This window comes from Acomys minous, assembly GCF_964271855.1.
Source record: "Acomys minous genome assembly, chromosome: 10".
Classification (NCBI taxonomy): domain Eukaryota; kingdom Metazoa; phylum Chordata; class Mammalia; order Rodentia; family Muridae; genus Acomys; species Acomys minous.
The window spans coordinates 91,252,764-91,541,121 of record NC_140491.1 but is presented as its reverse complement, the minus strand read 5'-3'; the positions used below and the strand labels follow the sequence as shown (position 1 = coordinate 91,541,121).

Sequence of the window (288,358 nt, the reverse complement as noted above, 5' to 3'; positions counted from 1 at the left end):
CAGGGATAAAACCACAACTAATGTGCCAGTATGTATTGAGAAAATCTCACAAGCTCTCCCATCCAGAAAAGATACAATGACAGTAGATGGCTGCTGAGACATGGAGGATCAGTCTTCTCTAGGGGTGAGCCCCTGATAGGATACTCAATCTCGTGATAAACATGTTTACTAAATAAACTCAGTAAGTTTTACAAACACACACACACACAAATACACAAATAATTAAATAAGAAGCTGAAAGTGTGGGATGAAATTATAGTGCTTATGTATCAAACTTTCAAAAGGTAAAAGTGTGAATAATTTCATAGAACAAATTTAATTTTAAATGTAACAATATTGGTATCTACTTGAATTCCTTGATAACTAGATATAAATAATCACTTGTATGTAATTACTTGAAATAAAAAGTGGGTATGAAATATATCTATATTCCTGATATTTCATATTAAGTAATAGTAACAGCACATGAAACATACACATGATGGAAAAATGAGCAGAGGTAAATAGTGGCAATGTAAATGCAAGACAATTTAAGATATCAAATGAGTTTCAAAACTACAAAGACTGGAGAGAGATACAGGGCTGATAAAAGGAAAGGAAGTAACATACTCAATCAAAGTAGGTGTTACCTGGGTCTGTTAAGGAGTAAGTGAGTTCATGTTTTGAGGTTCTCACAGGGAAACACAGCTACTCACAGACCCTGACCAATGACTGATACTACGCTATTAACACAGGCTGTCCTGTTTTTTTAAAAACATGTTGCTTAAGGAGGGATGCAGATCAAGCACTGAAGAAGTAATGGGACTGTAAAAGAATATACAGTTACAAGAGAGTGCAGCCTCTGGTAAGTTGATGACTCTCCAGTGGAAGATTGCCTTTCTGAGACTATCTGTGCAGTGTTAATTGGTCTGGAAGGATTCAAATAAATAGCACACAATATTGTGTGGGTAGAAAAATTAAGGGTGGATCTCAGAAGAGTTGGGGAATGAGGGTGGACATGATCAAAACTTATTGTATGGATCTCTCAAAGAACTAATAAAAAAAAAAAAGAACCAAGGACACATTTTAAATGAATGAGCAGATTAATTCCATTGGGAGCAGGTAAGTAAGAAAATCGCATCCAGTTATGACAAACGAATAGTTACCAAACCCAAATTTTTAGGAGCTGGATATTGTTTAATTATAATTAGATCTGTCTTGCTGGCTCAGAGTTTTGTGCCAACTTCTCTCCGGGATGGCTGAGTCCTACTGTGAACTTGTTCTCTAGCGGCCACTTCAGTAGGGATCCACGGGTGCAGAACAAGGTGATGACTCCGCTGTTAACAACGTCCGTATGCTACAACCTCAATTCTCGATCCTCTAAGAAACACAGATTTGGTCTCAACGAATGCTTAATAAACATTCTGGTTTAAGGTTTGAAGACGATTTTAAAACAGCACAAAGTGAAATAACTGAGGAAATGGGTTATGAAGGATTTTCAGTTTTCACAGGCTCATTATTGGGGACTGCCTTAGAATCTCCGAAGATCTCCTTCCTTGTTCTTCTCTCTTTTTCTGATCCTGGTTTATTTATTTTTTTTCCTCCTTTATTAATTTATTCTTGTTACATCTCAATGGTTATCCCATCCCTTGTATCCTCCCATTCTTCCCTCCCTCCCATTTTCCCCTTATTCCCCTCCCCTATGACTGTTCCTGAACAGAACACCAACAGCCCAGGCATTAATGTCAACAATTAATAAATGGGACCTCATGAGGCTGAGAAGCTTCTGTAAGGCAGGAGACACTGTCAAGAGAACAAAGCGACAGCCTACAGACTGGGTACTGATCCTGGTTTAAATTGAGAATGAATAACTTAATTTTTAGGGAGATGTGACGCTTTGTTGAAATGGCAACTTCTGCTTTCCTTGAAGACTAAGTTATTCCATGTTGTCTTCTGCTGAAAGCTGTCTTGTGGGAGGCCACGCGGTGTTTTTCTGGAAGAGAGGACGCATGATGTTTTGCCGGAAGCAGAGGCATGATAAGTCACATGATGGTGGGAAGGAGTGTAAAAGGAATCACAGACAGTGGGATGAGCTTTTAGCATTTCTACACTGTGCAACACTTTGCTGGTTTTTTACTGGTCTTTGCTTCACAGAGAGAAATGTTATAGAATATTTCTTGTGGTACTGTGGCTGATTTTGGCTGCCTCCACAGATTGTGCCACCTCTGTGGATCCGTGTGCTGTTTAGTGCTGGCTACTGGACTGACTGGAATGCTGGCACCCTGACAACACAGAGAGGAATTAGCCAAAGGAACTATGTCTAAACAGGTTCACCCCCCTTTTTCCTATTAACATTCTTTCTCCTCTTCCTCTGGTTGGTGGGCTAGATGTGAAATTGAATTTGTTTAAGAACCATAAATAAAGTGGGTTTTGAAAAATCTAAGCCTATACTTTGCAATGATTACAATGTTAGCCTTTCAGCATCTTTTAAGATCATTGTAAAGAGAAAAAGCTTATGGGAAGAAATATTTCTTGATCTTATTTGTCTTTAGAAGACTGTAGTGGAGAAGGTACTATGGGTCAGTTCACATCACGGCATACCAGAACATGGTTCTCTGGTAGCTTTCTCATTTACCCTTTTATTTCCTCAGGGCCCAAAGTCCATAAAGATGATGATACCCACATCCAGTTCCACAGTTTCCACAAATATTCCCTCATACCCCCTTAAATATGTATTTCACCCTCTTGTAGGAGATTCTAAATCAAGTCAAGTCAATAGCGAAGATTATAAAAAAGAGCATTTTAATTGAGCTAGATTCCCTGGTTTCAATTTCAAGAAGAGAAGGAAAAATGTAAAGCTGACTAATTACTAATTACATGTAAATATTTTATTTACATCATTTCTATCCCTTCCTATTCTTCTCTCCTCCTATACCTTCTCTCATGCTCTCTATTTCATCTCAAAATTTTAATCTCTCATACTTTAATTATTCTTATTATATTCACCTGTATTTTGCAGTGGTTTCTCCTCCTAGCCCCAAGTTCCTGGAATAAAAACTCAGACTCAAAATATTATTTACAAATATCTAGGCAATATAGCTAGGCTCTATAATGACTAGCTCATAATTTAAAATAACCCATTTATTATATTCTGCATTCTACTGGTTACCTTTGCTCAGGTACCATGTGTCTATCCTTCTCACATCTTCCTGGGAAAAAACTCCCTCATGTAGCCCTATCTCAGATTCCTTTCTGCCTCTCAGGTGTCCCACCTTCTATTTCCTGCCTCAGCTTTTTATTGGCAAGTGATCCTTCCATACAGACACAAAAAAATGTCTGCTACACACGTATGTGTATACAGATACACACACACACACACACACACACACACACACACAGACACACACATCATTTGACTCTATTGAATTCATTTAGTATTGCTTGTATGTACATGTATTTATGACTGACCACACTGAATTGGAAAACCTATAAGGAAGCACATCTTGGAGAAGATTTATACTCCCTCTATTAAGTAGATATTTCTCTTCATCTAAGTGAGGGCTTTTTCAAATTTCCCAGCCGCAACGGTATATCAACTGATATTGTTGTTAATGAAATCTTGCTCAGGAAAGCATATTGCTAAGATTTCATACATTCATCTTCCTGTCATGTCTGGAAGAATATCATTCAGAAGACGTCTTGGTTCTCTGGTTCTTAAATTTCTCCAAGCAGTCAGTGAATTTCCCTGAGATAGGTTTTGTTAAGTTGTTCATGCTGTCCTCAAACACAAGGTCCCCTGGCCTCATATCCTACAGACATGTAAAACCTTATCTTCTCAGTGTTGAATTATGACAACATCCCTTGTAAATTGTATATAAATTCTTTGTCAGATATGTTTTTCGTGTCTATGGTGTACTTTTTATAATACTGCTTTTAGAAAAGAAGATAACATTGTTGAGGTTTAATATATTATTTTATCTTTATAGTTTATGTATATTTTTCTAATTAATATTTGCATAATCTAAGCAGAAATAAATTTTGTTATATTATAGTATTTGTTTAACTATAGGCATTTTTCATCAAAACATTTTATATGGAATATAGTAAGGATAAAGTTTTGTTTCTTTTTTTTAATTCAAAATTGAATTATGATCACACTGTTCAAAAGATTGTTCTCTCCCATCTGAGTTACCTCAGAGACACAGTCAAAAATCAATAAGTTGATTTATGTGTTTTTTATTCTTAGTTTATTTCTTGACTGGATTCTGTTCCACTGCTGTTTATGTCTTTGTCCAAAGCAGCATTATTTCCTTGACTTCCGTAAGGTTTTATTTTTCTTAAAGAATCTCCATTCCCAGGAATTCTTGAAATCAAGTAGTTCTTATTCCCTCCCTCATTTCACCCTTTTAATAATCAACTTAATGGTTGAGATGAGTTACATATATATTTAGTGCTCAATATCTACCTGATAAATGTGCTGAGATTTCATTTAAGGTTGAATTTATATTCTTTATCATTTTTTTACTTTCCACCCCTATGACTGTGACTGAGGGGGACCTCCTCCCCCTGTATATGCTCATGAAAGTCTTCATTTACCAGGAAAGTGGGAGAGAGGGGAGGACATCTTATTGGGACTCTAGGTGAGAGAAGCATGGGAGAATTGGGAAATAGAAGGATCCAGAGGGTCCTAGAAACCTATAAGAAGAACATTATGATGGGCGAATCTGGGCCCAGGGGTCCTGCTCAAACTATGGCACCAGCCAAGGATAATACAAGCAGTAAACTTCGAACCCCTACCCAGATGTAGCCAATGTTAGCATACTTTTTCTTCTAAAACTCAAGTATTCCTTATGTTAGTGCTTTTTTATTTTTCCTAATTATCTATATATTTCAATGTAGAATTTTCTATATCTTCTAATACATATATTTATATACAGGTACATATATGTGTGAATTGTGATAAACTTAATTTCAACATTTTTTTTTCACTGAATACGTGTCTTATGATGTTGTAGACTTTGAACATTTTTAGACCTACATTATTTGGGGTTCTTTCATGCTTACACCTCTCTTCCAACCCACCTATCTTAGATAGGGAAAAAAAGAGGTTAATGGGAAGAGAAGTAGATCTTTTTAGACTCAGTTCCTTGGAACGATTCTACTGGCATAGTTGGCAGGATTTCAATAGGTCAGTTAAATAGCAGACTAGTAAATCAACGAAGGTGGCTGCAACAGCAGCAGCTGGAGCCCAGAAAGGCAGTTGGAACCCGGAGCAGCAGCAGAGCATGGAGCCTGGAATTGCTCGCTGGAGTGGTTCTCTCTAGAAGGGTCTTGAAGTGGAGTGAGGAACAGCCAAGATCAGAAAGATCTGTCATGTATATATCCTCTCAGAATCCGTTACTATGATGTTTATAAGCTGGCAAGCACCATGCCCCCTGCATGAGACAGTTCCTCTTCCAGTGGACAAACATCATCTGTTCTCTCACAAGTCTGTTTTTTTGTAGAAAAACACTACACACCTTTATATAAGTCTGTTTCATATACCAAACTTGGGATCAAAACAAAAATCTGTTTACACCCTCTACATGATGTATTTCATTTCAATTTATTTTTCACTGATTTTAAAAAAAATAAGTACTTTTCTTCCTGTCCAAGTGTGATTTTCTAGGTTACATGTGCTGGGTAGACAGACAGACAGACAGACAAACAGACAGACCGAGTTAACATCAGGAGGAACTATAGCTAAATTCATAAAGAACTTATAAAGCATAAGAGCTCATAGCTATTGTTTTTAATCTTTTATAAGCCTACTTAACTCAGTGTAATAAACATTGCAGGATAAAGGGTGCATGCTGGTTGCTGTCATGCCTTGCAACAAAATGGCATACACTACTCAGCAGTGGCAGGTTATTATGGAAGATAAGTAAGTAAAAAGCTAGCATTATCCCTACTTAAATATGAGGATAACAATAATTAACTCAATTACATTTCATATATGTATATACTACAACTTTAGCAATGTAACAGGTGTGGTTGTTTATTTATTTGATTTTTAATACATCTTTTAAAATGAATTTTCTTTGATTTTTATTCTGTGTGTGTTGGGTGTGAGAAGGCAGTCACATATTCAGTGAAAAAATGTTGAAATTAGGTATATAAAAATATACACACTACTTGTATAAATATATGTATTAGAAGATACAGAAAATTCTATATCGAAATATATAGATGTTTTGGAAAAATAAAAAACCCCTAACATAAGGAATACTTGAGTTTTAGGAGAAAAAGTATGCTAACATATAAAATTTTAAAAAATGATAAAGAATATAAATTCAATCACAAATGAAATCTCAGCACATTTTTCAAATAGATATTAAGCACTAAATATATATATGCAATTCATCTCAAATATTAAGTTGATTATTAAAAGAGTGAAATGAGTGAGGGGATAAAAACTACTTGATTTCAAGAATTCCTGGGAATGGAGATTCTTTAAGAATCCTGAAAAGAAATCTCTGATATTCAATCACAGGAGTCAGTTATCTGGGCAATGTGTGTGTGCCTCAGGGATTGGACCTAGGTTATCAGGCTTGGGGACAGTTATCTTTGTGGCCTGAATGATCTCAGTGACACTAATGTTTTATAAAAACAGCATAAATTGAAATATGAAACATTCTGTAATATAAACTTAGGAAATAATATATTAGTAATGTCTCATAAAATCGGTACTGGTGTATGTGGAAGTCAAGCTATTTGATTTTTGACAAACATTTATCAAACATAATTGATGTTTGACACTTTACTACTAAAAAACAGTACATTATCAGGTTGGTTGGAGGTTAAAAGCTGTAGCCCACCAAAGGTGGTTATCACTATACATTTAATCCATAACTGCATGACTTATCATCAATAAATACAAAATTCTGATAGTTTTCAGTTTCTTAGACTCAGAATTCTGTGTAATTTCATATTTATTTTTAATAAAGTTATTTCATGTTACTTTTTAACAAATAGACTAAACAAGATTTGATTATGTTTTTAAAATGTTTAGTTTCTATAGAAAAAATACAATTTTGAGAATTAAAGATCAGTGAAAGGATATTTTAAAAAAACTCAACAACATTATGTAAATATAGGATTAATAAAGAAGAGTAATGTTTGCCATAACAATTCTTGTTAAGATATTAAAAATTATTTATAGAACTATTTTTTTAAAATGTGCTTTTGGTAAACTTTCAATATCTAGTTAATATGCATTTGGTATTGCACAAACATTTGTTACCTATTTTATGATATCTGTTTTCTTGATAATTAAAATACCATTTCTTAAAGGGAATAACGTTGCTGATCATTATCCTAAACAATGATTTCACTTGTGATTTTACAACAACCTATGCATTTATAAGAATGAGGATTACCTCAACATGCTGAGATTGCCTTATGTAGATTCTATTTAATAGGCTAAGAAAAATACAATCACTCTGTGTAACATGTTATGTTTACTCCAGAAGAAAAGCATATGTCTGCATATTTGTTTATATTTAAAATGAAAACAGAAACAGAAACCTCTTGTAAACAACACTGTGCAGAGGAAAGAAATCAGATTAAATGAATATCAGAAAAAGAGACCAAGCATATTCCACTCTATATTATAGATTCTTTAGCAGGTACTATTAACATTATATGACCATATTTTCTATAACAGAGTAATAATGAGCTACATTCCATTCTCTATCACAAGCACAAGTTCTAAACAAGTTCTAGAGTTCTGTAACATAATCCTCACAGTGTCCAGGTTTCAATTAGAAATGACTCACAATATTGACAAGAAAGGATTCCAAACACCAGAGGCAATAAATTGATGTCTATACTGATTTAACAGAATGGTTAGAATTAGTTGATGAAGATCTTTTTAAAAATTACAAAAATCTTCAATGATCAGTTAGGAACTTATCAGGACTAAATTAAAGTGGAATGTCAAGTTCCCACAAAGATTATACATAAAAATGTGAACATTAGGCATTTAAGAAATACAAATATTATAACTGAACATGTAGTAGAATATAATAAGTACAAAAATAGAAAATTATGTAAATGAATTATGGCCAAAATACAAGGAATCTGGCAAAAACACAACTCCATGGATTCAGGACGTGCACCAAACTTCAAAGGATATATGTTTCAAAAGACTCACAGCAAGAAAAATCTTAGTGAGACTTTTGAAATATAAATGCAAACCATCAATTTTAAAAAGAGGTAAAATTCACATTATCCAAATGCAGTGTATGTGAATGGCTTATTGGAAAAGGTAGTCTCAGCTGGAAGTACCCAAAGATTTTGAAGAATGGAAGGGAAAAACCTTTTAAGTCAGTCCCCTGGTCAGCAAAATCATATAGTGGGTAAAAGATAATGAAGAGACACATTACTGTCCAAAGTCCTAAGAGTAAAAGAGAGAGTGCTCACCATTAAATGAAGGCATCTATATCTACCCCTAATCCAACGTTCAGGGAGTAAGGATTGAAAAGAATGTCAGAGCCTGAGCATGGAAGCAGCGTACATAATGTCTTCTATATAGTATCTGTTTCTTGCACACACAAACTCAGAGACAAATAGATGGATGTAGTTATCAATGGCATCATTATAATATGGTGTGTTAAATGAAACCATCAGTAAAGTACCAACTTCCATACAGCCACCATGATGAAGGTAATTGAGTAGATACATTAAGTCATTACATTGATTTGTACAGAATCTAATATTATGTTAATCTAACATTATGTAATTTCCTAATTTTGCATTGGATATAGTTTATCTTAGTAAGTAAATTTAAATTATGAAAGTTATCTTTAATTCATTGTGCTTCAAAATTGTTCTTTGAACTTATCTTGTCCATACTGACCCCTCACACACTATTCCTTCAAGGACATTTTACTCCCAGCTTCATGTCCTCCTTTTATAATTTCATGGAGTATACTGTGACCTACAGATCATGAATATTTATATGTGACATTAGCTAGCCCAGGAGTGTTGTCCTGAAGTCAGTCACTCTTTCTCTTGGTTTTCAAGTCTCACCCCCTTCCGTGAGTCCTTATACTGTCCTTCGATTCTGTGCTGCCTGTGAGAGGCCCATCATCCTTCTGAGATGGCCATGCTGTCAGTTCTGCTCAGGCATTCTCAGCCTGTGCTCTAGTATCATAAAGGTCCAATAGATGATTAAATTGATGCTTTGTGGTCACATCTGTCCCAGTACACATCATCACAGATCCTCTCTGCCTAACACTGATCAATTGTTTTCTATCTACAATCTACTCTCCTTCTAGATAGTCAACCTTGAGCACTAAGGCTTCTTTTCCACTTGGATTTTATTTGGCATGTATCCCATCAGTGAGTGGATCAGGCTTGATTTTTTTCATCAATGGCCCTCCAGTCTCTCCCCAGGTCCCTCACCTCTATTGATCCGTTTACAGCTTAGATTTTGCTATAGCCTTTGAGCTGAGATTGTCACCAGGTTTGAATCAAATCCTCAGTTCTGTGCAGATCTATCAGATTAATCTTCTGGAAACGCCCCTTTCTTTCACCTGACTCTGTGCAAATATGTCCCACGGTCCGCAGCCTGAAGTATACAAATTCCAGCCTCTCTTTGAAGAGTTACCAATCTAGGCCAATGTGAATCTACATCCCAGTCAAGGTGTATATGAATGAACTTGAACATGAACATACACTTTGGCCACCTTCAGTATTTGAAGACCTCATCCACTTCTGCCCATATCCAGAACCTAACCCTTTTCCTCAAAATCTGCATCAGCATCTACTTTCGCCTTGAATGTCTCTATAAACATCAAATCAGAGAGAGACAGCATTTCCAGCTGTGTTCTGATATTCTATCTTTATATTAAATTACACACTTCTTTGAAATTGATGTTATTTACAGTGTTTTCTTTTATTGATATTTCAATTTTACATTGGGTTTAGAGATTTTTTTTTCATTTGCATGCGTCATAGTCATTTTCTTCTTGAAGCTCAGAGCTGTTCATTTTCTTCTTAGGTCCTCCATTGCCTAGTACAAGACTAAATATGTACAAGTCACCTGACAACAGTATGCAGAACGATATTTAATGTTACATGGGATTTCTAGTTTATTCAATGAAACCTATTTTTAAAAAATACCCATTTTTCTTTACAAATTATTTAATAACCCATTCAACCCTTCCAGCTTACCATATGCATGTAAAAATAAAGTTTACTCATCATCAACAACAAAATAATTCTGTTTCCATTTGACTTAAATCTTTCACCTTTAATTTACTCAGGATTGCCCAAAGTAAGGACTCTGTCCTTCACTGAATATCCAAGAGTTGCCTTGCTGCCTGCCAGTGTCTACTTTATCTATCACTTGCTCTAGTAAGGTGCATCAAGAAAAATCGTATCATACCATGCCTTTGTTCAAAACTCCCCATGCTTCATATTCACTGAAAGGTAGATTTTTATGTTTAATGAATGATGAGAACAGACTTTATCACCTGACTTTCTTTCCACAGGCCTAAGTCTACCCTGGAGGGGTATTGACCTATTAGAAATGTCTTTCAAAAGCACAATCCACGCATGCAGGGCTCTGTCTCCCTGTACCATCCTTTTCTCTAAAATACTCAGTCTGAAATTTATCAGAAAAGTTTTACTCTTTCAAGGTCTAGATTGCAAGGACTTTCTATAACACTATAAAACTCGAGTAAAATGAACATTTTCTCCAACTATTATCGCAGCTTGTTTTTTTTATATCCCCTGCATTATTAAAAATATACATTTAGTCTTCAAACAACATGTCTTTCTTCTAAAATACTCATTTCCATTTAATTTTAATTTATATTTTAATGAATGCATTAAAACATAAAAATTACACACAGACATAGATCATCATCTTATGTCTCAAAGTATATGTACATCATAGGTTGTTTAATTCAGAACACACATTCAAATCCTTTCTTCGGTATGTTTATCTATAATTAACCTGCTGTGAGTATCACACCAGAGGTCTTCATTCCCTGCAACTATGACTCAGCCCCTCCTGAGCAACAATCTATATTATCTCTCTGCTGCATCCTCACTGGTTTGACAATCAGGTTTTTATTTCTCCTCAAACGTGTTACTTCTTGAATAAGAACAGTCACTGTCATTATTGTGTCCCAAAGCCCTGGTATAAACATAGTACATCCTGGAGGCGCAATGAATATTTATGAAATACATGAGACCAAACGTCTCCAGAGCCCAGACTTGCATCTTAAAGAAACTCACTAACGGATGCCGCATTTCCAATAACCTATGTGATTATTTACAATACGCAGGAATGTCCAATAAATTACCTCTTTTCCTGCAAGCACTGTCACTCAGTTAATGCAGCATTAGTACACAGTACTTAAAATCAGTTAAAGTCACAGTTACTAAGTAAATCTAAAAAGTACCAATAGCATAATGTCTATCATTTAACATGGTCTAATACAGCATTTCTAGCAGTTTCACAGCATCATAGGTTAACTTTTTTTTAACATGGTACTATTATCACAGTCTTCATTTCCATGATGTAGCCTCATACAGAAAAGCTACACCTCGTAGCTCAGCACTCATACACAAAGCACGTGAGGAAGCAGGGAGGGAACCCACCGGAACTGCTTTAGAGGCTAATCTCAAGCATAATACATCCCATTACAACTGATTTTAGTGCAACAGACTGAAAACCATGATGCTTCCAGATGTAGCTATTGAACAGTTGGACAGTTGGCGAGTGTACTGGGAGTTATTTGACAGAGGACATCTTTATTTCTTCTTTCCTTTCTTTCTTTTGTTTCTCTCTCTCTCTCTCTCTCTCTCTCTCTCTCTCTCTCTCTCTCTCTCTCTCTCTCTCTCTCTCTTGTTCTCTCATGCACTACATTCAGACAACAGACTCCTTTCCTTTCCCTCCTCACAGGACCCACAGCCACACCTCCCAATTTCTTCCCTCTTTCCAGATCCATTGATCTCCTGTTTCCTTTCAGAAAGGAGCAGGACTTTCAGTGATACTAACTGAACATGGCATAACAAGATGCGGTAAGGCTAGGACATAAACCGTTATAACGAAGTCTAATGAGGAGCCCATTAGGAGGAAAAGGGTCCAGTGAACAGGCAAAAGAGTCAGAGACGCCCCACCCCCACAATTAGAAGTTCCCCCCCCCCAAAAAAACTCCAAGCTAGACAGCTGCAGCACGTATGCAGAGGGCTTAGCACAGACCCCTGCAGGCTCCATGATTGTTTCTTCAGTGTGAGCCCCCATGATCACTGATTAGTTGATTCTGTAGACCATGTTACTGGCCATATGTCCTTGACCCCTTTGTCTCCTACAATCTTTCGTCCTCCTCCTTATAAGAGTTTCCCATATTCCATCTAACATTTGGCTGTGTGTCTCTGCATCTGTTCTCATCAGCAGTTGGAGTAAGCTGTTCTGATGATGATGGGGTTAGTCACCAGTCTATGAGTATAGTAGAATATTATTAGAAATTATCTCATTGAATGTTTTCATTCATGTTTTGTTAGGTTTCTGAGACATGCAGTTGTTGGTTCATGGTCGTCAGGCTGTATCAGGCATGGGTTTTTCTTGGTGCTTGGGTCTCACGTCAGTGTAGTCATGGTGAGTCTTGGTGGTCCATACCCATAAGTTCGGAGCCAACATTGCCCCAGCATATTATTGCAGGCAAAGCAGGTTGCCCCGGCCCGCAGGGTTTTCAATGGGTACCTGTGGAGGGGACGAACAAGTGTGGAGACAAGAGACACGAGGAAGAAGAGCAAGTCATGAGTCTGATCAAGCTCTCAAACTTTATTTTTCACATAGTAGTTTATAAAGGGTAAGCAATGAGGAAATGAGGAGACCTTCACGAGCGGGTCGTCATGGTAGTTTAACTGCAGGCTGTTCCAAGGCACCAGATGCCCTAAGTAATTTCCTGTAACCTATCTGGTGATCTTATCTCACCATCCTCTTTCTCAAGGTAGCAGGCCAAGAGTCCGGTTCTGTTAATTATCCACAGACCTTGGCCCCCGGCAGCAGGTTATGAGTCAAAGCTTTTGTGGCTGGTTTAGTATCCTAGTATGATGACTGAGAGGCTAGCCTGGTTACAGAAGATTGCAAGTTGAGGTTCCACCCTCCATAACTAGGAAACCTTGCTAGAATGACCCTCACAAGTTTGGGGGAGTTTCCACTACATTAGTTTTCCATATCACCCCCTACTAAGTACCCAAGCTATTCCTGTCTCATGCTTTGTACTCTATCTACCCCACACTGATTCCTCCGTTCCTATCCCCAACTGCTCCCAACCCTCCTGAAAAATTATTTTATTTCCCCTCTCCAGAAATCTATGCACTGCCTCCCATAACCTTCCTTGTAACCTGGTTGTGTGTGGATTGTAGTGTAATTATTCTTTTCTAAATATATTTTATTAATTGAGTCATATTACATCTCAATTGTTATCTTCTCCCTTGTATCCTCCTATTCCTCCCTCCCTCCCATTTTCCCCTTACTCCCCTCCCCTATGACTGTGACTGAGGGGGACCTCCTCCCCTTGTATATGCTCATAGGGTATCAAGTCTCTTCTTGGTAGCCTGCTATCCTTCCTCTGAGTGCCCCCAGGCCTCCCCGTCCAGGGGACATGGTCAAATATGGGGCACTAGAGTTGGTGTAAAAGATAGACCCCACTCTCCAGTTAACTGTGGAGAATGTCCTGTCCATTGGCTAAATCTGGAAAGGGGTTTGGTGGTATCCAAATGGAAAAGGAGGAAGTCAAATTATCCCTATTTGCACATGATATGATAGTGTATGTAAGTGACCCCAAAAATTACACCAGAAAACTACTACAGCTGAAAAACACCTTCAGCAAATTGGCTGGATACAGTAGCCTTCCTATATACAAATGACAATCATATAGAGGAAGAAATTAGGAAAACTACACCCTTCATGTTAGCCACAAGCAATATAAAATATTTAGGAGTTACTCAAACCAAGCAAGTAAAGAACTTGTTTGAAAAAATATATCAGAACTATGAAGAAAGAGATTGAAGATGACATAAGAAGATGGAATGATCTTCCTTGCTCATGGATTAGGAGAATTAACATAGTAAAAATGACCATCTTACCAAAAGCAATTTACAGATTCAATGCAATCCCTATCAAAATACCTACACAATTTTTTACTTAACAGCTAATATCCACTTATCCACTTATAAGTGACCATATATCATATATGTCTTTCTGTTCTAATTGCTTTGCTGAGGATATTTTTCTCTATTTCCAGAAATTTGCCTGAAAATAGGATAAATTCATTTTTTCTTAACAGTTGTGTAACAGTTCATTGTGTAAATACACTATGTTTTATTTACTCATTCTTTAGTTGAGGAACATCTAGGTTGTTTCCAGTTTCTGGTTATTATGAATAACTCTATGAATATAGTTGAGTAAGTGTCCTTGTGGCAGGATGGAACATCTTTTGGTTATATGCCCAAGAGTGGTATAGCTGGGTCACAACATATACTCATTCATAATTTTCTGAGAGAAAACCACATATTGATTTCCATAGTGGCTGTTTTCTATCATTCTCCGTTTTTGTTTGTTTATTTCTTTACTGAAGCTTTGGGGGAAAGTTAATAAAAAGGAGGGTGGCATTTGTTCAAGTACTGGGAAAAAATTAGAAAAAACTTCAGCCATTAGTTTGCACTGGTCTTAGGGAACAGTTCTCTGTAAGGACAATGATGTCGTGCTTTAGACTCACACAAAAAAGAAGCTGGAGTTGAGGGTAGAACATTTTTATAAGTTTCCTAGATGCACCAGACATAAATATCTCCAAGCACAGAAAATGTCAAATAGGAGCATTTTTCTCACTTACAAGCAGAGCACAACATGAACTTGGCCTGACAGTATATTAGGGCTGTGCTTCTAAAATAACCAGGTGCATGGGGAACGCTGTTTGAAATGCTAGCACACACATTTTGACAGATTATGTCTTTTTTTCTCATTTACAAGAATATTGGTATTTCCTATTTATCTATTAATGTATTAGTTTCACTCTCTTTGTTAAAAACTATGAATAATCTATGTAATGATATTCTCTTTAGGAATACAGTCATAGATCTGTGGCACACATGTTTAAAAACGTATAATTATACGCGTTCAATTGAACATAGTATCTCTGAAATTATCTTAGTGACATATCATTAAAACACTATTAAATATTAGTGCATATATGTATTTCAACAGTTCCTATGTTTATGAAATGTAATGTTTAATGGGTATAGAATAAAGTCTCTCTATAGATGGTCTCTATAAGTTCCTTCAAAACAGTGAATTGATCCTTGCCAAATCAGGAAGAGCTGTAAGTAAAAATTTTGTCAACAATTCTAAATTTATTTCATAAAATGACACAAGTAAATCCAAGAAGCTACAGGACTGCATATTAAGAGATTTCACTATGTGTTTGTTATAATACAGAAAATCAAAGTCTTGTGTTTGATAGCCATTAAGGAGTGATACATTAGAAGTACCAGGCAACAGAGATTATTAAATTCACTATCCTAAAAGCAGATGAGTCCATCCCAAGCCAGATGGAGGAGGCATCACAGTAGTCAGGAAGACACTGGACCATTAAGGGAGGATCAGACTACAGATTGTACCGAGGTCTTCACAGGGAAAAGGCAAGATAGGGACAGACTGGACAGGGTATAATTAGATAATTTGAATTCTTTGGTCTTCTGAGCTAAAAGGATGTACAACAGTTCCCTAAATCATTGTCTAAGCATTTTTATAGTGAAGACATGCTGCATCTCTGCATATTGGTCCCTCTTGTATGCATAATATTCTTGAATCTTTACTACTATTGTGATGCCCCTAATACTGCTATGAGTAGTGTTGGTGGTGGTGACAGGATTGAGCTGGACAATGAGCTGTATGAGAAACAGGGTCACATAAAGAAAAGCTTCCTTAAACAATCTGTTTAAAGTCACAAAATTTAAACTTTTGCATAAATCAATTGTTACATTTACTGGGAGAAAGCAAATAAGTTTTCTCTTATTCAAAAGCCTTCACCTGTTTATAACTATTTTTGTTAAACCTGCATTTGGAATACACACTTAGCTTTTCTTATTTTATATACTGGCATAAAGTAGTGAATTAATAACTTTTCTTCTTCTAAATAATAATAGTAAGTACTATGTGTACATGCAGAGCTTTACTACAATGTTGTGATTAATGTGAGTCTTTTGGGTTGGACGCAATATGAATTATGGCATAAATATATTATTACAACTTATCTCCATTGCCTAAACAGAAAGGGAAGGTGGGCTATACTCATTGCTAGAATAATTTAGTATACTGTATGAGAATGTCAATATTAAGGTAATTTCAGGAGGAAATATAGAATATAGGGTAGTGTATTCATATTGGAATCAAAACAAAACCAACACATTTGCACAGTATTTTAAAATATGACCACTCCTGTGTGATAAATAAATATGTATGCATTGTCTCTTATAATTGAAAAGACCATTAAGAGAACTTTACAGGTACCTACTTTGATTAGCGAAAAACCGTATTTAGTGATTTCGTGTCCATTTCTCAATGCTATGGGTATCACATTGCTGGATTTATGTCAGAGCAGTGAACAATAAATATATTTGTGTGATATGTTTAAGAATGTGTTTTGTTTTAATATATTCAAGAATAAACAGTAGCTGATTTTATTCAAATATTTTATTTTCAGTCCCATCCCAGCCCTTCTCATTTCTTTGCATAGGATGAAAAATATCAGCAATGTTATGTTTACTCTTCATGAATAGGTACATAGTGTGTATTTCTTACTTGTTCTTCAACTTCCCCACCAGAGGCTGATGGGCATCAAAGACATCTGAACATACTTAGCACTCTCTACATTAATAACTGTATTTTAGCTACTTTAATCTTGGTAATATAGAATAAATAAAAGGAAAAGACATACAGACAGTATTAGTTATAGAAATGAGGCATAGAAGTGTGCTAATTAATCAATAAAAATGAGGTAACATAAGAAGCAATAAATAAAATATTAAAAATGAAAACATCTATGATGAGGAAAGGTTCTACAAGATCTTGCGCCTGCTGATTTCTCTTCTGGTTATAATGAGACTGAACTGTTGTGTGAAATCTACACTGCTGGCAGTTAAATGCTGGTTCCTAAGTGTTGAAGTTTAATACTCAGTATGGTTAATCGTGTATAGATATCTCACTAGTTGAAACAGTTCCTCTGGGAGAGTGTAGGGAGACTAATAGGAGAAAAGAACTACACAAAATTTATAAGACTCAGAAAGCTTTCAACACTTGCAAATCTCATGAGACCCTCAGCAGGGCAGTGTAAGCATAAGCAAGAAAATGCTGCTGTGAAATAGAAAAATCTGGCAGAGACATGTGCACTTTATGTAATTCTACAGTGGAGCTGCATACAAGTTATGCAAAAAAAATGAATAATCCGTCTGCTGTGACTTGTCCAGGCAGGAATGGGCATTTTGATATTGCAATTATCTTTAATTAAAGCTCACTAAAACTCCTATATTTAACCTAAAAACTCATTGGTTAACCAAACTATCTTTAGTTAGAATAGTTTCAACCTTAGTGAATACACATTTGCTCATTTCTCTATAAACAAAAATAAAGCAAAGCAAAAATACAAAATGAAACAAAAAAAAACCCCACAAACATAACAACAATAACAAAACCACATCAGAATTTATATCAAACAGTATAAATCAAACCATACATGGATAAGGAAGGAGAAATTATATCACTCAGGTAAGGTATAATAAGATAGATACATGGTTAAGGTGGATCTTTTTGAATGTGAAGCACTAAACCATTTGGTAACTAAGAACTTAGGCAATTTCAAAGAAAAATATAATATAAAATTAGGCAAATTTGCAAAAACTGAGGTAATTTAGCTATTTAATCACACTAAATCTCATTTTAACCAAATCACTATCCATAAGAAAGTAGTAAAATGTGCTAATAAATTTTGTTTTTATTTTTCATCTTTAGTTACATGACTTAACAAACTAACTCAATATTGCCTTTCTGACCAGGAATGCACTCCTGCCATTTTGTCCATATTATAGCAAGCTTCATGGTTTATTGTGTTTGTTGGGTGCCCAGAGTAGTTTCATTTTAAATGTCATGCACTGTTCAAAACTATAATTTTTACTAAAAGTGTTTAATCTGCAGCAATCAAAATGAAATTTTATTTTATATTTATTTTTTTTCTTTTTTTTCTCTTTTATTAATTTATTCTTGTTACATCTCAATGGTTATCCCATCCCTTGTATCCTCCCATTCTTCCCTCCCTCCCATTTTCCCCTTATTCCCCTCCCCTATGACTGTTCCTGAGGGGGATTACCTCCCCCTGTATATGTTCATAGGGTATCAAGTCTCTTCTTGGTAACCTGCTGTCCTCCCTCTGAGTGCCACCAGGTCTCCCCCTCCAGGGGACATGGTCAAAGGTGAGGCACCAGAGTATGTGAGAAAGTAATATCCCACTCTCCACTCTACTGTGGAGAGTGTTCTGTCCATTGGCTAGATCTGGGTAGGGGTTTAAGGTTTACCGCCTGTATTGTTCTTCGCTGGTACCTTAGTTTGAGCGGGACCCCTGTGCCCAAATCTGCCTATCATAATGTTCTACTTGTAGGCTTCTAGGACGCTCTGGATCCTTCTACTTTGCCATTCTCCCATGATTCTCTCATCTAGAGTCCCACTAGAATGTCCTCCCCTCTGTCTCAGTTTCCTGGTAAGTGAAGGCTTTCGGGGGGCATGCCCCTTGGGCTAATATGCAGATATAAGTGAGTATATACCGTTTGAGTCTTTCTGCTTCTTAAATGCATAATTTCTATTAACTTAATGTTACATTTTAACAGCCGTACATTTAAATCTCAGCACTATTGCTTCCACTGTGAACAAGTTCATACATGTCCATGTTATGGTACTACCTCAATGCTTTATGCAAAACTATTCACCCAGTTTGGACAGTTGCTAAATAAAGAGCTACAATAATCTGAATAATTACGTCATGCAAAAATATATTCTATATTATATATTAGAACAGAATGGTTAACTTAAATACTTGTAGTTATGATATTTCATCTTTTTTTTTACAGGCGAGCCAAGACAATTGAATGTTACTGCTTCCAATAATAACTCAGTCCATTCAACATCCACACACAGATATTTATTGATATTTCAAACCATACACAAAGGCTAACATCAGTGCATCAGAAACCCTGATAAGCAATGCATTTTTCTAAGAAAATATAAATAGCTATGGCTTTGAATTAAAAATTCCTAAGATATATTGTTAACATTATGATCATCTGAAGAAAAAAATGACAGTTTAGACTTCATAGAAATTAAAACTTCTCTCTCAAAATATCAGATTTGGGAAAAACGAAGTCAGAGCAAGAGAAAATATTTGCAACTCAGATACAAAAATGTGTCAGAATTCATTTTTAAAAACAAGTAAAATTAAATGTAGAAACTGCTCTACAGATTTGTATGTTTACTAAATATCATGAAACTAACATTAGAAATGAATTGATTGTATTTGGTTAAATTTTATCATAATAGTATTGTTACAGAAAAATTCCACGAATGACACAGATGATCCTCCATGAAAGTCTAAAACAGAGCTGTATGATAAGAGAATGTGGTAGTGACTGAATAACCATAATTATAAGTGATATAATGAATATCTACGTACACGTGATAATTAATGTTATTGTAGTGTGGACTGGATTGAAGCAAAAATCTAGAATATTGTAAAAACACACTTCTGAGTTACTTTTCAGGGAATTTCCAAATAGAACACATTAATCTAAAAGTTTTCCTTGAATGTGTTGGCAGCCCCCCACCCCAATGATCTAGGGCCAATGGAATAGAAGGTTAAAGGAAAGACCCAAATTCAGGGTTGTTGTAGTTTTTGTTTTTTTCTGTTTCTTCAATGCCATGGTGTGACTTCTCTTGACACCTTTACCTCCTTTTATGATGGGCTAAAATTTCAGAGAGCAAAAGAAAAATCAGTACTTCTACCTTTATATTTTCTTCTGATATTTAGACACAATAGTGAGAACAGAAGTCAATACAGGACTTTGGTGGTTTATAACTGAAAATGCCATGCCTCACAACTTTTTACTCAAAAGATAGTTTTTCCACACTTTTGCTTGAGGTTTCCAGATAAGATAATTTTTATGGTTTGAAGAATGAACACGACTGTAGAAGAAATTGAAGTTGTAACATAAGCCTTCAGGGATCTATGTTCCACAGAGATGAAGGCAGAGGAGAATTCCAATGGGGAGGATTGTGTTTCAGTTGGATATTGGGTATATGTATCATTGGTAACATATCATAAAAGTAATTTAAAAGGATACTGAAAGGCAAATCCCATTTCCTGAAGGTTATAAAAAATATCTGTTTATGTGTCTGGGAAATACCTCACAAAATATTCATATTACTGTAAAGCATTGGATAGTTTCTTATAATGCATCAAAGTGCAATTAAAGAAATACCTATTTCAGTAAATTTATTGCTACATATTTGGTAATTTATATATTGGTGTAAGAACACCAGTTAAGGTTCTAGTAAATGCTATTAGGAAAATGTGATGATTTACTAAATAGTATAACAAAATATATGAGAACTATTACATTAAGATAACATCAACTCTAGCATTTTTATTCTTTTCCATGTATGGAGTAGATGTATAGAAAACAGTTTCCTTGTTTTTTGTGTATTAACGTATAAAAAGTAGCTATCTGATTACTAATTTAGAGATATAAACATATTTTATTCATTCATAAATATCAGACTTCTGAAGCATCTGATCCCAGCTAGAGTTAATTCTCATAGTAAAGGTTCCAACCATGAGCAAGTGAATCAGTGTTGAGCATGTGCCACATTTCATTGGCCATGGGAACAATGTCCTATTGGATTAGGGAGCTGAAAAGAAAGTGTATTGTTAGTGTTATTCTTACAAAAATTAACCTGGGTTAACAAATAATTGAGACTCTTTTTTATATTTATTTAAAAATTGGTTTCACAACACAATAACTGAAAAGTTATTACATTATTCTTAACTCTCTAAGCTAATCTAGTTTTCTCCAATCCTACAGTATTAATATATGTATGGGCTGTGTACTACGCACAGTTCAGTTAAAGATGCTTCCCTGTAAAATAAATTTTTATCTATTCCACTAAAAAGAATGGCATGATAAGTCCTGAGGAATTTATATCCAAAGATTTATTGGTCATGCATAACTGAAGTCCTGGATGGAGACATTTTCACATCTCAGTCAGTCTCAGAGATATTCCCATGTGAAGAGATGAGCAAATTATGTTACCTGTCCTATTTGGACTTCTTGATTTCTTTTCTTTTCTTTTCTTTTTTTTTTTTTTTTTTTTTTTGGAGCCAAGATCTTCAGAAGGTCTCCTTCTGTCAAACCAGCACCTCAATGGGATCCCACTCTGCAATTTCCTCAAGCTTTTGTGGATTTTCCTCATCTGGAACTACTGTTGTCATTGTAAATTACAGATTGGATTTCTCTGCAGGTTCCCTATTTTGATCCAAAGATTCCATTAACTTAGCATCTAATATCTTGGTCTCTTCTTTTTCCAAGTATGTCTTATTCTGATCCCTCCCAAAGAACATATACAAAATTGAAATTATTACTGAAAAAAAAATTCTATCCTAAAGAGAGAGAAACTCAAACGTAATCCAGAAGCACTGTGTCACTGTGCCTTCATTCTTTTTCAACACAGAAAATAATCTTTTTTTTTAATAGCAAAACCTCTCCCTAAATTTTACTTTTTTGGAGCCAGCTTCCCTTCTAGACCTTATGAGAGCCCTAAAAGATTTTAAAAATTGGCTAAACCCCAGTTACAAGCAGTCAGACAGACCGAGGTGGTAACCAAGGATGCATTCCCTCCTGAGCTAACTTGATACTGTTCCCTAGCAACCCACCCCATGGCCATTAAAACCAAGGCCACCAGAACCACGTATGGCCTGGGTGCCTATCTAAGGGTCATAACGTTCTTTGAAGAAACAGACTTAAAAGGTAGGGAAACAGCTGTAAGGAGATTTGAGCTTACAGCTGCAAGGAAGAGCCCCTCTAGAGGTAGTGTTACCTAGCGACTGACCCCAAGGGCCCCACCAGAGACAGGGTTAATACAGATAAAAGACACTTCCCTGGACAAAGTGATGAACAAAGAAAGCTAAGCCTTGGGCGGTCTTGGCTCCTTTTTTCTGCAGTTTGTCACCTTTGGACATTAGACCTCTTTACCTTACGCAACCAATAGATGAGCGCCAAACTAGGATCCTGCCTGCTTTAAGGGCATAGGGAAGAAAGGAACTTATAAAAAGTCCCCAATCAATGCACTGGGGTCTCTTCTCGAGACTCTCGAATTGTTGTCGGGTGTGGAAACATTCAAGATTCCACTTGCAATTCCAGCGATTTCGAGTCTTTCTGGTCCTTTATGGGGTCTCAAGATCTGGGTGCAACACCAGTTCATGAGTTTGAGGCTTCTTAGTTTGTCTCTTGCTCCTGCTTCCAGGGAGATGCTCTTTTAATGCCTTCCTCAAGGGATCCTGGATCCTCCCCACCCCACTCCCCGCCCGCCTCTGGGGAGTTATTGGGTCCACAAGTGTTTGTTCCTCTTGTCTTCAGAGTCAGGTCAGCAAGAACCCTGTCTCAAAGGATTTAGCTTCTTGCCTTGGCTAGGAAAATCTGGCTCAGAGAAGCGTGCTTGTGTTAAACAGCCACTGTCCCTGCCTCAGCCTCTTTTTTTTTTTTTTTTTTTTTTTTTTTTTTTTTTTTTTTGATTTTTCGAGACAGGGTCTCTCTGTGTGTAGCCCTGGCTGTCCTGGACTCACTTTGTAGACGAGGCTGGCCTCGAACTCACAGCGATCCGCCTGCCTCAGCCTCTTAACAAGAGCTTTCTAAAAGAACTGCCTCACTGAGGTTTGTATCAGTTTTTGCTTTTCTGCAGCTGGCTGGAGGACTTCCTGCTCTGCAGGGAGTCTAATCAACAAACTGCGAGCTCCTTAGAAAATGCAGTTGCTTTTTTTGGTGTTTTTCTTTTATTTGTTTTTTTAAATTACTTTACTTTTTAAATATACATTTACATTATTACACATATATACAATCAACTACCTACAGCAAGAAGAACAAGGAATTATATATATGTTACATTTGTAGAGTTTTGGATATTTTTCTTTGCCAACCTTGAAGAAAAAATCTTTCCTTTTTTGGTTTGTCTAAAATTCTGAATGTAAATCAGTATCTATCATACATCATCTTTCTCAAGTGAAAACATCTATCTAGACCTAAAAACACCTTAACCCCTAAACAACTAAGTTTAATTGTAAAACTAAATCGTAGGGGCAAAATTAATGCCATATCCTATATGTAATGTATATATTTTTTAAATAAGAGTCTGCTTATTTATTCCTCATACATTATTTAGCATAGCTTCTTTTTTATTTTTTAACTTTTATTAATTTATTCTTGTTATATCTCAATGGTTATCCCATCCTTTGTATCCTCCCATTCTTCCCTCCCTCCCATTTTCCCCTTATTCCCCTACCCTATGAGTGTTCCTGAGGGGGATTTCCTCCCCCTGTATATGCTCATAGGGTATCAAGTCTCTTCTTGGTAACCTGCTATCCTTCCTCTGAGTACCACCAGGTCTCCCCCTCCAGGGGACAAGAAATGATCATAATGAGTTAACCCAGAAGCAGAAAGACTCAAATGGTATATACTCACTTACATCTGCATACTAGCCCAAGGGGCATGTCCCATGAAAGCCTTCACTTACCAGGAAACTGAGACAGAGGGGAGGACATCCTATTGGGACTCTAGATGAGAGAAGCATGGGAGAATGGCAAAGTAGAAGGAACCAGAGGGTCCTAGAAACCTACAAGCAGAGTTATATTTTAATTACAGCATTCTATGTATCAACTCTTTTAAGGTATTGTGCCTATGTAATTCTCAGAATGCTATGTATAGTTCCGTTCCTTTTAAAAAGCTACAATCACAAACTGTTTAAGACAATTAAAACGTATGGTTTTGTTAGGTACTAGTTCAATTAATCATGGGTATTTTCTAAAATAATAAGCCAATATATAGTTAAAAACAAACAATTCCACCAGGTCTCCCCCTCCAGGGGACATGGTCAAAGGTGAGGCACCAGAGTATGTGAGAAAGTCATATCCCACTCTCCACTCTACTGTGGAGAATGTTCTGACCATTGGCTTGATCTGGGTAGGGGTTTAAAGTTTTACGGCCTGTATTGTCCTTGGCTGGTGCCTTAGTTTGAGCAGGACCCCTGGGCCCAAATCTGCCTATCATAATGTTCTACTTGTAGGTTTCTAGGACCCTCTGGATCCTTCTACTTTGCCGTTCTCCCATGCTTCTCTCATCTAGAGTCCCAATAGGATGTCCTCCCCTCTGTCTCAGTTTCCTGGTAAGTGAAGGCTTTCATGGGACATGCCCCTTGGGCTAATATGCAGATATAAGTGAGTATATACCATTTGAGTCTTTCTACTTCTGGGTTAACTCACTCATTATGATCATTTCTAACTCAATCCATTTATCCACAAATTTTGGGAATTCCATTGGCACTCAGAGGAAGGATAGCAGGTTACCAAGAAGAGACTTGATACCCTATGAACATATACAGGGGGAGGTAATCCCCCTCAGGAACAGTCATAGGGGAGAGGAATAAGGGGAAAACGGGAGGGAGGGAAGAATGGGAGGATACAAGGGATGGAATAACCATTGAGATGTAACAAGAATAAATTAATAAAGGAGAAAAAAACCAAACAATTCAGATATACTAAAATTAGGCAGATGTGGTCCTCTAGCACTTATCTGCAGATTATGATAAGATGTAGTTTAGAACAGATAGCTAAAGACAGACAAGGGTTGAGCACAGACTTGCTGGTCCTCAAGCTTATCAGAGATCTGCTGAATATGCCATTAAATATATTCGAACTTACTATGACAGAGAATCTTTCCTGGCAGTAACTCTCATGGTCTCTGACAAGATCTGGCAGGGCAGGCGACTCCAATTCTGAGCTGTGATTTCTAACCACTGGGGAACACTGTCCCAATGCTTTGCCTGCTGCTCGGCCCAGCATATACTGTAGGTGAACTGGACACTGGAAGAGTCATTGTCTAATGTTGCTGACTACGAGGTGAGGTCAATCTCGTCTGTGTTCTCCTTCCACAGAAACAGCCTCTTGTCTTTTGTGCCTCTGTGCCTCTGTGCCTGACGGCCAAACTGTCTTTGCCCACGGTGCCATGTCACCAAAAGTGATGACTGAGACAAATGTGTAGGTACCAGGATATAGTTAGTCATCTCTGCCATTTCAATTGGTACTTAATATTGTCTAGGTTACAGTTTATCCTTGGCAGGTCTCTGATTACATTGATGGCTAAGCTAATGGTAGCTTGATAGCTAGAAGACAGACTAGTATGCTAGTCAACTCATTAACTAGTTAAAACTACTAGGTACTAGGTCTCTTCTCTTATTTAAAAAGACAGACAACAGGCTTGCCTTGCTCACAGGCTTCGTGTTAAACAGTAAACAGTTTTTAGTGTAACTCAACTGTCTATGTCTCTTAGTGAATAGCTAGTTTAAAAAGGTACGGTCTATATAAAGTCTAATGATATAAAAGTTTAAGTTAGGTGAGTCTAAAGTATTTCAGAGTTTGAGAAAGCTTTTAAAGGTTAAAGGTTGTCTATAAGAAAGTGTTTCAAGTTCATAAATGCTCTACAACAGGCCAAATCAGAGAACTAAGTTTCAGGAAGACCCATAATTGGGTCTTCAATGAACTTTTCAGAGGGGGGAATATAGGGGCAAAATTAATGCCATATGCTATATGTAATGTATATTCTACAATTAATGCTGTGGTCTGTGAGAAGTTATGTTCCAGGTGACCCCATTCCTTCCTGCGTTTCAGGAATGATTGCACACTGTCATAAATTGGGCCGGCCAGCACTCTCCAGAAACTGCATGGAACAATTAGATACAATTAATGACCAACGATTTTCTGAGATAAAACAACTTCCCTGGAGATTCAGCCTTCTGGAGCCAATCTGCCTGAAGGTCTATATTCCTGAGACTCTTGACCCCTGCTTATGGTTTTTTCTCTTAATTCCCTGTGACCCCAACCCCTAACTATGGTTTTTCCTTATAAACCCCTTACCCTTGAAGCTCTGGGATCATTGTTCTATCCTGCGCCATCAGGATGGATTGTGATCCAAAGTTCTGAGCCCATAACACAGGAGCCTGTGTATATTGCATCAATATCAAGTTCTGGTAGTTCTTTCTGGGGGTCTCGCAATCTGGGTAATCTCAGAATAATAAAACTATCTGGTCTCCAACCCCATCAGAGACTTGAGAAGGAATAAAAATTAATTACCAAAGTATACAGGAAGTGCAGGTCAACAGCTTCCAAAATGAGAAAATAACAGAGACAGTTTGTTGCCTGAACTGTCACCCAAAACTCTCTATAACATTGATGCATCATCTTCAGCCTTCTGGCCCAATATAACTGACAGACATATTTGTGAGGCAGGAACTATCCAAGACAGTTACCCTGTCTTGGCAGAGTTAGGCAATAGACTCTGCCTGCATCCAAGCTTGCCCATTTTTAGGCAGAATTCGGTCTGTGGCTAAAACAAGGACATTTTGCCCAGTGGCTTGTTTGCCACATATGAAGCCATCTCCATGAGGAGGTTCTTTGTCGCTCATCATCTTCTTTAAGGTAGCCTGTGTGTTACCAGGAGTTAACCTGTTTTATTGTGAAAGAATCTTTAAAATAATAAAAACATCTTTAAATGCCATATTCTGTTAGTCTCTGGGGTTTTTGACAACCTTATCTAACTATTTTGCCTTATCTGTCTATAGAATCATATCTATCTTTTAAGCCTAGGATGTATATTCTTGTGATTGAAATAGACTAGTAATTGACATGACCAAGATTTGATCAACTAACAATTAACTTATATTACTTAATTATCCTAAGCAGCGTGCAATATCACTTTCTCACTTTCAAAGCATTGGAAGTAAACCTTGTATTATAGTTGAATTATATGGGTACAATACTTCATATTACATTAGAAATTTTTATAATGTTTGTGAAGAATAATCTTAAATTTGTATGCTATACCAATGCATCAAAATTAAACTTATTTTGCATCTATATACAAAATTCTATACTAGTGAATTAAAAATAACCTGTGAGTAACAATTAAGGCATTAAGTTGAGGAGTAGATTCAGTAATCTATTTTTTGTCCTATTATCACTATATATTTCTATATTGCCCCTTCTTTCTTTGCAACCCCTATCCCCAAACTTGAAAAAGAAACATAAGGGAAAACAGAGACATGCCTGAGTCCAACTTTGTATTCTCTCTGAGTAAGACCAATAATAACTTATAACCAACTCCCAGTGCAAATAAATATCTATAGGCCAAGAAAGCAACCAAAAACCTACACAAACCTCCTTAAGGGAAATGGGTATCATTCTCTTAAAGTGTCTTCTTACTGATTTGGGATGATTTTGACCCTTTGTAGGGTCCCAAATAAAATTGAGAAAAATGGTTAAACAAACTAGGAATAGCATTTGTGGTCCAGTGTTTAAATATTAACACATTCTAGGCTTAATTACAGTCCTTTAATGAGCAGAAGAAACTACTTTCTGTTTAAGTTTAGGTTATTTGTTCTGGATAGATTTATGTAAATTCTGTTGTATGTTGGGAGACAAAATGTTAAAGTTATTTCTATTTAACTGTTTGTTTCTCCATTTCTCTCTTATCCTGGCTATCATATAAATAATTGAGGGTCTGTTATATTATTTAAACAAGGACAAGAACATAGAAGTTATTACTCTCTTCTTAACCCTCTAAAATAATTGTGTTTTCTCTCAGTGTAAATCCCAGAGATACTTGTACTTTGTAGCTTTTCCTGTTCCAGCTACATCCTGACGCCTCTTGGACCTATCCAATGGCTGAATCCCCTACTTCCTCTTCTAACTAACTCTTCTTCCTCTGGTTAGCAAGAAGTTCACTCTAGTCTCTCTCCCCTGCCCAACCATCGGCTGTAATCTGCTTTATTGTCACATCAGGAGACAATTGGGCACAGTGTCTATACAACATTGAGACTGGAGATTTGTAGAACAAAGATTGCAAACAGATATACCCATACAGAAATCAGTTTGAATTATACAATTACCTTCAATGTTTTGGTTTCTAAACTGGTTTTCATTTTTGAATTGCTTCAAAACATGTGATGTATTATGAAATAAAGACACTTCTAATGTTTGCCATTTCTATAATAGCTTCCTTATATTGAATGATGAAACCATCAAGATAAAAAATATGAATCACATGTATATTTTATTTTAAAGCACCACTGCTTTATCCTGTCCTTATATTTCCAGTGTTTGAACAATTATAATTTTATCTAAATATGACAACTGAAAACTCATTCTATTTGCTTTAATAATTTCTATTCCTTTGTCATATCATCTAAAATGTAATGCATTATTTATTATTGTTTATTATTACTTTCCTCTTCTATTCACTGGGTCAGTACATTACATATTTTATACTCTAATTATGTTTAATAATTTTCTGATTCCTTCTTGAATGCATTGTCATTTACTGTATGTACACACAAATATGTGCATGCATACATATGTTATATATGTACATATGCATAAATACAAATAATTTTATCTAAATATAAACCAAGAGTAATTTTTGTCTCTAGAGACCAAATGGAAAAGCTCACTCATTACATTGGTCAATTATTCCAGTGCCTACACTGGCATACTCGTAGTTGGAATTACTGGTTTTATAGTATTACTGATTGCCTCAAGACACAGAGAAGCTCATGGGAAGGGTGAGGTAGATCAGCAATCAGCTATCAAAAAGATTAATTGCATGATCTTGCTTTGAGTAAGGTACTGTGAATGAAAACTTGAGGATTCATAAATTCTAATCATTGTACTCATAGTCCTTTCTTCAATGTTACCGTAGTTGCCAAGTTTGGAAGACCACCATTTAGTGTACTTCATGATAATAACGTATTTTCTTACTTTGCTCAGAGGATATTTTCAAAATTCCATGAGTTATAAAAGATGTAAGCACTGTACCTATTCGTGTCTCTCAGGTTTCATTTTCTTATCCATCGTATTTTATCAAGTATGAATTTTGCTAGCTATGATTACACATATGATTAATGAATCTATTATAAAACTAATTATAATTATAATAATTAAAGGTTTGAAATAATTAATGTTTAATCAAGACCAAGCTTGAATGTTAATGAAAATCAATTTGGTGAAAGTTTATTTTACTTTCGTGTTTCACTGGACATCTGTGGTGAGTGGAGCGAGTGGTCCCTGCTTCTTCTTCCCCTGGGAAACAAATCCACACCCATCAAAAGCTCACCAAAAAGTAAAAAAAAAAAAAAAAAAAAAAAAAAAAAGAGAACGCACATAACTCCATGGCCTCTCTCCATAGCATCTAACATGCAACAGGTTTGCAATCTCTGTGATTCTGTTGCAAAAACAAAACAAAACAAACAAACAAAAACCCTGGTGAACTTTGCCTCTTCTACTACTCATGACTCCAATTCCGAGCCAGAACTTCAAGAATCCTGAGGATTCACAGTAATATTAACCTCACAAAAAATCAAGACCTAGACTACACCCCATGGTGATCTGATAAACTTTTTAGCCAAGGAACCTTTCCAGTAAGAGGACAGCAGATGACATTACCAACAGGTCCTTTTGATAGGGATAAAATTTATCCCTCTGGCTCACAAGACACTGCTGCCTGGCAAGTGAGAACTTCCACCATGCGCTAAGGTGTCAGTGGGATCACTATTACCATCTTTTTTAGTGCAGCTCAGTCACTGCAGTGCCCATCTGTGGTAGTGCGGCTCAGCCCACTGCAGTGCCCATCTGCCGGAGCAAGTGCCGGCTGTTGCTAAAGCAGCCATTTTTGTCCGCCTGGAAAAAACCAGGTTCAGGGCTCTGTTTCTTCCAGTTTCGGGGTTCTCATTTGCCAGCTGTTCAGGAAGCAGCCACTGATAAGTCAGTCCTGATAAGACCAGGTCCCCACCTCCACCTTTGTCGGTTTTAGGGTTTGAGCAAGCCTCCCCTACTCACTGCTCATGAAGCAACAACCAGTCTGCCAAAGTTAGGCCATGCCTTTCTTGTTGCCTGGCTAGGGCATTTCCCACGCCGCAGCAGCTGCAGCGGCAGCGGCAGCATCACAATGCAGAACAAGAGCCCAACCCTACCTGTGCCAACCACAGCTTCCCTCTTGGCACTGGTTGCTGTGTGCAAAAGTGCCATGCCTGCTATAGGCCATGGTCAAAGCGGGCGCCATGAGGTAGTACTAACCCTTCCCCGGGTCAACTTGCCAGTGGAGGTGGCTACAGCATCCATCCAAACCGGACTATTCCCATAGATTGCTGGCAGCAGGGCACTTAATGGGGTTCCAGAAGGGGTGTAGGAAGATATCAGATGCACTTGGGAATATGGAGCCTCTCACCAATACCCTTCCCCCACCACCCTCCCAAGAGTAGTTGGAGGTGAAGCTGCCAGGATGCAGGTTCCCCAAAGACTTGTTTGAATACTTGTTTTCCCTATCAATTAATGCTTTTAACCCCAAAACTGCTTACAGACTGAAGCAGATAGTAATACTAACCATTAGGATATACCGCACAGTTCAAATGAGCTAAGTTAACAACTATTAAAGCCAGTTTATTTTTCACAGACAAGCCCATTACTGTGTTTCAGATACACAATTAACATGATGCTTCATTCCTCAGCTGCTTCAAAGCAGCTTTATGATTCCCAGTCCTTGCCCCTGCTTTTCTAACTTCAACAGGGGTGATTGCTGACTTAAAGGATGCCAGACCAGCACTGGGAGTCCTTTACCACCTGCCTCTTGCTTTCCGCAGTGCCCACAAATACTTCTGTGATAATTCTAGCTAGAAGAAAAGACACCTGTCCAGACTTTCAGGAAATATCCCCCTTTCTTCCAGGCCAGCGTGATGCACTGCTAATCTGATGAATACTGGATTAACCTCTATGTATCACTTCCTTTCTGAAATAATCTCCTACATAGATACCCACCTGCCAGGAGTCTTCACCCCTTGTGGTTATTTCACAGGCCTATTTCTACAAGGAAAAGGAAACTACTGTACACTGGACCTGCTCTCCCCCTTGGATCTAACTGGACTATGACGGCAGTCACCTGCCAGACACATTTGACCAGGGACTTCTGAGATGAGTTTAATCGGGTGAGGACATTCTCAGCTAAGATTTTGGGATTCCTCCAGCAACAGATAAAGTCTCTTGGAGGGTCCTGCTCCAAAACAGAGAAGTTAGACATAACCACTGCCACACATTTGGAGACTTGGTAATATCAAGGAGACTGTTTTGTCTATATAGATTCATCATATTATTTGAGATTATTGTTAATATCCTCAAAAGTTTTTTGTACAAACTTGCCTTTGAAGTGTCATCCCACTAAGCAATTAAATTGATTCTGTAATCCCTTATGTTCCTGACCCCTACCCTTTATTAGCTATCTGATAGTGCTGTGCTTTATTTTGATGCTTAAGCCCTGCCTCATCCAATTTTAAAATGACTGATAAATAGTACTGCTAAGGTGACTGCCAGTCCGGCTCTAGTTCAATGCCAAACTGTCCCCAGGGTAGAAGCTGAAGGCTTTGATGACACCTCTCCTTGATAAAATAAAGCAGCGGGAGATGTGAGATGCTGCTGACAAGGTTGGAATCTGTCATATATGCAACTGAGCTTGGTTTATCACCTAAGACTCCCTTTCTCAGTGGGGTCCCCTATCTGAACCCTAGAAACTCTAGGGAGGGTCAAATAGCCCTCAGGGAAGATTACAGGCTGACCTGTTCAGCAAGAACCTGTGGGTTCCTGGAAGAATCCCACCCTCTGCTAAGCAAATCTTCGGTTTCAGCAAATGACCTACACTCATACCTAGAAATTCTTCCCCACCCATAGGATAATTAAGTACTGTATTTTCCTTCTTGGGGTAAAGACCCCATGCTACCTCAAGTAAATGAGGTACTGAACCACTGCATATGGATTAAGTATCCTGGCACCTCTAGTCTGAGCGAATCAGACACATTGACCAGCAAACCACTGTCCACTGCCCAAGGTTTATTAAAAAAGAAAGAAAGAAAGAAAGAAAGAAAGAAAGAAAGAAAGAAAGAAAGAAAGAGGTAGCTGGCTTGCTCTGGAGTGCTCACCATTCCTCTATCATGACTATACAAGACTTCATTTTTTTTCTAAGGGAAATTGCTGCAGGACATCTTGTTAACAGGCAGTGATGGCAGAACCTCCTTTTGCAGCTGTTGGAGCCCACTCCATCACTGCTCCTAGCTTGAGTGCTGATCCCTGGTGAAGCACCCAATGGGCATGCCTCTCACTGGACGTGCCTGCCAGACATCCATCTGCTTCATCTGGAGTGCTCAGCACAGCAGCTTAAGCAAGAAGCTGCAACACTTTTGGTATCATTATGGGCTTGTAGAGCTCCCAGTCTCTATGACCATCTGATATAAGCAACTTCCTTGTAAAAGATCTAAACTGTAACATCTCCACCTTCAGGGAGACAGGGAGCTTCACTTAGGACACAGGCCTTACCCTAGAGTACTCTAAGCAACCCCTGAATGAGAAGAGGAACTTTGGGACCTTTGATCTCGACGTTTGTCTGTTCTTCTCTGGAAGCAAGCAGTGCCTGGACTGACCCACCAAGAGAGGAAGCCAGGCCGCCTGCAGGTGATGAATGACAGACATCATTCAGAAATACTTTGTTCTGTATTTTCATTTACGTGAAGTCAATCACAATATTCAGTTGCACCCTGTAAAGTCTAAAAACTTCCCTGCTATTATTTTACTAACTGCTATATATTTTCAAGTATTATTTATTGAAGCATGGAATGCTACTAAGGTTTGTTAATTTTGATATGTGCTATTTCTAGCTAATTATTGTATATTGGTTAATAGCTAAGTGATGGTGCAACCACAAAACATATTCTCTGAATTTTTATATTTGAAAAATTGTTGATATTTACTTTATGGTGCAATGCATGATCTGTTTTTTTAATACTACAGTTACATTTCAAAATAATGAATATTTAGTTTAAAAATTGAAAGCAATGTAATACACTAAGTAAATGTCGTTAATTTTATGATTATAATGTGGATATAAATTGTTTTGAATAGATTATGGCTGAAGGCTTGGTCTTAATTTATAGTTCTTTTGAGAGTATCATGAGATTCCTCCCTTAGCAGCTGTTGTCAGGCAGGAAGCTAATGATTGCTAAAGGAGAGGGCGTCTCCAGGAAATAAACTGTGCTCACATCAACAACCTTTGTCAAACAAAATATGTCACACACAAAAAGAAGGGCACCAAGTGGATGCAGCTGTGATTTCAGTAGGGAAGAGAGGAGCACAATAGATGCTAATGGGGTAAAAGTGATTAAATTCACCTCACTTGTGGATAAAGGTGTCTGCAAATTTAACAGTGAGGACAGTAGATTAATTCAGTGCTAAATGCCTTACTAAATGTTTTATTAGGAGTTGAGAACTTGCTGGAGGAGATGGAAAATGGGCAGCATGCTCTTCAAAGCTACACATGTTTTCCTGCTCCCAGGCTCTCTTCTCTTTCTTTCTGTGCTTCCTTGCTAAGTAGAGCATGATATGACCTGCTTTACTCAGGCGTGGTCTTCCCTCAAGACAGGGTCTTGAAAAAATGCAAACAAACAATTGTGCACTAAGACCTCCAAAGTCACAAAACCACCAGGTCTCCCCCTCCAGGGGACATGGTCAAAGGTGAGGCACCAGAGTATGTGAGAAAGTAATATCCCACTCTCCACTCTACTGTGGAGAATGTTCTGACCATTGGCTAGATCTGGGTAGGGGTTTAAGGTTTACCGCCTGTATTGTCCTTGGCTGGTGCCTTAGTTTGAATGGGACCCCTGGGCCCAAATCTGCCTATCATAAGAGGAAGGACAGCAGGTTACCAAGAAGAGACTTGATACCCTATGAGCATATACAGGGGGAGGTAATCCCCCTCAGGAACAGTCATAGGGGAGGGGAATAAGGGGAAAATGGGAGGGAGGGAAGAATGGGAGGATACAAGGGATGGGATAACCATTGAGATGTAACAAGAATAAATTAATAAAGGAAAAAAACAACAACAACAAAGTCACAAAACCAAGTATTTTTTCTTTTGTTAATATGTAATCAACATCATGTGTTTCCTTTTTTATTTCTTTTCTTTCTTTCTTTTTCCTTTTCTTTTTGTTTTTGTTTTTGTTTTTTGTTTTTTGTTTTTTGTTTTTGGCTAATTCAATGTGTTTCTGGCTAATGCAATAATTAATTCCGCCCCCAGCATGTATGTGTGTGTGTGTGTGTGTGTGTGTGTGTGTGTGTGTGTGTGTGTGTGCATGGCAGCTCATGTTTGCAGTGCACTGAGTCTGTTATGCCGAGATTACCCAGAGCGCGATACCCCCTAAAAAGACCACCATGACTCGATATACAGAGCGTCCTGTATTATGGGCTCAGAGCTTCGGATCACCATACTTCCTGACGCAGCAGGATAGGAGAATGATACCGGAGCTTCAAGGGTAATGGGTTTATAAGGAAAAAACCTGTGATTAAGGGTTGGGATCACAGAAAAGTAAGGAAAAAAAAACCTATAACTGGGTGGTCGTGAGCCTCAGGAATGTAGAACTTCAGGCAGGTTGGGTGGAGGTTGGATCTCAAGGGAAAGTTGTGATTCTCAGGAATGTCAACCTTCAGGCAGATTGGGCCCAGAAGGCTGAATCTCCAGGGAAGCTGTTTTATCTCAGAGGATCATTGGGCGTTAATTGTATCTAATTGTTCTGGTGAAGTTTCTGGAGAGTTCTAGCAGATATCATTCCCAGAACGCAAGGAGAAGGGCACCTAGAGGACAAGTGATCGTACATACCATCATTAATTGCAGAATATAAATTACTTATAGGATATGGCCTTAATTTTGCCCCTACAAGTCCAGTTAGAGTTACAAACAGTTGTGAGCCATGGCATGCAGGTTCTGGGAACCAAAGTCAGGTCATCTGGAAGATGAGAAAGTGCTATCCTCTGGGCCATCTTTTTAGTCACCATTCTATACAGTTTTCCAACTGCTGAAAAGTATTTTTAAATAACCCATTGTACTTCTCACTTTGTAAATATCTCATTTAGTTCATTATTTTTTTATAAAGTTTTGTTTGTCTATTTGTGTGTGTGTGTGTGTGTGTGTGTGTATGTGTGTGTGTGTGTGTTCACATGCATACAAGTACGTTTATGTGTACATATCTGCCATGGTCACAAGTGGGCAACACAAGACAGCTTGATGAAGTACATTTTCTTTCTACTATCACGGTTTGTAGGAAGTATTTTTATCCAACTTATTTCCTTATTATTTCAATGGATACATTTGATATTTCTGTTTTAAGGCTTTTCTGATTGAGTATTTTCTGTAATGATCTTCAGCATAGAACTATACTTTCTTGTTTTGATTTCATCATTGTAGGTAGTGTTTTATAATGTAAGAGTATATGTAGCCTATTGATATTATATCTACACAAATATTAACTAATAAACCATTTTTATTTACATGAATTTGCCTGCATGTCCTGTGTCTCTGAGAAAGCAAAACATAGAGCTAACTTTTGTTTAATAGTCAATCATGAGATAGAATTGCTTTATAAAATGTATTATTGTTACAATTTACAATTTTTACTCACAATGGAGTTAGAACCATCTGCCAACCAATGCTATGGAAATATTAGTTATGCAAAAATAGGTTCAAATTGGCCTTTATACCAAAATGGAACATATTGTTCACTAAAGCTATTCAAGGTCTATTTTCAGAATCTAATTCATCAATTTTTATAATTTTTATTCTCTTTTAGCTATGAAATTCCATCACACTCTTATTTGTATTGTATAAAATAATGATGAGCAAGAATAATAGACTTGATTTAATTAATGTGCAAAGGAAAAGTGACAATCCTAAATGTGTGTAGTAATACTTTAAAGTAAGTTTCCCTTTTACTTTCTCTAAGCTTATCTTGCTCTAACTCTGTTAGAAGCCATTAACTGTTCTCTGATTGCCTAATGTACTGATTCTAGAATGCTTTTTCTTTTGTATCATTTATTTGCTTTTTACACCTAACCCATACACATATGTGACAGAGTTGTAAAAATCTATAATCATTTGCTTCAGAAATATAACCAGATTTAGAATTATCTGAAGCAATAGTGAATAATGACATTGTTTATCGAACGCTATTAATAACATTATTAAGATTAGAAACCCGAGTAGCAGAAGAAAGTAGGCTAACTGCAGATCTTCACCTCACCTCAAATCCACCGAGGCCAGTCCCTTACTCTCATCCCCAGCTTTGCAGCAGAACACCTGTAAAAAGCATTCTCTGACTTCATCACTGGTGGATCTAACTTCCCTGCTCATACCCCTTGCTTTGTCCCACCCCCATCTCCAGCCGCCATCTGTGGTAATCCACAGGCTAGCCATGGAAACAAGTAGTCTAGTTGCAGATCCTCACCTCTCCTTCCATTCTTCCAAATCCAATTCCTCAGTCTCATGCCCCACTCCGTAGAAGACTTTCTGTTGTGGCCTTGCCTCGCTCTCTGCCCTCATTACCAAGGAACTAACTAAGCACACTGTTAGAAAACCCTGCTCTCCTCCTTCTTGTGAAGTCACTCCGTTATCCCCAGTCCATTTCCATTCCTAAGTCTCCAGTCCCAATATGCAGAAACACATTCAACTTGAAACATCCATTGCCTATACCTATCAGGAGCAAAGATTTACCTACAGTCAACTGATATCCAGCAAACTCTCTCAAGATCCAGAAAGGAAATAAAAACCAAACAACAAAACATCCACCCAATAAGGACAATACCAGATATCAGCACATATAATTATATAATTATAATCTTTCCAATAACAGAGGCTCAAATGACAGTGTTATAACTCAATCAATAATATATAGGAGATACATCTCTAGTATATCCCAGCAACCTTACCACAGGAAATTCTGGACATTGCAACAAAGCTGAAATATGAGACCAAGGTCTTCAAATATCCTTCATGAGTTTGATACAGATCCTTAAAGAGGAATCTAATATAATCCTTTAAGAAATCTATGACAATACACAGACAAAAAGAAAACAAAACAAAAATCCAGTTGAAGGAAATTAATAAAACTATATTCAGGAAATGAAAGTAGAAATATAATCAATAAAGAAAATCCAAACTGAGAGAAATCATGAAATGGAAAATTTTAGGAATTTGAATAGGAACTACAGAGGCAACCTTCACCAATACAATAGGTAGAAAAAAGAATCCTAAGCATTGAAGACACAATAGCAGAAATGGATACATTGCTTAAAGAAAATGTTCAATTTAAAAACCATACAGGCACAAAACATACAGGAAATATCAAGTGACTAAATCTAAGAATAATAAGGATAAAGAAGAAAAATGTTCCCATGTCAAACGCACAGAAAATATACTTAACAAAAGCATAAAAAGAAAATGTCTCTAATCTAAAGAAGTAGATGCCTATCAAATTACTAGGAGCATACAGAACATCAAATAGACTGGATCAGAAAAGATATTCCATGCAGCATATAATCATCAAAACACCAAACATGTAGAACAAAGGAATAATTTAAAGCTGCAAGAGTAAAACCAAATAACATATAAAGGCAGAACTATTAGAATTACAACTGATATCTCAATGGAGACTCTAAAATCCACAAAAGCCTGGATAGATGTGCCACAGACTGTAAGATACCAAATGCCGGATCAGATTGCTTTATCAGCAAAACTTTCAATCACCATAAGGAAATTTCATGATAAAATCAAATCTGAAATATCTATCAACAAATCCAACCATACAGAAAGTGATAGAAGCTAACCTCCAATAGAGATAAGTTAACTACATCCAAAGAAACTATGGAATAAATAATCCCAGTAAAGACAAAGGAATGGAAGTGTGTGCTCAAGTACACATACACACTCACACCACCTCCACCACCATGAATAACAACAACATCAAAGTAGAAGAAATCAACAATCTATGGTCATTGATAGCACTAACATATATGGGTCTCAATTCTCCAATAAAAAGGCATAGATTAAAAGAATGGATGTGAAAACAAGATCCACCAATGTACTGAATTGAGAAATGCAACTTAGCATCAAGGGTAGGTAACTACTCAATATAAAAGGTTGGAAAATGTTATTCTAAGCAAATGGATATGAGAAAAAAAGGCTATATGCTAAAGCCATCTGATAAACAGACTTCAAACTAAAGTAGCCAGAAGACGCAGGAAAGAATACTACATACACCTCAAAGGAAAAGAAATCACAGAAATGATATTGTAATTCTTATTATGTATGGTCCAAACACAAGGGCATCAAATTCTTAAAAGAGAAACTTCACTTCTATGGTTTAAATAATGTAATGATGTCCGTACTCTGCTAGTGGGAGACTTCAATACCTCACTCTCACCAAAAGACAGCTGAAAAAAAATTAAACAGAGAAATGCTGGTAAAAGCATAAGCTAAATGAGCTTAGCAGATAGTATAAAAGACTTCACCCAAATACGGAATAATATACTTTTTTCTCAGCATCTCATGGAACTATCTTCAAAATTGAAAACATTTTCAGACACAAAGATAGTCTCAACAGATATGAGAAAATTGGAACAGTAGCATGAGTCCTATTGGACTACCATGGATTTAAGCTATATGTCAACAAAACAAACAACATAAAGCTTAAAAACTCATGGAAACTAAACCACACTGTACTGAATGGAGTAAAAAAAAGAGTCAACAAAAACTAGAAAAAATAAAACTTTTACAGAATTTAATGAGAATGAACATAACACAAAAACACAAGTACGGGACACAATAAGGGCTATTCATAGCACTAATTGAATTCATAAAACAATTGGAGAGATCTCATAAAAGAAACTTAACAGGTCACCTAAAAGCTCTTGAAATAAATAAATAAATAAATACATACATACATACATACATACATACATACATACATACCCGAAAAGAGTAGACTGCAAAAAAATACTCAACTCTGTGCTAAAAACAATAAAACTGAAACAAACATCCAAAATCAAAACAAAACAAGCTCCACAACAAAAAAGCAAAAACAATGTTTGAATTTTTGAAAAATATCAATAAGATCAATAAAATTGACAAACACTTACTTAAATAAACTAAAAGTTAGAAACTATTTAAATTTTAAAAATGATAAATAATAACAGACACTACTAAGGAAATCTGGAGAATTATAAGGAAATATATTTTTTAAAAACCTATATTCTACCTTATAGCAAAATCTAAAAGATTATAATTTTCTTGATACATTTCCCCTTATCAAAGTTAAATTAACATCAGATAAGCAAATTTAATGTGTATATACCCCTAGTAAAATAGAAGCAGTAATTAAAAGTCTCACAACAAAATAAATAAATTCCAAGTCCAGCTTGTTTTAGCATAGAATTTTACCAGCCATACAAAGAAGGGTTTATGCCAATACTCTTAAATTTATTTCAGAAAATAGAAAGAGGAGAAATTTTGCCCAATTCATTTTACAGAGGAAACTTACCCTGTTACACAAATCACATAAGAACCCATTAAAAAATAGAATTACAATCAATTTCCTTTGTGAACATAGATAGAAAAATACCATAAAACCCATGAAAATTGAATAAAATAAAATAAAATAAAATGACCCATCATGATCAACTAGGCTTTATCCATGCCAGAGATGCAGGGATGTTTCAACATATGTAAATTAATAAATGAAATCCGCCTTATAAAAAAGCTGACAGACAAAAACCACATAATCATCTCAATAGGTGAAGAAATGGCCTTTAACAAAACTGAATACTACTTAAGACAAAAATCCTGGAAAGATTAGGAACCCAAAAGACATGCCTTAACATAATAGAGGCAATTGGCAGCAAGCCCATAGACAACATCAACTTAAATAGAGAGAAATTCAAAGCAATTAAAATAAAATCAGGAAAAGAAAAGATTCTCTACTCACAATACCTACTCATAGTACTTGAAATTTTGGCTAGACAATAAGACAACTGAAAGAGTTCAAATAAATATAATCTCAAACAATGACATCTAATTGAAGGAAAGACAAAGTGATGAGTCATAGAAGGATTTGACAGAATGAATCAGAGATGAGATTTGTCCAAATCTCACAAGAACAGACAGGAAAGGGAAGCTGTGTAAGAACAGGAAGAGAGACAGTACAGTAGAGTTCTGAACTGAAATACAGTTTGGTGCAGTTCAGTGCATTTCATTGAGTGCAGTTGATTTTCCTGAAGCTCAGTTTGTGGAGTTCAGAGGCTGTTTTTCCAAGCAGAGCAATTTAGTCAGAAGCTGAGAGAAGACAGTTTGAATCAATCAGCTTGGAGAAGAAATGTTGAGTCAGAAGGGCTGGATTGAACTAGCCAGCCATAGTCTAGAAAGGACTAGAGAGGAGGGTGAGATTATTTAGCAGTAAATCTTGGAGGCTGAAAAATATTCTAGGCCTAGGTTAAGCAGACATAGGCTAGAAGCCAAAGCCTTCAATGTCCAGGCTTGCAGAAGATTAGTTTGTATGGAGGCTAGAAATCCCCAGTCCTAGTTTTAGGGACAGAAATGCTTGGGGCTCAGCCCAAGCCATGAATTCCCAAAGCTTGAGTATGGCTTTTACCTAGCCCTTCATCCAAGAAAATAAAAACAATATGTACATGGCTACATGTAGAATAAATAGATCCATACTTATCTATACAAAACTCAATGTCAAGTGTATCAAAGGCATTAACATAAAACCAGATACACTGAACCTGATAGAACAAAAGTAGAGAATACCCTTGAAATCACTGGCAAGGGAAACGATTTTTTTTAATAAAAAAAATTCATTAACTTGGGCACTATTTTCAACAACTAATAAATTTAATCTCATGAAACTGAGAAACTTCTACAAGCAGACACTTCAGGTTCTGATTGCTCCAGGTTCCAGCGACAACTTTGGTGGACTTGCTGCTCTGCTGAAATCCTCCTCACTACACCATGAGAATTGTTCCTAAGAACTGATACCCAGGTTTCATTTTGTTTTCCTTAATCTCCTTTTCCTCTTGTTTAGGCTGGCTGGGCAATAAGGGAAGTACGCTTGTTTTATAAACTCATAATAAAATATAATTGTTAAGGTAATTAAGCCTGCAGATCTGAGCACCGACATTTTAAGGACCCCAATGTCTTAAGTGCATGGAAACTGACAAAGACTTTCCTGAGTCAGGTTCAGGAAACTAAAAGATTTCACAATGTCCTTATTCAGATATTGATAGTGTGTGAAAACCTACCAACCCTAGCCTTTTCCTCCCAGGTCATTGCAAAATGAGACTTTTCCTGGAAACAGACCTACTACCAAGACTAGCTAACCTCACTTCCCGTGTTCTACATAGCAAGAATACAGATATTCCAGGTCGTTGAACCTGTCAATCAATTTAAATAAGAACAGCCCATTATATCACATCTTTTCTGTATGTTGTCTGCCCCTTCTTCCTATATTCATCATCCCAGCCAGATTTCCAGGACCAAGACATTCAAGATGTAGCCAATCCCTGAATTCAGTATTTGAAGCATTTGTGTACATGGATTTATATCCACTTTCAAGTTACTTCTATAAGAAATGATTAGAAAAAATTAAAATCTTCATTTATTGATAAATAATTCATTGCATAATTATTTTGTCACAGAAAGACAAATGTATATTTTAAATATATTTATACAAAATATCACCTCCAACTTTAAGACATAAGTAATAAATGTTATATTTGGAAACAATATTCTATCTAATCAATGTACTTGTGTAGAAAAATTGTTATCTTATTGGCCATGTTCATACAGAATGAAGTATCACATTTTTATTTAACTTTTGCAATTTCTTATTCAAATGACAAATTTGGAATTTATTAAAATTTTTCATTTACAGTTTTTAAGGTTTCATTGTGTCAGTAGGTGACACTATCATGGTTTAAAACCCTACAAGTAACATTTATATAATTCCTGATTGTCTTATGATTCTTCTTGCTATAGGTAGTTTATTATATATGTGTGTAACAATATAAGTGTATATGTAAATAATAAGAAAAAGACACATTACAAGAAGAAACAACAGAAGACTGTTTATTTAAGTCCTTCTTTCTGACATGGTGTAATTAATGACATAGTATCTTGTATCTGACAAGGTGTCCTTTTTTAAAATAAAAAGCATATGAAAATTAACTCTAAAATTTACTATTTTACACTTTAAAGATAATTAATATCAGTTATCAGTGTAAACTTCCTTTATTTGCATTATTTATTAACATTTTGTTGTAATGGTCAATCATAATTTATTTTTCTGAACATTATAGTATTTTGTTCTATGATACTGGGGAAAATGCCATTCAAAATATTTTTCTGTGTGCATATTTTTATCAATGTTCCACAAATTTTACTGGAGATATATTTAGAGTGAAAATAATGAGTATAAACACTGATTTTAAATTTAACAAAAATGACTATTTCTTTCTATGAGTTTTTCCGTATTTTAAAAAATAAAATTAACTTCCTTTATTTCACTTTGCAAAAACATCCTAAGTTATCAGTGGACTTAAAATAAAATATATACACTTGTCCATTTTTTTTGTTTAATTTAGTTTTGAACATATTCTTATATCTATTTTTCTGCTCTTTATTAGTGTTCATCTAATTTTTAATTTGTTAATAAATTGGTATTGCTTTAAATATATTTTTCAAATAATACATTTTATCATATCATTTCCTATTTCTCAATTACTTCAATATATTTCTGTACTCCCTAGCTACCTACCTGTTTGTGTTTCATCTTTTAAAGTATATGTATGCATATATATATATACATACACACACACAAATAAACAAAACCCATAAGACAAAAATACATTAAGATAACAAACAAAACAAAACCACACAAAAAACTATTAAGTTCATTTTGTTGTAATTTTTGTTGTTGTTGTGAAACCACTCTTGGACAAATGCTTATGAATTGAAGGAGCACCTTGGTTAACGGTGTGAATTTGTGCCTATTTTTTCTTTCCATGCTTTAATTTTTGTCTGGTTGAACTTGTGCGTGATCACACATTCTCTATGAGTTCATGGAGTTTATGTGTCTAGAGACACTGATTGCTTAATCATTCACTCTGTCGGGCTTTTAAAATTTGTCTGTACCTCTTCCTTATATGTTCCTGAACCATGATGGAAGGCTTGGATAAAGCTATTCCACTTAAAGCTGAATGCCACAACATCTCTTACTCTTTGTACATTGTCCAGTTGTGAGTCTTTGTGCTAATTACCATCCACTCTAAGAAGTTTCTCTAATGAATGTAGAATGATGCACTGGCACAAGGGTATAATAATGTGCCAATAAGACTCATTGTATTGTTACACTCATTTAGAAGAATAATAGTCATAAATTTTTCCCTAGGGTTCCTTACCTATAATCTAAGTCTAATCTCCTAGTAGGTATTGGTTATATCTCATGGAGTGAGCCTTAAATCCAATTTTGAAAAGAATATTTTAGAGCATTTAAAAACATTTGTGTAATCATTGGACCAGTATAACTTACTGGTTATACTTACAGGATATTGCTGTTGTATATGACTAGGTTGGTAATTAAGTAAGATTAATGACTATTTTTTTTTCTTCTGGTAGCATGCAAAGGACCTCTGTGCACCTTGAGCATTTGTGGTAGTGGTAGAATTTCTGCTTGGATGCTAGCCTTAGTTATCTATGTTCAGTGACTTAAATAAGTGTTGTAGTCACCTATAGCCCTTCACAATAAAGTTTTGAATATCAATTCATAACTTTGGCAATAGCCTGGGATGTTTGGTGGGATGGGGTCCATGTGTAACCCATTTCTGATACTGGAGGTTTTATTTGGGAGCATGAGATATCTAGTTGGGGCATTTTTCCTCCATTATATGGTGATTTCATTTATATTTCTTGTATGTATGTATGTATGTATGTATGTATGTATGTATGTATATGTTTTAGGAATATTCCAAAGTAGTAGGTTTCCATATGGCTTTTCAAAAATGCTATGTTTAATTTTTAATATTTAAATTTACATTTTAAATATACATCTGTATCTAGTAGAACAATATTTATTTTAATTATTGTTACACTTTTAAATTTTCCATAAGAGTTACATTTCATATCATAGATTGAACATACTCTAAAACATGTAAGCTTGAATATAAATCATAAATGTTTTAGGGCTCAGAAATTTTTAATTGGTTGACCTAGTAGTGATTTGATAATTCTAAAGTATGATAAGAACGGTTGAAAAATATTTTTGTAAGTGCTTTGTTGACCCAGAAACTAAAGGCCTTCATTGTTAATTGTATTTTAAATTATCATAGTGTCTAGAGTAGATATTTTTGAAACTTAACCTTTTTTTGGCATTAATATAGTAGTGTAACATTCTTCAGACCCTTATCCTACTAATATTGTTAGTAGACAATCTTGAGTGCATAAAATCAATGTGACATTTTTAAAGGTGATGAAGTTAAGATAATTCTATTTACATGCTTTGTGAAAGTGTAACATCAATCATGTTATGGACACTTCTTGACACTGGTGAATTATGTTGGTATATATGCTATAACCATAAAGGAAGGCATTTTTCTTACTTGTTCAGATCACATTGGATTCTGAGTAGTGGGACTATTAACATGCATCAGTTAATAACACCAGAAGGCATTTGGCTCTAACCTAATTCTGGAAATGCCAAAATGATTTTAATAAGGCTTTATCTGGAAAATTGCACTTAGTATGTATATTGTATATATTGTATGTTAAAACTATCATTGGATTATAATATAAGATAAATGATTTATTTCATTAAGAAAGTATTCAGCACAAATCTCCTAGATGATGGTTGTATGGTAGTTTCAAACTCAATAGGTGAAGAATATGTTTCTTCATAGTATGGTTATGGAAGGATGCCATGTCTTGCAAAACTTGGTCTAGAAACCTGACTAGGTTGATGAACTAAATAAGAATTACAGGTACACATACAGAATGTGTTCACTCTGGTGAAGTTGTACCTACTCTTCAACTTGGAGAAAAGGAACATTTATTATATGTCTCATGAGGTAGGAAGAAAGCTAGTCTATATGAGAGCACCCTTTATAGGAACAGTTTAGATGGCCGTCATCCAGGCTGGGGAAGCTGTGTTTACTAGTGTTTGCACACACTGCTTGATAATGCATAACAATTCGTTGCAATGGAGGAACACTTTGCCAATTTCTAAGGGAAGGATTTACCAAGGCCCAGGCATCTGAGGTTTTAGAGTTCTTGACATGGATGTGTTCATGTCAACAATATAGATTCATTATTCATTCTTAATCTCATCTGCTCTCCACAGGAGATAAAACATCTAGCATAGATTAGTGACATGCATAGTAAAGTCTAAGAAGTAAAGTCTGATTATGAGAAACCAGAAGTACACCTGATTTTGTAAATAAGTTGTCATATTTTACTAAAAATAGTTGACGCTAACATGTGCAAACTGTTGGACCACACTATTCTTGGAATAGAAGCCTAGTGCTACCCAGAAGCACTAAGGCTTCTTCACTGAAACTGGTACCTACTCATCACCTAACTGAAATATTTCATAGTCTTCTGAGCTATCTGTTTCACTAACAGACTGCTTTTGAATGAATGAAGGAGCCATCTATACTTCATCTATACTACTACTTATTCATTTCTTTTCAAATATACACCAGTACAGGTAATCTAAAAGGACAAAGGTTGGCTCTTCTTTAACAAAAATAACATTATGTTGATATTTTAAACTTCTTGAGAATACATACAGATATGTCTACATCAAATGATTATCTACTTTAGTGTTTAGTATTCATGGCTGCTACCATTATTTAAAACAAGTGCTTAGTAAGATTACTTTTTTAAAACAAATTAATGCTGAATTTTCTTGAATTATTTCTTTTTTAAAAACTTTTTATTATTATTTTGTTCACTTTACATACCAATTGTAGCCCTCTACCTTGTTGCCTCCCGATCCCAGCTCCTTCTCTCATACCCTCTTCCTTCCTTCCTTAGTCCTAAGAAAGGGGAGTCCTCCTCCCCTATGCCTTAACCTTAGCCTATTAAGTCTCATCTGGACTACCTGTATCTTCTTCTGTGGCCTGGCAAGATTGCCAGGCCAGGGGGAAGTGATGAAGGTATTGGGGCCAGATTCCTTGTCAGAAGTAGTCCCTAATCCCCATATTATGGGACTCATAAAGAGACTATACTGCTTATCTACTACATCTGAGCAGAGGACTAGGTCCACATTATGCGTAGTCCTTTGTTGGCACATCAGTGGGCACACCACGCACATCTTTAGCCCAGTTATTTTCTGTTCCATTGGTCCCATCAAGAAACTCTTGATCCCTCGACATCCTTCTGTTCTCCAACTCTTTCTTAAGAATCCCTGTGCTCCACCCTAGAGTTTGGTTGTATGTCTCAGCGTCTGTTTGGATCTCAGTCTGGATGGTGCCTTTCAGAGGACCACTATGGTCAGTTCCCTTCTATTCCTTCACTTCCACTGCCTCCATTGTCTATTCTTTTTGCTCTTCTTAATGAGAATTAAGCATTCTCTCTAGGTTCCTCCTTCCTATTTAGTTTCTTTTAGTCTGTGTATTGTAGTGTGGTTATCTTGTATTAAGTGGATAATAAACACTTATACATGTCTTTCTGGGTATAGGTTACCTTAGTCAATATTATCTTTTCTAGTTACATTCATCTGCTTGCAGATTTCAAGATTTCCTTGTTTTTAATAGGTGAGTAGTATTTCCTTGTGTAAATGTGCCACAGTTTCTTTATCCAGTCATTGGTTGAAAGGTTTCTAGATTGTTTGCTGACCAATAAAGTGGCTACAAACATAATTGAGCAAATGTCCTTGTTGTATGGTGGAGTATCTTTTGGGTATATGCCCAGGAGTGGTTTGGCTGGGCCCTGAAGTAAGCTATTCCCATTTTTCTGAGAAAGTGCCAGGTTGATTTCCAAACTAGTTGTACAAGTTTGCACTCCCAACAGTAATGGAGAAGTGTTCCCTTTTCTCCATATCCTCACCAGCATGTGCTGTCACTTGAGTTTTTGATCTTACCCATTCTGAAGGTGTAAAATGGAATCTCATTGTTCTTTTGATTTGCATTTCCCTGATGACATGGGACATTGATCATTTCTTAAATGTTTCTCAGACATTTGATGGTCCTCTGTTGAGAATTCTCTGTTTAGTTCTGTACCTCTACTTTTAATTTGATTATTTGGTGTGGTAGTGTTTATTTTCTTGTGTTCTTTATATATTTGCATATTAGCCCTCAGTCAAACATTGGTTAGAGAAGATAATTTCCAAGTCTGTAGGCTGTCATTTTGTTCTGTTGACATTCTTTTGCCTTACAGAAGCTTTTCAGTTTCATGGGGTCCCATTTATTAATTGTTGGTTTTAGAGTCTGAGCATTGGTGTTCTATTCAGGATGTTGTCTCCTGTGCCAATGAGCTCAAGGCACTTCTCCACATTTTCTTCTAACATATTTAGTATGTCTGGTTTTATGTTGAGATCTTTAATCCACTTGGATTTTAGTTTTCTGCAGGGTTATAAATAAGGATCTATTTTCATTTTCACCAAGTAGACATCCAATTACACCAGTCCCATTTGTTGAATATGCAATATTTCCGTTATATGCTATTAGCTTCTTTTCAGAAATCAAGTGTCAATAGATATGTAGGTTTTTTCTGGGTCTTGGATTAGGTTCCATTGATCCACCTGTTTGTGTATATGCTAGTACCATGTTGATGTGATTACTGTTGCTCTATAGTACAGCTTGAGATCAGGAATTGAAACACTTTCAGAAGATCTTTTATTATACAGGATTGTCTTAACTATTTTTTTCAAATGAAGTGGAGAATTTATCTTTCAACTTCTGTAAAGAATTGTATTGCCAATTTGATCAGAATTTCATTGAACCTGTAGCTTGCTGTTGGTAAGATGGCCATTTTTACTATGTTAATCCTATCTATCTGAGAGCATGGGAGGTTTTTCCATCTTTTAATATCTTCTTCAATTTCTTTCTTCAGAGACTTCAAGTTAGTTTTCATACAGATCTTTCATTCGCTTGGTTAGATTTATACCCATATACTTGATGCTTTTCTGGATAATTTATTTTTCATCCTGTTTGTCTTTTGTATAAAGGAGAGATACCAATATTTTTTTAATTGATCTTGTATCCAGCCACTTTGCTGAAAGTGTTTTTCAGCTGCAGGAATTCCTTGGTAGAATTCTTGGGGTTACTTATGTACACTACCCTATCCTCTATGAATAGTCATACTTTGACTTCTTTCTTTCCAATTTGTATCCCTTTCATCTCCTTTGGTTGTCTTAATGCTCTATCTGGGACTTCAAGTACTATATTGAAAGGAAAATGAGTCAAGGGCCTTGTCTTGTTCCTGATATCAGTGGAATTTATTTAAATTTATTTCCATTTAGTTTTATGTTTACTATGGGCTTGCTGTATATTGGTTTTACTATGTTTAGGTAAGTGTTTTGTATCCCTGTTCTCTCTAAGACTTTAGCATGAGTAGGTGTTGGATTTTGTCAAATGTTTTTTCATCATCTAAGGAGATGATCTTGTGGGTTTTTTCTTTCAGTCTGTTTATATGATGTATTACATTGATGGATTTCAATATATTGAACCACCCATGTATGCCTGGGATTAAACATACTTGGTCATAATAGATGTTTTGATGTGTTCTTGGATTCAGTTTGCAAAACAAAACAAAAACAAAAAACAAAAGAACAACAACAAAATCGAGGGCTGAATGGACTCAAGGCAGAATTCTACCAGACCTTCAAAGAAGAGCAAAAGCCAATTCTCTTCAAACTATTTCACAAAATAGAAAGAGAATAAATATTACCAAACTCATTCTATGAAGCCACTGTCACTTTGAGACCTGAGCCATATAAAAATTCAATAAAGAAAGAGAATTTCAGACCTTTTCCCTTATGAACATTGATGCAAAAATACTCTACATAATACTTGCAAACTGAGTATAGTAGTCTGAGGTGACATCTGTGGTCTCTTAGTATCTGCATGACATCTACTCAGGCCCTTCTGGATTTCATAGTCTCTGTTGAGAAGTCAGGTTTAATACTGTCCTAGCCTTTTTCTGTTGCAGCTTTTAATATTCTTTCTTCATTCTCTACATTTAATGTTTTAATTATTCTGCAGCAGGAGGATTTTCTTTTCTGGTCCAGTCTATTTGAAGTTCTGTAGGCTTCTTGTATGTTTATGGGCGTTACTTTATTTAGATTTGATTGAAAATGTTTTCTGAGCTGTGGAGTTTGGAGTCTTCTCTTTTTTCTATTTCTATTATTCTTAGGTTTACTCTTTTTATAGTGTCCCAGATTTCTTGCATGTTTTGTGTCAGGAAATTTTTAGTTTTGACATTTGCTTTGACTGATATTTCAATAACTTCAACTGAATCTTCTACATTTGATATTCTTTCTTCCATTTCTTATATTTTGTTGGTGTTGCTTGTGTCTGCAGTTTCTGTCCTCTTCCCTACATTTTCCAACTTCAAGTTCCCGTTTTAAGTCTTGAATTGCTTTATTCATCTCATTCATTTCTTTTTCCTGTTTGATGGAAATTCCTTGTACTTCTTCATAGGATTTATTCAAGCACTTCATCTGTTGACTGTATTTTCCATATTTCTTTGAGAGATTTATTTTCCTCCTTCAAGGGTTCTATCATTTTCATTATTTCAGATTTAAATTCATCTTCTTGTGCTTTGTGAGTATTCATATCTCCAGGGCCTCCTGTGGTAGGATCACTGGTTTCCAGTGGGGTCATACAGCTCAGATTTTTGTTCCTTGTCTTCTTGGCTGATCTGTAGCCATCTGATTATCTCTGGTGTTAGCAGGCCTGGAGGTTCCTCCAATGGAGTTGCTGTCTGTGTCCCATGTGGTCCAGGCAGGTCTGGAGTCAGCAGAGAGAGCTCCAAGCTGAAGGCTGTTTGCTAGAACTCCCCCAAGGCCTTCTAAGTATGGTAGGTAATGGGTGTTCATGCCTGCACCCAACTCAGCTCTACTAAATTCCTTGTCTGTGTCCTAGTAGGTCAGGCAGAAATGGAGCATGATGAAAGAGCCAGGCCAGGAAGCAGTGGGCAGAGAAAGATTCAAGCCCTAAGCTGCTTCGGTCTCCCACAGGCCTCTTCGGGATGGCAGGTAGTGTGGGTTGTAGCCCGTCCTGACTCACCTTTGCTTCTTAGTTCTCTGTGTCCCAGATAGGCCAGGCTGGTAAAAGCCCAAAGCTGCTCAGGAGTCACACAGGCCTCTTCAGGATAGCATCTAATATGAATTGTGTCCCATGCCAGACTCATCTCTCCAAACTCAGTTTTGTTGTGCCAATCCTCTGTCCCTTCAGGAGTCCTGAATTTCCTACTAGAGTATTTGGAGGAGTGAAGGGTATTCAAAGCTTATGACTCCCAAACCAGGGGAAACATCTGGCCATGATGGGTAGGATTGGTTCTGATCCTCCCCAAAAAATCTTCTCTTTAGCCAGGTTCAAAGCCTCTGATCCTCTGCTCCCTAAACATGGTACACACTGGGCACCACCATCTTGGAATCTGAATTATACCTGTCAGAATGGCTAAGCTCAAACACTCTACTCACACATGCTGGCAAGAGAGAGGAGAAAGGGGAACATTCCTCCATGGCTGGTGGGAATGCAAACCTGCATGACCACATCGGAAATCAATCTGGTGCTTTTCTCAGAAAACTGGGACTAGTTCTACCTCAAGACTCAGCCATACCACTTCTTGGCATATACCCAAAAGATGCTCCGCTCTACAACAAGGACATTTACTCAACTATGTTCATAGAAGCTTTATTAATAATAGCCACAATCAGGAAACAACCTAGATGTCCCTCAGTCAGAGAATGGATAAAGAAACTTTGGTACATTTACAAAATGGAATACTATGCAGCTATTAATAACAAGGAATTCTTGAAATTTACAGCCAAATGAATGGAACTAGAGGTGATCATCCTGAGTGAGGTAACCCAGAACCAGAAAGACACATGTGGTATATACTCACTTTTAAGTGGATATTAGGCCAACATAGATGTCCTCTGAGAGATTCCATTCTGTGTGATTGGGAGAGATGTTAGGACTTGCTACTGGACTCTGGGTGGAATGTTGAGAGTGGTATGAAAGAATCAGGAAATAAAAAGGTTCAGAGGATTCAGGGTCCCCTCAAGGAGACCAGAAAGACTGGCAGGTCTGGACTCAATGGGGTCTGTAAGAACTGTTGCACCAACCAAGGATAATGTATTCAGTAAACCTAGACCCCCTGTGCAGATCTAGCCAACAGAAAGATTATTCTTCATGGTTGTGGGGAACGTGGGACTGCCTCTGACATGATCTCTGGTGCCCTTGATTTGATCACTGCCCCCTTGGTGGGGAGGCCTGGCAGCACACAGAGGAAGGGGAAGTAGGCTGTCCTGATGAGACCAGATTTACCGTGGGCATATGGTTGAGGATGATGTACCTTTCTGTCAGAGGTCTAGGGGAATAGGGCAGAAAAATGGAGGGAAGATGGGAATTGGAAGATACAAGTGGGGGGATAATATTTGGGATATAATCTGATTAAATTATAATAAATTAAAATTTTAAAAATAGTTTACAGTGTTGCTTTGCTTTTCTTTTGAGTTTTTTCAATTCAGCTAAAATTGATCATTTTGTATACCTAACTGGGTCTAGAAAGACATTTCTTCAAAGGCAGAATCTCTGAGTTCTGAGAAATAATTGAAATAAGCTCAGGTTAGTAAGTACAAATTGATCTGCATTATTGTCTTAATTTCTTTTACCATAACTGCGATAAAATGACTTGAGAAAGTAATTTAAAGAATGAAGCTTTTGTTTTGCTTACACTCTCAGGATATAGTCTATAGTAGCACAGCGGCAGGGGTAGGAAGGGAGTGGAACACTGCATCAATAAGGAAAAAGCAGAGAGTGTCCCATGAACTCAGGCTAGTTAGTACTTAGCTCCATATTTACAGCTCAGGTCTTACAATTAAGATGAGTCTTCACACATCAATTAACATAATTAAGATTAATTCCTCATAGACATGGACTGAACCCTATCTCCTAAGTGGTTCTAGATTTTATAAAATTGACAATTAGCATTAGGGATATACATATTTATACAATGTTTTATTTGGTATAAATTGAACTGGTCACATTCCACATCACTGAAGGTAGTCTAGAGGGAGTTTAATCAATCTATTTCCTAGAAGGTGAAATAGTGCATGTGTAATTAATCACTATTCAGAATCCATTGTTGAAGATGTTCACTACATGAATACTTCTGCCCAATAGTGATATCTTGACATCTTTTAGCAATCAGTCATTTATTTCTATGCAGATTATTATGCAAAAGGACTTCTGCATATTTCGCATCTAATGACTTGATTGGTAATTTAATTTATTAGTAGAGTGCTTGTCTAGCATGCCAAAAGTTCTCTGGGTTTTATGCCCCCTACAACACATTAAACACGCACACATGCACACACACACACACACACACACACACACACACACACACACACACAGAAAACTGAAGGATGGATAAACAGTGGTACATTTACACAAAGGAATCCTACTCAGCTATTTAAAACAAGGAAACCATGAAATTTGCAGGCAAATGGATAGAACTAGAGAAGATCATCCTGAGTGATGTAACCTAGACCCAGAAAGACACATATGGTATATACTCACTTATAAGTGGATACTAGCCATATAGTACAGGATAAACATACTACGATTCAGACCAAAAGTAGATAACTAACAAGGAGAACCCTAGGGAGGATGCTTAAGTCTCACTCAGAAGGGGATATAGAATAGACAGTGGAAGTGGTTGAAGAGAGGGAACAGGATAAGAGAGGGAGCTAGAAGAGAAATGAGCATGGAGATCATGTGGGGAGAGTTGGGGTGGGAGACAGGGGCCTTGCAGCTGAAGAGAAACCTTGGGTGAGGGCATCTATGTGACAAACTGGAGACCTATGACAGGGAAAGCTCGTGGCAGGTCATAGAAGTGACTTTACCTGAGATCTCCAGTAGCAGGGGTCATGGAGACTGAAGAGCCCACCCTCTAACTAGACAGGACTCCTAGTGTAGGGAGGAGAACACCAACCCACTCACAAAAATCTTTGACCCAAAATTTACCCTGCCTACAAGATGAGCAAGATAGAGCAGAAATTGCAGCAATATCCAAACAATGCCTGATCCAATCTGCTATCCACACCAAAGGAAAGAGACAAACTCTAACACCATTAAGAGTACTCTCCTGTGCTTTCAAGAAAGGAGCCTAGCACAGCTGTCCTCTGAGAGGCTCTACCCAGCAATGGGCAGAAACAGGTGCTGTGATTCAGACACAAACATTGCACAAAGTGCAGGGAGCCTTGTGGAAGAGTGGAGGAAAGGATAGAAGGACCTGGAGGAGACAGAAACTCCACAAAAAGACTAACAGAGGCAACTAACCTGTGACCAGGGGAGGTTATGGAGACTGAAGGACCAACCAAGGACAATGGATAGAGTGGATCTAGGCCTTCCACACATATGTGCCCAGTGGGCAGTTTGATCTTCATGTGTGTCCCCTAGCAAGGGGATATGGGTCTGTTTCTGAAAATGATTTTGTGGCGTGCTTTTCTATTGCTTTTCCTTCCAGGCCACCAAGGAAGAGCATGTGCTCAATCCTGCTGTGGTGCAGTGGGTTAGTGTGTGTGTAGGAACTCCTCTCTTCTGAATGGTGGTGGAGAGGGGACAGGAGAAGAAGTAGAGAGGGTGGAATAAGGAGGAGAGGAGAAAGGGGGCTACACTTGGGATGAAAAGTGATGAAATAAATTTTTAAAGTTAAAATTAGTTTTCAAAGCAAATAATGGCCAGAGGAGCTGGCAAGTTAGCTTATTATGTAAAAGGCACTTGATAATCCAAGTTAAATCTGACAGACCTACATGGTAGAAGCGGTGCTCCAACTCAGGAAAGTTGTCCTCAGACTTCTACATATATGCTTTGGTACGCGTGTGCCACGTCTTTCCAATATAAATAAAAAAGTTAGTAATTAAGTAAATCAATCAATCAATCAGTGCAAAAGAATTTTTTATTTTGTTGACAAATACATCACAATTGTAGCCTCCTCCCTCATTGCCTCCAGGTACACTTTCCTTCCCTCATATCCTTTCCGTCCCTTAATCCTCAGAAAGGGGAACCCTTCTTCCCTAACATCTGCCCTCAGCCTATCAAATCTCATATGGACTGCCTGTGTCCTCTTCCTCTGTGGCCTGGCAAGGCTGCACCAGAAACAGTTGAAGAGAAGGAACAGGAAGGGTTTCTAATATAAAACAGTTTTAAGAGTAATAGTTCAGTTGCAAATATCATGCAGGTACAAAGACATAGGATTAGTTCTCTGGCACTCATGTAACATGTTTTTATTGGAGACAGATGGCTCAGTCCAATTACATGCATTTTCTGGTCTCCAACAACCTGCACACATTGTGCACAGACATACATGCAGAAAAAAAACCTCATACATATAAAGTAAGAGTAAATAGATCTTTAAAAAAAGAAATAAAGTGGAATGTGATTGAGAAAGACATCCATTGTCCACCTTGGTATCCACACTCATGCCCACATGCATCTGCATGCTCATGTATGCAAACATGTATCCGTACACACATACAATGAATGTACAAGCAAAAACACATATTATAATGATTTTACTTGTTAATTATTATTTATCACATTTCAACATATTAAGTAATATATGTAAAAAGTTGTTTCATGTATAGCTTATGTGTCAATGCTCTTTCATTTTTAAATTTTATGTTGGTGCAAAGATGAATAGGATTTATTCATCTGAAACACATAGCTGAGGCAAGTCTCTTGATTCACAAAGAATCTCAGTACCGTAAGTTCTATTTTTAATCTTTACTTTTTACAGTCCACATTTTACTGAATTTCTTTTAGCCAGCTTTATATGATTAATGTAATGAGAAAAAATAAAAACTTTCAAGTAGCATTTTCCTTAGGGAATGGCTCCAGCAGAGAACTTGATTACAATATGAGAAAGGAGACACTGATGTGAAAGTCTTACGTGATTTAAAAGGAACTAAAATTGCTGAATCCTCAGGGAATTGCTACCTTTTTCTTTTTCAAATAAGGAGAACCAAATAAAAACCATGCTTCCTTTTTAATCTTACTTGATAGTTGTAAAAATATTAGTTTCCATAATCTCGAACACCACCAATATTAAACTTTGCTCTTTGCTTCTCTCTCTCTCTCTCTCTCTCTCTCTCTCTCTCTCTCTCTCTCTCTCTCTCTCTCTCTCTCTTCTCTGAAAGATATGAGCTATGCATAAGGGTCAATAAAAATGGAATGGAAAATAATCATAGTGCATTGATTACTCTTTTTTTTTAATAAAAATAGATTCCTGTCTTACACAATACATCCCAACCACAATTTCCCCTCCCTCTAGTCCAGCCAGCCTCACCACCCACATCCATTCCCCTTCTGCTTCCTCTTAAAAAAGAGCAGGCCTCCAAGAGACAACAGCAAGAATGGAGAAAAGGATATACAGTAAGGCAAGGTGAAAGCCTTCATTTTGAGGCTGAACTAGATAAGTCAATTAGAGGAAAAGAGTCCCCCAAACTGGCAGACGAGTAAACATATTCTTGCTCCCACTGTTTGGAATTCCACAAAAACCTTCAGCAAAAACATATACTCAAATGACCTTGTCCAGACTCATGCAGGGCATGTTTCAGTCTTTATGAGCCCAGATGAGCCCTACTTAGTTGACGCAGTGGGCCATGTTCTCTTGGTGTCCTCAATCTTCACCGGCTCCTACAAGCTTTCCCTACTCTGTTGTGGGGGAGGAAATACTGGAGACATTCAAGGTAGACTCTTTGTCTCAGCATAAGGTCTGGGTGAGATCTCTACACCCACTTATGTCTACTGCCATAGGAAGACTTGCTGATGATAACTGGACAAGTCATCCATCCATTTATGAGTATTTCAGATTATCATGAGGAAATATTTCTTCTTAGTCTCTCTCTCTCTCTCTCTCTCTCTCTCTCTCTCTCTCTCTCTCTCTCTCTCTCTCTCTCGCTCATCACTCATTCTACCCTAGGTCTCTGAACTATCCAGTATCAGGTTCCTGTCCATTCACGTAATGTAGGTCTTGGGATCCCTATCATAGAATGGGCCTCAAGTTAAACCAAGCATTGGTTGTTGACCACTCTCACAGGTTCTGTGCCCCAGGACATCTTGCAGTCACTACAGATGGTAGTTTGAAGGTTTCATGGCAGGGTCAGCGCCCATATTTGTCTTTCAATAGCTTGTAGCGTATCTTCTCATGTCAAAGAGAAATTTCCAAAAGTACTTGAAAATAGAAATATTTTTCATATTTACTCCAGTTTGCTTTCTAAAATTGAAAAAACAATTACCCAACAACTGATTGTTAGTTAAAAGTTTATGATAAATGAGCCATTGTGTAGATTTCATCACTGAAGTTAACTATCCAACTGGATATGACAGAGAATAGAAAAATAAAATATGGGTACAAGATAATGGAATATTATTACGAATACTGGTCATTCACTCTTTATGCCCATTCGTACTATAACTATAACTATAAGAGCTATGATAGCAAATACTGAAGAGCATAGCAATTATAAAGACCAGCAGGCACAAGGTTACTGTGTAATTCAAATTCTGATTTCTGTACTCCACCATATCTGGTTCCAATCACTGTTCTGAGATTCTCCTGCCTCATATTGTGTAAACACTGCTCTCCAATTGTCCCCTGATATGTTAATAAAGCAGTTTACCACCAATTGCTGAGCAGGGCAGAGAATAGGGCTAGATTTCCTGCCAGCCAGTATGGAGATAGCTAAAAGAGGAAGTAGGGGATTCAAGCATGGCCAGATGTTCAGGAGAGACCAGGAAAGAGGGCTCAGCAAGGAAAACTACACAGTGCAAGTATCTCCAGGATGTAGGCTGAGAGGAAAGCAAATTAGCTTAGAGGGCTAAGGAAAGAGTAATAACCCCTCAGTTAATATGTTGTGAACCTTATTGTTAAACAAGTATAAATGTTTCAATTATTTGCATGATAAGAAGGTTAAGAGAGAAATGGAGAAACAAACACCATTATTTTGTAAAAAAAAATAATAATAACTTGAAGACTTGGCATCATGTATATTTTCAAAAACATTCTTATTCCTTTTAACATGCTTATGACATTATTTATCCATTATTAAGTCTAAAGATGTTTATTAATTCTTTTAAAAATACTGTATATTTGAATCCCAGGTTATAGCTAAATTTACCAAATATTTTTCACAATGAATCTCTTTACAACTGAGCATTAATATTGTGCATCATTTAAAATGGGAACTGATTGACAGTATGCACCCATTCTTAGTTATAAAAAAATGGAAGTGTGATAAGAAGATTAGTTGACATATCTCATTTTATGTATTAGAAAAGATATAAACATGTGAATTTCAGAATTGAATGATTTATTATTTCATCTTATAAATTTTATGTATACTGAGAAGGAAATCAAGTGAAATCTCAACCACAAACCCAATTTCTCCTTCAACTTCACTGAAGAATCTCTAATACTTAACTTACCCAATTTCATGGCTCTCTCTCTCTCTCTCTCTCTCTCTCTCTCTCTCTCTCTCTCTCTCTCTCTCTCTCTTTCTCTCTAGCCTATGTTATTAGTGTAGTATTTTGAACTTTCTTGACAAATAACTCACAGGCAAATTTCCCATGCCTGGCACTGGGCTTTTGTTAAGTAGTATATAGTTTTTAAGAAGTACATTATTCCCTCTACAACACTAGTCTGTTTAAATTCACACACACACACACACACACACACACACACACACACACACACACACACACACAGAGAGAGAGAGAGAGAGAGAGAGAGAGAGAGAGAGACAGAGAGAGAGAGACAGAGAGAGACAGACAGACACAGACACAGACACAGACACAGACACAGACACAGACACAGACACAGACACAGACACAGACACAGACACAGACACAGACACAGACACAGACACAGACACAGACACAGAGTCAGACAGATAGAGACAGAGGCAGAACACAGAAACAGAAAGACATAATGACTAAATGACCAAAGTAAGAATTGTGAGAGAACAGGTAATATTTGTACAGTAGAAGAGGAACACCACCTTGGTGGCATGGTCTTTGCCAACTGGTAAACATCCTAGTATAGACTCCGAGAGAAATATATACCAAAATAAGAGTCTTGGCTTTTTGGCATTGCTTCATATTTTTAGCTATTCATCAGCGTGATGCCCCTAGAGAGAACTACTCCAGAGGTTCTGGGTTCAGGCTGCTGCTCCTGGTTCTGATTGCTGCAGTTTCAGTCACTTTTGCTGAATTGCTGGTTTGCTGTTTGAGGGGTCTGCTGGAATCCTGCAGACTATGCCAGTGGAACCTTTCCAAGGAACTGAGTCTAAAATGGTCTACTTCTCCAGTCCCTACTAACCTCTTTTCTCTCCTATCTATGGTGGGTGGGTTAGAAGCGAGACATAAGCACAGAAGAACCCCAAATAAAGTAGGTTTGAAAAAGTTAAAATCCTACAGTGAGAGATAGAGTAAATATGGGAGAAATTAAAAGACTGTTCGAGTTATTTAGAACTTGCTATGGAGCCCAGACTGGCCTTAAATTAATTGCCGTTCTTTCTCTGTCTTCCAAATGCTTAGATTTCAAGTCAGTCACCAGCACATCTAACAAATAAAAGACAAAAACAAACCAAGAATTGGAAAAATAAAAGTGTATATAAAACGACATGAAATAAAATATTCAGCTAAATTTAGAATCACTTAAGGTCTCTGTATTGTTACAAAAGAGGGTAAATATTTTATTCATTTGTACAATTTAAAATTTAAAGGTTGAAAGAAAAATAAGGTAGAATGGTTAAAAAGGATAATAAAAATATGTAAACTAAGAGAAGGCAGAAAAATGAAGATATATTTTAGGTATCTATATGTCTAATCTATTTCTATCTAAATATTTAAATACCAATACATGTACTATATGAACATAGTTAATATAGTACATTAAATATGCTTAAATATTAATATAAATTTTGTTTCCATATGTCACATGTCACACACACATACAATAAGTATATTAAATTTTTTCCAAGTACCATGACTTTGGAAGAGATGGAGAGATAAGGAATAATGTAGGTTTGAAAGTAAATGGGATTGTTTCTTTTCTTTTCTTTGTTTGTTTGTTTTTTGAGGCATAGTTTCTCTGTGTAGCCCTGGCTGTCTTAGATGCTCTTTGTAAGCAAGGCTGGCCTTGAATTCATAGATATCTGTTTGCCTCTGTCTCTCCAGTGCTAGGGTTAAAGGCATGTTCCACCACTGCTCACATAGTTCATCTCTTTCTATCATATTTACCTCTCCATATTACCATGTGAAGTCAATGAGGTAAACAGTTACTCTGTCTCTTTTAACCTCCAAGTCTGAGGTGTGTAATTAAGTGGAAATTTAACTGTTATTGAACATATTTAATGAATATCTTTTTAAATACCTAGGTGATTTTTTTTTCTCGCTTAGGTGTGGTTTTCTTCCCTCCACCCCAGTTATATAATTCCCTACACAACATTTAAAGCCTCTATCTTTTTCCATATTTTCTTTATATTTCTAGTTTTCTTCTAAACATTATGCAATCATATCTACTGCTTATGTTCCACTTACAGCTCTCCAAATCATAGCAAAATAATCAGTAAATCTCCCTGTACCAACATCCTGGAGGAATATAAACACTGCATGCAGCCACTGAAAACTTATGTTTATGAAAGGCTGTTTTCTGGAATGTTCAATAATGTAACAAGAAGATTCTGCATATGGTGAAATATCACACCTCATGTTCAATTTAAGAAATACACTGATGTCTTAGTTTGAGCGGGACCCCTGGGCCCAAATCTGCCTATCGTAATGTTCTACTTGTAGGTTTCTAGGACCCTCTGGATCCTTCTACTTTGCTATTCTCCCATGCTTCTCTCATCTAGAGTCCCAATAGGATGTCCTCCCCTCTGTCCCAGTTTCCTGGTAAGTGAAGGCTTTCGTGGGATGCCGCTTGGGCTAATATGCAGATATAAGTGAGTATATACCATTTGAGTCTCTCTGCTTCTGGGTTAAGTCACTCATTATGATCACCAGCCAAGGACAATACAGGTGGTAAACTTTAAACCCCTACCCAGATCTAGCCAATGGTCAGAACATTCTCCACAGTTGAGTGGAGAGTGGGATATGACTTTCTCACATACTCTGGTGTCTCACATTTGACCATGTCCCCTGGAGGGGGAGACCTGGTGGCACTCAGAGGAAGGATAGCAGGTTACCAAGAAGAGACTTGATACCCTATGAGCATATACAGGGGGAGGTAATTCCCCTCAGGAACAGTCATAGGGGAGGGGAATAAGGGAAAAATGGAAGGGAGGGAAGAATGGGAGGATACAAGGGATGGGATAACCATTGAGATGTAACAAGAATAAATTAATTAAATTTAAAAAAATACACTGAGCATTCTCTCTGAGAACAAGTTTCTTTAAATGTAAAAAGAGGATATTTTTACTTGGTCCAGAGATTTAAAAAAAAATTGCAACCACTGTCTAATTAACTGACATTTTTAGGAGTACAGATTATTCTTTGTAAGAAATTAGAATATAGTTAATCTTACCACATATTCCCCATGTCATCTATTAATTATCCATACCCTACACTTTCTGAAAACAATGTGATTTCAGGGAACTTGGCTAAAAAGTAGATTAGTGACAGAGTGCTTTGCTGTCTTGCCAAGGCCCTCCTATCTATCACTGCATAGGGAAGAGAGAAAGTAGGTAAGAAGGTGGGACAGAGATGTATGATTGAAGAGAAAAGGAGGAATTAAAGTAACTTTAACTTGATATGATGGTACATACCTGTAACTCCAGCATTAAGAAGGAGTTCATCTCAGAGTGAAAGAGAGACCGAGCAGAAAGAGAACAAAAATATAACCTTTACAGGTAAAAACAATACCAATGTGTAAAATACTGATGATGATATTTACTAAAAAAAAAAAAAATCCCTACTGAACCTATGAGGTTAGAGAGTCAATAAATTTGCTATATTTGTTCTTGCTTGTTTGTTTTATGTGTATCTCTTTGATTTTATGTCCACCACATAAAACCATAGCAGTGCAAGTGCCTGCTGTGTGCAAAGGTTTTTGGATTATGTGATGGTTTAAATGAGAACCACTCCAATGGGCTCATATGTTTGAATAATGGTATCCAGTTGGTGAAACTGTTTGGGCAGAATTAGGTAGTGTGGCCATGTTTGAAGAGGTGTGTCAATAAGGCTTCAAATGACTCTTAGTCTGTCTCAGTCTCCCTCTTACTTGATTAGATGTAAGCTCTCAACTGTTCCACCCAGCTTGCTTGTTCTCCACATTCATGAGCACTAAACCGTTCAAACCATAAACCAAAATAAAATACATTCCTTTTATAAATGGTGTTGGTCTCAGTTTCTATCACAGCAATGGGAAAGTACCTAAGAGAGAAGTTGGTTCCAGGAAGTACTGTATTGATGTGACAGGCCTCTCCATGTTACTTGTTGGAGGAGTGTGAAAGGTTTCAGAACTATGTACTAGGCAAGAAGTTGAGCGCTATAAATAGGGTTAAAGGGGACATCCGTGTAGAAGATAATATGTCTGAGAGCAGTGTGGACAATGGAAGCCCCACTCAAGGGGTTTCAGATGGAAACAATATTAGACTAAATAATGTGGTTCTCTTAGCCAGTGGCCTAAGAATCTACTTGAGGCTAAATTGAAAAGTTATCAATGAATTTACATGGTAAGGGAGATTACAAGACAGCCTAATATAGACTCTTCTATCTGGTTGTTAGTAATCATTTTTTTAACAGTTACAATGAAAAGAAACATGTAGCACCATAAGGAATACAAACTGTACAGTTTGAAGAACAAAAGTTGCACCAGGAAGTTTAATGTTTGAGCCAAGGTTTGAGATGAGATATAAACAAAGACCACCTCAAATAGACTAAATAGGAAAGTGCTCTCTGGGAAATACCCGCCCAGTTATGCTTCCAACTTGTAAAAAAGAAAGGCCAGACAAACATTCTGCTGCTAAAAAGTAACAAGAAATTAAAGCTGATATGAATGTGATTCAGTGTTGTCAGGGTTTATCGCAAGTTGGTAGTCAAACAAGTACATTTTGTCCAGTGGCTTGTTTGACACATTTGAAGTCAACTTCATAAAGAGGTTCTTTGACGCTCAACATCTTTTTTGAGGCAGGCTGAGTGTTGCCAGGAGTTAACTTGTCTTGTTGTCAAAAGTGTAATGTCCCATTTCCTCTAAGGGGCTTGGATAGGTTTCTGTTTACTCACTTGGTCTACAGATGCTTGTTTTCATTGGGAGTTGGTTATAAGTCATTATTGTTCTTCTGTAGGTAAGGAGGTAGGAGTTGAAAGGAAAAAAAAGGGGATGTAGAACTACAGAGAGAGAAGAGAATGAAAGGTATATTCTTGAATCTACTCTTCATCTCAAGGCCTTAACTGTTACTCACAAATAAGGTTTTTTTTTTTTAATTCAATGGTACTGTATATTGATGCAAATCATGGTCATGTCAAAACCAGTCTAATTTTATCACAATCATATATATCTAGGTCTAACAGATAAATATGATTCTATACATATATAACGTAAAATAGTTAAATAAGGTCTTCACAAGCCTCAAAGATCTACAGAATATGGTGTTTAAAGATGTTTTTATTTTTCTAAAGATTCATGAACTTTAGATTTTTAAAGCATGATGGAACTGTGAAAGACTATGGGGACATGAGGAAGTCCTATGGCCAATTTTCTGAGAAAGCACCAGATTAATTTATAGAGGGCGTGTACAATTTGCACTTCCACCAGTGATGGAGTGCTCCCCTTTCTCCACATCCTTGTCAGCATGTTCTGTCACTTGAGGTTTTATCTTATCCATTCTGACAGTTGTAAGATGGAATCTCAGAGTCATTTTCATTTACATTTCCCTGATGACTAAGGACAGTGAGTATTTCTTTAAGTGCTTCTAGGTTATTTGAGATCCCTCTATTGAGAATTTTCTATTTAACTCTGTGCCCCATTTTTTAAATTGGGTTATTGTGTTTGTAGGTGCTTAACGCTTTGATTTCTTTATATATTTTGGATATTAGCCCTTTGTTGGCTACAGAATGGGTGAAGGTCTTTTCCTACCTTTCATTCTATTGACAGTGTCCTTGGTCTTACTGTATGTTTTAAGTTTCAAGAAGTCCAATTTATCAATTGCTGATCTTAGAGCTTGAGCTGTTGGTGTTCTGTTCTGGAAGTTGTCACCTGTGCCAATGAGTTCAAGGATTTCCCCCACTTTCTATTCTATTAGATTTAGTGTGTCTGGTTTTATGTGGAGGTCTTTGATACACATGAACTTCAATCTTGTGCAAGGTAATAAGTATGTATCTATTTGCATTTTTCTAGATGTAGACATCCAGTTAGGCCAGCAGCATTTGTTGAAAATGCTGTTGTTTTTTCCATCGTATGGTTTTGACTTCTTTGTCTAAGATCAAATGCAGGGGTGGAGATGCCTCCAGAATTTCTTTTATTGCATAAAATTGTATTAGTTATTTTGAGTTTTGTTTTTGTCTTTTTATTTTTCCGTGTGAAGTTTAGATTTCTTCTTTTAAAGTCTGTAAAGAATTGTGTTGGCATTTTGATGTTGATTGTATTTAATCTATAGATTGCTTTTGGTAAGACAACCATTTTTACTATGTTACCACAGGTTTTAAAGGCACTTAGTATGGGATAAGTTGTCCTCTAAGCTTCCACCAATCAGATCTTGAAAAATCAGCATAATTAAGTAGAGGCCTTAGGGTGCTGAAACAGCTCATCAATAAAGAGGCACAATAAAGTAATTTACAAGCAAGATCTTTTGGTGGATCAAACCACAGTCTTTTAGGAAATAAAAGCCACAAGTTATAGGTTCGTGTCCCTCCTCTCTAAGCTTGGGAAGTCAGGGGCAATGAGGGACAGAAGGATAACAGTGTCCACAAAATTAACAAAGCAGGGCTCTTAGGTCCTCATAGCAGCTGAAACAGCAATTATTGAACCTGAACGGGTCTGTGCGCGGTCCTCTATGTATATGTTATTTTATTTGGTGTTTTTGTGGGGCTTCTAACAGTTGGAGTGGAGGGTGTCTCTGACTTTTTATCCTGCTCATGGGACATTTTTCTGCCTACTGGATTTCTCCACCCAGCCTTGATATAAGGGTTTGTGGCCTTGTCTCATTGTATTTTGTTATGCATTGTTTAGTTGTTATCCCTGGGAGGCCCTCTCTTTTCTGAAGGGAAATAGGGACGAGGAGTTGATCTGGGGGAAAGAGGAGTTGGGGGATAAAGTTTGTAAAGAGTGGGGGGGGCGGGGCAAAATTGTGGTTGGGATGTATTGTATGAGAAGAGTAAATTTTAAAGAAGTCATCAACTATTTGAAGGTGTATGGTTCACTAACTTTAGGAAAGTTAAGAAATGATGGTGACGCTCTGAAAATTAAACTCATTAGTCCCCCAAATTTTTAATGTGTTTTAAAAAATTTAACTCTCTATACAGAATATATAAGTATATGTCTGTAATCCAAATATCCAAGTACAATGAAATAATTATAAATAAGGTGTTAGAAAATATATTTCACACTAGTTTAATATGAAAAACATAATTCAAGATTAAAATATCCTCCATCTAAATTATATATACCTACAAAGTATATTCACATATTGCTGTGAAGAATAAGTGCTTAAGCTGAATACATGCATTATTAAAATAGTTATATTTTGTCAACATTTTGATAACAAGAATGAGAAATTTTTTCTTTAACCAGAGTTACACTGTAAAATGATAGGAACACAATGGTGTCCGATGATTAAATAAGATATTTCTTTCTCAATAGCCACTAAAGTGATGATCTGTAAAGCATATTGGCATACATTCAGTTTTAGTTCCTTTGAGTTTAGCTCTAAGAACTTCTTGAAGTGTAAATTGAGTGGTTTATTTTGTATGTTATTTCAACAAAATGCATAGATTTAGAATTTAAGAGACATGTCCCGTGCAGATTAAAATTCTTTTCTAAGAAGTCCTTGAGACTAAGAAGAGGTGACTTTGGAATGAGTTTTCCCAAGATGATATGTGGGGCGGGGGAAGAAAAACCAAGAATAGGAGAAGTAAAGCAATTCTTTATTTTTTTTTTCCAAATATATTAGACTCGATAATTTTGTTAGTGTCAACAAAACTTTACCATATATCATCCAAACCAGGACATAGTAGGAATCAAAGAGAGGGCTACTAATAATTACACAAGTACAACAAGTATAAACTGCAAGTTTCCTGGGCAGACTGGATCCTACAATCAACCTAGAAATAGGGATTAAACTGCAAGTACATGCAGAAATCATACTGTTCCCACACGTATGCGGAAAAGGTAAAAGTGTACTGTTCTCTTGAATTGATTTATTTTGGCAACACTGGCTCTTTTTTATCATTTAAATTTTCAGTCCCAATATTAAACAATGCCCTAAGTATCCCCTTCTGAATAGTTATCAGCACAGAGCCATTTCCATTTCTACCTTGTTTTCATTCTCTTACTTGAAATGTTGGCTACTGGATTCTCTCTATCTTCGTCTCTCTGTCTCTGTCTTTCTCTCTCTGTCTCTGTCTGTCTCTCTCTGTCTCTCTGTGTCTCTGTCTCTCTGTCTCTCTGTGTCTCTCTGTTTCTCTGTCTCTGTCTCTGTCTCTCTCTCTCTCTCTGTCTCTCTCTCTCTCTCTCTCTCTGTCTCTCTCTCTCTCTGTCTCTCTCTCTCTGTCTCTCTCTCTCTGTCTCTCTCTCTCTCTCTGTCTCTCTGTCTCTCTCTGTCTCTCTCTCTCTCTCTCTCTCTGTCTCTCTCTCTCTCTGTCTCTCTCTCTCTGTCTCTCTCTCTCTCTCTCTCTCTCTCTCTCTCTCTCTCTCTTTCTCTGTCTCTCTCTCTCTCTGTCTCTGTCTCTCTCTGTCTCTCTCTCTGTCTCTCTCTCTCTGTCTCTCTCTCTCTCTCTGTCTCTCTGTCTCTCTCTGTCTCTCTGTCTCTCTCTGTCTCTCTCTCTCTCTGCCTCTCTCTCTCTCTCTCTCTCTCTCTCTCTCTCTCTCTCTGTCTCTGTCTCTCTCTGTCTCTCTGTCTCTCTCTCTCTCTCTGTCTCTGTCTCTCTCTGTCTCTCTCTCTCTCTCTGTCTCTCTCTCTCTCTCTCTCTGTCTCTCTCTCTCTCTCTGTCTCTCTCTCTCTGTCTCTCTCTCTCTCTCTCTCTGTCTCTCTCTCTCTCTCTGTCTCTCTCTCTCTGTCTCTCTCTCTCTGTCTCTCTGTCTCTGTCTCTGTCTCTGTCTCTGTCTCTCTCTCTCTCTCTCTCTCTCTCTCTCTCTCTCTCTCTGTCTCTCTCTCTGTCTCTCTCTCTCTGTCTCTCTCTCTCTGTCTCTCTGTCTCTGTCTCTGTCTCTGTCTCTGTCTCTCTCTCTCTCTCTCTCTCTCTCTCTGTCTCTCTCTCTCTCTCTCTCTGTCTCTCTCTCTCTCTCTCTCTCACTCTCTCTCTCTCTCTCTCTCTCACTCTCCTTCTCCCCCTTTCCCATCCCTCATTCTCTCTCCCTACACTCTCCTTCTGATTACAGTGTAAATGTCTAAATCCCCAGGAACTAAACTAAAAAAAACAATGCCTAGGATAAAGAAGGCATGCAAAAAATTTGTTAAATGAATAAATTCAGAGAGTTTGTTTTTGGTTCTTCTTCACAAAACCAAAAACAGATTAAAAGACTCTCCAAAGAATACTATGGCTCTGTATAGTTTTAAGGTGTTGGACTAAATGATCTATGCAGCTTCCTCCACTGCTAAATAAGTCATACCCACTGGTCCCCTTTTTAGGTCTGCTAAACAGTTCATCATCTTCATCTGGCATATAAGAACAGTTGGTGATCAAAGGGTAGGGCAACTGCTCTATTCACAGTGGATGGATGCTAAAGTTGATCATTTTTCCAGTAGTCATTCCCTGTTATATGTTTGCACCTACAGAATTTGGTTGATACAGAGGTAGCCAGAAGGTATCGTGGATGATATACTGTAGATGTAATAATTTGCCTCTAATAAAATTATCACAGGATCAGCAAACAATAAGGAATACTATATGCTCAAACCATCCCTCAGCAGTTTATATTAATGATAAATGAGTTCATTCTTGGCCAAGTTGTTTTGCCAACTTTAGAGAAATTGTATAGGAAAACCTACGCTTGTCTACTAAGAAGTATTTTGGTGTTTTCAAAAAAAAAAATCTCATTTCATTCTAAACCTTTGTGTTAAAGGTGTACTACTGATCAAGTTTGATACAAGCCAGATATTGGGGGGCTGAAAATAGTATACTAAAATTATTCTGGAGGCCAGGGATCCAAGGCATCAATAAAATAATTGTTCAACACCAAAACAAAACCAAAAAATCCTGAGTTTACAAGCATTCTCAATTAATTTGATTTTAATTTTGCTCAGGTCCGTGCTAAATTTGTAAGTGACAGACCTGGGATAGGTTCTCCAGATGAGGAAAAAGTCTATCCTTTCAGAATAATGCCATAAACAAGAGGGCAGAAAAAAAGTGTCTCTGTTAGGCATATAGATTTTCAGCATAAGTATTTGTCATCTGTTTTATTGTGCTGTCATTTATCTGGAAAGATCTACAAGTCTTTTTATAAATGACAAAAGTTCCAGAAAAATAAAACATTTGCAAGCCACTCATTTTGAACCAGGCACCATTTACCCTGTATATTTCACAGACTCTGAAATATTCAAAATAACCTGTCTACTGACTATTCCAACAATTCAGCATTTTCAGAGCTCATGTTTTTATTAAATTGTGTACAAATCCAACTTCCAGATATTTGTTAGTCTAGGAAAAGGACTAATTGATGAATTAATCAACATTTATTTATCCCCCCCAAGTTCTAGTGACTTCTAAAAATCATAAGAAAATTTCAATGATGAATGCCAGGTTCTGGCACACTCTAAAATTTACAAATTAAATACATAATAATGATGTCTCTGTGGTGCCATAAACACCACAAATCTGCTAATCTTTCATGAAAAAGTACAGTTGAAAGATTTCATGACCTTAACAGCAGAACACATTAAATCAGATTTTTAAATAACAAATAATTTAAGGCTAAAATATTTGGTATTCATAATCAATGCCAGCAGCCTCCCTAGTCTAATAAAGTAAACATGCACAAGAAATACAAATTTGAACAAAACATTACAATTTTTATTAGATATTTATGTTTGTATGGGTATGTTATATATCTGTGTATGTGTGTGTATGTGTGTGTGCATATGCATGTATGTATGTATATGATTTTACTGCCCTGAAAGCTATCCACTCATGTTTGGCTTAATACATATATTAGAAATTACAGGGAGAATATCTCCACTTCAAATATATATTTATATATTTTCCAGAATATTCAATATAAATATGCCATATATAAATCATGCCATAAAACTAAATGCAAAATTTGCACATTATTGCATGCTTGATGTGATAATACATGCCCACTAATAGCTTCCTTATAAAATGGCCTCCCTTCAGAACCCATGTTCCACACAGTAACAACACTGGAATAAAGAGTTCTATGATATCCTTCCTGGACTGAGATAGACCTCTTGGATTTCATATGGAGGACTATCTTGTAAGCCAAATGCTGGACTAATACTAAATCAAAACATTAAATAATGGCTAAAGGGGTGTTTTGTTATGTGAAGCGGTCAGAGTTCATTTTTCTTAGTTTGGCTGGAAGATTCCCTTCCATCCTGGCAGGTCCTCCAGCCATTTTTTGAAGCTTTGGAGGCAAATCAGCCACAGACTGGCTCATGGGATCAGATAACATCTTGGTTGTCTTAGATACCAGTTTCTCTTCAGAGTTGCCAGGAACCGAACTTATTCGTTGGAGTTTCATGGGCAAATCACCCAAACTGTAGGCCTTCTCTGAAGTTGTAGAACTCATCCTCAGGAGTTTTTTGGGAAAGTCTTCTCTCCCAGTAATTTTCTGCAGCTTGGATGGGAGTTTTGTGCTAATGTCATCTAGGCCATCTAAGCACTCCACGGAATTGTGTCTTTCTTTGCTATTGGTTATGGCTGGTGCTATTAAAGGGGAGGCCATGAGAAGCATTTCCTCCTGCTCCTTCACACTGTACGGAGGGGTCGGGACTTCAAATGTTGCATGGAACTGAGAGTAATCGACTTTAAAGAACCCTTCTTCTAAAGAAATTACAGGGAAAAAACGATGACCCCAAAGAACTTCATCCTCTGTGTATGATGTTCGAGCTTGACAAGTCATTCCTGCAAGCAGAAAGAAACTCTTTGATGAATTATGCAGAGTAGAAGCAGGAAAAAAGAAAAGCAGGAATCAGTTCTGTTCACAGATTCATGTAAGTAGACCACACAGTATAAGAGCGTCAAAGTTTTACTCTCTGTTGAAGCTACAGTACATATACTTTCCTACAAACAAGATGCTGTAAATGCTCAGATTCACAAGATGTATGGTCCATTATCTACACATCCAGCACACTTGTCTGTAGCAAGAAGATAGAGGAGAAACTGTGTAATCATTTGCTTCACCTAACAAGCAAGGTAGTATGTCAAGTACATCAGGCTTTGAATCCAAACTGCACCAAGACAGTATAGGTAAAGAAGTTACAAAGTTTCAAATCACTTCCTGGAATGTAACAAATGGTTACACCGAGAGTTGCAAGCTATGAGCAGAAAATAAAAGTTATCTGTAGAAACCTAACAAATCATGGCGTTGCCTTTTAATAAATAATAAGAGTTCATTTTCCCCTCTTCGGTTAGTGACACCAAGCCAGGGGAGAGAGGACCACATAAGATATCTGTCCAAAGTACTTTTTAAATTAACGAAAATGAAAAATTTCTATGCGGGATAACGGCGAGTCATTGTGGGAGTTCTGCCTTTAAGAGCTATGAGGTCAGAATAAACTTTGATTGAAAATGTACAAATTATGATGGTGAAACAGCTAATTTGCATCTCAAATACATCATATTCTATTTCTGCTCTACATATTTCTGGAAGAAGTGCTGGATAACAGATATAAAATTGTGCCACTTATATGTTATGTTACTAGAATACAATGTATCTTCTGGTACTCTTGAGTATCCAATTTTGTTCTCTTCAAATATAACTTATTTACTTTGTTATTATCTGATCAATAAACCCCTGAATATTAACCACTGGAAAAGTAAGTTACAATTTGAAATCATACATTGAATTTCATCCTTATGAATAACACTATGATTTTCTGTGAGAAGAAAGACCATCGCTTTCCTCTATCCTCACAATCAAACTTCTAGGTTATTAAAATATAAAGTCCCCTCCCCTATGACTGTTCCTGAGGAAAATGGGAGGAAGGGAAGAAATGGAGGATACAAGGGATGGGATAACCATTGAGATGTAACAAGAATAAATTAATTAAAAAATTAAAAAATAAAATAAAATATAAAGTCATAGAACAAAGAACTAATTATCCCTCCTTAAGAACTATGTATTATCTGATGAACAATGCCCATTTTTCTTCTCTAGATGAACTCCATTACACCGGTGATTTCTCTTGGTTGAAAACCTAAAGGAGTTTGAATACAGGAATATTGTGCTACCTGAAAAGCAATCCTTCACAGTACTTACAGAGAATTAGAACTGAAGTCTGTCATTTCAAAAGCCACATTGAAAAGTCAAATCCTTCATTGAATCCATCCAAAATCATGCCAAGTGGACATTATTGGCTACATAGTCATCATTACATGCCATCTTTCATAGAGGATTAAAACTTTCTAATGCAGAACATAAGTGCTCATGTCATGATAGTCACTGTGCTAATGGTCCTTGCTCTTCAGCCTTATCTTCAATGTAGTCCGGTTAGGGAGATGTGCTTCATTTCATACAAAGATAAGTAACCCAGGGTCAGTGGATTAAGTGTGAACTTATGGAGAAACAGGTTTAACAAGCTGCAGATAAAAGCACCAGTATAATTTTATATCTCTCCACTTTCATTCTCTCTCTCCTTTCCCTCTCACACACATTCTTCCTTTCACTCCTTCTTCCTTCTTAACCCCTTCCAGGCCTTCCTCCCGCCTCTACTTTCAATGTTTTAGTGATGAGTCTAAATCCAGTCATCACTTTAGCACTGATATGATATATATTTACCTGACAGTGATAAAAATCACAATTTCTAATAAATATTGTGTCAAAAACATCCCTCTTTATATTCACATGTGAAATTAATTAAATCAGTTCAAAAAGTTACTTTTAGGCTTTATACACACTAATAGAACATTTTGTATTTCAAACATACGTATAATTCCTTACTAAATAATTTGTAAGAAAATATTGGATTGTCATTTCATCTTTAAAAAGAAAAAGGAATCTCCTTACCATTATTTGAGGAATCTGAGGACAAACTACACAGAAGAGTAAATATCCTGTGTACTAATACAGCAAATTATACTAATATATTTTTTCATTCCTTCCTCCAAAATGCCATTCTGTATGGCATTACAAAATATTTCTATATGACATTCATGGAAGATAACTATCATTAATGTATTTTATAGTAAAATAATGATATTTCTCCTACAACACATTTTAATTTAAAACAAACCAACATTTTTATTCCATTTTAGAAGTGTGGTTCAGTAGAATTGTATGTCAGGGCACATGCTCAAGATGACAGTGGTCTGATCCTGTGGCGGCTGTGTTAAGTTTGTCCTAAGATTTCTGGAAGCACTATTGTGAATGAAGAAGTCTTATAGTAAATTGCAGCCATGATCTTCGTGCAGTTATTCCTGACAGAGTAAACACTGAAACAAAATCGAACGGCCAGTTCTGTTACAGATTATCTCTTTTGTTTTTGTTTGTTTGTTTCCTTATCTTTTGATTAGGCATGTTGATAAAATACAGTCACCAATGTGGTTGATTGCTCTTTCTGACCCCATATTCTCACTTCCTTCTTCACCTCCAAAGCAACTCTTATACTAGAGGTTGTGTGGTTATGACATTTTAAAGCCTATCCTACCCATTGTCTGAGATTTATGCAGGCCCTCTCTATGCCAGTGGAAACAATGGACAATTATTGAGTTAGTGATAGGCTGACAGTTTAATTAAGGACGTGTAATAATACAAAGCCTTGTCATTTTCCCCTCAAAAGCTCTGAGACATTTTTATTCTAATGAATGCTGACTGAGATTAAACACATGACCGTGGGCTAGGGTAAATAAAAGATTGGGTGTAGGATATCCCAAAGAGGTCTTTTGTATTGCATTTACCATTCTAAATTTATAATGCTACTAGAATAAAACACATTAAACAATAACATATACCCTTTTTAAATCTGTGAATCAATGCATGGAACAAATCATTTTTTTTTTCACAAGATGTTTTTCATCCAAAGACGCAGAAGTCCCAGCTATTTCCAGCAGCGGCATCTGCTGCTTTGCCAGTTTCCACAGGGATGAGCGCGTGTTGATTTTCACCACATTTGTTCCAGTCTGTAATCTGGTTAAAACATGCAAACAGACATCCCGCCAGCTGAGAGGTGCAGTCTCATAGTACCCTTTGAATATTAGTGTCTACCTGTAGTTACTTTAATTCAGTAGATATCTTCAGTCATGAAATAAGCATGGTTTATATTTATATAATCTGAATTAGAAAAAGTCATGTAGTGATAGAGCATTCTAGAAGGAAAAAATGCTCTAATGCATGCATATTCTTAGAAAACATAATTGTGACTAATTTAAAGCTCCTCGGTTAAAGTTTGCATTTTATTTTGGGGGACACCAGTTAGGGGTAGATTTTGCAAATGAAGTGGGTCTTTAATTGCAAATTTACTTATTGTCTAAGGCGAGGAATGGCAATCATAGATATTTTTCTGTTATCCAGTACATAAAGCTTCATCGTCATTATTCATTACAAATTATTTCAAATTAGTAAGATCCCAAGGTAAGACAAGATTTTAGAACTATGATTTGTGTGGCCTTGGATGTCCCTTATGCTTTCTTACAGCCAATGACAGTATGGAAGGATGGAACAGAAAAAGAAAAGCTAATGTGCTGGGTACTTTTCTTGACAAAACAATTGAAAAAAACAACTGACAAAAGAAAATGAAACAAAAAATTAAAAAGGAAGAAAGAAAAAGAAAAAAAAACAAAATTAAACAGAACAACAACTCACACAAATAAACACATGGAGTTTATTTTATGGGATAGCTACCCAAGCCATGAGACCTCTCCTGGCGTGTGGTTGATATACCCAGTGGAACGCCATTGGAGAAAACTGATATACTTTTTTCCAGCAGGTGCCAGTTCAAATAGGATTTTGGTTAGTGGTAGGATCCCTAAGGTTTTTGTGTTTTATGTTTGTTTGTTAGTTTCTGAACTTGAAGGGGGAGGGAGAGATAGGGTTCGTAAATGTCTATAAGCTGATAATTAAAAAGTAATTGCTGATATATAAAGGGATTGGACATTAATTTTCTATGTTCCAATATATCATTCAGACAGTATCATAGATTTTCATGTACACATCATATAAAGTTATCCTTAATGGAGGAAGAAGAACAGTCACCACCTACACTTCCAACCTCCATGTAAAGTCATGAAAGGATTTTGTTGTCTGTAGTTCATAAAGGTAGACACAGTTTAGATGGCTTTAGGATAAGTGATAGCTAGTTAGAAGTACAACTGACAAGCAAATCCACCTCCTCTTCAGCACCTTAAAATTGTTGCCTCACACATTTCATTTTGTTGTGAGCACAGTTAAATTGTATATAGTAAATATAGCAGTACCCTAAACTTCTTCCTCAGTGAACAACATTTGTTGAGGACTTCACCAACAATCTTCACAAGCACCGGTCTGTGAAGGAAGAGCCAAACACCTGCTTCCAACTCTACAGTCTGTAACATCTCACTACATTCATAAGGTCCTGTATCCACAATGTTACATTTTTATTATTTTATTTTCTTCAAATTCACTCAAATTAAGTTTCTCTAGTTCGTTGGGATGGTCTATGGCTTTCTATGAATTATGGGGAAGCATGACAGATCAGCTACCTTATGTGGCTTTCTAGAAAATAGTGAGTCTAGCTTTGGCTTTTAATTTAATATTCATTTTTCTGTCATTAAAAAGGAAAATTTCCATTATTTAAACCATGTGCTGTAACCACTAAGCACTTTTTGTGTGACTCTAATCCTTACAATACTTTGACATATATGAGATACAGTTACAACTTTCCCAAATTCTTGATGTAAAACTAATCATAGGATGATCACATAACCTTGATGGAGCTGGGGCTGAATTGGAGAAAACGGACCTAGAAAGACATGTGCTTAATCGCTCTATTATACAGGTTCACTATCAAGTTGCACTATGTAGCTAAGGAAGGAATGAAAGTGAGTATAAGAGCATTAGATATGCAGACAATGAATATTCAACTTCTAGTGTTAATTTTTATGCATGGAGTAATGAAGTTCTAAGGTAGTTTTCAGGACACCTAATTTGATATGACAAGTACAAAAATAAAGCATAAGAAAAATTATCATTTCTATGTGAACAGTGAAGGCACTTTGTACAGATGGAGGAAGTAAATAGCTCTCACCCCAAACTCTGTGTGCACTTCCTATTTTTAGCACTTAGGCTTTATAATGTTGGAAGGTTCCTGCACTTGCTTTGTTGATTCTCAGTTTAATCTTTAAACCATAAATATTATTGATTCTTGTTCCTTGGGCCCATTAGAATCACCTTATGAGTTGTTGCTTGTAAATTTAAAAATATTTGAATAATTATTAGATATTATTTAATATAACCATTAATTTTATGCCATATGCAAAATATATGACAAACCAATAACGCCAGTATATTTTTAACAGTTAAAAAAAATGAATCAGCACTTAACCACAATAGAAGTTCTTAGTTTATATTCCTCTGACTATTGGTTAAAATAATCTTGTTTTTGGTAAGATAACAATGATAGTATTAATTACATGCAACATACTTGTCAGTGGACCAGGCATTGTGTTATGTAGCCTAACATTGTTCACCCTGAAGTGAGTTTTCTAAGTCCACACTTCAGGGAAATTACTAGATTTTGGAAGATAACAGAAGCAGAAAATCATCACAGAACTTAGTCCAGAGGCCAAAATTGATGGTAAACCTAGAACGTCAATAACTACTTGTATCATATAGTCTTTAGTCACAGTGACCAGAGTTAACTCTACCATATAAGTGAGTATAGGCAAATAGTAGTTTACTGATTAAGTAGGTCATTACAATGTTTATTTGTCCTTGTAAACTAATTAGATATATCTACAATGATATGAACATAAATCTTTTGGTATAAACACAGTTGATATTCTAGTCTCTAAAAAAGCGGGTCACATCAGCCCTGGAGGCCACTTGTACAAGGAATGAATCATTTTAATGCCAGACCCATGTGATATCAAACAGTCGTTGCCAGTTCAATATTAAATAATGTATAACCTTGAAGAAGAAAAAGCTAACAAACCTTTTGTATCTTCAGTTTTGTTATTTGTTAAATTGAGTTTTCCCTCCAAAGAATACTCTGAGGATAAAGTATGTTTTAAAAATGTGTATAAATGGCTTCCAAAATACACAGTGATCACTTTATTCAGGAAGTGTGTCCAAACGCAGGCTATATAAATAAAAGTTTTATTTACATTCACCCAAATACACAAAGCTAAACATTTTAACCAAAGTAATATTTTCCTTTCTTAAGTCCTTATTTTCTATCTTTTCTTTAAATTGGCAGTTATTGTCATAAATGTATCAGCTGAAAACTCATGCAGGACATGTCACAAAATAACTTCACAGTCTACCTTGCATATTGCTTTAAAGACTATTGAATAAGTTCTAATGCCTTTTCTTCATTAAGGTACTTCTAGAATTTCCTGCATGCCCCTGACATAATAACTGTTGGCCTCACTCAGCATTCTATGCTTGGTCTCTATTCTACGGCACTGTACTGAACCAAATTTTAAACTACATATTTTCCAAAGAAGCTCATGATATTTTAACTCTTGTTTACAAAACAAAAAGACACTGTGTATGTCACTGCTCAATAACACTGAGGTTATTGGCTCTTCTGGGATACGTACTGCAAAGTCATTAAATCTATAAAAATTGCTTCCAGAAACTGCAGCGTTCAAATAGAATAATTTTAAAGCCCAACACACTCTGCCATGGCAGACCTATAGAGAACACTTGCAGGACTACATCCAATTTGCGACTGTTCTCTATTCCGCACAAGCATGTGGTCTTACAGTATGTTCTGAGATATCAGTTTGCTAATTTTTCTCAAGTGGGGTGATAGATTTGTTTTTAAAAAAACAGAAAAAAATGATTATGTTTATAAGGAAATAAAGCCAAATAAGGGATACACTTCAGGTTTCTAAAATCTCAAAGTAAAAGGAAAAAAATATTTTTGACAGTGACCTACAGAATGAGTGTCTAGGTTCCAGGACAGACTATAAGGGTGGACATTCAAGTTTATTGAAAAGCATACAATGTGTAGGTAGTCTGCAGAATACACTGGAGGACAGTGTAATAGTATACAAGAACAAAAATGTAGGCTATTGATTGGACATTGTTCCTGTAGAACCAATGACATGCTATTTAAGTCACATGTAACTTAGCTGATAAAAAATATTGATTTTAGTAAGGTTAATAGTATCTAATTCCCAAGCTGTTTGCAGCATAAGTATGTTTGTGTATGTGTATGTGTGTATATATGTATGTATGCATGCATGCATATACATATGTATATATAATCAACTCATGGATCTATTATCTTAGCCACTAAATAATAAATGGTGGGTTAGTGGAAGAATTATTCATCACATTGCTATGGCCGTTTCCACTAGGCTAAAGGTCAGTTTAGATGTAATTTATGCATTTTCTAATAATCATCTCCTTTCTCAGAACCAACTCAAAGCAAATTAAATTGCTTCTATTCTTATGATTATCTTGTGATCTGGGTTCCACCATGGTGCCTACTTTGTCCTGGGGTCTGAGAAAGCACTTACTATGAACATATCAAGCCCCACTATGCACCTGCCTCTGCTTGAAGAAATATAACTTAACTAGAACAGAGCTCCTTCCCTTGGGGAAGTTTCTGAGCCACTGACAAAGCACTGCCTCCAGCCTTGCGGGAAGCATTGCTAACTGCCAAATTCGCTTTCATCTGATTATTCTTCCCTAAATTTCACAGTGGAAATGCTCTCTTCTCAGCCTACCTATTTCAGGATTTCTTCTTGCAGTATCCATTAAAACATGCTTGCTTGCATGGTCAATTATAGAATCAAAACAGATCAAGGTTTGCCATTGTTCTTTTCCTAACAAGACAAGATTTAGTTTCCAAAATATTTGCATTACATAGCAACGGTATAATTGAGTTACTGCAGAGGAATGACCTGTAGATGACGGATAGAACATAAGATTATTTTAAAAAGAAAAAAGTAATAAATGTGTAACTTAAAAAACACAAAAGAGCATCTTGTTAAGAGACATTAACAATTAATTTTGTGGGTAAACATATTCCTATCCAAAAATAGGGGTGGATGACCTTTAAAATATACCCTAAAGCAAAACACAGGTAAATATTTTAATATTGCATACAAATTAGTATAATTAAATGCTTAAATTCATATCCCTCTTCAAAGTTATCCCCAAAACAATGTCATGCCTAACAACACAAAGCCCACACATACTAACAAGTAAAATATTTCTAGCATGTTTTCCAGATATTCTGAAATGCTTTTGTAAGTTAAAAACATTAACAAAAATATTTGTTAACACTTAGTAAAAAATGTGCCATATCAGAAGCAGTTGTATGTATATAATTATGTAATTCCTCAGTGTCTGTGAAGAATTTTATTTTCCTTGTATAAATTATGAAGATAATAGGCCATACACACATCTCTACTAAGTCACAAAATTTTAATGGGTAGAAGGGTTTGCTTTTAATTCATCCATGCTACTTCAAAAGTCTAGAATTTCTTCATCTATCTCTGTCAATAATTCGTCAGATGCAAAGCACAAATCAAACACTTTGAATTTTACTACATCATTGCCAGTTTTTATATTTTATCTTTGTAGCTTTTAAATATGTTAAATTGCCTCACTTGTACATGTCTGCATGTGTATCAACATTCCTTACTCACAGAAAACTATAAATGTCTAGACAGTATAAATAATAACTTTCATTCATTTATTGATTATGTACTTTCTCCAAAGCATTGTTCTAGTGTTTGTTTACAAGTGCTGCAGAAATGAAATGTATAATCAACCCTTTCACCCTCCATTTGTTCATTTTAAACTTATTAGAAATAGTCCTTATTGACTGTGAGCAAACAATACACCAGTGATGAGAATATATATGTAAAACATGTATTTAAAAGAATAACTACATTTTAAGGTACAGCTTGCATTTAATAACTTCCTGTAGCAATAGACTCGCTTCAGATGGCATAAGGATTCCTAAGGGCCAGTGAGATGACTAAACAACAACAACAAAAAAGGACCTGCAGCCAAGACAGAACAAGTGAGTTCCAGCCTTGAGACCCACTTACTGGAAAAAAAAGAACTGATTCTTGCAGGTTTCCTCTGACCTCCAAAGCTATGCTGAGTCATGTGTACACTCATGTGCATGCGTGTGTGCATGCATGTACACACACACACACACACACACACACACACACACAAACACGCAAGCAAAATGTAAATAAGGAAAGAAACCTCCATAAAGATGACCTTAGCTGCATCATCTACCTAGTTTCCAGTGTTGTACCAGGAATCAGATGCTCTATTCTCCAGGAGGAAGGGCGGAAAGGAGGGAGGAAGCAAAAAATTAAGTGCTAGTGGTGAGCTTAACACTTTCAGTCATTTCTATCTACTTATTAGTAGATTATTTTAATACAATTAACCAAGAGTCAGTAGCAAAACTGGAGAAAACAGTTATCAATGGGAAAAACATCTATAATATCTCAACCTAGATTAATATGCACATTGAAAATGAAGGAATTTGTGGTTCTTGTGAGCTAAAAACTTGACCGAGAAACATATATACAAAAGCTCATTAAGTTGGTTAGTGAAGCAAGCAAACAAAATATAAAAATAGACTATGTGCAAAGTGATAAGTAATACATGTCACATTAGATGATAGCATCATATTTCTATTACGCAAGTATAAAGATATAGATGTAAAGATGATTGTTAGAGTTAATTTACCTGGAATTAGCTAATAAAGCCATATTATAACTAAACCAGCATGCAATTTTGTATAAACTTCAGCATTTGGCTCATACTGCGTCTATTATTTTGGTAAAATATTGTCCCTCATATCACTAAATCAGTTGCCTCATACTGTGAAACACATCTATTTCTACCTGAGAGTTTAAAACTTCTCTTCTCCTAGCTCATGACTTCCTTTTTTTATAGAGACTGAAACATCTTTTCCAGTCACCAACTGTAGCTACTTTTTAACATCTTCTTTGGCAGAAATTCAACTACGTTTTGTTTGCTTACAGGCTCAGACCAGAGCTGAATAAACATTTGCAATTCAGCAGTTGTTCTGGTTCTACGCTTTGCAGCAAAAGGTCAGAGGATTTTATTCTAATTTTGCCATTATGCTATTTTTAGAGGCCAAGTGAAAAAATAAATTCTCTATAATTTTAAGAGAATCATTCTGGGAGTTTTTTTTCTTCTAAGTGTGAAAATGGCACATCACAGTAATCATCACAAACACATGTTCATTTAACACATATATTTTAAAGCAAAATGAATGATCAATTGTACATGTATGTGCAAGTCTTTTGAATGAATTTAATTTTAGGGCAAGACAGAGTCTAGAGACTAAAGTCAAACTATTGAAAGTTTTCTAAACACATTGGTTCATATCCCCTTCAGTATTTCTTTAATTTATCTCAATATTATAAAACATAGATCACTTTTCTGAAGCTAAAATCCTAAAAAAATTATATAACTGAGTGTACGAGTTATGAGACATTGTGACTTCCTTAAATTTGGCTTTATCAGAAGGAAATAATAACCAAACTCTGTATATTTATATTAAAACGGACCAAACTCCAAAAGCAAATTAACCATTCTCCCAAGTTTTTAACAGAAAAATGGCCTGTCTGCAAGCCTTCCCTTAATGTAGAGATCCTCTGTCCAGAGGCAAATATTTCTAATGGCCTGCTAACATTGGAGAAATCTTATCATACTGCATCTTTGAGAAATGTTTTGACAGTATCATTTGCCACAACAGAGAGAGAGAGAGAGAGAGAGAGAGAGAGAGAGAGAGAGAGAGAAAGGAGTGAAAATTAATACTAATTTTGTGTGAAGACGCTCTAAGGAAATATATTTTTATTTACCTAGAATTAATATAATATATGCATATATGCACACATATGTTTATATGTATAAATGAATTTATGACACTTGGACTGGCAATGCTTTCTGTAAGAACCATTGTGCTAGTCAAATCCCTAGTACCAGGCATGAGATAGTCCCTCCCAACTTGTTGGCCATGGGAGTCCAAGGAATGTAATGGATGAGGAAATTTGTTATATCTGTACTATGGATTATTAGTCAGTGTTCCTTAAATGAACTATTTAGGCACAGAAAAGGGCGATGGAGTCCTAACTACATATTATTAATTTAAGTAATCTTGTCTGAGGGTCATGTGGGTTGCATTAGTCCAAGCAAATTACAGTCTACAAAGTAAATTTTGGAGACAATAAGGAGATAGATTATTTTCAAGGGTTAAAGGAAAGGAGCGAAGGACAGAATGAGCACTCTATATTTTTAGGATGGTAAAACATTTCTCTATGATATTAAAATCATGTGTGCTGATGGGGAAGCAGACTAATCTACCCATGGGGGGGGATACATGAGACCTTTGTACCTCTAAAAGTTTAAAATAAAAAGTAATACACAAAACACATAACTTAGAAAAATTAAAGGCCTCACAGCTTGCAAACGTAACATTTCCATTCCTCAAGTAGTGTGCAGACTACTTATCCAATTTAAATTCTTCATTTCAGCCATCTCATTAGCTGTAAATGTGACCTAGGCATTATTATTCATAAAGTAAAACACACACTGAAAGATTTACCAACAGTCATGCCTTCTGATCACTTTAATTCACTAACAGATTTCTTTGATCATCCTAATGAACCACAATTCAAGGGATTTTACCTCAATGCTGCCATACCAAAGAAGCTGAAATAACTTTATTTTCAAGAAGTGGCCAATGGGTAAGAAATATTTAGTTTCTATATTTAATATATTATTATTCACCCATTAAAATAGTAAAAAAATGAAAATATTTTGAATGATTTTATCTGAGGAAATACAATTATATGAGGAAAAATAGATCAAGTCTCTTAAATATTATACAATGTACATTATTAGGCTTTCTTACCACATGATTACATTTTCTTTATAAGTATTTTAAAAATTATTTTAAAAATTGAACAAGAATTCCCCTCCCCCCCCCTTTGGCTGCCTGGCCATACCAGTACACAAAGGAAGAGGACTCAGGCAGTCCTGAGGAGACTTGATTGACAGGTCAATTGGTAGGGGAGGAGGGCCTCCCCTTTCTGAGGACTAGAGGAGAAGGATAAGAAGGAAGAGGCGAGGAGGGAGGGACCAGGAGAAGACAAGGGAGGGAGCTATGATCAGGATGTAAAGTGAATAAATTTAAATAGAAGGAAATAAGTTTCATAATCAAGCCCTATGTTACTTTTTTACAGTTTGCTGTTGCAATGACCATATAGGCACCAGACTGTCTACTTACATAAGTGTATCCCTTCTGCACTAATCTTCTAAGAGTCCCCAGTTATTCATATACTGTCATAACTTCATTTTAATCAGCTGTTCTGGGTCCATATTTAATAGGCATTTTATAAAGTTTACTATAAAGTATGATTATGTGATATTCAAGGAGACTCAATTCTAGCACCGGTAGGGTTACTTAGTGAGACCCTGTCTATAGGTTTTTGTTGCCTTTTTTGGCCCGAGACAGGGTCTCACTGAGCAACCCTAGCTGTGCTGGAACTCACTATGTAGATCAAGCTGGCTTAGAACTCACAAAGATCTGCCTGTCTCTGCTTCTTTGGTGCTGGGATTAAAGATGTGTGTCACCATGCCCTGCCTATGCTAGAATCTTACTAAAGAAATATCCTCACTGCCATCAGACAAAGAGGTTTTTTTTTTTCAGTAACAAAGTTCAGTTTTGGGTTCTACCTAATACTGTTCCTTTTCATTTCCATATTTCTATTTCATAACTTTTTAAATCTCCTTTGTTAAAAAGACCCCATTCTCATTTTTTCTCCTACAGAGTACTATAGTGTAATCAATGTAAGTCTCCCTGAGGCAGACGAGGTGTGAGAGAAATCTTGCTAGTATTGTTGGCCTTGTCTAATAATTTGGGGGTGTGGTAATTTCAAGTATTGGAAGCCAATGGATACCATAGTGAACCTTTTTGAAGTTACCCCAATTACACATCTTATGCACACAAATGCCCACTCCACCTTGTTATTTGCCTGAGATCATATTCTCCACCACAATAAAGTCCCTAGACTAACACTAGATAGTGAGATGCTACAATTTATTTTGCCCTAAAACGTTATCAAGATATCCGAACTTCTCTTTCAAGAGGTAGTCAGCGACTTGTGGCTGTTACTAATATTAATATGTTAATATTTGTAATAGGAAAATAAAGATGTCTTACACAAAACTACAGCTATTGTAAGAATTTTGACTCTTCCATTTTCTTTGGACGCAGCAAAATTTCTATTTGGCAAATATCTTCTGTTGCACATAGAAGAGACACTCTACTTATCGGGAAACGTTTCCTGTTCCATGCAGTGGGGGGAAAGCAGCTTTGTCGAGGCTTCAAACAGTGTGAGGGTGTTCTGCAGAGATCACCTAGCTTGCTGGATAGAGACAAAGCTTTCATAAGCTCAGGTGGAAAAGTGGACAGAAGATAATGGCCAAACACACAGCTGTGTCTGGAGAAGAACATGGTATTTAGAAGGTAAAATACACAGGAACTGACAGTATTTTGGGTTTAGTAAATAAGGCTGGCTACCGAAAGTTTTGTACTGTTAAAATGATGAAAAAGGATATGTTCTTAAAAGTCACTGGGAATTTTTCTAAGAACATAAAACTAAAATAATAGCTGAAAACATACCCTTGTATTTCTCAAACTTTCTTCTGATCAGCTAACCGACCACGGTGCTCCTAGGCCATCAGTAGCACCAGGAAAATAATCATCCCTCATCTAGTCACGTGCCTTGAAACTACGGGCAATTACTGTCCCTGCATTCTGCTTAGATCAAAGGATGTGTTATGATCAAAGTGTCACCTCGTGCTTCAAGCTTCTATATCTGGAATTAATTCTATTAATTACAGCCTCTTTGGTTTACTCTGGATCTGCTTACAGAACACTGGTTGGCTCTCAGCCAACTCATCAGAACAAATAGATTAGGTTTGAAATACATGATGTACATTTTAATGCCACTGTTTTTTTTCAAGGCTCTTTTTGGAGTACCAACAGCCTAATGGCAGTTTGGTGATATAAAAATTGAGTTTTAATGAAGGCCATTAACTTTCCTATAATTTTATAGGGACTGTTCAGATATGGGCATAATTCACTGCTGCTTTTGTAAGATTATAAACACAAAACTGGAAAAGAAAATTACTTTTATTAGAGCATAGATGAAAATAAGAGCATGTTCTGTGTAAAAACAAAATAAAAAGAACCAAAACACCAACAAAACACCATAAACTTTACATGTAGGGCAAGTGTAGGGCAAGTACATGATCTAGACTGATTTTGATTGAAGAAGTTCAGGAAACACATGCTAAGATTCTAGCTCTTTACAGAGGAAAAATAAGTAAGGAACTTGCCACCCCCACAGTGGCCAGCCATGTTTATTTTGTCCCTTTCACACCGTTTGTAATATAGGTGATGCTAAGATAGTGAGCTGAAGACGGACCCCATGCTGAGACGAAATGCACATTGTCAGTTTATCATTTACAATGAAGAAAATTGTATGTCTAAGTTAACCAGATTAGTTTAATTCTCTGAACAGGTTGAAAACACTCTGAGTTACCTCTTATTTTAATTAGCAGCTTGGTTGCTATTAGAATATTCAAATGAAAAAGCTGCCCGTCTCGTTTTCTGTTTTCATTTAACAATAATAACTGTTTTGTTACCTGTTTTGAGGTTCCACCACCCATTTTCAAGATACAAAAATCAAAATGGTACACTAGGTAATTTCAAGAATCACTACAGATTTAAAGATTTTGTTTTTTTGGCTTCAAAGCTAGATATTTGTTAAAATAATTCATCTATAAAATTGAATATATAGCATAACACACTTTAATATATTGAATTATTTTTTAATTCTTTGTTTGCAAAATTCCATCTAAATTTTCCCCTCAATCTCTTTATCAAGACAGGGGAAAATTATTGATTTTTGAATGATTGTGTGTATAATAGGCATAAAATTAGAGAGGATTAGTGGCACAAGACTGACGGCGCATTCACAGAGTTCAAGGGCAGAACTCAGAGGGGAGTCAATAAATAAATGCCTAAGCTGATGCCTTATACTAACCTGGGGTAGACTGTTTGGCCTGGGCTAAGTGTCTAGTGATGTTCTTATCACCACACACATACTACAGCTCTCATCCCTGGTTGTACTCAGTCCAGAGGTTGCAGCAACGACTCCGGCTAGTCTTAGCAAGCTACTAGCAAAAATGCCATTATTCACCCCAGACCAAGCAAGTTGATGCCCCTAGAAAATTACAGACTCCTAGCTCTACTTTCCCCCCTCCCATAATGAAGAGACTCTGACTCCGTTCTGCCTTAGCTTCTCACATATGTTGGAGGCAGATAGGTCTTGGGTAATGGGAATTGCAATAAGGCATCTACAGCTTGTAACTGCTATAAAAAACAAAACAAAACAAAACAAAGCCACACGTGAAAGGGGTTTTCATATGAGGACTCTTTGCAGTGAAAGTTGCCTTGACCTTGAGAAAACCCTGTCTCACCATTATTAAGTATAAACAATAACAATTTTCAGACATTTTGTTGTGGTATTAAGCCATTGTCATCAGGCTGCTTATTAACTTCTGAGACTGAGCTTTGGCATAATTACAACACAAATCTTAAATGTATCACTCATTTATTATATAGGTAAATATTAAAGTAATCAAGGACAGAACATGGGAAAATGTGTTTTCTGGAGTCATACACACACACACACACACACACACACACACACACACACACACACACACACCTGGGACACGAGTTGCATTTCATAAAGCCTGAGTTAGTTACAGTAAATGTATAACTTTGTCCTGATTCTGAGCACTGCAATCACTGAAAGACACTGGAGAATGAAATTGCTTGTTTTGTTTTCTGTAAAGCATATGCCCAAAGCATATATATTCACATCGAGGAATACCTATTAAAACACAAGAGATTACGATAGACTAGCAAATGTCTTATTATACATGAACACTTTTAAGCACACAGGCTGGAAGAATATTCAAGCATTTCTGAAAGTTCAGAAAATAAGCCTGTAAGAGTCATCTGAAATTATTCTAACTCTGCCCCTATGTTGTGTCTCTTGAGCACTAGAGAGTCTGCTAGTTGGCAATGCCTTGATGCTCAGAGGTTTCTGTGAATTGTGTTTGAAGCAAGGGACATCTCTGCAAAAGGGCAACTGACTTCTCTATACTTGCCCAATGGAATATGAGCAGCCTGCTTAGCAGAGAGCATCTGCTACACTGATTCAGGAAAAACAGCGCTCTGCAGAGGTCTTCAGGGAAATTTGAGTTGAGTACTAAGCAATGGAAGAATGATACACTTTTTAATATAAACCCCAAAAGGATGAAGAGCCCCTTCAATGCTTCTTTGATTGAAGCTGAAAAAAGAAACCAATAAACAAAACTCTTGAAAATTACAGTTTTTCCAATTATGACTGAAGCATCTGGATTCCAGGAATTTTCTCAGCTGGTAAAAGGAAATATAAATTAGTTTAGATATGTGCTTCTGTTAGAATATCAGTTAGCAGAAATGAAAGGAAAATATAGTCAGATGTATTAAGATATGTGTTAATCTATAAATAGAGGTCTGGAGTAGTCAAGAGGCCTCACCTTGGAGAACAGTATGTTTCACCCAATTGTCTCTGGTTTTCCCCTAAACCAAACACATACAAGTACTATTAATATTACATGGATATATGGATTCAGAAGGTGCTTATATATATAAAACATGTATTGATATAACATCGATTACATAAAAGAGCACATTAATGTGAAAGCAAGGGCTGACATAGAAGAGATTGGAGGAAGGAAAGGGAAGGGGAAATGGTATAATTATGTCATAATCTCATATATATTATTTTTAAAATAAGAAATTGTACAAAGTCCCTAGAGAGCCTGCGTATTTTGCATGTTGATTTGGCCAGTAAATAAATAAAATTTCAAGAAATATCTTAACACACTACATTACACACACATACACAAACAGACACACATACACACTCTAACTCAGAGACAGATAATTCATTTAAACACATGAATAAATTTTCTATGTATTATAATACAACTGCCAGTATAGTAATTATATATAACATTGGTGTAAAAATTATAGTCCAAACTCACAATATTGATTATAAGTACCCTGATTTTAATATGCTCTCATTGTAAACACTTAGTAATTGAAGATTATCCCAGTCACTTATTCTATTTAAATACAAAGTTATATTTCATGTTTTGTTTGCAGGTAAAATTTAACATGTCTTAATAAGTTAACCATGAAGAAGTAATACATTTTTTCTACATTAAATAAAATTTGAAATGCCCCGTGAACTGAACTACAAATGTTGTCTTTATCAGATATCATTTCTTACACATGAAAAGAAAATAGGGTAAATATTTTATAATTCTTCAAATATTTCTATATGTACCTGCAAAAGTTTTCAGAGTCACAGGGTAACAGTTTAGAATTGTGTTTTACATTTGTCCAAACATTGAGTCCTCTTATTTTTCATTTGCAAAATTTTCACATAATCTTCTGTGAAAATGTTTTCACATGCGCCGTTTCTAATGATTAGTTGAGTGAAGTCATAGCTTGCTCTTAATAGTCTTGACTATTGAATAGGAACCAAGTGTCCAGGATACCCTTAGCAAGTAGCCTAATCTGACTTTTTCCTTACCCTTTCTTATAAATTAAATATGTTACATGACTATTCTATAAGGCAAGGAAATTTAAATTAAGTGTTGATACTGAGAATTTGTGTTATAAAATGGTGCTTCATCACTGATCTTTTGACTATGAAAAATTTTACACTCTGTGTTTTTGAAGATGTGTACATACATCGTTAATCACTAATGACACAAAGCCTATGGTCTCTGAGTCTTCATTCTTGTGCCTAACTCCTACAAACATTTTCTTGCTAATTAACATTTCTCCAGATATTTTTAGTGAGCTCATTAATGTGTTAATCCACACATTAGGTACTGACCAGGCCATGAAGGAGAGTGAGTGAGCCAAATATGTTTCAGCCCCACTTTTCCACACCTCAGGGTGTCACTATAGATTGTTTAATGTGATTTCACGCAACTGGAAAGATGTCTTATCAGTTAATAGCACTGAATGTACATCCAGAGGATGCACATACAACTCACAGAACTAACACTGTGGCTCAAAGTCATCTATAAATACAGTTTCAGGCTTCTGATGTTCTTTGTCCTCTGAGACACCAGACACCCAAAGTGGTACACAGGCATACATGTAGGCAAAACCCTCATAAACTGTAAATGCCAAATAATTTAAACAATAGTATTTCAACAAGGGAAGACCAATGTGTCATATCCCATATATCTCTGGAACACAAAGCACAGAATGTTGCTCTGTACTATAAATATCAGGAATGTAATTAGAGGATGACAAAACATGATTCTAATGAAACCTAATAGCACGGGCTTGCAATCTCCACTACTAATGAGCCTGACATGAGAGAAAAAAAATACAATGAGAACCTAGGAAGGCCACAAGAATAAAGTATGACCACCTGGGTAACATAGTAAGATCTTGTCTCAAAAATAAAGCTAAAAAAAAAAAAGGTAGTATAGCTCACTGGTGTGTACTTGTGTGGCATGTATAAATCCCTACATGTAATGCAAAATATTGATGAAAATAAACTAGAAAAAGAATAGAGATATATAAAGAACTCAAGAAATTAATCACCACCAAACCAAATTGCCCAATTAAAAATGGGGTACAGATCTGAACAGAGAAGTCTCAACGGAGGAACAGAGAATGAGCGAGAAACACCTCATCAAATGCTTAAAGTCCTTAGTAGTTATCAGCAAACTGCAAATAAAAATGACTGTGAGATTCCATCTACACCTATCAGAATGGCTAAGAGCAAAATTTCAAGTGACAGCACATGATGGCAAGGATGTGGAGAAAAGGAAACATTCCTCCATTGCTGCAGGCAGTGTTAACTTGTACAACTACTTTGGAGATGACTCTGGCACTTTCTCAGAAAATAAGGAATAGCTCTACTTCAAGACCCAGCTATACCACTCCTGGGCATATACCTGAAAGATGCTCCCCCATACACCAAAGACATTTGCTCTACTCTGTTCATGGCAGCTTTACTTGTAATAGCCATAATCTGGAAACAAGCTACATGTCCCTCAACAAAATAAGGGATAAATAAATTGTGGTGCATTTACAAAATGGGATACTACTCAGCAATTAAAAACAAGTAAATCTTGAAATTTGCAGGCAAATGGATGGAACTAGAAGTGGTCATCCTGACCGAGGTAACCCAGACTCAGAAAGACATACATGATGCATACTCACTTATAAGTGAATATTAGCTGAACATGGATGTCCTCTAAGAGACTTCAGCAATAGGTGGATCAGGACAAATGCACGGACTGGATGCTGGACTCCGGGCAGAATTCTGGGAGTGGTGTGGAAGAATGGGAGATTGAGTATACCAGAGAGTTCAGGATCCCCACAGGAGACCATCAAGGCCGGGGGATAGGTACCCAGGGGTGCCTGCACAAACTTAGGCACTAACCAAGGACAATATATGCAATAAACCTGGGCCACCTAGTCACATATAGCCAATGGACTGTTCGTTTCTCCAAGGTTGTGGGGGGGGGTACTGCTTCTACATGAACTCTGGTGCCCCAGATTTGAGATATGGTCACTTCCCCTTTGGTGGGGAGCTCACACCCCCGGGGCACACAGAGGAAGGGGAAGAAGGTAATCTGGATGAGACTTGATAAGCTATGATCATATGGTGTGGGAGGAGGTCCCTTTGTTTCAGAGATGTAGGAATTGGGCAGATGTGAGAGGGAGTGTTGGAGCTGGAGGAACAGGTGAGGGGATAGCAATCAAGATGTGTCCTGAATAAATTACAATAAAATAAAATTAAAAAAGAAAAGTTAACTACATGCGTAAAATCATAGACTTTTAAATGAGGAGACAATATATGAACTTGAATGGTAATATAGAAATAAATTATAGACTTAAGAAAGGCACAAAAAAATAAAGAAGGACCAAAGTGTTCAAGGAGATAAGGAAGGCAGTAAAACCATAAGCAAGAAAAGGCAGATGAATTATGTATGTTTTAGCATCCATGAGCCTGACAGATGGAAGGTGGTTGGAAAATATTAGTTGGCTAAGGGGATAAATGATTGAATAAATAGAGGCATCGCTTACTGCTGGACTTTGGTCATTTATTGCGTCTTTGAGAGGAAATGGCAAGTTACTGTGGTATATTACTCCTTTTTTACCTTTTATCCCTCTATTTTTAATACTCTTGAATGATGTAATTCTTTACCAACTCTTACTTGGTTTGCCACTGTCTTTTTGTTTAGATTCTTATTCAGAAATGTATATTTATTATAGCAGTAAGAAGCTAAAAGTCAATTTAATACTTCATATGTGTAATCTTCTATATCTAATGATTGTGATGGTAAGCAAGCAATATAATTTTGTAAAATAAATTTTTAGAAATAACAATAAAGATACTCTATTAATAAAAATAATATTGTAATATAAATTTTATACACAATTATTACTTCATGTTAAAATATCCTATATGTGAGTAAGATTATAATATGGAGTGTGATATTAATTTAATATGTGTTAATTAGAAACAATTAAGATATTAATTGCAGACCTTATTTTTTTAATACGACCTGATATTATTTTAATATCACCCAATAATAACGCCTAATATTGTGATAGTAACATTCAATGTCATTTCACGTAAAATAATATTCAGTGATCATGTGTGTATGATTTATTTGAGCTTGACACTTGAACATCTGCTCAGCTTCATTGGCAAACATCTAAAGCAGTACTTCAAATGTAATTATTGGCTTCATAAGAGTATTTTGCTACTCCCTTGTTTTGATGTCTTTCTGGAAACCACTATTGAACGTGTTTTATATTGAAGTGTTTTTAGTCCAGAAGTGGGGAGACTGGAGGGCTGGTAGGCTTTTGGTTCTTTATCAGTGCAGGCAGATGCACACTGATATTTTAATATTTTGCATATTCTCTCATGCTAGTGTTTCCATTGGATCACTATAATCCTTGGACGCAGAAAATGTCTTTTGTAAAATGCAAAACAATCTCAAACAATTCCTAGTAATGACTTTTACAATTATACAATTTTGTTGACATTTCTGTGCAAAAACAGTGATGTGTACCTGGATTTTTTTTGGTTAGGATTCCCGAAGAATACTTTTACCAAATTTCCCAACTTCAAAGAAATAGGGTAAATTATTTTGAAATTTTAGCTATTAATAATACACTCATGAAAATAATACATTTCTAAGAAACAGTGTCACTATTCTGGTTTTTTGGGTCTAAGCTTTACTCTTTCAGTTTCATTTCTTTAATAAAAAAGGAAAATACAAGAAAGTAGGAAACTTGAACTTTTTGGAAGACTATCTCCTTAAAAATCTTCAGAAGGAAATACACAAAATGAGATTGATAATTACTGTGGAAATCAAAGAAGCTTTCAGAGTCCTAACAGGTTTGCTTGCAAAGGGAAAAAAAGTCATCTAGTTATTTAATTCTGATGAGAGATGTGAATATGAGTATCTGCAATTAGCAGATACTTTGGATGTACAAAGCTTAGAAACTGATAAAGATACTTTAACATATATGCATATATGCATAGGCTTAGAGATGGGCCACCCAAGAGAGAGTAAAAAAAAACATGTATATATCTGTTGTCTGAAACAGTGGTAGTCAACACACCATTGTTCACTGTAGAAACTTATGATTAAAAAGAAAGTTGAATGTATGGCAACCAAGTACCTCTCTCTCATAATCAGGGCACTGTTTCTATTAAAGGATATTACTTACAGATTAAATTATATATATATGATTTCTCCCTTCAATTTCTTCTTTCCAGGACATTACACATATGCCTCCCTCTCCTCCGAAAATTAGGAAAATCAATAATATTTTGCTCCGGGCATGAGATAAGTAAACAAGGCAACTATTATAAATGGGTACTGGGGCAAAGTGGATTTGAAAATTCACAGCTTGTACCCTCCTACTTTGATCTATGAATGAAATTGAACAAGCAGTTTTCTTGATGTGGTGTAACATCACATACACAGCGTAATCTTTAAATGATTTGTGTGTATGTGAGAATGAAGAACTAAACTCAAAAACCCACTTGATTTATCTTCTGATTATTAGAGCTAATTTTCATGTTGAGTGTAATCAGTGTAAGTCAGTTAAAAATGATGAGTATTTAATGCGTTATACTTTTTCTTTTAGAAACTCACTGACATCATGGGGGAAAGTGGACTGTATGTCACATGATATTTTGAATTGGATCCTGGAGGGAGGAAACAAACAATAATTTAAAACAGATTAAAAACAAAGCAAAAGATTGGTAAAACTTCAGCAACATCAATGATCAACTACTTATAATTAGTACTCTGCTGTTCATTTTTTTTCTAGAATTAATTGAATTAAATTAATTCTATAATTAATTGTTATTGTTCTTCCTAAAAGCTAAGATTGGTGATCAGTAAGGAAAAGATTATGTCAGTTTTGTTCATACCATTGTATGAGTTCAAACATTGAACTCAGGATCTAGTCCACAAAAAAAGTACTTTATAAATAATTGTTAAAATGAGTAGACAAGTGAATCAATTCCAAATAGAAATTCAATGACTTTCCTGTTTCACATGTACTCCTCTCTGCTTCTTCCCTATCCTCTGCTTCTGTTTATATAGGTTTTTCATCAATCCTTATTTGTTGTTTCCTAGTGACCTTTCAGTCACAAATATAAGTTTTCTCTTAATGAAAAAATCAGTCATTATTAATACCCTTTCCCCATATTATTGAAAACGGACGTTTGTTCTCACATAGCATATCCTATTTACTGCTTCCTCTCCCTTTTACTCCTACTAATTATTCCCATATCTCTTCCTTTCTGGGTCCACCATCTTTCTATCTCCCAATAAAAACAAAGAGGCACTTTAGGAATATAATATATGCTATACTGTACTATACTATACTAATAATATAATACAGCATGATAGAACAAAGACTAACACAGCAGAACAAACAAGAAAAAGAACCCTCCACCCCGAAAAGCCACGAGAATAAGATATAGAAGGTGAGACCCACTTGTTCACAGGAATTCCATAAAAACATTAAACTCTAAGCCAAAATAAGAGCTGTAGAGGATAGAGATGTGGGGGACCTATATAAATAAATAAAAAATAATATAAAACTTTCAAAAACAAGCCATGACAGAACATTATGGGATGAGGAACCTGCAAAGACACCATTACATTCCTTTTTCTGTTGGCTATTTACTACTGGGCATGCAGTCTACCTTTAAGAAGAGTTTATGTCTCCAGTGAGACTCTCTTAGACAAGACTATATATTCATTTACAAGTAGATATCTCTTGATGATAGCTTTTGGGATAGGGATGGGAGCATGTGTCCATTTCTCCTTTCAGCTCTAGGACCCCATGTGGTGCAAACACATGCAGACCCTGTGCGTGCTACAACCTTCTCTGTGATTTAATATGGACATCAATCCTCTTGATTAAGTACGTGGGTCTGGTTTCCAGGGTGTCTTCACTCCTCTCTGGAACTTACATTTTTTCCATCTCCAATGTACCCTGAGTCCTGAGGGGAAGAATTTCATGAAGATATCCAATTTAGGGGTGTGTGTTTCTAGTTTTCTCACTCTGCAAATTTCCTGGCTGTGAGTCTCTGTATCTGTTTCCTGTGCTGTAGGAGGAAGTTTCTCTGATGATGACTAATCTATAACTATAGCAGAAGGTTATCAGGAGTCATTTCTTTGTTATGTTATTTTTTATAAAGAACAGTAGTATTTCTGAGAACAGTAGTATTTGATACCTAGTTCCCTGGGATATGTATCTAGCCTCTGATTTTTGGTCAACAAGCACTGTTGGGTATGGGTTCCAACTCATGGTGCTAGTCTTACGTCAAATCAGATATTGGTTGGTTATTCTCATAATATTTGTGCGACCATTGTACTAGCAAACCTTGCAGGCAAGACAATACTGTAGATCAAAAGGTTAGTGGATGAGTTGGTGTTACATTTCTCTTTTGGTAGTGTCTAGAGTATTTTTCTATACCAAAGACAATAGTATATGCTGGTGAAAGTTCTATTGAGGCACCAGTTGAACCTCTTATGTTCTGTTCAGTGAGTTGTGCAAGTGTTGTCTTCAGTAATGGTCTTGCTCTCAGATTTTGTGGAAAGAAACCTATAGTTTAAGCAGTAGTATGGTTTGTTTTGTTAATTTCTTCATTTTGAACATTGTGCCATGCCCACGATGTTAATCGAAGAAGTGAGGTGGTGAAAAGTGTTCTGGAACTCAACACTAATTGTCAATGTTTAAATAAATTTAAAATTAGTTATAATTAAGCATTTAAAAATAGCAAGGGGCAAAGCAAGCACAACCCACACCACTTCTGTTTCAGATGTAAGTACATCAAAACTAAAGGCAAACTTTTTTTTAACTCTAATTTTATTCATCTGAATAAGTATATAAAGGAAAGCATAAGATAATAAATAATGAAGTACTTAAATAAAACTTTGGAAATATTATGTTTGCCTGAAAGTTGTCTAAGGAGCAGCTACAGGGTTGATGATGTTTGAGTAATAGCATTATTTTGGTGATGCAACTGATTTTGAGTCACCCTTAATCCTGTAATTTAAACATTTGATTTCTTAATCTTCATATATTATAATAATATGGCATTGGAATCAGAAAATAAAATTGTATTACTTAGAAAATGAAAGAATTTGGTGGCATAATGTTGGAATAAAGAGATTTTACATAAATCTACAGAAAACAATATGCTTTGCTTATTCCTTGTTGAAATTGGCTAAATCAGAAAATAACATAATAGCTTTTTATACTTGTAGGGTTTTTTGCAAGCTATAATAATCCAAAGTTGCTAAAAAGCTTTCATTTCAAAATTTTTGCTTTAGAACACTGGAGTATAAAATTATGGTTCCAACTCAGCCTTTATTCAGACTATATGTATTTTGGAACGATCTTGATGTTGGTGTTGTAAAGGCTATGGTAAATCTCTATGCTCACCCTAAGACTCAAAGGAGACATTTTAGAGATAGTTTAAAACATGTGTTTGCAACTAAAGCTCACGTAATGTGATAATTCTATTATCTTCTGTTGATCCCTTGATTCTTGATTCTAAAAAAGCTAACAGCCTAGAACAATACATGCAGTAAACTTGAATCCCCTACCCAGATCTAGCCAATGGACAGGACATTCTCCACAGTTGAGTGGAGAGTGAGGTCTGACTTTCACATGAACTCTGGTGCCTCATATTTGACCATGTCCCCTTTGATGGGGAGGCCTGGTGGCACTCAGAGGAAGGATAGCAGGCTACCAAGAAGAGACTTGATACCCTATGAGCATATACAAGGGGAGGAAGTCCCCCTCAATCACAGTCATAGAAGAGGGGAGTAAGGGGAAAATGGGAGGGAGTGAGGAATGGGAGGATACAAGGGATGGGATAACCATTAAGATGTATTATGAATAAATTAATGAAATGAAATAAAAAAAAGAAATCTAAAAAAAAGCTAACAAAACAAAAAAATGCATCATATGTATTTTATCCACAGTAGACTTTCACAGGCTTTGAAACATCCCTATTCAAACTCATGTAGTAAGGGAGATGGATCCTATAGGATTAGATTGCGTAGTTTGGCCATGTTTTGGTAATAATACTTATTGGACTCTACATAAAGCAATAGATGTCAATAATGGTCATGTGAGAGTTACATTTGTATTCAACACCATTTTTTAGAATCTAGTGTCATTTGTCACTATTGCTGTATGAAATTATTAAATAACTCTAATCAATGAAATCAATAACCTATCTTTTAGGAGAATTTTACAGATCTAGGAAGGATACACCATCCTTCACAAACAACAAAAGACTAAAGTAATCCATGACATTGTGATGAATGCATATTGCTTCTTGTTGTAGAGGAATTTTAATCTAGCAACATGGCTGGTCTGACAAGGGATCACATCCAAAGACCTTCTAGGTCTGTGTGATCGAGCTGGAATGACACATCTTTAATTCCTAGGGCTGGAATAGAAACACGCCTTTAGTACACACCTTTAAACCCAAACAATGACATCTAATTGAGGGGCAGAAAAAGTGACTAATCGGAGAAAGATTTGAAAGAATAGGCTATGCCCAACTCTCATGTGAACAGCACAGGAAAGAGCAGTGATTTAAGAGAGTGCAGGGAGAAGGCAGGTGAGTCCACTTGAGGTCGTGGGGCAGGGAAGTGGAGGTTCAAATCAGTTCAGTCAGTTCAATTGAAGGCAGTTGAATGTAGTTGGATCAGTCAGTCGGTTGGGGTGTCCGTGAGGTTGAGTTTATTTGTGACTTCGATCTTGAATTTATGCAGAGGCACTTGAAGCCAGAAAATATGAAGGAGAGAGAAGATTAAAACGAATTGCTAGATTTAGTTTGAGGCCAAGCAGAGCAATTCAGTCAGAAGCCAAAAGAAGCTGTATTGAATCAGTGAGATGGGAGAGGGAGGCTGCGCCAGAGTAGCTGAGTTGAACCAGGCATCCAGAGTTCAGAAAGAGCTAGGAAGGGCAAGCTTACTCTGGGGTAAGCCTCCAAGATGACATTCACATCTGGGGAATGAAAGTTACATTCACATCTGGTGCCCAGCATAATTGGAGAAGAAAGCCCACCAACATCTCTGAAAGCAGAGGCCATCTGATAGAAACATCGCGTCCTCCAGATACATTGAGGGTTTTTTTGTAGGTGCACCAGAGGTGTAAATAATGACATGGAGCCTTCTGATATAGTTTAAAGTTTAGGAATTTTTGCTAGGGCAGTCTTCTAATTAGCTCATAACTTAACCTGGATTCCTGGCCTGTGTCCCTAATACATAGCTAGCTCTTTACCTCTCTATTCTGGTCTGGTTTGTGTCTGTTTCCTTCCATGTCCTCTTTTGATTTGCCTGCTTCAGCTTCCTTCTCCCTTCATCACTCTCTCTGGCCAGAGGTCCCACCCTCATACTTCCTGCCCCAGATATTGGCTGTCAGCTCTTTATTATTACCTATCAGCAGTAAGACAGCGCCAGACCATCTCTTAGATTGCTTTTTGGCAATGAAAGGTGTTACAAAAAGAAACTGGTGATGGGCCATAGAAATTATAATATCAAAATCCGGCCAGCACTTAGCTCTCTTCTAGAACAGAGTTAACAATTGCAAATACAGAGACACGCCTTCATACAAAGTAAGGAAGGTTATCTCAACTTTTTCTGAAATGAATCTGTAGACTATTTATTATAGTGTTGTCCCATAAAAAGATGACATAAACATCTTATTTGAATGATACAGTTTGGTTCATTATTTTAAGAAGCAGTTAAGAAAAATTTTATATTACAAACATGACTGTGGCAAGTTTTAAAGACATGGCACTTAAGAGATTTTCTAAGTTGATTAACAAATATAAAATCAGTTAACCAGGTTTCTTTTCTCTTTCACAAGTTTCTTTTCTCATGATTTGCATCTCAGAGATTTAAGTGTAGTGTTCACCTATTTTTTTTATTTGTTTGAGATGGGTTGTGTAGAAGGTGTAGAAACAAATGGATACCAAACAAAAGTTGACAGTGGAGAACTGTGTGAAATGAAGGGAGAAAGATTTTGCCATTAGGAATTACTTCCCTACAATGAAATCTATTAGAGCAGGGCAAGTTCTCCTGAGGGAAGTATAGAAGTGTTCTAGACCGAGCCATTTCAATAGCTAAACAAAATAATCAAACATGGCATTAAGAGAACAGTCCCTGCAGAGAAAGAGAGGGGCGGGAAGTGATTAGGTAATCTAATTGAGCTCTCTCATCTTTACATTTCCATGATTCTGAAATTATATGAGATTTTAGACAGTTTGATCACTCACTAGAGAGACTTTAATTTCATTTTTATGACATGCCTAATAGGTGAACAGCAGTGATCCTGTAAGCTTGGCTTGACTTGCTCTCTGGGGCTTGGATTTCTGGCACAAAGCTAACTGCAGTGCTACATAAACCTCAATGAAACCAATAATTACTAAGTAATCCCTGTTCAGATTTTCTGTCAGACATCTAAGTCACATACCAGCTCTGCTAATGTTGAATTATTGAAATTTAAATCAGGAGTGTTTATCCAACACCATGATGAGATAAAGTAATTTGAAACTGCTTATCGTGATTAAGGCTGCATATTTCAGTTTATTATTAGAGTGAAAACGGAATATAAATTAATTGGAAGAAAACCAAACATAAGTTTTTATTATCCGGGGGAGAAAAAAAGATTGAATCTAGAATGCAATTAATTTACATGAATGACTATAGAAGTCTCCTATTTCCACATGTAAATCACTTTTATACCAGAGAATTGCCACAGCTATAATATAATGCCTAGGAACAAATTCACTTGCCAAGAGAACAAAACAAAGTCTTGATCTGTTTAATATCGCTGTTGGGATTTATCTTTGAAATGTAGAGCTATTATTAGTGACTTTCTAAAGGTCAAAAAGCAATTATAATAAGGAGAGAAAGGTTAACACAGACTTGTTTTAAATCCAAATTTCAAAACATTTATACATAATAAATTATACTGGCATAAAAATTTCACCCCATAGAAATTTGTTTATCCTAAGTTCTTACAGAAAAAATTTTAAAGTCTATTTTATTTTTAATTACACTTAATTATTTATATTGTATATATTAATATATATGAATATAGACATAACTTTTTATACAGGACAGGACTGAATAATACATTATTTACATTATTCAGTGTTTCGCATGTGAATAATATTAGGATCAATTGTTAATGCCTTATATTTTCAAGAGTTCATATGATTTTTAAAGCATTTGTGGGGAGCATTTTAGTTTTAAGTACAAAGTGCCCTCTTTTTAGCTCTGGGATATCATTCATACAAGACCCTATTAGGAGCTTGATTCTGCTAATTGTTTACATTCACAATATTGTGATTTTAAAATAGTTTATAATTCCATTTACAGTTCTGTGTATCTACGCACCAGGCAAAATAAAACCATCATGAATATGAATTCTGATAAGAAGAGACAAAAGTTTGTAAAACCAAGCAAAGAAGTAATTGACCAAACTTGGGTCTGTGATCAGTTCCTGAAGAAAGTAAATCAGTATGGTAAAATATGCATTTATACCTTGTATTGAAACCCCTCCAATAGCATTTTCAAGTGAATAAAAGACACTATGAAAATATATTTTAGAAGGGGTTCTCTGGCTGGTAGGGGGCATTTACTATCAAGGATGACAACCTGGTGGTCCCTCTATTTGCATGTTATGTGAAGTTTAACACACACTCACACACAGAAACACACACACACACACAAACACACACACACACACACACACACACACACACACACCTTGAAATTTTAAAGGAATAATATTTCTGGAAAAAATAGACAATAAATGTAAAGTCCTGTGTAGGCCCATCTCCACCACTATGGGCAGTAGCAGAGTGTCCAGTTTAGTCTACAAGGAGGCAATGAAGTGAGTATTGGATGAAAGCCCTAGTAACAGAACTGTTCAAACGGCCCACAGATCAGAAGAACAGGAATACAAAGCATAAAGAGTACTTTTAGAAAGAATGTCCCTCCAACCATAATGTAACAGTACTTCATTTGTGGCTTTCATAAGGGCATGGTAGATCAATGCTAGGGTAAAAAACAAATTTTCCATCTGTCCATCTCATTGATTCTTTCTCATCAACATGAAATAAAACTGTAAATAAATCACAAGGCATATCATCGCTGAAAGCTTACAATGCAGTCAATATTGATGTTTAATGGAACTATTTTACGAGGAGGATGTACAGGAGTAACTGATGAAAGAACGTGATTGATGTTACCCAGTATTCACATAGATCTGTAGAGAAAGGCCAGCTGTTCAGATTGTCTGACACAAGGAATCCTCTATAGCTGAACTGACAACCTTACATTTTCTTTAGGCAGAAGTTATACTCACATTTTGCTGGATACAATCAGCCAAGATGGTAAAAAAAAATAATTTATAAGGAAAAATTACTTAAAGAAAATAATTACATTGAAAACACATTTTAAAAATTAGACAAGTCTTATTCCATAATGGCTTGGCTTTTGAAGAGTGGCCCATATGACACTGACACACAGCTTCCCCTTTGTGAAGGTCATGGTGCCTGTGTGAAGTGTCCTATCTATTTTTCCCTGTAATGCAGAAATTGCTTCCTTGCTATAAAGGAATTGTTTGTTTAATACTCTATTTTACAATAAAGACTTTTGATACCACTTTCTTCTTAGGATTTAATTATTTCCCAAAGAGTCCCTGAGAATCATCTTTAACAGTAATTAACTGTGCCACAAACTTTCAACAGAAATCTTTAAAAAAGATCTCACTAATACAGAAGTAAAAATTAAGAAACAATAACAATTACTTTTTACCAATTTCATGTACTCAAGGTTCCCTCTGTAACATACTTGTTTGCCTCACTTTCAAATTCTTTACAAATTTTATTATTACTATATATCCTAGTAGATATAATATGTAAGTTTAATTAATTGCTTTAAAGCATAACAGCTGCCCTAAATATATGGAACTCTCAAAAATCCTTCTGTAGATTCAAATTAAGCTTCACACAAGCGAGTAAAAAAAATTTCAGTGAATTTAGTTTTCCTTAAAAGAAAAGTTAATCATTTTAAGTGTTCTGAGCAATAATCCTGACAGATTCCTGAGGATATAATGACAAGATTGGAGAAAATTAGATGAGGACTAAAGCTTTAAGAAACCTTAGTGAAGAAGAAATAGGAATAGTCTAAAGGCAATCAAGCAATTGCCGTAAACAGTTGGAAATGCTACAGTAAGGACTATTTTCTGAAGCATGTGAGTTCTTTTAGGACATGACATGGGGATAACAAACTTAGTTGTGATTCCATAGCAGGGTAATATCCTGTTACTTGTAAATGTGGAAGATGGAAGTCTGAAACTCAAGCCTTCACTTTCTCTGATCATTTTGTCCTTAGACAAAAGTTTTTATTTTCACAATCAGTAATATTTATTATGTATTTCATAATGTAAGTTTAATATTTGGTTCAACTCAAGTAATACTTTCTAGTACAATCAAATACATTTTATTTCATGGTCTGTGGTAAGTTTATACAGGACTCAAAGAGTAAAATCTATATCTTTACAAACTGGAAAATTAACATTATTTTAATTTAAACCTGTTTTCTGCTAGAATCCATTGAAGTAGGTAAAAATATTAGAAAGAACATGGAAAAGCCCTAAATTTTCAAGCGTTCATTGAGATAATTTCTGATATCCTGAAGGAGTATCTGACACCACATACAGGAGTGTGTGTGTGTGTGTGGGTGTGTGTGTGTGTGTGTGTGTGTGAGAGAGAGAGAGAGAGAGAGAGAGAGAGAGAGAGAGAGAGAGAGAGAGAGAGAGAGAGTGTATTTAGCAACTCTACCAACTGTACTTCCTTGCCCATGGTGCACTTCCTAAAGGTTCCATGTCTTCCCCCAATGGATGCTCCTAATTGAGCATCAGGTCTTCAAGTATGTGAGCCTAAGAGGGGGATATCTCCTCTAAACTGTAACACAATTACAAAACAATCAAAGTAAATAATAGCTGACTGAAAAAAATACATCAACTTCCAGTGATGAGAAAGAAGTGTGTGTGTGTGTGTGTGTGTGTGTGTGTGTGTGTGTGTGTGTGTGTGATTTAAATATATATATACAACCTAATGTATAATGTATATTTAAATACTGCAATTTAACAGAATTGGATTATTCTGGGTATGACAACAGAGTTTGTGTCTTAAAGTTAACTCAGTGTCTTAAGATTCATTAGAAAGATTGATTTAGAAAATCTATAAGACTATAGCTTTCACAACACTGTCAAAAATTAACAATAATGATATAGGAAATTATGGGAAGCAAAGTCCAAAGATTGCTGAGAGTTACAGATAAATACACATATTATAGGTACAACTCTATGAGATCACTTTTGATCAAATTTTATTTTTTCTTTTAATAAATTGGCATGACTTTTACACAATGATATGCCAGGTTGTTAACATGTCCTTGATGCTAGTACTAACTTAGCTGTCTTAAGATTATTTCGATTTTTGTTAATTATAGAATTAATTTGAATAACTTTGCTCTTATTATAGTCAGAACAATGTATTACTTATGTGTAATAATCAATAATCATTTATTACAGGCATTAAATAGATATCATTCAATTACTTTTGCATTGATTGGTCTTAAAATAGGTCACAAACATTTTAAACTCTTCCATGTTATTTTATGTGTTGGTAAAAAGAAGTTCTCTTATACAGCTGAATTTAGTTTCAGTGATGAGTGGAAAAGAAAGTTAAATAAATAGGACTTTTCCTTTGCCTGAAATTCAAGAGTATCTATTAAGCTGAAAGCAGAACACACAAGGCTTTAATTATGTTTTGTTCTAGAGAGAATGTAAACCAATGTGTTCTAGACTACCTGCTAGGCTTATTATAAAATTCAATGTCAACAATAGAGACTGAACAGATTATACTTAGGAATATATATATATATATATATATATATATATATATATATATATATATGTTCATGCCAAAATAAATGGTAAAAGAAGCCATCAATTTTAAAGAGAGCAAGAAGGAGGGGTAGGGTTAGTGGGAGAACAGGGAGGTGGAAATTATGTAATTATATTATCTCAAAAATAAAAGAAATAATAAAAAAATAATAACATATGAGTGATCACTAAAACTGTAATTTTTTCTTCCATAGTCAGTTCACTGCACTGGTTGAAGGACACACTGCAATGTGCATTTATTAACCCTGAAGCTTCCTGGATAAATCAGTCTTAAGATCAATGATTCAGCAAAGGTGTTATAGTTGTTGCTCATGGGCCTGACAGGAGACAAAGAGCAACACTCCTCAGGGAATTAACGGATTTATCAAATTAAAAACAGCACCTCTTAAATGATGGTCGTCTTTGATGAAGTATTTCTTTGGGAAAAACTGCAGGCTGTATGGGAATAGTGTGGGACAGTCACCTTCCTATTTTTATCCCATTTGATACAGACTGTATAAGGAATTGGCTGCATCTGTGTTTCTACTGACTTCAAGAGATTTAGAAGTGATGTGGAGGGCTAGTAAAATGGCTCAATGTGTACAATTTCTTGCTCCCAAGCTTGATGACCTGAGTTTGACCTCCCAAACCCATATGGTAGAAGGAGAAAATCGATTGTGGCAAATTATCATAAGATTTGCCAATTTTAGTAAACAAATATTTTAAAACATTTAAAAATCTACTTATAACTACTTGGTATGTGATTTTGTAATTATTTATTCTTTATTTATGTTTGATATACTTAAATATTTTTGGAATACCAAACCAGCTATTACAGGAATATTTGATGATTTTTTATAATAAAAAATTGATATGAAATTGAAAGGCTCAAGATAGCATCTGGCTTTTTTGTTTTTTGTTTTTGGATTTTTTATATAATTAATTTATTCAGTTATCCCATCACATGTAACTTCCCATTCTTTCCTCCCTCCCATTTTCACCCTATTACCATCCCCTAGGTCTATGACCAAGGGGGAACTCCTCCCCCACTATATGGTCATAGGCTATCAAGTCTCATCTTGGTAGCTGTTCTTAAGTCTTATATTTTTAGTAAATGTTCTCATAATGATGTTATATTAAGAACTACATACACTGACTTTGATAAACTACTTTAAAGCCACCCATTATAATATTCTATAAAGTACTATATGATTTTCAATGAGTCCTTTTTTAATTCTTATTACTCAGGATTTAAAAAAAAATAGCAATGTAAAGACAGGCATGATGGCACATGCCTATAATCCCAGCACTCAGTGAGGCAGAGACAAGTGGGTCTCTGGGACTTTTAGGCCAGCCTGGTCTACAAAGCGAGTCCAGGATAGCCAACAACACACAGAGAAACCTTAGTTAGAGAAAAACCAACAAAACAAAATAAACAAACAAATAAAAACAAAATCAAGAACATAAAACCTATTGTCCTATAAAGGAACATATAGGATCTTGAACCTATAAATGTTGTTTATAGTTTATAATGAACTAATGAAAGGAAAAATGCACATTAGATCCTCAAAAAACTGCTGTGGAGAAACACTCTTTAGTGGAGTATGGTTCCATATGCATATATAACCAATCCTGGTTTATTACTGATGTTGGAGACTGAGCCTATGGCCACACATTAGCCTTGCAAAGCCCATCACCACTGAAATATACCCCATCCCACCATTGTTTTCCATGTTGTTTAAAAACTCATAAAGAAGCAGGATTTGTGGTTTAAGTTGTAATATTAGCCTTCAGTGGTTTGATGTAAAAGAACAAGTCCGAGGTCAAATGAGCCCTCATTGTGACTTTTAATCAAGTCTAGGATGATACATATCTAAAAATACAGATAATTAGAGTTAGTAATCATATAGCTACATGCAAAACTTCTGTTTGTAAAAGACAAAATATAAATAGATGATGATCTCTTCCCAAAGTTTTGTTTGTTGTTGATGACTACCAGGATTATGGGAAGGAGTTGTTTACCAAAGATAAAGGTACACAAAGACTGTTGCCATTATAAAACTTCAAACTGGAATGAGATATGGCTTATAAAATCTGTACACTCCAAGCACAACTGTAGGCATACCTACAGGTAAAGACCATCTTATCTTAATGGCAAAGTTTATCAAAGCCTCTTGTAAGTAGCATGAATGATCTGAATTTCTTTTGTTGTTGTTGTTGTTGTATCTTTAATGTTTCTTTTTCTTTATTTTATATTTTCTTTATTTTATTTTATAATTTTAAACATTTTACATATACAATAAACTACCTGTAGCAAGAAGAACCATGACACAATAAGGAATTATATAAATGATATATTCTTAGTGTTTTGGCTATTTGTATTTGGTAGCCTTGAAGAAAATATCTTTCCTATCTTGGTGCGTCTAAATTTCTGAATGTAAATCAGTTTCTATCACATCTTGTTATTATCAACTTAAAACATCAATCCAAACCTAAAAATATATTAACCTCTAAACTAATAAGCTTCAATGTAAAACTAAGCTACCTGGTCTTTAGCTCCATCAGAGACTTGAGAAAGAATAAACTTGATTACCTGACTATGCTAGGAGTGCAGGTTAGTAGCTTTCTAAATAGGCATTAGGAAGAGTGAATCCTGTCAGTTTCAGAGAGTTCATGAACCTTTTCTGAGTTATATATGTTCTCTCTCTTTTCCCCCCTAACATAATACTTGGGAATTTCATACAACGCACCTTGACCACAGTCCCTGTCCATTCCTCCAAGTTCCATCTTCTCAATCTTGCACTCTCTCTCAAAATAATAAATAAATAATAAATCAAGCCTAACTTGTGTTGTCCGTATACTCATTAGAATAAGGTCAAACTCCTGCCCCACCACCACCAGCCAGAAACTATGAAGAACTATACTTCAGCATCATAATCACAATTTTTAAAAACTCAAAGGCCAGAAAGGCTTTAAAGGAACATTAAAATAAAGTCACAAAGGTCATGGTTTTCTTTATTCTCATCCTTGTATGGGGTTCGTAATAATTTTTTTTTACATACAAGTCACATTGCCTCTCAATTTTGTAATTAAGCTGATTATGTCATTTAATTAACTATCTAGCCTAGTCACTTTCACAACATTGTTGTAGCTAAGATCATCTCTCTCTCTCTCTCTCTCTCTCTCTCTCTCTCTCTCTCTCTCTCTCTCTCTCTCTCTCTCTCTCATATTGTGAGAATTTTCTTATTTGGTTCTTAACCATTTAATAGAGAAATCTGACTGATAGTCATGAAGGCCACAACCTTCTCCTCTCACCCCTGTTAGGCTACATCACACAATACCCAGTTAGTCAGAGCTCCTGAGCTGATTACATCTGGAGTAGGGCTGAGGCTGTTACGAAATGTTGATCAGGTTTGCTCAATCAACACCAGCTACATAATCGTGGACCCTAAAGCTAATCTGCATCATGTTTGTGGCCCTTTTGGAACATTTTGTATGTTTTGTTTCAAATATCACCTCATAGTAGTTCAACAGTCAATGAATAGAAGTGGGAAATTTTCATGTTCCTTTTTATTCTTAAATGCTGTGTAAGGGGTTTCACAGCTTCTGAAACACATGCCATACTCTATACATATACAAACATATCATGATGAAAGAGAAAAACTGTCTTGGGTGATTAATACACACTAATTAAAAAGCAAATGTACACTCATTTAGCAAACTGATTTTTGAGCAGGATCGCATGTATCCGGGTTAATCACAAACTAGCTATATAGCAAGTGATGTCCTTGAACTTCTTATTTTTATGCATCTACCTTCCAAGTGCTGTTATTGCAGTTTTGTGCCTGGAAGCTAACAAATACTTCTGGATATTTCCTTTCTCTGTAGTACAGTAAAGCTATGTTTGTTCCTAAATGTAACAGTGTCACTGGAGGGTATTCCTTTGTTTATCCTCTCCTGGATAATGACCTGAATTAATGAAAAGAGATATATAGACCTACCTCAGAAGATAAGATTTACCCTTATTAGTCATAGTGCTTTTCTCTTACCGTGCCAATATCCCCACACTTGTCTGGTAAGTTCACAGAGAAGGTAGCAGATTGTCAGGAAGATCAGCTAAGGATTCAGATTCAATTATTTTTCAATGCCACATTCATTCGTTACACTGTTATAATCTTTTGGTCATAAAGACAATGAATGTTGCTTGAATAAAATGATTTCTGTGTATGATCTAGAGCAATATGGGAAAGATAAAACAACTTAATTATTTAAATCAAATAGCTTACCTACACTCCACATGAAAAGTCTAGGTGCTGGCAAACAATGAATAAAGAAAGTTGCATTTATAGTCACTAGAATGGGAAAATATGGGGGCGGGGCTGAGAGGAGAGAAACAACTTTAATGCCCAGAAAGTAAGGATACACCAAAGATCCCAGTGAAGATAGAGGAGAGGGAGACTTTCGCCCTCATTTGTCTTCAGAATCATTCTTGGAACGTTGCTTACAAAGAAATCCATCCAGATATCACTTTTCCAAAGGAAAGTGGGCATCTTAAATGAAACTATTCCTCAGTTTTTCATCCCCTACTTAATATCCACCAATATAACTTTACCAGGCTCCTATTTTCCAATATCCAAAAACCCTGGCATCAGCTTAAAATATCTTCCCATCTATCTGCATCCGTAGATCATCCAAAAGGATAGGTTGAAGCCATCTGACACATAACATAAATCAGATGTTATAAGGTGCCACTGACTGTCTTCAGGTAGTCTCTCTTAACTGACTTGAGGAAGGTAAAGCTTACCAGCTTGCCAGGAAATATTGGAGGCACTGTCTGTGCATTAAAAGTGCTCCATGACTAATTAAGTCAAACTTGGTGGAACAACTGCTATTAATATTTCTTTTGGAAATTTCATGTATTCTCAGAACTGTAGTGCATCTATGTAAACCAGACCTTAGCAGGTTTTTTTTTTTTTGCTCAGGACCCTTTATGAAAGTTCTTCAATGGCTGCATAAAGCACCACCAGATCTTTAAGTCCTCATGACTGAAGATGTGATTGCAACTACTTTCTAAGGGATACAGATGATTCTGTCTTGATATGCACTTCTTTGGTGGATATCTCTATAGCTAGAAAGGGTAGTGAGAAAAATCTCTGACTTAACCTGAAGTTATCAATTATATTAATTTTACTTCCAAAGGCATGAAGGTCAAAACAAACTCACTGAAAAGAAAACTATTAGAATATTTCTTGGTTTTCTTCCTTCTGAGATCACATTAGAGCCTCAATCATCACCAGTGTATTTTGGTATTTAGTTATTTTGGGCAAGAAGAAGGGTTAACTAGAAACAGTGAAAGAAATTGCCATATTCTTTTGCCCAAAATACTCTAATATGTGTAGGATCTACTTATAGAACTGAGTCCTGAGCCCCGGGGGACAAGGTTGTGGTCAGTAGTTCTGATTGTCTCTATGAAATTGTATGGAGTCAGGGTGACAGTCGTAAGCAAATGCTGTCTGTACTAGGCACTGGCAGATACAGACTATTGATAAGATTTCTATCATACCTATGATAAGATTTCATTATACCTATGGAGTAACAGATTCACAAAGAAATTTGAGTTCATCTAAGAACATCTAGTGCCAATAATAATTTTTGTTTTTCTGTAGCCAGTCTTCCAGAGGTCTGGGTATCCCCTCTCTATCTGTTCTCTAAAACAGAGTAGAGTTTCCACCTGGCAGTCCAAGCTAAATAGGTAAATTCACCTATGCAGTAAGTGAAGTTTAGCGGAGTATGAAAACCTCATTGCTTGTTCCCAAAAGGAAAGGTACTCACTTCTTTGATAATTTTTACAGTTTCTGATGCTGGAAGAAAAGTATGAAGCTCTACCGTATGCTTTAGATACATCGATTATTAAAAACAAAGTACTGTTTTTGCATTAACTAAAGATCTAGTTCCATCAAGTGGTACTTGGGAGGCAGGAAGACACACACCAGTGTACTCACATGACTGCTGCCCAGCTATGTTATAATTAAATCCTCTATATCTAATCTAGGAGTCCCATGACTCCACCACATTCCATGAAACGAAATAACTTGGCAGTTTCAACAAAGGATAACATAAATTTGGGGAACTTTTTTACTCTTGAAGCAAACAACACGTGTTTACAATAGGATATAACTACATTGCATTTAAGCATCTTAGAATTTTGAAAGTGTGAATGACTATAGTATGACCAGGATCATGTATAAAGCTGATGAATATTTCAGTTGAAAATCGTGGATAGAGAAAGCACATTTAAACCATCAGCAAACACTTTTCTATATGCTGACAGTTTCAGAATGGTAGAACATCTTTTTATTTACTTACTGCATTTCCCATATAGTTTTCACTTAACTAGACTTTTCTTACTAAAGGAAATTTTATCAAAGCATTATATTTCATCGTGAAAATTAATTACCTTAAATGTTACATATATGATCATTATAATCATTAGTACACTCAGGATATATGCATATTATTAAAACAAGCTAAAAAGTTAACTATAGCATGCCCATGTTAGACGCTACAGCCTATCATTTGAGTTACAAAGTTAAAGGATATCAATTTATATTAAAGTAATTTAAATCAGGATATATATTAGTCATTAAAATGAAAAGCTCCAGCAATCTTCATGTTAAAAATTTGCAAAATACACTCTTTCAGTTCCTTCACTTCAAATTATAATTCATGTGTTGTACCAACTTTGCAATTATCCCTGCAGTACAATTCAGTAATTAATCAGGAAGAAGAAAGGGCCAATTTTAAATCATTTCAAAGTGTTACTGGAATATTTTCTGAAACAGAAAAGAAAAAAGACTTAACCATACTCTATTTATAAGTACAAAGTAGTTTGGCTTCACAGGACTTCATCTTAGCCTGAGGCTGATCTATTCTCACTGAAGTTTGCACTGCCATGCATGAACTTCGGTCATTGCTAAACCCAGCTAACCTAGGCGAAAAGCTCTCTCTCATCAGTACAAAAGGAAATCACCTGACCTTAATTCTATCACTTTCTTTTATACCTTTTTCATCTACCAGGCCAGGATTTGTGCAGTGTCCATCTGCACGTGCAGGCTACCTCACTGTTGCCTGCTGTTTTAATCTCATATATTACTAGATATAAATATTGTATACACAGTAGAGAGTGTGACTTTTCCATTCTACATTCAGTTGGGATTCCATTTGTTTCTTTGCATTGATGACCTTCCTCTTTATATTGCATGTATGTTGTTTTCTGTCCTTTTTCGTTTCTGGTAATATTTACTGTTTTTAAATTTTAAAGTCTAACTATTATTGTATTTCTTTTTCTTACATTGTAGTGTCTGATTTGTAAATGAACCTTCAGAATATAATCTATTTGTAACTTGGAGATCTCCGGGAATCAGAACCTCATATTGATACTTAAATGTTAATAATATAAATTTATTATAAATAAACTACAAAAGTTCTTGTGTTAAAGGCTTAAAATGTTTAAGAAACATGTCACACACAGGCAAGTTCATCCTTCAGTTGGAAACATGCCTTTGAGTAGGACAAAACTAGATTTTTCACACTGTTATATTTTGTAGAGGAATACTGGCAAACTCCTTAACTCTTTCCATTTTTCATTTTTTATTGTGGGATTGACTATAAGACCTGCTATTCACAAGAGGATGCTATGCAAACACCTTGTCTTGCCCCTGCCACTTTTTAGTAAAGTATTAATAAGAAACATTATTTGTTAAAACCAGCGCATTGTTTTATAATAAGAATATGGTGAGTGGGTGTTGACAGATGCCTATACTTGCAATGTAGAGGCATAAGATTAAAAAGTTCAGGATGATCCTCACTTACATGGCGTCCTTGTCCACAAGAGACCATAGATGGCTTCTACTTTATTCCTACTTGACCATATTATAGGATAAAATGTCTGGTAGGCATTTTTACATTAATGAGTTTTGATAATGGGGACCATGGCAGAAAATAAAGAAAAGGGCATGTGATTAGCACGAGGAGCAGTTATGCAACCACAGCAATGGGTTGGATCTGAGCATAAGGAAATGTGAATGCCTGCTTACTGCTTACTCTCCCCACATCCCCACCTGGACTAGGTGCTGAGCAGTGGCATTCAGTGAGGACCTCCCGCGTTTCATGGCCCATGGTAGACTGCTTTTCAAGTATTTTGTTTCGCCGTCTGTAAAATCTCCTTTTGAAATGGATATGATTTTTCACATTTCACACACAAAAATAAATGCTCAAAAGACAAAATCTTGTGAAAGATGCAACCTAATAAAAAATTCAGCCAGAAGTATTTTGACATGCCTTTTATAGTACTAAATCCTTGCTTATAAATACAAAAACATATTTGAAAAGTAAATTGGACTTCTAAATACAGAATAGATTGAAGTGTTGTAAGACTATCAAAATATCATAATTTATAAAATTTTAAATGATTTTTGTTTCTTTAGTCAAAAATTGATAATTACTACATTATAATTTCTTTAGCCAAAACATGATTACTCAGCCTCAATCACACCAGCATTACTGACCCACATTGTACTGTTCTTTAGTTTAAAATCAGGATTAATATTGATTATATTTCATTTTAATTATGATCAGGTGTTGTTATGTCAAAATAGTGTCTCTACAGTATTGCTGACTTGCAAATAATACTAGACTCAAATATGATTAGTCCAGAAAAAAGTTCTCATAGAAGCAACTGTATATACAAAATCTAAATTAGTAGATATTAGGAATCTAAAAGTAAGACATCTTAATATTGTATTTTATAGGATTCTAGATGGACTGTAGACAGATTAAGACATTTTCTCTTGCAAAATTTTTTGTTAAACTGTTACAAATCTCACCTGATATTTAAAACTAAGAGATTATATTGGTGTCCCACTTTAAGAACAGAAGACTAAAACAATAAAGAAAAACTATTGTTTGCATACAGTAGAAAACAAAATAAAGAATGAATGTGCCAATGCTCAAGTAATTCCTGATATTTGGCAATAATTCTCTTAAACATTATATATTAGAGCTAGTGAGAAGGCAAAGCAGATTGAAGGTGCTTGCTGCCAATGCTGAAAACCTGAGTTCGTCTCTGGGATACGCATGCTGGGAGCAGAGAATGAGCTCTCATGATTTTGACACTCATGCAATGGCATTCACATCTCTCCTTATCCTTCTCTTTTTCTCAGATAAATAAATAAACAATATATTAAGTATATTACTTATAAGAAATATATAATAAGTACATTTATTAACTTAATTCTAACAATAAAAATCTAATATCAGTTAGCTCAGAATAATGAAGAGCAGAGAAATTAATGTTAACAACTTCCCCTGGATCATATAGCTGACAAGATGACAGAGCTGGAATTTCACCAGGGCATGTGGTAGCAAACTCTCTGCACTATACTTTCTATACTCATGGCTTTAAATCAGTGAGAATGACTGAGGCAGATTGTAAGCATCCACTGATTCCTATTGACGTCACCAAGAGCCAGAGAAGTAATGTGCTGGTGAGATCATGAAGGCCAGGAAAGCTTGCTGCTCTGATGGCAGGGTGGCTTGGAGAGTCCCAGCTTGACGACAGGTAATGCTTTTATGTATTTTACTGGATATGTAATCTATGAGATAAACAGAGGCTTCCTCTTATGGCCTGTGGGAAAAGCATGCCAGTAAAAAGGAAATGTTTGAAATGGAACTCAAAATGCGTTATTACAAAGCATCATGCTCCATGAAGTAAAAAAAAAAAAAAAAAAAAAATGTTCCACAAAGAAAAGAATGCAAAACCACACAGAAATGAAAAGAATATGAAAAGGAACTGAAAAAAAAAATCCTGACTACTGGGGCTCAATTAAAACTGATATTGTAAACAACGTGAAGGAAAATTAAAAAGTGCAGCCTTTGTATGCCAGTAAAGCAGCTTACAGCCAATCACTGAGCAGGGCAAAGAGAGGGCTAGACTTCCTGTGAGGTAGGGGCAGCAGGAGTTAGAGAAGGATGTAGGAGATCCAGCCACAGGAGAGATGAAGAAGATTCAGCTGGAGCAAAGAAAGAATGGAAAAGCAGATAACTTGGGGATTTTGATAAAGATAGAATCAGAATAACATAGAGGGTTAAAAACAGACTTAAACTGCTCAAGATAGTTCTGCAAAGCTTTATAAACAAATATAAAAGAGTCTCAATTATTTCTGTGATATCTAGGTTAAAAGAGAAATTAAGAGAAACAAACACAGTTACATAAAAATAACACGAACACATGTTTCTAGGACTGGCCAACAAGGCTCTGGCTTATAAAATTATACACACATTCTAGTAGAATTCGTCATTTAAAGACGCAGAATTTACTTTGGTTTTGAATAATTTTACTATACTGTCAAATGCTCTTATTAAATCAAAAATGTATTCAAAGATGTGCATCTAAGATTTGTTTGTGTGTGTGTGTGTGCAGGCAAGTATAATTATGTGCATAAATGTGCATAAGTGTGTGAATGTGCTTGTTTTTGGTGCCAGGGGAACTAAATCCACAACTTCACCTATGCTAGTTAAGTAGTATGTTTTTTATTTCCACCCAAGTCCTTCAGAAGTTTAAACAGTGAACCTTCTAGATCTAGAGCTGAAAAAAAAAAAAAAACTAATGGAAAGTCAATGATGACCTGACAAACATAATGCAAATGAACACACACACACACACACACATATAATTTCAAGGATGAGAAAAACAAACTTTTTAGTATAGAGTTTAGGTATTTGCAAGTCTAATCTCAAGCTCTTTCAAAACAGCACAAAGGACACCTTCCAATTGACAGTGCCCTGACGTTTGTATTGGAAATTACAACCCTCTGTAAAGGTTACTGCTAACTTGTTTCTTTTATTTATATAAGCTAAGGCTAGACTCTGTAGCATGCATAAATGTACATTTTACGTTTTCATAAAGATCAAAAGTGGAGTGCAAATAAGAAAGTCTAACCCCTTTCCAGCTCTCAACCGTTCTGTCACATTGTATTTATGCTTAGCACTTACTATCTCTTACTGGACTAAAGAGGTAATTTACTCAACTTAGAGGAAGCTTCATGTGGGATAAGACATTTTAAGTTTATTTTCTTCTTGTCACTATATTCTTTGACTCCAATAATTTTCCAAATTGAAATTTTGAGAAGCAGTAATAAACTAACAAGCTAAGTCCTTGGAAATTCATTTGGCTTGGTTTCAAACTTCATGCTCCCCACTTCATCTCTACTATCTGATGTCATAGCCACAAAACTGCAATACCAAGGAACGTTTTTAAGTGTTATTTAATTTTGAGGACACAAACAGTAATGAGTAACAAATACTTTTCTGTTATTTTTTCAAATACCGACTCTTTTTGTCTGAACTGGATACAAATATATAGCCCAGAAGCCCCAACTAAGCCATGGTCAAAAACCATCTCATTTAGCAAAGCCACTTTCGAAAAGACTAACACATCCTTATCAATATATAAATAAAATCACCAAGAAAAAATATAAGGCAACTGAGTGTCATACATAAACATGGCCTAGACAATATAGTTGTAAAAACAACAATCTTAAAAAAAATCTTTAATATTTTTGGTACGATGAAAGTTTTTACATCCACAAAATTCAGAATTTCTCCTTGGCCAGTCATTTATTTTCAAAAATTATCTTTTCAGCCCCTAAGAAACAGACATTAAGGTTTTCAATCCCTCATATAACTTTACTTGGTCATGTAATTCACCACCGTATCACAACATCACTCAGGACAGTCAACAAAGTTTTCTGTTCAATCCATTACTTTGGTTGTAAGTGCACTAGTTGGAGAAAAGCCAGTGAAAGAAAAATCTGAAGGACTATAGAAATCACTCTGTCTGGACTCCTGTCAATCAGCCTGAGGACATTCCACAAACACCTTTCTTTCAGAGTTAGAATCACTGTCACTCACAATCTACTGGGGAAATCCAATTCTTCAGAATCCAATTTCCAGGGAGAAACCTAATCATCAAAGTTTTGCCTTATCCGGCAATGAGGCTGTGGGCTCCGTACTCTCTTAGCATGGAAACCAACCAGAACGGACCCCAGGAGACATGGGAGAGAATGTGAGTGACGATAATTTTATGACTCAAAAAGAGTATTGTGGTTAAAGTACATATTAAAAAATATCACTTGCAACTCCTTCCATCCATATACTGGCCTACAAAACCAGCATGAGGTATTAATAAGAAAGATCTCTAGTTGACTTCAAGAAAATAGAGGAGACAGCAGTGGCTAGTGAAGCTGGGACTAGAATCAGGAAAGAAGGAATAGAGACATGATGCAGAATGAGTACAAGGTGGGACTGTAACGTTAAGTGATGCAGTAGGAAAATATGTATGAAACAATACATGGATTAAAAAATAACTAGGAGTATTTCAAATACTTCTGGCATAAATAATAAGTATTTAAGTGGCTAATGGTACTCATCACAAGATTAAAAATATATTTCAATATTTTAAAAATAATGTCTGCTAACAAAGAATGGTTTTGCTTTTAGGTTGACATAAAAATTTAATATTAAAGTATATAATCTAAAAATTTGTGAAAATTCTTAAATGGAAAAAAGATCTACATGAGCAGTTTTAAATGTAGACATGGTTTAGAAGGTAAAATATCTCAAACTTTTATAAAAAGCATAAGAATAGATACTACTATATCAGCATGGTTAAATATAGGATAACATTTTAGTATAAGTATCTAGTTAATGCAAATCATCTACCCATTCTATAATACATGCATGATATATAATATGTAAGTTCAGCAACAAGACAATTTGACTACATTTTGTTTTGTTTTGTTTTGTTTTTGTGAGAGTTAGAGATTAGGATTGATAATTACCAATTGTATAGAATATAAATTTTCCATGAAACTGTGAACCAAACATTTAAAGTTAAAGCAAACCAGCTCATGCTTCTTTAAAATGCAAAAACACAAAGAAACCAAAATTGAAATAGATCCAACAGAAATAAGGTCAGCACTTGTCTTATAAGTCTGAATCTAATCAAGAAAACTTAATTCTGTTGAATAAACTGGCCCATACCAAACAAAATGTAAGGTTCTATTCAGGAAAGACTATTTGTTAAACATAAACTATGAGTTGCATAAAGAAGAAAAAAGGAATGCACAGTTAGGTAAGTATTTGAATATTCAAATTAGCAGAGGACGATTCAGACTCTTTCCACATACTTGGTCATGTTACTACAAGGATGACCTTAGATGTGGCTTTCTCAGTGTCTTGTTCAGCCTGTGCTCCTTAGTGTGGCTTGTCTGTATCCCTCATATCAATGACTCTCCTAGCCCCCGGTTTTGTTCTTAAACTCTTTTAATGTCTAACTGTATAGCGGCATCTGTACAATTCTGGGTATTAGGAGAGAAAATTGTCCTGGGATATGAAGAAAGTAAACCACATGGTGTGGATGCTCTGTACTTCATCATTCTCTCTATTGATTACCTGCCGTGTGACTAATCATACAAATATTTCAGCATAACAAAGCATTTAAATGGCTTTTGTTGATTTAAAAAAAAGAGCCAAATAATTGTTCAATTATTTAAGCAAGTTTAATATACCACATAAATTAAAACGATACATAAAGTAATAACCTCGCTGGTTGATAATTGGGATTCTTTGTGACCTTGAGGGAAGGATGCCACTTGGCATCTTTCGAGGAGAAATGCGGAGAGAGTTTTCCTGTAAACCCCCCTCTGGGTGTACTTGTTCTGGAGCCTCTTTCTGTCCCCGACTCAGTCATGCTGTGACATATTGCAAACTGATCCAACTTGGAACAAGAACCAACCTTAAAATTCAAATTGGAAAAAAAAAACTTAAAAATAGACTGAGCATAGCATGACGAATCAAACGTTTGAAAGAACACGCTTGGCAAGTTGGCTTTTCCTTACATTTTAAAATGTTAACATTTTGCAGGAAGGTGAATTATGTTTTCTTGGCTGAAATATTTTAGAGAGTATTGAACGGAAATACTGAATAAGAACAAAAGTTTCTAAAGCAAAATCAGCTCTCCTAAAGGACATAACACATGAAAGAAAATGACAATAAAAATGGCTATTACTGTTACTTCATGAAGCAACTTTATGTAAACACTTACATAAATAGGTTATGAGCAACAAAGAAATAGAAATTCACACTCAATAGTCCAGGACGCAAAATTATACAATATCTCATTCTCATGCTTCAAGTAGAATTGAAATGTCTGCACCAGGTTTAGCAGAAAAGAAACTTTCCTTGGGGATTGGCTTCGAGGAGTTTCTAGGCACCTACACTTCACTGAAAGTGAACACTCAGCAGCCCTGAAAATAGCAAGGTATTTGCTTCAGGGAAAGACATTACCATAATGTTTGGGCTCAGAATCTGCTATCCAAGTGCCTAGAGGCATTAAATCCAATTACATACATTCAATTCACCTCCATTTCATTGGACAGTATTTACTCATTTATTCATTCAGCCAGCCAGTGTCTATTAAGTGCCAGATTCCTTCCAAGGGTTGCAGAGTTGACAGAGATACATGTTAAATGTTAAAAAAAAGTCCGTCCACATTTTTTGGAAACTTACATCAACAAAGCTTTTGTGTTCTCATGTTTAGGCATGAGTGCATGTGTGTGTGTGTGTGTGTGTGTGTGTGTGTGTGTGTGTGTGTGTTATGCACAAAAACGAGAGGGGGGGAAGACAAACCTTTTCATGTACTTGTGACAGTGATGAACCTAGTGCTTTGCAATGCTATATGCTTATGAGTGTACCTTAAAATATCTTTTAATTTCATGCATATAAACCTTATGTTTTAAAGAAGGACTGTGGAACATTTTGAGAGATTCAAGCAATCATATTTTCTGAACTAGTGTAGTCCTGGAATAATATACATTTTCAGAGAAATGGAAATGGTGGTGACATTTTGTTTTCTTGATTGGTAAAGGGACACCTCATCACCTTCTTCATACAGCTGTGAACGTGGCCTGGACAGCAAAACCAGATAGTCTGCGCAGCTGTCTTTGAACATTCAAAACAGCTGGATGTCATTGGTGAATATTTTCAATGAGCAAAAGGGAATAAAAGAAAGAGCCATACATACTGTACGACCTCCAGGAAAGGGAAAGGTGTTAAATGTAATTTTAATGACCTAGGCTTGTGCATTTTTTACAGATGACTTGTTTGGTCAAATCTTGAAGATTTTTCTTGTCTTTTGTAAATTGCATTTGTACCATATCCTGATGGAAGTCGCCTGTGGACTGTTCATCATTTTCATGAAACTGCCTTTTAAGAAGCCTTTCTAAAGTGTCATTTAATAATATAGCTTCACTTTCATTTAAATAAAAACAAATGTCTTAGAAAACAAGTTTTCCATTCACTTCTGAAGATTCATGGTGGTGATCCATGGTAAAATTTCTGCTTTCCTTTTTCTGTATCTCTGATGCTTATTTATAATCATGACAGTAACTTCGTTCATAAAACATTTCCCCACAGAGGCTGAAATATAGTTGAAGCACAGAAGACTAAATTAATATTCTGAGTTACCCTATTTGTTATTCTAAAACACAAATAACTAAACCAGAGGGAAGAAACCAACAGTCTTTTCCTGATGCCACATCTCTTCTCCTTTAATTTTGATTTTTTTTAATTGATTATTTAATCACACTGACCGGCACCAGAGAAAGAGAAGCAGCTGAGAAATGGGAAAGGGGAGTGAATGGTAGGACATTTAACAATGTTCATAAATTCTCAAAAACCAAACAAGCCCAGAACCACGGGGTCAAAAGGCAGAAGCATCAACATATTTGTGTTCATTCTGGCAGGAGTAAACCATTCAGGAGTAACTCCAAGGGCTGGGCACAGTGCAATGACATGTGCAAAGCATGTATGTGGCACCAAAAGGGAATATCAAGAAGCGGTGAGCACTCCTCTGCCCTTAGCCTCAGGGGACAAGCAGGCCACAGGTCCTGAATGTTCTGCCTGTCCAGAAATAGCAGCCACCTTGATGCTGGATACGAACAAGGTAAATGAATAGGCAAGGCTTTGGCATCTCATCACACTGGTGGAAAGAAACAGAAGCAAGAAGAGACTGGTGTAGCTGCCTCTTAGCACATCTGAAAACTGCTTTGTACATATCCAAGATTAGGAAAGCATGTGCTCAAGACTAGAAATATGACAGCAGTTAAAAGACCAACCACCCACTCCCGCTTGTACTTTGCTTCCAAAAAGGCCACATGAGGACAGGAGCTCTCATTTGCTTGCTGACTAATGTTATGTCAGACCTGATCTAAAACTCAGCCCATCATGAGATTTCTATTGTGTCCTTCGTGAATGAACACAGAGATTCTATTTTCTGGTGCACTTGTCATGTTTCCTTTAACATTCTGCGGATTAAACACTTGGTGATAGGATGTGTTCTGCTTGAATCAGTACCTTTTTCTATGTTAAAAGTTGAATGGTCTCTCTAGTTTATTAGACCAGGATTTCTAGTCTTTGTTGCTTTGCTGCTACTTGAACCCTTTGTTGCTTTGCTGCTACTTGAACCCTTCTACTTTTAATCTCACATGAGACCAGTCATGGTCAAAGGAGATACGCCTGTAGACATCTCAGAAATTTTCTCATTATCTTTCTCTCTGCTCTCCACAGCGATGCAATCTTACCACATGGCTTATCACCTTCGACACCAGTCCACATTGCCTACCGTCCCGGACTTTTGGAAATCATGTTTCAGAATCTGTCACAGCCACTCTAGCTATCAAATGCTCAGTAAGTTCACACAGTCTGGATAGGTTTAGCTTGCTCTCCTGGTTTCAAATTCTTCAATGAAAGGAAGTAAATAAATCCCATAGAGATTTAACTGAATAATTCACAGGTGGTGTGCAGAATAAGTTGCACAGCAACCTCCAACAGTGAGTGAGAAAGTCATTCATTGGCCAGGAAACAAGAGAATAGAAAAAACAAACACACAAACAAAAACTACACACAAAAAACCAGAAAACACTAATGTGCCCTTTTCAAAAAATCAATGAAACAATTCCTAATGATATTCTGCTATATTCATATATCCATGCCTTCTGCAGTCATCATCACCGAGTCTTATTCTTGTGGAAACTGGTGCAGAGACTCACAGCCAATCATTTTGCAGGGGTGGGGGGCATCTACCAGAAGGTCTCCCACAAGTCTTTCCTGTTTGAAGCTCTGTGGACCTCACAGAAAAGGGTGAGGAAAGATTTAGGAGTCAGAGAGAATGAAGGACACCAGAACATGGTCCACTGAATCAACAAATTAGTGTCCCTATGGGCTTATGAGGATTGAAGAAGCAAAAACAGGGCCTGCATGTGTCTGCACTAGGACTTCTGGGTATGGGTTACAGCCGTTAGCTCTGTGATTTTGTTGGACTCCTAACAGTGAGAGTGCGTGTGTTTCTGACACTTTTGCCTGCTCTTGGAACTCTTTTCCCTCCAAGTGACTTGCCTCACCCTGTCTCTCCATGAGGCCTTTTGCCTGGTTTTATTGTATCTTTTTATGTCTTGTTTGGTTGTTGTCCCTTAGAATCTGCTCTTTTCCAACAGTAAACAGAGGCGGAGTGGATCTGGGGGAAAAGGGATGTGGTGGCCGGGGTAGCAGGGGTGAGGAGGAGTGAAGGTAAGGGAAATTGTGGTTGGCATGGTCTAGATAGATGTTTTAAGTTGACATAGATGAGATATGATAGATATAGATCTTCATTCAGAAATTTAGAATCACCAAGATAAGAAATATGTTTCCTACAAGGTTGCCAAACATAATTAGCCAAAACACCATAAATATAACATTCATATAATCCTTTATTGTTTTGTGGTTCTTCTTGCTATACGTATTTTTTTTAATTTATGTGTGATAATATAAATTTATATGATTAAAAAATAAAATTTTTAGGAAAAAAGATGTACTTTAAAAACTTGTATGCCCCCAAACTGAAAATCTAATAGAAGTGGATAATTTTCTCAATATATACCATTTATAATAGATAAACTAAGGTCACTTAAACAATTTAAATAGAACTATAACCCCTAGTGAAATATAAACAGTCACTAAAATCTTCCAACAAAAAACAGCCCAGGGTCATACAGTTGTAGCACAGAATTTTACCAGATTTTCAAAGAAGAATTAATGCTCAATTATTTGAGTAAATTCTGAAATTATTACACAAAATATAAACAGAAGAAATACTGTCCAATTTATTTTCAGAGGCCACAATTGCCCTGACATATATTCCCTATAATGACTCAACAAAGAACGATAATTACAGACCAATCTCCCTTATGAACATTAACGTAAAAATAATTTTTAAAAACTTGCAAATCAAACCTAAGAACACATCAAACACATTGTCCATCATGATCAAGTAGGCTTTCTCTCAGAGATGCAGGGATGGTTTAACATATGAAAAGTTTGTCAATGTATTCCACCATATAAACAGACTGAAAGAACATAATCACATGAGCCTGTCATTAGATGCAGAAAATACAACTGACAAAAATCCAACACCCCTTCATGATAAAAGTCTTAGAGATACGTGGGACATTTACCAATTATGTTCATAATATATTTATTTGTAATAGTGAGAAACTGGAAACAGATGTCCCTCAACTGAAGAATGGATAAAGAAAAGTGATACACTTATACAATCGAATACTACTCAGCTACTAAAATCAAGTAAATCATACAATTTGAAGGCAAATGGATGGAACTATATTATTCTCAGTGAGGTAACCCAGACCCAGAAAAACACCCATGTTATATACTTACTTATAAGTGGATATTAGCCATAAAATACAGGATAAGTATGTTGCAATCCACAGACCCAAAGAAGATAAGCAGCAAGAACAGTCCAAGGGACAGGGCTAAATCTCATTCAAAGGGGGAAATAGAGTATAGACATCAGAAGAGGATGAAGAGGGGTACCTTGTTAGAAGAGGATGTGAGAACAGGGTAAGGATCACAAATGGGGAGAGTGGATGTAGGAGGTTAGAGGGCTGGGAGAGAGAAGGGAAACCCGTGGGGGAGGGGACATTGCTGGGACTCTCTGGAGACCTCCAACTGGTTAGGCCGTTGAAAGGATGTGAAAGTAACTCTATCTGGTATTTCTAGTAGTGAGGGAGGGGGTAGGAGGGGAAGAGACATGGAGACTGAAGTGTTCACCTCCAAGCCAAGTAAGTAGTACTTCCAGTGAATGAATACGGCCACCAATCCACCCACAAAACCTTAGACTCAAAATTTACCCTGCCTAGAAGAAGTTCAGGGATAAAGTTGGAGAAGAGATTGGGAGAAGGAACAACCAATGACTAACCCAACTTGAGACCCAACACCTGACACTAATAATGATATTCTGCTGTGCTTGCAGGCAGGAGCCTAACATAACTATCCTCTGCAAGGCTCCACCTAAGCAGCAGATCAAAACAGATGCTGAGATCTATGGCCAAACATTAGGCACAGCTTGGGGAGTCTTATGGAAGAGTTGAGGGATGTAGAGAGAGACTCAGAGGAGATAAGAACTCCACAGGACCAACAGAGTCAACTAACCTAGACCCATGGAGGTGTACAGGGACTGCTGCACCAATCTAAGTGCATGTGTGGACTCGATCTAGGCTCCCTAGACATCTGTAGATGATGGACAGCTTGGTCTTCATGTGAGTACCCAAGAAAGTGGAGCATGAGAAGAGGCTGTCTCTGATGTGGGCTCTGTTACCTTTTTTTTTTTTTTTTTTTACTCACTTTCACTAACTGGGCTGCTTTGTGTGGACTCAGTGGAAGAGGATCTGCTTAGTTCTAAGGCAACTTGATGTGGAACATGGAGATATCCTTTTCAGAGGAGAAGAGTAGGAGGATGGGGGGAAAGTGTGGGCGGGTGGGATGGGGGAGCCGAGCGTGGGGGCTGCATAGAGATGTAAAATGAATGAACAAATACATTTTTAAAAACTAAATAACAAGATAAGTTTGTCCACTCTCTCCATCCCTACTCAACATAGTACTTGACATCTTAACTAGAACAACAAGACAACAGGAGAAAATTTCTTAAGTCATTCACCTATTTAATTCTAAGGCGTTGTAAAAGCAAGTCCTGAGCTTCTCCCTTCCTCCTAACAGGACTGAAGTTTGGATATATATGTTATCTTCTAAACGCTGTTCAGAAATTAATTAATAAAAAGTTTTCGTTTGTTTTAAATTAACAAGACTTTACTCTTAAACAATTAAACTTTTAATGCTACTGTAATTCAGGCAGTACTAAGGGATCTCATTCACTGGCTGGTAGTGTTTGCCATAGAACAACACTTATTTGGCTTATTACTGGACATTTATAATCCCAACACCCAGGAGGCTTGAGGCAAGAGGATTACAATTTCCAGGAGAGCCTCTAAGTTACATAGCTAAATTCTGTCTCCATAAATAAAAACAACCAAGGAACACTCTAGTATCTTAGGGCAATCTATACTTTGTAAACCTGGTCATCTCTCTTCCTTAAAGCATGGACCAAGCATCTTCAAAGCATCATACCTATAACAAAACTACCGTGACCACCAACAGTCAAACAACAAAGTATCCCTCATCTTCTACTGCCATGATTATTGAACTGAGAAGCCTCCAAGTATGCCAGATAACAGAATAATCAAAGCTCATGCCATCAAAGTAATTAAGAAATCATGGGCAGTGCTCAAAGAGCCTGTTAATGTTGCTTTCTGTCTGTTTATTCTACATGCCTAGTAATTTCATTTTTAGAGTACGATTTTCTAAAATTCAGGACTGTTCTGCTAATTCACCACTACATTAGCAGTGGTGAAGGATGCACTTTCAAGGATAATGTTTTAGTAATCTATATCAGTTTAAATACGTACTAAAAGTAATGTTACAATGGTATCTGATGCATTTCTGTTTATTCATAGTGAGGAAGAGGCAGGAAAATGACCCAAAATGAAACTGGTACTTAGGAAGCATCAGATCAATTTCCCTCCTTTTGTACTATGGAAAATAAAGACACTACTTATTATCAATAGTGCTTGATGAATTTTAATTTATTATTACAAAATATCTTTAATATCATTCTTATAAGAATACCCTTTGCAACATTAATGTATTCTGTATTCCATTAGTCTTTCTAAAAGCTTTTGGCTGAAAATCCTTATATAATGCATTAAATTGTCTTCTTTCTCAGCCTCTCTACTTTTAATTTCCCATAGATTTTCTTAAATGGGCATCTTAATAAAACATAATTACACATTTCTGCACCGAATGCTAATAAAGACTTTAAACAGTATAGGAAAATGTGGCATACCTGGATGAAAACAGAGGAAGTGTTTGTGTGTGCGTGTGTATGTGTGTGTGTGTGTTGTTTGTATGAGTATGTTTTGTATATGTATGTGACATGAACACAAAGGTTAAAGGAAATTAACTTGAGCATCTGATATACTACTTTGTGTTTATATTTTCTCTTGTGTAGAAACATCAGTTTTAATATTCTACTAATGTGAACACTATTTTGTACCTCTCAAGGTTGTTTTTTCCTCCTTTATTAATTTATTCTTGTTACATCTCAATGGTTATCCCATCCCTTGTATCCTCCCATTCTTCCCTCCCTCCCATTTTCCCCTTATTCCCCTCCCCTATGACTGTTCCTGAGGGGGATTACCTCCCCCTGTATATGCTCATAGGGTATCAAGTCTCTTCTTGGTTGTTTAGCATATGTTGTTTTAGTAATCTGAATTAACGTCTGGCCTTTATGCTGTTAAGTATCTGAAAGGTACCAGATGCAGAGTCTTCCAAAGAAAAGAACCTTAGTTCTAAAGATTGGTTTGCTCCCCTAGCTCCTAATAAAGCCCTCTATCAAGCCAACTTATGAAATTCAGATGTGTAGATAAAATAAAAATCCTCAGTGTTTTCCTCATATATAAGCCCCATGGTGTTCCAAGAAATAAAGTAAATTCTAAGAGATCCTTGCTTTAATTTCCCCTGTGGCCACCATCCTCTTTGCTTTAAGTTTAGCCTGATTACGATTAGGCCCTAGGTACATGGTAACTTGTAGGATAGTTGGTTAGGAAAAAAAAGTCCAATACTCAAATACCCATGTGTTTTTCTTTGTTCAATATTATTTAGTTAAGATTAATATCATCAACCAAATCTTTGTATCTTGAACAATGTGAAATTTATTGAATCTTTCTTACCCAGGAATTCATATAATAAAAAATGACATCCATGCATATAAATTTTCGACACTTGGTATAGTCACTTAAACTCTAAAATTATTCTCAAGCACTGAATACTCACAAGGCACTCAAAATCTCATGCACAAGACATCATTGTTTTTATATAGAGCTCTCATAGCTGTCTCTACCTCTCTGTTCCATATTGTTCACATTAATCCTCATAGCTGTCTGCAGCTGTATGCTCCATATTTTTCATACCATAATCCATTTTGAGAAACAATTTCCTAGTAAAAGTTTATTTTTTACTGTAGCACAATATCTTATTTCTTGAAAACTATTCTTTCAAATACATTTACAATTTTATATCTAATTGTAAATTTATAATATACTTACAATTCTAACACTTGCGAGCCAACTAAAACCTTAAGTTTATCTACTGCAATGTTTTCATCTACCTTAAAAATTTAAGAGACAGTAATACCAGGAAACACATATAGTTGAAACTGATGCTTTTAAATTGGGAAGAGTGTGATCATACAAGCAAGTATCATAAGCATAATTAACCACCAAGCATTCTCCATCAATATTTCTTTAAAATAGTACTTCTACTCACAGATAAACAGTAGAAAGTATAATAAAATGACATAGGAACAAACAAGAGAACACATTCTCAGGAATGGAAAGGCATGAGAGGAAGGTGTATCATCTGCAAAATGAGAAGAGACTGCCCCTTTGATCCAGATGTCAGGACTGCACCTCGCACCAGCCTCAGAATCTCTAGCATTCTTGTGTCCTGGAGCCATGTGTTCATATAAGGTCCTTAGAAAATGCAAACACCCATGTACCCCTTAGTCAATAGACATAATCATATTTTTACAATATTTGCTTTTCACTTTATTATAGCTCCTCAGTGCTTTCGTTTGAGCAGCTGCATATCTTAGATAAGATGTACTCAACAAAGACGTTAGTGAAGGATGTTTGTCCTCTTGGTGCTCTCTAAGGCCTCCTTGTCTGCATATTAAACCTTCAGTGCTGAATCCAACCTCCCAATCTCATGAACTTTGTGGGGATAACAACAACAGCAACAGCAACAACAACAAACCATGGATAGAAAATGCATGTCTTTTCCAGAACACAAAGAATCAATTAGCAGAAATTTGGTTGGCTTTTTCATAAGGAAGGGAAAACTTGTTGATATAAAAAAAAAACATAGTATCGACAGAACCATGGAATGGCACTTGAGGATATTTGCAATGGCTAAAGGAATTCAAAAAGCAGAGATGAAAGAAGTTTCATTTTATTTTGTGTGAAAATCATGAGGGAAACATTTAAGTATAAAAGACATGAAACAGTTTGAGGAGTACAGACTGTCCCATGGCCTGGGTATGCCCTTCTAACACAGTATTCAAATCACCCAAAGATTTTCCATACACTAACTTTTACATTTGAGAAGTGGACTTCAGAAAGTTCAAGGAAACAGAATAAAAAAAGAACGAAAGAGGAAACAAGCCCCATGCAGGGCTCGGAACAGGTTCATGCTTTGTTCTCACTCTGCTAAGGTTTCAAAGAGATGCCTAAGGCATTGTGCCAGGAGTGGCAGATGAGGAAGAAAATAGATGAAGGGCATATCTTAAATCGATCATCAGTGCAGACTAGATCCATAAAGGCACTTTGACAATCCACCAAAGGTTTGATATTTTAAAAACACAATGAAAAGAGCAATCAAGTAGTAAAAATCAATTTATTTCAAAAGACCACTAAGAGAGAGAGCCATTAAGGAATGCTGGACCTGGAGGCAGAACAAAAAGGAGATAATGCAATGTCAGTTATTCTAAATGTTTTGAAAAATGCAAAGGAAAAGAAACAACACATAACTCTACAAATGAAATTGAAAACTGTTTTCCTCCATACTCACTTACATTTTTTCCTTCATAATATTCTTTGAACTTTTTTTAATTGATACATTATTTCTAATGGTAGAAAAATATGCATTAAAAGACTACAGCAAATAGGACAAAGTATGATCTTATACTTATTGTTGTCATTGCAAATTTTCTCTAAGTCATAGTCCAACCAAATTTTGGGAATGGCAAGTCAATATTCTCTGGTTTATATTACATGTAATGTTATATACTTTTCTCCTTGTCCTCTGCAAATAGTCATGCAGACATAGTTCATCATCATTTCATTCTTAAGTTCTCCTTCAATGACAAGTTATATCACCATTGAGCAAGAGAGAGTGAGAGCTAGAGAGAGAGAGAGAAAGAGAGAGAGAGAGAGAGAGAGAGAGAGAGAGAGAGAGAGAGAGAGAGAGAGAGAATTTGTTCCATACTGAAGAATCCAACGATTTGATGTACCAAGAAGTTTGACTAAAAATAGCACAGGAATGACCTTGCATTGTTTACATGAATGGTATCTAATATCCAACTGTCAATCATGTAGCTTTGATAGAGAAAGATCATTGAACCTAAAACATGTTTCTCTTGTCTGATATCTGATGACTCAGAAATAAATGAAATATGTACGAATTTTTGTTCTTGTCGATGTAAGAAGTGACAAGCCTTCAATGGCCTCTTGCTTCCCAGGAGTACACAGAATATTTATAATTTCCTTGCCATCATTATAAAAGTAAACTGATAAAAAATTTATCAGAGTAAGTAGATATTTCTTCTATCTGGTAGATATTTCATACTGGAGTGAATAAAGTCCCAGCCTTACTTTAAATGTTTCCTGAATAGTAAGAGCTTTATATAATAGTCTCCATCTGGCAGAGCAATTGTGGTCAACCCCTCTTAAAATAAGACACCCATTTTATAAACAGGAATCTTATTGATGGACGTCCTCCAACTTCAATATTAAAACTTTGAAAAGAAATGAGTGGCATTTCAGAGTCAGTCCTGACACTTAGTTAATAATGTTTTAAATTAATTGCTTCCAAAAGACTATGAAAGGGTGGGCATCTATCTTAGTGGAAAGAGCTTGTCAAGCACGTGTGAGCCTAGCTCATTTTCAGCAGCAAAATGTTGGTGGGCGTAGGAGGACTATCATGGAGCAAACTGTGCTCCACACTTTTGTTTGTTGGAGTCCTTATATGTACTTGAATTTTTAAATAGGGGCCGTAAATAGATGGTTAGGTTAAAATTAGCATCCTGAGATGAGCTTTAATCCACTCCCACATGTCTTCTATGACACTTTGAACACGGAGAAGGATACCAGAGATATGAAAGAACAGAGGAGGGACCACATATGACTATATCAAGAAGGAAGCCTGGGAAGGAGCTGTGCTTGCCAGTACCTTGTTCATGAGCTAGCAGCCTTGATCTATGAAATACAATATCCTATTGTTTCTTCTAACTACATCAAAGACATTATGGCTCATTTTTACTATTTAAACAAAATTTATACACATACACATATATATGTATATATACATATATATATAATTTACTTATCCTATATTTCATAAGAAAGAACCATTGCTAGCAATCCTTTCTAGAAGGAAAAAAATATCATGTACATAATGTTAGCCTATACCTGCCATTTGGCCCATGTAGCCTTGGCAAAGCCTTAATCCTCTTTTTCCTCCTCTTCTTCTTTCTACTATAACCACTATTATAAGAAATTTTATGAAACAAGCAATATGTAAAAGCACTGTTCACTATTTTATACATTAAATTAATTCACCCTCACATAGGTGTTGCCAAGTAGGAACTAATAGAATACTATGCTATTAACTGGGAAATAAAGAGAAATTGTGGAACTTCCTTCAATTCACAGATACTAACTAATGTACAGATAGTGTCCAAGTGTAATGGACACAGTCACTTTCTGGGTGTGTACTTTAACTATTACGTCACAGGGCTTTCAAAACGTAGCCCTGACCTCTGGAAGTTAAACTGCCTTTCTTTAACTAAGATACTTTTCTTGAATAAACTGAAACTTTATTACAAAAGTCATATCCACATTTTCTTCAGTGTTTTTTTCTTTCAAGTAATGCCAATATCTTTTTGACTGAGATAGATAATTCTAAATTATGTTCCATTCTTCCATGATCATAAATAATGCTTGCATGATGGATTAGAAATCTAAATGTTAAACTTTATTTGAAAAATTTTGGGTAACGTTATGAATTGTTACACCAAATTGAGTCTTTTCCCAATAATTGACACCTCCATATAAAATCTACCATCAAAGTTGAACGTGGTACATTATAACCCTCAAATTGGGTCTTCCATAAAGAAGACAATTTAAACTGGATTTTTCTGCACAGTTTGAAACACAGTGTATCCTACCCTAGTATGCTTTCATGAAAAAATGCTGCTGTGACATGTATTCAATACATTCTTACTGTGAATAATCTAAGAAATGGTACCAGAGATAGGAATTCATTGGAACAACAGCATATGCAGAACTTAAACTAGTCAGTTAAAAAGTACATAACAGGAACAGTACCACAGAGTTCCTCACACAGAGTAGGCACTCAGTCAGAAGCACTGGGGTTCAGATGGCAGAGGAGCACTACATTTGAGTACAAATTGTACCCTGATGCCAAACTAATAGAACCTCAGCAAAGTATTCAATGTCTTTATGCCTCAATTTCTCTTCTACGAAGTCAGGATAGTTTTAACCATCTAACCCAAGGTTTAGTGATCTTAAAAGGCTATGGGTAATACCTTGGCATTAGTACAATTTCCTGTAGATAATCTAGTCTGAAATGACTCAATTAAAAAGTTATGGGCAAAAGCCTATAAAAGCTGTAGAGATGGATTTATTATCATATCAGCAATAACTTACCATAGTAGCTCGAAACAAAATACTATCTTGGGCTGTAAGCTTCATGGACTAAAGTCAAGGTGAACTGGAGGGTATCTTTTGTGCACAAGGAGAAGGAAATTCTGCTTCTGGACCTTTCCACCTTCTCAAGACTTTCTTCCTTCCTCTTTTCCTGGACTTCTCCACCTCAAAGCCAACAGTGACTGGCTGTTCTCACTATTGAATCTCATTACTCGATAAGCTTCCACCTTTAACCTATCTTTTCTACAGTTAGAGATGCCAAAACACATCTATACGAAGTCGCCCTATTTGGGGGTCAGATGATTGATTAATGGCCTGAGTTCAAATCTACTGCTTTAAAATTTCATTCCCTGTTTTCTACTTCTAACATGTGTGAATGTTGCAGGAGCAGAATGTTAGTATCTTGGAATGGGACCATTATTTTTCCAACCACAAAAGACTATGGTATCAATATGACTCCTTTGTTTGAAACAAAAGTAATTTCCAGCCAGTTTCTAATGTGCAGCTAATGTATACGTGTACAAAATACATGTAAACATGCATAAAAAGTTTCTGCCTATACATCTTGGGTGAGAGGGTGCGCAACTGGAAGCTTGATGCCTTTTTTAGAGCAGCACCCAGAGAAGTCCTGCTCCCACATGTCCTGCACACTGTATTCTCTCTTTTTAAATATAGAAAGAAATAGAAAACTGGGGCATTGTATGAATCTTCTGGTGCTAAAAGCAAGAAGCCTTTAGTCCCTATTACCAACTAAGCCTAGGCCATAAACTATTTGTTTTTTTGTTTTTACACTAAGCATGGTGGCAAAATATATGTAAAAGGTTAATGTATCTGACAAAAGTCAAAAAAGAGAAGAATAAATAAAATACAGAATATAGAATATTATAACATAGAATAAGTTTTCTAGCTTCAACGGGAATTTCACAGGAAGACGTTTTCTTCCAAAAAGGCATATGTGTTCACATTATAACTCTTAAATAAATAATGACAATTCTATAAAATGATCGCATCTCCAGAAGCTGTTGCATTGTTTAAATAGTGCTAAAGAGGCACAATGGCTCCTCAAATATGGGAGAAACCTTGGGGCATAATTTGGCTGCTTTGGTCTCTTGCCTGGAAACTACTGCTGCTGTGAGATGACCGTGCAACAGCAACACCACTCTTAAGAGTTCTAAAGGACATTTTGATCTCTGCTTGTGTTTCAGTTTTGAAATATCTCAGTTCACTACCGGAATCTTCGTTAAAAATTTACTAAGCCAAGTCACATGTGAGCATTCATTCTGTTTCTTGCTCAGTGCAGTCGCAGTTCTCCTGCTGTGGCAGACGGTTCAGGCTAAATAGAGTTTTAATAATGTTACATATGAGTGAAAATTACAAACTGGACCTTGATCATTTAAAGTATGAAGAAACCTTTAGCATGCAAATACATACATACATACATATATATATATATATATATATATATATATATATATATATAATTGACATATAAAGTGAATCACAGTCTTCAGCTCTGAATTACAGCTTCATGATTGTAACACATCATTCTATTCATTGCTTCTTTTCATAAAAAAAAATGAAGACAATAAATTGACACACTAGAAAGTATTCCTTGTATGTGATGGCAGGAAACCCATACTATATGTAAAGTGTCAATTGAATTAAGTTTTAGGTCTTTGCATTGAAGGCCCACGGGTCTGGCCATGTTTTATTTCCCAAGATAAAGTTTCCATGAGACCAGTCTCCTTTAAGTTTGCTTCTGCCACCCAAGGCTGTGAAATTAAATTGGGACAACTGACTCAGAGTGGCTACAGTTTAACATTTCAACAAGTATATGAAAAAAAGAAATCTTTTTAAATCTTTGAGAAAACATGACTGATGGAATATATTTCAAAAGGAAAAAAAACCCATGAAGCGCTCCCAGTGTCCCCATATTTACAAAGAATGTACCAAACTGACAGTATGAAGAGGGTATTGTTACTGACTCAGCCTCTACTGCCACTTTCCATACCCTACACCAGGCAGAGCTATAAAATCATGTCAGCTGACTGGTAGGGAAAGAGAGAGGGACAAAAATGATGCAAAATAAAAGACAGCTAGACAGAAAACAAGGAACAGGAGTTATGGAATGTGTACGATGTTGATGTGACGGTTTGCAGTGGGCCAGTAATTTCTTACATAAGACACATCCATCCTCTGGAAACCAGGAAATGCACACAGTGGTTATTAGAGGGGAAACAAAAGGATATGTGATTATGTTTGAAACTAGATACACATACATACTACTGCATATACTACATTCATGAGGCTGGAGAATGTGAAGAGTTGACACAAAGCTAACATTTATCAACTTGCGTTCTTGAAAAGATCCTTCTCACGCTGAACATATTTATGAAAGGCCTTTGATGTTGGAAGAGAAGTTTCAGGCTCAATTTTAATACTATTATGATAGAACAGAGTACTTTAGCTCATCCAATTGTATCTTCCCAGTTTGATCGTTCTCTTTCCTCCCTCTCCCTTCTCTCTCTGTGTTTGTATCTGTCTGTCTTTTTTATTTTTTTCACTAATTTTTTTTATTTTTTACACATTACACAGATATAGAACAAACTACCTATGGTAAGAAGAACCACAAAACAATCAGGAATTATATAAATGTAACATTCATAGTGTTTTGGCTATTTGTATTTGGCAAACCTTGAAGAAAACATCCTTCTCATCCTGCTGCATCCAAAATTCTGAATGTAAATCAATAGAGAGTTATAGACAGTTTTGAGTGACTGTTCAGGCAGAAAATTGTCTCTGTCATCTTTTTGTTTAAGAAGCTGCTAACCTGCACTCCCTGTCTACTCAGGTAATTCATTTTATTTCTTCTCAGATCTCTAATGGAGTTGAAGACCACATAGTTTAGTTTTACAATTAAGCTTAGTTCTTTAGGGATTAAGATGCTTTTAGGTCTGAATAAATGTTTTAAGTTGATAATGACAAGATATGATAGATATTGCCCATCTGTCTGAAACATTGATAGGAGACTTCTGGAAAATTTAGGAAGCACAGGTTTCCCATAGAGTCCAAGTGTGGAGTTGTGTAATGCTATTTAAAGCTAGACCATGGGGCCACTGGTCTTCTCATTTGAAATTCTTTTTCTATGAAAGTGGAGGGATTGCCTCTTAATTGCCAGTGGGTTTCCAAACCATAGCTAAATGTCTAGGGCTATCAATTCTTTTCTGGATTATCATAGTTTTAAGTAAAGAAATGTACTTGAATATTTATTTGTGCATGCACTGTGGCTAGGGTATTGATTCTGTATAATCATAACAGATTTAAAAACTTATTAATTCACACTAAATTTCATTCTAAAGACATAGGCCATGTAATTCAGCATTTTTCAACTAGACATATGGAAATCTCAAATTTGAAAGTATTTGTTTTAGTAAGTATAAATAATGCATTTCAAAGATTACAATAAAACCCACAAATACTTCAACTTCAAATTCACTAAATTTAACTATTTTTACTTAATTTATTAGTGTGCATATTTGTTATTTTTGCTCTGTTTTACACTAATCGCAAATACTAAGTACACAACCATCAAAACTCCAGAGACGTAGGATTGTGAGGAAAAATAGGAGAGAGCAAAGAAGGACCTAAGAAGGCCTCTCAAAATGTAGCCAAGATCTTCAAATTAAATATGCTTTTAAAAAATTATGCTAAAAGGAAATCTTAGAAGAATTTTCCATCTTTTAGACGAAGTTTACCAATCTCGTTCTTATTACTTATTTATTATCTCCCAATTCTTGTGTACTATTTTGTTCTTACATTGTTTTATATAACCATTTAAGTAAAAAGTTCTGTAAACATCCACGGGTATCCATACAATATGACTTTGTCTCTAAAATGAATATTTTATATATGATAACATTTCTCAAATGAAAAATGCTAAAACAATTCAGTTTAGGCAACTGGTGAAATAAATGTATTATTTATTTTTGTTTGATTGTTTTGTTTTTGTTTTGTTTTTCTGTTTGTTTTGTTTTTTGGTTGGTTGTTTTTCTTGGGTGAGAATTTTGTAAAGCAGATGTGCTTGGAATTGCCAATCTTACTGCTTCAGCTTCCGGACTCCAGGAGTTGTAGGAGTCCATGCACAATCAAGAATGGATGTTTGTGGCATACACTCACTTATAACTGGACACTAGCCCAACAGAGATGTTCCCTGAAAATTTTCACTTAGCCAGAAATTGGGATAGATACTGGGACTTCTTCTGGGACACTAGGTTTGAGAGGTAAGGAAAATGAGGGGGAAAAAGGATCCTAAAATCCTACAAGAAGACCATTAAAGCTGGACCCAGGCAATACAGCTAAAACTATTGTACCAAACAAGGACAATGCATGCAGTAAACCTAGAACCCCAATCCAGATATAGCCAATGGACATCACATATTTTACAGTTGTGTGGAGAGCAGACATGACTCTGGTGCCCCCTATATGACCACTTCCCCTTGGTGGGGAGATCTGGTGACACTCAGAGGAACAGTAAGCAGGCTACCAGGAAGAGACCTGATAGGCTGTAATCTTATAGTGGAGGAAGATGTCCCCTTCTGTCATAAGCCTAGGAGAGAGGAATAGGATGAAAGAGAGAGGGAGGGAGGGGGAAAGGAAAGATACAAATGAGGGGATAACATTTGAGATGTAATCTGAATAAATTACTTAAATAAAAAAATTTAAAAATGGATGTTTGGTTTTAGGTTGATGTCTATTTACCTCAAAAACTGCTCTGCAAATTTAGTCTTTGAATTTTCAGCAAATACATTGAAATTCAATGTTTTCTGTGTTTTATCATATATAATGTTTAGGATAGTTGTAAGGGAGCACATAGAAAGGAACATCCAACAGAACAACACAGATGCTCAGTTGTGAGAAGCAAACAACATTAAAAAGAAAGAAAATGACTTGAGTCATGTGGATGAGTCATCAATCAAAATGTTTCCAAAAAACACTGGCTCTTACACAAAATATGAAATAGCTAAGAATTTTTGAAAGTTTATTTATTTATTTCTATAGTTGAGGTTTTATCTCGGGGCCAAAGTCTATTACCAACACCGCACAGGAAACATGAAATTTTATTTAATTGAAAAGACACATAGCTCAAAGTGTTCTATGTTATCCTGTGTTAAAAAAAGAGAGTGGGAGAAGTTAACAAAACTAGAATTTAATGCTCTGTTATAAAAAAAAAAATGGTAAGGAAACAGGTACATTTTAAAAGTGCTTTGAATTTCAGATATAAAACTGACTATTTCATTCTACAAGGTTGTAAATAGTAAAGGGCATTCCGGAGGATAATCAGAATATCTTAAAAAGTAACTTTGCTTTTACCAATTCTGCTTTCCAGATATACTCAGAAATCTGAATTCTCTTCTTTTCTTAGCTATGGAAGGGTTTTGCATTTGGACCAGAGCATTCTGTCTCCCATTCCCTGAAAGCCACTCACCACTTGAGTCTTAGTTATCTCTTAACCCGTTATTATTGGATTAGGGACAAATTAAAATAGAGAAAGGAAGAAAAGAGAAGAAATGATAAACTGGGATAGATAATACAAAAAATGTTTTCAAAAAAGTCATATGGAAATCTACGACTGTGGAGATTACTATAGGAAAAAATAGAGAGAGTTAAAATAACTCATCAAAGGAAAGGTGCTCCAATTACAGTTCTTAACATCTATGCACTAAACACAAGGGCATACATGTTCATAGTAGAAACATTACAGCAGGTTAAGTCAAGTATTGACACACAAACACTGAGAATGGAAGACTTTAATACCCAACACTCACCAAAAGACTGGTCATTCAGACAAAAACTAAGCAGAGCAATGTTAGAGTTAACTGACACCGTGAAAGAAAGGGAGCTAAAATTTATGTCCCTAACACTTCACACAAACACAAAGGAATATATCTTTTCTAAAATCATGGAACTTTTTCCAAAATTGACAGCACACTAGGACAAAAAACAAGTCTTAAAATATGTCAAAAAAAAAAAAAAACCAACAACAACAACAAAAACCAACAATAGCACCTGAATCCTGTAGGACAAACAACAACAACAAAAACCAACAATAGCACCTGAATCCTGTACGACAACCACAAATTAAACCTGGATATCAACAACAGAAACAATTGAAAGCTTGAAAGCTTGAAAACAAATGAAAGCTGAGCAACACATTACTGAAGGAAAAATGGTTCTGTGCATAAATTAAGAAATCAAAGACTTTCTATAATGGAAATGAATACAGAACATAACCAAACTTATGGGACACAGTGATGGCACACACACACACACACACACACACACACACACACACACACACACACATTCAGATTGTAATGTCCTCACTCTAAAAGACAAGTTCATAGCATTAAATACCTACACTGGGAAAAAAATGGAGAGATTGAGAGATCTCATACTAGAAACCTAACAACATACCTAAAGGCTCTAGGGCAAAAGAAGCAGTCACATCCGAATGGAGGAGATGGCAGGAAATAGGCAAACTCAAATTTAGTGCTGAAATCAATAAAATAGAAACAAATAAAGACACTACAGAGAATCAGGAAAACAAAGAAATGTTTCTCTCTGAAAATCAATAAGCTTGAAAGCATTTACCCAAATTAACAAATTATAAATAAAAGGGAAATTAATACATACTAAAGAAATCCAGGTAATCGTAAAGATATACTTTAAAAGCTTGTACCTGACAAAATTGAAAAATCTAAAAGAACGTTTTAAAAATGCATACCATTAACCAAAGTCGAATCAAGATGAAATGAGTAATTTACGCAGACATAAAACCCACAGTGAAATAGAAGCAGCCATTTTAAATTTCCCACCCATAAAAATCCAGTGGCCAGTTGGTTTGAGCATAGAGTTTGACCAGGATTTCAAAGAAATGCTAATGCTAATACTGCTCAAAATATTCCACAAAATAGAAACAGGAGGAATAGTGCTCAATTAATTTATGTGGCCATGGTGACCCTGATATGCAAACCAGAAAAGGACCCAACAAAGAGAGAGATTTACAGAACAACTTTGTTTATGAACAGACATGCAAAAATTATCTATGAAGTACCTCCAAACCAAATCTGTAACACATCAAAAAGATCATCTACCATAACTAAATAAGCTTTATCCAGATATGTGGGTATGGTTGAATACATGCAAGTCAATAAATGTAATTCTGCATATTTAAAAAAAACCTAAAAGATAAAAACTACATGGTCATATCTCATTGTATGTAAAAAAAAAAATAAAAATAAATAAATAAATAAATAAATAAAATAAGCATTTGACAAAATCCAACAAGCCTTCATGAAAAGAATTCTGGAGAGATCACATATACTAGAGTCATATCTTAAGGTAACAAAGGCAGCACACAGCAAGCCCATACCCAATGTCAACTTAAATGGAGACAGACGCAATGTAATTCCTCTAAAACAAGATACAAGACAGCATTTCTCACTCTCTCCATCCCTAGTAAATGTAGCACTTGAAGTCTTAGCTGGAGCAATAATACAACAGAAGGAGATCAAGGTGATACAAACTGGAAATGAAGACGTCAAAGTATCTTTATTTGCTGATGATACGATAGTATACATAAGTGATGCTAAAAATTTCACTGAGGTGCTCTTACAGCTAATAAACACTCTAGTAAAGTAGCTGTATAAAAATTTACTCACAAAAAATCAGTATTCTTTCTATATACAAATGAGAAATAGAATGAGAAAAAAATCAGAGAAATGGCACTTTTCACAATAGCCTCAAATAATATAAAATATCTTGGGGTAACTCTAAATAAGCAAGACAAATATTTGAATTATCAAAACTTTAAGGCACTGAAGAATAAAATTGAAAAATATAACAGAAGATGGAAAGATTTCCCAAGCTCATTGACCAGTAGGATAATATACAAAAATAAATTAATTAAGTGATTCTGCTATCAAAAGTTGTCTGCAAGTTGAATCCAATTCCCAGCAAGATTTCAGGACAATTCTTCTCAAATTTTGGAAGGACAATTTTGGGTTCATATGGAAACACAAGAAAACTCAAAGTATCTACAATAATTCAGAAAAATAAAACAGCTGCTGGAGGTATCACTATCAGTGAACTTAAATTTTGCTTTTCTACAGAGTAATTTTGGCACAAAAAAGACATGTTATTAATGAAATAGAATTGAAACGAAGAAATTTGTCCACACAGCTATAGACAATTGGTTTTTGACCGAGACATCAGAAATACATACTGAAAAAAAAAAAAAAGATATCAACTTCTACAAATGGTGCTGGTCAAATTAGAGAGATGCAGGTAGAAAAATGCATATAGATCCATACTTATCACTCTGATAAATATCAACTCCATAAGGAATGGATCAAAGACCTCCACATAAAATCAAATAAATTGGTAGAAGGGAAAGTGGGGATTAGCCTTGAACTCATTAGCACAAGAAAACTTTCTGATCAGAACACTGTTTGTACAGGAACTAAGATAAAAGAAAGACTTAGCCGTTCCACTCCTGGGCACATACTCAAAAGATGATCCACTACACAAGGACATTTGTTCAACTATGTTCATAGCAGCCTTATTTGTAATAGCCAGAATCTGGAAATGACCTAGATGTCCCTCAACCGAAGAATAGCTGAGGAAAGTCTAGTACATTACACAATGGAATATTACTCAGGTATCAAAAACAAGAAATTCCTGAAATTTGCAGGGAAATGGATAGAACTAGAAACTTGGTAATGCAGACCAAGAAAGACATGATGGTATATACGTAGTCACTTGTGAATGCACATTAGCCCAACATAGACGTCCTCTGAGAGACTCCACCCAGCAGGGGATCAGGACAGAAACTGAGACCCAAAGCCAGACTCTTAGTTAAGAGCTGTGAGTTGTATGGAAGAGATGGGGGATAGAAGGATGGGGGAGGTGACAGAAGCTCCACAAGGAGACTATCAAAACTGATAGATCTGGATCCATGGGGGCAGGCACAAACTGATGAACCAACCAAGGACATTGTAGGCAGAGACCCTAGACACCCTAATCAGATGTAGCCTATGGACAACTCATTCTCTACATGGAGTAAGGAAAGTGAGAGCAGGGTACTGCTTCTGACAGGAAATCTGTTGCCTGTGTTTTGATCACTGACTCTTGGCAGAGAGGCCATGTGGAAACCTAAAAGAAGGGGATGCAGGCTATCCAGATGAGACCTGATAGGCTGTAGTCAGACAGTGGTGGAGAACCCTACCGGTCAGAGGTCTAGGGGAGAGGAATAAAGTGGAAGAAGAAGAGAGGATGGAAACAGGAAGAGAAGAGGAAGGGTATCACAATAAAGATGAAATGTATGTAAATTATAATAAATATGTATAAAATAAAAAAATCAAGAAAGTAAAAAATGTAAACTCAGAAACCCAAAAAGCTTCTGTGCAATATAATTTTATAAAGCAGCAGCCTATAGAATAAAAAAGAAAAATATGTTTATTATCTACTTATACAATAGATGGCTAATGTCTCAAATAAATAAAAAACTCAAGAAATTAGATATCAAGAAAACAAATAACATTTAACACTAAGGTTCAGACGTCAATAGAGAATTCTCAACAGAAGAAACTGAAAAAAATTTTTTTTAGTCTGGAACCTTTTTTTTTATTATTATTAATTTATTCTTGTTGCATCTCAATGGTTATCCCATCCCTTGTATCCTCCCATTCTTCCCTCCCTCCCATTTTCCCCTTATTCCCTTCCCCTATAACTGTTCCTGAGGGGGATTACCTCCCCCTGTATATGCTCATAGGGTATCAAGTCTCTTCTTGGTAACCTGCTGTCCTTCCTCTGAGTGCCATGAAAGCCTTCACTTACCAAGAAACTGGGACAGAGGGGAGGACATCCTATTGGGACTCTAGATGAGAGAAGCATGGGAGAATGGCAAAGTAGAAGGATCCAGAGGGTCCTAGAAACCTACAAGTAGAACATTATGATAGGCAGATTTGGGCCCAGGGGTCCCACTCAAACTAAGGCACCAGCCAAGGACAATACAGGCCGTAAACTTTAAACCCCTACCCAGATCTAGCCAATGGTCAGAACATTTTTCACAGTAGAGTGGAGAGTGGGATATAACTTTCTCACATACTCTGGTGCCTCACATTTGACCATGTCCACTGGAGGGGAAACTGAAATTTTTAAGAAACACTTAAGGAATGTTCAACATGCTTAGCCACCAAGGAAATGGAAATCTAAAACTCCTTTGAGATTTTTATCTTACAACTCTCAATATGGCTAACATCAAGAAAATAAGTGACAGCTCATGATTGGGAGGATGTGAAGTAAAGAGAACCCCTCACCCATTGCTGTGTGGGTACAAACTGTACTCACTTGTCCTATAGAAGTCCGTCTAGAGATTCCTTGGAATGATGGGAATCAGTCTGTCACAAGATCCAGCTGTAGCACTCTTGGGAATATATCCAAAGAATGCATCATCTTACCACGGGAGCATTTGTTCAGCCATGTTTATTGCTTCTCTATTCATTGTGCGAGAAATTGGAAGTATTCTAAATACTCCTCGAACATATGAAGAAAATGCAATACATTTCCACAACAGAGAACTACTTAGTTGTTTAAAAACATGGAATCATAAAACTCTCAGGGCAATGGATGGGACTAGAAAATAATCACTCTGATTGAGGCAACCTAGATTCCTTACGCCTAATATGCTATATTCACTTATGTCTAGATATAGATATCAAGTCAATGACAACCAAGCTATAATCCATAGAAGCACAGAGGATAGGTCTAGGTACGTACGAAGTGACAGATCTCCCTAGCGAAGAAAAATAGAATATCAGTGTTTTCCAAATTTTCTAAAGCTGTGACCTTCTAATACAGCTGATGTTGTGGTGACCCCTCCCCCAGTTATAAAATTATCTCATTGCTATATCATAACTGTAATTTTGCCACTGTCGTGAATTGCAATGTAAATATTTGATATGCAGGATATCTGATATGCAGACCCAGAAAGGGTCGTTGTACTCCCGAAGGGCTCACAAGCTGCTGGTGGGGAACCACTGGAATAGGCAGCTGCATGTAGACGGGAGCAGCTTCTGGAACAGGGAGGGATCAAATATGGAATGACAGGGAAGAGGAAGAAAGGTAGGGAATACAAGAGAGAGGTATAATTAATGGATTTTGAGGGATATTCTGGAAACCAAAACTAGTAGAAGCTTCCTAAAATATATACATATATGAAGGTGATCTAAATAAACTCACCAAACAACAGGGCAGAAAGAGTCCCAACCAACAATTTCTTGTTACAATATCAGCTCCAAGTTCTGGGATGGGTTTACATCTAATTGAGTTGTTAGCCAAAGGAGTCTGATGAGACACCTCAAAATACCATTGCCAAGACTATAGGTTGCTCTCCACAAAGTGAAAACAAGGCTCCATTAATGGAGATAATACCTACATGGCTCATTGAACATAGAGAAGCCAAGCACAAAGGCTTCTCCCCTACATTCTAGAATCTTTGGTACAGATGGTACTCTTGTATGCTACTAAAGCAAAAACATAAACACCAACTTAGCCACAAACCCTTTGATCTTCAATGGTTTCCTGTCTGCAACAGTAACACAAAATTTTTGGGACTAACCAATTAATATCTATTTTGAATTAAGGTCTAATTCATGAGATGAAACCCATACTTAACACTGCTTGGGTGACCAAGAACATGAAACTAGCCTTAGTGTACAGCCAAATACTAACCTTCTAAAACAATTATATCTACTGATAACATTCAGCTAAGGTCATACATTAGTGCTTTGCCAGTCCAACTTCAGAGAAGATTCCTACTGCAGCAGATGGGAACATATGCAGAGACCCACAGCCATACGTTATGCAAAGAGTGAGACTTTGGAACACTCTGCCCTAAACAGGGTGTCTCCATCATTTCCCTCCTCTTAGGGCTCAGAGAATGCTGTACAAAAGAAGACACAAAGAGTTTAAGAGCTACAAGGGATGGAGGAAACCAAGGAAACAAGGCCCTGTATATCAACAAAATTGATGCACATATGGACTCACAGAGAATGAGGCAGCATGCATAGAACCTGCATAAGTCTGTAACAGATGGTGTCCAAGAGTTGGAAGAAGTGAACACATTTCTCTATTGCTAACCCAGTAATATCCAATTTGAAAATGAATACTTCTTTTCTACAATGGAGCCTTACTGGGTAACAACAACATTGAAGGGTAAATAGACTGCATGCCCAGCAATAGATGTCCAATGGAAATGATCTCAAGGATGTAGGTCGATTGAAGGTTCCTTGTCACAATATGTCATTGTAGGAATTTACCTTTTTTAGTTTTATCTTATATTTCATTTTTTACATTAATTTTATGGTCATATATTTTCTTCATTATTTTTATTGTACAGGTGTTTTGTATATGTATTATAGCTTCCAGTTTAACATATATTATAGCATAATAAAAATGTTTAGTTTTTTTATTTCTTTTCTGTAACAATCATCATAATATTTTATATAAACATTTTTATAACTAGTAATGGAAAGAAGGAAAGAAAAGAAAGAAAGAAAGAAAGAAAGAAAGAAAGAAAGAAAGAAAGAAAGAAAGAAAGAAAGACTGGTGTTAAAATAGTGTAATCCTATAACAGGATAACAATGCCCTTACAAAGGTAAAAGGCGCTAGCAAACCAAAAGTCCATTACCAAGAATGCATGAACTCCTTTGGAGTTTGCCACTGGAGTCACAAAAGCCCCCCTACATTACAAGCTATTGCTAATGCTATGGTTCTCTTCCGTAACTTGATGATAGGACCCTGAATGCTGATATGTGAATGTTATGCTGAAGGTACCACATACTTTATTTAGTCATTGCCCATTAACAAATCAGACACTCATCTGAAGCTTCCATCCCTACTAGCTAGCTTTCACTGTGATAGAAAGTGCTATGAAGTTAACCATGAAAAAAAGTAGTCATCAATCTTACCCAGGTGTGAACTTTGGAAGCTACAAGCGTGACAGACTTGGCAAGATATGTCCATTGCTACAATAAATGTCATGAACAACATGGGAGTAGCCTTCCATATTCTGTTTGCAGTTAAGGGCCTATCCAGAAGATGAAATACATACCTAGCACCACTACTGGACCAAGAATTGGTGGCTTGACCAGACTCAGATTCAAGGAAAGAACTACTATTATACAGCTAAGTGGCGATAGTATAAAACCAACTCCTAATGACTTGTCATTTACCGATAAAATAAGGTAACTCTCAAGTCTCCTCAGGGACTCCTGTTTTTAGTAGAGGTTGAAAAACAGAGAGACCCACAAATGGCTAAGCTGCAAAGAATAAGAGACAGTAGAATTCTAAGACTGTATGGAACATATACACTGAGCCCCCCCACTCCCCACCAACCCACCCACCCTCACCACCACCACCACCACCCCATTCCACACACATACTACAAAGGCTAGGGATCTCTTTGGAAGAGGGAAAAGAAAAAGTATAAGAGCCAGAAATGGTGAATGACTGCAGGGTAGACCACATGTTCACTCCAGAGGTTTACTGACAGCACGTACACAGCCTGCTAAAGTTCAAGCCAAATCAAATCCCGGCATAGAGAGGAGAGATAGACAAGAGATTCTACCGCTAACTGGGAGCTATTAGCAGTTCTTGGCTCCATGAGGAGGAAGGGCTCATTTTCTTTAAGAGTAAAGATCCTGACCTCCTGATCCCATCTAGCCAACGGACAACTCATTCTCCATGGTTGTGGGAAGAGTAGGGACTGCCTCCGACATGAACTCTGGTGCCCCCAATTTGATCACTTCCCCTTGGTTGGGAGGCCCAGCGGCATACAGAGGAAGGGGAAGCAAGCTATCCAGACGAGACCCGATACGCTCTGGTCAATGATGGGAGCGAGGGTCTCCTCCTGTCAGAGGTCTAGGGGAGGGGAATTTGGCAAAAGGGGAGGAGGGGAGGGTCAGGAAGATAAAGGTGAGGAGATAATAATTGGTATTAATCTGAATAAATTATAATAAACATGATCCAAATCTAGAGTAAATATCCTATTAAATATACCACATTCCAGAAAAAGTCCACATATCCAAAAATATTAGCATAACACAATTGGATTTGATGGGGCGGGGGGAAGACACAAAGTTGAGTGGGAAAGGAATGGGGGCAGTAATCTGGGAAGCCAGGGGAAATATGATCAAAGCATACTGTTTGAAATGTGCAGGCAGATGGATGGGAATAGAAAAGATCATCCTGAGTAAAGTAAACCAGACCCCAAAAGACACGAATGGTATAGACTCACTTATAAGAGGATAATAGCCCAGCATAGATGTCCTCTCACAGACTCCACCAAGCAGGGGATCGGGACAGATGCTGGGACTCACAGCCTGACTCTCTCAGAACACTGAGTTGTATGGAAGAGTCCGGGTATGGAACCCCGCAGGGAGACCGTCAAGGCCTGGCGATCTGGACCTAGAGGGGCGCCAGCACAAATTGAAGTACCCAACATGGAAAATTGCGTGCAGAGAACCTAGACTCCCTGTTCAGATATGGCCAACGCACGGCTCATTCTCCATGTTTGTGGGAGAAGCTGGGACTGCCCAGGACATGAACTCTCTGGGGCCTGAGATTTGGCTAGGCAGCCCTGCAGGCACACAGAGGAAGGGGATGCAGTCAATCCTGAGGAGACCTGATAGGCTGTGGTCAGACTTTGGGGAGGAGCCCCCTCACCTCATTAGTGGTCTATGGGAAGGGAATAGGGCTGAAAAGGGATGGAGGGTGGGAACGGAAAGATGCAAAGGGATAGCAATCGGCATGTAACATGAATAAATTATAAGAAAAATTTAAATGACCAGCACTCAGGAGGCAGAGGCAGGCGGATCGCTGTGAGTTCGAGGCCAGCCTGGTCTACAAAGTGAGTTCAAGATGGCCAAGGCTACACAGAGAAACCCTGTCTCGAAAAACGAAAAAAAAAAAAATTAAAAAGCCATGTAATGTGAATAAATTATAATAAATAAAATGTAAAAAGAAATTCCAGAAGAACTAGTAAAATATTTTTTAAAAATAAATTAAAACATCAGTTTTGAGTTTGAAACACTGAATTAATCATCAGTCTTTCAGTTAAATTTACCCAATTGCCCATTAATTACAGTGATAAATACTGATGCCATCAATGTAAAGGATCAGGAGGCAAATAAGCACAGCCTCCTTTACCGAAGTGATGTTGAGATGCTTCATGAAGCAAACAGGCACAGAAACAAGTTTCCACTTGAAAAAAATTACCCCTTTTGTAAAGTTCTCCTCAAAGAATTTCTCCTGACCATGTAGCTGATTTTTTTCAAACTACATATCATTTTAAGTTGAAAAAGATGCGATATGATAGATATTGATTTACATTCAGAATTTTAGATGCACCAAGATAGGAAATATACTTTCTTCAAGGCTGCCAAATACTAATAGTCAAAGTACTATGAATTTATATAATTCCTGATTGTGTCATGCTTCTTTTTGTTTTAGGTAATTTGTTGTATATACATGTAATAATCTAAATGTATATGTAAAAGATAGAAAGATATTTTTTAAAAGATCATTGATTTACAATTGTGTCAAAAAATAAATTAATATCAAATTGTTGCAATTGAAAACATAAATGATATCCTAGAATCAAATTAGATGGCAAAGAATAGCTTGTCTATTTATTTGTGATTAAAATACTGAAATGCTACTGAATGGATTTTAAGACTTGAAACATGATTGTGATATCCATCCTTGGTCAAGTCAGTATGCAATAACTCTAAATATCATGCATGGACAGCCTTATCTCAGAGGAAAAGCAGAATTAAACAATATCAGTTATGCAAGTGCAGTATTTGCAGTTATATAGTTTTTTCCACTTGAAAAAACTAACCAATTTTGTAAAGTTCTCCTCAAAGAATTTTTCCAGACCATGTAGCTGATTATTTTCAGACTACATATCATTTTAAGTTGAAAAAGATGAGATGGTCAAGGATGGTTGACAGTGAGTGAATTTCTAGCTACAATGGTCTATAATAACATATTAAGCAAATTTAGCTTTCATGGTAAGCCTCATGGTAATTACAGCATGGCTTTAGTAGTTACAATTTATATATTAAAATATGATGTCATGGATGAATATTAGACAGTTAATCAACTTAATAACCTTCCAAAAATTTTAAAGTACACAATGAAATTGTCTGACCAAAAAATAGATGTATGAATTATTGAACAATTAAGTACGGGATATTGATAATCTCTCAGTCAGAATAAAAAGGCACTAATTGAAGAACAGGTTCACCTGCCGGTAGCTAATATTTCTTGACATGTGGGAGAAAATTTGTCAGCATCACAGATTTGAACAAGGTCCAAACTCATTTCAAAAATAAAATTTATTTCTGGGCTAAGAAATCTTTCTCATTCCTATGTACTTAATATACTAATGATGCCACTATTCTCCAAATCCCATTTTCAGACTCAAAACTCAGTTAAGTAGTAAAATAAGACATCCTGAAAAAGGATGCCAAACTTAACTACTTCATGAACACTTATAAAAATTGGCATTTTATTACTATTGATATCAGCAGATTATCAACATGAGAGCAGCACCATGAGGAGATGCTCAGGGGTAACATAAGCCATGTGTGAGAAGATATTTACCCATTAGGAGAAAAAACTGAATTTATGAAAATTATTAAAAGGATTCTTATTAACTAGGACATATAATGTGCTTTTTTCTCTATTAAATATCTAGCTTTCTCAATGAGTTTGTTTTATTATGTCTCTATTCAAGTCACTTTATTATGTTATTACTATATTGCTCTAATTTATGGCTGTACTTGTTAAGGTATCACTGAATGGTCACCAGTGAACAGAAAATACTCCAATAATTTGACAGAAAGAGAAGGAAAATCTAAATGTAGCCATCATATTTCAATACACTATTGGGTAAATAAAATTGATTTTGAAGAAAAACATCATCACACTTGGTTTACTGATCTTGGATCATTAAAACTCTTTGTCTTTCAGATACTGTTATCCAATGAAGAAAACATGGCCTAAAAAGATTTCTGCTATCATCTCAGAGATATTCTGCATGAAAGAAGCTTCAAAGTAATATTTCCAAGTGATTTGAGCGCAATAGATAACTCTGACTTTCTGAGTCAATATTTAACCTTGATTTTACAGTATTTCGTTTCAGTACATCTTCTTTTCCAGACATTTGGGGAACAATAAAAGTGACAATAAAATCATCTATTATAGGCTATGTGGGAAATCATATTTCAAAAACAAAATCAATGGTAAAAATAAACTTACATTTCTAGTGTGTCAATCACTCCAAATGCAGTGCTATATTTGAAGCATATTCAGTTTAGAATGTGTTGGAATTTTCTCAGATTCTAGCAGTATCAAACAAAATGAAAATGAATAGTGATAAGAAAGAAATCATTAGCTACATAAACCTCACCTTCCTCTTATTTATTTATCTATTTTTGATTATTATTTATTTACTTATTAATCTTTTCATTTGCACATCCACAGAAAGTGTGTGAAGATCATAAGCACCTGTGAGATTTTCTTCTTTTTTTCCACCATGGCATGGATCTTGATGATCAGACTTAGTCTTGTTCAGGAAAGTGGCAAGCTATCTCTGTTCCAGTATTTATTTCCTTACATAACATTTTCTCTTACATTACTTATATTATTTTATCTTCATCTCCATATCTGTTTCTAGTTTGAGGGAGGTGGAAAGTCCGTAACTCTGTGAGCTTCTCCATTTAACCAGAAAAAGAAGTATGTACTCGCACATATACATGTGTGATACCAAGTGCGGTTGACAACTGATTGGTCCATAGCTACAGACAAATGACTGATGATGTCATTCATACGTCTGAGCTCTGTGCTTCAGTCTCAATTATTCTGCCAACACCCCATTTCCTCTGTTCCAACAGCTCCACACACTCTTCCTCACAGGCTGCAATTACCTTAGCTCCCCACACTAAATCTTTAATATGCAATCACTGAATATTTATCTAGGACATTCATGGCTTGTTTTTACATTTAAATATTTTGTATATTTGTAATATGTAATACATCCTAAACAAGGATGGGTTCTATTTATTTCATTTCTAGAGTTGTTTTATATGCTTCAAAATTATTTACTGAAATGTCCATGTGTTTTTCCCCCATGGGGAACAAATGTACTATTCTTTCATGTTTTGTTGTTTTATTTTCTTTGTTTTTTTTTTCTGGACAAATTACCTGAGCAAAGTTATGTTCTTGAAACATTTTAATCATGAACGAACATTTTGTGCCACGATTCTTAACTCATTGTGAAGCAGCACTTGATCAAAACTTGAAAATAAAAATGAGAATAATAGTTTTTAATAATGCCATGCAGTGGATGAATACAACAGACTAAGAACAACTCACTTAAATCAGAAAATCCAATTAATTAAAATTTCACATTATAATCATCATACAATGCAGTTGAGATATTTTTCTGTTACTATGCTAAGATAGAAGGAAGAAGAGAGACAAAAAGGGAGGGAAATAAAAGCACTAAGATCCTACTTCTATACCATTCCAGTTTGACAAAGATTCTGTTTCCTGTTTCCAAGACCTTTCCTGGCACAGAATTCAGTTCTCTACCATCACTTATCCTACTCATATTTTATAGCAATCTCTGTAATATCAGTTCTTAATAATTAGTTCAGTACATGTTATCAAGTTTAAAAAAAAAAGAAAAGAAGTAGCAAATATGTTTAGCAACTGTGAATTGTAGATCTTTCCATCGCTTCTGAACAGTCTTAAATAATGACGGCAACAGTAATGGTGATTGTCATTCAAATTAATTGCTTCTCCTATATGCAAAGTTCTATCCAAAGCCAATAAAACTTAACAACTATTTTACTTGTTTTTTGAAACATTACTCTATAGGCATGCTTGTATTCTATTTCATAATTATAAGTCATATTTGACAACGTACTGAATAGCAAATAAATTACTATTTTGTGCCATAGAAACCTACATTGTCACGTTCTATAACATGAGTGCTATGAACAGTTAAATGTTTACAATGGCATCGGTATAATCAGTACTATGTGTATTAAGAAAACAAAATCCAGGAGGCAAGGTAGGGGGAAATCTCTGTGAGTTCAAGCCCAGTCTGGTCTAAAACAGAGAAGCTCTATCTTGAAAAACCAGAAAAACTTTTTTTAATTTAAAATTTAAATTTAACATTCAAGATGTCTTTTGATAAATGTAACTTTTAATACACCTATACTAGAATGAACAAATATTTTGGGAAGAGCATTGACTAAAATTCACCCTTCATTTAGGGAAATAAATTTTCTCAGGAAAATTAAAAAAAAAATTATTTTAAAAAATCTGTATGTCATTTTATGTAAAATGGACAAAACATTGAAATAAATGAGTAATAAATTTTACAAAAAACATTGTGTAGTCAAAGCATTTTCACAGCAACTACTATTGGTTCATAATAGAGCAAGACACTAGGAAATAAAATGCTATAAATCCAGAATATGAACTGACACATTGAGCATAGCAGAATGTCCCTTCCACTCTTTTTTTAGCATTTGTCTAGATGAACAACTTGGGAAAGCTGCTGATTCTGTATTTGTGTGCAGTATGGCAGTATAAGCGAAGTAGATATTTTTAGAGAGGAAGATTTAGTATAGCAACAGCTGGTTCAGGCTGTTCCCTTATCAGAAATAGTACTTCTAGACTATCAAAAGTAGAAACGGGAGCTTAAAATACAATTTCCACTCAAGCGAGAAAACTCTTCACCGTTCTTCCCTTCTTGAACTCCATGTTATATTCCCCACTGTTTCGTATGGGCTCATTTTGTTTTTTTTCCCCACAGGAGGTCTTGTTAGCTAATACTACTGGAATTAGCATTCAGACGTTTCACTCGATTTTGTAAACTTATTTTTGAATCCTCGGTTTTGAAAAATCTCTTTGTCTATTTCCCTTGATGTGTCTTGGAACTAGAGTGTGGTAACGCAAATAATATAATTGTATTTGTCCCAGCTCTGAGGTTGAGAAATTTCATGTTGAATGTGCTGGTAGATTTGGTGGGTGATGAGGGAATTTCTCTGTGCCTCTGATGGGAAGTATTTCTTGTTGTTCCATGTGGCCATAAGGGCTAGGGAACGTCTCTCAAGAAGGTGCATTGTTAAGACACAAATCTGGATATGAGAAGGGACCAGGTAAGCCAGTCACTCCCAGAAAGACAGACCTCTCAGTACTAAGATTCTCCCTGTGAAGTTCCACATAGGAAGTTTTGGCAAACATTACTGGCAAAACATATTTAAATATGTCACACATAGTGCTAGGGGAATGATCAGCCCTTGAGATTTATCTGCTAACTACGGGTCTCTATTGCAAGAAATTATACATATTAAATTATATGTTCATGTGTATCTCTGTGAGGGTTCATGTTAGCGTGTGTGTGTGTGTGTGTGTGTGTGTGTGTGTGTGTGTGTGTGTGTGCACGCGCGCAGCTGCCCATGGAGGCAGGAAGATGGAAATCAAATCCACTTGAGCTACTCACCATAATTGGAGACTCAGTTTCTCTGCAAGAGAAGTATATGGTTTTAAGCACTGAGCTGTGTAAGCATAAGGCGATTGTGCAATTCAAGTGCTACTTTCTGTACTCCCCCATATGTGGGTCCAATCCTTGTTCTGAGAATTTCCTGTCTCAATGTTGTGTAAACACTGCTTCCCAATTTTCCACTAATATGCCAGTAAAGCAGCTTACAGTCAGTTGCTAAGCAGATGAGAGAACAAAACTGGATTTCCTGCAAGCCAGGGGAGAAAGAGTTAGAAGAGGAATTAAGGGATTGAGCCATTGAGATGTGGAAGAATACATCAGGAGAGAGGAGGTGGAGCAGAAGAGCTTCAAAGTGCAAGTGTCACTGGGATGTATCCTGAGAGGAAACCAATGAAATTAGAGGGTTAGAAATAGAGTAATAACTGCTCGGTTCTTGTGCCATGAAGCTTGTTTAAATAATATAGTAGAGTCTCAATTACTTTGTGTGATAGCCAGGCTAAGAGAGAAACTGAGAAACACAGTGTTATAAAAATAACTTTAACAGAATTGCCTCTCAAACTCCTCAAGAAAAACTCATAGCAGAGCCTTTGAAGGATGTTTCCTCTTTGAGTTGAGTGAATTTGCAGGATTCTTCAGAATTCATGTAAGACCAGAGTAAGAAACAGGCAAGATGTTTCAGTGGGTAGAAGTCCTTACCAACATGACTGATTTAATCCCTGGTACCCACATAGTGGGAAAATGAGAATTGCCTTCACAAAGTTGTCCTATGATACCACTCTACACATGTGTGTGTGTGTGCGTGCACACACACACACACACACACACACACACACACACACACACACACACACACACACACAAAATGCATACAGAAATAGCCAAAAAAGAAGGACTTTTGTTGCTTATGTGGCATTTGGTCAGCAACATTGTTTATAATTTATACTGGGTGTCATCTTTTAGACAAGTGTATGTTAAATGTAGATTAACAAGTTTAAGAGAAAAAGCTGGTGTAGCCACGTAAAAATGTTTACATATAAATTGGGTGTGTTTACATATGGATGCTGGATGTCCCTGGAATGACTACATTCAGCTGAGAAGAGAGAAAGCTGCTTTTATTGATTTGAAGTGAAGCAAACATGGATCCTTTTATTAGATTAATTATTAAGCTGAGTTTAGAAGAGGAGAGTCAGGGACCCAGTTTTAAGGAAAAGTGTCCTCCTTAAATATTTGTCCTGACAGTTCTGTTTTAGATTTTCCTCCCAGGCATATTTACTGATTTAGAGTTTGCAGCTTATGTGGCTGATTGGACTCTCCAGTATGCCCTGCAGGTCTCTGACAACATCAAAACAAGTTTCATAAGCAAAAACGTAACATGGTTGGTTTTGTTTCTGCTGACTAAGGGACAGATGGTGCTCCTAATTCTTCCATTAAACATCTATGCAGAGTTTGCTTGTGTGTAGCCAACCCAGAGGAAGTCTGTGTTGCACAGAGGAAGCACAGAACTGCAGAACTGAATTGCACCCTGCAACAAACTCTAAAGTGGTGGATGGGGCGGGGGGTGGGGGAAGGGAGGAGATGGAATTTCTCACAGACCAGACAGTTGAGGTTTTTAAAACTGATATCTTAGCTGTGTGTTCTTGGACGTCTATGCTTACTGTTGCACTTTTCACTATGAAAACAATACGGATCCAGCTTAGTCAGCTATCAAGGGTGAACTGGTGAGGAGTGTATGGTATATTCACATACTGAAAATTACTCAGCTAAAGGAAAGAATTAAATTGGACCCTTTGTAGGAAAATAGGTGGAATTGGAGAGCATTATGCTAAGTGAAATAAGATATATCCCAAAAAGGTAAACATGACTTGTGTTTTTTCATATGCTGAGTCTAGATTTCAACTTAAACACACACACACACACACACACACACACACAGATATATATATATATATATGTATATATATATATATATATATATCGTCATCTATAGCTTTGTGTATTTCATGTGTATGTATATCACATATATATATAGTCATTTATAGCTTTGTGTGTTTCATGTGTATGTATAATGTGTGTATGTGTGTATACATATGTGATTATATGTGTGTGTGTGTGACTGCATGTAAGTGTATGTACCTGTGTATATATGCCTGCGTGCCTCTGTGTGAAAATATTATAATGAAATCAACTCTTTTGTATTTTAACTTAAAATTAATACACAGTTAAAGCAACAAAATCAATCTCATTTCTTTAGGTGATCTTCTGGGGAGTGCAGTGACACTTCTGTCCTACTAAGAATCTGCTCATTCTCCATACGCAGAGCCTCATTTTCTTAATCTGTCATTCAAGAATAATTCCAAGGCAGAGCAATTGTAATAATGAGATGAAATGAAATAGCAAAACCTTCTATGAATTTAGAATTTGATACAATGCAGAAGAAGAGAAGTAACTCTTTGTGTCTTTAACCTGAGTGCCTGAGTAGGTCTGATTCTCTCAGATCTCTTGAACAGAGGCCATCATCTCTACTTACTGATGAACACCGAAAGTATGGTATCAAAAAAGAATGAGGAACTTTTGTCTCACTCTTTTTATAGGAGTCTCAAAAGGGAGGAAATATGTTTGGAAACCTATTAATTAGGAACAACTACTAAAACCACAATCGGATGTTACTGATCTATAACTACATGTTGTTTCACTGTTATTTTTTGTGGGGGATAGGTCATCACTTTCATGCCTTACTGTTTTCAGCAGATGATCTTAGATCTAGCTCCCTTATCTTCAACAAATATGCATTCTTCTGAGTTAGGTGTGTGAATTTGAAACATGTGCATCTGGCAACACAACATAGAAAGAGGAATTATAATGGGTTCTTTTAAAGATCAGCTAATCCTGAACAGGTTGAGGATGCAGCATGTAAGCAGATGGGTTATATAGTTCTTTGTGATCTGAAAGCATGTTATTAGCTTGTTTATGGTGTATGTGTGTGTGTGTGTGTGTGTATGTGTGTGTGTGTCTGTGTGTGTCTGTGTGTAGGTATGGGTGTGAAAGTTTGATTTATAAAGGTAAGCTTCAAACAATATTTCTCCTAAACAACAACAACAACAAAAAACCATTCCCATAGGTATTTGCACCTCTTGGTCTATTCTGTAAGGATATCATATAATTAATAAAAATTAAATATATTAAAGGAAAACTTTTAACTTTGTTTGAGCTGATATTATCATAAGGAATTTGGCCTCTTGCCTGAAAAAACTGGTATAGCTCTTAGAAATAATTTGGGCCAAGAAATGAATGGAATCATTGACTTTTTTTCATCACTTTCCTGTGTGCTCTCTAACTGTCCTATTCAAGTTCAATGGAGCCTAGGTTCCTTCCAGTACTGATAATCTGTCTGATGCTAATCCCTGTTCTTTTCAATAGGTACCTGTACTTTAGAGAATGTGCAAGACTGATTTTTTACAGCCACTGGTCACATACATACTTTGAGGACACAGAATGACAGGGACTTTCATATATGAGAAACAGGATGTTGGATTCAGAAGTCCAGTTTGGGCCTTTCCATCAGATTCTAGAGAGTGAAATGTGCCTTGAGTGCAGAGCCATTGAAGAACCGAAGATGTTCTGAGAGAAAGGATAGCGTAATAAAAGTTTGGATGTCGTAAATAATGACATCAAATACTAGCTCAAGCTTCTAGGTGCTCAATCTGGGCTGATAGAGCCTTGTATAGTCTTTCGGGAGGTGGAATAGAAGTGAAAATACCTCACACTGGATATATCTATACAAAATAGATATTTAATAAGCACGGTATCCCTTCCTATTTTCTCTCCTTCTGTATAACTGCTGAAATGTTTGTAATGCAGTTCATAGGAAAAAATTTAAAGAGTATATAGTGTTTATCATAGCCAGGGTGAGGAAGCTGATAGCATAGAGCCGGCATCTATGTATCCCCAGTGAATATTACAAAACTATCAATCAAAGCAACACAATATACTTTTACTTCATTTGTGATATCAATGCTTATTATCAGAGCACTGCCTCACTTAGTTTCTTATAAACATGAAAATATTGTGTCCACCTCTGTCAGACTCTGGAAAAAAAACTTCATTAAATATAATGAAAGTAGTCATTCACAGTGAAAACTAAGGAGCAAAGAAGTCTGTGATCATAAAAAGCTATCTGGCCTTTTACCTTTGGGTTTTCAGCTGGACCAAGATATATATATATATAAACCTCTGAACTGTGCAGCTACCTAGTGGCCAGCACTACATGTCCACTTGATGACAGAAAAGTCTTTCTGTAGATCACTTGCTTTTCCTGTTCTCTCATCTTCCAAGCAGAAGGTCAACTTTGATGTTATATCTGGCTTGGTGTTCACTTAAGTAATCAAAATAATAGCTATTTTCTTCCTGGTATCTTGAGAAGGATTTAGTAAGAACCATCTTTTCATTATATATTTTCATCCTTTTGTAAGTGGTGGGAATTATTATATGTGTCTATAAAGGTCTCTGTCTACACGAGTATTTTCTTGGTTTTTCACTGTATCATGGATTGAATATTATAAAATTTTTGTGAATGCTATTCACTTAACCAAATGATCATGGAATCTATAACTCTTGAATATACATTATCATGCTTACTTCTTCCTTTTTAAATTTCTTGCTTTAGGAAAAAAAAAAACTTTTCTCCAGGAGAGTCATATGGATATGCTGAGTCAGGTAATGTGTTGGATGATAAGGTCTGAGAGATTTTACCTGCATTTACCTCAGATATGACACCAAAATAACCCACAGAAGTCCTATGGGGGCAAACTTACTCGTTGTAATAACCACTGTTTACTGCTCATTGCCCATAAGGGAGAGTTCATATGTCACCCAGATATATCAGCTCCCTTTGCCTTTTATTGATTCTCATGGGATGCCATTCATTTAGCCCATGCTTCCCCTCTGTTCATTTACTACTACCAAAATTATGAAATGAAAGTAAATATAGCAAGATAATCTCTAACATACAGTGACTTAACTTACAGTGTCTGGAAAGATTATTTATGGAAACAATACACACGAAGTAGAAAATAGTTTTAATAAGATATTTTCTGACTGGCAGATCTGGGCCCAGGGGTCCTGCTCAAACTATGGCACCAGCCAAGGACAATACATGCAGTAAACTTTGAACCCCTACCCAGATCTAGCCAATGGACAGGACATTATCCACAGTTGAGTGGAGAGTGGGCACTGACTTACTCACAAACTCTGGTGCCCCATATTTGACCACGTCTCCTTGATGGGGAGCCCTGGTGGCACTCGGAGGAAGGATAGCAGGTTACCAAGAAGAGACTTGATACCCTATGAGCATATACAGGGGGAGGAAGTTCCCTCTCAGTCACAGTCATAGGGGAGGGGAGTAAGGGGAAAATGGAAGGGAGGGAGGAATGGGAGGATACAAGTGATGGGGTAACAATTTAGATGTGATATGAATAAATTAATAAAATATATAAAAATAAATACATAAATAATAAAAGAAAATAGTTTTAGTAAGATCTTTTCTGAGGCCTGCAGATTTCAGCCAGACACTCTCTTTCACTGCTTAGCAACTGCAGCATGTGGCAGATCCCTGTGAGCCACATGATTGTGAGGGTAAATAACAGATATGGGCTCGCTAAAAGCTAAGGGTACTAAAGGCACCTTTTACTTAAGTACACTCAACATGCAATAGATTTTCAGATATAACCTTGTTCTAAGTCAAGGACTGCCTATATGTTTTATATTAATTTTCTGCTTAAGTATAAAGTTCAAAAATGAAGTAATTCTCCCTGCTTTGTTTCCTACCATTATGTTGAAAACCAAGGACACAGCCTCATGTGAAATGGGAACTCGATATATACCTTTGAATTTGACTCAGCAAGCAGAAAAAAAATTCAGTATAAATCAGTGAATGTTTGTACTCATCAGTCTTTTTCATTATTTAATCATTTTATAGTCTGATCCCAGGCCCATCCTTCCTTTCTTCCCAGTCCCACCATCAAGGTACCACCCCCTCCCAATTCCTCCCTCTCTTTCTTCTCAGAGAAAGAGAGGCCCCAAGAAGTACCAAATCACCCTGGTAACTCAAGTCACAGCAGGAGACCTGACAATGTAGCCCTCCTCTGGGAAAGAGATCCAGAGGCAGGCAACAAAGTCAGAGACAGCCACCAATCCCATTGTTAGGGGACCCAAGCTGACCAAGCTACACAACTGCTACATAGGTGTAGGGAGTATAGGTTCAGCCTAATCATGCTCTTTGGTTGGTAGTTCTGTCTCTGTGTGCCCTCATAGCCCCAGGTTAGTTCACAATGTAGGTCTTCCTGTGGTGTACTTGACCCCTCCTTCATTCCATGCTTCCATAAAACTCCCAATCTCTGCCTATTGTTTGGCTGTGCGTCTCTGCATCTGTTTCCATGAGCTGCTGGATGAAGCCTCTCAGAAGACAGTTATGCTAGGCATTTGTCTGCAAGCACAGCAGAGTATCATTAATAGTGACAGGGTTGGCTCTCTCTCTCAAGAGGTGGGTCTCAAGTTGGGCCAGTCATTGGTTTGCCATTCCCTCCATCTCTGCTTCATCCTTGTGCTTTCTTGTAGGCAAGATAAATTATGGATTGAATCTCTGGAATAGTGGAGGCTCCACAGAGACTATGAGGGTGATCCTAGCTGATACTTCTTTCAGATGGGGTAGGGGAAGGAAATGGAACCTGAAGTTGCCACCTGTTGTAGACAGATGGGACTTCCAGTTGAAGGAGGAGGATACAAACACACTCATAAAATTATTAGTCCTAACACTGAACTCTATGTGTTTACATTAGTCTTTAGGCTATTCCCAGCTATACATGAAGGTTTGGGGAAAAGGAGATACAGTAATGTTTGCCATATACTCTGCTAGCTTTTCCTTCTTGTTAGTTCAACGTCAGCACCGGACCACATTACTTTGTTTTGTGCTGCCACATCTTTCCAAAGCTAATTATTGACAGTTGTTGTTAACGGCACAGACAATAGGATGGACCTGATGACAGTCTGATTTTAGAATTTGAGAAATGATACAGAGAGGAACACATGTGCTATTATGAAGTAAGTGTGGTTATTTAAAAAAATGACAACTTCTTTCTTAACATATACACTACTTTTGAAATGACCACTAAGATGTTGAAATTATGAATAGATTGGTTGAATTTAGCTCTTAATGAATAGAACATATAGATTATAGTCACAATAATAGTAATGTATTATTATTTGGGGCCAGAGACATAGAAAAAATTAGCTTTGAGACAGTAAGGAGGACAAAGAAGAAAGTTCAACACCCAGGCACTAGCCATACTATTTTCTTATAAACATTATGTCACATTTTTTGTATAATAATATGTAAGGCATAAAAAGTGGGGTTTTCTGTAATATATTTATGAAAATGTTTTATTATTTGAAAGATTATATAGTAAAATGTGTAAGAGTGTTGTTTACTGTAAGTTTTCTTCTGCTATGATGATAAACCTCAGTATGCCAAAAAAAAAAGTGATATTCATCTTAGAGGGTTTTACAGAAGACATTTTAAGTAAATTATTGGCTGCTATTTACATTACCAAATGTGTCTCATGACTCTGATATATGATAAACTTGCCAAATATGTTACATATGAATTTGAACATAAAAATGTATGATAAAATTCATTTAAACAATAGATATAAAATCCTGTGTAAAAACCTTTCTATTAAACAAAACAATACAAAAAGTATTCTTAATTATTAAATATTATTGAAAAATGTTAATCAAAAGTTTAATGACATTAAATTGGTTGATTAAAATATCAAAAGTCTACCAAATTTATTGTAAAGGTGAATTAAACAATTAAAATTTAATGGAGTACATAAATACTGACAAAAGTTAACACTCATGATAAAAAAAATGGTACTTGGCTCAAAATGAGTCCTGCCTACAAGATGTGCAAGGACAAAAATGGATTAAAGACTGAGGGAATGACCAACCAAAGCCTGGCCCTACTTGAGACCCATCCCATGGTGGGTACCAACGCCTGACACTATTAATGTTACTCTGCTATGCCTCTAGACAGGAGCCTCGCATAATGGTCCTCAACAGCTGATGAAAACAAATGCAGAGACCCACAGCCAAATATTAGACAAAGCTGAGCAGTCCTAGGGAAGAGTTTGGGGGGAACAACTGAGGGAGCTCAAGGGGTCAAGGACTCCACAGGAAGACCTACAGAGTCAACTAACCTGGGCCCTGGAGGGTTCACAAAGAGTGAGCCACCAATTGAAGAACATACGTGGGCTGAAGCTTGGCCCTGTGCACATATGTAGCAGATGTGCAGTATGGTCTTAATGTGGGTCCCCAGCAACTGGAGTTGGGTCACTCTGTAACTCTGAAGCCTGCCTTTGGATCCCTTTCCCATAACTGGGTTGGCTTGTCTGGCCTCAGTGGCAGAGGATGCACCTATTTCTGCAACGATTTAATGTGCCAGGGTGGGTTGGTTCCCATGAGGGCCCTTCCTTTCTCTGAGGAGAAGGAGTGAAAGAATGGGGGAAGGGTTGTGTGAGGTGGGGCAATAGGAGAGCGTGGGGCTGTGAGCAGGATGTAAAGCAGGATGTAAAGTGAATAAATAAATAAATAAATAAAAATTTTAAATGGTACTAGTTTTATTTGAAATATATCTATAAATCCACAAATTATGTTGTAATCTTACTTAAGAAAAGATGATAGTTTTGTATTTTCCAAGATTCAAGTAAGGTTTTTAGTAAAGAATCAAAAGTCAATAATTTCATATTTTTTACTATTGTATCCTGGTTATGAACATATGACTATTAAGAGAAACTAGAGGAAGATAAGAAGATTATGTGGCATTTTTCTAAATCTAAAATTATTTCAAAATAATAAATTTATGGTTTAAAATAACGATTTATTTATTTTATTGTTTGAAAATTCCAAGTTTGTCTGCTTTATAAAAGGGTTGCATTTGGTAGGTTCACACTGATAGTCCCAGCACTAAAGAACCAGAAAGAGGAGGATTGCGTGTAATTTGAGGTTAACCAGGGCTACATAGTGAGTTCATGGTAGCCTGAGGTACAGTGTGTCCTTGTCTTAACAACAAAAGTATTAATAAATGTAACAGTGATAAAAGAGTATGTCAAAGTTCTAAAAATAAAGCAGATACAGATTTTAAAACCTGTTAATTAAGACATTAACAGGGATAAAATAGCCAGAAAAAGCAAACCCTTGGATGTAACTTATGAAACACAAAGTAGCTAAGGAACTATCCTAATGAAATTTATGCTCACAAAACAGATAGTGCATGCAGGATAAATTATATAATTAAAATGATTTTCTAATATTAAACCTGTATATAACAATAATAAAATAACAACAACAACAATAAGAAGAAGAATATAATTAAACAAGCAAAAGAAATGAAAAGGGACATTTTCCTAATGTTGGGATCAACAGAGCTTTAGAAAAACATCACTCTATGTGGTCTCTGAGTGGCTCCAGTCAGCAAGACACCCTGCTTATGGGCGTTGCTTTGTTGTTCCTAACAGAAGGTAACTGGCATAAATTGTACTGAAACAAATGTGGACCTGCCACATGACCAGACTTTGCCCTCCTGATGATAGCATTAGCAACCGTTAAAACATCATTACATGAATCACAAGACAAAATTAAGGTCTAACCTGAGAAAATTAAGGTATTCCCCTGAGGGTAATAACACTGCCCTGGAAATACTGCCTTAAGACATTAACTAATACACAAAGCATAGCAATGCTGTTTCCATTAAACTACATTTCATACACTGCTATTGAACACATTAATCATTATCACTTGTTGTCACATTTTTCTTTCTATTACCAAAGTTTTAATTCTGATTATGTTTAATATTTCATAAATTCAATCTGTGGATACTCCCATTATCCTTTAATTATGTACAGTTTTGGTAGTTTAACAGATGTCCAACCTTTCTGTCACATTATGCTTAGGGGCACAATTATGTATTCTTATTTTGCCACCGACGTGAGTGGCAGTTAGAGCCACCAGTAAAGGTGTCTTACCCTAAAAACAGTAGATGTTTAAGAAATTTTCAACGAACAGATAATGTGTAGTTTAAAATTCATCTCAAGCTTAAGTTTGAATTTTTAACCTGAGAACTGAGAGACAGTAACCCTGTTGTCTACGCTGTCTTGTCTATGTGCTTTAATTAAGGATCACTCACAAACTAATAGAAACATAAAGCACATTTTATTATATAATCCATAACTTTATTACATATATTCTAAGAACAGTTTAATCTCTTGGTGAATTTTAATAAATATGAAGATAAACACACCTAATAAAGATATACAGTTTAATGGGGAATAAACCATAGAAGATATATCATTTTGTGGACAGCAACTAAATAATAAGTGTTAAATAAAAAACTTAACCTTGGGAGCTAGAGAGAAAATTCAGTATGTAAAAATGCTTGCTGCAGAAATATGACAACTTGAGTTGGATTCCAACAACACACAATGAAAGCAGTGAACTGATTCCCAAAAGTTGTCTTCTGACCTACACAGACACAAATACAAACACACACACACACACACACACACACACACACACACACACACACACACTGTGGTGATAGGCACACCTTCACCCAGAATCACACAAATACATCATCATCATCATCATCATCATCATCATCATCATCATCATCATAAACCTCCTAAAGCTTAACTTGAAATGTCATATATTTGGTAGCTAAAAATGTAATTCTAAATATCTTAAGACAAAAATAAATTAATTTTATGAGCCATAAAGTAATGAGAAAAGGTACAGAAATATGTATCAGTGGGGATCAACCCCTCAAATATTTTTGTCTTTTTAAAGGCTCTTCTTTTCAAGAGAAAATTTACAATGTATGTTACACCATGCATTTTATAAGGTAAATATCAATTTCAAATTTTTTTTAATTATAAGAAGATGATATTCAAAGAAGTTTTGTTTTTAAATGGATTGAAATCATTGTTGGTATTGTAAGGGTCATGATTAGAATCATTGCGAAGTATTGTTTTCAATAGAATATAAGCAGTCATGAGGATTTCTGACACCATTCTATGAACATAACTTTAATCGTTTTCATTCAGTTCATGATCTATTAAATGAGGAGAAATTTCTATATAAACAAAACCAGCAAAAGTCCTTGACTGATAACAGTGTTACAAAGAACCATATCTTAGTTAGGTCTACTGTTTGAAACGTTTGATACAAGAAACAAGCAGCCATGGGGTTGTGGGTGAGTCATCCCTGCCTGGAGAGGACTGAAGGTTGCACCTTTGTGTATCTGTGTTAGGCTGACATAGAGCCAACTGAAGTGCTGTCGCTTAGAAAGTGTCCCTGCAAAAGTGTGCCCCGAAGAACTCGTGATAAGTTATAGAAAAGAAATCATATTAAGCTTAGAAAGTACATTAGCATTTTGTTAAGTGGCAGTGGCATTTATTCTTTCTGATTTTTTGAAGTTTCGTGTTTACATATAATCAGTATTATCTGAACTCTTGTTCAGTATAGATATTCTTATCATAGTAGCAATAGCAATAATAATGTAAAGCTTTTACAAATTGTCAAACACTTTAATCAAATGTTATACATACAAAAGCCTTTAAAAGCTATGTGATTAATTACTGCAGCGTAATGTAAGAATGCTCTAGTTAAATATAATGGCTTTAATCTATATTCAGCACATTAAGCTTACGTAGATCTCAATACTTTTCAATGGAAGGATCATGATGAAGAGAAAATAAAAACCAACATATCAAATGTTTCTTCTTTCTTTCACACACTAGGCTTTTATACAGAAGACATTTGTAGAAGATAAATTATTTTAAACATAAATAATTTCAGTGTGGAGTTCATACAAAAGAAACATGGTTGAATGTTGGCTTAATGGTTAGTAGACTGCCTCTTCCTCAAATATGTTTCCTTTCCCCAGATAAGAGAAATGAGTATAAAGGAAGGTATCTTACATTACCAAAGTCATAAAGCTAAGATAAATCCAGTCTCTGAATGCATTTTATATAGAGAAAAGCAAAGGATAAAATTCCTCCAGTTATAGCTCTCCAAAATGAGATACATGCTCAGGGAATCCAATAGCTGAGGTGCCTGTGCAACAATCACAAATAGCTGAAGTTTGTTCTTTCTATTCATATGCAACATACATCCTAAAATGTGAAGTTATCAGAAGTTCTGTTTGGTGGTTGGCAATGCAGCTACTTTCATCACCCATAGAAAAGGTCTTAAGAGTTGGGTGTGGTGGTACATGCCTTTAATCCTAGCACTAGTGAAGCAGAGAGAGGTGGATCCCTGTGAGTTTGAGGCCAGCCTGGTCTACAAAGTGAGTCCAGGACAGCCAGGGATGCACAGAGAGAAACCTGTCTCGAAAAATAAAACAACAACAACAAAACAATCCAAAAAAGGAAAAGAAAAAGAAATGAAAAAAGAAAAAGTCTTAAGAAACATCTGAACGAATACAGGTTGTTTCTTGGCCTGCACACAGATGTTGTACAACTGCAGGTCGTCTTTAATGAAGCACTAAGGGATCATTTGGTATCAACTCTATGCATTTCAACGATCCCCTGATTGTCATTAAGGCTACCAGTTCATGTTTGTTGGCTAATTCACACATGATATTAATACAAAAGCAATGTGTCTATAAGAGTGGTGGCTTGACAGGTGTGTTGATGCACCCTGCCCTACCCCTGCCCATACCATCCAAGATGAAAGTGTAGTTTTCACTGCACAGTGCATCGTGTAACCTAACAATAAAAGGAAATGATTCCTGCTGGTTTTGGAGAATAAAATATTAATATTTCTCTATAACAGAGTCTCATCAGCTGAAATATGTAAACCACTTTGTAATCTACTTCACTTTCTATGGTCAGGTGAAAAAGAAAATACAGGTAAGCTTAATTCCTCTATATTTGTGGTACAATTACCAAATATCCAGTATCCAGGCTTATTTGAGAATAAAAATGTCTTTCTTGGCAAACCTTTCAATCTTCTCACTGACATGTTTAGTTTGAAATGTTTGGTTTTTCACTTTACTCAACAGTTGCTTGGGAATTTGGGTTATTGCTTAATTTACTTTTCTAGTGTCAGTGAGCGAAGAAAAGTACATATATCTAGGTACCTTTTTGTATTCATATATAACTGATAGTTTATGGTCTACTCTCATTTATTTTTTTATTTAATTGATTTATTTGGATTACATCTCCATTGTTATCCCCTCACTTGTATTCTCCCATCCTTCCCTGTTACTCTCATTTCTTAATTAATACATTACAGTTGGATGATTTGGGGTAGGACACAGTAGAAAGAGCACAAGGCATAATAGAAATCTTATCCATAATCACCTCAGCTGCTTTCACTAGAAGGCATCAAACTTGAAAACAACTGGAAAACTTCCCTAAAGTTTAGTCAGCATGAACCACCGTACAACATTTTTTCATGACATTTATATGTTTTATTTGAAATTCCGTGGTATTTTAAGCAAATGAGAATGAATATAGAAGAAAAGCAGTCAATAAAATTATTTGAATTTGACTCACAAATGGAAAATTGCTTTCAAAGAACAGAACAAGCATCTTCAATGCAGATATAAATTCTAGACAAGCACTGCGTTTTAGTGGAATAAAAACCCAATTCATCTTCTTCAAATAATAAAGCTAATCTAATATAAACAATAGTTCCTTGGCACACAGGTGAACAGGACATTTTATTGTACTTACATGTTATATTTTGGGGTAGGAGGTGGAGACAAGTACCCCCACAATCTATAAGGGTCACATTTTTATTTAAAAGAAAAGGTTGACTTCTAGGACCCTCTGGATCCTTCTACCTTGCCATTCTCCCATGCTTCTCTCATCTAGAGTCCCACTAGAACATCCTCCCCTCTGTCTCAGTTTCCTGGTAAGTGAAGGCTTTCGTGGGACATGCCCCTTGGGCTAATATGCAGATATAAGTGAGTATATACCATTTGAGTCTTTCTGCTTCTGGGTTAACTCACTCATTATGATCATTTCTAGCTCAATCCATTTATCCACAAATTTCGGGAATTCCTTGTTTTTAATAGCTGAATCGTATTCCATAGTGTATATGTACCACAGTTTCTTTAACCATTCTTCTATTGAGGGACACTTAGGCTGTTTCCATGTTCTGGCTATTATGAATAAGTAGAACATTGTGATAGGCAGATTTGGGCCCAGGGGTCCCGCTCAAACTAGGGCACCAGCCAAGGACCATACAGGCGGTAAACCTTAAACCCCTACCCAGATCTAGCCAATGGACAGAACACTCTCCACAGTAGAGTAGAGAGTGGGATATTACTTTCTCACATACTCTGGTGCCTCACCTTTGACCATGTCCCTGGAGGGGGTGACCTGATGACACTCAGAGGAAGGACAGCAGGTTACCAAGAAGAGACTTGATACTCTATGAGCATATACAGGGGGAGGTAATCCCCCTCAGGAACAGTCATAGGGGAGGGGAATAAGGGGAAAATGGGAGGGAGGGAAGAAGGGGAGGATACAAGGAATGGGATAACCATTGAGATGTAACAAGAATAAATTAATAAAGGAGAAAAAAAAGAAAAGGTTGAAGATCTTTGGACTAGGTGAATATTGCACCCTGATGAAATGTATACTCCTTTCCAACCCCTATTATAGTTCATTCAAAGATAAGATATTTTCCTGCCTCCAACACTGAAGTTTCAGTGTCATGTCCCAGTTGGTAACTGCCTCCCATCAAATGTCTGGGGGCTGCTCTAAGGAACAACTCTACTAGTCAGGCCCCAGGAGTTTTTCACTTTTAAGTCCTAAGAGCCAAGGCACGCGTCTCTTCAGAAATTGCCTCTATGTTTGGTTAGGTGTTCATTTTTTTTCCAAATTGAAAATCGAACTTTATTTTATCGGGTGTGGAGAGGAAACGATATGTTGTTTACTTTCGGAGGAGAGTAGATGGATTTCATATGGAAGGCTCAGATTTTAGACACGCTACTACTTGGAATGGGGACAGAAAAGAAAAAAAGAATAACATTCTGATGAGTAAGTCCTCATTGCTGAAAAATCCCAGCCAAAGTCATATAGTCTTATGTCTTATAACTCCTTGTCTGTTAAAATAATAAAGTGAAACTGAGGACTTGAGCCTCAGTGCCACAGATGTGTCATTAATAAAGGTGACTAACACCTCAAAAGGCATAGTTTTATAACAATACTTACTCTCCTCATTTCCTATTAATGTACCAAACTGAATGAGTCTTCACAGCAAAAAAAAAAAAAAAAAAAAAAAAAAAAAAAGCTACAAGTTTGGAGTGCAGTACCTATACACCATTACTGTGGCACTCCCTGCTTTTCAATGGCAAGAGCATGGAGTAGAACTCTTATGGTGGAGAGGCCCTGTGGAAACACAGAGGAGGGGATGCAGACTAAATTTGCACATAATAAAAAGAAAGAAAAAGAAGCCCTCATGAGAGACAGATAGATTTTATTTTTTAAGAACCAAGCTAAGCGCTATTATTGTGCATTTAGGCAAAAAAAAAAGAGTAACATCTATTTTACAATGTAATAATGAAAGGAATATATTTCACAATTAGTTTTCCAGAATAGTGTGCAAGAAGCATAGAAGTGAAAATATGTAAAGCCTTCAATATTCCATGTTGCTTAAAATCTTTACTGACATTTTCTTTTTTAAAAAAAATTAAAATTTCATCATATATTATATTGGACAACAGAAAAAAGGACAATGATAGTGTCATAAGCACAGAGCCGCAAAAGTGAACCAAGGGCTAAGAATGGAGTACTTATATACAGGCCCCATGACCTATGCCCTTTGGATCAATCAGTCAGGTACATGGGGTATGGAGTGAGTTACGTGGAGGTAGAGATGGAGATTTGTAGATGGGAGAGAAAAGCTAGGAGGTGATTGATTCAAAGGGATTGATTGGATTAAAGGGATCTTAAATGTGGTTCATGTCTACCATGTTAAAAAAAATCATGTCAAGCAGTGTACTGATTAATAGAATATGCCCTAGAGTTAGGCTGAAATTATCATATAAAAAATGCACCATTGGCTTGCTGTGTGGCATTATTTACAATGAGTAAACTGAGATAGCAGGATGGACCTTTCTAATGTCACAAGGCTTAAAGACCCATATTTCGAAAATTAAAATACTACTAGCACATGGAAGTGTTTCCTGAAGTCATTTTTTTTAAAGCTGTGATTCAGAAAATGTACTGATGTATTACTCCCAAAAAACAAGAACCAAGATGTCCGTCCTCACAGTTAATCCCAGTTACAAGATTCCCTGGAAAATTTTGTCATAGGGAGTAAAATATTTATTTACTTGGTTCTTAGTAGAAAAATTCAAGGCAAGCTCTTGAAGGGCTTCATTCTGATTTAACTTTTTTTTTTTTTTGCATAGTGCCTCATTATCAGTCAGGCGTGTCAAATATAGAATCCACAGTGGCAGATTCTGTATATTCAAAGTCTAAAATTTTGGTTTCATATATCATGAACCACATGAAAGGATTTTACACTTATTTTGTATGTGTGGAAATTTTTCATTCCATAAATTACTCATATATATATATACACATATATATATGTATAACCTACATATATATGGAGGTTATATACATATGAGAGATGGATTCATATTTATATATATGCATATATATGGATACATGAGAAAACAAAAGCATCCTCCTAATGAAGAGAAATTCCATTTCACTGTTACAATATGGAAATTTTATTAACAAAAGTATGCAAACTGCTTTTTGGTATGTGATGTTAAGTATTTGAACAAGTTGCAAGGAAGCTAGATGCCTAGATGGTTGGTATATAATACATGCACACATGTGTGTGTGAAGGTATATAAACACATATATACACAGATATAAATATATATATATGTATATATATATATACATATATATATATGAGATTGAAAAGCGAGTCCGTGTTAAAACAGACTCTTTAAAAGCAAACGCCTGCCATCTGTAGCAGGAGCACTTCACAAAACCCAGGGGTGTCTTCTTGCCCAACTGTCAACACCAGGAAAAATGCCAAAGGGACAGATGCTAAAACTGGAAAGTCTCATTGAGGGCGTGACATCAGAATCCTATAATTTCTCTCTAAAGAAGCATCGTCCTCCACAACAAAACAGAGAACTCGTGAGAAAGCAAAAACATTCTCCTAATGAAGAAAAGCCTCCATTTCACTGTTACACTATGAAAATTCTATTAACAAAAATGAGCATACTGCTTTGTGGGATGTGATGTAAAATCTGTATTTGACCAAGTTGCCAAGAAACCAAGAGGCAGGTTTTTCTTTCTTTCTTTTTTTTTTTTTAATCATTGGCAACAACAGGGAACATATGATCAGGCAGGAAAATAATAACAGAAGCCACTACTATAAATAGTGTCCAATCACAGTGCAGAATTGAAACAAAACAGTAAGGAAATATCTTTCTCTGTTTAACAAATACACTGCCAAGCATGTGATGATGGAAATTGGTAATTCCCATGTGGCATAAAGCATTTTACATAAAAAAATAATCTATAATTGATATTGAATATAATTAATACCATAACTGTATATGCCTTATTAAAACCTAGTATATACTTGTACAAATACTGATAAATTGTGAATCTCACTTTTGTTGAGCTTTTACCTTTATCTGAGAATCTTTCTTGCTTGTAAGGATTCAACATCTTAAGCTACAACATATCTCACAACAAACTGAATCGGATAGGGAGCCTGCTGACAATAGCTTCAACACTTAGGGATAAGGCTGCAAATTCAAACGGTGGGCCAAGCAAGTGAGAAGAAAGAAAGGGACGGGCAGTGTGAAGACTGGGGACCTGAGGAGCAAGTGCACGGTGTAAGGAAAGGACACATTGCAGCTTCAAGCCAGAAGCAATCCTGGTGCTACTAAACCTCGTTCTCCAATATAAAAACAAGGGTTTTTTTTTTTTTTTCAGCTTGCAAGTCCCAAGTTACATAAGTGTCCATTAACACATGTATCAAGATTTGTTTAAACACATGGGAAGCAAATAACTTAGACACATAAGAAATAAGACAAATAAGGGTGTTTATCAGACACCAATCTCAAAGGGTCTCAATCTCAACTGAGGCTCATAGCTGTATCATCAGTTACCTTGTTTGGTTTTGCTTTCTTTCGACATTCTGGTGATCTAACTGTGCTGATTTTTTTCTACTTTTTGCACAAAGAACACTAAGCTAACTAAAGCAAAACAAAGATTACGAAACTCAGCCTTCCTCAGTATCAGAAAAAAAAAATTGCTAGATTTTACAAGATATGAAAGAAATTCCTGGAGTTATTTGCTTTACAGAAAATGTGTGGACACAATATGAGTTTCCATGTATGCTTCAGAGGAGGGGTCCCAGTGTTATGCAGTGTGGTTTCTAGCCTATTCGATATTTCATAGAAAAAAAAATGTTTCGGTTGCTAGGCACTGGTTAGGACCTATTAGAGAATATCCTCCTGAGGGCACTTTGAATATTGCCTTTTTCTCCCTTTTTAATATAGGAGTAAAAGCAAACTGTAATTAACGGAAACCTCAAGAAGTAAAAATTGATGAATAGAATGTCATAGGTGGGTATTTTATCCACTTCACTTTCTCCTTGTAGAACCTTTCGTACCCACTTTTACTTCATCGCAGTAAGAGCCAAATTGAAAAATACGCCTCACCACGAGCTAGCCCATTTCACTTCCATCTCAGTTGATTCTCATGCCTTTGAAGGGCAGAGAACTCATGAATACACCCCAGTCACAAAGTGCTATGTTAAAAATTAAGAGCAATAGAAAATATTAACTTATTTTCTAAACACTGAAATGAAAACAGAAAAAAAAATCACTCATTTGTTAAAGCATTTTCTGGCAGGTACTATCTAAAGCAATACCCTGAGAACTCTCCTGTATATTTTTTTAACACTTTTCCAAATCTGTTATTAGAAGGATGACCCATTAATGGGATGTTTTAATTTTCTGATGAATATAATTTCAAAAGTCAAAGAAAGGGTTGTCTCCTTGATGAGGAATGGGCACTATAGTGAGGAATGTAGTTAGGAATTATGCCAGTATAGTAAATTGCAGTACTAGGTTCTCCTCCAAGGCTTCTGTAGCCCTGGGTAGTTGGCTGGGTTTCCAACACCAGGCATGATTGTGTTTGTGTGTGTGTGTGTGTGTGTGTGTGTGTGTGTGTGTGTGTGTGTAGTTGGGGGTAACAATGTGATACCAGCATGAGTAAGAATGATCACTATTACCCAGTGTCAAGGAAGAGAATGGCAAGACATGCAGAGAGTGAATAATAATTATTGTATTATTAAATAAGGAAAATACTAACTAATCACCATTCTAAAACTCAAGTTTTTTCAGTTTAAACTAAAAATCCCAAGTACAAAAAGAATTTGAACTTTTGTGACAATAGATCCCCCAAAGAAAAGAAAAATATTTAAAACCAACATAGACTGTGCTAGGTATTGGTACAGTGGAAGTCATATTAAAAACTAGTAAATGTGCCTCTGGAGGGCTTAAGGTCATCTGTATTAATTAATAGTTGAATTGATTAATATTCCTTTATACTGCACAATTTACCAAAATCAACTACATTGACAAGTCTGAAACAATGTCTACCTTATGTTCTGAGCTAAAAAAAAAAAAAAATGCCACTTTTAAAATTTGACATATCTGAAAATGATAGGATTTTTAGATTATTTTTCTACTTATCCTTCCTAGTTTATTCCTATTACTGTGTGAAGAGCACAGTATAGGATGAAAAGAAGTGACTACGTCAAGAGAGTATTAAAATATGTACTAAAGCATGGGGACGTGGCTTCTTGGGTAAAGGCACCTTCCAGAAGCCTGATGACCTTAATTTCATCACGATGAGAAAATCTCTGGAAATTGTCCTCCGATCTCCACATGGAAGCCTGGCATACATGCACCTACACACAAACAAGTAACTATGCACACACTGACACAGAAACTCACACATACACACACACACACACACACACACACACACACACAGAAAGAGAGAGAGAGAGAGAGAGAGAGAGAGAGAGAGAGAGAGATTTAATAAACCATTTTCAAATAACACTAAAATGATTTTGGTGTACGCCAGGAACTATTAACATGGTTGTGCGCTGAGGGGTTTTGTCCTCCAGTAGCTTCTGATGAGCTTCATTCTGAACATGATTGAGTTGCTTGGAAATAGATTCAGAGTTTCAAGCACTGCTGTTCAACATTGCCAAGGAGATTTAGAACAAGCTTTAATCTAGAGCTAATTTTGACCTGACATTGGGCAAAGCCTTAGACTATTTTATGCAATGACTTATGAATTATGAGATTTTCTACTCTGGTTGACGTGAACAAAATTGCTTCCTAGCCTTGTGTGTTTTCCAGCTCATCTATCTATAATATTTTTGACTGAGACTGCCTCAGATAGTTTCCTTCTAAACATGAACTGTGCAGTGCCCAGCCTAAAAGCATGGACTCTGACAGTTTCCACGGTTTTCTCTGTTGTCGCTTTTCCCTCTCTGATTTTCCCACGATTTTCTGTGGTTTCAGGCTCTTTATCTTTTTTGGGCTCCTGGTTTTCTTCCTATGTTCAAGAAAACCTCTATAAGGACATTGGTCTGATATTCTCTTTCTTTGATGTGTCTTTGTGAGGTTTAGGTATCAATGTTTTGAAAGTTAGCATTTTATTTAGTTTATGTTTTATTTATGGCTTTGCGTTTGAGAACATTCTGGGCCCCTGTTCCTCCATTTTTCCTACCATGGGAATTTTCAATCTAGAATTTTAAACCAAACTCCGTACAAATTTTATTATATCAAATTATAACAAGAGGGTTATTTTTAAAATGCATATCATATTTCACGTATTCTGGTGCCTCACATTTGACCATGTCCCCTGGAGGGGGAGACCTGGTGGCACTCAGAGGAAGGACAGGTTACCAAGAAGAGACTTGATACCCTATGAGCACATACAGGGGGAGGTAATCCCCCTCAGGAATAGTCATAGGGTAGGGGAATAAGGGGAAAATGGGAGGGAGGGAAGAATGGGAGGATACAAGGGATGGGATAACCACTGAGATGTAACAAGAATAAATTAATAATAAGAAAAGAAAGTTGAAAAATCATATTAAGGGAACTGGAAAAGTCTTGCCACCCAAAAACTAACTTCATTAACTTTCATTTTGGTTTTACACAAAAGAAATCAATGTGTGGAAGCCAAGTAATGGTTTTCTCCAGAAAATTTCATTTTCTGCAATAAATGATTAATTTTAAAAGCCACCTATGATAATTTTATAATAAAGAAAATGTTAAAAAATTTTGAAAAAAATTTCAGAATCTTTCATATCCTACTTTTACCTTCAAAGTGGACATCTAGATTTTTGAAAATATGAGGACTTTTTGTAGTCAAATCAAGAAATTTTAAAACTTTAATTAAATATATCCCAAATCTCTGGAATAAATATCTCCTTGAAAACTGATAAAGCGATTTGTCATTTTTAACAATCAAGAGATGGGACCTTTAAGAAGAGTCTCTTTAGAATAGATTTCATGTGGCAGGTGAAACATATAAATCTCCTTTCATTCATATACATATGGAAGGAAATCTAGTGTCCCAGCACTGTTCCTTGAAGGCTGTCCTTTCCTTATCAGAGTAGCTCCCTTGTACATCTTATGACAGCTAATTCAGAAACTCACAACTAATTGAAGTGCCCCCAATAAATAACCGTGGAGCATTCAACTACAAATGGGATATCTATATCACCCTCGCACTGAAATTCAGGAATCATCAAGAAAAAGTTGGGATGAAACATTCTAACAGGTTGAGGAGAAACCGTTAGAAACATCTTCCAGACATGACAGGACTATTAAGCTTGTGTATTCCCGGCAACTTGTGTCGTTGCCTGCACAAGGCCATGATAGTAATATTCTAACATGGAGAGAGGAGGGGTTCCTGATCCCCTATCACTACCTGGGGAGCTCTTAAATGTTGTTGTTTTCTAGGAGAGGGAGGGACAGTTTTCTTTAAGCAAGGTTCCTCTTAAATGTAGGATATGCTCCAGTGTATACCCCACACACTCTGAAATATGGCAGCACAAATTGTACTCCATAGCTTTTATTAAAAAAAAGAAAAACAAACCAAAACAAAACAAAACAAAAATAGGACATGAAGTCCAGAGAAGTTGGGACAGTAAGAGGGTGAAGCTGCAGGATCTAGGGTTAGGTGAAAATGATCAAAATTCATTCTATAAGATTCCCAAAGAATGAACAAGAATATTTTATTCTTCTCTACAATCTACGTTTTAACAGCCTAAAAAAAAATATTAGGTAGCTGTATGGATGGGGAGATGACTCAAAACAGTAAAGAGTGTGTATTTCTCTTGCTGAGGACCTAACTTCAATTTCAAGCATTCACATCAAATGTCTCATAACAGCTGTTAACTCCACCTCCATAGGAATTCCATACCTCTCATGTTGGCTGTAGCTGTAAACTGGTGGGCTTATTTCTCTTTAGATTCTTGTGTCGTCTAATTCGATGGGTTGGTTTTCATGTAACATGTTACTCTTAACATGGCTTTATAATATACATTGTGTTTATGTATTGTTAAGCCTCCTTACTATACTTTGAGTTCTGCCTTTAGTGCTTTCAAATTAATTTGGGGATTTTTTTTCCTAGTTCTGTGAAAAATATGATTGGAATTTTAACTTGGATGAAGACCTTGATATAACATATGATACTTTGTTTTTTTTTTCATTTTTTGTTGTTGTTTTTTTGTTTGTTTGTTTGTTTTTGTTTTTTGGGTTGTTTTTTTTTTTTTTGAGGCAGAGTTTCTCTGTGTAGCCTTGGCTGTCCTGGACTCTGTAGACCAGGCTGGCCTCAAACGCACATCAGTCCACCTGCCTCTGCCTCCTGAGTGCTGGGATTAAAGGTGTGCACCACCATGCCAGCCCTAACATATGCTACTTTGAAATTGCCAGAATAAGCCTTTTTTAGATAGGCAAGCATGTTCTGAATGAGAGTCCAATAGCATAGGAAATAATTCTGAAAACTGACACATAAATTACATGAAATGAAGAAGCTTCTGTACTGTAAAGAAAACAGTCATCAATGTGCAAAGACTGCTGACAGATTGCTACAATATCTTTAGCAATTACACATCAGAGTACTAATATTCATGATGCATGAAGAAATGTAAAAATTAAACACACACACACAAAATCATTAAATCATCATATGGACAAATGAACTGAGTAGACAATTTCCGAAATGAGGAGATACAAATGGCCAAACAGTATTTTTTTAAAAAGATCTTAGCCATAATGGAAATACAAATTAAAGCTGCTCTAGGATGTAATATTACCCAAATCAGAATTGCTGGCATCACAAAAGCAAGTAGCAAATGCTTGTGATGTAAAAAGAGGAACACATATTCAGTGATAGCATGAATGAAAATCTGTGAGGCCATTATGGAAATATGGAGTTCCTCACAAAATTGAAAATAGAACTACTAAAAGTCTGAATCCCAGCACCCAGATAGTAAGTTGGTAATCACATGCCTATGACTTCAATATATTAGGGGGCGCAGTTGAAACAGAAGTGTCTCACCACTGGAGAGTGAGAGACCCTGTCACAATAAAGTGAAGAGTAACAGAGAGACACACCAAAGGTCCTCTTCAGACCTTTGCATGTATGCAAAAGTCTTATAACCCAGCTATACCACTTTTGGTTTATATATTCAAAAGATTCTAAATTAATATGCCTCAGAAAGACTTGCACATTTATTTTTATATATATGCTGTTCACAATAGATGGGGAATAGAGTCTGTTTAGATGTCCACCAACAGAAGAATGAATAAGAAAAATGTAGTACACATTAGCAATGTATTTCTGCAGCTATAAATATGTATGAAAACATGACATTGGCTGAAAGATGAATAGAACTAGAAATAAAAATGTTAGGCAAACAGGTTAATCTCAAAAGTACAAATACTGCATATTTTCTATCACATACAGAGCATATTAAAAGTATTTATGTTTATATATTCATATACTATATGAATATGTTTGTAGGTCATGAAACTATAAAAACGATACTCCAAATAGAAAAAGATAGATTGTGTGAAGTTTAAAACAGAGATGACAAAAGAGAAAGCAGAAATGGGGCCTAAGAGAGAGCCAAAGAGAACAATAGGCAGAAGGAAAAAAGTAGGTTTGTTATAAGTACAGCCTCTTTTCTGTGTCTCACTCATATTTGTATGGTCTTCCATACAAAGTCATTCTTTTCTCACTTCCAAGATTCCAAAAATATGAGCAAAATAAAATTTTATTATTTCTAAGCTGCACAGTCTGGAGATCATATTATAAAAACAGAAAATAGACTAAGATACTAGATAAAATTAAAATAATATAGTGTTTTACTAATTTCCATGTTTCCCTTAAGGTCTAGAAAAAAGCCTCAACATAAGGAAACCTATTCTTGCCCTCTGAGACTGATTGTTTTATCTTAGGAGATTTATGTTGACAATAACAAACTACCATAACTCCTTCAGTGACCAAGCAATGGGAGGTCAAAGTCCAGTTAGCTAAATCACCATTGTTACTTGACCACACATGGGATTTCTAGTTGAGCAGCCTGAACTGGATGTGGAAAGAAGACCAAGTGCCTTCCACATCATCTTCTCTTTCCATTCCCTCTTTCAGATCTTCACTCCTCAGTATTCTGACATTCCAAACTTTCAGATTACCTCAGGGTGTGGTTCAACCCCTCTACTGGTCATTTCAGCTAAATTTTACTAATAGTTTAGTGATGTCTAAAAAGAAAACTTGACTTTGAAATCTATTTCAATTTCATTCTTTAATAGAAGAGCCTGTTAAGTTTCCATCTCATGCCTCAATTTCTTACAAAATGACCCCATATCATATAAGCCTTGGGAAGGGCAGGGAGAGTGAGTACTGATGACGGTGGGTTTAAACACGGGCACATCTTTAGTGTTGTTTGGTTGTATGTGTGCTAGTGATCTCGTTCTTCACTGAGTAACCACCAGGTACAATTATTTTGTCTGATGAGTACATGGTATCCAACAGGCTTGTGGTTGTTGGTAGCAATCTTGAACTCTTAATCTTCATGAATTGGACACCGCAGTGCTGGTATTGGAGGCGTGTATACCGCCTTCTGTTGGCTTAATTTTTTTGTCTGCTCTGGTTTGTGTTGTTTAGATGACTCATAGTTTCTGATGCTGATGATTCTTTGCATTTTTGAAGATGGTAGCGTTAAATGTATAATTGTAGTGTCTTACACAGATTGTGATTGTGAGGAATGACGTAAACATTCCCTTATGTTACAGTGTCCCTTCCTCCAGACAACTGCCTTGTTGTGAAGTGTCCCAGGGGATGTCATGGTCCTGCTCCTTTATTTCAGGATCAGTTAGTTTAAGAGAAAGTAAGGTATCACGATTCCATCAAATTGTCCTTAGCTCTTTTGGTGCTATAATGATGTCTACTCATACATCTTCAGATTACCACACTGATGAATTTAAAATGTATGTATTAAATGCTAGTTAATAATTGGAGATTAGACATAAAATTAAAAGGCTTAAACTTCACAATCAGTTACATAGAACGAAGGTGGTTGACAAATCTTGGATCATCTGGTAGGTCTATATTTATTTATCCATAACAAAAACTCAACAGGGGTATTGTGAGATCCTCCAAGGAATTCTAACAGGAATTTCTGCTGCTTAAGTTTTTATAGGGTGAGAGAAGGGTGAAGAAATCCCTAATTCTATCAAATTCAAATGATATTGAACTAACCAACAATTTTTAAAATTGATATTAGAACCTACTTCATGAGATAGAACCCATGCCTGATACTGCTAAAGTGGCCAAGAGGCTGAGACTAGAAATAAAATTACTCCTAATGGCAATTTACTATTGCCATATATCAGTGTGTCACTCAACCCTCATCAGAAAAAGAGTATTCTTTCAGTAGATGAAATATAACACAGTGACACACAACTAGACAATATCCAGAGAGAGAGTTTTGTGCATTCAATTCTGGCTGAGACTAGGATGTCTTCTTCATACCTTCCTCTCAAGGCTCAGGAATCTGTGTAGAAAAGGAGGGATGAAAGAGTGTAAGAGTGAAAGCTGGTGGGTGGATGACAGCAAAGAAATAGTGTCTCAAGATATAACATGGTGGTTACAGGCATGATCTCATAGAGACTTGGCAACACATAGGACCTGTACAGGTTCAAGCCAGATGGGGACCTAGCACTGAGAAGTAGGGATGGAGATGTCATTCCACCCCTAACAAAGAAGCTATTTGAAATTGATACCTACCATCAAATGGAAAAACAGTTTTCTTCAATGGAGTGTCATTGAGCATGTCAACCACACTCCAAGGCAAGCCAAAAGGCCAGTGTTTGTTAGCCAGTCAATATTAGATGAATGACATTTTTGGTCAGCTTTTGTTTTTTACGTTTTCTGAAGGTTGGGTTACTTTTGTCTTATTGGCTTTTAGTTTGTTTAGGCTTTGATTATTTGTGTGTGTGTGTGTGTGTGTGTGTGTGTGTGTGTGTGTGTGTGTGTGTGCTTGCTTTTTTTCAGAGAGTGAGCAGAGAGAAGTTGGGGTAGGTGGGATACATTGATTAGAGAAGGGTAAAAAGAGGATCCAAATATATTGTATGAAAAAATTAATTAAAAATAAAACAAAAATATGTTCCACATTAAAATTTATAATGTGTAGCCTCTCAATGGAGAACAAGGTGTTAATTTTCATGGAGCAGTTTTTCTTTTTCTGTAAGAATCCCATAGGCTTGCATCCAGCATCTTGTGATATGCTTGTGGTATGAGGCATCGGTTACTGACTCATTTCAACTAGAGCTTTAGCAATAACACTAAAGACAGAAATTTTTCATGAAGTTCCTGTAAATGTGGCTATCAGTCACTTGATATGACGTAGGTAAACACCACTGACTCAGGCTTCTTCCTCCATTCAAGAAGGGGTCTAATTCAAAATTTATGAATGATATTTAAGGTAAAAAATTTATATTTTATTTAATACTTCTGGGAAAATATAATTTTGTGTTTCACAGCAAAATAGGAATAGTTGACTATTTGTGACCTATATCAAAAGCTAATTATTTCTCATTGAAAATTAAACATTGAGGATTGATTTTCAGAAGTTTGAAATCTAATTTTTCTTTCAAAAATGGAATTCATATAGAATGAGGAAGGAGAAGTCCAATGATAATTATGTATATGTAATTTTTAAAAAATAAAACAAAATATTCTAGAGTTAAAATCTATTTGAGCACTAAAAGTAAATTCTCACCTAAATGACATGGGTTTGTTTAAGCTCTAAATTTATATGAAGAAACGTGTAGTTGGAAAAATATATCTATACCAATATATCAAGTGAAAATTAGTGCCAAAGTGTCCTTGTTTTGCCTGATTTTTCCAGTATTCTACTAGGCAGAGTTGTCCTCTGTTTCATAGAATAAAGAAAAATGTGATTTACTTTCTAGTTTTAAAATAAATCTCTTATAAATGCTAAATGCATTTTCCATCCTTGCTTAATCCTTCATACTCTCAAGTGATCTGTAAGTAATGCATGCTTGCGAATGATCTTTTTGCAGATTGTTTGCAACGGACCTACAGATACACCCTGAATTTTGATGGGCAGTTAACAAAACAATGCAAAGAGAGCAGAAATGAACAGCTAATGAGCTACTCAGATGCCAACTTGACATTTTTACCCTTGCAAAACTTCACGCTGAACTGTGATACAGAAGAAAATGGATTGAAGCCACCCAGCTTCTGGATCCTCATCCAAAATATGACCTTTAAGGTGTCTTTCATATATATCTGAAGAGTTCACTAAGGTCCACAATTGTCTTTTATTTTTAAACTCTGGTGGATTAGAAGTTTTTCCATGTTGTCAAGAAAAGGAAGAACTAGACACTCAAATGTTCACCAGGGTTATTCTGGTTAGAAAAAGTGAGATTATATTGCAACAGTTCTTTTGCATAAATATGACACTGACAAAACTTTAAAGATGCAGAAATTCACAACCAAAAGAAAAGGGAAAATAAGAAAACCTTTAGCTCTCACCTCTGTATGCAGAGCTTCATGAGAAATCTCTCTTTTAATTCAATAGGTAAACAGATTTAATTTATGCCCCACAGGTTGTGACAGTTTAGGTAAGAGTGGTGGTCATAAGTATATATGTTGGAATGCTTGCCTCCTAGTTCATGGAACTGTTTGTGATGAATTAGGAGGTGTGGACATCCTATAGGTGAGCCACTGTGTGGAGCTTTGAAGTTTCAAAAGTCCATGCCAGGCCCAGGTTCTCTCTCTCTCTCTCTCTCTCTCTCTCTCTCTCTCTCTCTCTCTCTCTCTCTCTCTCTCTCTCTCTCTCCCTGCTGCCTCCAGGTCAGGATGTAAAGCTTTCACTTATTTCTTCCACACCATGCTTACCAACATGCCACTATGTCCCCAGTCATGATGATAATGGCCTAACCTTCTGAAACTGTAAGGCAGCCCCAATTAAATATTTTCTTTCATAAGAGTTTCCTTGGTCATGGTGTCTCTTTACAGCAATAGTGTAGTGATTATGAAACTCAAGGCTCAAGTTTATATCTAAAAGGCAAGTTACTCAGAAATGTTTTCCTTCTGAACATATATGTGGAAAAAATTTTAAAACTCATTTTATGTACATATATCTTTATTTCTACATATTTTTATATTTTCCTAAATACGTGACTACAATATGCTTGGTATTTTACATGTTTTATATATTCCTAAATACATAGAAACAATATGCTAACTCCATATACTGTTACTTGTATGATTGTTATGGGGGCTGACTATTTGGTAGTAGGCAGCTATTTGGCATTGTCGTTCCTGGGGAATTCTGCTTCTCTCATTCTGTGAATCTTATGTGTCTGCAACTAATGAAAAAGAGACCATAATAAAGCAAGGACATGTATATGAAAATATTTGTTAGAAGAAATGTGTAATTATAACATAACTTAAAATAATAAAATAGATAATGTAAGTGTCTTAGTGTTTATCAGTTTCGTCTCTTCTCTCTGTAAGCAATACATTGCTGCTGTTCTCATTAGAACAACAATAATGACTTTCACTATATAGCAAAATGTGTCTTAACGTGGACGTTAATTAAACTGTTAATACTTAAAAAGTAGAAAACCTAGGTAACTCAGAATACCTTCAAAGAGAAAAACACTAGCAAGTAAAATATTTCCTTGGAATATATTAACAGACAAAAATCTTGCTTTTGATATTTTACAGAGCACAATTCATTTCTCTGTCACGTATTTGAGAGAATACTCTTACTAACAACAATCACGAGACATTATTATATAAATATCATTATTTAGTTAAACAGAATATTAAAGCATACTTAAAATATAACCAAATACATTTAATTGCTTATTTTAGTTGTTTTATGTATATTTAAGAATAAGACTCTACGTGAATTAGCTATGAACTTGCTAATGCTAGACAGACATATTTTCAAAGCACACAATGAAGATGGGCAAGTGAAGCCTGCGGTTTTAGCGTTAAAAGTGTGCTGCACATGTTTTAGTCTCCACAACAATTCAGGATTCTCATAAACCCAAAGAAGCAATCGGAACCCCATCAAGATCCGTTCACCCATTTCTTATCGTATGTTCATGGAAGATATAAATGTAATAACCAACTTCAATCAAAACTTACTATCACATCAAGCCTTTGCTCTTGCTAGTGGATGATATTCTATTTACAACTGAGAAGTGTCCTGAAGGGACGTGTCATCTGAACAGGCCATCTTGGCCTCACTTTCTCAAGATGTTTTCAGGATAGCCTCCCCTACTTCAGCGGCATTTTTTACTGCATATAATTCTTTATCACGTAACTCATACTACCACATCTAAATAAATTACATCCTCTTTTTTTTTTTAGGAATCCTCTAAATTCTTTGTTTTTAAGATCTATTCATTTCTATTTATGCCTATCCGTGCTTGTGTCTCTATGGGTGCACGGGTGCCCAGGAAAGCCAGAGAACACTGTCAAATCCCTTAGAGCTCTAGTTAGGAGCTGCCTGACATTGATGACAGGAATTAGCTCTGGTCTTCTGCAATGCTTTAAACCAATGAGCCATGTCTCCAGCCCCTGATATAGTATTTCTGTGTTTGACTTAAGCTTTTGTCAGACTTGCTGAATTATACATCAAGTAAGGAATAATGTTATAGTTTATTGCTGAGTGTGAGAAAATAATATATGATAGATAAGAATCACATCCTTTCATTACATTTCTTAATCTGTACTTGAAATTCAAGCTCTACATGCCAGAGATAAAAAGCACATTTAATTATATAATAGAATTTGATATTCCTAAAACACTGTACATACCATTTAATATGTAATATTCATGAGTCAATCAAAAACAGTTGGTGCTGGCTTTTCATTTTACTTTGTCTTAAGTCATACCGTAGTATTCTTACTTCATACTAACAAGCAATGAAGCTGATAGCCACACAGTTTAATAATGTATAATTTAGTCATCTCTAACCATGCTCATACTTAAATTATGTACTAATATAAAACGACAAAGATCTTTTTTCACCGTTTGGCTTTTAAATTTGATAAGCTAAAAATTAATATAAAAACTATGCTTTTCATTTTATTTCTTTAACATAACTTTTAAAACTTGGCTGAGAATAGAATTCGTTTTCATATGTGAGATTATTCATTCCCACCTCTCATTATTCCTCACTAAGAAAAGAGAATCTTTATTTGGTACAAGAATGTATGTACAGCTAAAAATATCAAATTATTGCAACTCATCCAGTTGGGACCAGGGGGAGGAAGGAGTTAGTTGTGCCCAAGGCAGTAGAGACAGTTTTCCTAGGAAATGTCTTTTTTTTTTAATAAAATGACAAAACTAACTATAGAAGCAAGAACTATTAAACTTTCTTCTTGCCAGTTTTTTTTGTGTGTGTGAGTGTGTGTATAGTTTTTTTTGTTTTCTTTTGTTTTGTTTTTCTGAGACAGAGTTTCTCTGTGTAGCCTTAGCTGTCATGGGCTCACTCTGTAGACCAAGCTGGCTTCAAACTCTTAGAAAACTGCCTGCCTCTGCCTCCCAGGGGTGTACCACCGTGCATAGCTTTTTGTCTAATTAAAATAAAAATAGAGAGAGAGTATGGTCAGGTCTCACATGTAACTGCCTCAGTGTTCAGTCTCTGCTCCTCCTCCTCAGTAATGAGAAATCATGATGCTTAAAATACAAAGGCATCTCAGAGTCAGTCCCCGCTCTGACTCTGACATGAACTCTGGTGTCCCATATTTAACCACCTCCCCTTGGTGGGGAGGCCTGATGGCACTCAAAGAAAGAATAAACAGGCTACCAAGATGAGACTTGATAGCCTATGACCATGTAGTGGGGTAGAAGGTCCCCCTCGGTCTTTGACCTAGGGGAGAGGAGTAGGGTAAAAGTGGGAAGGAGTGAGGAATGGGAGGATACAAGTGATGGGATAACAATTGAGTAGGGATCTGAATAAATTAATTTTTTAAAAAAGAAAATCCTGAGAGGTCACAAAAGGAGAAAGAAAAAAAAATCCAAAGACATCATAAACCCAAATACTATCTTACAATGGTGGTTTATATAGTAAGGAAGTTAGGGAAAGCACATATATTATAGGAAAAAATGTGGAAAAAATAAAATAATGAGCCAATTAGAAGTAAACATTAAGATAATGATAAAATAATGTACAATAGCAATATTGTAACTATTGACTATTTTATTCAAGGTAAATCACAAACAGTTTGACTGACTTCAAGTTCAAAGAGGAAAAATTAAATGATCATAATAAGCATAGAGGTCCTTTATTTCTCTTATCACTTTGTTTTATGCCATAACATTTAGAATAATAGGATTAACAAGCCTCTATGATGTTGTGTCCGGCAAACAAATTATAAGTGTACAAAGTGAGATATAATTCTGTTAATCAGAAATTAATCAATCAAATTTTCAGATTTTCTCTAGTTATACCAATTCTGCTCTTGGAAGCAAAAACATACTGAAATCTTTGCTACTCATTCCCAAAATGTTCTAAATTTAAATTTCACAGAAATTAATATATATTAAAGGTGTTAATGGTTCTAGTCTTCAAAAATAAGATAAAATGAGATTATTATTAATGTATGTTTAAGATTTATTTATTTGTGTATTTGTCTATGAGTGTGGTGTGTGTGTGTGTGTATGTGTGTGTGTGTGTGTGTGTGTGTGTGTGTGTGTGTGTGTGTGTGTCTATACATGCATTGGGAACCTATAGGGGCCAAATGAGTGCATCAACTCCCCTGAATCTGGAGTACTGGGAACCAAACGCCAGTCCTCTAAAATAAAGTAGTAGATATTCCTAACTGCTTCACTACGTCTCCAGATGCTTTATTAAACATTTGTAATGATAAAAGTAACAATCATTATTACTCAGAGGTTTACATAAAAATGAACCATTTATGCCCACTGTGCAGTCTTACTTTAGTGTTTTAATCTTGCCCTGCCCTCCATGAGGAAATTGAAATGATATAATTTCACCCTGAACTCATCATCTATAGGCACCAAGCCAAAATAAAGTAAACCAACTTGTCTAGAATCATACAAATAACACAAGGCACAAAGAGACTAAAGTAGCCAATTTCCCTCCAAAGGGCTTATAATCATTACCTGTGAACATTCTCTCAAATACATCAGTCTAACTTCCTGGTATCTGAAATGTTTTAAATATCAGTAAATTGAAATGTCACATACCACATTCTTCCACAGAAAACTCAAACAACTCTGCAAGCACCAAATTTCACTATTGGACATGTATTTGTCCCTCTGTTTTCAGGAATCAAATATATAGTTTTAAAAAGTTAAAAGTGACACCGAGACCGTTGACACTCTCAGGTAAATTAACAAAGATATTATTTTCATATAGTGAAGCTTTGAGAATATATGGGCTGCAGTGCAGATATTTATGTATATAGCCATAAACTAGAGGGCCATTGCTTTGCTATGAATTGTTACAAATTATATTTAATGAATGAACAGATGAAAAGGTAGAAAAAAGTGACAAAGCTATTTCTGCAAATAAATAGATGATACCTAGAGTACTGGTCATTTTAAGTGCTGTTACTACGTTGCCACTAATGGAAAGGATATCACAAGGAATAACAGGAGGTGAACTGGCAGGGTTCGGGTCTGAGAGGAGAGCGAAGCCGTGAGGCAATGAGGTATTGTTATGAGACTCTGCTTCCCTGGTAATAGTGGTAACCAGTATGTACTTTAGGCTGGTTTTGAACTTGAAGCAAGGTTTTTTTTTCAGTTTACTAATAATGTAAATTAATACACAATAGTATTGATTTTGATGTTATTATTAGGAGTTGAAGAAACAACTATAATCATGACTTAATACCCACAGGAGAATTATGTTTTAAAAAATTAGACTTAAAAAGATTGCATCCATCAAAAACACATTTTCATATTGTGCCACCTAATATTTTCCTAAAATAGCTTTCATTGGCTTTAGTAAAAACGAGTACATAAAGTCACGATCAACTATTATGAGTAAGGCCAGTTGTACCTTATAAAAATATTTGGCATGGTAGAGATAATATCAGTTATGAGCAAACCTGGACTGTAACTTGGTTTTTCTGTAATAGTTACTGAATGTATGTTCAGGGAACATCGTGGAAGATATTGTAGACAGATTGTAAAAATTAGATTACAAGAAAGGTTGTCCTAAACAACAGCAAGAAGAAAAGAGTGTCTCGTGGACATGACACCTGAATTTGCAAAAGCCTATAGTTGACTGTCCAAGACATCAGCAAAAGAAATCTCATTCTGGTATGAATAAGGGAAGGGCATACAAGCCCCGATCCAAACTGTATAATGTTCAAAAGTTAAAATTACATGTGCTTTAGTTACAGCTTTGTTTCTGTAATAAATACTCCAGAACAAGTAACTTATAGAAGCAAGAGTTTAGTAAGGCTTGTGACTACAGAAAGATAAGAGTCCAATATTGCAGGCAACCGTTGCTTCAATCAGTGAGCATGGCAGCCAGAGCAGCAGGCTGAGAGTTCACGTCTTAAATCGTGGGGCCTCTACCAGCTGGAGCAGGGGCTGTCTCTGGCTCTGTTGTCTGCCTTTGGATCCCTTACCCCTAAGTCATCATCCTTGTTTAGCATCAATAGAAGATGTGCCTAGTCTTATTTGATACCTATAGCAGGTCTCCCCTCTTCTGGGAAGTAAAGAAGTAGGACACAGGAGAAGGTGAACAGAGGTGGGAGGGAGGGACTGGGAGGAGTAGAGGAAGAGGAACTTCCTACTGGAATGTAAAGTAAATTGATTATTTATGTTATGTCGTATTTATTATTTATCGTTATGAAGAAGGAAAATGGGGAATATGGGTGGTAGCCTTAACTGGGAAGAGAGATGGAAAGATAATACAGTGAAAGAGGGTAATAAGTAATAAATAACACCAAGTATGTTTGAAAACCCATAAGTGAACATTATTTATCTTAATATTTATGTAGAAATGTACACATGAATTTTAATATATACACATAAAGAATGTTTCAGTGTGTGTATATACATGTATACACTTGTGTGTACATGTGTGTCTGTGTGTGTATGGCGAGGGAGAGAGAGACAGAAACAGAGAAAGAAACAGAGACAAAGAGAGAGAGAAGAGAGAATGTGAGCATGGAAGTTAGTTTAAATGAAATCACACTACTTCGGGTAATAGTGCTTACACCAACCGCTGTACACTATTTAAAATATCCCAGAGCCAGAAATAAAAAATGTCCCTTCTCGATCAAGTGAGTTGAGTTGAAGAGATTCTAAAAACAATATAGGTTATTGTTGTTGAACTTATTTTCCTTAGGGAATTTCTAAGAATAATTCTATTGCTAAATATTTAGTACACTATGGACCCAATTCTTGAAAAAATTAGCAAGAAAAGCTTCCTCCCTGAGGAATCATTGTTTCCTAGTCTATCAAATGGAAAGTTTCAGTAAGATAACCGCTGAGATACATTTCATCTTTTAATTATAATTCTATCATTCAAATAGGCGACAGCTGAAATTCAAAAATTTATAAATGTGCTTTTTACTTTTCTTTTGTATTCATTGCAGTAACACAGATTTCCAATGAGTTATATGCTTTTCTCTTAGTAACATCAGGTACATTTTAAAGAGAAACTAACTTTAGCTTACTAGACTGAATATTTAAATATTCATTAAGTGAGATTTAAAAAAAACAATGTTATGGTTTGGAATTCTAATGTACTCTCAAAGCTGTAGTGGTAATGGCTTCATCCCTGGATGACGGTGCAATTGTGAAGTGAAAAGGCCTAGATGGACCGAGTTGGATGGATGGAGGTATAATTAGATGGGTAATGGTACCTTGGGCCTTACTCTCTGCTCCCCTGTTCCTTGGCTACCAAGAAGTAATGGAGGCATACACAAGTGAATATTGGTACGTTGCCTTTTTCTCTCAGTGTATCTGTTTCTTTGCACCCAAGAGGGGACAGGGAGAAACTCAAGTGGATATTGGTACTTTGGGCCTCCCTTTCTTTCCTTCTGCTCCTTGGCCCTCATGAAGTTGCAGCTTCATTACAAGCCCAAGGAAATGGAATCAGGAGACTGATGAAATAAAATGCAAATCCATGAGCCAAAACTATTGCTTCGTTCTTATAAGGTAAGTTTTCTTGGTGCTTCAGTACAAGGACAGAAATCCTTACTCATACGGTCATTTGCGTGTTGCACTGAAAAGACATTAAGAGTTCAAGTCTGAAGGCAGTCTTCAGCTTTAGAAAATTTTCCCAAAACCTCAAGACATCACCATGACATATTACTATTCTATAATCATAGGTCAAAAAAACGTAAATGAGTATACTATGTTCTGTAAGGTTTACACACCTCATATGGAATGTGTGAAAAAGTCAGTGGGAAAGACAAAGTAAAATGTTCTTTAAAGGGGGAGCTGGGTTAATACACAACAAACCAAAACCTGGGGAAAGACAACACATGTTAAAATATTGGGGAACTGATAATGTTAACCCAAATAAATGCAGATACATGCATAATGAGACTATATCAGTGTCCTTATCCATTCTCAAAGTAGTGTTTCCAAATTCAGGGATCCATTTCTAGGGATCTACTGAGTCAGGAGCATGAGTCAGAGAGTAATGCAGAGAAAGTATAAAAATGAGCTCTCTGAGAACATCCACAGACAGGTATGTTTGTCTGTAAGGTCCAGACTCCTTTCATTCTCAAAGCATGATGTATTTGCACTTCTCATGCTTATTCTTTCATACTTAAATGTATGGGGGAGACAGCTCACTTTCCAAAGAGTCAATATTACCTGTACTTAATGGTAACACATAGCCAAAGTCACCTGGTACTACATGTGACTAATGATGGCTCTGAAAACAGAACAGTTTCCAATAGGTAAAAATAAAAATTAAATTAGATACAATGAAATGAAGAGATTAAATTAAATTAAAAATAGCTTAGAGATGTATGGAAAAATATTTGACAGTAATTTGAGAAAGACTAAGAATTTATTTCTTTAAAGAGCTGTAAGATCTAATCATCTCTCAGTAGCAGTCTAGACACAGCTCTGCCCTGAGTTTGACAGCAGCCATGGATCAAGCTACTCATAGGTTCATGAAGAAATTATTAGTAAAAGAAACTAAATAAACACAGCCTATGAACAAACAAAAGAAGTAAAATAAATGATAAGTTTTCATTGAACAACATGCTATCGCTATCCATCTTCCCTTTTCTCCACGTCTTTTTCCATAGAGGTCCCATTTCGATGTTTTGATGCCACTTTGCTACTAATATGAATAAATATTAAGAAGTTAAAGCTGTTAAAAAATAAGTCCATGTTACTTCATTTGCTTTGCTGCTTGTATTGGGCAGCAGCAATGACAGAACAGCTCTGAAGTCCACATGAATTTCCATGCTATTGTCCCCACAATGAACTGATCTTAGTTTTTTCTCACACACAGCATAAGATATGAGAATTAACAGTAAAACTAATCCCAGTGAGCCTGTCAAATTGGCCTTAGAATCCTAATCTGTCAAAGGACGTTTACTCTATCTGAATCTAGAATCTAACCCATTTGCTATCATTGTCTAATAAAAACACTCTGTTGTCCTTGCAAATGTGTCCCCGGAAAACAAAGGTCCAAATCGGTTTGGCATTGACTAATTGCCAATGTTTGTCTTCTCATGAAGTGAAATCGTCTGTCTGAACTTTGTCATAAGCGTGATGCTACTCCCTCCTGTGCAGCAGTAAATTACCGCACATGGTGTTCTGCATCTAATGAGTGTGCAGCAAGTCTCCATCCTTGAATGGCACCAGCACTCTTGTTTGGCATTTATGTCATATCCTTACACAGTGTTCCACGATAGATATCACATCTTGTTCGTAGTTAGGATGATGAACAACAACACATTTTAATTCATACCCCTGATTTTCACTGTTTCCTTCCCACATTGATTTGCATTTGGCTACATTGATAAGCACAGTCTGCATCAACACCAACCCCATCTCTGAAGATTGCACAAGTTTAAAGAGCTGTGCTCTCTTTCAGTTTCCACCGACGTGGAAAGTTGACTCAGAATGTATTGCCACCAAGGGCCAGTGAAATGGCTCAGTGGGTAAATCAATTGCTATGCAAGCCCAAAGATCTGAGTACTGCAGTTGAGAGAGCAACAAGCTGTCTGAGTTGTCCGGGGTGTTTCATGTCAAAAATGACTCGAGTTTAATCTTTAGGTTGCACATGGTAAAGGAAAAGAACAGACTCCTGAAAGTTGTCATCTGACCAAGACACGTGCACAGTGGCACACAATATCACACACGCAGACACACACATAAAAAATTAGTCAATAGGTCTTTTAAAGTATAAAGACATATTGTAGTTGGGTATTTAATTCGATAGCTATCATAATCAAAAGTACTTTTAGACAAGCTAGTGCTTACATAGGACCTTTCCCTCCATGTCCTAGTATCTTTGACATGTAACTCGGCAAGCTACCAGAACAAAAACATGAATGACAACACAACCACAAAACCTTGATTTACAATCTGTCCTGCCTGCAAAATACGCTAAGGCAAAGGTGGCACAAACCTTGTGAGAGTAACCAACTGATGTCTGGTTTGATTTAAGACCTACTCCATGAGGCTGAATCCATACTTGACACTGACTGGGTGGCCAAGGAACCAGAGACCTTATGGCCCAGAGACTTAGGGTAAAACCAAGTACTACTGATCTATAAAAAACAAACAAATAATACAAAAGATAAAAGTAGCAATAAAAATGACTTCTGACATTCTGCAATAGTTATAAATGGTTGCCTTGCTCAGCTAGCATCAGAAAAGCATCCTTCAACAGTGCATAAAGACAAATATAGAGATGCACACACAGATATTATGGAGATGGAGAGAGAGAGACAGAGACAGAACAGAGAGGCAGAGAGAGACACTCAGAGAGAGAGAGAGTGAGTGGGAGAGAGACTCTGAAACACACATTTCTAAATGAGATGACGCCATCAAATCCCTCCCCTCAGCATCCAAGGAACCCCAAGAAAGAGTAGGCAGAAGTCCTGAGGGAGACAGGTACTGGAGGGCACCAAGACTGCAAGGCCCTGTAAAACAACTGAGTAAATGTCATATGAACTCACAGAGAATAAAGCAGCAATCACAAGTCTACGTAGGTCTGCAGCAGGTCCTCTGGGTTTATACTGTATTTCTCAGTGTAGAGTTTTTATGGGACTCCTGACTGTGTGAATGTGTCATCTCTGATTTTTGTGCCTTCTCCTGGGGCTGTTTTATTTTTCTGTTGGCTTGGCTTGTCCAGTTTTGATGCAATGGTTCTTGTTTTATCTTATTTTACTTTTTTATACTTTGTTCTTATCTCTTTGAAATCTGTCCTTTTCTAAGGAGAGACAGAAAAGCAATGGATTCAGACAGGAGAAGAGATGGGGAGGAAATGGAGTTGTACAGTGAGGGAAACTGTAATAAGATTATATTGTATGAGAAAAGAATATATTTAGTAAAAAAAGATAAAAATTATATTTTTCAATACAATTTCTTGTTGCTTATATTTAATAATTAACTGTGGTATCAAGGAGCTTTTCTAACTTCTTTTGCTCATAGCAGCCAGAGACAAAACTATAACAGCATCAAAGCTAACCAGACAAGTGCATGCCCAGGAATCTCCCCTCACATGCTGCATGGGAAATGGGAATTTCCCATCTAAAGATGCTACAGATTGCATCAAACAAACTCTAGAAGAACAATTATAAACAATGGACAAACTAATAGTAAATGTTATTTTTGTTTGAGATATTAATATTGATAAGTGAAGAATAAGTGAAATGGTGGAAGATAACAAATGTGAGTGCCGACAAATCTATTCCATTGCCAATGAAGAAAAATTCGTCAGAACTGAATCTGGCATTTAGGAAGTTTGAGCAAATAATCTGGACTGCCGCAGAGTGTGCTCAGCCATCTCTGTTTGCTCAGGACTTTCTCGGGTATCTCACTGAAGTTCCTACATCCCACAAAGCTTCTTAGTCGTCGGCTGCTCTAGTTAGTCATCCTCCTCCACGCTGCGATACATAAACACTATTTTTTTCAAGCCTGAAATTTTTCTGCTATGACCTATTAAAAGAAAACAGTAAGACATAATTTTGTTCAGAAACAGCTTGTGAAGAGCTGCCTTCATTTAAACAGGGACCTGAGTCTCTGAGTTTTATGTTGACTCAGTAAATTAAGGGATAAAAGGAAAAGTGTACATACATTCACAACTAAGAAGCAGTAAGTATGTAGTGGGTAACGATTCATGGGAGTCACTACATAGAAAAAGATGCTACTTAGAGATCTTCCATCTATACAGAGTCCATGGCACTGATACAGGAAGGGCATAACTGTGAGTTACAGATTACAGGTTTGACTCACTCAAAAGCTAGTAAGGAAGGAATCGGGAAAGATGAATAAAATGTCCAGTACCCTCATTTAAGTGACCACAAGGCAGTCTGCTGACTGCTGTTTCCCAGTAGATCAGAAAGGGCTGTTGACTGATTACAGATAATAAAGCAAAATACTGTAAAGTCATCAAGAGAAAAAAACTATGATGCATTTCAATTACAAGGAAGGTGAGCTGTTGCTCTTTGAATTACTATTTTAGGGCCTTTTGTGTGTGTGTGTGTGTGGGTAAGGAAGAGTCAACAGCTTGTTGCTACTGCTGTTGGATTTATTACACCCTCCCCACTAGGCTGTTCAGTTACTATTTCTCAGTAACTAAAAGTTCAGTGGGAAGGATCCTGGGGCCTTTTTTTCTCCACCATCCCTGTTTAATCATAAGTAACAGCTTTCAAACCGGAGGCCTTTTTCATTACTTCCAACAGCCACAAAATTTTGAACAGAACTCAATTACCTCTGCTCCGGCCTGTTTTAGCAGCCTAATGACTGGTCTCTAGTCTGTCTCTGATGCACCGAATCAATCTTCCACCTGCTGCCAGAGGGATCTTTCCACCATGAAGTGCGCTCACAGCACACTCCTACTTAACACTTTTCACGGTTTTGTTGTCTGTACTCTACATTTGGAAAGTTACTGGGGATCAGCACGGGCTTGGTTTCGGTCAGTCATTCCACATGTCTCTTAGCATTCCAAATGGTCTGTGATGCCCTTAGAAACATAAACTAAGATACCAGTACCATTCTGATGACCTTCTGCCTTATCTGTAATAAAGTACTTATAAAATAAATACAATATACATCCTCCTCTGAGCAACTGTGATTTGGAAGTGCCATCATGACTCATGCTTAAATAGAGGAGAGAAGGTAAGAACACAATAACAACACAGACATTACTAAGGACAGATGCATCTGCCTGCGATCAAGCTAACCAGCTGGCTCTTCTACACGGAGCCCCCTTATCTGACTTACGTCTTTCGCTTCATGTTCAGCTGTCCACTTTTCACTATGGCCTTTTGGTGTCTCTTTCCCCTTACCTTTCATTACTGTTTTTTAAACAGCATTCTCCACTTGACGATGGCCATTACCCTCTGTTTATTCTGTTCCTTGTATAAGAATGTGACTAAGTAACAGAGCAGGATTTTTGTTTTTATAATTTACATGTTTTGTAGGGTCTGCAATAATAAGTTCTTATGATGTGTTTGTGCAATGAATAAATTAGCTGGATACGGCCTGTGATAAAAATATCTGTTAGTAAAACAGATAAATGTTCCAAAATGAAATACATTGTAACTTGAAGATAAGACGATGGTATAGTGCTTTTTGCAAAAGGAGCTCTAAATTTAAAAAAATGGCAAGATCTAAGTGAACAGTGATGTGTACTTTATATAATAGCGTATACAAGATCATGATGAAGCAATGGTTCATAACTGGGGATGGGTTGATAATGGCAAAGTAGTGAGAGCTGACTGCAAAAACAAAACAAGCAAACAAAGAAGCAAACAAAAAACCTCAAGTGTCTAAACTGGAAAGTAAAATAAGCAGAGTCAGGGGGCTTGGAAGAATCTTAAAAAAAAAAAAATAATGATGTAAGGCAAGGATGCAGAAATAAAGGACATAAGGAATGGCTAGAAAATGCTGCAAAGAAGAAAGGTGGGGGGGGGGCGGGGGAAAGGGTGCGATGTCGTGCTTCTGGAGCCCAAAAAACTTCCAAAGTATAAATGGAAAAGTAACAGCACATCTCTGAGGAAAGAACTGAGAAAATTTTAGAGCACAGAAAAGAAGGATCAATGAGAAGATGGTAAGTACTGAGTAGGATACAGTGATGGAAGGCAGCAATGCTTAAGACCTATAACTCACCCAGATGTGTTACCTCACACAGGTTAGAACAGCACTCAGAAACACGGGGCAAGACTGTGATGTGGTCCAGGCCAGCCTGGTTAGAGATTATGAAGTCGTCTCAAAAGAGAATAGAAAAAGAGAAGCTACAGCCTTCATTTTAAAAAAATTTTCCAGAAGAGAAAATGAACATAACTATGAGAAGAGGGTGAGAGTAAAGAAATGTACAAAGACTGGAGTGTCACATAGTTTTTAATAGAAGAGTTGGAAAGATGACACGCCAGGAAAGGGTTGGGACAGCTGGGACTGGGGGCATGGAGAGAGAGAAAAGGTCTAAAATAGATCCCATGGGGACTGAGCCTGAGAGTACAGAAAAGACAATTAAAAAGACTGCCAAATAGCAGCAGAAACCAGATTGAAGCCTGAAAGCATCCAGTTCTAATGAGCCAAATCTGCAGTGCTTTGTTTGCGTCCAGCAGTGCTCTCTCTCCTGGGAAAGGCAGTGAAGAGAACAAGATTTAGAGGTGCAGTCTACCTCAGGAACGTGCTGCATGAGCAAGGATGAAAAGGCTATTGCTGGATACCAGACAGGTCTTGGCATGTATGGGAGCCTGGCTCATTTGAATTAAAGAGGGCAACAATCTGAGTCTGATTACTGGATATTACCAAGGAAAGGGGGAAATTATTAACTTAGAAGTCCTAGGCTGGTCCCTAACTCTTTGTAGAAATCAAAAAGACTCTAATTTCTTACATCCAGCTCCTTTCTATTCCTGCTAAAACCACAGGAGCAAGAAGAAGCAAAGGTAATGTGAAATTGAAAAATTCTTAATATCAAGAAGTCTGACTTATTAGTTGTTGATCTTAGAGCCTGAGCTGTTATCTCCTGTGCCAGTGAATTCAAGGCTGATTCCTACTTTTTCTTCTAGTAGATTTAGGGTATCTGGTTTTGTGTTGAGGTGTTTGGTCCACTTGGACTTGAGTTTTGTGCAGGGTGATAAATATGGATATATTTGCAGTTTTCTAGATGTAGCCATCCATTGAGACCAGCACCCTTTCTTGTAGATGCTTTATTTTTCCATTGTATGATTTTTGGCTCCTTTGTCAAAAATCAAGTGTCTGTGCATTTGTGGGTTTGTTTCTGGGTTTTCAATTTTATTCCATTGATCAATCGGTCTATTTCTATCACGGTACCATGAAACTTTTATTAATATTGCTCTGTAGTTATAGCTTGAAATCCGGGATGGAGATACATCCCAAAGTTCTGTTATTGTATGGGATGGTTTTAGCTGTTCTGGGTGTTTTGTTTTTCCATGTGAAGTGTTAAATTGCTCTTTAAAGATCTGCAAAGAATTGTGTTGGCTCTCAAAGCTGAAAAGGTTCTGTAAGACAAAGCACAGTGTTAAGAGAACAAAGCCAGACTCTAGAGACTGGGAAAGGATCTTATCCAACCCTACATTTGACAAAGGGCTAATATCCAAAATATACAAACAACACAAGAAATTAAACACCAACAAACCAAATAATCCAATTAAAAAATTAATAGGGTACAGAGATAAACAGAGAATATTCAACACAGGAATATCAAATGGTTGGGAAACACTTTAAGAAATTCCCAGCATCCTTAGTCATCAAGGAAATGCAAATCAAAACAGCTCTGATATTTCATCTTACACTTGTCTGAATGGCTCAGATCAAAAGCTCAAGTGATAGCACACTATGGAGAGGATGTGGAGAAAGAGGAACATGCCTCCATTGCTGGGGGGAGAACAAACTTGTACAACCACTTTAGAAATCAATATTGGAACTTCTTCAGAAAATTAGGAATAGCTCTACATCAAGAACCCAACTATACCACTACTGGGTATATACCCCAAAGATGCTCCACCACACAACAAGAACATTTGCTCAACTATGTTCATAGCAGTTCTGTTTGTAATAGCCAGAACCTGGATATAACCTAAATGTACATCAAAAGAAGAATGGACAAAGAAACTCTGGCCTATTTACACAATTGAATACTACTCAAGTATTAAAAACAAGGAATTATCATGCAATTTGAAGTCATATGGATGGAACTTGAAAAGATCATACTGAGTGAGGTAACTCAAACACAGAAAGACACATATCACATATACTCTCTTAAAAGCAGATTTTTAGACACATAGTACAGGATAACCATGCTACAATCCACAGACCCAAAGAAGACAAGTAACAAGGAGGACCCAAGGGAGGATGCTTAAATCTTATACAGAAAGGAGAATAGAATAGACAGCAGTAATGGTTGAAAAGAAGAATCAAGGGAGCAGAGGGAATGAAGAAAGATTTGAGGGTGGAGAGCAGACTTGTGGAGAGCAGAAGGACAGAGGGCTTGCAGAGAGAAGGGAAATGGAGGGCAGGGGCATCTCTGTGACAAGCTGGAGACCTGAGACAGGGTAGGCTCCTGGCAGGATATGAAAGTGACACTAGCTGAGACACCTAGTAGCAAGGGTCATGGAGACTGAAGAGGTCACCCTCTAACGAGGCAGGACTCCTAGTGGAGGGAGGGGAGCACCAACCAATCCACAAAAACATCAACCCAAAATTTACCTTGCTTACAAGATGTGCAGGGATAAAGAAGAAGAAATTGAGGGAATTTCCAACCAATTCCTGGTCCAACCTGAGACCCACCTATGGGAAAAGCCAAACCCCTGACACTATTAAAGATACTCTGCTATGCTTGCAGAAGGGAGCTTAGCATCTTGTCCTCTGAGAGGCTCTACTCAGCAGTGTATTGAAACACATGCTGAGACTCCCAGACAAACATTGGGCAAAGTGGAGGGAGTCTTGTGAAAATGAGAGGAGAAAGATAGATGGACCTAGGAGTGACAGGAGCTCCACAAAGAGACCAACAAAGCCCACTAGCCAGGGCCCAGAGAGGCTTGCAGAGACTGCAGCACTACTGCATGGACTGGACACAGGCTCCCTACACAGATGTTAGTGAAAGCTAGCTCAGGCTTCATGTGCATTTCCTAGAAAGGGGAGCAGGCGCTGTCTCTGACATGAACTCGGGTGCCTGCTTTTTGATCTCTCCCCTCCTGGTAGTGCTGCCTTACCAGGACACAGGAGAAGAGGATGCACTCAGTCCCGGTGCAATGTCATGTGCTGAGGTAGGTTGGGGGGAGGGTACTCCCCTTTTCTAAGGAGTAGGTGAGTATGGGAAAGAGTGAGGGAGGGTGAGACCATGATGAGAGGAAGGAGGGGGCTATGGTTGGGATATAAAGTGAATAAATAAATTAATTAATGACCTTTTTTTAAAAAAAAAGAAAAACTCATAGTAAAATATTGTCCGGAAGTGACCAGCTGTGGAGTGCAGGTTCACAGAGGCCAGAGAAGGTGAAGATGGTTGAAAGGAAAGAAGCAACTGTCTAGAACTTTTCCAATACAATGATTATTAACTTCTAGATAAACTACATGTCAGAAAGGAAGCACAGCTTTCTGTTAGGTACAAGTTGAGTTCCCTACATGATTATTCCTCTTTCTAAAGAACCCATCTTGCTTGCTTTTAGTGAGGCAATAGTTCTGTAGTGTGGGCTGGCCCCTTGTCTTTAACTCCTCACCTTACACTCCACATTATTAGCCCTGCTCCCCAACCACAAGCTTTCTCTTCCTTACTACAATAAATCAAATGTATTAAATATTCAGACCTTTGCACCAACTGTTCCTGAAGACTTGTCTTTCTGCCCTTAGACCAACCAGCTGAGATTCCGCTTAAGTGTCACCCCTTTTAAAACATTTTCTAAGCATCAACCTAAAGTAGTCTGCAGGCATTGATGTCTCTGACGATTGGCTGGTTTGTTTTTTGGTCGGGGGCTGTTCTTGGTTTGGTTTTATTTAATTCTTGATAATGATAACATTTTGCTTATTTACAATATAAACCACAGGACAGAAAGGTTTCCTGCCTAAGACCTCATTATACCCCTAGTCCCTCATGTTTTTGCAAGCACAAAACATATATTCAATAAATACTTACCTCATAAGGGAAAGCTTAACACAAGTTTCGTTGGAAAGTTACACACAGAACATGGTCATCCCCAACGCATTGTACCCAAAAACTGAAGGAGAAAATTGTGTCCTTGCCTCTTACAATTTCATTGATATCTGCTTTATTTCCCAAAATAAATATTGTGAGACAGAAAACTTTTATGGTGGATAAAGGCTTAAGGGAAGAAAACTGTTCAAGGTGAGTCTGAGTACATTTAACATAAATTTAAGTGATCAAATAAACTCAAAGTGTGTTGTTTTGATCAACGGGGGACATGGGGGTTAGAATTAGCTTTTCAAAAGTTTTAATAGTCTCATATTCTATTAGCTATAGCAGGTATATAAACAAAATATCAGATGAATTTTCCATACACAAAGTAAGTATTTACTATAAATAGTGATTTTGTTTCATATTATTCTTAACTAAGAGATCTCTTTTTAAGGAGGAAGAATTTATACTCTTCACAGTACAAGGAAATCTTTAAGTAACTACTTCAATCTCCATCCAAGTTTCACATTGCCCATGGAAAGTATTCTCTACCAGTTGGCTCAACAAAATTAACAAAATAGAATGCAAGAGTGAGGAATGTCATCAAAATAAAAATCAATAATAGTAATGAGTAGCTGATGGTATAGCAGTCCATCTGACCTTATACACCATCATTTGCTAATCATGATTTTCTGAACTACAACTGAAATCACACAGCAAATTGTTTTAGCATTTGCCCTTAAGATACTGATGTAGAAATAATAATGAAAGGCGTTACTACACACACACACACACACACACACACACACACACACACACACACACACCAAAATAATCATCAGGAATAAATAGCACTAACCTATAGATTACCTAGTCTAGTTTAGTCAAACACATAGAAAAATGATTTCATGATTAAAAATTGCAGTGGTTTTGGTAGGAAATCAAATGGAGGAATAAGTTCTCAGTTATATAAGTAATGACCTAATGAAAGAATTTTTTAATTTGCCAAAGAAAGAAAGAAAGAAAGACTTATTAATCTCGATAATTGTGATATTAATTAACAAATTATAAACAGGTATGTTGAAGTACATACTATAAGTAGTAGTAAAAATAGGAATCTCTATTACTAAGCTCTAGTATTATATTTTATTGTGATAAATAATATAATATTGACATCTAAAGTAAATTTAAATTGGCTCTTTATTTATTAACATGCTTCACAAAGGCACTGACACAATTTGATTCTAGAATGAAAACTGAGTGAGGAGTGTAAACCATAAGACAAAGCACACAAGTCAAATTTCAGACCTGTTTGATTAAGTAAATCATTTGTCACTGTTTTTACAAACTCTTAATTTAAAGCTAAACATTAAGAACAAATGTAATGTTAAACAGCAGTTCTGAGTTGGTCACTACGTTGCCCTCACTTAAAATAAAAAGAGAATTCATCCAGAAATAATAGGTCTCTTGCCTAATTAAAAACAGTTACTATGTCTCCGGCATGAAAGCAACTACCTGTCTACTCCTTGGACAAGTGGTGCTATAAAATGAAAGACCTTACACCCTAATACAAACCTTGACTTTAAATATCTGATGATGTTAATTCTAGTATTGACATACCTTAAGGATTAGCATTTCAAGATTAAGATGATATTGGTCTAAAAAAAGAAAAACTAAAATATTTTTGCTTCTTTATTACCTTAAGGAAGTGCAAAACTCAAGACCTGTGCACATATATTTGTTTATGTACATAAATAATTATGTATGGGGTCTTGTATCATTATTCTCAAGCGCACAGCAAGCTCCAACCTTAACTGACAGTGTTAATGACCAAATAATAAATTTACACTTATTGCTTCTATGCTTTGCCTGGGTAATGCTCCTCAGAGAATAGTAGTTTATTTCTGAGCATCTCAGTGGCATTGGATGCTTAAGAACTAATCAAACTGAAGCAGGAAAAACAAAAGGAAAAAAGTCCTTTTTTTTTTTTTTAAAGAAAGCCATAGTCAATATTTAGCTAGGAAAACTGCTGCTCTGCTCTGAACAATAAATAACCTTGCTTCTGTGTGCACACACAAACACACAGGACCCTTGCCTCTGAGGCTCCAAGCATAGATGCCACAGCTTTATCAATGAATTACCTCCCCCCATTTCATCACCACAAGTCAGGAACACGGATATTGAATTCAGGCTGATCATTAAATACACCTAAAGATTTCTTTGCCTTAAATTTTGAAAGAAAAATTATAGTTATAGGAAATCTTAGTTTGTTGTTAAATAGAAAGAACAGCATGCTCATTTTGTCATTATCTCAGTTTAATTTAAATAATTATTCCCGGGTTAATATCATGTATATGACCACCAAAACAGCAATCTTCGTTCATGTAGTAGTATCTGTTTTATACAATGAGGATATCAAGTAGCACGCCTTTACTTTCATGCTTGTGAAATGAGCCATTAGGCCAGTTAAAGAAGGGACCGGTTCACTGTACAGAATTCTAAACAGAAAAAAAAACTGGACGGCACATCTATGTTCTTACTCACCAGTGGTTTCCACGATGCCTTCTAGGATGACGACAACCTCGAACTGTTCAGTTTGCATGCTTCGCTGCGATAGGTCATAAAAGGGGCTTTTGGCATCGATCACGTGGCAAATTGTGAGAGGGGACACAAGAAAAAGTTGATCTGCCCCTGTACTAAAACCTACATCCAGTTCAAGTTGGTCAAGGGGAAGGAACTCACCCTCAGGTGTCTGTCGAGACTAGACAAGCACACAGAAAAAAGAGAAGAAATCACCACTTGTACTGACAATTTTCAAGGAAGCCCAAAAGTAATATACATCATTGCCAACATTCGGCACTATCAATCATAAGCTGTGCAATCCAAACAAATCATTATGTAGCTATATTCTACCAAGTGGGCTGAAATCCCACGTAGTGCATGCAGAACATACATGAATTATTTATAATAAACAAAACTGCTATAACAACCAGTCCCTAACACCGCAGCTTTGGAGACATGCCTGCCCCCAACAATGGCTGTGAGCACAACTCTGAAAGTAACTCAGTGTGTATCTGCACACTGCTTGAAAGAAATCTCTGCATTATTATCATCTGCATGCCAGAGTTATTTTTCTTTAGAAAGAAAATAATTTTGGAATAAGACTAGAAGTTTTTAAGCTAAAAATACTGGCCATAAATTAAAAAGAGATTTGTTGCTTTCTTGAAAAGTAAAATGAATAATTGCTTTTTTTTTTCAGGAAAGGCACTTTCATACTTACTTGTGATAAGGACCATAACCATAAAGGCTATTACTTCATGCTTTTCAAGCAACTAATAATAATAAAGTGTAATATAATTTTCTATTCCTATGTTTATGATTTTGAACTTTTTAAAACAAAATATAATTTTAATATAGCTGTCTTCTATAAGCAGTGCATTTAGACTCTCATAGGACAGAGGCATTTAGTTTTACCATAATCTCTAGAAAGCTTAATTCAACATATGAGTTACATTAGTTGACTGCAGATAAAAAACAAATATCAGAAAACCATAAGAGTAGGCTTATTCATTCTTTTTTTCCATTTGTTTTCATTTTTTTTAGTATATCTATTATATATAATAGTTGTACAAGCAGATATTTAGATTTAACATACATAAATGAGACAAATAAAAGCTGGGTAGTTAGATCCATACAGAAAAATATTAGTGGAAGGGCTCTATCCCAGGGATCTAGTGGGACTTGGAAATGTCCAGTATTTTTAAGATCCTCCATCAGCAACTTTAATAAATGAAAATAAATCAGGAGTATGAGTTTGTCCAAAAACTACATATGTCAAAACAGAAATCATATTTTCATTTGCAACAAATTTGGTAACTAAGGTAAATCATGTTTGGTAAATAAGGATGAAAATCTGAATAATTGTTGAATGATCTGCTTTTCCTTGGAAAAGCATGAGTAGTTTTGAACCAGTGGTGATAATATCACAGCTGCAGTTGCCACATAGGTCTTTAAAAGTTGAACTGATTCCATGTGAGGCTGACCACACTGCAACTGGTAACACTGGAAATTTTACTTGTGTTGGAAGAGTATTGATGGTAAACATTGAGACCAAATGTTTTTTTCTTTCTAAGAATGTGAAAGTAGAAGAAAAGGGGGAAAGGTGACTTCTGCAGAAAAGAGGAGGGGAAGAGATGTCTTCTGATCACATTTTGTTGTTGTTGTTTTTAATCTGCGGGAAAACCTGATTATCAAAAAAACTAAAACCTCAGTTCTTGTAAACTATACTGGACAGCATTTGATATTTCCAAATCCGCACGAAAAGTACCTGCTTGAAGCTTTTTCAGACATCTATATTCTCAGCATCCTCCCATATGAATAAAACAGGAAAGAGACTAACACCTTCCCAGCTGCCTGTTCTATGTTAGCTGGTTCATATGTGGAAATAATAACTGAGAAACACAAAACAGGGACAGAGACAAACATTGTTCTCTTAGGTAAGAAGCAATGAGTGCTGCACAAGCATAAGGTGATATTCTGAAATCCGGGATTGATGACCATAATTTGCATCCATTTACTACCTACTCTAAGTTCTTTTTTTTTTTTTTTTTTTTTTTTTCTGTACCAAGCATGGACAGAATTTTTTTTGTAATATTTCTCCAAAGAAGATACTTTTTGATTATCATATCTGTATACAAAAAACTAAATTCTGCATTATTTTGCAACTATTTGTTATTTGTACCTGTGGCTTTAGAGTTATTACTCTTATTATTATCTACTCTTTCATCAACCGATGAAATGAAGTGGACTAAACACAGTCAGACTACCAGGAGATCGTCAAGCTTGAGTTGGGAATACTTCATTATTTAGTAAATGGGTTTATTGTAATATAGGTAATTTAGGTTTAAGTGTGCATGGATCCTCTCTATTCTCATTCTGCATGTGTTCATTTTTAAAATACTTATTATATTCAAATTCATGCTGTCTACTCTACCTCTCACCAATCAACTCCTTTTAACTCTGTGTCCTATCCAGATCTCCTTAACATGTGACACAATGGAGAAAGTGCTAATAATTTTATTTATTTAAAAGATCATTTTCATGCTTCTCATAACATCAGTGATGCGACCAACACGTAGGTATTAAATTTATCTCCAGCAGTTACTATAAAATGTATTGTTCAACTTCCTGAGCTACTTTACACACACTTAACAAATTTATCATCCAAATCTTCATAATTTGTGTTAGGGCATTGGATATTTCAACTATAAGTGTATTTGTTTCTGGTTTTTGTTTGTCTCTTTGACTTGCTAGTAGACTAAGAAGTCTATTAATAGCTAGAACCAGATAGAAAGCTTTGGTGGAGGTCAAAAGTGAAAAACATGTTGTCAGAGATGAGGGGGCTTGCAATGCTGGAACTCTCTGAGGTCTGAACTGCTGACTGGAGTTGGCTGGAGTCAAGTGTGTCTACTACCATTGCTCAGACAAACACTGTTGAGGCTGCAGAAAGCTGCACGTGCCTATTACATTCATTCTCAAAACAGACACATTCGACAATGCATTTCTAACCATTATACTTTCGGAGCTCCTGATTCTAGTCTAAGGCCCAAGATTTGCCTGAGCAAAGTTAACAAAGTAAAAACTACAATTATGTTACTTAAGTGCAAGAAGAGAAGTCGGGAATTTTTGTTTCAAGAACTGTGACAAATAAGAATAATAAAAATAAAAATAAAAGAACTGTGACATAGACACGCACATGAAAACTAAAGATAAAGAGGTAAAGATAATTATATAAATAGTCTTACAAAGATTATACATCATGAGCACGTGATGACACAGTCCCACTTTTATGCCATCAGCTTCTTCTCTTGGGTAGCTAACAACTACTATGTTTAATGTAGAGTTTTTTGCTGATAGTCAAAATCTTTTTAGATAAAAATAATTTAAGAGTCCTTAGTTATGTCAGGATGAGAGTTCTGAATCAAGAAGTAGGTTTCCTTTAATAGTGTGTTTGTGGCTATTGTACAATTTTCCTATTCCAACATTAGTAGAGGCCATGACAATTACCCAGACTAAAATGTGAAATATTGGTCTGATTAGACAATAATTCACTTTGCCTTCAAATACAAGACAGTTGCTAAAATTTACATAGAGGCATCAAAATATTTAAATTAAAGAATCTGGTTACAAAGATTTATAAAAACTGTAGAAGTATGGAGAAAATAAGTAAAGGTAGGAGGAAAGAAAGCAGAGGAAAATTGGTAATTCTTAACAATTTAAGATAAGTTGATAAAACTCTGATGTAAAATGGCTTGCAAACAACTGTGAATTTCAGTTTTTTAGAAGCACAGAAAGATGCTAAAAAGAGCTCCACCACCCCAAAGCCAAGCTAGTTGTTATATGTATTGGAGCAAAAGTTTTGTGTTAGAGGAAATATTGAAGATTTCTAAAGGTTACCAATTGTTTATATTTTTATAGCAAACTTATAATTTGAACATGGATTTTTGAAATAATTTTGTACAATTTTAATTGTGGTAATAACTTCTAACTTATTGTTCATATTAAAACATGTATGTAAACATATTCAATCACACAGAATTCACATTTAATGCAATCTCTGAATGTATTTTAATGGTTTTATCTAAATATAGAGTGGTTTGTTTGACTTTGAAAAAAAAATCAATATTGTCCAATGACTTTGGGCTTCTTTCAGATTCCAAAAAAAGTCTATAAGATAATCAGGCATGAAATCACACATGCTCAGAGGGGAGCTGAGGAACTTTTTGACAACTATTTTACTTTCAGTGTAGAAAATAAAGATAACTGAAGGTTTATGCACATACACATTTACCACTGTCCAGGCATATGTAATGTAGCGTTTGCACATTTTGTGGTCCATATTCTCCTCCAGAGCTACACTTTACTAATTCTGCCTAGACACTTGCTAACCTCCCATCTCCCATCCAAACTGAATCCTGCCCCAGTTTGAAGCTGACACAAGATTGTGAATATAATGCTGACTCTTCCTCATCACCTGACTATGCCATAGTCTGTGACCTGGTCATCATACCTTCAATTCCCCCACAGTTCTCAGCTGACAAGGTCCTGTACAGTATGTGTAGATTGATGTTTTAAAAAGAAAGTTGGGGTATAAAGGAAAGTTTGGCCAAGATCTATCTGTAAAAGAGGGCCAGGGAAGGCAAGATAATGTTATATACAACAAAAAGCAAAATACAGATAAGGAGAAGAGAGTAAGATGAAAAGGGAGAAACAGTCTTTCCTACAACCTTCTATCTTTGTATGTGGAGTTTCACTTCTCTTTAAATGTGTCCTATCATATCTACAACCTCATATATGCCAAGTATATGGTGAAGTCAAAAAAGAAATAGAGTGTAGTGGGAAGACTACCCTAGAGTCAAGAGTAGGAAATATGGCTAAGACATGTGCTAAGCCTAGGAAATAAACTTCCTCTGTGACTCAAAAGCAATTATGACAAAGCCTATGACATGCAGCTCCGAATTTAAGGTAGAGAAGCATGTAGACTTAAATTTCATCTCTCTTCGATAGACCTTTGCATGTTCACTTGGGTAATTAAAGCTTGACTTTTTAGCCCAGGTAGAACTAAAGTTACTCTCATATCTTAAAAAAAAAAAATGGTTTGTGTTAAATACTAAGTTAATTAACCCAAAAAAATGACCATTTTTATGAAAGGACTGTACTTTATTTAGATGCAATGTGATTTACCCTATAATAGATTATGTGGACCTTTTGTACTGCTCAAATGAAAGCTCTGCTTTGTGTCACTATGGGGGCCTTTTGTTGGCTTTAGAATAACTATGTGCAGGATTTGCATCCCTGTTTGCACATTCCTTTCCTACTCAACAACACCCTTCAACCCATGAAATGCCTTTTCCTGCTTCCTTTTATGATTTGTTCTTACCTACTGTGGTTACTTGTGGGCTTTTACATGCCTTACTTGTGTTCATACTTTATTTTATAAGCACAAGGCACCCTGCATATTGTATTTAAAATAAAACCCAAAATAAATTTAAAAAAAATAATACTACTAGTGTGAAAAGGATTTTAGAAAAAAAACTCAAATTTGTACCTATTAGAGAATTGTCCTGCTTGTGTCCTTGAAAACAAAGCTAAATAGCTTCTGGACTATTTTTTTTTAGGTTATTATTAACCCATCAAAACCAGTCAATATCAGGGTTAGTTCCTGCCAGGTCTGAGGGACACCATGTCAGACTTCTACAATACTTTGGCAGAAAACTTTAATCTTACTCAGATATATGCATTTTTGTAGACTGATGTTTTAAAAAGAAAATGTGGGTATAACGGAAAGTTTGGCCAAGATCTATTTGTAAAAGAGGGTCAGGCAAGGCAAGATAATGTTACATACAGTGAAAAGCAAAATGATACTTAAGTGCAAGATATGAAATAAAGACAAACCAAAGCATTTCTTAGAAAATCTAAGTTTGGACATTGTTGTGTCTCCATGGCAGAGGCTTGCTGGCATTCCTGAGACTTTAGGATCCCAGCACTATGAAGGGAGTAAAGAGTTTAATGATTTTGCAGACTGTAATATTGTTTTCTGCTGCATCTGAACATGATCATATTCCTTATTACAGAAATCACACCACATCAAATTTTGACTGGCCATAAAAATGGAGAATGAAGAGCTGAATGCAGACAATGCACATGATGATAAAAGAAGAAAGAAATGCACTCTAATACCTTTCAATAGACGAAAGTTAAAAGCTGCATATGGTCTTCTGTGGAAAACAGTGACTCTTGGTAATGATAGAAATGTGAAGAAATAAGAATATGTTCCCCTGAGAAAAAAATTTCTGCAAACCTCTTTCAAAGTATGGCTATAAAAATAGTTGCCTTTTCGTTTATATTGTAAAAATACTTGTCTGAATTTATAGGACAGTACTTGAGGAATCAACTATAAATTATTGAGCAGTCCCTCGAAGGTCATTTTATTCTTCCTCTAGTAAAGGCAATCAATGACTGCCTAGTGACAGGAAACAAAATGAGCTTTTTAATTCCTTCAGATGGACAGAAGATCATAAGCTCCATCATCTCCACCACAGGGATTTCAAGTCCCCTGTCCAGGCACTTTCATTAAAACTTCTCAAGGATGATATAATAAATTAATGTGGCCATGGTACTAATTAGTATTAATTTGTCTCTATTCTTTAGGATGATAGAAAGACAATTAAAATCCATTTAAAAACTAAGTAAATATTAAATATCAAGAATATTTACCTTAGAATAGTTTTATAGAAGTATATTTGTAGTTATTGAGATTATAGATATTTAAAATATCTTCTAGTTATACCTTTTACTAACTATTTAATTCATAAGGAAATATAAACCTCCCTAGCCAGAAAGTTATCAGGCCTAACCATGATTATTCAGAAACATTTTAGTGTTTTCAAGTGGGAAGGCGAGGGGTTTACTTTGAAGACAAAGTGCCTTCTTGTATGCGAAAAGCAAAGTTGCAATTAGACAGAAAAGTTACAGTCATTTCTATCAGATAACTTTGGATTCCAAAAAAGTGTGATGAAAACCTCAGAGTATTTAGCATTAAAAAGGCATGTCCTTGTTCTGTTTCTTCCCAAGAATTGAAAGTCATTTATAATGATTCAATAAATCTAAATTTATGCCAGCAAAGAAATTTTAGATTCAGCAAATAAAATACAAGTAGGAAAATGATTAAATAATAAACTGGCTTTAAGTGACATGAAAATTCAGTATATTGTATACTGAAGAAACATAAATATGCCATTTAAGGTGTTTGTTAAAATATTTTACAGTAGTAACTTGAATACATGAACTGATATTTTGTAAGGATATGTATAGTTGACAATAACTTTTAAAACTTTTAGCAATTGATATAGTTTTTCTCTCATATTGTAGTTGACTGTTTTAGGTCACTTCAGAAAATAGGGGTCATTCATTAAAGCAAATGTCCCTTCTAATTTGTTGAACGTTGTTAAACACTGAGCAGAACATGAAATATTTTCAGTGTAGTGTAAGAAAATGATAAAAAAAATATAAAGAACTCATTATAATTACTCTACCTAGCAGAAAAGCAAACAAAGTCAATATACACTTAATATCACATGCTAATAACTTTTTTCAGCACTGTTGTCTTCCTAATAAATCATAAGAACTGCACATTACTAATAATGTATTATTTGAATGTGATACTGATTTTATCCACCTTATGTTAATATAGCGCCATGCTCCAACATTATTGTACTTTATGTCTTAATTCAAGATACTGTTCTGAAAACAGTGGTGCATGGCATATACAGAAAAAAATATTTATGAATATATATACTACTGTAGAGACTAAGAACATATAATTCACTATAAACATCAGAGTCAGTGATATGTAGATTAATTTTAATTATATACTTAATTTGTTAAAATAACATTTGACAATGCTTAGAAGAACTAAAATAAATTGCATGTGAAAACATACCAATTTTATTAAATAATTTTTTTTTAATTAGGGAATGGCAGTAACTTGAACTCTTGAGCTTACGATAAACTACTCGTAATGAGAGTTTCAAATTGATATCTATACACATCCTTGAGATCGCTGGGACTCTCCAAGTACTCCTCTCTGCCCACAAGGCCTCTTTAATAAAGCAAACAAAGTGTTCACCCTACACACAGAATTGAATACACACAAGTACCACTACCACAGCATGTCTTTAACTCATCTTCTTAGCTGAATCTACCAACCCACTTAATTCAAACAGATGTTAACAAAACAAAATGCTACCTTAAATATAGTAATTGTGTGTAATTGTTCAGAGAACAACGTCAACTGAAACTATATAATCATAGCTACCCTTATGAAAATGTACACCAGAGCTGGGCTGAAATTTTACACTCTGATATAAAAAAAATGCCATTTATTTACTAATACAGTACAGGAAATTCTCATGTGATAAAGAGTGACAGGGCAAGTGAACTGCTTTAATGCAAGCACTGCACTGGTCAACTTGGTCAAAGATAATTAGGATGAGATCTTATAAGTACTAATGAAAATGACATAAGAGCAGAACTTTTTTTTAATCTTGGGAGAAGACTTTTTACTGCATAATAAGTTGGGATTGTATAAAGTAACACATAGTTGAGTTGTGTACATTGAAATTTCAAAGGCAATATTTTATCTCTATTCAGATATCAGTTGCTTTATTACCTCTAAGTTCTGAACCTGGTTATGTTTACTTAATCTCAGATTAATCTTTTTCAATAATGAACTATTCATTTGAGGTTATCATTTTCAATTTATGAACTTTTAACAGTCACTCTGGAAAATGCCAGGGAAGGAAGAGGAGGAGGAGGAGGAAGAGGAGCAGAAGAAGAAAGAAGATGAGGAAGAAGAAGATGAAGAAGAAGAAGAAGAAGAAGAAGAAGAAGAAGAAGAAGAAGAAGAAGAAGAATTGTGACACCTGTAGTCCTTTAAAGAGAATTAGACCTTAATCCCTTTCCCCCTGACTCTAACTGATAAACAGCTAGGGGACTCTTCTTGCGTGTTGTGATGCCTTCTAAGGGCTAAGAGGACCTTACCTTAGTATCTACGCTATGAGCAACTCGTTTTAACGTTTACAGCACTGATGTTAGGAAGCAATCTTCTTTAATGGATGCTGAAAAGCTTCAAGTGAAATCTATAATTGACAAAGTCTTCATAGAAACAGGCAATTAAGAATTAAATTAACAAGAGCCTCTACAGGAAAAGCACTCAAGCTTTCACAGAATACATCTCTAGGAAAATATTTAGTAAAAATTACAATTTTAAAGAAACATCTATGGCGTCCTCTACTTCACTAACAGGTGCCTGGTTCTACTATGTTTGTTTAAAAGATGACCACAGTTATACTTACTTTGTCCTGAAGAGCGATCGATCCACCTGGTGGTATTGGTGGGAGGGGGATACACTAAAGCTAAACCCCAAACTAAACTTGAGGCAGCTTCAGCATTTAATTCTTCAATTTGGAAGCTGTAGTGCCTTCTGTTCAGAAAGTAATGAGTTGACAACAAATCAAAAGTGCTCTCAGGGCAAAGCAGCAACATGAGAGCCCACAACACTCCCTAACACCATCATGGTGTGCTACCGCACATCTGGGTGAGGAAGATAAACAAGAGGGAAAGAATAGGAACAAAACAGAACTAGCAACTATATGCCCAATCCTCAGCTCTTTTTTTTTTTTTTTTTTTTACCACCAACCACCACCATCCCGCCCCAAAGAAGTTTACCTGTGATGGAAGGAAAACCCCCGGGAGTGGGTAGAGTGATTCCCAGGGGATTGAATCTTATAGTGTTTCTGGGTGGCAGATGCTAGGTGGGGAAAGGGGAGGGCTTCACTTACTTTGAGTAGCTTGCAGCGGATCTGCGCTGAGACCATGTGGCTGTTGCGCAGGTTGCCCACCCGGAACATGAGAGTGAGTTTTCCGTCCCTCATGGAGATCACCGCATGCTCGCTAAACATGAGGGTCTCGGCGCGCTTCTTGGGCTGGGACATCTTGATGAACATGCAACCAATGAGGAAAGCGTCCACGATGGAGCCTAAGATGGACTGGAAGAGGAAGAGGATGATGCCCTCGGGGCACTTGTCGGTGATGTAGCGGTAGCCATAGCCGATGGTGGCCTCGGTCTCAATGAAGAAGAGGAAGGCAGAGGGGAAGTTATAGACATTGGCCACACAGGGAGTGTAGTTGCCGACGTGGGCTTTGTTCAGGTCGCCCCGGGTATAAGCGATCACCCACCACATGGACGCCATGAAGAGCCAGGCCACGGTGTAGGTAAGGATGAAGATAAAGAGGTTCCAACGCCACTTGAGGTCCACCAGGGTGGTGAAGAGGTCCGAGAGGTAGCGACTGGTCTCGCTGCCCAGGTTGCCGTGCTGCACATTGCACCGGCCGTTCTTGTCCACGAACCGCTGCCGCTTCTTCTTTGGTACAAGCTGCTGCTGCGGGCCCTGTCCTGGCCCCTGAGGCTGCAAGCCTGAGCCGCTCGACGAAGTGGTCACTACCTGGTAATCGTCCCCAAATTTCCTTCGGAGTGCAGACATAATACGAAGGGGCGAGCCAGATTCAAACACGAAGCGGAGGCGCAGGAGCCAAGCGCTGCAAACCAGCACCAATAAGGAGGTGGGGGCAGGGGACGAGAGCAGGCGCCTGGGTTTGGGGGTAGGGAGCACCCTGCAGGTAGCAGCAGTCTCTGCCCGAGCAGACGCCTCTCCTCCCCTGGGACAGAGGCTTTCTTTCCAAGAGCAGTGATAAAACAGACGTGTTCCCTCACATTCAAGGCAGGAGGGATGGAAGGTGTAAGAACCTAAGTGAAATTTTGCCCCCAAGCTCTTTGAGGCTTCTCTTTTCTAACCCCACCACCGGCATCCCGGTCACCTCTTACCTTTCCACAGCACCCGCTCCCGACTATCTTGCAGCACCACTGGACTGGCTGCTGAAAATTAATGAGTTTGACAAACAAGTCCCACTTCACCTGCCAAGTCCCCAAGCTGCTAAGCTGCGCTACCTGCTTGGTCTGGGCCCTCCCCCCTCCCAGCTGCACCCTGATCACCCGCCCCCCCGGGAGTGCTCCTGGCTCCCTTGTCACTCCCGCCTCCTATCTTTTAGCCAAAATCCCGCCCAGAGGCATGTCTGCCGGGCAATGGTGCAACGCCCCCTACCCACGCTCTGTTGGCTCAGAATCCCCCGCCCGGGACTCCAGAGACCTGTACTCCTGCCGTGCGCGGGCGGCCGAGTTTCCACGCGCGCCACCCGGGGCCTTCGAGTGGACTCTCCGGGGCCGCCAAGCCACCCCCGCGCTCCGGGGAGCGCTTGAAGCCCGGCACTCACCCAGCGGCGGAGGGCTGGCGGAGTCGCGCTGCAAGCAGCACAGGCAGCTAGCTTGGCCAAGCACCCTAAGCTCAAGGCTGCCTGACCCTTCCTACTTTACTTGGTGTTCCACGATGAAATCCAGTGCAGGTGCGTCAAGCTCCGCACCTCTCGAGGGTCACTACACGGTCTCCTCCAGAAGATCCTTGTGCTCCAAACGGAGACTGACTCGGAAGCCTGTCTCTGGTCTTCCCTTGCGCGCGGTGCCCTCTTTCCAGGCGACCGCGCGGCTGCTGAAGCGAGGTCAGACTTTCAGGTTGAACACTGGCGTTGCTCCAGCTTTTCCTGTGCCTCGCAACAGAAACATCTGAATCTTCCTTCCCTTGGTTTTCTATTCTACGTCCACGCTTTTGCTTGCCCAGGGTGGATGGAGGATGCGAGGCTCCAGCAGAAGCAACCGGAATGAGGTGTGTGTGCTGGTGCGTGTGATCAGCTGCAGAGCCGCGCTAGCCCCGCCTGTCCTTGCCTTCCCCCGCTGCTCTACCAGCCTGAATTGCACCTCCGCGCCTTGGTTGAGACCGCAGTGTCTGGCAGCTTAGAGAGAATGTGAGCCCCTCCAATGAGAAGCAGCTTTAAATCTGCTTCCTAACCACAGCCAACTCTCCCCTCCACCCCGCATCAATCAGAAAGCCCCCAGCAAGCAACAAATGCTGCTTTCTGCTTTCTGCGAGTACAATATGTCTCTATTTCTAGGGCTCTCTCTTAAGCGAATACTAGGACTTGCGGATGCATCATCAACAGAGCTCCAGCTTTCAGACAGGCATATTCAGAGCGAAAATTCCAAAAGCAGAGGGACCCGACAATGGCTACACCAAGAAGGGCCACACTAACAACAAACTCCCAATCTTTTCTGAAAAGGATTCTCTGAGAATGGTTTAGAATGTCTAGAGTTAGTGTGTAGCTAGAATAGACGGAAAAGTGCTCTATTTTAATGGCCCAAGCCTGTCAGCTTAATGGAGGGGCAAAGGGCAGAAACAGCTGATACAGAGCCCTTGAGCAAATGCCAGTTTACTTACCACATTTCATGTTCTTTTTAAAATGTCATGGAGTCTTATGCCATATTCCATCCAGTCCTGATAGACAAAGTTGGTAGAAAGTCATCAACTCTACTATAACAGCAAAGGGTTGCTGTAAGGATTGCTCAGTCTAAGAAAGACAAGGTTAGGGTTAGGGTTTCTCCCCAGCAGGCACTGGCTCCTGTGCTCTACCACAAACCTTCATGCAGGTAAAAGTGGAGGACTTGGGAGCCAGGAGTGAAGGTCTGTTAAAAAAACACTTAGCTCCAATTACAGTTTCTCCTGCAATGTCTCTGATGAGCGGTCAGCAACTTATTCTCTGGAGATTAAATAAGAAGGGACAGGGACAAGCTGGTCCTGGAATCCTAAGGCTTCATTTACAACCTGTGTGACCTTGAGCAAGAGAAAAATATTTGAGGCGAAATGTCCTCCTTCAGAAAACTGATAGTTTTATATTTTCCCAGTGACGACATAAAAAAAAAAACTAAAGGAAGAAAGGTGATGTTGTTATTTGTATTATTTATTTAATTATGTCTCCTTTGAAGGATGTACTGGGCTACAGAGTTTTAACGAAGTCAAGAGATTATGAGTGAGTTTCTGGAGCTGCTGCCATGCTGTGAATTAACACATATTCTCGTCATCTCTGACTGTGTCACCTCCACAGTCCACTCTGCCCTTGGTAAGGCTGTTGCTTTCAATTACTAAAACACATCTAGACCCAAGCTGATCCCTGCGCTGTCGCACTGTCTTCTTCCTCTCCCTGAAGTGTTCTTGTCCTCCCCAGGGCTGTTGCTGGCTCTTGAGATCATTAGGCTTTCTGTTTAAGTGTGTTTTCTGTAGGGAAGCCTTCCTCAGGGTCTCCGGCCCTCCCTGTCTCGTCAGCCAGATTCTTGTTTGCCCACTGCTGTTTTCCCTCTGTTGTCAATACTCTGTTTCCTTCTCCCTCTATTGTCAATCAGAGAAAACAAGGCTCTACAAAGGCAAAGGCCTTGTCTGTACCCTCGTGTCCTTTCCTCCTTCCTTGCCTAGAATAGTACTTGCCTCATCCTTGGCAAACGATATTTCTTGGAATATTATATATGCCCGTCTAAATCATTAGCAACTCCATATGAATCCACTGAAACTCAGTACATCAGAATGTAACCATCACTAAACGAGGTCACTTAATGATGATGTAAAAGAGCATTTAAACTTAAAAAAATATTTCTTCTGCTTGATACTTTAAGAATTTAAATTCAATCAGTCATTTGGATTTTTATTCATTTGTTTGAAAGGATTCCGCCACTTTATTTACAATGACATCACTAAACTTCCTTCAGGACCCCACTTCAACCAAGTATGGTGGAGCATGCCTTTAATCCCAGCAATTAGTAGACAGAGGCAGTCAGCAGATGTCTGTGAGTTTGAGGGAAGTTCCATGCCACCTGTGAATATATGGTGAGGCTCTTACAGAAATGAAATAGTTTAATAACTAAACAAATCTTTTAATATGTTCCTACCACCATTCTTCAGTGAGTAAGTCACATATCTTTTAATTGTATTATGTTAGAAAGATTGATTTTAATTTTTTTGTTTTAGTTACTGTCTTGAATTTAATTTTGAAAATCCTTAAATTTTAGCTTGGGAGTTAGGAAGAATTTCCAACTATTTCGGAAATAACATTAAACATTTTTCCTTCAGCCATTTTGAACTAGATGTGCAGGCAAAGTGTCATTCTCAGCACTGAAAATTATATGGTGAAAATATCGATCAACTCTGAAAAATCCACATGCTGTGATGTCAAATAATATCCAAGATGTAATTCTTTTCATAAAAATAGGCATAGAATCTTATCGGTTTGTAATCTCATGAGTTTGTATTTAATAATTAGTAAAAATTTAAATAAACCAAAGATTTTAAAATAAATTTGTCTTTTATTACTAATAATGCTTGATTTGTACATATATTTTTATACTCTTAGTGTCCAAATTGAAAGTTTCAGAAACCTTGGTCAGGTTTAATCCTCTTTTTACAAATGAGCACACTGAAGATAGAAAGGGCAAATGACTCATTGAGTGGCACATACAGAAAAGCAGAGACTAGAATTTGAATTCAGTGTGCCCTCAGAACACTTATGGTGGATGCACAACTGCCAACATGATTTGAAAGTGCTTTACTAAGCCTAACGCAGCCTTCAACACTTTTCTCCATAAGCCATCCATGTTTCTCATTGATGTTAAGATCCCATGCCTTCCAAAATGGTCCAGCCTGGCCTGTCAAATTATTTTCTACGTGGTGTATAGACTGCGCTCTTCTCTAGTCAACACTAACTGCTGGCAACTACCAAAAATGGGTTCTATATTAACTTCATGAACTCACCTTCATGTTAACTTTCCTTATTTCTCATTAATTATCTTTTTCCTGTCACTATGAAATCCATATCGAAGACACAAGCATACAAGGGAGTAAAAGAATTTCTCCACATTTTATTTCAGTGGCCACTTCTTGCATGACACTTCCCTGTGTGCTCACACTGAGAATAATCCATCCTTTCCCTAGGTGACCATTTCCTTCGATTTTCATTATGACAAGTTTAACATTCTAGCCTGTATTGAGACTGGAATTCACCAAAATTGCCCAGCGGAAGACAGATCCCCTGAGCATGTATCTGCTAATATTTTGAAACTCTGCAATTCGGGGGTCCATCCTAGCCTCATATATGTGAAGTGCATCAGACAGTGCTAAAGAATCAAGCTTTAGCCAGGCATGGTGGTGCACGCCTTTAATCCCAGCACTTTGGAGGCAGAGACAGGTGGATTGTCATGAGTTCAAGGCCAGCCTGGTCTACAAAGCAAGTCCAGGACAGCCAAGGCTACACAGAGAAACCCAGTCTTGAAACAAAACAAAACAAAAAGAATGAAGCTTTACACAGAGCACATTCAAGTGCTCCAGGCAACATACTTGTTTCCTAAGGTTGTGCTTGTGGTGCCTGGCTAGAAAGACAGCAGGACAGGGATTCTAATACACACTGGCTCACTTTCAGGTTTCTATCACTCTAGAGACAAGCTACCACGCGGTAAGTTAAACATTTTTCAGAATGCCATCATGCCACACTTTACATGTGGCAGAGGCTTTGACCTCTTGGTGACATTGAGTCCCACTCCTTGGAAATATTTACAGACAAACCAAGCTTCTCTCTCCTTGTGAGGACAGCTGCTTCCAGGATGAGGTTCTGGAGGGCAGCCAGCCCCACAGTGCTGAGGCCAGGCGAATGTGTGGGGAACAGATGACAGAAGGCCACTGAATCCGATGCTGTTGTGTGAACTGAGGGCAAACACTGTGGATAGACTAGGTCAAAATGTGGGAAAGGTACAGAATTTAAGGCCAAGCCACAGTGTCCACAAAGGTCTGAAGAAAAATAATTGCAGAATGCATATTATTTGGAGCATAGTATTTCAAGATAAGGTGGTAGATTCTAAGTGAACTAACATGGGGTTCAGAGAGGTAGGAGAACAAAGCTATATTTAACAACAGACTCAGATAAGGTCCAGCTACATATTTCCTCTGCCTAGAGAGTACTTTCGGTAATGTCTTATTTGCTGTGTCCAAAATAAGTAATATCATGAATAACTGTTACTTCAAAAATGAAGGATGTGATTTTGTATTTTATACTAAAAAAGCATGACTTTGAACATGCAGTTATCCTATTATGTAACTGAACACTGTGAGGAAAAGAACATAGCTAATATAAAAGATAAAACCTCTGCCCCTGAGAAGACCAAATTCTAAAAATGACTTAATCGGCCAACTGTGACAAAAGCAAGGCTTTGAGCATCCCAGTGCACCTGGAGTGTGTCTCCTCATTCATGGACAGTGGCTGTGGCACAGCGTGTGACAGCTGGCTTGCCAGTTTGCCAGAATTATTAATTACTCGAATAGGAATATTGGTTTATATTATTCGTAGGTGATCTTTTTTTCCTCATCTTTTACAAAGGGACAGTGTAGGAGGGACAAGGCTGGAGTTCTAAGGCTTTCATCCTTCAAAAGGTTGCACACTCCCATTGCCAACCTAGGTTTTGCTACATCTGGGAAGAGGTCACTTTTTGAAATTCTATATGCAATTTTGAGAAATAGAATGATATTCCTTTTTTTTCACTCTCCCAAAAAAGAATACAGAAGTTATTTTCTCTCTTGCCAAAAAAAGAAGAAGAAGAAAACCAAAAAGAGAAATCAGTTTGAGATTTGATTGCACAGACTGGAGAACAGAGGCCTTGCCAGACCATGGCAGATGACTCAGGGAGCCTTTAATCTTGGCTCCAACCTGGCCTCTGCCTAAAGGTTCAGAAAAAGGCAATAATCCATGGTCACTAGGAGGCCATTTATTAGCAAGGCTTTCCATACTAAACCTTCTCTTTACCACAGAGCTGTGTCATGGAGTACTCTGGTATATAAAAGAATAAAGTCTTTTAATAGTCTTCTGGAAGAATCTGTTAGCTTAATAAGGTAAACATTTGTTTTACAAGGTGTAAAGTTATTGAGAATTCATGAAGAAAAAATCCTTTCCCATGTCAGTATTTCCAAGGATTGCCCCAAAAGCACCAACGGAGTTTCAGATATCAAAATGTGTATAATGATTATGCTTACGTTGATACACCAAAAAATGAAAGTATGCATACCATTAGGCCAAAGCTGTGCAGGTGCAGAGTGATGAAGACATCATGCCAACAAGATATAATATCAATAGTATCTATAATAATAGCAGTGCTTTGTGTATGTAGTGACTTTTAAATAAAGAGGATTACATTATTAACAATAAGAATGAGTCCCCTCAGGAACATTTCCAGCTAATGGAACTCTGCCAACATCCATCTTTCTGGAATCACATTGTGTTCATTGTTAGGTAATAACATTTCAAATTATTTTAGAACTCAGAAAACAAAATCCATGACACAGTAGAGATGTGATATATATATACATATAATTAGAAAACATAAGAAATAAAGTTTGCTCATGGGTGATAGTTAATACTGGCTATCAGTTACCTAGTAGATGAACCTCTAGACAGGTCAGTGATGGATTAATGTTAGTCTCTGATCATCTCTAAATGCATTACCTAAATTAATGCAATTGAGGCTGTAAAGTCAACATTACTTATGGGCTGTGCCAGTCCACAGTCTGAGATGTCAGAGTGAATAAGAAGAGAAGGGAAAGAGTATTCAATGTTCTGGGACTTCTGAATACAGATGTAAAGTGACCAGCTACTTCATGCTCCTACCGTGATATTCTACCATGGTGGGATGCCCTATGGATCTGTGAGACAAACTCAAGCCACCCTTCCTAAAATTGCTTTTGTCAGGGAATTTAGTGCAGCAACAAGACAAGTAACAGACACACCACATCATAGAAGCTTGTCAACTTAATAATACAGAAAATACCAAGTATTTTGAAGATGATGGATGCCCTGTGTTAATACAGAGAGAAAAGATGGAAATTAGAAATCATTACCCAATGATTAAAAATGTTCATTTTGTAAGATAAGATGTTTGGGAGAAAGTTTGTATCAGTACATACACTGAAAGACAGCTCAAGGGTTTTCTCGTGAGGTAAGACCTTGGGAGAGGAAAGAGAAGGAACAGGCGGAGGCAGAAACTTCACTGCTAAGGGATCCCATGCCTTATGCTCTGGCTTGATCACGCTGTATGTTTCCAGGTTGATGGTATTCAAACTTCATTTTCTTTTTCTTCTGTATAATCAATATTTATTTTCTTTTAATTTTTAATCTTTTCTCACAAATTAGTTTTTTCTCCCTCCCCTCCCCCAAACTTCCATGTCCCCCTTATCTATACTCATCCCCTCACTCCCCCACCCCCTTACCCAAGCCTTCCCTCAGATAGGAACAAACCTCCCAGTGACATCAACCCAGCACTGAATGAGAAACTACAATAAGACCAGACACACGCCATCACATTGAGGCTGGGTAAGACAACCCAATGGAAAGAAAGGGATCCTGAGCTAATTCTGGCGAAAAGTTTTCATTTTCTGCCTCCTTATTCTCTCGCTTATTCTGTCTTTAGCTTGTTTAGCATCTTTTGGCCTTGTTATCTCTATAACCTGTCTCTGGAAAATTGTCCCAGTTTAAAAAAAAAAACAACTCCTCCTTAAAACAAAGAAACATATAAACAAACTTTTAAAAAACCCTTTTTTTTTTTCCTCCCTCAGCTGATCTTAAGTAGTGTCTCTTTCCTGTCCTGTTCTTGTAAGAGTTGGGCATATTCTGTCTCTGACTCACTTTGTCACATGTTTCTCTGATTGTCACTTTGTCTGCCCCTTAATTAGATACCACTTTCAAACATGCCTGCTTCCATCTATAAATTAACCTTACCGTGATTCTTTGGGAGTAAAGATATTTACTAAAGATGTGTCTGTATTCCAGCCAGATCATGCTGTAATCCAGAGTGTGTCTGCATTCACATAGACCTAGAACATCTTTGGATGTGATCCCTTGCCAGAGCAGTCATGTTCCTGTGTTAAAATTGCTCTACATGAACTGGCCATCTTCTGTAACCATCAAAGCCTCAAGGGGAGGAATTGGGACACCAACCCAGCCACAAAACCTTCGCTCTATAGTGAGTCCTGCCTGCAGAGTATTCCGGGACCTGAAAGGACCAGAGCCTAGCATAATCATCATCAGAGAGACCAAAGACTTCATCCAGCAACTGTTGGGAGCAGATGCAGAACCTCACAGTCAAACTTCAGACAGAACTCTTTCTAAGGGGTGGAGAAAGGGTTTGAGGAACCAGATAGAGCCACCACAACAAAAATTTCATTTTTGATGTGAAATCTTGAAAAGGTAGAAATTTTATATGACTATGGCATTTTTAGAGGTAGAGTCAATAGGAAGCGATAGAATTAGCTAAACTCCTCAGGTGGAATGCTTATTAAACATATTATCTATAGAAGGAGTGACTGGAATATCTAGAGTTGTCAGTGTGCATCCTTATCTCTTGCCATATGACACACTTCACAACCTGGGGAAATCGCCAGCCAGAGGGTCATCACAAACTATGAAGCAGCAAGACTCCAGAGCTATAAGTTAAATAAACTTATTTTCTCTATAAGGTTATGCAGCCTGGAACAATTAGTAATAGTGATGAAAATGTTCTACCATACCCAGATAAGGCAAGATGAATAAGCAGAACTGAGTAGAAACCAAAAGATGGTATAAATCAGATACATTTTTACCTATACTAAAATAAAATAAAATAAAATAAAATAAAATAAAATAAAATAAAATAAAGCAAAGCTCTGGAGCAAATGTAACCTGCCCAGAGATAACCTGTTGCTCAAAGCCCACTAAGCTGCTAGTGACTGCATTCCACCAGTGGAAGAACATTACAGCTGTTCTTCAAGCTAAAGGGCAAGGCCCCTTGATCCCCCAGCTGGAAAAGCAAGAAAGATACATCCTTGGCTACTAAGGAGGAGAAACAGAAGTCAAAGTTGTCATTACTCAGGGATACCTAGAAGCACTTCCATAATTTAACAAAATAGTATCGAATATACTCAGTCAACTTTGGCCTCATTTTGATGCAAGCTCATGAGACCCGGGGACAGTGGGAGTGAGTAGCCCAGGGCTATTTGGATCTTAGCTTTTATCTATGTAACTAGACGCTTTAACACCTTCCAATACTGAGGGCTGCGTGAAAACTGTGTGAAGGAGGAGGAGACGGAGAACACTGGAGTAGTGGGACAATAATACAGGGCTCAGGACAGAGGAGAATGCAGACGATTGGAAAAGATGTCGAGAGACAAAGTATGAAGAATGGCAGCCAAAGGTTTTATGGCAGATAATCTAGAGGAGAAAGGGACCGTGTGCCATGAATACAGTTCTCTGAAATAGAATAATCAAATAATCATGTTTACCGCTTCGAGCTATGCATTAGCATTACCCTTGGACTTCACTGCAGATCGTTTATATCAAGCTCTGTAAGAGTGAAACCTGGGCAGCCTTCATGTTTTCCAAAAGCCTCTGTTGGTTCTGACAGCGCAGCTGGGACTGTGAAGCACTGCTGCTTGGGAAGTGCACTCCCATTAGCGAGAAGCTTCCCAGGAAGTGTCACCAAAGGAATCGAATCCCCATCTATCTCTGCCGCTCTCCTGACAGCCCCTCAGCTTCCCAGCCAACATACACTGAGCATTAGCAGCACTGGCTCCTCTCCCCCACTCACTCACCCGGAGTCCACAATCCCTGGACACAAACTTCTGATTGGAGCAGGTTCTTTCACTCAGTGGAAAGCACCAAAGCAAATCAGGATACATTTTGCACTGTGAAGGCAAGCTAAACCAATCCTGCCACCCACACAGTCATAAATAAAACACGACGAGGGGAATCCAGTGCTACTGGTTGTAAAAAAAACCCCATCAATGTTTTAAGTTATCCATTAATAATGCTCCTGCTTTCTGCGGAGGAGTATGTAAAAGTTCTGCCATCACAGTCATTCGCCCCACTACGTATCACATTTTCCTGAATCAAAGAGCAGAGGAAAGGAGGGAAGAAGCATGGAAATTTAAACGAGTGCAGGACAGTTTACAAGCTAGTGAAGAAGCTCATCCTCTGCACGCAGAAGGACACAGGTAAGCCTAGGTTCTGCATGCCGGCCGGTTTTGTTTTCTACGTCATTGCTCTGTATATTGTGCTGTAATTGTTCAGACACAGTGGAATGAGCAATAACTGTAGAAATAAAAAACAGTTACTAGAAAATAGAATATCATTTTTCTTTACACACTCGTGGGTATAATTTCGCTCTAATTTTTCTCTGGGAAGTTCAATAATAGTCATCAGTTTTGTTTTGTTTTTTTTTACCTAGAGAAAGAAAACAGTTTCAAATTCAGCACACTCAATGGCAACACAGACCTGCTTATCCTTCATAATTGATTACCCAGCAGTGCACCCATATTATGGTCTGGATTCTCCAGGAAAACGTTGACGAGGCCACTGGTCTTCTTATACAGATTGGGTAGAAATAAAGTTAGACATTCCACTTTCTTCTCATGTCATCATTAAGCAACACAAATTTGAAACTGAATTGGCACCAATATCTGATGAAAATTGCTTTGAAAATAAAAGTTGTATTCATTTTACTCGCAGAAGTCACTTACCTATATGCTGTGACCCCATAGTAGAAGTCATTGCTCTAGAAACATCTGCAGGAAGTAGTTATAACTAATTTAATAATTTCTAAAGCTAATATTGTTTCTTCTCTCTGTTTCTGCTGTCTGTTCTCCAAACCAAGCAAAAGTGATTTAAATTAAAGAAATATCATCATTGAAAGTGTGAATTGTGTATTAGACCTCTACTATCCACATTAGCATTACTGAGATGTCTGCTGTACAATATTTACACATCTGATTTGTATCAAGCATAAAGTAAAAATAATGAATTACCTTTGCATATGTGTGAAAAACAAGTCTTTTCTGCATGACCATCTTAGTATAAACAAAGAAGTGTGTAGCCATCATAAGGGTAGATGACGAAGGTCAATGCTAAGTCCCAGCTATCAGTCAAGTGCATATTCCGTTTTGCATTCTGGGAGACTAGGGTTGCTGCTGCTGCAGTGTCCTCACAGATTCAGTCAATGTCAGGATACAAACATCGCTAAATAAACCCCTGTGTCAAAGTGTCACCTAGGGATTCCTTATGCTTCTTGACACAGAAATGAATGACAAGTCCGCTTCTGTGGCTGTGAGAGGTCTCACATCAATTGTGCAGGTAACATAGATGAAGGACGAGATAATCTCCTCAGAATACACTTTGACTCTGCCAATTAATTAGACGTGTTAGTACTGGCCAACACAGGAAGCACCACTGTGATTATCCTGGAGAAATAGTTTGCCTAAAAATTTTATGTGAAACACTTAAAAATTATCATGCACCACTGAATTCCCTCTGTCAAGAACACATTCTGTGTTTACACAAAAAGGGAAGTCACTTGTTTCTTTAATTGTCTTTTAAAGAATCATAGTGATTTCTTTAGAATTGTATTGTGTGTGTATGTGTTATATATATAGACACACACACACACACACACACACACACACATATATATATGAACATATTTGCATGTGTGTGTTTCTGCCAGTGTATAGGCATGAGTGTGCATGCTTTTTTCCTATTTATTTATTTATTTATTTACTTTCTTAATCACTTTATAGCCTCATCCCAGGCCCCTCCTTCCTCTTCTCCCAGTCCCACCATCACACCTCTCTACTTTGCCCCAGTTCTCCACTCTCTTACTGTTGGTGGTTCAGTCTCTTTGAGCCCCAATGGGCCCAGTTTAGTTTACTCTGTTGATCTTATGGTGTCCTTGAGCCCTCCAATCTCTCAATCCTTTATTCCACTCTTACAAAAAAAACCTCCCTGACCTCGGTCTATGCTTTTGAAAGCATTTGTACGTGCATTTACCCATAAGAACATGCATGTAAATATACTTGTGTGTGTGCTCATGTGCACATATATACACACAGGTTTTTGTTTTGTTTTGTTCTGTTTTGTTTGTTTGTTTGTTTGTTTGTTTTGAGACAGGGTTTCTCGGTATAGCTATGGTTGTCCTGGAACTCATGCTGTAGATTAGGCTGGCCTCAAACTCTGTCTGACTCTCCCTCCTGAGTGATTAAAAGTGTGCTCTCCATCACTGCCCACCACCACTGCCCACTGATGTTTAAGATCTTGAGACAGATCCATGCTGCTGCTGAAAGATTGTTAGAGCAGAAATCATTGCCTTATACTTCCTGGCTGTTTGTTATTAGACAAGTTAGTAATCTCTCAGTGGTGTTATATAATTTCCCTGCTAAAATAGAATAGAAATATCGTTATTTCTCAGAGGTATTAGGTGGAAAGATTGTAGAACGTCCGAATACAAAATATGCCCTAAGGTCTGACATGAAGTATTTTCAAGGTCAGTTAAAAATAATTCAAAATTATATATACATGCAATTATAATTTCTATGGAGATTCTCTAGTTTAGTAATGAGACTACAAAGGGTTTTGAAGCCAAATCATTAGACCATACAGTCATAACTAAATTTAGAGGATTTCTAATGATTTACTTTATCTGGCCTCAACTCAAAAGAAATCAGAATGTGCCTAGTTCTCTTCTGATGCTCTACCACTGCTACCCTCATACTTTTGGCTGCATCTGAAGTCACCTGACACTGCCTATCATTGGTCTTTCTTAACTGGAATATACGGTAACCCCTGTTCATGATTTCTTTGGCCATAGATGAGAGAAATCCACTCACATCTCTCTCCAAGCATCCTAGAAAACCAGGCTTTTGTATCTAGGAAGACTTTAATTCTTATCAACCAAACAAAAGAGACCTCCATCCATGCAAAAACACAACAAAGTTACAAGAAAAATCAAAACAGAATTATAATTCTCCCTAAAAACTTCCCTGCATTGAAATACTGAAAGATTTACCCAGCAAACTCTGTGCTCAGATTTGAATCTGCCAGATACTGGAACACATGAAGTCAGATAAAAGACTCTCAGGGGGAGACCTGAAAATTTCTTGCTATTTCTCTCTGGGAAGATGAGAGCAGGAAGAGTGGAGGCTGTGCCTGTAAAATCTAAAGAGAGACAGCCTTTCCCTGGGAGAAGGCTCCTCCTAGAACAGACGAGAGAAAAGGGTAGCATAGTGTTGGAAAGAAATTTCCTCAGAAGCAAAGCATTCCATCATTGTGGGAAGTTCCTTTATCCCAGGATGCTATAAAGGAAAGTGAAACATCCCATTCTACAGGGAAGATTTTTAAGAGTCAGGAAGTAAACAACTCTAAATCTTCTGGATTTCATTGAAATTGAGATGTACTTGGCAAATTTCTTCCCAAAGATATATAAGCAATAAGAACGGATAAGAGACACTCTAAGACCATATGAACAACCAAGAAGAAGCAGAGATCAGCTAGGCTGCCTAGATTAAACTCAGACCAACTGACCTTCCAGGGAGATTCTTCAAACTGTTATGCTGCCTGCAAGTTGTGTTTTGCCCTCCAATCTCAAAATTTCATAAATCATTATCTATACTTGGTGTGTTTTGGTGACAGAGCTGTGTTTGAACCATTTCTGCTCCAATAAACAACCTTTTACCCATACTTCTGTTAAGTAGCCCCACTAAAACCCAATACAAAATGGTCAGTTCTAAAACCACATACATACAAACAACCCAAATGGACCCAGCATGTTGTATTTATATGCTTGTTAATATATGTACATGGCTATGTGTCACAATAATTTATATCTATACAGATATATGTCCATGTGTGTGTGTAACAATAATAATAAAGAAGAAAAGCTATTGACTTTAGAGTAGAGGATATATGGGAGGGATTGGGGAGGAACCATGAGAAGGTGTGGAGGCAGGGTAAAGGTGAAAATAATGATTATATTTCAATTTAAAATGTATAAAATGTTTAAAAGTATTTTAGAGGAAATACTTTTTTAAATACAAATAAATTCATTGGTTCTCTGAATTGGACTTTGGTTGTCTCCTTACTTCAGTCTGTTTGTTACTGAGATAAGGTGGTTAAGTATTTCTTTATGTCTCTCCAGGAGTAGTGTCTGACAATACATGGTGAAGAAGAATGCTTGCGTCATCTCAAGATATGTCCATTTGTTTTGGATTGAAGCATGAGACAGACTTAACAGAATTGAATTGCTTGAGGGCTAAGGGATCATAAAGTACTTAAGTTACTTCTTCAAAGAGAAGAGGGAATAAATTAAAACAGTCGGTAGCAAAGCCTTAGTCATCAAGGGATGAGCAATTCTGCCATATGCTGTCTCCATGCAAAATGTCTCTTATCCAGGCACTAATAATCTACTATAACACACAAACAACACAACTGTTCAGGTATGGGAAAGGGTTGGAATGATTGTAATTTAAAAAGTAAAATGCCTGTTTCATTAATATTTCTATTTTCATGAATATGGCTATAGTCTGAATGCCTCAGTCCCACTGAAGGAACGTATGAATGTTCAGAGATGGTTTTTTTTTAAAGCTTCATTTTAGACTCATTGGAATGTTCAAAGGATGATTAGTTTCTCTTTCATGATGAGTAAGAGGTATCATGTGTAGAGCACACAGTGCCATGTTTGTCCAGCTCCACACTTAGTTCTTCAGTCAGGGTCAAGAGAACCTGGCAAGTTGGCAGAAGATACAGATTCTCCTTAAGGAGGCTGAACAGGAAAAGGAAGAGAAAAAGAAAAGAAAGAAAACCAAAACTTTATTATTTGACCAGATCTCAAACTACCATAATAAGTAACCACTAGGTTATTCCTACAAAACATGTGATAGGTAGTGAAATTCACATCATTAGGAAAAAACAAATAAAATGTTTGGGTAGAATGCCAAGGAAAAGGAAGTTGACTGTATAGAGTAGATTGTGTCATTACTCTTTCATATTCCAAAAACGTGTCACATTTCTCCTCTGCATATTTACATTCACTATCCTTTCCCTTCTGGCATATTTCAGACATTTTGCATTCAGTGCTCATAGGCAGTAGATCTTCTTCCAGTCTGGGTGCCTCGCAGGATATTTGGATGTCTAGGCAATCGGTACTTTGTTATAGCATAAATAAAGATAGAAAGTCACCATATGACATAAGTACTGGTCAGAAAGCGAGTCTTCTCTGAAGTCACTAAGATGATTTCTTTGGGTACAGCAAATGCCTCTGTTTGGTAATGATGGTTAATTTACATAGCTGACAGATGGGCAATGGAATCCAAAGGTTCTGGGCTCCTGAGATGATGAAGAGCTGTCCTCTGTCCTGACCAGGGCTTGAGATAATTACATTTGTTCTCTGGGGAAAGTATCCATTTTTATTATGATAGTCTTAGTCACTAGAAATGATATGTCAGACAGACTCTACGTACCCTTCAAAACTGACCTTCATATCTCAGTAAGTCTTTGTCTGAACAAACTTGTTCTCCCTGAGCAGCTCATAAGTGTCTCAACTCTTGACATCTTCCAGAGCCCACGTCTCCTGTCTTATATTTATAAAGTAAAAGAATTAAGAGGATTTGAAACTCAATGGAATTAACCGCATTCATAGATTTCCCATTTTGAAGATGCTTCAAGCCTTCTCTTGAGTAATGTTAAAATTTCCCCCTGCCTGTGACTTTTTAATCACAGCTGGATTCTGCTGTCAGCCTAAAGTTCTCCTTTTGTTACTTACTGGGCTTAAGGTGTCACAGATTGTACCCCAGTAAAACAGATTTGGCCACCCATCCTCAATAAGCCAATTAAAAGAGGCAAAATAATAGTACCAAGCAAAAAAGAAATATTTATTAGATTGTGAAGAGAAACAAAGAAATGCAGTCCAACTCCCCAAGTGAGTCTTTGGGAGGTGTTGACAAGAAGGTAAGGCCTAAGTATACAGCCATAACAAGATATAAACACAACTAAATGGTCTGTCAAGCTGTGCTTCCATGCTTGCTCTCTCACTCCTGGCTCCAGATTTGTCTGGCAAACCTGGTTTCTCTTATAAGGTTGTCTAACAAGTTGCAAATCTTTTTTTCAGGAGACAAAGTTCCTCCTCTGGATGCCCCATGGCTTCAAATATTTATTTTGTCAAGAGGAGATTTTTTGGGGAAAAAATCTTATTTCTTGGGATCCATTCTTTGACAAGTTGGATTGTCAAAAGAGGAACACAAGTGTCTCTTTAGAATCTATCCATTCTTGTGCAACCAGGGGCTTACATTTCAGCTTTCTGCTGTTGAGAGTCCCGTCTCCTGACTTTTTCTTTTTGCTTTCCAGCAGAATCATGATAGAGCCCCTTACAAAATGTTCTAGGAGCTTCTACTTGTTACACGTACCCTACCCCACCAGTATAACATATTCCCCATGAAAGTCCTCTTCTTTGATTTTCATGGTCACTCATTCAGGAATGGCCCCCTTTCTCCACAGTTTTCCATTGTGATTCAGATGCTCATTGCAGGATACCACAACCTGGAAGAGAATCAGACACTTGACTTGGCTTCAGCATTGGAATCCTCAAAGCCCACCCACAGTGACACACGTCCTCCAACAGTGCCACACTTTGTAAGACCTGTCAAGTAGTGCCACTTCTTAATGTCTAAGCACTTAAATTTGTGAGTGTATGGGGCTATTCCTATCCAAAACACCACAATCACATTATGTATGCATCATAAGATATTGCAGTAGATATTAGTGACATAATTAATCTTTATTGCAATCAATATGTGTTGAAAACAGTATTAAAAATTGAGGAGACCAAAACATTTTAACCCAAATAAGTGCAATTTAGCATCTGATTCTTTTTCACTTCTTAGATTTAGGGGGTTTTGTTGTTGTTGTTGTTGTTGTTGTTGTTGTTGTTGTTGTTGTTGTTGTTGCTCTTAGAAGACAAGGTCCTCATTCTTCAGCTCAAACTGCCTTTAAATTCAGAGTAATTCTCCTGCCTCGGCCTGCAGAGAAATGAGATTATAGGTCTGATCCAACATGACCATCATTCTGAGCATTTTAAGGTAAAATAAATTCATAAAAACAAAGAAGTATAAAAATCTTATGACCCTCTTATCTTTCTTGGCTTAGAAGCAGGTCATAGAACATTCCTCTGCCCAAGAAAAAAATCATGTTGGAAAAGCCCACTAGGGGAAAGGGATCCAGTGGCAGGCAATGGAGTCAGAGACAGCCCCTACTCCCATTGGTAGGGTTCCCACATATAGACCATATTGCACATCTGCTGCATATGTGTAGGGGATCAAGGTCCTGTCCATGCATGGTCTTTGGTAGGTGGTTCATTGTCTGTGAGCCTACATAGGACAGGGGAGGCTCCTGGGAATCTATGGGGGTAACCCTAGTTAAGTCTCCAAGCATTGGGTATTAAGGACCATGAAGTTGACATCTCCTGTAGCCAGGTGGGACCCATAGCAGATGGAGGGGGCCACCAGTCGACCCATGAAACTTTCAACCAAAAAATTGTCTTGCCTAAAAGAAGTGTAGGGGTAAAGATGGAACAGAGATTGAGGGAATGGCAAACCAATGACTTGCTCAGCTTGAGACCTACCCCATGGGAGACAGCCAACCTCTGTCACTTGTTAAGCATACTCTGCTATGTTTGCAGACAGGCGCCTAACATAACTGTCTTCTGAGACGCTGTCTTATGAAAGCTGACGGAAACAGATGCAGAGACCCACAGCTAAACAGTAGGCTGAGCTCGAGGAGTGCTGTGGAAGAGTGAGAGTAGTGATAGAGGGAGAAGGAGGGATCAAGGGCACCACGTGTATGTTTGATTTCTCATTACCTTTTCAGTTTTATTTTCAGTCCCAGACAGAGACCCTAAAGACCTTGGAAATGTTTCTTCTTCAGAAAATGAAGTCTAATGTATAGAAAATTTAGCTATTAGATATTAAGAAAAATATTAGGGGACCGAAATAAGTAAACTAAAGAAAAAAAAATCAATTGAATGGGATCTAACCCCAGAAACTTACTCAATAATCTATCAATGCATAGATTAATTACTAGCCAAGGAGAAATGAATGAGTTACTAATAAATGTATTTCTTTATTATTAGTCTTGAGTAATGCCTTATCCCTAAATCCATGGAAAATAGATGATCCAGCAAAGGTTTATGGAATAGATCTTATAAGAGGAGGCAAATCTGAACAACAATAGTGATGAAAAGGATAAAAGTTAATAGAGAGTAAAAAGTGCATTCCATGTTTTCTTTCACATAAAGAAAAGTTGTGCCCAGGCAATGCTACACAAGTTAAAAACATCATTTATTAAAGATGCTCTTGGTCCAGCTTTTGTATCAAAAACTAACTTAGCAATGTTCTACTTTGGAGGATCAGTTGTCTAATCTCATGATGAGAAGACTTCACCTCACTGTCAGCACTCAGAAGCAGACATTACGTAGCCCAGTACCCACAAAATATGAAATATAATGTATGGTTTCCACTCATATTGCCTTCTATACCATTGTAAAATGGAAAGCTTCAGTAGCCTAACAGAAGTTGCACTCCTTCTGGATTGTGTTTATGATAGGTCCATCTCAGAAGACCTTTTTCAAAGAAGATGTAAAGGGGGCTGGAAGATGTTGAAGCAATGAAGAACACTTAACACCTTCTGCTCCTTCAAAAGACCCATAGTTTCCCAGCACACACGTCAGGCAGCTTTGAGCCTCCATCAATTCCAGCTCTAGGTGATCCAACAGCCCATTCTGGCTGGCCTCTGTAGACCAACAGTGTATTAGGTGCACATGTGCACACACACACAGTTAACTTAGTAATTAAATGCTGAGAAAATATTCTAAGAGTCAGCAAACAGAACAACTCCTCACAGTATTCTACCCTCATATCTTCCTCTTGGATTAAAAGTCAGAAGACCTGCTGTTTGGGTCTACCTCAGTTGTCACTAGCTATCAGAATGCTTCCAGGTGGCTGATTGTGGAAATTTCCTAAGCACACATTGTTAAACAAACTGACATGGCAACCTCTATCTCCCTTTCATCAATCCTTAGGCAGGAGGCAGGAGGCAGGAGGGTCAATTTGGTCTTTTTAAAAAATATTTATTTTTTACATATACATTTATATTGTTAAACATATACAAAAAATAAACTACCTACAGCAAGAACCACAAAACCATCAGGAATTATATTAATGTTACATGTATAGTGTTTCGGCTATTTGTATTTGGCAACATTGAAGAAAACAAATTTCCTATCTTGTTGAGTCTAAAATTCTGAATGTAACTCAATGTCTATCATATCTGTTCAGTATCAACTTAAAATATCTACCTAGACCTAAAAACATCTTAACCCCAGCACAACTAAGCTTAATTGTAAATCTAAACTATCTAGTCTTCAACCCCATCAGAGACTTGAGAAGGAACAAAATTAATTACCTGAGTAAACAGGAAATGCAGGTTAGCAGCTTTCAATTTGAAAAAAAAAAAAATGACAGAGACAGTTTGCTGTGTGAATAGTCACCTAAAACTCTCAATAACGTTGGAGCATCATCTTCAGCCTTCTGGTCCTTAATGAGATTTCCTGAGCCGGCACAAATAAACACATGAGAAAGAAAAAAAAATGACTCTGTACTGGGCAACAGGAAATATTACTTTCAACCCATAGGAGCCATTTAATGCCCCAAAATGTGAATGAAATGAAGAATTAAATTAAAAAAACAAGCAACCATTAGATAGGTGGTTCATTAGCCAGTTGTATGTTTGCAACTGTTAAATAATTGCAATTCATCTGATTGTCATTGACATCTGTAAAGATGCTTTTCAGCACTGTAGCTTTGGAACAGACCACAACATGGCAACCTCTGCAGCATGAAAAACTGTTGTGCCCTCACCGGACTGCGAACTCCACTGTTCCCAGCACGTTTTAGTTTTAAACTGCTGTGTTTGGTTTTTATTGCCATTTGCACTGTACTCTTGAGCTAGGCTCCAGTCTTGTTTCTGTTTCTTCCTCAATCAGGATTATCTCTGAGTGTTCTTGCCCTCACTCCCAAATCCAATTATCTCCAGGCTGATATCCTCTAAACCTCTCTTGTCAGCTCTTATCTCTTTTGACTTTCATATCACAATTCTAATTCTAGTTTGATTTCTGACTTTTGTCCTATAAGCTTATCAAGGTGAGTGGGTTCAAATCTGAAATCAACACTGCCTTCCCCATGACACATGGCTTCTTTTTCTGTCTCATAGGTGTTATTACAATTACTACCCATTCTGGGTTCAAGGTCGGAACCTGAGTTGACACGTTCTTCTGTCCCTTTCTTCTCTATCTTTAGCTACTTGCATCTTTGTTAGCTGTTTCTCAGAGTGTGTTACACATGTGTTCCCTTTGTCCTGCCATTGCCTTAGCTCAGAAACCCTGGATCAAATTTATGAAAAATTGTTTGGGCTTACCAAAAGTTTTGTTTTGTTTTTACCTCACCAGACTCTTCTCTCTCCTATCTACTCAATATTTCTACCAATAGAGGTGACTTATCATTAGTTGATCATGTCTGAATCCTGCCTAGGATAGTATAGTATTTGAAAGGAATGTTTATATTTTTCTTTAGTGTCTCAAGTCTACTTGAAAGACAAATATAATACTCCTGAATTCCTTATGCCACATAAACCTCTACATAACAGTACTGCAATTTTTGATTGTTCTGTCTGGAAATTCCAACCTGGGGGTCATTTCACATTAACAATGTATCTTAATTTGTTTCCTGTTTCACAGTGTGGATGTGCTTTATCATCTACAGCAGTAGGAGCCTATGTGTGCTTTTATTGAATGAGTTAATAATGGTTCCAGGACCTTCAGAATTAGCAGCACCTTATAAATGTGTCTAAGAATTATGGTAAGTAATGTAAAACAAGAATATGGATCATACGGGGAGACTTTTGCGAGATTTTAAAAGGAAGAGTGAAACCACTTTCCCTACAGTACTCAAAATCATTAATTGTTTATTGCATGCCAAGACTCAGTAAAGCAGCACCGCATAGCATTTTGCCTGAACTTCTTGATGACTGAACTAATATTTCAAATGAGTAAGGTCTGAATGAAACAGTTTTAGAAATACTTCCATAAATGAACTCTGTAATTCACTGTGCAAAGCTATAAAGCAGGCTTCCTCCCGTTTGTAGCTTTATATAAGGGAGTATGCACTATCCCAAAGATACGGGTTTCTTTTAATTAAAATTTGAAGATTATGAAGTGAGAGCAATTTAGAGAAGATGATACAGTAGTATATAATAAGGATACATAAATAACAGATTTCATATCCTTTTTTGTTAGGACTGTATCCACCGCCACCCCCTTTTAAATTCATTTTACATCCTGGTCATAGCCCTCTCCTTCCTCTCCTCCCAATCCTACCCTCCCTCTCTCTTCCTCCATTTTCCCTCCCCTCCTCCTCAGAAAGGGGGAGCCTCCCACCCCCAACCCACCACAACACATCAAGTCACATCAGGTATGAGTGCATGCTCTTCTACTGGGGCCTGGCAAGGCAGCCGAGTCCATGTCAGAGACAGCCCCTACTCCCCTTACCAGGGTCCCACTTGAGGACTAAGCTGCCCATTGGCTACATACGTGTAGAGGGACTTGGTCAAGGCCATGTATAGTCCTTTGTTGGTTCTTTAGTTTCTATATGTTCCCCTGGGCGCAAGTTTGTTGACACCACTGGTCTTCTTGCAGAGTTCTTTTCCTCTCTGATGTCCCCACTTTTCCACAAGGCTGCTGCACTCTACCTAATATTTGACTGTGAGTCTCAGCATCTATTTCCATCTGCTTTTGAGTGGAGCCTCTCAGAGGATAACTACGCTAGGCTCCCTTCTGCAAGCATAGCAGAGTAGGCATTAATATTGTCAGGGGTTGCCTCTCTCCCATGAGGTGGATCTCAGGATAGGTCCAGGCATTGTTTGGACATTCCTTCAATCTCTGCTCTATCTTTATCCCTGCACATCTCCTAGGCAGGGTAAATTTTGAGCTGAAGCTTTTGTGTGTTGGTTGGTATTCCCTTCCATCCACTAGAAATTCTGTCTGCCTAGGGGATGCTCTCTTCAGTCTCCATGACTCCTGCTACTAGGAGTCTTTGTTGGAATCATGCCATCTCATTCCAGGAGCCTACTCTGTTGTTGGTCTCCAGCTTGTCTCAGAGATGCCTCACCCTTGGTTTCTCTTCTCTCTCCAGTCTCTCTGATATCCAGCCCACATCCTCCCCATATCTAATTCCCAACTTCATTTCCCTCTGCACTCCCTCTCCTACCTTGTTTCCTCTCTTCATCTTCTTTGGCTGTCTATTCTATTTCCCCTTCTGAGTGATATCCAAGCACCTTCCCTTGGGTCCTCCTTGTTACTTAGCTTCTTGGAGGTCTGTGAATTGTAGTATGGTTACACTGTACTAATGGATAATATCCAATTATAAGTGAGTACATACCATGTGTATCTTTCTGGGTCTAGGTTATCTCACTCAGGATGATCCTTTTTAGTTCCACCCATTCTCCTGCAAAAGTCATGATTTCTTTGTTTTTAATACCAGAGTAGCATTTTATTGTGTAAATGTATCACAGTTTCTTTTTTTTCCACTATAAATTTGTTTCTTTTATTCTGTTACAGATATTTTTAAAATTTTATTTTATTAATTAATTCATATTACATCTCAATGGTTGTCCCCTCCCTTGTATCGTCCCATTCCTCCCTCCATCCCATTTTCCCCTTACTCCCCTCCCCTATGACTGTGACTGAGGGGGACCTCCTCCCCATGTATATGCTCATAGGGTATCAAGTCTCTTCTTGGTAGCCTGCTATCCTTCCTCTGAGTGCCACCAGATCTCCCCATTCAGGGGACATGGTCAAATATGAGGCACCAGAGTTCGTGTGAAAGTCAGACCCCACTCTCCACTCAACTGTGGAGAATGTCCTGTCCATTGGCTAGATCTGGGTAGGGGTTTGAAGTTTATGGCCTGTATTGTACTTGGGATTCAGAAGATCCTAGAAACCTACAAGAAGAAAATTATGATAGGCAGATTTGGTATCACAGTTTCTTTATCAATTGTTCCTTTGTGGGATTTTTGAGTTGCTTCCACTTTTGGCCTATTATGAAGATAGTTGAGCAAATGTCCTGGTATGGTGAAACAAATTTTGATTATTTGCCCAGTAGTGGTGTAACTGAGTCTTGAGGTAGACCTTTTCCTAATTTTCTGAGAAAGCCCGAGATTGATTCCCAATTGTACAATTTTCCACTCCTACCAGCAATGGAGGGATGTTCTCTTTTCTCCACATGCTCACCAGCATGTGCTGTCACATGAGTTTTTAATCTTAGCCATTCTGGCAGGTGTAAGATGGAATCTCAGAGTCATTTTGATTTGCATTTCCCTGATGACTAAGGACATTGAACATTTATTTACATGCTTTTTAGCCATTAGGTATTTCCCTGTCAAAAATTCTCAGTTTAGATATGGACCCAATTTTTAATTGGATTATTTGGTTTGTTGTTTAATTTCTTGAGTTCTTTATATATTTTGGATATTAATTTTTTGTAAGGTGTAAGGTTGGTGAAGATCTTTCTCCTGTCTGTAAGCTTCCGTTTTGTTCTACTAACAGTGTTTATTGCAGTATAAAAGCTTTTCAGTTTCATGAAGTCCCATTTATTAGCTGTTGATATTAGTGCCTGAGCTGTTGGTGTTCTGTTCAGGAAGTTATCTTCTGTGCCAATGAGTTCAAGGCTCTTGCTAACTTTCTCTTATATTAGATTTAGTATATCTGTTTTATGTTGAGGTCTTTAATACACTTGGACTTGAGTTTTGTACAGGATGATAAATATGCATATCTATTTGCATTCTTCTACATGAAGACCTCCAGTTAGACCAGCACTATTTGTTGAAGATACTTCCTTTTTTTCCATTGTATGGTTTTGGCCTCTTTGTCAAAAATCAATTGTCCATAGATGTGTGCTTATTTCTGGGTCTTTGATTTGACTCCATGGATCAGCCTGTCTGCTTTTATGTCAATACTTATGCACTTTTTTTTATTACCATTGCTTTGTAGTACAACTTGAAACCTGGACCTCCAAGCCTGCCAACACCAGGGACACTTTTAATGAATACTTTAGTTTAAGAATTGAGAATCCAGTGAAAATTTGACAGCAGAAAGCAAGCATATTTATGTCCAGTTTGGGTGTTATAAGCGAACACTCCATGAAAATAATGAGAATATCTATATCATTATGTTGTTCCAAAGGTACACATATATTCTTAAACTACACATAAAAGAGGTTTTGTGATTATTAAAAGAGATGATAGCACAATGCACTGATTTGTACTTTTATTATGATTGGATTTCCAATTAAGATAGAAAGTAATTGGTTTCACTATGGCATTTTCATACATACTTTGTTTCGTTTAAAAATTTTTAATATGATATATGTTAATGATATTATTTTACTTCCTTCAACTCCTACAAAATCCTCTCTGAATCCCTACACACCCAACTTTATCTTTTTGTGTATATTTCTGAAAATGAAAAATAAAGTGAATAAAAAGAAAAACAAACAAAAATAGACAGCAAACAAAACAAAAACAACTATTCATGGGCATGGGTTCAACCCACTGTGGCTAACGTACCCAGTGACACTCCATTAGTTTTCAGTTGCATATAGCTTCTTGGTTAGGGGTGAGCCAATTAGACACTTTATACCATACAGTAAACATTTCAGGTCATGGAATGGGTTATATCCTGTGGAATGGTTGTCTATAAGAGTCCTATAGAGCTTTATACACATAATAGGTTATTTTTGAGGCTATTGCTTGTTCTCCACAACCTGATGGTAAGATCTTATTGCTGAAGACACTACTGAGCTATATCATCAAACATGTAGAAATTGTTCTAGTTTCTACATAGAAGCTTTATTCATAATGACTATAATTCATCATGCAACAATCTTATGACCTACAATAACAATCTGCCTGCATGATAAACTCTTGTAGCAATGGCATAACTATTAGAGAAGAAATCAACTACTTAAAAAACTGGAATTAAGGCCAACTCCATGAGACAAAACCCATATCTGACAAGGCCAAAACCTGAGGACAGGCAATGGCCTAGAGAAAACCTACTATTATTATGCTAAAGAAAAACATCAGTATATTACAATTAATGTAGATCCCCACAATTGGACAATATGGAGAGAGGGAGATTTTGGAGTAGTCAGACTTAAATAGAACCTTTTTTTTTCCTTTTCTTTTTCCTTTTAAAAACTTATTTACTTACATCCCAATCACCCATCCTTTTGCCTGCCCCCCATATAATGGCCCCTCCCTCCTCCCTTAGTGCTCAGAGAGGAGGAGCCCTTCTCCCCTATCAATTGACTCAGCCTATCAAGTCTCACCAGGACTGCCTGCATCCTCTTCCTCTGTGTCATGGTAAGGTACCCTGCCAGTGGCAAATGATCAAAGTTCAGGTAATATAATCCAACGCATAGACAGCCCCTGCTCCCCTTACTAGGGAACCCATATGGAGACTGAGCTACCTATCAGCTACATCTGAGTGCAGGGCGCCTATGTCCTCTCTATGCATGGTCTTTTTTAGGGACACCAGTCTCAGCCAGCCCTCCGGCCTAAGATTTGTTGGCTTTGTTGGTCTTCTTGTCAATCTCTGTACATTCTGGATTCTTCTATACCACCCTTCATCCATAGTATCCCGTGTACTATGCCTAAATTTTGGCAATGAGACTAAGCTTCTGTTTAATCCCCTGCTGGGTGGAGTTTTTCAGAGAGCCTTTATGGTAGGCTCCACTCCTGTTCCTTCTCTTCAACTGCTTCTAGTGTCTATTCTATTTGCCCTTCTGAATGAAAATTAAGCATCCTCCCTAGGGTCCTCCTTGTTACTTAGCTTCTTTCGGTCTGTGGATTATCATAATGTTTCCTGTATTATAATGGCTAAGATCTGTTTATAAGTGAGTATATACCATGCATGTCCTTTTGGGTTTGTGTTACTTCATTCAAGATAATCTTTTCGAGCTATATCCATTTGCCTGCAAATTTCATGATGCCCTTATTTTTGATAGAATCTTTTCCAAACCTCTTGCTTCAAGATCCAAAGATCTATGAGGAAGAGGTTGCAAAAAGATAATAAGAGCCAGATGGGGTGGATGACAAAAATGAAACAGTGTCTTCTAGATAAAACATCACTGATACATACATGAACTCACAGAGATTGATATTGAGCACAAGGCATGACAAGGTTTAACCCAAACAAAATCCCAGCATTAATATACCTTCTTTACATAAATTAAATGTCATAAATTCATGGAAAAGTTGCATATTAGTCTTCAGATATAATAGTCTAGTAAAAACTATGCCAAAAAAGAACAAAATTTAATGATTAATTTTATGTCTCTATTTATATGGTACATAAAGACCAGATATTTCGTCATATATGTGGAGGAAAGCAAGGTGTGTGACAGAGCCTGGAAATCTATATAGAATATAATATAGGCTTTGCACTTTATCAGCTGTACTGACTCCTCCTGGTATGCCAGAAGGCTGGCTAAATGCAAGTTGCTGGTCACATACTTTAGATTTTAACTCAACAAGTATCCACACTCATATGAGCCAATTTTCAAAAATAAAAGCTCTACCTTCCTCCCTCCCTCTCTCCCTTCCTTCTCATATAATTGAAGAGATAAACAGAAGAACAAAAATGTTTGTTTTACTTTGATCTCTCTAAACCAAATCAACTATTGGAACAAAGGATTTATTTCAGCTTACACTTCCAGGTAACAATCAATAATTGAGTAAAGTCAGGTCAGGTATTCAAAGTAGGAAGCTGTTGGCAGAAACCATGGAGGAAAGCTGCTTACCTACCTGCTCTCTACGTCATTTTTTTCTTATACAGCTCAGATCACCTGTTTAGAAATAGCATCACACATGGTAGGCTGATCCTTCCCACATTTATCAATACAATCTATCACAAATATTACCACATGTCAATCTGTTCAAGACCATTCAATTGAAGTCCCTATTCTAGGTTGTGTCTAGTTGACAATACAAACTAACCAGGGCAAAATGATGCACAATTTATCTAAATATAGACATAGACCTATTTTTTATGCTCCAGAGACCTTATAGTCTGGGAATACTGACAATTAGGATATATTCATGCTCAGTACAAATGAAATTTTCCCATGTATTTTTAACTTATGGCTGGTTTAATTTAGACATTTAAAACGCTTAATTAATGAACTGTATGTCTTCTTAAGAATTAATAGTATTTTTTAAAAATATAACACCCACTTGGTTCTACTTCTCTGAGGAATACTAAGTAATGCACATCAAAGCCATGGCCACAAGTATACTGTTGAATAGACAGTTCGTGGCCCAAGCAAGAATGTGACGTATCCATTGATTGATTGCTAGCACTCTGTAATTGTTGTTATCTCTACACCATCTATCATTTGTTCACTTTCCTCTTCATTGCCGATCAGGCAGAATGGACTGTTTCCTCAGAGAATCAAAAGTGAAACCAGCCGTCTACTCCTCTTGGGTGTTTCTGCTTCTTCTTTTTTTTTTTTCTAGAGCTTCCAGATGTGTTGTTAAGTTATTCATGTGAGATGTTTCCATTTTCTTTTTAAAGGCACCCAGTGCTATGAATTTTCCTCTTAGTATTGCTTTCAATGTGTCCCACAAATTTGAGTATGTTGTTCCGTCATTTTCATTGAATTTCGGGAAGTCTTTTATTTCTTCCCTTATTTCTTCCATGACCCATGTGTCATTAAGGAGAAAGCTGTTTAGTTTCCACGTGTTAGTATGCTTTTTGTTATACTCTAAGAGCATATATAGGGGGAGGAGGTCTCCCTCAATCACAGACATAGGGGAAGGGAGAAGGGGGGAAGTGGGAAGGAGGGAGGAATAGGAGGATACAAGGGAAGGGATAACAATTGATATGTAATATGAGTAAATTAATAAAAAATGAAAAAAAAAAGTGAAACCAGTCTCTATTGGGGCATTTGGAATATGCTAAAGAAAAAAGCTAGAGTTGATCTTGTGGGAAGAGCTGAAACAGGTGGTTTTTGGCTCAGCATGGTCAGCTGAAATCCATGAAGTAACAATCATGTCAAAACTCATGCCAGGGCACTTACAGGAAGGCTTCGGCTCTTTGGTCACCAACTGATTCAGCCAGATATTTGACATTGCCCCCACCCCCTCAAGACCAAGAGTGCGTCTCAGGCTGCAGCCCAGACCAATTCCAGTGCTGCAGGCAAACTCAGGCATAAGAGTCCCAGAAAGACCACAAGAACCTGCTGTCGCTCTCAGCGTTGGCTTGGATAACAAAAAGGAAAGAGCCTCTCTGTTGCTGGTGGAGCTTAAGAAAGAAGGAGTATATTTTCTTGAGTTCTTCATATATTTTGGATATTAGCCCTTTTTCAGATGTAGGGTTGGCGAAGATCCTTTGCCAATCTGTAGGCTGTCATTTTGTTCTATGGACAGTGTCCTTTGACTTAGAGAAGCTGTTAAGTTTCATGAGGTCTCATTTATTAATTGTTGATCTTAGAACCTGAGCTATTGGTGTTCTGTTCAGGAAGTTGTCTCATGTGCCAATAAGCTCAAAGTTCTTCCCCACTTTTTCTTCTAACAGATTTTGTGTGTTTAGTTTTATGTTAAGATCTTTAATCCACTTGGACTTTAGTTTTGTGCAGAGTGATAAATAAGGGTCTATTTGCATTTTTCTACATGTTGACACCCAGTTATACCAGCACCATTTGTTGATGATGCTATCTTTTTTACATTGTATGGTTTTAGCTTCTTTGTCAAAAATCAAGTGTCCATAGATGTGTGGGTTTGTTTTGGGGTCTTTGTTTCTATGCCAGTACCATGCTGTTTTTATTACTGTTGCTCTATAATGCAGCTTGAGATCAGGGATGGAGATTCCTCCAGAAGATCTTGTACTATACAGGATTGTTTTTGCTATTCTGGGTTTTTTTTATTTGTTTGTTTGTTTTTTATATATGAAGTTGAGAATTGATCTTTCAAGGTCTGTAAAAAATTATATGGTTATTTTAAAAGGGATTTCACTGAATCTGTAGATTGCTGTTGGTAAGATGGCTGTGTTTACTATGTTGATTCTCCTGATTCAGGAGCATGGGAGATCTTTCCATCTTCTGATATCATTTTCAATTCTTTCCTTTAGAGACTTGAAGTTTTTTTTATACAAGTCTTTTATTTGTTTGGTTAGAGGTACACCAAGATACTTAAACACCACCAAACCAAATAATCCAATTTAAAAAATGGGTAGAGAGATAACAGAGAATTCTCAACAGAGGAATATAGAATGGCAGAGAAACAAAGAAATGCTCAATGTCCTTAGTCATCAGGGAAATACAAATCAAAATGACTCTAAGATTCCATGTTACACCTCTCAGAAAGGCTAAGATCAAAAATTCAAGTGACAGCACATGTTGGCAAGGATCTGGAGAAAAGAGAACACTCCGACATTGCTGGTGGGAGTGAAAAATTATACAACCACTTTGGAAATCAATTTGGAGCTTTTTCAGAAAATTGGGCATAGTGCTACCTCAGGACCCAGCTATATCACTCCTGGGCACATACCCAAAAGATGCTCCACCATACAAACAAGGACATTTGCCCAATTATGTTCACAGCAACTTTATTCATAATAGCCAGAATCTGGAAACAATCTAGATGTCCCTCAACTGAAGAATGGATAAAGAAACTCTGGTACATTTATATAACAGAATACTATTAAAGGACATCTTGAAATTTGTAGGCAAATGGATGGAACTAGAAATGATCATCCTGAGTGAGGTAACCCAAACCCAGAAAGACACATGTGATATATACTCACTTATAAATGGATATTAGCCCAACATAGAAGTCCCCTAAGAAACTCTACAAAGTGGGAGATCAGGACAGATACTGGGACTTGCGGGTGGTTCCTGAGATGAGAGCTGAGAGTTGTATGCAAGGGTTAGGGTGGGAGTTGAAGACCCAGAAGGGTCAGGAGCTCCACAGGGAGACCACCAAGGCCAGTGGATCTGCACACAAGAGGCCCTGCACAAACCGATGCGCCAAGAAAGGACAATGCATGCAGAGTACCAAGAATACCTGTTCAGATGTAGCTGATTGACAGCTCATTCTCCATGTGTGTAAGGAAGTGGGAGAGAGGGGACTTCCTCTGGCATGAAGTCTGATGCCTATGATTTGATCACTATCCCTTGGTGGGGCAGCCTTTCAGGCACACAGAGGAAGGGGATGTATGTAGGCTGTCCTGATGAGACCTGATAGAGTGTGATCAGAGGATAGGGGAGGAGCCCCATTCCTGTCAGAGGTCTAGAGGAGGGAAATAGGGTGGAAGAGGGAGGGAGGGTGGGACCTGGAAAATAAGAGCTAGTGGATAACAATCGGGATGTAATATGAATAAGTTTAATACATAAATAAAAAAGAAAGAAAGAAAGGATGAAGGTGAGTTGGAAGAAGATCTGATCAATAACTTCAAGGTGATGGGAAAATAAGTGATAGGAGAACAGAAAGGTGACAACTCATGAAAAAATTGAAAAGCCCCTTGAAAAGATTGAAGGAGGTGGATTTTCAATTGATGGACCGATTACTGAACAGTCTATCCTCGGCTGAGGTGGTCTTGGAAGGGGTTGAGGAGGCGGAGGACATGGAATGGGTCAAGGTGATAGCTTTGATTCCAGTGGCAAACATGAATTGGATAGGCTTCGTGGAAGTGACTGACGTGGCCTGTAGCATGAGGGCAAACATGGAGGTAATGTGCCTCACAAGCGGGGAACTGTCAAAGATGAATTAATTGACTTGGATCAATCAAATGTGGCTGAGGTAACACCCGAAGGTGAAGGGCACTGAGTGGTAGACACTGAAAATAAAGAGAATGAAGCTGAAAATGATAAAGGAGAAGGTCAGAAAGAGCTTACTTGGGATGAGTGGAAAGCTATTAGAAATAAAGACCAAGCAAAAGTAGAATTTCATATATATTTTAAAAAATGAAGGTGCTGTTGGGCAATGTGAAAAGGGGATTTGTTCCGCATAAATCAAAAAGTGTAGGAGGCTCATGCTGAAGATTCATTTTTGGAGCCTCGTTTCCCGCCGCCAGAAAATGATCTATCGTTTCAACTGGAAATCAATTTTGGAGGCGTAGACTGTCCAGGAAGTGGTGGCATGGGAGGACATGGGTGTGATGGTCATCCAAACTGTGACAGCAGGATGGGTAAGTGCTTCTGCTCCTGACATAGATGATCCAGAGGCGTTCCCAGCTCTGGCCTAACTGGGTGCCATATGCAATACAAGTTCCTTTGTGGAACCTCTCATTCAATTTTTTTTCACATGCTTAAGGAGCTCAAGCAACTAAACATTAAAAGGAAAACAAAAACAAGCAAGCAAGCAAACAAACAAACAAACCCCACAGTCACTCATACCATTCACACCTGAAGACTGAGACTGAATTGTATCTGTTTTGAAAATGAACTTCTCTGGCTAAACAGAGGTAACAAGTATGTTGGTTTTGCTTTTATAAAAGTATTGATAGCAGGGATGTTTTCATAATTTGCAGAGATGATGCGTTCTTTGTGAATACTTTTGTATTGCTGCTTGCAAATATGCATCTCCAAACTTGAAATATAGGTGTGAGCAATGTATACTAGTCTTAAAAAAAAAAAAAAAAGCTAGAGTTGAAAACATGTGGTACATGGCTGAGGTGCTATGCCAAGATCAGTGGACTTTGTGTTTGCTTTTACTTTTGTAACCCTGAAGGGATATGAGAAGATACTAAAACTTCTTGAAGTGTCTTAATTAGGGATTATGTTTTATAATATGCTTCATTCAGCAGCTTGGAAAAAAATGAAGCAGTAAAGAAGATAAATACATTTGTAAAGTTGGGTTACTTTGAAAAGGAAAGTAGAAATGAAGCAAGGTTGATGGTTTAGAGATATATTATTAAGAGATTGAACTCTCAGGAAATTGCCAATTGATTGTCTAGTTATAGCCACTAAAGTTGAGGTGAGAGTTGACTCTCCTCTTTCTACTAGCATGTAATGATGACAAAAAGATGCTGCCCCTGACTGAACTAGATCAAGTTTTCAACCTGACTTTGGACAATTGAGTTTGAAATGCAAGGGGACTACGTATGTCTATAATAACAAAAGAGATTTGTTACTGATCACAAAACTGATAAACTCCATACTTCCTCTCCTTTGACAGCACTTTTTAAGCTATGCCAGAGACCATACCTAAAAAAATGACACACAATTGGGAAGAAAATGTAAGGCTGCGATGGCTAGAAAATGTGTGTGCATCTTATACATTTACCTCTCAATCATTCTTAATTTTGTGGGAGAAACTGAGATCAACGAAGATTTTAAATAATCTTTTAAAACAGTATTTTTTCTCTACTTGATTTCAGCACCTTCTAGATGTCAAGTCAATTATAATTTTGATAAGATTTTTTAGAAATAGATGTTCATATACAACATATTTTAGTATGTTAGAGTGTATAATGTACCCACTTTTATCTACCAAAGAAACTGATTTCTTATTGTTTGTTTGTCTGTCTGGCATTTATTTCTGTGCTGAGTCTGAAAGCAGTGACTAACCAGGAAAGCTATAGACAACTGGAGAACAATCCCCAAGAGGTTTCCAGAAGTTCCCAGCGAGATCTTTCTGAATAAAATTAGATTTCTGAACAGCATTCATAGTGTATTTGTGAAAGCTCTCCAGCATAGTTCCACTATTTGAGTACAAGGATGGCTAAGCTGTGAATACACTTAAGAAACTGTATTGGTAACCTTTAACTCCTAGGATTTCCATGTTCATTTCTTTCAAACTCAATGTGAAATTTAATTGTGATTGTGCCAGTGTGAAGAGAAAAGGATTTTAAAAAGGCATAATCAAAATAGAACACTATGTCTTCAATAATGGATTCATTTAATTACTTCTACAGTGAGATTATCATCATCCTGGTAATAGTTCCCAATAAAAAGGAAAATTTGCCTCCCATCTTGCTTCTTATGTTTTCTTAGTTTTTCCATGGGAAGATATTGCATAAGGCTCTCACAGCTTGGCTTCTACTCAGAAAGATCAGGTCATTTAATGGCTATTTGCTACAAGAATTTCATAATACATTATTTTTTGCCTTAAGACCTCATATGGCCACTCAAAGGTTTCCCTTGGAAGGACATTTCTAGGACTATCACTCATGCAGGCCTTACAGGTAAATGATGTCAACTTGAAGCCTGTTCTCTTTTGTCTGGGTGCATTGTGACTGGCAGAAGTTCATGTCATGACAATTGTGAAGTATTTGAACACCTCTCCTGGATCTATGCAATAATACAATTGGCTAAATCATGGAGGAACAGGTAAATTTTACCAAAGAGATATAGTTAATCCAAATACCCATAGCATGGAGAGTATTCATATTTGTCTTTGACTTTTATTTTTGCTAACATTTGAATGTGTGTCTGATGTTCTGAGAAATTACTTCAAAGAGATTAATGAAAGCATACTGTGAAGACCTGACTCAGGAGATCTGGGAAATTGTCCAACCTTTTCCTCATTCTGCCTCCCTGCTGAACTTCGCTTTGACACCCACTCTCTAACAACACACAGAACAGCTAAAGTATCTTCATAATAATGTCAGGCTTTGCTTACAGAACAGGACAAGGGAGTCTGAAGACCACAGATGCTTTTGTTGCTACTTTGCAGTGGACTGTGTATGGAGCTGCAGATTACCTTTATGAACAATATCTTCATTATTTTCTCTTTTTTCTTCCTTTTTTTAAAAAAGAGTTTGGCTTTCACTAAAAATCCCAGTATTTCCAATTTTATAACCTGGGTGTTAGGTGTGGGGAATATGACACCAGGTCAACACATGCTGTCCCTTTGCCCTGTTAATTGGTTCAGCGACATAAACATTTGAAGCTGGACCAATAATATTCCATCTCGACTTTACTAAATTATTGTTAACCTCCATTTAAGTGCATGGCATCATACACAGATGTGAAGCTCAGGACAACAACAGTTGTGTTAATAAAATCATCGTTAGGATCAAACAGTACATAAAGCCGCACAGAACAAAAGGCCTAAAGCTGGGTTTCTTAGGAAAGAATAAGCCTCCAGATGAAACCATATTTGAACCCAGACCCTTCTTTGCACAACTACATGCACACAGCCAAATGAAATGCCTCTTTGTTATATGTAGTTTTACACATAGCTAACTATCCTAATTAGAATAAGTCAACAAACAGATAACTAAGATTAAGAATTGACAATCATATTAAAATACAAATGCTGCAGATTACCATGAGAGAAAAATGTTATGCAGTGAGGGAAGGTGCTGGGCAGGAGTGTAATCTAGCTGACAGATACATTTGGATCCACATCAGTGAAACCACTAATACGTACATATACTCAGATACCAGAAATAAGATTTACCCACTCCATGGGAATTCAGTAGTTGCCCTGTTGGTTTTCAAAGAACACATGCCATGAAGTTCTGCAAAGGATCTCTGTTAGCAACTTGGTCCTGAGAAACTGGTCTGCAAAAATGTCACCATACAGCTGATAGCAGGAGGCACCGCTTCAAAAGCTGAAGTAAACTAAGCTTCTGTGCTTTAATCATAGTCATCGTTTTATTTTTTTAAAGTGAACTTTGATCAGAATGATAACTAGCAATGTCATTAGGAATAAATGACAATAAAGACTGGGATTCTCAGACAGACTTTTATGCACTCATAACACTTACCTTGACATGCCATCATTATCATTATTTTGAAATTTTCATAAAAATCTATGTTTTTCACAAGGGTTTCTTTTTTTACAAAACACGGTTCTTACATATTAAAACCAAAATATCATATCAAAAGCCAACAAGCTAACAAAGTAGAAAAATATTGATTTTATTTTTCAAATACTATGAGGAGTATAAGCACATAATGAAATGTCTGTTTATACACTAAAGATGATACAATGGTCGACATGGAGGGAGACTTCAGCACAGAGACCTGAGGATGCCTAAGTGAGGAGAAAACAGTTCTGTCTATAGGCTGCCACAGGCTCACAAAGATGCACAACTAATCATGGTCTTCCCATGGCAAGGTGGATTTGAGTGAGAGGGGGACTAGGAGGTAAAGCCCTGTGCAGGTTATCCTTTTAGACACTCTGTAAGAAACCTCACTACACACTTGGCCAAAACCAACCTATTTTTAAACCATCCTTGGGGCATTTTTCATAATCTGTTAATGGCCTGTTTTCAGAGGATACTCAAATGCTCTAGCTCCGTCCTTGTAAACACACCTGGATAATAGATATTAAAATAAATATATAAATAAAAATAAAAAAAAAAGAAATGTCTGTTTTCAGTAAAGCTGGTTGTTTCTTCAGCCTATGACAAAGGGGTTACATGAAAATAAACTTCACTAGATCAAATCTTGTCAATGTGGGGGCCATTCTTATAGAAGTAATTGAAAAATTAATAAGGAGAGCATTATGATCAAACGCTGTAGTATTGTTGTTCAGGGCCTATAGCTAGTAATTGCTTCCTCTAAGAAGGATCCTCAGAGATGCATCATTAGCCTTGCCCTGTAGTCAGAACTAGGCTGTTACTGAAAGTGCTCACTGACACATGCAGCAGGGTAATGACTTGTATCTGCACTCTGCTTCCTACTGCAGAGAAGTGGGAGACACTTCCACAGGCTCATCACTAACAACAACTGGGAAACAGAAATTATGACACAATGGACAGATGAATCCTGTGCAGGCGCAGAGTCAGTGCGAACGACAGGAAAACCTAGTAATGGGAGAGCTGTTTGGGAGCTTGCTGCTGCAAATACATAGGACAGAGTGAGTCATGAACACTGGCTTCAACAGCGAGGGCACATTTGTTTTGGAACAAAAGAATTTTGAAGAGAGAAGTTGTGTTTAGTTCATCAGTAGGAGAAAGCACAAATGGTCTGACCAGTAGAGTCTTGATTTTCTGTTACTGAGAAGGATTCATTCTGATAACATTTTACAGCATAACATACATTTTATATTGATGAGGAGATATTTAATATTCAGAAAGTTATTTAGAATTCAGAAATGATTCAGAATTAAAGAATGTTTGTCTTTAAACATTTAGATGCAGTATGAGGTACCTACTAATTAATTCTATGCATTGACTTGGAAGTATAGAAAACAAGATTTTCACAGCTGGAGAGATGGCTCGGGGGTTAAGAACACTGGCTGCCCTTCTGTAGTCCCTGGATTTGATGCTCAGAACCCATATGGAAGCTCATAATTGTCTGTTTACTCTAGTCCCAAGGAATTCAATGCCCTCATTTGGCACCAGATGTGCATGTAACATATAGGTAGACATAGAGGCAACAACATCCACAATATAAAAATGAAATAACAAAAACTTTTAAAAAAAATCAACAAGTTTCTTGCATTGGATTAACCTAATATAAATTTCTGTGAAGGAAAACAAAACAATTCAAAGCATCCTCATGGGGTTATCATTTTGGACTTCAATTTTATGATCATCATTACTTTTGCTATTAGCACCAATATTGTCAAACAGATTAAGTGTATAGCTTTGAAAATTTCAGCAGAACTAAAATTATATTTATTTATTTATTTATTTATTTATTTACTTACTTACTTACTTACTTAGACAGGGTTTTTCCTTTGTAGCCTTGGCTGTCCTGGACTCTTTGTAGACCAGGCTAGCCTCAAACTCACAGAGATCTTCCTTTGGTCTACATTCATTTGTTACAATTGTCACACATTTGTGAGATTCCTGAAGATCACATTCAGTGATACTATGGAAAGCTAAAACCTTCCTATCTGCATTACAGCTTTTGTTATGGAGACTACTGAAGTGCTCTTTTTTTTTTTTTTTTTTTTAGTTCTGGGTATAAATAGATTATGTGCATCCAAGAAGCCTTGGGTTATTAAAATGCAAATGTCAGTGCCAGGCATGAAAGTTATTGACCAGAAGCTCCCAAATAATACAACTTATGACAATTGCAGATGGTTGTCCACCAGGACTGAGTGGTAAGCCCTTATTCCTTAAGTACAATGAACAAGGTGGCTACACAGTTATACTGGAACTGATATGAAAGCTTCTTCCCTGCCTGCAAGCCTTCAAAGGGCTAGACACTGCTAAGCAGATAGTTGGCCAAGAAAATGCAGCAATGGTCTTTCCCAGCTCTAGAATTTGCATTCTTTAATACCACGTTCCAGACAAGAGTTATTTACTGGTGAATTATTGGCACAGCTGTTATGAGGAAAACCAACTAATTTATGATTAAATCTAGGGTCTGGTTTTAAGAGGTAGTAAATAACCAGTTCTATTGACCTGATCAAAGGTAAGTGTTCCATGGCAAGGGATATCATAGACACTAGGAGCCAAACAACAAGTACATTTAGGGACTGTCCTGGATCCTGGAACTATGGTGCAGGTCATTAATGGATGTGGTCTCTGTTTCTGTTTTGGTAGGTGTTGGAGCCTGTGTGCTGGGTTTTGAGGTTAGAATGGTGCCTCTGACATGATGTCAGCAGTGCTAAGGTCTCTGGGCCTGTTACAATGGAAACAAGGATGAGGCTGGGGAGAGGTTCAAGAATAATTTTCCATAGTGATAGACACCACTACTCAAAATTCATTATAAGTGCTTGTAATGAATAGAACAGACAGGGTTCTCTTTACAAGTATTGAATTATTTATTAAGTTAATAATATTAGGATGATAATTTAAGATGAATTTAATCACCTAAAGATGAGAACAGTGAAGTAGGAAAAAGCCATTATATTACTTAGTGACAAAATAGGTTGCTTTATTTTTATTTTTTGGGGGGGATAACATTTTAACTTTTGTATCTATAATTCATGGAAAGCCATATATTCATTTTAAAAACTGAACTATTACCATATTAATTTTAAAATTAATTTTTGTGGTGTATTTCTCTTATATTAAAAATAGATTCTTTTCTTATACAATATATCCTGATTCCGGTTTCCCACACAATAACATGGAAACCTATCAAATCATGCTACAGAGTCTTCAGCCTTTACTACTTCTCCAGTAGAGCATGATACGGTTGTTGGAGAGTAAGTAAAACAGAAGAGCAACTAGAAATGTCAGCAGGTGAGTAAACCAGAAACACAGCCTTGGGAATTACAGTGCTACAGAGCTTAAGCCGGGAAGCGCCCACAAGGAACGGTGGCATTCCTCAAGTCTCCACCCTGGGCCATTACAAGCGTTTGGAGTTTATGAGGTGATGGCAAGACAAGTAAAGAAAGAATTGTACTTTTTAGTTTTTAAATATATGCTCGAGTAAAAATAGAATTCATCGTCCCCTCTCTTTGTTTGTCCATCAAGTTGGTAGCATCTTTTCACTTTATTTTACATATATAAATATGTACAAACGTATCAAGACAACCTGCTCAGTCTGTTTTTTTTTTAATTTTTTATTAATTTATTCGTGTTAACATCTCAATGATTATCCCATCCCTTGTGTCCTCCCATTCTTCCCTCTCTCCCATTTTCCCCTTATTCCCCTCCCCTATGACTGTTCCTGAGGGGGATTACCTCCCCCTGTATTTGTTCATAGGGTATCAAGTCTCTTCTTGGTAGCCTGCTGTCCTTCCTCTGAGTGCCACCAGGTCTCAGTCTGTTTTTAATATTTGCCTGTGTATATGATTTCAGGGAAAGAAGATTTTTCTTGGATAACCAATTAGGTGCCCTGCAGCTTTATGTAAAGGTTGGGCCACGTGAGGTTTTTCCTCTCACTCACTAGCAAGTCTTTTGCTATTGCAATTGTTCCAATAAATCTTTTTTTTTTTTAATGCAGCCACTTTTAGGAGACACACTCCCATAGAAGATTGCCTGGTTGTTTGACTGTTACAGTCTCTCTGCCCCCTCTTCCTTGATGTTCCCTGAGCCATAGATGCTAGAGTACTATTGCAGATGTATAAGTTGGGCCTGGGCACCCCACGATTCACTGATTCATTGGGTCTAGTTGTGGTATTTCTCTGGTGTTCTGCATTTGATGTAAAGAGAAGGTTCTCTGAGAAGGATGAGTGTGAATTGCACTTATCTGCGACTGGAGGGTAAATTTTCTAATTACATTGGTTTCCTAAAGTGGCAGTAGTATATTCTTTAGTAGTACCCATGACCACAGTAGCACTAGGTAGTTGGCTGGGTGTCTCATATCAGTCATGATTTTCCTCATATTGTGTCGGCCCTAAGTCCAATTAGGCAGCTGCTGGTTACTACCAAGATTGGAGGCCGATGCCTGGTCATGCTGATACTCGTTTTGTTTCACAGGCATCGACCTAGGTAGGACAACTCATTGCTTCCCTCCCTGGGCAGCGTGCATCATGCTTTCTAGTACTATGGAATCTAAACCACGGGAAGGAGGATTGTAGGCTACACCCAGTATTAGTTAACCAAGTCTGTGCTACCAAAGTATGCAGTGCCTTCAGCAACAAGAACTAGTTTCAGCCTCTGAGAAGTAATTAATGGTAACTGCAATAAGCTATAGTAATTTACACCAAGTATTATATATTATTAAAACAGCCACCTTTCAGAACAAGTAGGTTGAAAGTAAAATACAGTTAAGAATTTTTTTTCTTGGTAACCAGCTGTCCTTCCTCTGAGTGCCACCAGGTCTCCCCCTCCAGGGGACATGGTCAAAGGTGAGGCACCAGAGTATGTGAGAAAGTAATATCCCACTCTCCACTCTACTGTGGAGAGTGTTCTGTCCATTGGCTAGATCTGGGTAGGGGTTTAAGGTTTACCGCCTGTATTGTCCTTGGCTGGTGCCTTAGTTTGAGCGGGACCCCTGTGCCCAAATCTGCTTGATACCCTATGAACATATACAGGGGAAGGTAATCCCCCTCAGGAACAGTCATAGGGGAGGGGAATAAGGGGAAAATGGGAGGGAGAGAAGAATGGGAGGATACAAGGGATGGGATAACCATTGAGATGTAACAAGAATAAATTAATAAAGGAGAAAAAAAAGTAAAAAAAAAAGAATTTTTTTCTTGCTATTATGGATTTCATTCATTTTTACCCTTTGTATGTGTGTGTGCCACATATATACGACTGCCTGCAGTTGCCAGAAGATGGTGTTAGGTCCCCTTGGACTGGAGTTAGAGACATTTGTGACTTCCACCTCAGGTGCTTCCAAACTCAGGTGCTTTGCAAAATGAGCAAGTACTCATAACTGCTGATCTATCTCACTAGATCAAATGTGTAGTATTTTTGTGCAGCTACTAAGAATCTTGAACTCTATAGAGTTGTCTTAGTTTGTTGAACTCTGTATAGTTACCTTAGTATGCTAGGGCTGACATAACAAATTACAGATTGTATGGCTTAAGGACCATAGATTTATTTTCTTGTACGCAGCCTTGAATGATAGAAGATGAAAATTAAGATATTACCAGTTGGAATTCTCCTGATGTCTATATTCATTTTGCAGATGTATTTCCTCTTGTTCTGCTCTCATCTTATCTGGTCATGCACCTTCTCTGTGGTATCTTTTAATTAGGTACTTATTTTACTTATTTATTTTATTTTTTCTCCTTTATTATTTTATTCTTGTTACATCTCAATGGTTATCCCATCCCTTGTATCCTCCCATTCTTCCCTCCCTCCCATTTTCCCCTTATTCCCCTCCCCTATGACTGTTCCTGAGGGGGATTACCTCCCCTTGTATATGCTCATAGGGTATCAAGTCTCTTCTAGGTAACCTGCTGTCCTTCCTCTGAGTGCCACCAGGTCTCCCCCTCCAGGGGACATGGTCAAAGGTGAGGCACCAGAGTATGTGAGAAAGTACTATCCCACTCTCCACTCTACTGTGGAGAGTGTTCTGTCCATTGGCTAGATCTGGATACTAAACCAAATAACCCAATTGAGAAATGGGGCATGGAACTAAACAGAGAATTCTCAACAGAGGAATATCAAATGGCTGAGAAACACTTAAAGAAATGCTCAACCTCCTTAATCATCAGGGAAATGCAAATCAAAACAACGCTGAGATTCCATCTTACACCCATCAGAATGGCTAAGATCAAAAATTCAAGCGACACCACATGCTGGTGAGGATGTGGGGAGAGAGGAACACTCCTTCATTGCTGGTGGGAATGCAAATTAGTACAACCACTTTGGAAATCTATCTGGTGCTATCTCAGAAAAATGGGAATAGGGCTTCCTCAAGACCCAGCTATTCCACTCCTTGGAGTATACCTAGAAGATGCTCCAGCATACAGCAAGAAAATTTGCTCAACCATATTCATAGCAGCCTTATTCATAATAGCCAGAACAAGGAAACACCCTAAGTGTCCCTCAATAGAAGAATGGATAAAAAAACTGTGGTACATATACACTATGGAATGCTATTCAGCTATTAAAAACAAGGAATTCCCGAAATTTGTGGATAAATGGATTGAGCTAGAAATGATCATAATGAGTGAGTTAACCCAGAAGCAGAAAGACTCAAATGGTATATACTCACTTATATCTGCATACTAGCCCAAGGGGCATGTCCCATGAAAGCCTTCACTTACCAGGTACTTATTTTATTTAAGTATCTTATTTAGGTACTTGTCATGGAAGAGAGATAACCTACAAGTGCGCGGTTCCATGTTTTCCGAGAGGCATGGATGCCACCTGGCCCCCGAAAATACTTGCTTCTCCTGCAGAAAGGCCTGAGCTGTTGGCTTCCAGGTGGAAAAGGGAATTATGGGGGTCAAAGGTTCTGTCTCTTCCCCGAACACCGGTCTCTGGGCAAAGAAGGGTGGAACATGGAACCCAGATGCAGGCCAGGAGATCTCCAGTTCAGCCGGAGGTCCAGAGGTGTAGGAGAAAAGATTTTTCAGCAGTAAGTGTTCTGCTCTTCCAGCTGGGTTGCCAGAACCAGGCCAGATGGCTATGAGGAGCTCAGGGCTCCAAAACCTGAGCCAGGCTGCAAGAGGGTCTGGCCAGGGCAAGTTGGTGGCTGCTTAGAGAACAGCCAGTAACGGAGGCTCAGAGCTCTGAAACGCAGATGCAGTTGCGGGAGCCCAGTTTGATTTAGACAGACAGGATGGCTGCTTCAAGAACAGTTGGCAGCTCACCTTCACTGATGGGCACCACGTTGGGAAGAGAGGCATAAGAAAAACAGCAACAGTGATCCTCAGTGACACACTGGCGAGTGGAGGAAGCTTGCGAGTTCCAAAGCCAGTGGTGATAACCTCACTGTTACTGGCCGTCATTGAAGCTGTAATGGCAGAAGGTACAGGCCTGTTTCTGGCGCATTCATGGATGGAACACAGGTCTGGTGGTTGCTCCATGGCAGTGAGTGGCTCTTGGTGGCCAAGTGGGCTTCAGCAGCAACCAAGGCAGCTATGGCTGCTTGACCAGTAGTCAAGCCAGAAAGGGGCACGTTGGGGGGCGGGACGGTAGTCCCATAGTGAATCCTTCAGGGAGGAAAGGAACTCAGACTTCCCCAGGATAAGTGACAAGTCTCAGATGATCTTTGATGAAATAGATGGTGGTGGCCTCCTTTATTTTATGTAAAACAGGGACTTATAAACCTTCGGGGTGGGAGGGGCTTCAGGGGGGGTTGTTAATGTTTTTGATTCAAAGAGGTTAGGAGTATCTTTCCACTACAACTCAGAAGAGAAATAATTTATTTTGGCTTTAGAAAATTCAAGGCAAATACTTACAAGGGAGTACTGCTTGGGTCCTGGAAAATGATCTCTGAGGTAAAGACATTTGCAGCAAAGCCTGATGGTTTATCCCAAGGACCCACTAACTGGAAAAAGAGAACTGATTCCATCAAGTTATCCTCTGACTTCCACAAGTGAACTGTGACATTCCCTCTCCTTTACACACACACACACACACACACACACACACACACACACACACACACACACACTAAATGATAAGAAGAAGATAAGGAAGCATTGCTTAGTCAGAAGAATTGATATCCTCATAAAAATAATTCATAATATTTAAAAATTTGAATCCAACATATCAGATATAAGGTACATCAGCTGTTTATTTTTTATTTGATAAAATAAATAAAATGGTGATTTAAAATAATATCAAATTAGATTTATTAGGATAGTGATACAGCTCATTTTTTAAGGCAGCTGCCAGCTCCTGACAATTGGGCTTCTATCCCAGAACCCACATGACAAAAGAGATAGTCATCACTCATAAAGGTTCTTGTATTTGCACACGTGCAAAACATGCATGCCACACTCCACCAAATACGTAACTTTAATAAATTTACTTAATTTATTTCTCTGTCATAAAGCGATGATCACATGTTGTGAGAAAGGTCAAAACCTTTGCTTCTAAAAGAAAGAGCATGAAGCCTTTTGATCTCCTAGCAACTGTAATTGGTAGATTAGAAAACAGATGAAAATAATTTGCAGATTCAAATTCATAACTGGAAGTAATCTGAAGCATGGAAAAGGAGATGCTATTATTTTTTGAGGAGAGAGACGTTTTTTGCATTTTATGTCATTTTTTTTACATAAAAATAAATGAGGTATAGATGCTCCTTTAGGAAAAACCATTGGCATACATTAGTTAAAAAGAAAAAATTTCAGTGTATTATTATATCCAAGATAACTGGAAATGTAGACAGCATTTATTTTTCTTTTCCATATTCCTGAGGAAAGTATAAACATGGGACATAGTAAGGCTCATCAGCTCACATAATGTTTAATCTTCCTTACATGGTTATGTTCTATATTTTTTATTTTCTCATACTATACATCCTGATCACAGATTCCAGTCCCTCTGCTGTTCCCAGTTCCCCTGCCCCCAACACCTCCCCTCTCTCCCAGATTCATTCTTCCACCTAGGGGTATCAACCTAACGTAACATAACAAAGATAGAATAAGAATAGGTACAAACCCTCACAACAAGGCTGGGCAAGACAGCACAGTAGGAGGAAAATGGTCCCAAGAGCCGATAAAAGAGTTAGATGTAAAAATAAGACAAGAAAAAGATGGAGCCATGTTGAATTCAGTCTGAGGTCTAATTTATTTGGCTAAGTTCTTTATTGCACAGGGTTAAACAAGTTGCTTTGTAAACTAAATAACTGAATGCTTATAAACAGGTGAAAGTAGGATTTAGCTTCTTCCGTTCCCTACATTATCAGTTTTATCTAAAAACTAGAGGGAAAAGAGACTCCTAGCTTAGGAAACCAGTAATATGGAAGTCATATCCAAGTTAAAAGACATGATCGTCACTTTTATTGTGTGCTTACTTCTCATTATAATGTTTAAACTTACATTGCATGAGATATTTCACTCTATATGTCCACAAGGAAGTGATTGTTGAAAGCATACAATTTACATGTCAACACCTTCAACAGTTAACTCTGTATATGGGAGTATAACATGAAAGTAAAATCTGTTGTACACTATATTAATCTTATGAACTATTTGTCTTGACATACACTAGAAATGTGCATGTAAATATCCTGAAGATTTGTGTTTCCTGGCCTAATCTTCACATTTGTACTCTTGCCTACCACTATACACTCTATTTCTATTTGCATTTTAAAAAAGAAAAATACTTAAATCATTTCATGAAGTATATTTTTTGGCATGTGATATGTTTCAGTTGAGGTAACAGTTTGCTTTAACTGTAATTGACACAACCTGGAATCACTGGGACAAGAGTCACAATAATGCATTTTCTAAATTACAGGGTCCCATGGGCATCTCTGTGGGACATGTTCTTATGTGCCTTAGTGGATGTGAGAAGATCTAGCCTGAATGTGGGTACCACCACACGGTGGGCTTGGGTCCCTAACCGTATGAGAATGGAGAGAACAATCTGAGAATGTTCAGTATGGATGTGATATGATTTGCTTTTTTAAGTTCCTCCCTTGATGTTCCCAAAATAGTGATTTTGCAATTATAAGCCAAATAACCCTTTTCATCTAACTTACTTTTTGTCAGGGTATTTTATGACAGCAACAGAAATAAAACTGGAACATTTAGAATAATGTCCTTCTAATTTAACCATATTGTTTCAAATCCCATGATACTCTGAAAGGCCAAATAATATTCTATTGTCTCTATAGTAAATGTATGTGTTAATTTACAGATAGACATGGGATTTTCCATATCTTGAAGCTATTTTCTAGAAATAGGAAGGTGGCCATCTCTTCAAGATGCTAATTTCATTTGGCTATATATCCAGAAGAAGATATGGTAGATAATATACTATTTAACAATTAATTATTTCAGATTCTACATTGTAGCATTTTCTTGATGTAAGAGACAGTTTATATTTGCTGTAGGTTAAAAACCTTGCATTCAGATCAATGAGCATAAATCAATAGTGGCTAACCGGTGTGAGGCTATAGCTTCCATCCCCAGTATCAAGGATGTGGTTGGGGTGTTTCCATGCAAAACCCACAAAGAAAGTTGCCTTCATCTTTATAAGTAGAACAGTAAAATATATTTTTCCTGTTGTACCACAGTGTCCTATTAAAACAAAGCACCAACGACATTTGAAAATCTAAACCAAATGAAAACAGAGTAACTAACTGTCAAAGAGCCAGAAGCCCATAGTCCCAGATGAAATATCAAACTTAGAAAAGTCTACTTCTAAGAGTATCGTGCATCCTAGTTAGTGAATTGTAAAATTAAAAAAAAAAAATCTGTACTTTCTTTTAAACAAAGGGCACACGAATGTTGAGTGTAACTCAGTGATAACATTCGAGAATGTTGAGTGTAACTCAACGATAAAGGCAACTGGATGCGAGGTTTCTGGAAGTGGTTTACCCTAACTTTGTTTTTACGTGAGGGCTGGCTCTGCTGTGAGAGGTATATAAACAGAACCTATCTTCCCACTCGCTAGTCAGCTTACACTAGACTTCTCTTATCCAAATCCCATGCTTGGCTTTCTCTACAAAGTATACTTCCACATGGTCTGTTTAGCCTTGTGAATATTTTACTTTGTACAAATACATGTTTTGAATATGCTTGGTGATTTTTAAATGCCTACGTGAGACAGGAGTGTGTACATGGAGAAATTAACAGCCACTGTTTCACTGGCTGATCTGGAAATTATCTACCCAATTATAAGCTGTGTTGGCATTTCCAGATGTTCATTAGTTACTGCTTACTCAGAGGACTGACTATGTTGGTCTTTATATATTTTTAGGTTTATTAGAGTGTGAGCGTACACTGTAATTATGAGATGCAGATGAGCAACCATCTGCAGAAAGTTCTCCTCCACTCAAGGACTCTCAGATCAAACTGAGTCATATTCTACTGATGAGTTTCCCCTGGATTAAAGCTTTACAGTGCTGAAAATGACAATAATTATGGTGCTGAAAATATAATGTATATTTGAGCAAGAAATTACTTCTCTCTCCTCTTATACTTTTTAAAATCACTTCTAAAGTATACAATGTGTGTGAAGCCCTTTAAGTCAATATATTTGTTTTAATTGAACTGTTATCAATTAATGAGCAATTAATTTCAAGCTATAATTTAGAGACTTAAGGAAGCAACTTAAACATTTTTTAAAATTTGTTAATGACATTACTTTATCCGTTTGATCACCTCAAATGGTCTCGCACGTCTCAAAGATTCGTGTTATCTAAGATGTGCTGTTTACTTGAACATATGCAATGAAAATGTCTACAGTCACAAAGACAGTGGAAGGCAGTCGCCAATTGTTGTGTTTTAGTCTATTAACAGAAGCGGAACACATTCAAATTCTATCAGTAAAGTCTACTGAAAACAAATAAAATTTCAGATTATTTGAGCAAGTATTCCGTCTAATGTTCTATCCTCTGTACTACGGATCACATACTTAGAAATGCATTGTCTGAACAGTATGAATAAAAGGAGTATCCATGTATATCATTTTGGAAATCAGCAACTGTTTTGAATTATAAAAGAAAAAGTAGTTTGGGGGAAGTAAATTCAGAGAGGCATAAGATTAATTTCTAGGTTGAAAGATTTTCTTCCAGTTTCAATGTTCAATTATTCAACACACATTTACTAGTTGCCTAAGACAAGCAAATTTCTATTGTATATTTGTCAGCCCTTGAGAGAAACAGTACAGCAAATTTTGAGGTTCTACACATGGAGAATAAAGACATAAATATTAACTAACTACAAGTATGAGAACAAATGAATTTATGTCATCACTAAATAATGCCCAGTGTTATGGCTTGGATATAAAGTGGTACCAAATGTTCATGTATTGAAGACTTATGTCCCAGGGTAATTGCATTGTTCACTGATGCTTTGATCATGAGGCTATTACTATAGCATGAAACATTGGTGCATTTGTAGCTAAACAAGTTACTAGAAGGAAAGTCACATTAGAAGGAGTAGGTCACTAGAATTGTGCTTATTAATTGTATGTCTATATATCTTGTCCCCCATCCATTCCTCTCCGTTTCACCCTTTCCAGTAAATCATGAGATGAAAAACATCCCATGCCCCAGTCTCAGGTCATGGCAGTGGGGCCGCATGGCCAAGACTGAAATCTGTAAAGCCTGGAGTCAAAACAAATCTTTGCTACCTTTACACCATTTCTTTCATGTGTATTATCACCATAATAATGAAAAGGGGTTAGCATACTCAAATGTAAAGTACTAACAACTTTTGCTCTGGTAAGTCAATGCTTTCCTATTTCTATATTAGTGCTCTATACACAAGAGATCTATGCTGTCATTTTCTTTTACAGATTTAGTTCAAGGATTGGAAGAGTCCGATATACATTCAGCTATGAAATGAAAAAGTCAACAAATGAAAAGTTATTCAATGTGTCATGGAAGTCCAAGTCAAATAAGGATGATATACTCCCCACATAATACATATTTTTCAAAAAAGGAAATGTTTGCTGAATTATGGAAACATGGGAAAGAACATTGTTCTCTCATATGTACCACTAGTGTGAGTATAAGTTAGCAGTGGTCAATTGGTAATTGATATGATCATTAAGACATTTATAGCAGTCCAGTCTTTGATATTATATGAGAATATGCAGGCTTCCATGGTCACAAATGAATAGAAGTATTTAGAACACTCTTTTAAAAAGCAATATATATACATACATATATGTGTATATATGTATATACATGCATCACATTGGCTCACTGAATGTAGAACTGTACTAGAAAATGTTTTGTTTCTTCTTTCTTTATTGCTCCCCATACCTGCCCCAATTCTTCCTCTCCCTCTGTGTTTGTCTCTCTTGAAGTTGAGATTTACATTTAGGGCCCTACACATGCAGAAGGCAACTCTGAAATCTGAGGAAATTCTGTTTGCTGCCTTCTGAAACAGACTCCAAATGTTACATTCTACTGCGTGCCACACCATCTCTTTTTCAGACCACTTGATTCTAGAGAGGTGAGTTTTACAGTTGTTTCAGATGGTGTCCATGGAATGCAGAGAAAAGCTGGTGGGCCTCTGCACCTGAGAAAGGCAGCAGGTTCTTGAGAAAAAAAGCAAATACAGTGTTGAAAAATAATGTTTTCATTTCCCAAGGAAATGAACTCTACTTCTAGAGTGTCCCAGAGTAAATGCAATGGAACCAAAACCAGAATCTTCAATGTTAGGAGGAGTAGATTAAAAGTATAAAATGTGACTGTGGATCATGAATGGCATGCTGTGCATGGTCAGTATGAAGTTGTACATAGGGACAGGGAAAGAGTGCTACCTGGAATTACAGAACCAGGGACTTCAGCATTAAACTCCTCCACTCTTGAGGCCTGTTATTTCCTTTGGCTGTTACAAGAGCATTTATTTTATTTTTACTGTTTAAAATGACATATAAACACATTATTTCCTCTCCTACCTTTCTTCTTTCCATTCTTTCTAATGTACATCTCTTATATTTTTAATTCAGGACCTATAGTTTTACATTTTTGTCACACACACATACAAATATATGGTATATATATGGCATGGGGGATGTACACACACATATGTATATATGTACACATATATTCCTAAATATGTAAATACAACCCATTCAGTCTGTATAATGTTACTTTTATGTATATGATTCACCTAAACTTGTCTTGAGTGGGAGTGATACCATGTTGATTTAGTGATGATAATCACATAGCTCTATCCTCATTTCAGTAGTCTTTATATATAAAAAAAAGGATAAATGTAAAGAGTTTATTATTAACATGACCAAGCCTATAATCAAGCAGCCACAAATCCTAATGCCTACAGAAAGACCATCATTATCTCTATTTTTCTCCTACTTAATCTGTTAGACCTTGGAGACTCAGTGTTTACAGAACCATCTCTGATAGACTGAGCACTATAAAAATAACTTAAGTACCATTTTTTTGTCTTTTCTTCCACTGGTTGGTAGTCTTTTTTGATAACTAACAACAGAAAACAAACAGTCTAACATTTGTTCCTTATTTTCTTCGTTCCACTAGTAATTCTAAGATTTAGTCTGGTCAATACCACTTCCCCTTTTCCCACTCTACTCATTTTGTGTAATTTTTAGCAATATTCATATTAACTTTAATGAGAAGGTGTCTAAAATATGAAATTCAGATAGAATATGTGTTGCATTATAGCATGTATAAAGAAAATTTATGAGAAAAGGAGGCTATGTACATAGTTAACAGGGATACTAGATTAAATTACTTATCATAAGCTTCATCTGATTTTAACAATAGATTCACAAAAGATATTAAAAGAATTAAAAATTTGCAAAATTATGACATTACCATCTGCTAAGATGCCCTTTACTCTATTGGTACATATATTTACATTTATATAAAAATGGATGTGATGGACTAAATACAATGTAATCCATTAAATATTTGCTAAGATAATGAGAAAACAAACTGTATATTTAATATGTCTGCCAAAATTAACAATAACATTACCAATATTGTATTTAGATGGTTAATTCATTTCAAAATATTCTTTCTACAATAAAATAATCATGTTTGGTGTAGGTCTACCTCCTATTCTCTTTGAAGAACTTCATAGTATATATACATATATTATTAACTATCTACTTATTTTGTTCACTTAAAATATACACACAAAGCCCATATCTTCAGTGGAAGACTTCTACTTAATTTAAGGCCATACCATATTGAACCTCAGAGACATAGTACCAGAATCCCACAGGCCACAAAGGTACTTGGAACTGCAGAGGAAATATTGGCACCCAAAACACAATAGGTTACGAAGGCAACAAAAACTCTAGGAGACACACCATACTGGATCTGAAGAATTGGTAGTCATAAGAACTTCAGGCCATTCCATCCAGAAAATCCGAGAAGAAAGAGAAAACACTGGAAAAAACAGCCAAAAAAAAATCCATCTAAAAAAGGTAAACTAAGAAATCAGCACCTAAATTGATACTAACCCCGAACTCAGATGACTATAGGCCAGCCTAAGGATACAAGCTACAAACCCAGGGCAATATGGTATCCTAGAGCCCAGCCATCCTATTACAATAAGCTCTGGATATCCAGTCATAGATGAAGCACAAGGAAATTACCTAAATCCAGTCTTAAGAAGAGGATAGAGACTTCTAAAGAAGAAATGAATAAATCTCTTAATGAAATCAAGGAAGACACAAACAAACATGTAAAGGAAATGAATAAAACTGTTCAAGACCTGAAAATGGAAATAGATGCAATAAACAAAACACAACCTGGGTAAATCCTATAGATGGAAAATCTAGGTAAACAACCAGCAACTACAGACACAAGCACCTACAAAATCTAGAGATGAGAGAGAGAATATCAATCACAGATGATGTGATAGAAGAAAGTGACATATGGGTCAATGAAAATGTTAAACCTGAAAAAAATTCATGACACACAACATCCAGGAAATCTGGGACATTATGAAAGGACCAAACTTAATAATAATTAGAGAAGAAAGAGAAGATTTCCAGCTCAAAGACCTAGAAAATATGTTCAACAAAATTTAGAAGAAAATTCCTCTAACCTAAAGAAAGAGATACCTACAAATGTACACAAAGCTTACAGAACACCCAATAGATTGAAACAGAAAAGTCCTCATGCCACATAATAACTAAAACAATAAATGTACAAAACCAAGAAAAGATATTAAAAGCTGCAAGAAAAGGGTCATGTTGCATATAGACAGACCTACTAGAATTATACAAACTTTGCAACAGAGACTCTAAAAGCTAGCCGTGTTTGGACAGATGTCTTGCAGACTCTCAAATACTATGCCAGCCCAACTATTATACCCACCAAAACTTTCAATCACCATTAAAGGAGAAAATGAGATATTCTATTACAAAACCAAAACAAAACAATATCTGTCCACAAATATAGCCCTATAGGAAATACTAGACAGACAGTCCCAAGCCAAGGGGATCAACTGTACTGAAGAAAACAAAGGAGATAAATAATTTCACAATAGCAAAGACAAAAGAAGAAAAATCTATACATATTACCATTAATACCACCAACATCAAAATAACAAAAATTAACAATTAATCTTTGGTCATTTTTTTCTCAAAATCAGTGGACTCCATTCTCCAGTAAAAAGACACAGGCTACCACAATGGATATGAAAATGGCATCAATAATTATGGTTCATACAAGAAAAACACCTCAATATCAAATACCCATAGTACCTCAGAGAAAACACCAAAACAACAACAACAAAATTTTCCAAGAAAATGAAAACATGCAGACGTAGCCATTCTAATATGTAACAAAATAGACTTCCTACCAAAATTAATCAAAAGAAATAGGAAAGGATACTTAATACTCATCAAAGGAAAAATTCACTGAGATGGCATCTCATTTCTTAACATATATGTCTCAAATGAAAGGGCATCCTCATTTGTAAAAGAAACAGTACAAAAACTTGAATCACACATTGAACCCCATAATTAATAGTGACGACTTCAACAGCCCACTCTATAAAATGAACAGGTCAACCAGACAGAAACTAAACAGAGAAAAATGGAACTAACAGATGTTATAATTCAACTAGACCTAACAGGTAACTAAAGAAACTCTCATCTGAACCCAAAAGAATATACCTTCTTCTCAGTACCTCATGGAAACATCTCCAAAATAGACCATATACTCAGTCACAGAGCAATTCTGAACAGAAACCAAAATGTTGAAATAACTTTTTCTATTTTATCAGGCCATTATGGATTAAAGCTGGTCGTCAACAACAACATAAACAGCAGAAAGTCTATAAACTCATAGAAACTGAACTACTTTCTACTCAGTGACCACTAGGTAGCCTAGCATAACTGTTCTTTGAAAGGCATCATCCAGCAACTGATGAATACAGATGCAGAGACCCATAACCCAACATTAGATGGAGTTCAGAGAGTCTTCTAAAAGAGTTGGAGAAAGAATTAGGGGATCTGGAGGCATTAAATACACCTTGAGAAGACCTACAGAGTAAACTAACCTAGACCCATGGGTCAAGGATACCACAAAAGCAAGCAAGCAAGCAAGCAAACAAACAAACAAACATACAAAAAAAACACAGAGTCAACTAACATGGGCCCATAGGGCCCTATGGGGAAGACATAAACTGAGCCACCAACCAATGATCATGCATGGTCTGGAAACAGACTCCCTACATAGATGTATGTTGCAGATGTGCATCTTGGTTTCCATATGGGTCCCTAAAAATTGGAGCAGGGCTTGCTTCCCTTTGGATCCTTTTCCCCTAGCTGCAATGCTTTGTCTAGGCTCAATGGAAGAGTATGCACCCAATCCTGCAGGGACTTGATGTATCAGGGTTGGTACCCATGGGGGAGGGGCTTTCCTTCTCGGCCGAGAAGAGGAGAAATAGATATGAGAGTCAGACTGAGAAGAGAGGAGATGAGAATGTGATTATAATGTCAAGTGGAGAAGGAAGGAAGGAAGGAAGGAAGGAAGGAAGGAAGGAAGGAAGGAAGGAAGGAAAGAAGGAAGGAGGGAAGTTCAATACTTTCTAGAATTAAATGAAAATGAATGCATGATATTCCCAAACTGATGAAACACAATGAAAGCACTGCTAAAATAAAAGGTCATAACACTAAGTGCCTTCATAAGGAAATTAGAAAGATCTCATTCTAGTGACTGAACAGCACACCTGAAAGCTCTAGAACAAACATAAACAATAATATTCAAGATGAGTAGACATCAGAAAATAAAACCAATAAGATAGAAACAAAGAGAACAATACAAAGAATCAATTAACAATTGTTTTCTGAAAACATCAACAAGATAAACAAACCCATATCCAAACTAACTAAAGTTAGTAACTAACTAACTAACTAACTAACTAACTAACTAAATATCAAAATTAACAAAATCAGAAAGGAAACAGGGGACATAACAACAGACAACAAGGAAATAAAAAATTCCTTAGATAATACTTCAAAAAAACTGTACTCCACAAAATTGGAAAATCTAAAAGAAATGGGCAATTTACTCTATAGATACCACTTATCAAAGTTAAATCAAGAACAAAAAGGACAGAATAGCAGGCCACAGAATGGGAAAAGATTTTTACCAACGCCATATCCGACAGAGGACAAATATCCAAAATATATAAATAACTCAAAAAAATGTAATATCAACAAACAAAATAATCCAATTTGAAAATAGGGTCTATATCTAACCAGAGAGTTCTCATCATAGAAATATGAAATGGCCAGGAAGCTTTTAAGGAAATATTCAACATACTTAGTCATCAGGGAAATGGAAATGAAAATGAATATGAGATTCCATCTTATACCCATCGAAAAGGGTGACATCAAATCTCAAGTGACAGCTCATGCTGGAGAGGATGTGTAACAAGGAAAACACTTCTCCGTTGACTGTGGGAGTGCAGTCTTATACAACTACTTTAGAAATAAGTTTGGTGGTTTCTCAAAAAAAAAAATGTCAATAGTTCTACTTAAGATCTAGCTATAGCAATCCTTCTCCTATACTCAAAAGATGCTCCATCATTACCACTAGGGCATTTGCTCAACTGTGTTTATAGCAGCTTTATTCTCAATAGCCAGAAACTGAAAACAACCTAGATGTTCCTCAACTGAAGAATGGATAAAAATAATGCTACTTTTGTACAATGGATGTTGGAGGGAAAAAATTGGAGGAAAGAAGAGATAGAGTATTAAATATAAAATAAATTATATATATATGTACTTATGAAAATGAATAGTTTGCTACAATATGCTTAAATAATTAATGCTTAATTAATAAGTATTGGCTGTATCCATTTGCCTGTAATGTAGTGGGTGCTTTGTAAAAGCACATAAAATTTTCATCTCTATTCTGGTTCCATCCATTTTCCTGAAAATTTCAAGATTTCCTTGTTTTTAATAACTGAGTAGTTATTCTGAGTTCTCTTGTGTAAATGTACCACAGTTTCCTTATGAATTCCTTGGTTGAGGGACATATGGACAGACTTTGAATATTATGAATAAAGCTGCTATGAACATAGTTGAACAAATGTCCTGGTTGTATGGTGGAGCATCTTTCAGGCATGTGCCCAGGAGTTGTATAGCTGGATCTTGTGCTAGCACTATTCCCAATTTTCTGAGAAAGTGTCAGATTGATTTCCAAAGTGATTGTACAGGTTTGCACTCCCACCAGCAATGGAGCTGTCCTATGGTGGGGAGGCCCTGCAGTTACTCAAAGGAGGGGTACAGGCTATCCAGATGAGACCTGATAGGCTGTGGTCAGACAGTGGGGGAGGAGGGTGCTCTTGTCAGAAGTCTAGGACAGGGGATTAAGACATAAGAGAGAGGAAGGGTAGGAATGGGAAGATATAATTGAGGAGATAACAATTGGGATGTAAGATGAATAAGATGAATAGATTCTAATAAATAATTTTTAAAATCTCTATTAATTTGTTCATTATTTTTCCAAAGTGTGGACAGGTGTCTGTTTGGAATTTTTAGAGCATAGAGAAAACTAATCTATAACACCTAAAGATGCTAACATAAGACTGACAGTAATGGTTTTTCATTCTGTCATCTCTAGCATGAAAACCTCTTTGTCTGTAAAATGTTAACTGATGCAGTATATAATTTTAGTATTATATTTAGTCTTTTTGTATATATTTCTGAGTCTCTGTATTACATTGTGTATATGTGTACATACATATGTACACATACATATATGGAGGACTTCTTAAATAATATAAGTATGAGTCAATAACAGAAACCCTTGGAAAGAGGTAAATTGACTGTGGTGAATGACGGCTATTCAGACTTTCCAGGTACATAAATTTAAACACTGTAACAGTGAGTGGCTAAACAAATATATGCATCCTTAAATAACAAATTCAAATTTTGCCAAACATGGTATTTATAGAATAGATATTTTAAGTTCACATTTTCTTACATTTTTAATAAACACAAAAATAAAAATCAAATAAAAGTAACTTTCTAAAGTGAAGGAAAATGCGTTAGATGTAATTTATGACATGATTTTTATTTATTTATAATTTAGTAATTTTGGTGCTGTATCTAGTAGCATTTTCAAAGGGAAATGTACTTGTGAGGAAATTGTAATTATTAACCTGTGCTGTCATTACTTTGTGCTCTCTCAAGTTTCTCCTGTTGGCTTATTTTCAAGGTTAATGTGCCAAAAAACATTTCTCCTTTCAAGAACTCATATAAGTAACAGTGAATTGGATATACTTTTGCATGTCCAAACATTTAGATAACCAAGGATGTTACTGACTATAAATTAGAATTTTGTAATACATAACCAAATACAATAATGATAATTGATAACAGGAATGCTTTAAAAAATATTTCTGATATATATATGGATATGTAATTTTGAATTTAAATTTAAAAATAGAAAAATAATTTATGACTAGGATCCACCAAATTAATTAATTTTTGTAATTATGAATATGAATTACAGTAAAATTGGAATATAAATATGAATGAAAATATTCATAACTCTTTATGTAAATGCGTTAGTACCTCCTCATAATGAAATTCAGGCTAAAACAGCCATGCATGCCTCTTGGTGTGCTAGTTCGATTAGGCTCACTTTTAAATCTTGTCCTCCAAGTGTTAAGGCATATTTTCCCTGAAGTAGGTTAGAATTAGCAGTACAGCTTCAGAAGACAGAAGTAGAACAGATCAATGCTCATAACTGGGAGACACATTTCAGTTCAACTTAAGGAGATTATTTTTTTTTAACAATTATTGCTCTCTGCCCTAGGACACAGGAACTTGGAAGCATTTATGGGGGGTCAGGGGGGACTGAAATGGCTTTACGGATGGTCAATAGAGAACTAGCACAGGATAGAATCCAAAAGTTTTCAGAGGAAGTGTTCACAGACATTTTCACTGACCATTTGAAAAGAAAGGTGGACAAAGGCAAGAATGATCAGCTTAAAATAAAAAAAAAGAAACTCTAAGAGATTGTGCTAAATGATAACAAAACAGCCTGGGTGCAGCTCAGTTGGCAAACATCTGCTTAGCACACTCAAAGCCCTGGATTCAATCCCCAGCATTGCATAAACTGGGCGCACAAACTTTTAATCCTAAACTGTCCTCCAGTATGCAGCAAATATCATGGCACTCTGGACTATATGGACATCAATATACCCTCCCCTAAATGAAAAATGAGGCAAAACCCTTAAAATATTTAAAAAAAAACCAATCTTAGTGAAATTTCTATTTTAATTATTGCAGATACCTAGAAAGTGTTTTTCCACACACTCACATAGGTACTATATCTATTATATGCATAAAGTATGTGTAATATATGTATTTTCTTAACAAAGTATAAACTTTTGTAAGTTTTGCCTTCAGTATATAGAACGTTATAATAATGCAATGATTATAAATTCTATAACAAAACGAGGGACATGATCAGTTACATAATGGGAGAGCTTAAACATGAATGAGATGCTGTGGAAAATGTTTCATAGTCCTAGATTCCAATTTCTTTTTCTTAGCTATTTCCAATTAGACTTATTTAGATAGAATTTAAATATTACTAAAGCCTGAGGGTAGCATGTGATATGTGAGACATTTATACCAGACATACTCTGTGTTGTTATATCATAATTTCATAAATAATGAAAGCTTGCTATTGGTAATCTATAGAGGCTAACATCTCAACATGTAACAATAAGAGAAATCCTCATTTTGCCAAGAAAGATTTAATATTTATCAACCTTCTTGGAAAGTACCACACATACACTTTTGTATAGCACTGCCATGCAATAAATGGAATTAGATACACAGTAACCTGCACTGAACTTTAAGAATTTTTAACTTGCTATGTAGGAGTTAAGTACTTTAATATTCTTATAGCCAAGTGTTGGGGTAGCCAGATGGAAGGAATAACACTGCATATCATAAAGCTTCAAAATTCCACAAGGAGAAAGCACGAATTCCCACAGAGAACTGTAAGGATGCATACCCACAAAGACGCAACATGGGTGAAATGAGGGCTTAATTCTTATCTGCTTCCAGATGGCAAGTTGTACGTTGGCTTTGTTCTATTGTCGTGGTGCAGGAAAATGATTACTAAGCTAAGAAAAGATCTTCTAAATACTACAGTGAAGAAATGTTTTAGAGCCACTAGAATACTCAGCACCTGGACCATTGTAGCTAACTACTTTCATGGAGATAGAGTCTCTCCAGTGCTTATGATATACTGAAATTTTCAGCCTTAATGTTCCTGAAGACTTCTGCTTACTAGTTGGTTTGTTAAAGAGTAGTAACAAGGAAAGCAAAAGGTTTTGTACACACATAGAAAAGCTTTCATTTTATTTTTCTATTTATTTTCAGACTAATATATCCAAATGGCTTATAGATAGTTCAATATATGTAATTTATTTTCAGAGAAACATAAACATCTAGAAAGCTAACTGTCTAATATTGGAATTTGTCGATTTTCAAGGCTTTTCTTTTCTTTACCATCTATTTAGCCTTGCACCTTGTCTAGAATAAAACTAAGCATCTATTATTCATTTCTGACCTCTGGGTTGTCCACAATTCAATTGACTTGCTCCCACCCAACTTCCTGTAGACTGACGGAACTGTGAGATGAACTGTTCACAAAGGGAATGAGTGTAGACCGAGAGCAAGACAGTGAACTCAGAAATTACCACACTTAGAGGTCTGGGAAACAAGGACAAAACAGCCAGCCAGATATTAAAGGTTAAGAAGAAGCTACACAGGCAATAAACTAGAAAGAGAGGAGATGATGGCCTGAGATTGAAACACAGATATGAAAAAAGACAAGGCTTAGCTAAGACGTGAGAAGGAGAGTGAGCAGTAGGGTCAGAGCAAGGGACACAGGAACCAGCAGAGACAAAGCCACTTGTCTGACTGAGCAGCTGACATATTGGAGAAGTCATATGAATAAACTTTTTAAAAAATGAGCAAATGGTAGTGAGCTGTACGGTCTACAATGAACGGACTACTATAATTAGTACTATGGCCACTACAATAAACACAAGGAAGTTACAGTTCCAGTAGTTCTGCTTAAAAAACAATACTGAGAGAGACATCTACAGCATCATAGTAAATCAAATGTCAAACAAAAACTCCTTTATAAAATATTATTTCAAAGGAGAGGAAATGTCCTTCTGGTAACATTTACAGTCTGATGGCTGAATTTCAGCCAGTCATATGAAAGCTAGAAAATATGGGTTATCTTCAAATCAATGAAGGGATCTTAGAATTTTATGTTCTCAAAATTTGTATTCAATAATGAACATAAGTGAAATTGTACACGATGGGAGAGTCAGAATTTACAGCAGTGACCTCAGCAACAACACAATAAAATCTTGGAAAGATACATAAACAGCCTTTTGAAAGCACTGGGCAGCACTAAGAGCCTGCAGAAAGAAGAGAGAGGGAGAAGGGAATCTTTATGTGACTCTGTTTTCTTACTGGAAGCAATTTTTGGTATTCAGGGTAGTCAAGGGAAATCAAAATAAACAGAGCTGGGCAATCTTGATTTCTTACCAGGACATAAATTGGAGGCTAGGGTACCTGAAGTTAACTAGAATTTCTGGGACAATGTAGCCTAAAGGAAGTAACTAGACAGATAAAGAACTATACAAATATAATTAGGATCAGTACTTACTTTCCAGGCTGCATAATAAATGACCTTGAGCCCACTGGCTTAAAACTATATACATTTGTTATCTCACAGCTTACTTTAGGTGGGTGTGCATCTGTAGTGTGACAAAGTTACTTGCTCGGTGTCGGTGAGCTGCAATTTAATATCTACTGGGTGTTTTATTCTCCTCAGAGGTCAACTGGGGGAAATCTCTGCTTCAGAATGTCCTGAGCTTGTAGGCAGACATCATTTTCTTGTGGTGCCATAAAGTGGAGGGCCCTGGTTTCTTGTGAATATAGGTCAAAGTTTGCCTCAGGCCTGAGATGCCACCCACAAGCCTTGATTCATGCATTGCTTCCTTCCTTAGCACTGGATAGAGAGTGAGTATGTTATTTAATTTTCTAACAAGGCGTTTTATGTTATACAAGTAATTATTGGATTGAACACTCATCAGTTTTCTCATATTTTATGTTCAATAGACTATTCTATAAGCAAGTCACAAGGCCTATTCCGAAATGAGGAATGTCTATGCAGAGAGCACTTCTAATAGCCAACAATCACCAGCGCCAAAGAGTGTTTAACAGATCTTGGATGAAAATAAACTTGTAGAGACTGAGAATCTCCAAGCCTGAATGTTCTACACTTTCAAGAGGGTATATAAAATGGTCAACATGATCTGGTTACTTACAATACTTTCAGCCTCTTACTAGAATGCACTGGGGAAAGTTTTCAAGCTTTCTCTCAAATCTTAAACAAGAAAAGAATAAACATTTTCACCACATTTGTTCTACATAGTTCAAGAATTCTTACTCAGAGCCATTAGAGATATTAGAAAAGAGAAAGATAAAAACAATATTATTTGAAGATAACTGGGAGAGAGGTCAATATAGAAAGAGAAGGGAGAAGAAATAATATTAAGATTGTTTGATACAATCTTAAGAAATTATATTATTTAATTTACCTAAAAGAATATGCAATTCATACAAGTGTATATATATATACATATATATATATATGCCATATATATGGATATGAAAAGACTCTACAGGGGGAGGTAATCCCCTTCAGGAACAGTCATAGGGGAGGGGAATAAGGGGAAAATGGGAGGGAGGGAAGAATGGGAGGATACAAGGGATGGGATAACCATTGAGATGTAACAAGAATAAATTAATAAAGGAGAAAAAATGGAAAAAAAAGAAAATGAGACATTATGGAGATGAGAAAGTGAGATGCCTATAAAAAATGAAAAGACTCATTGTGTATATTATATGCAATAAACCTAGGTGTATATACATATTTTCCTAAACTTACACATTTTAATTACATAAATATATATACACATATTTCTATCTCTATCTCTATCCTATATCTATATCTGGACATTAAATCTTGTGAAGTGACAGTGCTTCCCACAAGTGCTGTTGAGTGCCAAAATTCTGGTACTAAAACCAAGAAACTTCCTTTCAAAAATTTGATCAGAGTTAGTTCAAATAACTCCAAAGCAATATAGATTATGGGTGTAGCACTTGGTGGCTACTCAAGGGTCAAAAGCATGCCTCTATTACTAAAGACACCACACACTTAAGGTACATTATTCAGATGACTCAAGGTGTATTTGATCTGAGAGTTTCTCCTATAGTCTGGTTTTCATGGTTTTAGAAAAATACTGTTTAAACTGCCAAGGAAGGAGAGTGATACACCAGCTTTAATACCTATAAACTGACAATGACATTCCAAGATATGCATAAATGTGTAAGAAGTATTCATAGCAACCAACAGGTGTCAGATTGGACTTACGGGCTGCTCAAAAAAAGGAAAGCCATATATGGCACTTTGCATTTTGCCAGTTTCCTAGGGCTAGTGAGGTCATGGACCTTAAAGAAGAATCTGCTATTGTCATTTTGCCAGACCGTTCAACTCACTATATCTTATCCTTATGCTCACAGATAAGTGCAGCTACCAGCTCCTCTCAATGAAGCCTCTTCTTCTAGTTAATCCACCACTACACACTATCACTATCAACACACAACACAGAGATCAAGAAATCACGGGAAGCCCAGCCACAACAAATAAATCACAGTGCCCGTACCTGTGCCTAGGGGAGAATCAAGGAAGAGAGGACAGAAAAATATTATGATGTCTCCTGTGAAACTGTCTCTCACATAAATTTCTGCACAAACAAGACAAGAAGAAAAGCAATAGCAATGAGCATGTTAACATGGAAAATGGAAATTTTTATATGGTCCCAATCCTAGACCAAGAACTACAGGCAACTATTGACTGCTAGAAGTAAACTATTGTGGACCAAGAGTAAAACAATTAGCGTCTCCCAGGGATGTACCCCTTACTGGTTGTTCAATGAAAAGTAGTCAGACGTGAAACCACATACACAAACAGCAAACACAAACTCAGCAGGTTTAATTTATTTGTATTTGTGCACCCATATGCATACACACATATACAAATATAATAGAAAAAGAGCTTGTCAACCTGAGAGTGGGGAGGTTTAAGGGAGAGTAGTTGGAAGAAGCTAGAGGGAGAAAAGGAGGAAAGAATCAGATGTGGTTTTATTTCAGTTAAAACATAAAAAACCATAGAATTATTTTCAAATAATTGAATTCAACAAAGTCACAGGGTATGCAACTTGGGAGAATAATGAATTATCTGCTATAAAAATCAAGAAAATAAGCCTACCGAAAATGGTGACAGAAGATACAATGTATTTAACTTAAAAACTGAAAGATCTCTACAAAAGGACAATAGATTTGTGATGAGGTCCTTTGAGAGGATGAAAGATCTTCCCAGCATGCAATGTGTGCTATAATTACAGAACTCACATAGAAGAGGTTCAGGTCTTAATTTAGGATGTGCTTTGGATTTCAAATGCTGTGGTTACTTGACATTATGAAGACCTTACCTAACACATGATCATGCTCTGATCCCCAACTCGGTGGCACAAGTTAAGAAAGCACGGGTACAACATGCTCTCTCCAGTAAGAGAGGGATTGTTTGAAGGATACACCAGAGGCAAGTGCAACAGCCACTCTGAAAGCACTAGGTGGCTGACATCAAATACAGTAGCCTGACCAGCTTCCCAGGGCTTCTTACCATGGTCAGATAGTTATTTAGAAATAGCTTAGTTTTTAGGCCATTTATTATTGTTATTCTCAGACTGGGTAATGTGTGTGTGTGTGTGTGTGTGTGTGTGTGTGTGTGTGTGTGTGTGTGTGTGTGTGGTGTGTGTGTGTGTGTCTCCAAGATACTAAAACCACTATTCCCAACTTTTTCATCTTATTTTGGAATCCTTATTTTTCTCTTAATGGTTCTTTCCTGCTTTCATTCAAAGAAAGGACAGGACAAAAGTTTCTGTGTGTGATTTTACAATCATTTTAAGCTAATACATCACTTATAATCATTTTGAACTGATACATCATGTTAGCCTTAAATTTATGGTAGCCTGTCTTAGAAAATGTTTTAAATATAAATAGAGTAGTAACTGTTATCAAGTATGTGATTATCTTTTGATCTTTTGATTTTCATTTATTTTAATTGTTTAAAGTATGATTGGGAGTCTTTTCCTACAGCTCATCATCTATATATTTGTAGAGAGGGCCTCTTTTATCTCAGGCTAGCCTCAAACTGGTTGTGTAGCTGAGGCTAGCTTTGAACTTATAATTCACCTGCCTCTGCCTTCTAAGTATACTGTTTTCTTTGGAATGATTTTCTATGACCTTATTTAGCATAGCAAACTAACCAGGACCCACAAGGACTTGCGAAGACTTAAGTACCAACCAAGGACCATACATGGACTGGACCTATGCCCTCTACACATATGTAGCAGATGGGCGGCTCAGGCTTCATGTGAGCCCCATAGTAAGGGGAGCAGGGGCAATCTCTGATATGGACTCTGTTGCCTGCTTTTTGATCACTGCGCCATGGCAGGCCTGCCTTGTCTGCCACAAGGGAAGAAGACGGGTTCAGTCCTGCCTCAACTTGATTTGCTGGAGTGGATTGGTGTGGGGAGGCTCCCCTTTTCTATGGAGAAGGGGAGGAGGTTTAAGGAAGAGAGAGCAAGAGTGAGACCAGGAGGAGAGGAGAGAGGTAACTATGATTGGAATGTAAACTTAATAAATAAATAAATTAATTAATTGAACATTTTTCATTGTTAGTAAACAGAAAGGAGACTGACTTTAATGTCTTAATTCATAGGTGATCTTGCTGAATTTGTTTATTAATTTTAAGAGTATTTTCTATATTCTTATAGTATACATATAATAATGTCATATTCAAATAAGAAAAGTTTTGTTTCTTCCTTCCTAAAAAAATTAAATAAGTAAATAAATTGTGATGAAGGGAATCAAATAGTCTATCTCTGGTAATGGATTAAATGAATTGCTAAAATGTTCACGTAGCCAAGCAATTTACAGATTCAGTGTATTTCCTGTCAAAATAATAATGACGTGATTCAGAATGTTAGAAAGCATGTTTGTCATTCACAGATCACACACATACACACACACAGACACACACTAGACAAAGCAATTGATCAAAGTAGAGGCATTTTCTCCATAGAAGATCCCACTTCCCAGATATGTCTAAGTTGTATAGAGTTGACAAAAACCAAGGAGAAGACAAATTAAAGCAGCCTTATGGTGAATGCTGCCTCTGACTCCCCTAAGAAGCTGAGGAAAACACTGAACTCTTGACAAGCATGTAACAGGATTGAGTTTCTTCCAGGTCTTTGCTTGGTCAGCATTTCAAGCTCTACTTTGACATGGATAAAAGGTACATATATTTATAATGATTTATTTTCATTATATTTCAATTATATGTGTACGTGCATACATGTGTGCGTGCATGCATGCATGCATGTGTGTGAACCTGAGTAGTGACAATGAGGCCCAGAAGAGGGCATCAGATCCCCTGGAGGTGGAATGACAGGCAATCCACTGTGTATACCAGATCTGAACTCTGATCCTCTGCAAGAGCAATGTGAATTCTTAATAGCGGCAGAATCTCTCCTTCCTTTAATGTACAGATTTAAAGATCCACCCCCCTCAAGGTATTTACTTCATTTTAACTAATAAGCACTAATATGGTTTCCTGAAAATTGGTAATTGGTATGAGATCTATGTGAATTGAAACATCATTGTAGGAGTTACATGAACAAGGCTCAAGAACCTGCTCAATGAATGCAAATGGCCTGGAAAGCATGAGGAAAATGATTTGTGCCTGGGATCCATCTCAAAAATGTGAATTTAAAATTCACTTTCTGTTATAATTAAATCGACTTTTCTCTACCACAACCAATTTGTCATGTTCTATGTAATCTTTCTCTTCCATATCTTTTTCCTCATGCAAAACTCAAAATTCTATCAAATACTGCTCTAAAATGAAAGCTTAAAATGAAAGTTTAATAAGTAAAAATATTCAGGGAATATAGCAATGGGACATCATCCACTAGCAATATTAAAGACATGGAGAAAATCTCTTTATGAGAGACATCATTATAATAGGAATCTTTTAGCACTGAATGTACATGGCAGGATTCTTTGAATATATTACTTGTGACAGAATTAAATCCATATCCTCATACATTCCAAAGTAATGAACACATTTTAGAGAACTCAAAAACATTTAATGCACAAGCTCTTTAATCCAGCAGTACCTTAAGTAGGAATATATGTATTCATATACATATGTTTATATGAACATACATATTCATATACATGAAACAACCTAGGCCCAGTGGCATTGGCATACTGTTTATAATAATGAAACATGAGAAATGATGTAAATGGGTTAAATAAATTGTTAATATGTATTAATGAAATGTTATATAGAAACAAAACAAAATAATATCAGAAGTAATTTGGGAAGAACTGTATACAATCACCCTAGATATCCTCACTGTTCCTGCTACATGCAGGAGTAAGTTGTGACATATAGAACAAAAGTACTATGTCCTGGGTCTCTAGCCACTGGTAGGAACTGTAATGGGGCTCAGTGTTATGAGACTGTCATCCTCTTATTTATTTTTTCTCTTATTTATTCTTTTCTTTTTTTCTCCTCCACTCCCCCCCCCCAAAGGAATTCATGAGTTTGCAGGGTGCCAGTCAACCAGATGCACCTACACCTATGCTTCCCTTTAAACATCAGCATCCTTAGTCCCATGCCAGGATCTGAACCAGCAGCCACACACCCCAGAGGTAGGGATGTTTGGCTGGATGACCTGCTCACCCATGCAAGTTAGGATACCCTGACTACCCTCCTTCCCTCCAGCCCATCTGCCCCGGGAAGGCCTCAGAATAAAGGAGAGGCAGCAAGAGAGAGCCCCGTTGTAACTTCCTCCCTGGATGCTGCCAGCCTGTTCCCTGTCTAAGCGCTCAGCTCTTGACCACACTTGGGCACTAACCCAGCTTGTAGCTGACACATTATCACCTTGAGCCTACAGTCTATAAAACTTCCCTGCCCTAGCCTGAGCACCATTCTTTGGGACCAGTGAACCCACCTGGAAGCAGCACCTAATAATCCTGCATTAATCTGCTTTAATCCAGTTTAATCTGACCTACTCTATGTCACTGAGATAGAAAAAGCCTATGACTCAGCTTTAAATAGTCTTCAATAATATTTGTTTCCAGGATGTACAAATGTTCCTGTTGGCTTACAGTAATTGTTACTATTATTTCTCCTATTATGCTGATGTTTTCTTGTTGTATAATGATTATAGGTAATACTTAATACAACGTGTAGCTTTAGTCTCTCCTTGGAGAGGAGAAATGACAGAAAAATACATATTCTGGGAGGACACAGTGGTGCTTTTATTTGAGTAACCCATTCCTCATTACTATCTTCTTAATATTTTCATAGTCTACCATTATATTTTAATAACCACTCCTTTACTGCAATCTTCTGTAGAACGCTAGATTTCAAAGGTTTCTGAGCCTGTTTCTAAATACACGTTTTTTCTTGTTTTATAAATCACAGTGAATCACATATTTTAGGGAAAAAGCTTTAAAAATGTGATACTTACATGTGAGAGAACAGAAAGTTCATACCATCTATTTGCCTTTATGACATTCACAGATGGGATCTCTTAATGTATTACATATACATTTTTATAATTATGTTATTAGTGATTTTGTATTATATTAAGAATCAATCATATTCTATTAGTATATGAAAGTTATTCCATGAATGTAAACATAAAAATAATATTAAGACTTATAATCCTGATATGCTAGATCACTTAAAAAACTGGATCAAAAGTCTGGTGTGGTGGCACATGTCCCAGAAGGTAGAGGCAGGTGGATCTCTGAGTTGGTGGCCAGCAAGGCCTACAGAATGAGTTCCAGGACAGCCAGTTCTACACAGGGAAATCGTGTCTTTAAAACTCAAAATAAAATAAAATAAACTGAATTAATATATTAGTTTGTTTTAATGAAATAATCATATAAATAATAAAATATATGTAAACATCATACATTTTACTGTGAATATGAAGTTAATTCAAAGACAACTTCACAAGTTTGCAACAGTGAACTACATCCCAAAGCTCTGGTTTCAAATAAAACATGCTATTTTTGTGTTATGAAATTATCAATTTCAGTGGGTTGAAATTAATTAAGGATTTTTGTAAATTATTGTATATTTATGTGCTCTGATTTTGCAGTTTTAATTTTTAAAATTTTTGTTTTATTTTGTATTTTAATCTCCAAAATTTCACCCTAGTTATGTTTGTGCTGTGAAGATATCACTTTATTTTTACATTATTCCTGTGGGTAACAAACTATAGGTCTGTATGATAAAATATAGTAATTGTCATTTTAGAAATTCATTTTAACATCCACCTTTTCGGATCTGTACTCCTTGAGAGGAGTCATATTCAAGACTGTGGATCTAAAATCTCATGTGACAAAAAGACTTTATTTCTCAGAGCATCTTTACAATTGCTACTTGTAATAATTTCCCGAGTTTACTTAGTTTTGCAATATATAGCATATTAAAATTAGAATAAGCTTATTTTATTATCCCTTGTGAATACTAAAAGTACTCTCTTCTCATAAGACAAACAAAATTCAGAAAGATATTTTCCCTTCACATATTTTACAGGAGATAATATTTTTTTACTTTAATATTATATAATACTTCAAACTATAGTATATTTGGGAAGTATATAAAGGTATTTATAACATATATGTAGCAAATACTAAAGAGTAGCCACACCAATCCAAGATGTTCTAGTGTGTGTAAACTATTAGTCTTTGTTCTCAGAAGCACATCTTTCTGGTAGTGTTTTTTTAATTTAAGTATTTTATTCAGATTATATCTCACTTGTATCTTCCTTTTCCCCCTCCCTCCCTCTTTCACCCTATATTCCTCCCCTATGTCTGTGACAGAAAGGGACCTCCTCCACCACTATATGATCACAGCCTGTCAAGTCTCATCCTGGTAGCCTGCTTACCCTTCCTCTGAGTGCCACCAGGCCTCCCCAAGAAGAGGATGTAGTCAAATAGGGGATACCAGAGTTCATGTCAGAGTCAGTCCCCGCTCTCCGCACAACTGGGGAGAACGTGTTGTCCATTGGCTAGATCTGAATAGAGGGTCTAGGTTTACCACATGTGTTGTCCTTGGTTGGTACAGTAGTTTGAGCACACCCTCCTTGGGTCCAGATCTGCCAACCTTGATGGTTTCCTTTTAGGTTTCTAGGACCCTCTGGATCCTTCTATTTCCCCATTTTCCCATACCTCTCTCACTTGGAGTCCCACTAGGAAGTCCCAGGAGCTATGCCAATCTCCTGCTAAGTGAAGCCTTTCAGGAGACATACCTGTTCAGTTAGTGTCCAATTATAAGTAAGTATATACCATGTGTATCTTTCTAGGTTCTAATAGTTTTAAAGGAAGATAGGAACAAGCGTTTAATTTACTTCAGTCATGGAACAATCATGAAAAAGTTATATTGGGAGAACATGATCACAAATATGTTATGTGACTTGTGTAAACAAGACACCAAGTAAACACGTGCAACCATATCCATGTTAGTGATTTTCAAATTGGTTGACTCTATATGCTAGTGGTGCTCAACCTTCCTAAGGCTGCAGCTCTTTAATACAGTTCCTCAAGTTGTGTTAGCCCAAACCATAAAATTATTACCATTGCTATTTCACAACCTTAATTTTGTTAATGTTATGAATTGTCTCTCTTTTTATGCATGCAACTCTCATTGTTGTTAGCAACTACTTAATGTTAATAAGGGAGCTGCAGACGAACTTAAAGTTGAAAAATTGTTAAATTATTCTCACTACAATTGGGAAGGCCAGACATGGACTCTGTCCCAATTTTAGGAAGGTGTCCTTATAATTGCACTATGATAAATCTGTGTTCTTATTTTCAACTGAATCTAAGAACATCTCATTTAGCAAAACCATTCTTTGAATATATCTTTCCCCTATTTGTTAATTAGCTTACTGTATTAGACTATTCAATCTATTTGTTGATATTTTCTTAGTCTACATGTCTCCTTGATTGACCATGTTTCTATGACCCGAATTACTCCCCAAGTTACTACATTCATGTCAGAATTTCATTTTTATTTTCTAGATGGCTTTTTTTCCTACATAAATAGTAGGCTTCACTAAACTAGCAGTCTACTCTGGAAATTCTACCTTCACTTAAATTCTCCTTTTACTGCATTTTCCTTGGCATAATTTGAAACTTAGAAGTTTGCTTTTTAAGTTTCCCAAAATTATCCAATCAATGATACATATTTTTCTTTTCTAATCTCTAAAATAATCCTAAATTCATTTTTATTGCCTTGTAAAGTGAAGCTACATAACACTATTAATGCATTGTTGCTATAGCTCAGTCCTGAAATCCTATCCTGTTTCTATCTTTTCTTTAATATGTAACTCTCCGAGTCATCTCTCTAGATCAAAATAGTACACTATCTTTTTCTTTCTTGATAATCAAAATGCTCAGCATGAATTTGTTACCATTCATGACTGCATCCCGTTCCATTTCTAGGCTAAGTTTGTTTCGTTCAGCTGCCACTTTTATGGTTTAAATTCCTAGCACTTTGAGTGTCATGTGTTTTCTCCAAGAATACAATCTCAATGTCAAAGTTATACATTATTTTCTTCCTCTTAAAGGTCTTAAAAGGTATTTATTTTCCTATGTGCAGGTAAGTACATGCTCTGAAATCCTCTGTTTGGCAATAGCTTCAGATCACAGGCAGAATGAATGTCCTCTTAACCTATCTTCAATGCTTGCTCCCGTGACATCCCAACACTCCCATCACAGATAACTGTGGTTTCAGAATCAAGAACTTTTCTTAGCCACAAATGCTTAAGAAAAGATAGAATTTCCCACTGTAGAAGATGTATGCTTTCCAAGAAAAATGTTTAGATTTTTCGTACAGTTTGTGCTAACTTTGCAAATCACATTCTGCCACTAATGATGCCTTTCACCCTCCAACTGATCAGGGACAACTCACTTGAATTTGTTTTTCCAGTCAAAATCTGGAGAAGTACAAATCAATCTCCAAAGTTTAAAGAAATTGGTCATAAATTCATTCACTTCTAATAAACTACCAATTACACTCCGAGGCTAAAAATTACATTTTATACATGCTGTGTAATAAGATCTGAAGTAAAACCAATGAAGAGACTAAAGTGATATATTTACTTTCCTCTGTTATAGCTGCATTGGAAACATGTTTGTACTCAAAATAAAACCCTTTTAGGGTAAGAGGATAATGTTTGGGAAATGGATAAATGAAACGCAAACCTATATTTACCCAAATGGGGGCAGCTTACAGGAGTCTGCATAAGGTACTCTTCATCAGGAATCTGTAACATTTTGTTGGACATACTTGTTTCAAGCTTCCAAACAGATGGTGGTTTGTACCCAAGTATGACTTGGTTCACTTCTAGATATCTTTGTGAAGTGGCTAGACTCTTTTAAAGGATCTCTTCGCTCTTTCTCATATGGAGGTCTTAGCACATGAGTCAGGCTTTATATGGTTTATGAGAATATGATTTTGGAGTTTGTGTGGATATGGCAAATGTAATAAAATTAGATATATAAAATGGAATCTAAACGGTTCTCAGAAGATAGTTCTGAGAGAAGCTCATATCCCCACAAGGATGCTTGTTGGAATCCAAGTGTAAAATCTAACAGTCTGTATGGGGCATGCTTATGTATTGCAGGCAAATTATAAACCTGTCACAACACCCCTCTATGATCCTTTCTCCCTGCTTCAGTCATTCAGACTCCATATGAGGCGTGCTCACTTGATTCAGAGAGCTGGTTCTCTTGGTGTCCTTCATCTCCTCTGGCTCTTACACTCTTTTCACCTCCTATTCCACAGAGTTCCCTGAGTATTGAGGGTAGGGCTTTGGTGAAGTCATCCCACTTAGAGCTGTGATCCAACGTCTCTCTCTCTCTCTGTCTCTGTCTCTGTCTCTCTCTCTCTCTCTCTGTCTCTGTCTCTCTCTCTGTCTCTCTCTCTCTTTCTCTCTCTGTCTGTCTCTCTCTCTCTCTCTCTCTCTCTCTCTCTCTCTCTCTCTCTCTCTCTCTCTCTCTCTCTCTCTCTCTCTCTCCCTCTCCCTCTCTCTCTCTGCTTAATGTCTGGCTTTGGGTCTCTGTATTTTTCTTATCTGATGCAGGAGGAAGCCTCTATGATCATGACTGAATAAGACATTAGTCTATGAGTCTAGCAGAATATCATTAAGAATTATTTTATTGTATGTTTTTTAAAAAATACCAGTAGCATTTTGTTTTATCCTAGGTTGCTAGAATACCTAGTCTATGGTTCTTCGTCACACAAATAGCCTCAGTATGAACTCTATCTCTTGGAGTGATCTTTAAGACAAATCAGACATTGGATGGCCACTCCTACAAGTTCTGTGCCAACATTGCCCTAGCATGTCTTGCAGGCAGGACATATTGTAGGTCAAAGTTTTTGAGGTTGGATTGCTGTTTACATTTCCTTTTTTGTAGCCTGAAGTATACCTTCCTGCAACAAAAGACTAGAAAATAGTCTTTATCAATGACGTGTGTAGGTGTTGTCCTCAGCAATTGGACTGCACAGTCAATTTGTAGAGAAAAGCCAATGTTTTTGGATTGTATGAGAAGACTTTTTGTTGCAAAAAGACTGCAACCCAGTCTCTGTACTGGAAGACTTCTTTGGTGATATCAGATGGCCACATGGGACTCTGCTACCCTATTATTAGGAGGCCACATTAGGATCTCATTCATATATTTTAAGTAGTTTCTAGGTTTCCATTCCAGCCCTCAAATGCCTCTCAATTCTAGATGTCTCTCCCCATACACCCTCGCTCAACCCTATTCCCATTCCCACCTGATTCTCCCATTTGTGACCAAACATTTCCTCCAGTCATCCATTAAATTTATTTTGTTTTCCACATCAAGATGAATCCACACATTTCTCTTGACCCCACCTCTTTACTTAACCAATATGGGTCTGTGTTCTGTATCTTGGTTGCCATTATTTAATGGTTAATATCCAGACATAAATGATATGTACCATATTTATATTTCTGGATCTTGGTTGTCTCACTAAGGATGTTTTTTTCTAATACTTTTAATTTGCCTGAAAATTTCATGATATCATTTTTAAACGGCTGAGTAAAACTACATTGATAAAAATTTACCACATTTTCTTTATCCATTCTTCAGCTGATGTATATCTTGATTGTTTCTAGTTTCTGACTATTTTCAATAGAGAAGTAATGCATATGGTAGAGCAAGTGTGAAAGTAATAGTATAAAGTGTCCTTTGTTTATATGCCCAAAAGTGATATAACAGGATTTTGAGATAGATGGATTGCCTATTTCCTGAGTAACCACCATATTGATTTCCATAGTGGCTATACAAGTCTGCATTCCCCACAGAAATGGATGAGTGTTTCCCTTGCTCCATATTCTTGCTATCATTTTGTGATTCATTTTAGCCATTCTGACAGATGGCATCTCAAAGTAGCTTTGATTTGCATTTTCCTGGGGGTTAAGTTTGTGAAAGATAGCTTTAAGTGTTTCTCAGCCATTTGAGCTTCCTCTATTGAGAATTCTGTTTAAATCTGTACCCTATTTTGTTTTGTTGGTAGTTGTTGTTTGGTTGGTTTTTGTTTGGTTGGTTGGCTGGTTTTGTTTGTTTGTTTGTTTGTTTTTGAGACAGGGTTTGTTTGTGTAGTCTTAGCTGACTTGGAACTAGCCCTGTAGATTAGACTGGGATCAAACTCCAAAGATGCACCTACCTCTGCTTCCAGAGTGCTGGAATTAAAGGCTTTTGCTTCACTGCCTACCAGGTACCCCATTTTTTAACTTTTCATTTGTGGTTTAAAGTTTTTAAATCTAGTTTCTTGACTTCTTTATATATTTTGGATATTAGTCCACTATCAGGTGTGGAGTTGGTAAATTCTTTTCCTAATCTGTAGGCTTGTGCTTTTTCAAAATAACAGTGTTCTTGGATTACAGAAGCTTTTCTGCTTCATGAGGTTCCATTTATCAGTTGCTGATCTTAGTTCCTGTACTACTGATGTTGTTTAGCATGTTGTCTCCTGGCTAATGAGTCAAAGGCTGTTCCCCAATTTCTCTTCCATCAGCTACAGGGTAGCTGGCTTAATGTTAAGGTCTTTGATCCATTTGGAACTTTTTTTCAGGATGATAGGTATGGACCTATTTGCATTCTTCTACATGCAGACATCCAATTTGGCCACCATCTTTTGTTGAAGATGCTGTCTTTTTCCAGTTGTATTTCTTGCTTCTCTATCAAAAGTCAAGTGTCTGTGTTTGAATATATGTCTTAGTTGTCAATTTGATTTAAAGCATATCTGCTTTTATGCCAATACCATGTGGTTTATATTACTATTGCTCTGTAGTGTGACTTAAAATGATAAATGGTAAGACATCTAGCAGTTCTTTTATTGCTTAATGGTTTAACTATGCTGTTTTTTTTTTCCTTTATGAAGCTGAGAGTTGTGTTTTCAAGTTCTATGAAGAATTGTGTTAGACCTTCTATGGGAATTGCATTGAATCTGTAGATTGCTTTTGGTACAATATATTGTTATTATGTTAATCCTACAAAGTCATGGGCATGAGAGATCTTTTCATTTTCTGATATCTTCTGATTTCATATTCGGAGGCTTGAAGGTCTTGTCATATAGGGGTTTCACTTGGCTGGCTACAATTACTCCCAAAATATTTTATTTTATTTGAGATTTTTGTGAAAGATGTTGTTTTCCTGATTTCTTTCTCATTCCATTTGTCATTTGCATATAGGAAAGCTACTGATTTGTGTGAGTTAATCTTGTATCCATAGAGTTTGCTGAAGATGTGTATGTGTGTGTGTGTGTGTGTGTGTGTGTGTGTGTGTGTGTGTGTGTGTTTTCAAATAAAGATACTTTGAGTTTCCCTTTTTAATTGTACATCTTTGATCTTCTTCAGTTGTCTTATTGCTGTAGCTAAGGCTTCAAGTACTATATTAAAGAGGTGTGGAGAGAGTGGACAACTTCATCCTACTCTTGATCTTAGTGGAATTGCTTTGATTTTCTCTTCTTTTAATTTGATGTTGGCTATAAGGTAGATTGTCCATGTATCCCTAATCTCTCCAGGACTTTTAAATGAAGACGGGTTGGAGTTTCTCAAAAGCCATCTCATCATTTAATGAGATGACCCTGTGGGGTTTTGTCTGGATGACTTGTTCAATGGTTAGTGTGCAGTATTGAATTCCCTCATTATTAGTGTGCTAGGCTCAATACATGATTAAAGAAGCAGCAGCAGTAGCACTTTCAAGAACTCTTTTGCCCTTGTGTTTGGGGCATAGATGATAAGAATTGAAATATCATGTTGGTGAGGTTTTTTTTTTCTTTTCATGAGTATGTATTGTCCTTCTGTATATCTTCTGATTAGTTTTTGCTCTCAATATGTTTTTGTTAGATATTAAAATGTCTACACCAGTTGTTTATACCAGATGTGTTTCCTTGGACTCACAGAAAGATGGGTACTGTTTTGTAATTTATTCTGTTAGTCTGTATCTTTTTATTGAGAAAATGAGACCCTTGATATTGAGGGATATCAATGATCAATGGCTGTTGATTCCTATTATTTTGTTATTATTGTTGTTGTTGATTGTGGTGGTAGTGGTGGTAATGGTGTGTGTTTCCCTTCTTTTTGTTTTGATGGTATGAGGTTATTTATTCTCTGTGCTTTATGGGTATACTTAACTTCCTCAGGTTGAAGTTTTCTTTTTAGTACCTTATACAGAGCTGGGTTTGTACATAGATAGTTGTTTAAAATTGGCTTACCTTATTTTCTTCATCTATGATACTTGAAATTTTTCTTGAGTATAATAGTCTAGACTGACACTTGTGGTCACTCAGAGTCTGCAGCACATTGTCCAGGACCTTCTAGCTTTTAGGGTCTCCATTAAAAAGTTAGGTGTTAAAAAATAGGCAGACTACCAAGATAAAACTTGTTAGCCTGAGACCAAAAAATGGGGAAGGAGATCCTTCTCAGACATGGACCTAAGGGAGGGTAATAGGGTGGGGTTGGGAGGGTAGGAGGAATGGAAGGCTACGAGTGATGGGAGAACAATTGAGTTGGAATCTGAATAAATTAATTAAAAAAAGAAAAGTTAGGTGTAATTCTAATAGGTCTTTTTCTCTTGCAGTGTCTAATATTCTTTTCTCCCTTGCAGCTTTTACTTTTCTTTACTTTGTACATTTAATCTTTTGATTATTATGTGCAAAGGGATTGTCTTATTTGGTATTCTGCATGTTTCTTGTAACTCTATAGGCATCTCCATCCTTAGGTTAGGGAAATTTTCTTCTATATTTTTGCAGAAAATATTTTCTGGATGTTGGAGCTGAGCTTCTTCTCCTTCCTCTATTGCTATTATTATTATTAATATTTTGTCTTTCCATAATGTCCCAAATTTCCTGAATTTTTTGGTTTTGTTCTTGTACTTGACTTTTTTGAGAAATATATCCATTTCTTCTATCATATTTTCAATGTCTGAGATTCTTCCGTTTCTTATATTCTGTTCATGAAGCTTGCCTTGGGTATTCCTGTTCAAATCTTATATACTTTTCATTTCCAGAATTCCCTGAGTTTGAATTTTCTTTATTGCTTCTGTTTACATTTTTGGGTCACTGAATGCTACTGTTTTCTTCGATTTCTTTAAGGAATTTACTAATTTCTTCTTTGTGGACCTCTATCATCTTTATACAGGTAGTTTTACTTTTTTATTTTTTTTTCCCCTTTGCTGCGGCTATGTTGGAATTTTCAGGGCTTGATGTGGTACAATAGCAAGTTTCTAGTGGAGATATATTGTCCTGGCTATTATTGATTGTGTTTTTAGATTGGTTTCCAGGCATCTGGGATTGGGTTGATATCTGGGATTGTCATCATTGGGTGGGTGATTTGTTTCGTGGTTTGTGTTTCCTCTCTGGGCTCTTAGAAAATGTGATGCTATGCATTTCCAAATAGAAATTTTTCTTTCGTCCTGATATTTGTGGCCACTGGGGCTCCACATAAAATATGTTTGGGGTATTGGGAGCTGGCACTTAGGGATGGTAATAGGCTTGGTGTCTAAGGGCATCCACAAGAAGAAAGATAATGGAGTGGTCAATAAGGATATGCTTATTTTGTGAACAGAGGTCAACACAGAAGGTCTGCTATAGCAACAGAGATGAGATGGGAATGTGGCTCTTCAGAAACAGAGGAGAGGGTAAGTGTTGGGTCCCAGCCTGTGGGAAAATTTGAATCAGGGTTCACCTGAAAGAGGGAGTGGGGATTGAAAGTAGGATACAGAGACTTGAGAAATAACAAATCAAGTCAGGAAATATCTGATCAAGATTCACTTTATTGCTGACTAGCAGGAACATATATAGGGCAAGGTCAATAGGATCTATGCTTATCTCACTCACCCTTGCCCCCAGGCAAGAATGCAATAGCCTAAATTGCTCCCTGTACAGGCGGTAAACCTTAAACCCCTACCCAGATCTAGCCAATGGACAGAACACTCTCCACAGTAGAGTGGAGAGTGGGATATTACTTTCTCACATACTCTGGTGCCTCACTTTTGACCATGTCCCCTGGAGGGGGAGACCTGGTGGCACTCAGAGGAAGGACAGCAGGTTACCAAGAAGAGACTTGATACCCTATGAACATATACAGGGGGAGGTAATCCCCCTCAGGAACAGTCATAGGGGAGGGGAATAAGGGGAAAATGGGAGGGAGGGAAGAATGGGAGGATACAAGGAATGGGATAACCATCGAGATGTAACAAGAATAAATTAATAAAGGAGAAAAAAAAAGAAAAAGAAAAAAAAAAAGAACTTCCTAGTTCTCTGAGTAGTTCCTTGTAAGAACTTCCTAGATCCTCTGGTTGGTTCCAAGTGGAGACTTCTCTACTTCTTTCAAAAGTAAATAGTCCAAAGATGGCCTAGAACAAAAGACCTCATGGTGAGGTAAAGGTCAGCAACTCGAAGGTCACAGCATACAGCCTAAGCACAGGATTTCTAACATGGCAGAATTTGTCATGGGTCCCCACAAGTAAGATCTACAAAGAACCCACCTGCTGTCTTGGCAGAGTGAACTGTGGTTCAGCAGGAAGCTCCTGCTGATTTTTGGGGCTGGGACAAAGCAATGTTTGAGGGAAGGAGGTTAGAAAGGGCAGGTCTGTGGGATCTATGGGAAAAGAGGGGTCGGAAAAGCTACCACAGGCATTCTGCTGCAGGGCTAGGAATGAGACTGGAGTGTCAGATTTAGGGTAACAGAGGGAGAAGGTAGGATCTGTAGAGATTTTTTCTGGCAGGCATGGACTATAGGTTACCAGGGGGTGCCTCCTGGCACTGGGGCGTGGATAAAACTACTAGTGGGTGAAGAGAGGTTAGAAGGGATGATCTGTGTGGTTCAATAGGAACGGGAGCAGGAGGACAGGAAGAGCTGCCACAGGTGTTCTGCTGTAGAGTTGAGGATGCTACTGCTGTATTGGATCTGGGGAAGCAGAGCTGTTGCACTTATTTTAAAAAATTGAATTATGAGGCATAAGATCAAGACCCCTTGCTACAAATTCAGCCATGATGTCTGTCAATATTTCATTCCTGTTAAAAGAAGATTGGTGATTTCTTGAAATAGAAGGAAATACTTACTGCATATTGCCAAAGTCAAGATACAGTCTAATTGTAAAATTTATCTCATTTTTTAGTCATACAATTGCACTTGCACATAAACATGGTTTAAACATTCAGGAGCCATTTACATGGCATTTATCTTTACCTAGTTTATATGAAATTATAAATATTTAATCATAGAATTATATAGTGAAAATTAATTCAGAAAATTAACATGGGCAAACAAAGACCTAGATGCTTTAACATATAATTTGAATACGTCAAGAAAAATAAAGTAGTAAATAACTGAAGGACATTTTGAAACTTGAGAAATAGTTAATGTAATCAGTAAGTCCTAGACAGGTGCTAAGAGGTGAAATGAATGAGAGAAGCAATTCCCTCTGCAGGGAAGACTGGACAATATAGTCACCTAAAAATGTATTCAGGAAACAGCTGAAATGTAATTAAGTCATTTAATAAATAATGCAATTAGTAGTATTTAAGGACTACCTTGTTTATTTATATAAACTACACTATACTATTTACATAAGCTATTTACATAAACTACAAGATAAGAAGGGGAAGGAAATTTTTTAAAGTTTTCTGCTCACTTAAGAAAAAGGTAAGAGAGCCCAGAAAAGGAATTCCCACAGACACAGACACAGACTGCTGGAGAGAAAGAATGTTCTACCATGGGAGACAAATTAGGTACACAGAATTAAGGAAATAGAGGAAATATTTCACATTTGCTTAAGAATCTAGAACACCTGTCATATGACTCTGGTCAACCATCTGACCCAGCGTTTTCTAGAAGGAAGTAAAAGGAAAGGAATCAGTCCATCTGTATATACCCATATATGTACATGTAGTGAAAGTTTTGGGTTTTTTTTTTATATGTTTTGTGTTTTGATCCCTGATATGGGGATCAAATGTTTTTAGTTCATCCTTAGTTGAAAACAAAATCATGAGAGGGCACATGATCTTGGTCAGCTGGAAAAAGACTCAGGAGAGGCGTGTGTGTTAGGATTTTGCTTCATTTTGCCTACCTATGATGTCATTGCTTACCTGCCATGAGGGCATGGCTCTGCCCAGGGCCTCATAACTGGACAAAGTGTCCACGTGGTCCCCTCTCTACTCACTCTATAATTTCCCTCTCTTTCTCTTTCTCTCTCCCTCTCTCTGTCTCTGTCTCTCTCTCTCTGAGGTACCCCTCCCCCATTTCCTTTTCCTCCCATGCTCATTCAATAAGCTCCTCATAAGATAATATCTGGTATCCTGTATCTATCATTATTTTATTCTTAAATATATAAGACCTTTGTTG

The 288,358-nt window shown here is 36.7% G+C and overlaps 2 protein-coding genes across 3 annotated transcripts in view; one reads left to right on the top strand and one right to left on the bottom strand.

Moving 5' to 3' along the window:
- The window catches only part of LOC311606691 (uncharacterized protein), a 401,544-nt gene extending 399,254 nt beyond the window's left edge, over positions 1-2,290 (top strand). The window contains exons 6-7 of the mRNA XM_084798037.1: positions 786-844; positions 2,193-2,290. The gene's annotated coding sequence lies outside the window, so the exon portion shown is untranslated. The remainder of the gene's footprint in view (positions 1-785; positions 845-2,192) is intronic.
- Positions 2,291-65,613: 63,323 nt separating this feature from the next.
- KCNJ3 (potassium inwardly rectifying channel subfamily J member 3) lies at positions 65,614-209,956 on the bottom strand. 2 transcript variants are annotated; one of them, XM_084798618.1, is made up of 3 exons: positions 208,783-209,956; positions 198,926-199,142; positions 65,614-69,787 (listed from the first exon to the last, which is right to left on the bottom strand). In XM_084798618.1, exons 1-3 carry the CDS (start codon positions 209,482-209,484, stop codon positions 69,201-69,203), a joined length of 1,506 nt encoding a protein of 501 aa, XP_084654744.1. In that variant the 5' UTR covers positions 209,485-209,956; the 3' UTR covers positions 65,614-69,200. The 2 variants fall into 2 exon arrangements, with proteins under 2 accessions (XP_084654744.1, XP_084654745.1); XM_084798619.1 differs by lacking the exon at positions 198,926-199,142 and having other exon boundaries at positions 69,649-69,787.
- Between the last annotated feature and the right edge of the window lie 78,402 nt (positions 209,957-288,358).

What these genes read in the sequence shown, in the direction of transcription:
- KCNJ3 (XM_084798618.1), bottom strand. Translation starts at nt 209,484, where the DNA reads ATGTCTGCACTCCGAAGGAAATTTGGGGACGATTACCAGGTAGTGACC. An exon ending in TCCGCTGCAAGCTACTCAAA is followed by an intron (nt 199,143 to 208,782) that starts GTAAGTGAAGCC and finishes GTGCTTGTCTAG; the next exon opens with TCTCGACAGACACCTGAGGG. An exon ending in AGGCATCGTGGAAACCACTG is followed by an intron (nt 69,788 to 198,925) that starts GTGAGTAAGAAC and finishes TTCTGCTTGCAG; the next exon opens with GAATGACTTGTCAAGCTCGA.